The sequence below is a fragment of the Gordionus sp. m RMFG-2023 genome, chromosome 3, assembly GCF_954871325.1.
Source record: "Gordionus sp. m RMFG-2023 chromosome 3, tfGorSpeb1-WG-v2, whole genome shotgun sequence".
Lineage (NCBI taxonomy): Eukaryota > Metazoa > Nematomorpha > Gordioida > Chordodea > Parachordodidae > Gordionus > Gordionus sp. m RMFG-2023.
Genome location: NC_088777.1, coordinates 19,950,218 through 20,238,575, shown reverse-complemented (window position 1 = coordinate 20,238,575; position 288,358 = coordinate 19,950,218). Strand labels below are relative to the sequence as shown.

At 27.3% G+C, this 288,358-nt stretch overlaps 10 protein-coding genes and 2 long non-coding RNA genes across 23 annotated transcripts in view; 6 read left to right on the top strand and 6 right to left on the bottom strand.

Annotated features, from left to right (window-relative positions):
* The window catches only part of LOC135926791 (polyamine-transporting ATPase 13A3-like), a 17,226-nt gene extending 14,891 nt beyond the window's left edge, over positions 1–2,335 (top strand). Inside the window, exons 14-19 of the mRNA XM_065462722.1 lie at positions 1–25; positions 65–174; positions 230–326; positions 374–446; positions 483–542; positions 2,127–2,335. The exon at positions 1–25 is cut by the window's left edge and continues 98 nt beyond it. Coding sequence (XP_065318794.1) covers positions 1–25; positions 65–174; positions 230–326; positions 374–446; positions 483–542; positions 2,127–2,335 — 574 coding nt within the window. The remainder of the gene's footprint in view (positions 26–64; positions 175–229; positions 327–373; positions 447–482; positions 543–2,126) is intronic.
* A 47,957-nt stretch (positions 2,336–50,292) lies between these two features.
* LOC135927169 (putative uncharacterized protein DDB_G0289263) lies at positions 50,293–67,613 on the top strand. The gene is made up of 2 exons (XM_065463121.1): positions 50,293–50,530; positions 66,853–67,613. The coding sequence occupies exons 1-2, from the start codon at positions 50,476–50,478 to the stop codon at positions 67,578–67,580; spliced, it is 783 nt and encodes a 260-aa protein (XP_065319193.1). The 5' UTR covers positions 50,293–50,475; the 3' UTR covers positions 67,581–67,613.
* Positions 67,614–94,326: 26,713 nt separating this feature from the next.
* LOC135926245 (protein AF-9-like) lies at positions 94,327–115,501 on the top strand. Its single transcript, XM_065462047.1, has 8 exons — positions 94,327–94,464; positions 94,543–94,720; positions 106,494–106,720; positions 107,093–107,632; positions 107,848–108,268; positions 109,652–109,783; positions 110,963–111,313; positions 114,712–115,501. The coding sequence occupies exons 1-8, from the start codon at positions 94,459–94,461 to the stop codon at positions 114,981–114,983; spliced, it is 2,127 nt and encodes a 708-aa protein (XP_065318119.1). The 5' UTR covers positions 94,327–94,458; the 3' UTR covers positions 114,984–115,501.
* Positions 115,374–117,093, bottom strand: LOC135926246 (ubiquitin carboxyl-terminal hydrolase 30-like). Its single transcript, XM_065462050.1, has one exon. It carries the CDS (start codon positions 117,014–117,016, stop codon positions 115,604–115,606), a length of 1,413 nt encoding a protein of 470 aa, XP_065318122.1. The 5' UTR covers positions 117,017–117,093; the 3' UTR covers positions 115,374–115,603.
* Positions 117,094–119,227: 2,134 nt separating this feature from the next.
* LOC135927531 (zinc finger MYM-type protein 1-like) lies at positions 119,228–126,123 on the top strand. Of its 4 annotated transcripts, none has more exons than XM_065463568.1 (16): positions 119,228–119,337; positions 119,380–119,464; positions 120,916–121,000; positions 121,044–121,301; positions 121,610–121,693; positions 121,799–121,882; positions 122,039–122,125; positions 122,235–122,318; positions 122,475–122,561; positions 122,671–122,757; positions 122,802–123,052; positions 123,114–124,214; positions 124,254–124,543; positions 124,587–124,737; positions 124,780–125,084; positions 125,127–126,123. In XM_065463568.1, exons 4-16 carry the CDS (start codon positions 121,044–121,046, stop codon positions 125,489–125,491), a joined length of 3,234 nt encoding a protein of 1,077 aa, XP_065319640.1. In that variant the 5' UTR covers positions 119,228–119,337; positions 119,380–119,464; positions 120,916–121,000; the 3' UTR covers positions 125,492–126,123. The 4 variants fall into 4 exon arrangements, with proteins under 4 accessions (XP_065319640.1, XP_065319638.1, XP_065319639.1 ...); XM_065463566.1 differs by having other exon boundaries at positions 119,884–121,000; XM_065463567.1 differs by lacking the exon at positions 120,916–121,000.
* Positions 126,124–127,136: 1,013 nt separating this feature from the next.
* On the bottom strand, positions 127,137–134,006 carry LOC135927675 (zinc finger MYM-type protein 1-like). 4 transcript variants are annotated; one of them, XM_065463827.1, is made up of 16 exons: positions 133,897–134,006; positions 133,770–133,854; positions 132,234–133,350; positions 131,933–132,190; positions 131,541–131,624; positions 131,352–131,435; positions 131,109–131,195; positions 130,916–130,999; positions 130,673–130,759; positions 130,477–130,563; positions 130,182–130,432; positions 129,020–130,120; positions 128,691–128,980; positions 128,497–128,647; positions 128,150–128,454; positions 127,137–128,107 (listed from the first exon to the last, which is right to left on the bottom strand). In XM_065463827.1, exons 4-16 carry the CDS (start codon positions 132,188–132,190, stop codon positions 127,743–127,745), a joined length of 3,234 nt encoding a protein of 1,077 aa, XP_065319899.1. In that variant the 5' UTR covers positions 132,234–133,350; positions 133,770–133,854; positions 133,897–134,006; the 3' UTR covers positions 127,137–127,742. The 4 variants fall into 4 exon arrangements, with proteins under 4 accessions (XP_065319899.1, XP_065319901.1, XP_065319900.1 ...); XM_065463829.1 differs by having other exon boundaries at positions 132,234–132,318; XM_065463828.1 differs by lacking the exon at positions 132,234–133,350.
* Positions 134,007–140,974: 6,968 nt separating this feature from the next.
* Positions 140,975–181,917, bottom strand: LOC135927530 (uncharacterized). 5 transcript variants are annotated; one of them, XM_065463560.1, is made up of 21 exons: positions 181,760–181,917; positions 181,667–181,718; positions 181,526–181,623; positions 181,349–181,479; positions 181,129–181,297; positions 172,899–173,567; positions 168,466–168,680; positions 166,392–166,670; positions 165,512–165,815; positions 165,171–165,443; positions 164,462–164,637; positions 161,606–162,086; positions 156,878–157,456; positions 156,462–156,628; positions 152,511–152,706; positions 151,730–152,431; positions 149,364–149,761; positions 143,904–143,995; positions 143,158–143,458; positions 142,866–143,028; positions 140,975–142,714 (listed from the first exon to the last, which is right to left on the bottom strand). In XM_065463560.1, the coding sequence occupies exons 1-21, from the start codon at positions 181,836–181,838 to the stop codon at positions 142,572–142,574; spliced, it is 5,667 nt and encodes a 1,888-aa protein (XP_065319632.1). In that variant the 5' UTR covers positions 181,839–181,917; the 3' UTR covers positions 140,975–142,571. The 5 variants fall into 5 exon arrangements, with proteins under 5 accessions (XP_065319632.1, XP_065319636.1, XP_065319633.1 ...); XM_065463564.1 differs by having other exon boundaries at positions 149,364–149,728; XM_065463561.1 differs by having other exon boundaries at positions 156,462–156,625.
* A 5,390-nt stretch (positions 181,918–187,307) lies between these two features.
* On the top strand, positions 187,308–188,013 carry LOC135926572 (jerky protein homolog-like). Its single transcript, XM_065462494.1, has 2 exons — positions 187,308–187,731; positions 187,773–188,013. Exons 1-2 carry the CDS (start codon positions 187,365–187,367, stop codon positions 187,988–187,990), a joined length of 585 nt encoding a protein of 194 aa, XP_065318566.1. The 5' UTR covers positions 187,308–187,364; the 3' UTR covers positions 187,991–188,013.
* Positions 188,014–188,440: 427 nt separating this feature from the next.
* On the bottom strand, positions 188,441–188,792 carry LOC135927409 (uncharacterized). The gene is made up of 2 exons (XR_010572076.1): positions 188,619–188,792; positions 188,441–188,575 (listed from the first exon to the last, which is right to left on the bottom strand). It is a non-coding gene; the product is annotated as an uncharacterized LOC135927409 (long non-coding RNA).
* A 267-nt stretch (positions 188,793–189,059) lies between these two features.
* On the top strand, positions 189,060–190,490 carry LOC135926521 (jerky protein homolog-like). The gene is made up of 2 exons (XM_065462428.1): positions 189,060–190,212; positions 190,254–190,490. Exons 1-2 carry the CDS (start codon positions 189,843–189,845, stop codon positions 190,469–190,471), a joined length of 588 nt encoding a protein of 195 aa, XP_065318500.1. The 5' UTR covers positions 189,060–189,842; the 3' UTR covers positions 190,472–190,490.
* A 431-nt stretch (positions 190,491–190,921) lies between these two features.
* LOC135927361 (uncharacterized) lies at positions 190,922–191,273 on the bottom strand. Its single transcript, XR_010572061.1, has 2 exons — positions 191,100–191,273; positions 190,922–191,056 (listed from the first exon to the last, which is right to left on the bottom strand). It is a non-coding gene; the product is annotated as an uncharacterized LOC135927361 (long non-coding RNA).
* Positions 191,274–218,305: 27,032 nt separating this feature from the next.
* Positions 218,306–259,724, bottom strand: LOC135927588 (sister chromatid cohesion protein PDS5 homolog A-like). 2 transcript variants are annotated; one of them, XM_065463673.1, is made up of 31 exons: positions 259,560–259,723; positions 259,320–259,517; positions 259,191–259,277; positions 259,051–259,148; positions 258,333–258,459; positions 256,139–256,274; positions 255,509–255,684; positions 254,807–254,922; positions 254,218–254,407; positions 253,020–253,214; positions 252,311–252,480; positions 251,056–251,249; positions 250,486–250,566; positions 249,376–249,515; positions 247,457–247,693; positions 244,974–245,054; positions 243,794–244,068; positions 242,834–242,999; positions 242,520–242,672; positions 240,922–241,108; positions 240,339–240,489; positions 236,452–236,566; positions 233,304–233,514; positions 231,944–232,058; positions 230,734–230,857; positions 227,840–227,962; positions 227,562–227,618; positions 225,980–226,215; positions 225,440–225,555; positions 219,365–219,509; positions 218,306–218,540 (listed from the first exon to the last, which is right to left on the bottom strand). In XM_065463673.1, exons 1-31 carry the CDS (start codon positions 259,668–259,670, stop codon positions 218,486–218,488), a joined length of 4,566 nt encoding a protein of 1,521 aa, XP_065319745.1. In that variant the 5' UTR covers positions 259,671–259,723; the 3' UTR covers positions 218,306–218,485. The 2 variants fall into 2 exon arrangements, with proteins under 2 accessions (XP_065319745.1, XP_065319746.1); XM_065463674.1 differs by lacking the exons at positions 218,306–218,540; positions 219,365–219,509 and adding an exon at positions 223,816–223,959 and having other exon boundaries at positions 259,560–259,724.
* Between the last annotated feature and the right edge of the window lie 28,634 nt (positions 259,725–288,358).

Sequence of the window (288,358 nt, the reverse complement as noted above, 5' to 3'; positions counted from 1 at the left end):
TGGAGATGGATCAAATGATTGCAGAGTAATTTTTAATTCTAAGTTAATTTCTATAATTTTGTAGGCACTCAAGGAAGCACATGCTGGCATATCATTATCTGAAGCAGAAACATCTATAGCAGCTAATTTTATTTCAAATCAGCCGAACATTAAAGCAGTTAAAGTTATATTAAGGTATTTAGTTATATTATCGCATAGTTAATAATTACAAATTATATTTTATATAAAGAGAAGGCCGTGCAGCCTTGTCAACTTCATTTGGTGTATTTCAATATGTGGCTGTTTATAGTTGCCTACAATTGGTATCTACTCTAGTGCTAAGTTGGGTATTTTTTAAGATTGTTAAACTCTCTTAACAATTTATGTAATTCAGATTAGACAAGACTTTCCTGATGCCCAAAATCTGTTTTTTGATTTAATTCAACTAACCATATTAATAGATATTTGTAAAATAATTTATATTTAAATCTCATTTTTTTTAGCATCTATAAGTCACTCTCAAAATGAATTATCTCATTTATATCCAGATACGAGCTTATTTGGTTTTATACCTTTTCTTTCACTATTAATATATATTGTGTTAAATTTGATGTTACAAATTGTTATCTACAAGTTAACTACTTTACAAGATTGGTATGTTATTTATATTGTTATAATTTTTTGGAAAGCAAAAAAAGCTACATTTTTTTTTGAGAACTTATGTTTTATAATAGTAATATTCAATTTAATATCATTTATGGAATGACTAGATTTCTTTCCGCTCTCTTGATTCCTGTCCTCTAAACCTTTCCCACGTTCATTAAATCATCCATTAGGTTTCACTATAACTTGAAGTTTCTATTTCGAAGTGAAAGGGAAACGGATCATAAATAACCCGGCAAAACGTGTCTCTATGGCTCATAGGGAAGAGGATGGATCGACGACTTTATTATGGGATATCATGGACAAGGAGGAATAAAAAAAATTACCTTTATTTTTTTAATGTCATGGTTAAAAATTGCTATTAATCAAAATAATTTATTATCAATAGCCCAAACCTTAATCTCCATAATAAATTAAAATTAATTTCTATATATTATAGTTTTTGATCTACATTATTTATACCAGTCAACCTAGGCATGTGTTGAATGATCATATATCCTGAAATAACTGGCCATATCATTTTATTGTAAAATATTTATCACTAATATCGATAAGTGCTGAATCTGCTGATATATCTCAAATACATAGCCTCTGATAAAATGCATAACAAACTTGTTATTTAAAAATATTATAATAACTTTCAACCTTAAACTTAAAATTTTAAAAAAATTTGGAAATTTTTTATAACAACTTTCAACACATTTTTATAATAAAATAATTTATAAATTTTATATATACATAATAAAATTTTATTCTATATTAGTTTTTATCAGTTTTAAAATATACATTATATATTATAATGATGTTATAATTAAAATTTTGAATTTTATTTATAATAAAAACTATATTTTTGTATCCCCAAAGATATAAATTTTAAATAAATATTTAATTATCAGAATTGTAATTAATATAATCTATTTAAAAAAATTTACATATTAAAATAGCATATACCAAATATGTTAAATATTTAAAAAAAACAAATAGAAAAAACTTTATAAAGAGCTAATATGGTATAAACTGAGAGGAAAATAAAAAGTAAAAATCTAAGATAGCTCTTTGAAAAGTAGGCTACTATTGAAGCTAATGAGTTCACTTTGATGGCTAGGGCCACTTTGTTGAAGGAAAACCTCTTCTCGTGGTTCTCTTGCGAGTTGACTGATTTGAGTGTCTATATTTTTAAAGCTAGTGCAAGCTTCCGAATTTGGTAAATGTGGTCGAAATATTATTATGAAACAATGGTCGTTCAAAATTTCTGTTCATTTTGAAATTTTATGTTTTTCTTTGTGATCCAAAATAGTGGGGGCTTGATTGGAGGGGGTCAGGGGGTCAATACATGATTAGTCTTATCTGAATGGTGATCCCATCAGGAAGTTAACCGTCGGATCAGAAAAGACCAGGAGGTTCTAGTTTGGAAGGTATTTGTGATTTCATGGCTCTGGGTGATTGAGTTACATTGTGTGTGCCTGATAAAATAACCAATGCAGGAACTACAGTGTTATGTCTTCCCTTCATGTCTACGGATGAATTACAACCTGGTCACATGTGGGAATGGGTGATGGAGCAGTTAATACGAATAGCAAAAGCGTGGGTAAGTTTTGTTAGAAGGTTGAAGTTGAATATTAACAGAGGGAATAGTATGGATAAACTCATGTTCAGTACCATTGAAAGGGAAGAGAATAGGGTGCGTCAGTAGATGACAAACTAGATAAGAATGTTTCAACGCAGCAAGCAACTACAGGCGCATCTCAATCCTTCTGACTATCGATATAAAATATGTTATAGCTAGGTCGATAGGAGATCTAATGCCCAATCCGCCAAATTTGGTATTCCATCTTCACATATTCTGAGTGGATAAGAGTTTTTTAAAATCAGCGTGGAACTGAGTGCCTAGAGAATCCTTAGAATAAAAAAGAATTTTAACAAGAAAAAAGATTTGTATGTGAAAGAAGAGTAAGATGCTTTCCAATTTATGGATGATGTCAAGAATGAAGTTATGGAAGGTGCATATTGCCTGATAATTTCCTGCAGGAGATCCTAGATTAGTACCTTGAATTTGAAATCATGAGTGTCAGGAGCATTTGAATTTAATTGAATGAATTTGGATTATCTCGGAATGAGCGAGAGTCCAAGGATGTGCCCATTTCGTGAAATATGTTAACTGCTTAGTCGATTTCAAAACTGGAATCACTCAAGATTCTATCATAATGTACAAGACGTAAAGAGAGAGGGTGCATTTATAGATTTAATTATGCCATTGATTCCAGACTAAAGAGTAAGGATCCGAGGGGGTCACCCTGTTAAATGCCTTCAACTAGATTTAAATTGTAAAACTCTAGGAAATTGATAGCAAGCAAAAAAATATTTAGTGTATGCCGGAAAAAGGGAGCCAGTAGAATAAGAAGGTGTTGCGGGGAAGATGGTTGTATACATTGTTTTTGAAGTGCGATTAATCTAGCACCAAATAGTGGGAGAGGGGGAGGGTTAACAAAACTGGGTACGTCTATGTTTAAAATTCATTGCATAAGTTTGATAATTTTTGTGATATTTTTTGTTTATGGGATGTGCAAAAATCTGGAGATCACAAAGACGGGGAAAGATGTTTGATACGGCATCCTTTATTTATTGAGTTAAGGACTTCTGGGCTCATTTGTCTGAAATTTTGAATGCGTGAATCCAAAGTAAAAGAATCCTTTGAAATTTTGCAGGGGAGAAGAGATGCAATCACTGAGAGATTAATTTATTTATTTATTTATTCCTTTGCTACTAATACTTAATACATGGCCATTCTGTACATTCATAAATTACTTTTAAGACTCTTAAGTTCAAAACAATTTTACAATATTTTTTTTATTGAGCTGGTCAAACTAATAAATCAACTTATATATACAAATCATAAATATACATATTTGACCAATTTTGAGATAAAAATTAATGTATTAAATTAGGGGGTTACCAGTCAATTCTTATGGCCACTTATCTCCAATTAGAGGTATGCAAAGTAATTTTTTCGCAGCTCAAACCCGGCCCGAGCTCGAATTTCCCGATCCCGAGCACACATATTTTAGTCCAACCCAAGCCCGAATAAAATTTTAGAATTTGAGTTTGAATATTATAATAACTAAAAAAAAATACGTGTATTTATTCATCGCCACCTTAAAGTTTATTTGACGGCCATAATCTAATCAAGATATATATTAATTGCATTTAATTTAATTTGTAAAAAATATTATAATAAGGTTAAAATATAATCGAATCTAAAAATTATAAATACTTTAACCATATTTTCATATATTTGTTATCAGCACATCGACCCTTTTTCATATAGGCGTTATATTTCGGAAATAATTTATTGTGTATACCATCAGCAATATCTATTAAATTTCCAGAAATTGTCGTAGGATTTGGAATGATGCTTTTAACCTATCAATATTTCAATATATAGAGCCAATTTTGGCAAAATATTGGCAACAATCACAAAGTCTTCTCCATGAATTGCATCAAATGATCTCAAATCACGTCCATAAAACAGGGTGAGCACCTTTGTACACTCATTTTTTTAATTTGGCACAACTTTTGAGTTTTTTGGAAACAGTAAAGGTTATCAATTGTTAATTGAATCTTTTTACTCTATATTGTAAATACGCGTTTATGCCTTTCTGGCTAATTTTTGCCTAAAATCTTCTTATACTTTATCATGCATATGGTCCCACAGTCGTGGGGTTTGTTTTGATAAGTTTCTTCCATCCTGATCGAGTAAGGGTCATGTCCGGATTTATCTTCTTAGTCATCATAACTTTGTCTACTTGACCTTTCCACGTAACACGAGGTCGTCCTCTTCCTTTCTTCCCCGGCACCTCCATGTCCAATACTTTTCGATTTACATCATTAGTCTCCCTTCTTATTATATGACCATGCCACCTTAACCGATTTTCGTTTATCAATCCGCCATAGGTTGAATACCTCTGAGACAGTCATTCGTCATATGGTCGAGTATAGTATACCCCAAGCTCCACCGTATCATTCTCATCTCCGTAGCTTGTAATAATTTTTCTTCCGTAGAGTTTAATGCCCATGTTTCACTTCCATAGAGTAACACCGGTCTTACGATGAATTTGTAAGCTTTGCTTTTCAACCATATTGGCATCTTCTTGTCGCACATTACACCGGATATACTTCGCCATTTAAGCCATCCTTTTTGGATCCGTGCATTGACTTCTTTTGCGCAACCTCCCTCTTGATGTAGCATCGAGCTTAGGTATGTAAACCTGTCTACTTTTGGGTACTTTAATTGGTCATCCAGCGATGGGGTGCCTGTAACGTTCATCTCCATGTATACCGTTTTCGATTGTTGACCTTTAAACCATATCCAGCTAATCGTTTTGACCAATTTTCGGCTTCTTCGAACACTTTCTCCTTTGTCTCTTCGCACAGTACTATATCATCGGCATATAGTATACACCAAGGAGATGGCTTTTGGATGTCTCTCGTTATCGTGTTCATAATTATATTGAATAAAAAAGGACTGCAGATCTTTGATGTAATCCAATTTCAACCCAAAAAGGTTTAGAGTCTCCAACTGTCTTACGCAAGAAGTTGAGGCTTCATAGATATTTTTCATAAGCCGTACATATGCGTCAGGGATATTTTGTTTTCTCAAGCACCACCATATTAAATCGCGAAGGACCGTGTCATAAGCTTTCTCCAAGTCAATAAAGACCATATGTAGGTTTCTTTTCTTTTCTCCATATTTATCCATCATTTGTCTTAGTGCGAAGATTGGATCGATTGTAGATTTGCCGGCCACAAATCCGAATTGGTTAGCCGATATTTCCACCTCGTTCTTCAGCCTTATTACTAAGATCCTTTCCATAAGTTTCAAGGAGTGGCAAGTTAGCTTTATACCTCTGTAATTACCACACTCCTGAGGGTCTCCTTTGCCTTTGAATAAGGGTATAATCGTGCTTGCTCTCCATTGATTATGAATTCGTTCTTCTCCCAATATCTTGTTAAAAAGGGACCCTCCTCGTTTTTGACTATTTTAAGGACTCCGACATCGCGACTTTTCTTCTCCCTTATCTTGGCCAATTTGTACATAGCCTGTCGCCTTTATGATCCAGTTTGTTTGCCATCTCGGTGTACGCAGCATTCTTCGCTATTGCAACGGCCTTCTTCGCGGCTCTCTTTGCCTCCCTATATTACTAATCCTCCGACTTTTAGATTTAAGCCACCGTCTATATAGAATTTTCTTTCTTTCGATGAAATCCCTAACCGATTGGTCCCACCACCATAGTTCCTTATTCAAAGCTTTGCCTCCTTTGGTCTGTCCTAGATCTAAATTGCCGTTTCCTTTATGTCCGCAGTTAGCGTCTCCCAATCGCCGTCTACGTTTCGTTCTAACTTCCTGGCACTGGAGGCTTTCTGATGGTATTTATCGTTCGTCGGCGTGTCCTTTAGCATTTCATACCTAATTCGAGGTTCATAAACATTTCTTCTTTCCGGAAACACTTTTCTTTCAAGATCGATGACAAGTAGACGATGTTGCCTGACGATTTCTTCTCTCGGTATTACTTTGCAATCTTTGATCCTTCATAAATCCTTTCGCCGTATAAGCAGATAGTCAATTTGACTAAAATTCTTTCCACTTCTTTAAGTCACAATATGATCTTCACGCTTTTGAAAATAAGTGTTAACGATCGTCATGTCATATACTTGGGATATTTGGAGAAGTTTTTCTCCTTCTTTGTTCTTCAGACCATGCCCATAGCCTCCATGATTTCGTTCATACCCGAGACGATCTTTTCCTATGTGGGTGTTGAAGTCCGCCCCATTAATTAGCTTTTCTTCCTGTCGTATTCCTTGCATCTCTTTTTCCAATGAATCGAAGAATATATCTATGATTCCATACACCCAATTTGAGGAGCATACGCGCGCATAACGGTTAGGAGGCCTCCTTGATCTGCAATCCTCACTCACATTAACCTGTCTGAACATCGTTTGACTTCCACCACCTTGTCCTTGAAGGATTCGCTTAGAACGATACCGACCCCGTTTCTACGATTTGGTGACCCACTGTATAACTTGTATCATTCTCCTAACTCCCGAGCTTTAGTTCCATTCCACCTCGACTCTTGTAGGCAGGCGATGTGTACTTTTCTTCTTTTTAGCATTTGTGCGACCTCGAAGCTCTTTCCAGTCAACGTACCAACATTTTCCATCATGTTATTCGCATTCTATCCATAACCAAATTCCTTAACCGCCTTCGTTGTGAGTCAGGCGGTAACCCTAGTGTATTATTCGCATTTCACTGGCGGGAGATGCAGTGTGCGTCGTTTGTGGAGGACGCCCTAGCTTTCTGTTGTAGAGTTTTATTTGAAACTATCATCATTTTGGAGTAGGTTTTTACAGCCGGTTTCCGACCTGACGCCAACACTCCACATTTTGCACACGGACTTGGGACCGTCGTAGGTAGTGTTAATTTTTGCCTAAAATAATTTAATAAAAAAAAATTGCAGTTTTCATCATTTATAAATGAAAACTTTTTCCAGACCTCAGATTTGCAAATGGCATTTTCCCTTACTTCATATTCATTGTTCTTAATCTCTTCACCAATTTTTTTTAATTTGGCATCCATTGAAATAATTTTTTAATATGAAAATATGAGGCTATTTAATTGAATAGATAAGTTAAATATATTTTGTTTAACTTGATAGAATATGATGAAAATAAAATATGTAATAATATTCTTTAACAATGCAATGTATTAAAATATAATCACATCACATCTTTAGTTTGGTATATGGTTGTTATGTAAACTAAAATAATATTTGAAAATGACATGTTATTCGATTGAAATTTTAAGGATAAAATGTGATAAATAGAAAATGATATGGTTTTATAATGACATGAATTAGAATGATTATTTAGGATATTTATATTAATATTCTTTCGGGTCGGGTCGGGTCAGATCGGACAGCTCTTACAACCCGACCTTAGCCCGAACCCAAAAATATTTTTTTTAATGTCCGAACACGACCCAAGTCTGGGTCGGGTCAGGTTGGGCTACGGATAGCCCATGCGGTTCTCTATCCCCGCCCCCCCCTATATATTATAAACATAACCATAATAGAGTTGTTTATATATTAATATTATATTAATTGTTTTTGTATATAATAAAATTAAATAATTATTTTTTAAGCTTAGTGAAGGTAATACTAGGTACCCGTCATTTCAGTGAAACTATTACAGAGAAATAATTATAGAGAAACTTTTAGAGGGAAAAAAAATATATTGAATGTCGTTTATAGAGAATTATTTTACAGAGAATGTTTTTATATAGAAAGTATTTTATGAATGATTTTATAAAGAATGTATTTTATAGAGAATTATTTTATAAAGAATTTTATTTAAAGAATATGATTAATACCATTTGTATATGTAGTTTTTATAAGATAAACCTATATAATCTACTAAATAGGTTAACACTATTCATTTCGGAATATCAAATAAATTTTTATTTATAAGAAATCCAAATAAACATAGTATAAATAATAATATAAAAAATCAATTATATGATCAATTTAAACATTTAAATTTATAATGTTGGATAAAGCCCTTAAATAATCCAGTTTGGTTCTTGAATGAAAATCTTCAACAATTAAAAAAATCCTTTTAGATCTTTCGCGATGTTCTTTCTTTGACAGTGGAGCCAATAGTCCTAAAGAATATTGTTCCAATTTTTGTAACAATTCAGAATTTCTTCGCCTTTGAGAGCTTAAGATGAAAAAGTTTTTAAAATTTATAATATAATTTACCTCTTTATAATGATGGGAGCTTATATGAGACGAAAAACTTCGATAAGCCCTCTATTGAATTATTGGTATTCGGTCGAGATAGTGTCGATTCGTAGAAATTCCATAAAGAAATGCGTATTGGCGACCTCTTCTCCATCGCTATCATTTTTCCAATCCACATCTCTTCAAAGTATTCTATCAGTGGGGCGAGAATATCCCTATTTTCTTGATAGAATTCAGAGGCACATAATCCCTCGAATCCATGAATTACATCCTCAAATGGTACATATGCCAGTGACTTTAACATTTTTATGTACATAGCAAAATTTGTTTGTTTTGTATGCATTGCAAATTAGCAGATTGAACCGTGCGCCAGACATATGAAACAGGCACCCGCACATTGCATTCAGTAGAAACGACTGTTTAAAAACAAATAACGCTGCTATTCAAAGTCGATCATGATGAATTTAGGATTTAAAAAAATTTAAAATTTTTTTATTTGATTGGAAATATTAACGTAATTTTGTTGGCGACGTGATGTCATCAGAACATAAATACCGGCGATGATGGTTTTATGTTTCATCCCGTGGGTGGTGTGTATTTGCTGGAAAAGAGGAGGACATGTCTTGAATGTGCCATCTGCATAGCATTTATCGCATGTTGATAAAAATTGTAAATTTTTGATGGCTGAAAATATGATGCATCGGTGATCATGATGACCACTATCATATAATAAAGATTGCTCATTATTATTGGATAATTAATATTCATTTGTGTTTAAACAAGTAATGATTATTATGAACCAGAATTGAAGATGCCAAATTAATTTATTAAAATATATAGTTAATCAAAATCATTCTAAAATCACAAATAAACTAAACGTAAAAATATAAAATCAAACTAAAAAATTATAAAGTTTCCTTTCTTTTTCTTTCTATTATTACATTTTCGATTTTACTATCTATTCTACTAAAATTTACATACCATCAATAATTATTTTATGTTTAATTTGCTTACAGTTTAAATATTTCAATTATCCTTACAAATTTTATGATTCAAATTAACTGTTTCTTTAAAATTATAATTAACTTTTCTTTTTCAATACACATATTCGACAAATTGGTATGACCAAGTCAATCAGGCTCATGGGAAAGGCAGGCGCTCTTTCTACATGGCGTATTTTCCTTTGAATTTCTTTTTAATTAAGGAACAACTGGGCATTCTCCCATTCCGTTCTTTTAGTTCTAACGCGCCCACTGCATTCATTTACATGGAATTGAATACCGCGAATTCCTCACAAATCATGCCAAATTTTTTTTATAAAATAATCACATTCTTTAAATAAAATTCTTTATAAAATAATTCTCTATAAAATACAATCTCTATAAAATCATTCTCTATAAAATACATTCTCTATAAAATCATTCTCTATAAAATCACTGTAAAATCATTCTCTGTAAAATCATTCTCAATAAAATCATTCTCAATAAAATCATTCTCTATGAAATTATTCTCTATAAACGACATTCTCTATAATTGTTTTCTCTAGAAGTGCTTCTCTATTTTTGTTTTCTCTATATTTCTCTGTAAAATACATTCTCTGTAATGACGTGGAACCGTAATACTCAGATTTAAATTGAACTATTTTATTTTTAAAATAACAAAAAGTTAGAAAAATGTTTAAAAAAGTATAGAGATTTTTAAATAGTTGATAAAAAAAGAAAAGTTGGATAATGTTTATTTAAAAAAACCTCTCTTAAGGTAAAGAAAAGTATAGTTTCAGTAAAAAAAAAGAAGAGATTAACCCAAAAAAAGAATAAAGTGTTTTGTCTCCTAATTAAATTCAATAATCGAAATATTGGGCTATATACAATCATATAAATTATTAATCTTAAATAATATTTAAAAATTAGACGAAAATAAAGTAAAAAATAAACGAATTAAGATCCAGGGGTTAAAACCCAATTGGTTTTTGTTCTAATATTTGTGCCTGTGCATTACGAGTTTTCCAATGAATATAACCCAATTTTTACTAAATTAACCAAAAATTGCCATAATCTATTATGGGTTTTGGCTTTCACAATTTATTTAACAATTATATTAAAATTTTTAGTTTCATTTAATATTGATCAAAAATCATATATTTAAAAAGTAATATTTAATTCAAAATAAACGTCATTCACATTCTAAATCGAAATAGTAAACATTTCAACTAAAATATTTAATTATACCACCTATGTGCCATTGACAGCCTTAACGCTTTTTAGACAGAGTTCAAATCAAGGTTTTATATCTTTCTTTTTAAAAGCTTTCCTACAAATACTTGACCCTATTCATCAAATCACGTTTGTTTTTAGTTTTACCTATGTTTTTTTTTATAAACCCACATATATGCTGGTGCAAGCCATTCCAATAAAGCAAAACCGTTGTCTGATTAAAATTCTAGCTCGATTGTATGATATAGCGTATTGCCTTGTTGAAAAATAAAATAGCATGGAAACCATATATTACTCAAATCAATGAGCTCCCTTTTGATTTTTAGATGCATTTATACTATAGCAAATAACATTATACCTAGACGCTTCTCGTCATACAAGCTTATAATAAAAAACTTGTTGAGAATTTGAGGTACCCTTTTAAGACAATTAGAATTAAATGCTTCATCTGGTCTTCATATTACAAAATTCTTTACACGATGACTCAACTCAAATCTGTTTTCATAGTTAAAAATTATCTACTCCTATTTCGATTTATCATAGAATCGATACACTTTTGCCCATTTGAGCCTCCGTTGCTTTTTCTGGGGAAAGGTTTTTTCTTTTCCTCAAAAATGACAGTCTGATAAATATTTTTTAAGATACCAAATTTACCAATAAATCTTTCTCTATTACAGGTATACCAATAAAATAATTCTATCTGAGCAATAAATTTAATTCAATAACACCACTGGCACCTGAATTTTTAATCAATTAATTTCTCAAATATCTTAAATCTTCTAGTTGGTTTAAAACACTTTTTTAACCTCTTTTTTCCCTCTTTTTTCATGAGAACTGTTAGCCCAAGTATTTTTGAATATATATGATATCACTAATGGTTTCACTATTGATCATCAATATTTCAGACATGCAGGCGCGTACGCAGGAATTTGGTCTGGGGGGGGATAATAAATTTTTTTAAGAAATAATATTTTTAATTAAAAATACTAAGCATAAATTTATTAGGATTAACAACTTTTCTAACACACAATTTTAAACTAATGTGAATTAAAAAAATTATATATATAAACCGGCATTTAAATGTAAATCATAAAATATAAAGTGAATATAACCCACGATATGAATCACTTAAATGACCCAAAATTGAAATTTGAATTTTTTGAGCTTTTAAAATATATAAAGTATAAAAAATTTAAATGTTGTAAATATAAATTAATACACAAAACGTTTCTTAGGAAAAATTGTATTTTGTATGTTTTGAGCTAATTTTTCAATTATCAATCCTTGCTTGGCGTTAAATGTCTATGAATATTCAAAAGATCCAAATCATTCAATCTACTTTCAGATGTTGTATTTCATAGGTATGTTTTTCACAGACTTGCAGGCCCGGCCCCTGAGCCGGACCGTATTTTAATTTTTTTAAATATACCCGGGCCGGGCTCGTAATTTTTTTTTTAAAAAACACCCGGGCTGGGCCTGAAAATTTTTTAAGAAAAAATATCCGAGCCGAGTTGTATATTTTAAAACCAAATATTTGAAATCGCCATTATTAGCTATAAATATCAAAAATAAATATAATTTATTTTAAAAAATTCGGGCTAAGCCAGCCGGGCCGGGCCTGAAAATTTTTTTAAAAAAAAACCCGGGCCGGAAAAAATTTTAAAATAAAATCTGGGCCTGGTCCTGCAAATGGTACCTCTGCAAGGCTCTGTTATTCTTCTTAAAAAAGTGAATGTTCTCTCATTAGTTTACTAAAGAGCTGCTAATATATATATAACCATTTTAATAATTGGGAGTATAATCTAAAATGTGTTTGAAATAAAAAGCATCCATAGCATTTTTTGGGACTGTATCAACCATAGTTAATCTTTTAATCATAGTTATTCAGCTAATAAGGCATCATAAGATATTTTAACATCTTCATGATAAAAATATAACAAATATTTATATTTTTTTTCTATCACCATATGAAAAAGGTTGGGACATTTGTTTTATAATACTCTTCTACTGATCCTATATTAATGTTTTGATAATGAGCTTGCTTGCTGCAAGTCGAGGGGGACAAATATTTAACACGTATAGCTCTGCTTTTGACTCAACAATAACATATAAAATATGAAATTCTTCAACAACACTAGCTCTATTTCCTTGAGTTCTAATAAAATGCTCTCCGCTATTCTCATCTTCTTAATCAAGTCAATGTTATGTTTTTGAAAAGTATTACATAAAATAGTTGTATAATTAAATAATACATTCTAATGAGAAAAAAATTTGGAATAAGTATTGAATCCAATAATTTTCTTGCTTCTGAGGAAATATTTCTTTCAAGCCATTGTGATATTTCAGTAATAGCATTAATAATCAGCTCTTCTAACTCCAAAATAGCTGTTACTGTGGCGAAGACTCGATCTCGTTGGACAAGCTTGCAATTTTTTTCTCCCTGTTGGACAAGGAGTTTCAGAGATAATTATTATTTTATTAGAAATTTAGATAAATATTACGCCACTAAAATTTGAAAATAATAGGTAAATTACGCCAAGGAAAACTTGAAATCGAAATTGATTGATAAAATAACTTAGTAGATGAATGTGATAAATAAAATATATATATATATATGAGATAAGAATAAATATTAACAAATATAAATTAACAATAATATTTTTGAAAAATATAATCCGGCATCTTCATTTTTTGGCTTTGGGGGGATTTGTCCCCCCCCCGCTGCGTACGCGCCTGCAGACATGTGTAGTTATCAATTTGATTCACGCACTAATGTTAGAGTGACGTTTATTTTATTTGTATATTTATTAAAATTTGAACATCTTTAATCATTTATTGCGATAATTTTATTTATTTTACCCTTAATGAATAGGACATAAAATCATAGGATATTTAACTTATTTTATATATATTTCGAGTTTTACTATAAAAAATTGATTTATATATATCATTTTTAACAAAAAATGGATATAGAATAATATAATTCTCAGGTGATGATATTTTGATAATATATAGAAATATTGGCTCATTTGTATCTAAATATCTTATATATTTTTTTAATATTTATTACTGGTCAGTAATTTTGTACTATTATACTTAAATATTGTATTATGTTAAAACACCCAATGTATTTGATGTAGGTGGACTCATCATGAACCAAAATATTTAGATGATTTTACTTCTTACGAAGAATCAGCTATATTCACTATGACAACTTTTCAATGCCTCTATTTGGCTATAGCATATTTTGAAGGCAAACCTCATCGTCAACCCATATATAAAAATTGTAAATTTATTTCTATGTCAATAATAAATATTTTACAAAAACAGACACGCTGGTTATATATATTTTGGTGATATTTACATTTAATCTTTATCTCAGCCTAATGAATCAAAGTTTAATACATACGTGGTTAAAAGTAATTTTAAATATTTTATTGATCATATACACTCTTTAAACTCTTATTTAAGTACCTTGTGTTTCCTTCAGTACAATATCGATTAACTATTGTTGGAGTCGCGGTTTTTAATGGATTTTTAATGATTATTACAAAGGTAATAACAATTTCAGATTGATCCTCATTTAAAAATATTATACAACATAATCTAAATTTATAACGATTTTACTACTAGTTTAAAAAAGAAATTGGCCAATATTAAAAAATCTGGTGAAAACAATATAATTTAATAATATAATTCGAATCCTTCGTATACATATTAAAACTAACAAGCATTATATTTTGGATTTTTTATTTTAATAAAATTAACCATATTATATTTAAAATTTTTATTTTTCTTATTAAAAACTTATAATCTATGCAGGTATTAATTATCGAATATTTTTTGAAAAACTTCAAAAGAAATTGCATTAGCAAAAATTATTTGAGATATGAGAAGGTTGAAGAAGAATTAAGAATGGTTGGTAAATGGCCGCCAATAGCTCTTGATCATAAAGTTCCTCCAATAAATAAAAGATTAGGGTAAAAAAACAATATAATTTTTATACTATATTTATATTTATTCAAGGGGTCTATAGGGCGAATTCCAGCCTTTAAGGCCCGCAAGTAGAAAAAAATGGCCTGCCTGTCAAGGTCTCTAATAAAAAAAAATCCATTCCGCCTGACTTATTCTTTTTTAAAAAAGTAATAAGTTCGACCGAAACGAAAGAGATGATATAATACCTTTAAATTAATTTTTCTCTATTTATATCTTATATACTTTTTTTATAAATAATTCCAAGGCTTTTTCCTAACCCTCGTAATCTTCTGCTAAGGAGGAATGTTTTGCCTAATTGACGCATTACCAAACATTTAAACATAATTTATATTGATTTTGATGTAATTAATTTTAATTACTATATATCATTATTAAATCTTATGTAACAATTAAATAATCGGCAGAATAACAGTCGAAACTTCCGAAATTATATTCTTTTATTTGTATTTTTAAAAATATTCAAAAATGAAATATTATAAGTTATATTATTTATTATGAGATAAATATATATATCATAATTTGGAAAAAAATATATATGAAATATCCCGTTATAAAAATGTCAAGTTTTTATGATTTGATCTTTAATTTTAAAAAATGATAGGAATATTATTAAACGTGAAAGCCAAATAAGTATTGTTCAAATTAAATATATCGTTTGATAAGATGATTAAAATAAATAGCAATATCCAAAATTTGTAAAATCCTTTCTATTGCTGATAGCATAAGTAAAATCAAAAGTTATTATATCAATATTTTAGTAATTATGAAATATATTTTATACAAAACAAAAAATAATTCAACATACATATTACCGTATAAAAGTTCATTGTTAAAGTAATGATTAATAATCATTGATGCAAGATACCGCCTAATTTTTTTTAATATCTTTATTTGTCATTGGATCATTAAAATTATGATGAGCAAGGTTTAAATTTTTGTTTTTCATTGTTAGATTTTGAAGTAATAAATTATTTCTTCTGTTGACTTCGATTATAAGAGAATTTGTTGGTGGTAGTATTAAAGTCGTAGTACATATTTTTGTTATTTATCCAAGTAATAACGTTTAATCTTGCAGGTTGCGGTTCAGGAGGAAATTATATCTGTTAAAAGGAAAAAAATTACAAAACAAATAGTATACTACATCACTTCAGTGATATACGCCCACTCAATATGTTTTGGCTTAAATAAATTTTGAATTAAAATAAATATTATGAACACTCAAATTTTATGTCCAAGTCTTTATTATTATAGAATTCAATAAATAGTGAACAAAATTTAACATAAATTATTATACTTAATAACATAAATATAATTTAAAATGACATGTTTTTAAATATTCCTTAATTTTACATAATATCGTCCTTAAATTTTCATACTAAAAAATCAGAACTAATATCTTCAAAAAAACAAAAGAAATAAATCAATATTGCTTAATTTTATTGATATCTACATTTTCATACTAAAAATCAGGACTATAATCCAAAAGATCAAATAAAATCATATAATTAACAGATACCTGCAGGCCCGGCCTTAAGCCCGGCCCGAACACGGACCGAGTACACGAACCGGGCCGTATTTTAATTTAAATATATTTAAGTCAGGCCTAAATTTTCTTTAAAAATACCCGGGCTGGATCGTATATTTTAAAACCAAATATTTTAAATCGCTATTATTAGCAATAAAAATTAAAGATAAATATGATATATTTTTTAAAAAATCCCGACCGGGCCTAAAATATAAAACCCAGCCCGGGCCATGCATATGGTACCTATGCAGGTCTCTAATTAATATTAATTATTTTTTACAAACTACATTGCGAAATATTAAAATTATATGAAAAAAAATCGGTATATTTTATTTAATAAATTAAGTAAAACTTGTCTAATTTGGGTTCTTAATAATTCTGACAAATCTATAATTTGACTAAATTTTAGGTTACATTTAAATTCCTATTAATTACTATTAGAAAGTATAAAGTGTTAATAAATTGGGCAACTGTTTAAGTTGGGCAATAGATATATTTAACTGTATTTTTAAAATTGAAGCTATTTTTTGAGAGAATTCATCTTTTTTGAAGGTCTTCGTTGTGTTGTTAAAAAGTCGAGTTTTAACGACTCTGAACTCGAGTGGGAATTGCAATATGACTTTAAATTGAGCGGCTCAATGAGCCCCACGAGTTGGCTCTATGAGTCTGCTCGATGAACTGGCTCAAAGTCGTCTCAAATTTATTTTTAATCGGCCTGCTATTATTATTTACGACAAGGAAGATTTATAAAAAATATCAAGCCAACTTATCTAGCCAACTCATGCAGCTCATTAAGCCGCACGAGTTGAAGGGAGTTTTACCACTCAAAACTTATAAAATTTAGACTAAGTTAGACTTGGCCTCGCCAATTGGCAACGCTAGTTTTTCAGTGTAAATAGGCTTCCTAATAATATAAAATAAAAAATATTGTCATAAATATATTATGGGGCTTGATAATGTAAAATACATCTTAATAGCAAATATAAAAATTTATTTTTAATAAAAAAATAATGTTTTTATTAATAAATACCAGAGTTGTTAAAGTAGCGATAGCTAATAGCGCGCTACTTTTATTCCATTTTTTTAGCGCGCTCCTTTGCTACTTATCTATATTTTAAAAATATAATTAATATAAATATAAACATAAACATAAACATAAAAATTTAAATATAATTAATTATAATTTTTATGATTTACTATTTACTAATTAATTTTGAAATTTATATTTTCATTTGTATTATAAACCTAAATCACCTGGTGTAAATTATTTAAAATGTTATCATGGATATCCAAATCGATGAAAATTAGTCGGACAATGATGATATTATAATACACATTTTCCATTTCCAAAATTTGAAAAATATTTTCAAATTAACGTAAAATCAAAAGGTAGCACAAATTTATTTGTTTAAAATGTAAAAAAATTATATCCTCAAATAAATCTAGTAGCATAACTTCAAAAAACACTTAAAAAGGTAATTGTCATTTTTAAATTCTAATAGTATATATTTTATAAGAATGTTCATGCCAACAGTTTTAAAGAGATAAAAAAACATTGTAATAATTTTAGTATAGGGGAGACTAGAGATCTGCATTGGGCGGGTTTTTGGTCTGCCAACCCAAGCCCGCCCATCTAAACAGGCGAGCGGGTAGGCGGGTTAAATAATTTTAAACAAGGGGTAGGGTGGGTGGGCGGGTTAAAAAATTTTAAACAATGGGCTGGTGCAGGAGCGTACACAGGAATTTGGTCTAGGGTGGGGGGGGGGGATAATAAAATTTTTTAAGAAATATTATTGTTAATTAAAAATACAAAGCATAAATTTATTAGGACTAATAACTTTTGTGGCTTAATGGGTAAGATGTACGCTTGGAAACACGAGTATGAACAAGGACGCGGGTTCAATCCTGGTAAGAACCATAAAAACATTCAAGTTTTTCTTCGATGACTGATGTGTAAAGACATATGGTATGATAAATTTCGGAGCTTAGAGATGACACCCCGGTCACCGACAGGCCTGGAAGCCGGGTGCTAAGGATACCTGTCCAATAAACAAAATGAAGGACACAAATGAAAATATGAATATGAAAGCTAGGGCGTTACCTCCATGCGACACACAGGGTGTAGACCTCCATCCTGTGAAAAGTAAAGTAAAGGTCAAAGCAAAGAAAACAAGATTAGCAAGTTTGAATATTGGGACGCTTAAAGGTAAGACGAGAGAATTGGCATCAATGTTGAACAAGAGAAAAGTTGATATAGCGTGCATACAAGAGACGAAATGGAAAGGACAGAAGACTTTGATGATTAGAGATGGGTATAAATTGTACTATAATGGACTTGTTAGCAATAGGAACGGTGTCGGCATCATCCTCAGTCAAGATCTAACCTCCTCGGTTGTAGAAGTCAACAGGATCTCTGATAGACTAATGAAGATAAAACTCTGCATTGGTCAATCAATACTACACATCTTTTCATTATATGCTCCTCAAACGGGTTGCAAGGAAGAAGAGAAAGACGATTTTAGAGCTATCCTCAATGAAGCTGTAATGGAAATCCCTAAGGATGACCTAGTCATAATTGGTGGTGACTTAAATGCGCATGTGGGGAAAGCAAGAGATAGCTACAAAAGGCATCATGGTGGTTTTGGATATGGAGAAAGAAATGATGAAGGAGAGCATATACTGAAATTTACGCAAGCCTCCGACCTTGCCTTAACCAACACCTACTATAGGAAAAAGGATAGTCATTTAATAACATACGAAAGTGGTACAAGGAAAACACAGATAGATTACATAGTAATCTCTCGCAGAAGATTAAAAGATGTAATAGACTGCAAAGTCATCCCAGGAGAAGATATAGCCGCTCAACACAAGCTACTAGTCATGGATTTACACATCTCAAATAAATCCACTCAAAACAAGATAAAACTGGAACCATGCATCAAATGGGGCAAATTAAAAACAATGACAGATGCCTTTGCAATCAATGCAAACATTGAAACAATAGATTCCTCACAAGTCAGTGAAAAAATGTGGACAGACCTTTCATCCAGATTAATAGACACTGTCAAATCGACACTAGGCTTGACAAGAGGAGGCAACAAATCATATAAAGAACTATGGTGGTGGAATGAAGAGGTACAAACCACTATACAGGAGAAAAAAGCCCTTTATAAAATATGGTACAAATCCAAAAACGCGGATGACAAGACAAGATACAAAAAATCCAAGAGATTAGCTACAAAAGCGGTGGCTAGGGCCAAATTTATGGCATATGACATGTACGAAGATTTACCATAGCAAAGACGGGCAAAATAAAATATACAGATTAGCCAAACAGCGAGAAAAAAACTCTAGGGATATAAACGGAGCTCCGAAAGTAATCAAAAATAAAGATGGGAAATTGATAATAAAGGAAAAAGAAATAATGAGTAGATGGAGAGAATATTTTCAGGAGCTTCTCAACTTTAATCCGCACATACTGCATGTAGACGAACACTCCCCTTGTCAAAACCTTGTACAACCTATAACATAACAAGAAATAATCACATGCCTCAAGCATATGAAAAACAACAAAGCTAGGGGTCCAGACGATATTCCAATAGAAAGCCTTAAAGCACTAGGAGATGATGGAATACATCTCCTCACAAATCTTTACAATAAGATACTTGGAAATGAAGAGGTTCCCCAAAAATGGAGGCAGAGCTATCTAGTTCCTATCTTCAAAAATAAAGGGGATCCACATAATTGTCAAAATTACAGGGGCATAAAACTAATGTCACACTGTCTAAAACTATACGAAAAAATAATAGAAAAAAGATTAAGAGATATAATCGAAATAGGAGAGACTCAGTTTGGCTTTATGCCTGGAAGATCAACAACCGATGCTATCCACGCAATTAGGCAAATGAGTGAAAAATACAGTGAAAAGAACAAAAAGCTACACATGGTCTTTCTCGATCTAGAAAAGGCCTTTGATAGAATCCCAAGAAAACTTATCTGGTGGGCGCTACGCCACAAAAATGTTCCCTAAAAATATATAAGAATAATACAGGATATGTATATGGGCCATACAACAATGGTCCGTAGCACAACAGGTACTTCAGCAGGCTTCACAATAGCCGAAGGAGTTCATCAAGGGTCGGCTCTCAGCCCACTTCTCTTCATTACAGTAATAGATGTATTAGCACAGTCTATACCTCAAACAGTCCCGTGGAATTTGATATTTGCAGATGATATTGTGATACTTGCCGAATCTAAGGATGAAATGAAAGAAAGACTAGTGAGTTGGATAAATATCCTAGAAACGCACGGATTAAAAGTAAATAGAGAAAAGACGGAGTATATGGTGATAGGAGGAGATGAAACAGAGAATATTGATATAAATGAATGGCAGATATCGGCAATTGAAAGCTGCAAATATTTGGGCTCCACTATACAAACAAACAGCACAATAGAAAAAGAGATAAAGAGTAAGATTAATCAAGGGTGGCTAAAGTGGAGATCTTTATCTGGAGTGCTATTTGATAAAAGAATCCCACACAAATTAAAGGGAAAAATTTACAGTTCCATAATACAACCAACTATTCTATATAGTTCAGAAACATGGCCAACCAAAGAATCAGACGAGAGAAGTCTACAAACCATGGAGATGAGAATGCTGCTGCTGGGGTAACAAGAAAGGATAAGGTGCGCAGTACAAGAATACTAAGTAGTTTAAAGGTAGTGCCCATTAAGACTAAGTTAATGGTAAACAGACTTAGGTGGTATGGGCACACAATGAGAAGGCCTATTAACTACATAGGAAATAAAGTTAAGAGTTTGGAAGTAATGGGCAAACGTAAAAGAGGAAGGCCAAAACTTCAATGGGGCCATAAAGTTAGAGCCAATATAAAGAAGTATAAATTAGATAAAAGAGATTGTATTAATAACATAAAGTGAAGAGAGATGTTGAAGGAGCTTACCACCAGAAAAGGTGAAAGCTAAAGAGGAAAAAAAAATAATAACTTTTCTAATACACAATTTTAAATTAATGTGAATTACATAAAAATTATATATATAAACCGGAATTGAAAAACTATAAAATAAATGTGAATTATATATAAAGTGAATATAACCACGATATGAATCCCTTAAATGACCCATAAATGAAATTTGAATTTTTTAAATATATAAAGTATAAAAAATTTAAATGTTGGAAATATAAATTAATACACAAAAAGTTTCTTAGGAATAATTGTAATTTGTATGTTTTGAGCTAATTTTTCAATTATCTATCCTTGCCTGGCGTTAAATGCCTATGAATCAAAAGATCCAAATCATTCAATCTACTTTCAAAAGTTGTATTTCATAGGTATGTTTTTCAGAGACGTGCAGGCCCGGCCCCCGAGCTGGACTGTATTTTAATTTTTTTAACATACCCGAGCCGGTCCCGAATTTAAATTTTTTTTAAAAAAATATTCGGGCCGAGCTGTATATTTTAAAACCAAATATTTGAAATCACCATTTTTAGCTATAAAAATAAAAAAAAATATAATTTATTTTTAAAAAAATCTGGCCGGGCCTGAATATTTTTTTAAAAAAACGCCGGGGTGGGCCTGAAAATTTTTTTAAAAAAAATCTGGGCCGTGCCCTGCAAATGGTACCTCTGCAGGGCTCTGTTATTCTTCTTAAAAAAGAGAATGTTCTCTCATTAGTTTACTAATGGAAAGAGTAGCTAATATATTTATATAACCATTTTAATATATTGGAAATATAATCTAAAATGTGTTTGAAATAATGTAAAGATTCCATAGCATTTTTTGGGATATATCAATCATAGTTAATCTTTTAACCATAGTTATTCAGCTAATAAGGCATCATAAAATATTTTAACATCTTCATGATATAAATCTAACAAATATTTTTTTTTATCACCATCTGAAAAAGGTTGGAAAGGCTTTTGTAGAAGTAATATCTGCTGATTTGTAAGTGCTGCATGATGAATTAAAAACCATTTATTTATTTGGGTTCTAAATGTATCTAAGAGAGGGGACATTTGTTTTATAATACTCTTCTACTGATCCTATATTAATGTTTTAACGAAGAGCTGGCTTGCTGCAAGTCGAGGGGGACAAATATTAAACACGTATAGCTCTGCTTTTGAATTAACAATAACATATAAAATATGAAATTCTTTATCAACATTAGCTCTAATTTCCTTGAGTTCTAATAAAATGTTCTTCGCTATTCTCATCTTCCTAATCAAGTCAATGTCATGCTTTTGAAAAGTATTACATAAAATAGTTGTATAATTAAATAATACATTCTAATGAGAAAAAAGATTTGGAATAAGTAATGAATCCAATAATTTCTTGCTTCTGAGGAAATATTTCTTTCAAGCCATTGTGATATTTCAGTAATAGCATTAATAATCGGCTCTTCTAACTCCATAAAAGCTGTTACTGCTTGATTTCGGAGACTCGATCTCGTTGGACAAACTTGCAATTTCTTTATCTTTGTTGGACAATGAGCTTCAGAGATAATTTATTTTTGACTAGAAATTTAGATAAATAATACGCCACTAAAATTTGAAAATAATAGGTGATTTACGTCAAGGAAAACTTGAAATCGAAATTAATTGATAAAATAACTTAGTAGATGAATTGATAAATAAATGTAATTAAATATATAGATATGTAGGAATACATATTAACAAATATAAATTAATAATAACAATAATGTTTTTGAAAAATATAATCCGGCATCTGGATTTTTTGGCTTAGGGGGGGGGGGGGGGATTTTTCCCCCTGCTTCGTACGCGCTTGGGCGGGTGGGTTAAAAATATTTTAAATATTTGTTATTTAAAATCATTTAAGTAAATATTAATAAAAACTTGTTCCTATGAACTCTTTTGGAAATTAAAAATTAAAATGTCCTTTTTTGGTATCATAAAACCTTTTATCGAAAATAAATAACTATTTTTGTATATTAAAAATTAAAATTTCCTTTAATGATAATGTAAAACTTTTTTCTTAAAAATAAACTTTTTTGGATATTGAAAATTAAAATTTCCTTTTTTGAAGATATTCTACATTGTAATGCTTTATTTTAAATTATAAGACTTTTTGTAGAGGTGTAATGCTGAAACTGAATTATTTTTTTATTAGATGCTTAAAAAATTGAAAGAAAGGCTATAATTAAATTTTATAATAAAAGGCTTGGGTTAAAATTTTTTTTATAAATAATGGGCGGCGGGCGGTAATAAATTTTGACTAATGGGCGGGAGGGAATTTTTTTGGAAACTATGGGCGGATTAACCGGGCAGATTAAAAAATTTTTAACCATTGGGTGGGCGGGTCTATTGACTAAAAATCCGCCCAATGCAGACCTCTAGGGCAGACTACATCCAAAAAGACCAATTCAATTCAAGCTAAATTGATTAATAATACATGGCAATATTTCTCAGATACCGGCTGATGAAGTCATCATCGATTTTATAATTGATACAGCTCAGCCAATGTCCTTGGTTGATAATCCATCATTTATCATGATGATTAAAACTATATCCTCTATTTTAAGTCACCAGACACTAATGATTAAGATACCAGATAACTTTGAAATAATGAAAGATGCTCTAATAGCAGAGTTGTCAGAGATATCCTATATGTGTACCACGGCAGATATTTGGACACAGGCCAGAAGGTAAAAACTTATTTATATTTATAAATTGATCTAATATTAATATTTTTAGAGAGGATTTGGGAATCACAGATCATTGGCTAGACCCTAAAACTTTAAAAAGAAGATCTGTAGCATTGGCCTTCAAATGGATAATAGAATACTAGACATATGATGTAGGAAAATAAAATTTAGGATTCACCCCCATTTTAAACTAAACTGGCCATCATATATCAATTCCGATGAGATGCTAAAGATCAACATGAGAGGCTCATGGTAAAGCTGAATAGTCTCATATCAAACAAAGATACCCTAGTTACAACTACAAAAACGACTTTCACTGTTAATTTTTTTGAAATAAATGATACTTATAATAGAAAATTCTCTCGACGCGATTTTTGATAATTTTTCTTATAGTAAAAATATGTATATAAAATTAAATACTGCCTTGCCCTCAAGTGATAGTGTTGAGAGATTATTTAGTTAGGCGAAACTTATACTTTCTGATCGTCGCTCTAGACTTGGGAATGATAGTATAGAAATGATTGGTTATTGCTTAAGTCGAGGAATATATTATTTTTTTTTTTGTTTTTTTTTTATGTTATTTTTTTTGTTATTTTTTTATGTTATTTTTTTATGTTTTTTTTAAATGTTATTTTAAATTAATATATTATTATTTGGTGATAATTTTTTTTGTGATAAATTTTTAAAATATTGTTGCATATTTTTATTATTTAGTGATAATTTTTTTTTGTGATAAATTTTTAAAATAATGTAGCATATTTTTATTATTTGGTGATGAATTTTTAAATTAATATGTATTTTTTCTTTTAAGATATTTTAAAATATTTTTTTCTTTTTTAAAAATATTTCTTAATTCCTAGGGAGGGGAGGTAGGTAAAAGAATTGTGTCTACATATTTTTTTAAAAAATTGTTTTTTTAAAGAAATAATTCGTAGTTCCGATTATTATTAGATTATGTATATATATAATATGATTCCTTCCATACTAACTTAATATTATTTCCGTTTTTTTCTTTTAAATATTTTTACACTAGGTGTGTTTACTAATACTGTTGAAACAACTTATCAATTTTGCCTTAATAATCAATTAATCCCTTTAGGAATAGAGCATACTTGTTGCAATTCCATAATGCGGGTAGAAAAAAATAAGAATAGTTTGCGATATCGATGCAATAGATGTCGTAGATCATATTCGATATGGAAAGGTAATATTAATTTTATATCATAAATGACAAATTTTTAGATTCTATTTTTGAAGGGATTCAGGACGTTGGGAAATTTTTAAGACTAGTATACCTGTATATAAGTAGTAATTATTTAAAAAATATTAAAGAACAAAATTATTTTTAGGCCGTTATAAAATTTTAAGTGCTTCGAAGGAATTGGATTATCATAGGAATGCAATTTCTGGATGGTAATTTAAAGTAAAATATGGTTTTTATATTTAATTTATATAGGTTTAAAAAATTTCGCAAGGTATGTGGGTTCCATATAGCTTCGAATCATACAAAGATCGGGGGGTCTAGCAGAATTATCGAAATAGACGAAACTCATGTGTGGAAGCGTAAATATAATCGTGGCCGGCATTTGATTTCCGAGGCTATATGGATCATCGGTGGCATATGTCGCGAGACGGATGAAATATTTCTAAGTGCAACAACAACGAGGGATCAAGATACCACACTGCGTGTGGTTAAAGATAATGTTATGCAAGATTCCACGATAATGACTGACTCATGGTTAGGGTATGTAAATATATTTTTCTGTAAATCAAAAGTAGTAATATATTTAAATCTATTTATCTTAGATATAATCGGTTGGATCAAACAAATTATTTCCATTATAGGGTCAATCATTCCCGAAACTTCGTTGACCCAAATGATAGAATTCACACCCAAAAAGTCGAAAGACTGTGGCGGGATCTTAAGGAAAACTATAAAAGACATGGGGATCGAGAGAATATTCATGAATATTTACTTGAATATAGATATTTTAGAAAACATAAATTATTAAATCGCTTTGATATTTTTATTCTATTTATAAATGACTGTATACATTTTAATACAATTTTTCAATTTAATGAATAAAATTGACTCGTTTATTACTATATTTCGATATTTTTATTTTGTATAAATTTCAATAATATATTTCAATTTATTTCGAATTAACCCTTCCCAACAAAGGTTAAAAAAATCACTTAGAATTTAAAGATGGGGTCTATTTTACCCCTAATAAATACAAAATTTAAGATTTTATGCTAATTTTCCTAAAATTGCTTAGATTATCAGACTATATTTCAATTTAATGAATAAAATTGACTCATCACAATTCTTTTACCCTCCTCCCCTCCCTAGGAAGTAAGAAATATTTTTAAAAAAGAAAAAAATATTTTAAAATATCTTAAAAGAAAAAATACATATTAATTTAAAAATTTATCACCAAATAATAAAAATATGCTACATTATTTTAAAAATTTATCACAAAAAAAAATTATCACTAAATAATAAAAATATGCAACAATATTTTAAAAATTTATCACAAAAAAAATTATCACCAAATAATACTATATTAATTTAAATTAAAATAACATTTAAAAAAAACATAAAAAAAATAACATAAAAAAAATAACATAAAAAAAATAACATAAAAAAAATAACATAAAAAAAATAACATAAAAAAAATAACATAAAAAAAATAACATAAAAAAAATAACATAAAAAAAATAACATAAAAAAAATAACATAAAAAAAAATAAAAAAAAAATAATATACCCTCGACTTAAGCAATAACCAAATGATTTTATTACTAAAATGCAACAAAATAAGTAAAAAATGAATATTACCATAAATAGTTATTTTTATTACATAAATTATAGATTTTTTACATCCATAAATTTTATGTATTATATACTATACAATTACATTATAAGTAAAAAATAAAACTAATTTTTTTCAAATTTTTTTTTACAAAGTAGCCAAAACTACTGATATATACTAGAAATATTATTAAATTAAAATATTAGTACAGGCGCGTAACCAATTTTTTATAAAGTTATTTAATGGAAATAAAATATATGAAGAGAAATTATATAATTTAATTTATATGAAATCCGCAAATTTGACTGTTTTCCTAAATATCATTTTAAGCTAATAAAAATTTTACCCCCCCCCATCCCCCCCTGCCCAGTCAAAATTTTTTAATATTAAGCAGAGTTTATCCTTACTGCTAGTTGCATTAATAAATTATTTTCCTATAGCTCACTACTATGTAGATAATTACAAAAACCAAGTTATTGATTTGGAGGAAAATGTGAACAGGAAGAATGAATGTAAATGAATATTTCATAATATTTATATAGACGTTGAATCAAAAACGAAATCTTATAGAATATTATAAAATAACCAATTTCATCCCATTCTTAGATTCTTATTTATCGCAAATTAAAGTACGGTTTTTAGATAAAAAACAAGTCTTTGGTAATCTTTAAATTTTATTACCTAAAGACCCTTCTTCGTTTTCTGATGCCATTATTGGTAAAATTAAATATTTAGCAAAATTTTATTCCTATGATATTGATACTGAAATCAATTTAATCAGTGAATTCGAATTGTGGTATAAATATTTACTACGTTTATTATTTTACCTGAGCATGCTATTGATGCGCTCAATCGGTATAAGGAAACCTTGGCTTTATTTCCAAATATTTTGAAGGTATTTAATATTCTTGCATATTTGTCTATTACAACATATACGAATGTAAGGACCTTTTTCAAATTGAGAAGGTTGATAGCTCTGTTAAATATCCTCAGAGATTTGATTCCACCGACAAATGAAATTCCTGATGAATTGGCCCAAGAAAATTAAAAATCGCATTATAATTCTAGTATTTAATAAATTTTTTGGATAATATTGTATTTGATAATAAGTTATAAAATTTTGTTCTTTAAAAAATTTTCTAGTCAATATTTTATACACACTACAATTAATATTTTCAATAAAAAAATTTTTTATTCTATTTATATTATATGAGAATTTAAGTTGAAACTAGTTTTTAGGCCAATTTTATAAAAAAAATTGACACTAAACTTTATTTCAATTTTATATTTAAAAATTTATTTATAATACCTAACTTAAAATAAAAATTGGGTTATAACCTTTATTTCTTCTTTAAATATTCATAAGCGCGAATTAGTAAATAAAAGCTAAAAATATTAATATAATTATTATTGAATTATGAATAATTTAAAAGAATAGCTCACGGCTGAAAGTGGGGGAAAGCTGGCCGAAGGCCAGCCAAAGAGGGTTTGGGGGCAAAAGCCCCAAAAAATTCCCCCCCCCCCTATAGGAAAATCCTGGATACGCCACTGTATTAGTAATTATATATTTGGTCATTAACTAATTTTGAATATCGATATTTGCGTATATAAACCTTGTAATATTATTATTCTAATTTATTTTGTATGTATAAAGTGTAAAAAGGATTATGAAATTATTTGATCTAATGTAAAATTAAAATAAATTGTATGTAATACTTGTTATAATTTTAACAACTCCTTGCTTACCCCATCATCCTTTATGGTGGCAGCGGAAAGTGTAATGGATATAAATTAATAGCTTTTAACCTTTTAATTCTTCTATAAAAAAGAAAAATTTTAGATTCATACATCTAGATCTAATTATCCTAATAATAAATTTCAATCTATATCTTATAAAAATGGTTATAATAATAATTATTATCATATTAAGAATCCATATAATTATTATAACAAAAATCAATATAATTATAATAAAAAGATTATCATCATAATAAATATAGTAATAAAAATTCTTATAAAAATATAAATCAGAAAATAAATATTATAAAGAGACATACAACAATAGAAAAAATTATCATTATAATAATAAATTTCAAAATAACAATAACTTCAACAAAAATGGATTACTACATAATTTATTACCAAACGTTCAAAATAAATCTATAATCGAGTTAATTTAGAGAAAATACCTGATTTGTGCGTAACTGATTCTTATCAAAACTGAAAAGACGTTAATTTTCTAAATAAGAAAATTTTTCGTGAAATTAAAATACAAATATTATGGACATATATTGTATTAAACTAATTAAAAATTTGAAAATAATAGCTAAAAATTTTGTAATATTTTCAATATAATTCATATACGAAGATAAAATAAGACTCTTATAAATTAAAATATATTAAATATATGATAGTACAAAGAAATACTAGTAATTGAAAAATATGTGATAATAAAATAAATTCAATTAATATTAAAGATAATAAAAAATTGTAAAGAATTAATGTATTATAAAGAGAATATAAGACAATATTTATAACATGTAAATTTCAGAAAATTTTTTAAAGATGCGATAAGGAGATTATTTTCTAAAAATTTGAGGTTAAACGAATTATGTTTTACAAAAAGTAAAAATGATCTGAAGAAGAATTATAATATTAAGACACTTATTAAATAAAAAACAAGGGTGTGAAATTCAAACTTAAATTCCATGATTCAATATTCCAATATACGATTATTATATTCTATACATTATTCTGATAAATTATTTATTCAATTATCATTTCAATTATTTCAAAATTCTTTTATTCGAGATAAATTGATGCTGATAATAATTTACAAATAATAATAATTACACAATGATAATGAATAACGAGATCAACAAGCTAATGAACTGATGATCAAGCTAACGAGATGATGATAATCAAGCTATTGATTTGACGATTAGGATAACAAGCTAGCGATTCAAACAAATCAATGATAAAGATATGAATTAGCAACAACGACAATGGCAAAAACGTTAAACAACGAATTAGACAAAATTTAACGATAACCGCTCACTTCAAATACAGAGGGGAACAACTTAAAAAAAAGGGTGGAATGTTATATACTAGAAATATCAATAAATTAAAATATTAGTTAATTATATATTTGGTCATTAAATACTTACATTCGCATTACTAATTTTGAATATCCATATTGCGTATATAGAAACCTTGTAATATTTTGTATGTTTATATACTATTTTTAAAATGTAAAAGGATTATTAAATTATTTGATCTAATGTAAAATAAAAATAAATTATATTTAATGCTTGTTATGATTTTAACAACTCCCTGCCTACCCCACTTTAGCTACTTTTTAAAAATAGTAGCTAATAGCGCGCTACTTTTAAAAATAGGGTTTAACAACTCTGATAAATACCTTATTTTAAAATTTAACGTTCAAAACACATTTTTTCACCAATATTATATTTTTTATAACTTTAAGTTTTAACAATAAAATAATTATATATCAAATTTGATGTATATATTAAAAAAATGCAGTAGATTGTTTAAATTTTTAATATAAAAATCATGTTTTCATCTAGGAAATTGTTTATTTTTAAATTTAAGGTCGATTCACATTTTTTAACATAATTGTTTATTATTTTTCATAAATAAACCTTAAATTTTAATAATAAAATTAATTTACCACATTTAAAATTTGTAACTAAGCAAATTATTCTAATATATCATTACCCACACTCAGCTCCTTTTTAAAATTGTGTATTACACTTTCCTATGCCTTTATAACTCGGTTATTCTTAATTTGAAGTAATAAGATTCTGGATAATCTGGGATGTCGACTTCCATATAAACTTTAATTTAATTAAATAATCCTTCATTCTAGGCTACTGATTTCTAAGTTCTCTGAGTGAATTCCTAATGTTTTCAATGGGGTTGAGATTTATAGAAGATTTTGGGAAATAACAAATTAATATTATGATAATTAACCAGGCTAGACATAGCGATAAGAAAAAGATATCCAACTTAATGGAAAGTGTAATAATTACTGATTTCTAAGTTCTCTGAGTGAATTCCTAATGTTTTCAATGGGGTTGAGATTTATAGAAGATTTTGGGAAATAACAAATTAATATTATGATAATTAACCAGGCTAGACATAGCGATAAGAAAAAGATATCCAACTTAATGGAAAGTGTAATAATTTGCTTCATGTCATAATAAATAAATTGATTGGATCAGTATTTGCTTGGGATATTTTAATACTTAATAGTATTTGCTATATTATTATATAAAAAATTACATACTATGCCTTTTTCATGCATGCAACTCCATATTTATCAGAGACCTGCAGGTTCGGTCATAAACCCGGCCCGGGTATACGGGCCAGGTCTTACAGGGTTTCCCATTCAAAAAAGAAAAAGTCCCAATCAAAAAAGGAAAAGTTTCAATCATAAAAGGAAAAAATCGGATCAAAAAAGGAAAAGATCCAATCATAAAAGGAAAAGGCCCAACGACTTAGGATAAAGTCCGATCAAAAAAGGAAAAGTGTCAAACAAAAAAGAAAAAGGTTCAATCAAAAAAGGAAAATCATTATTTTTAAATTTTTTTCTTGTCAAATTTTCTTAATTTTTATTTTTATTATTCCTTTTTATTTTTTTTCTAACTTTTAGCGATTTCTTTACTTTATTTTTCTTACTATATCTTTTTTCATTTTATTTTTCTTCTCATTTTTTATAATTCTTTTGTTTTTTTAAAAATAATATAAATTTTCCGTTATTTTTCTACACCTCTCTACTCCATTTTTTAAACAATTCTTTACTTTTTTTTCATCATATATAACAATATTTTCACTTTTTATGATTATCTCTCCTTATATTGTAATGTAATCTTTTACAGGCATCTAACCTTTTCAATCTCTTTAAGTCATTTTTAATCTGTATTTTTGTGATCTTTTCTAAATTTTTTTATCTTCTCATTTTTGATAATTTTTATTGTTGAGATATCCTGATTGATTTTTTTTAAATATTTTTTTCGTTATCTATTAACTCAATATTAACCTTACAGATTGATTTTTTTTATTCTTTATATTAACCTTGCGTACTCATTTTATAATATTAACTCAATAGTTTGATTATATAAATTATAGATTTTTTATATAATATAAATTGATTTTTAAAAACAAAGCATGAAAATATATTGCATTTGTAGTTAAAAAATTTTTTAAATAAATAAAATAAAATAAAAATTTTAAAACACTTTCTTAATTTTGTTCTCCCTGCCAACCTTAACATGGTGGCAGCGGCCATCTTTATAAATTTCTTTGTAAATAAAAATTTTATTAAAATATAAAGATGAATTTCATATTAATTATTTCACATTTCTAAAAATAAAATAATATTATTAAAAAAAACAAGAAGAATTTTTTTTTTACAATTAATAAATATGGTGGACGATAAAAAAAACCCACTGTTTCTAATGATACTATATTATATTAATGCGAATTTCCTAAATATATAGGAAACATTGATACATATTTAACTAAAATTGAACTTATTTTTAAAAATAATAACAGCATGGATGACGATAACGCCACAACCTTACTACATAATTTACCAGATGACATATTTTCTAAACTACAATCAATATGCACTGAATTCGATCTCAGGAAATCGTCGACACTTATCAACAAACTTAGATTATTACAGCCTGCCAAGATTCGAAACAAAAAAATTAGTGAATTCAATGCAGCGGTTCAAAAAGATAGCGAAAGTTTTTTAGATTGGGTTACCCGTATTTGTCAGCTGAATATGGACTGCAACTTTATCGGATACCACAGGGTTTTAGAAAAAATAAAGGTATCAAACTCATCTAAGGAAATTAAATACAGAATTAAAGATTTACACATTTTAGATGACATTATAAAGATAGGCAAAGAGTGTGACGAAACTGACATTGAAACATCTATACATAAGATTGTTATCAAAGACAACACACACTCTGATCTAAAACATTTGGAGGGAGTAAGACAAGATAAGAAAGTTTACGAACAAAAACCAACTAATACTAAATATGACAATATCCAGATGATGTCATATACTGAGAGCAACAGACATTATGATAATAATTACAAACATCAGTTTAGACAACCATGGCAGACTCGATCATATTATACCAACCAAAGATTTAACAACCAAAATAACTATCATTTTCCAAGACGAAACTATAACAGATTTCATGATCAAAATAGATGGGAAACTCCTTATATTCCTTTCAATAATCACGACACAAGAAATAACAATAATAATAGATTTAATAATAACAATTATGGATATAATAATAATTCAAGCCTTTTAATGATTTCAAAAACCACAACAGATTTGACAATAACAGACAACCGTTTCAAAATTTTGAAGGTTATAATAGATCCAACGTGCATCAACAATTTTACGATCGTGACAATAAAAATTACATGACTAATAATCCTAGACATCAAGTGCCTTATTTGAATAAAATCAATACAGTTAATATAGAAGAGATCGAAGACGACAAAATCATATCAAACGATAAGAAAGATTATAATTTATTTAATATTGATATAAATAACGTAGAAAACGAAGTTTAAAATATTAAAGATATTGCATATATGGTGAACATTAAAATTAATAACGTCTTAACTTCACTACAAGTAGATACGGGCACGAGATTTACAATTCTACCAAAGTATATGATTGAGAAAATAGGCATAAAAATGAATGTAGAATACAAAGGGAATTCTCAAATTTTAGATGCATTAATCGTAAACAGTTACAAGATGCCTTTACTAGGAAGATCATGGTTAAAACATTTTAAAAATATACTTGAAAAATTCATAGGCATGATTGATACGGATTAAAGACTATTTGGCCGGAGTTGATATCCAATTGCAAGTCAAAATTAAATAATAAACCTGTCATACGACTAAAGTTAAATGCTAAGCCAAAAATTATACCACCGAGAAGGGTACCTAATTCTAGAATAGATATTATAACTAAAGAATTAAATACCTGGCTGGAAAACAAGATCATCGAGCCGGTAAAAGACGTCAGGTGGACGAGTTCACTCACACCAGTTTTTAAAAACAATGGGAGTCTTAGGCTGTGCGGCGCCGATTTTAAAGACACAGTTAACCCAGCGCTTGAAAATTTCAAATACCCCACCTAGAATTTGATTGCCAAGTTAACTAGAGGCAAAAAATTTAGTAAAATTGATTTCAAACAAGCCCTGCAAATTCCTATTCACAAGGACTCTAGAGATTTGCTTACTATATCCACACATAAAGGGTACTTCAGATTCACAAGACTTCCGTTTGGACTGAAAACATCTTCAGACATATTTCAACAGACTATGTAACATATTATTGGAGATTTAAAAGATGTTATATTCTACATAGACGACTTGTTAATTACAGGTGATAACGATGAGATACACTTGGAGAACATAAAAAAAGTATTCGAAAAGATCATCAAATATGGATTAATTCCCAATTTCGACAAAAGTTTATTCCTGCAAGATAAAATACGCTTTTTGGGACACGACATAGACAAGCATGGTATACATCCCAATGATGATAAAATAAAAGCAATTATAGACATGCCGGAACTAAAAAATTCAGAAGAATTATCTACTTTCTTAGGCATGAAGCTATTACCGTAAATTTTTAAACAATTTTGCGGATCTGGCAGATCCACTATATAAAATAATCAACAATGATAAATGGTCTTGGAATACCGAACATCAAGTGCTATAAAAAAATTAAAAACTTTAATCAACCTCCTACATTAAACTTTTTCAATCCTGATTTACATATAGGTATAGCCGCTGATGCGTCTAAACGCGGCTTATGAGCTATTTTATTTCACATAGAAGGGGACGGCAAAGAAAAGCCGATAGCTTTTGCCTCAAGATCCTTACTAAAATCCGAAAGAATTACACTAACATCGAACGCGAGGCGTTAGCAATTATTTTTGCAATGAAAAGATTTTAAGAATATCTAATTGTAACAAAATTTACAATCATCACCGATCACAAGCCTTTGATCTTCATTTTTTCCAAAGGTTTAAAAGAAAACTCATCCATGTCGATGAGGTTGAGTGGAACATTGCTATGAGAGCTTACGACTTCGAAATAAGACATAGAGGGGGTAAATACAACACGGTACCAGATTGTTTGTCCAGATTGCCTTAGCACCTTCAGAAGAAGAAATACATATTGTAGAGGATATAAAAGAAAATAATGATTTATGGGACGTTATAATTAACTTTAAAATGATCGAAAAAGAAACTTCTAACGACCGAGAATCAATGGAAATAATAAATGACATTAGATACAGTGACACGATAAAAAATAAAACATATAACAATATGGTAACGGAATTATGTATTATGGGAAATTGTCTATTAAAGAAAATAAAATCATCATACCAAAAATTTTAAGAAAATTAATACTATAAAATTTACACGAAGGACCCCTGGGTGCCGGCAAAACCAAACATTTAGCTTAGAATATGTGGCCTGGAATTAACAATGATATTGATAACGAAATAAAAGAATGCAACTCATGTAACATTTGGGCCGATAATCTCATTACGAAGCCATTCAAAAGAATACATATTGACCAAGAAAAAGATTGTACAGCCGACGTTACGAGACCTAGTCGAAATAGAACATTACCCGCACGATATCAAGATTATATTTTGAACATAAAAGATTCATGTCCAAGAAGAACTTGAGCGGAGTTTATTTCTTAAAGGGTGGAATGTTAAGATGTCCTGATTGATTTTTTTTAAATATTTTTTTCGCTATCTATTTACTCAATTTTAACCTTACGGATTGGTTTTTTTTTATTCTTTATATTTACCTTACGGACTCATTTTATAATAGTTTGATTATATAATAAATTATTAAATAAATTTTTTATATAAATTGATTTTTAAAAACTATATAAGCATGAAAATATATTGCATTTGTAGTAAAATAATTTTTTAAATAAAATAAAATAAAAATTTCAAAACACTTTTTTAATTTTGTTCTTCTCCCTGCCAACCTTAACACATTTTAGGAATATATTTAATTTTCATTAAATTGGCAGACAATTTTTTTATATTAGAATTTTTTACATATCAAATTATTTAATTACAATTACGTTTTATATGTAATATAGTAAGAAACAAATTTTTTTATTAATCATTAATAATTTCCCTTCTTCTACATTTTGGAATATAGGTCACCATATTTCTAAAATAATTTCTTGCATTCTCCTCAAATATTCCTCTCTCTTCGTGCTCTATAAAACAACTCCTCCTCGTTATTGGGATTTTGATTTCTGACAAAATCCTTCCATTGAAAAGACACATTTTCAATAGGATTAAGATAAGGACTGTAAGGTGGTAAATATTTGATTGTATGCCCTCTTCTTTCTATCTATTCCTTAATTGTATGGTTATGATGAAATTGAACATAATCCATCACAAAAATAATATTCATCATGTTACCTTCTTCAAAATGATTTAATATTTCATTTACAAAGTTTCTAAAGTATATAGCGTTGCAGGGGATATCAAGAACTTCGAATCTGAACATTCTTGCAATTGTAGCAGCAATGATGTATAATTAATTGTCTTTATCCCTTGAACATTTTTAATAGCCTTTTTATTTATTTGTGAATATCTATATAACCGCATTGATATTGATATTGAAAACCCGCACTCATCGATAAATGCAAATTTTTCTTTCATATAGGCTACATCTACAAACCAATTCGCGTATTCTATGCGAATCTCGATAATTGATTCGGTATTTTCCCTAACTGAACGTAGTGATACTTTTTAATGCTATACCTATATCCTGATAGTAGCTTTGATACCTATTTTTTGATATTTCCACATCATATCTTTTTTTAATTATTGCATAACCTTTTTAAGGATAAAGTGCAATCCAAATTTATAGAATTTAATATATATTCTTCCTGTTCTTAATTTAATTTCTTGGAGCATGTGTACATCCTTTGAGTAAACTATATTTTATTCAATTTTTGAGATAGGAGTATTTAATATTTGTCACTGGTTTATAGCTTACTTTAAAACATGATGCTAAATTTTTGATACTATCCTTTTTAGCGCGTCAATTATTAGAGTTTTTGTTTCACTGTTAATGTGTTTTCCACTTGTTTTTACAATATCTTCATAATTTTATTTTTTAAAACAAGAAAAAATCTTTTTAAAATTACTCAAAAAATGGAAGGAATGACAAAAAAGATTAAAATCCTTTAGATTATAACATTTACCTCATTTTACTTTTAATTATTCATAAATCAAAGAATACCGTTTAAAAATAATTACAAAAATATTATATACTTGCTGAGATATTAAATGCTTCTTGCATAAATATTAAAATTTTAAAAATCAGAACTTAAAAATGATCATATTTTATTAATTTACATATCGTTTGGTGTCACAGTTCAAACTTATTTAATTTTAAAAAGGTATATTATAACCAAACAATTAATTTAATTTAACAATTGTAATTAAATAATTTGATATGTAAAAAATTATAATATAAAAAAATTGTCAGCCAAAAATTTAGTGAAATTATTTTTAAAAAAACAAAAGAATTATAAAAAATGAGAAGAAAAATAAATTGGGAAAAGATATAGTAAGAAAAATAAAGTAAAGAAATAAAATAAAAAGGAATAATAAAAATTGACAAGAAAAAAATTTAAAAAATAATCATTTCCCTTTTTGAATGGGAATTTTCCTTTTCTGATTAGCACTTTTCCTTTTTTGATCAAACTTTTTCCAAAATCTTTGGGCCTTTTCCATTTTTGTTTGACACTTGTCCTTTTTTGATTGGGACTTTTTCTTTTATAATTGAAAATTTTCTTTTTTTGATTGGGACTTTTCCTTTTTTGAATGGGAAACCCTGTATTTTAGTATTTTTTATATATACCAGGGCCGGGCCTAAATTTTTCTTAAAAATAATCCGGGTCAGACCGTGCAAATGGCACCTCTGCAGGTCTCTGATATTTATCCATACTTACTATGTAGAATTTAAGGGTGTTCTTTGTTAGCTGGCAATCAGAATGGAAACGTTATATACTTAAAATTTATATAAAATCTTATCATACCTGCCTTCCTTCCTTACTCCCTTCCTTCCTTCCTCCCTCCCTCCCTCCCTCCCTCCCTCCCTCCCTCCCTCCCTCCCTCCCTCCACTCACTACCCTCCCTCACTAACCCACTCCCTCCCTCCTCTTCTTCATTTTAAAGGTTTGAGAGTATAAAACTCTGAATTTTGAAATTAACTAACCTATAATATGTATTCTAATTGAACATGTAAATAAATTTTTAACCATCGATAAAAACTAATACATTTTAATATTATTTCTTCGATAATGTTCTTATTTAATAGAACTAACAAAATTTTGCATTTAAAATTTTATTGGATTTTACATTGTTTCTAGTAAATTCCTTATTTAATTTTTGAAGAAATTTATGTGAATTTAAAAAAAAATAATTTAAAGCTCTATAATTAGATTTATAAAAATAATTCAAATGCTTTTAAATTTCTTTGTCCATATGCGTTTACAAACTTAAAAATTATTTTTGGTAATTTCTTATGAAACGGAGTTTTCAATATTTTAAAGTAACATTGACAGCAAAAATGATTAAATATTTTATGAAAAATAATAAATAAGTACAAAATACAGAATACGTTTAAAGAAATCTTATTCTATAAATATGATTATCAAGGCACATATATTCATCAGGATGTTTCACCGAAATTATGGGTTAATAGTATCATAGGCTGGTCTGGTTTATATTTCTTGCTTATTAAGATCTTTTGAGAGTTTTGATGATTATGTACTGAAAAAACTAACTCAAACTTATATTTTATTTTCAATAATCCCTATTACGCTAATATGTGTAATATTTAATGTTTTTTTTATCTTTCTCAATCCTGATAATAGTGTTGATAATTTTATAATAACAATAATTGGCTTAGTAGAACATGAAGACAAGTTAGTAAAATTGTGGTGGCAAATTTTGTTTAAAATAGTGACAAGCCATTTTTAAGGTTATTCAAGCCTTTTCCCGTACTTGAGTCTTAGATTTTTTTTACGAATCTTTAATTAAACCATTAGTCTTAAGGATGAGTAATATTTAAACTATATAAAATAGAGATCTCAAACTTGGCCCAAGCTCTCCCTTTTTGGTCTGTTGAAAAATTTTCCACAAGATATTTTTTGTTCGGCTCATTATAATTTTTAAAATAATTTGATCGTTAAAATTTTACGAAAGCCCGTTAAATATTTTTGTACGAATTTTCTGGCCATCAAATTTTTAATATCTACCAAATTTTTTACAACAACGGTTTTAAAAATATGTTTTGTATTTGTAATTAGAGCATATCATAAACTTGTTTAATATTTTGTGTTATAGATTTCGTATTTTAGTTAGCTAACTCTTAAAATACGGAAATAAGTATATTGTAATTTTTCCAAGTAGTATTAATTGAAAAATATTAGACTGAAATAATATATCAAAGTTGTAATGCCCAGGCTGGACTATCAAAATTTTACGAAAAATGAGAGATTTGCGATGCCCTATCTGATTTTTGTAAAAATTCTCTGGTATGTCAGAAATTTAATATACAAAGCTCAGCCCGACCCGTTATAATTTTTTCTAAAATTTGCTCAGCCCATTATGAATTTTATTCATCAATATTATAAACTTTTTTTAATTGTAACAGAGTAGCCAGTCCCCCACCCCATTCTCCCGTGGTAAAAATATTTGAAAAATCTAAAAGTTCATGAATTGTGAATTGCAAAGTATTCTATTTCAATTAGGTTGTATTCTATATGTTAGGTAAAAGTTAAAATTAATTTAAATATTTAATCCTTGTTTATTAATATTTTATCTCACTAAAATTTAAAGTTTATTTTCGAACATCCTTCTATACCTTCAACACTGATGGATAAAATTTTTCTATCTACCAAAAATAATTTTATTTAATTTATCTTTATTATTAATAATTATGATTAGGCAAATTTTCTAAAGTGTATGAGATGTTCAGATAAAAGAGACATAATTTGTTGAATAGAATTATTTTTGAGACGTCATCTGCTACAGGTAGAAATAAAATACAAAAAGCATACCGAGCCTTCAACATCAAGTTTTTACAGCATTTTAGATCTAGAAAAGCATATTTGAGTTCTCTTGGAGAAATATCAGAATGGCCTGAACCAGATATATCTAAGAACTGATGCATTATTAGATTCAATACGAATGCCGAGTTTGTTTTTTTTGCATTGGAAAGGAATAATAAATTATTTAATTACGCAACAATTTTATGCCACATTTTCAAAAAGATTATATAAATTTGCCTTAACTTATGATAATTGTGAATATTATCAACTTAGAAAACTATGAGATAATATCGACTAAGATTTCCACAAGATTACTGTTATTATTGAGTAAAAGAAAATTATATAATTTTGAGATTCACAACCTCGACTTGCACCTAGACAAACAAATCATTCCAATATTAAAATGGACTCCTTGAGAGATACTATAAAATAAACGTCTTCACCCACTTTTGGTTACATTTTTGACTTAAATCAATAAAAGATTAGTTTCATCAAGTGGCTCTATCTAATTTACAAATACTATACATATAACTTCCCTCTAGGGATATATTAAATTTTGATATTGAAAAAATTAAATATTTAACTAAATTTTATTATGAGGATATAAATGTATCTGAAGGCCAATTAATTTCAGAATTTAAATCTTAATATGAAAGATGGAAGCATTTTATAATTTAAAATATATTTTGGAGTTTTTCCAAATACATTAAAATAACTGTATATTTTGGAAACAAAACCAATTAAGTAATGAGAGAAACTTTTTTTCATTGCAGATATTAAAAACTTATCTCAAAAGTACGACATCTTATAATTGATTGATTGGAACTACTTTACTTAATATACATCAAGATATAATCTACAACACTGAACAAATTATTGAAAAATTGCGTAAAAGCAAAGAAGATTAATGATTATAGTTTTATTACATTCGCTTTTAAATATTTTGTATTTTCCAATATTTAATTGTTTGTGATAGAAATTATCATTTTTTAAAATATGTTTGGCTCTAATAAATTTTTAACACTCTAAAAAAATATCATTTTAATATAAAATTAAGTTACCCCCTCCCCACCCCAACTGTAGAAAATTTCCGGGGCATATGCCTGACTCCCGCAAGAATCATCTTCCAGTATTTAATCGTTAATATGCGATTGATGAAAGAATGACAAATCCTAGTCAACATCATACCTTGGCTCGTATCTAGAAAGCCCAACTAAAGACTTGCCCCAAAAATGAAATCCATTTATTTAAACCAAATTATAAGAAATTCATTTATTATAAAAACAATGCCTACATTGCAGAAATTTTTACATAACCTGTGCTATTTGAAAATTTTCGAATGTCATTCAACTTATCTCCAAAGTTAAAAGTACCATCTTCTTTTATTATCTCCTGATCTATAAAGGATTTTAAAGGAGGCCTTATATCTTTTTTCACTTTCATTACTGCTTGATTATATATTTTTCTCTTTACCAATTTTATTACATTTCTTTCATGATTTTTCCAAATATTCATTATTCCAAGATGTTGCAGTTATAAAAATATCTGTATTCTCCTTTGAGATTTATTTTGATTTTACATATGGATATGGAGATAGACGGAAAGAAGGATATATATTAGTGACCCGAGGTAAGTAGAGTTTTAAACAGTTTTCAAAAATATTGATCTGTAATAATAAAAAAAAATAAGCTGAAGAAATATGAAATTCAATTTTTTTTTAATATTAGACTTTTGTTAAAAAATATAATCTGCAATTTTTTATGCTTCAGATCCCCGAGTTTCTATCCAGCAATTCAGCCAATCCACCCTTAGATTCTATCCATTCATTCATGAAATCAAACATCTACAAAGGCAATCATTTAAAAAACTCTATTCAAAAATTTTGATAAAATTATTTCGATTTCTAGGGTGCCTATGATGTAATTGATAACTGTAAAATAATTCTTCTTTTCGATCGCAACGAAATTGTTTAGCACTTTCAATTTTGGGATTTAGAAATAGAATCGATTGCCAATAATATCTGGCCTAAGGTAATTATTTTTCAGATTACAGGTTGGTAACAATATTATTTTTATAAATATTTCGATAAACCCTTTTATAACATCAATTTACAATAGTGATTAGAGGGCGCAATACAAGATTTTCAAATGGAATAAAGTTAAAAATCATATGCCTTTTTGATCTTCTACCGCAAAACATAGTAGAAATTAAAATGACAATATTATGGAGCTTATAAAAAACTTAAAAGCACTTGAGAGCAATGTTGACTTTAAAAATCTTGAATTAAATAAAAATATATAATGAATTCTTATTTTTTTATATATTTATATTTCTTCAATAGAGATGGTGGATAATTTTGTCAAATATTTGAAAATATGTGATCTTGTGAAACTACCTAAAATCTGTTGATTGATTCAGATGGTAGCTAAAATTCCTGCATGCATTGATGCTGAACGGCTTTTTCAATCCTTAAAAGATTAAAGAGATTTTTTCGAAGAAGCGTCATGGGAGAACAAGATTGGAAAGCTGGCTAATAAACATTAAGTATTAATAGGAATTATATATTTAATGATTAAAACATCCTTTATACATTATCAAAAAGAATCCCCGGAGATTGTTTGATTTTAAAAATTTTAAATAATATATACCTTTCATATTTTCAATTTATAAAAAAAACGAATCTTTTGAAATCACTATTATATCTTTTAATAATTTGTTTTAGGCTTGTCCAAACATAAAAATTTAATTCAAAACCTTCTAAAGAAATAAGCTGTTTTTAATAGAAAAATAAAAATATAGCCAAAACATATTTGTGCCTTTGACAATAGCTCCCTTTTGATGGTTGTATCGGTCAGCAATCGATCGGATAGATATAAAGAAATAAATCATTGAATTTTTAATCAATTTTTAAAAATAAAAGATAACGTTGGATTCAAAATTTTACTTAAGTCAGTGTCTTTGGTTATGATATATGAATTAATATTTATATTTATTGAACTAGAAAACTATTTCTATAATTCTTTGATAGGTTTATTTGGAAGATGCAAGGAAGGTAATTCCCTCGAAAAAATTTGCCTAATAATTTTTTAAATAAATTTTCAAAAATAATTCCTCCCCCCCCCCTCCAAAATTAAAAGTAATTGAATTATAAGGAATGGAAGTAGAGGGAAGGGAAAGCTGGAATTGGAATGAAATGAACAACTTTTTAAAAAATAACATTTCAAAAATGGCAAAATGTTTTTAGCTTCGATTTAAGAGATACCTTTAAAGATTTTCTTTTTCTCAATAGAATATCGTATAATAGAAAAAATTAGTAGAGTGAGAATTCAAAAATAAATTGAAAATACTGGAAATCTCAGGTGGATAACCGAAAAGGAAGAAAACATTTTATTTGTTCGCGTTTTAAATTAAATATTAAAAAATCAATAAACTTAAATATAAAAATCAAAATTTTTAAATAATTTTCAAGAATAGTAAAAATATTTTATAAATATTCATTTATATTCAGATATAATGAAATTAAAACTACATGATTTTATATACTATATATTTGAGGTGTAAAAATTTTGGTTCGTTAAGAATTTTGCATAAGTGGCCCGCCCATTAATTTTTTGTCAGTTGGCCCCACCAGTTATGGTTTCCAAAAAAATTGCCTAGCCCGACCCGTTATAATTTTTTTAATTTGTCCGGCCTATCTGGCCTGTTAAATTTTTACAAAAGTCAGGCCTGGCCCGTTAAAGTTCAAAAGTCCTCACTGGTAGTTAAATTTTTTTGTACTCATTTGGTTATCACATTTTTAATTATATATAATTTTTTCTCAATGACAATTAAGGTTCTTATATCTCTCGGCTATTTATTTTATAAAGACGGTTTTATAAATCAATTATGTTTGATATCTGTATCAGACTGCAGAGGTACCATTTGTAAGGCCCGGCCCAGTCCGAATTTTTATTTCAAAAATTTTTTATGGCCCGGCTAAAAATTTTAGGCAGCCTGGATTTTTTAAAAAATATATTCGATTTGGTATATATAAAAAATTCACTTCAACAACACTAGAATTAATTTTATTTATAAAAAAAATAAAACTGATATTTATAAAAATGGAAGTAAATAATATTTTGAAAATATACTATATTATATTGTATTTATAAAAAAAAATATAAAACTAATATTTATAAAAATGGAAGTAAGTTATATAATCATTATAACCATGTCTAATTGATTAATATAATAATTCATGATGTATAAATTTTTAAAAAAAAATTTACGGCCCGGCCCGGGTATATTTTAAAAATTTAAAATATGGCCCGGCCGGGCCTGCAGGTCTCTGATCTGTATTGTAAATATGTAATTGAATCATTGGCGTACGCAGCGGGGGGGGGGCAGGGGGACAAATCCCCCCCAAAGCCAAAAAATGCAGATGCCGGATATATTTTTCAAAAATATTATTGTTTATATTAATTTATATTTGTTAATATTTATTCGTATCTCATATTAAATATATATTATATTACATTTATTATCACATTCATAAGTTATTTTATCAATTAATTTCGATTTCAAGTTTTCCGGCGTAATATTTACTTATTATTTTCAAATTTTTAGTGGCGTAATATTAATCTACCATTTTCAAATTTCTAGTCAAATAATAAATATTTCTGAAACTTCTGGTCCAACAGGGAAAAAGAAATTGCAACCTTGTCCAACGAGATAGAGCCTCTTCCATCAAGCACTAACAGCTATTAAGGAGTTAGAAGAGCCAATTATTTGCTATTACTGAAATATTACAATGGCCTGAAAGAAATATTTCCTCAGAAGCAAGAAAATTATTGGATTCAATGCTTATTCCAAATTTTATTTCTCATTAGAATGTATTTTTTAATTATACAACTATTTTAAGTATTACTTTTAAAAAACATGACAATGATTTGATTAAGAAGATGAGAATAGCGGAGAGCATTTTATCAGAACTCAAGGAAATTAGGGCTAATGTTGATGATGAATTACATATTTTATATTTTATATTTTATTGTTGAGTCAAAAGCAGAGCTATACGTGTTTAATATTTGTCTCCCTCGACAGCAAGGCAAGCTCATCGTTAAAACATTAATATAGGATCATATCTTAGATGCAGATACATTTAAAACCCAAATAAATGATTTTTTAATATATCATGCAGCACTTACATCTGCAAATATTACTTCCACAAAAGCCTTCCCAACCTTTTTCAGATGGTGATAGAGGAAAAAAAAATATTTGTTAGATTTTAATTATGAAGATGTTAAAGTATCTTATGATGCCTTACTAGCTGAATAACTATGTTTATAAGATTAACTATAGTTGATATAGTCCCAAAAAATGCTATGGATGCTCTGCATTATTTCAAACACATTTTAGATTAAATTCCCAATGTATTAAAAGGGTTTATAAACTCTTCCCATTAGTAAACTAATGAGAGAACACTCTCTTTTTTAAGAAGAATAACAGAGGCCTGCAGAAGTACCATTTGCAGGGCACGGCCCGGATTTTTTTTTAAGATTTTTTACGCTATTTTTAAAAAAATTTTTAGGCCGCTCGGCTTTTTTTTAAAATTTACAGGCTCGGCCCGGCTTTTTTTAAAATAAAATTTTCAGGCCCGGCCTGGATTTTTTAAAAATAAATTATATTTATTTTTGATTTTTATAGCTAATAATAACGATTTCAAATATAGGCTGTTTTAAAAAATACAGCGCGGCTTGGGTGTTTTTTTTTAAAAATTTATGTCCGGCCCGGGTGTTTTTTAAAAAAAATTTTGGGCCCGGCCTTGGTATAATTAAAAAAATTAAAATATTGTCCGGCCCAGGAGCCGGGCCTGCAGGTCTCTGAAAAACATACCAAGAAGTACAACATGTGAAAGTAGATTGAAAGGTTTGGATTTTTTGAATATTCATAGGCATTTGACGAAAAGCAAGGATGAGATAATTGAAAAATTAGCTCAATTCCAACGAAGATTGGATTTTACCTTGTAAATATATAAAATACAAAATACAATTATTCCTAAGAAACTTTTTGTGTAAAGGCTCAAAAAATTCAAATTTCTATTTTGGGTCATTTAAGTGATTCTTTACATATAATTTTTTTATAATTAACATTAATTTAAAATTGTGTTTTAGAATAGTTATTAGTCCTAATAAATTTATGCTTGATATTTTTAAAAAACAATAATATTTCTCAAAAAAATTTATTATCCCCCCCCCAGACCAAATTCCTGCGTACGCGCCTGAATTGAATCATATTATAAATAAATTGTATATTTTTTTGTGAAATTACTAGATTATATTATTTGTATATTTCGCGATATAGTTAGATAATTCTTAAAATAAAGAAATAAGCATATTGTAATTTATTTTCAAATAGTATTAATCAAAATAAAAATATAATCAAATTCAATAAAATATATCAAAATTTTAATGCCATGACCGGCCAATTAAAATTTGAAGAAAAATCAGACAGTTGCGAGGCCCTGCCTAATTTTTTATATATAAATTATCCGACCCGAAAAATATTTGTGCACAAATTTCCCAGCCCGTTCCGTTATAATTTTTTGAAAATTTGATCTCTACTATATATTACATGATACATTAAAGATAAATTTTTTTTTGCAAATTCTATTATGACTATTGAATTCGTTTTTCAAAGTAATAAATATTAATTATATAATCCCAAACCATATCAAAATAATATTCCCCAATTTGGTGAAATGTTAAATGGTTATAATTAGAAGGCCTCTAAAAAATCTCACATATAATTTTAAAAAAAAAGAAAAATCCAATTTAAATATCAAATAAATTAATGGAATATAGATCAAAAGGTTTTATAACATCATAAATATCCTTGAGGAGAAGGGGAGAGAGGGTAATAATGCGAATAAATTAAATAAATATAAAAATTATACTATTGATCAGATTTTTAACGGTCCTGTTTAAAAGTAGGTAGCTCCCGCTTCCTCTACTAAATTTTTAAAAGGAGCTAGCTCCTTCTCCAAGTAATGGCCTTTGATTTCCATTTTTTTAGAAAGTACACGAAACAAAATCATATCATTTTATCAAAAATTATTTATATTAAATGATATAGAAAAATATTTATAATTTTTTATTAGTTTTAAAAATAATAAATTTTCTAAATTTGAATCTAACAAACATCTTCCTCTCTCCTAAAACCTGTTTGACAATACTAAACAGGCGCCCAACTGGAACACTAGAAAGAATCGGGGTATTGTATTTTATAAAAATATTTTTTAATTTAGGAAATTTATAAATTAGTAATTTTGATATCATTATTTAAAAAATATTTGTCCAATTTATTATCTTCCTGATGATCAATTTCATGGAATCCAAAAAAATCTTCCAAATCATTGCAGGGTTCCCGTAAACTAGTAGCTATTTTTACATTAAGAATTTGTTTTGTTAAAAATTTTATTAATTTGTATTTTAGTACCATATTTTGTGCATTTTCTATCCATTTCCAATTTAATATGAATGCAGGATGGATAATAGCCGCAATGATATTTTCTATCATTATAATCATTTGAAAATCTGCAATAAAGTTATTTTAGATAATTTATTTTTTATTTCGATTTTTTCTTCTTTGATGTCTGGATCCATAATATCAAAAACTATTTTTTTATCATATCTATAAAATGAATATTAATATGACTTACAAGATTTTCCAAGAAATATTTAATATAAAAAGAAATAAAAACTTAATGTTCAATATTTTATTTTAACTGATTAGATGAGAAACCAATATATAAAACTAGGAAAAAAAAACATTTAATATTGTATAAATTTAAATTAAATAAAATTTCCTTTTTATTAAATTTTAATTAACAAATAAATAGATTTATTAATATTTAGAAAATAATTTAATTTATTACATTAAATTTAAAAGAGCGAAGCTCCTCCACTCCAGCCCTAAAAGGAGCTAGCTCCCTGATTTTTAAAGCGCTCCAAGTGTTTTTAAAAAAGTGTAACAACCAGGGTTGGCAAGTCGGTCAATTGACCAGTCAAATTCAGTCAATTGACCGGTCAATTGACCGGAGGAGTATTTGACCTGTCAAATACGGTCAAATACTCTAAAAAATTTAAAGGAAAAATAAATTAAAAATATGTTTAAAAAAGGGAAAAAAGATGTAAATACATGTGATCACAATGTTTGCTTATTTTTCGGGTCCACAATATCAAGAGGAGAACTCACTAGTAGTGTAATTAATGAAGTATGTGATATAATTCAAGAATTAGCTATTTTACAAGGTAGTGATGACCAAATTATATTTAGTGATATAATTAATTTCAGAAGCAAAAACAGCATGTTTAATATAGCAAGCAAAATATGTGGAAAGTAGTAATTTCCAGAAACAATCAATTCCGACCTCAAGTTAATAGATTAAACTTTGTCTACCCTGCCCATTAAGAGACTAACAATTCCTAGTTCTACTTCTTCTTTAGAAAGAAATAGGTCGATTTGGGTTAATATTCTTATGAAAATAGAAATCGATTTAAGATCTAAGATATCAGGAAAATTGTTTAAAAAATATTAAAGAAAATGATAATATTGAATATGAATCAGAACAAGACTCTGATACAGATAGCTACACGTTAGTTATTGAATGAATTTAAAAAATTAATATTATAGATTCATTTTACTATTATATTCAAAATAAAGTTAATATTAACTTTAAAAAAATATATTTGAATTTGACCACATTTGACCGTATTTGACCATATTTGGCCGGTCAAATATCGGTCAATTGACCGAAACGTATTTGACCGGTCAAATGCACAACCCTGGTAACAACGCTCCAGGAAAGCCACTCCTTAACAACTCTGATATTGATTATATCCAACCTGACTGAAAATTTGTCATTAGATCTTGTATATAATAAAAACCAGTTAATTATCTTAAATATTTAGCGATTAGATTAAAGTGATACGAAGAGTGATGAGTTCAAAAAAAAATTTAATTGGGCGGGATGATGGAAAAATTAAAACAAGATAACGAAAAGATTAAAGAAGGAATGAGAAAGGAAAAAGAATAGAGACTATTAAACTTCGAGCTAATAAATCTCCAATAAGCTAAACTTTATCCCTAGTCTTTTACCTTTTTCGTTAAAACTACCTTATTCCCTCTCTAAGAAAAGATAGTTAAAAGAAATGTTGGATTACTATATAATATAATGGTGAAGAAAACAGCGTTATTTACTTTTGAAAAGCCTCTCGTAAATAAAATGTATATATATTATATCTACTGTTATTAAACAGCCCGATTTGGGTCGACTTAAAAATATTATGTAGGCCTGGAATTTTGTTCACAATTGCAGAAAGGTTTGACCCTCTATTTACCAAATCTCGAGGCTTAAAAAATATTATTTTAGCTCTTAATGGGACCGTTTTTAAAAATGTTTCAAATCGCACTAATTATAATTATAGGCGTACCAGGATTTTTCTAGGGCGGTAGGCGGGCTAACAGGCGGGATTTTCCATTATAAATTTTATTGAGGTCTTCTTGTTCAGTTATTATAGGTCTTTTGCTATATTAGATTTTTATTTAAATTATTTTGGGTTTTCACTTTTTTTATTATATTAAAAATGATTTTTTTTCTAAATATTTTGAATTATAGTCGTTATTTTAAAAATAACTTACCTAATTTTTCTTTCAATTTCTTGTTTAATATTTTATACTTTTGGACAAAAGCGGGTGTAGGGGAGATTTTTTTATTAGCTTAAAATAATATTTACAAAAACAGACAAATTTGCGATTCGCATATTAAATAAAATTAATAAACAAAAAGGTAATCAAAATTCTTCATCCATTCAATCAAAAAGATTTATTAATTTTATAAAAAGTATTTCCAAAAAAAATAAACTTCAACCCCTTTCTAAGTTTGGGTCGCCTTTATGAAATAAAAAAGGAGTGGGGGGGGGGGACCTAGGAAAGAATTTTGTTTTAGAGCGCCAAAATTTAGTTCGAATATTTTAATTTTTGGGCAAAACATTTACTTAAATAATAGACGCGCGTTGCCACTACTTCATAGCACTTTTTATAAATTCATGTATATATAAAATAAGAACCGTTTTTAATGTTATATTATAATAATTTGATGATCCCCTGCCTCCAAGATACAATACCAATATGATAAAATAAAATTTGAATCTAAAAGGAATATTGATAAAAAAAAATATTATGTCAAAAGAAAAAAATCAATAGTTCTCCTCTCCCGTTCCCCTTATTTTTTGTAATTAAAAATAAATAATATATCTTCTCACTTTAAAAAAAATAATATATATTTTAGAAAAATTATTTTTACTATTTTACAAAAACAAACTAAAATTTTCATTACTCCCTTTTTTATTTTTGAAATTTATGAATTATAAACGTAAAGCAAGTCTAATGATCATAATTTAAACAATCATATATTTATTATATAATTTTTTTTATATAGTACTCAAGAAAATGAGATATTTTTTAAGAAAAAATTTGATAATTAGCTGTATAAAAAAATAATAATTGAAAATGAATTGATGATTAAGGACAAACGAAAGTTCAGAAATAATGAAAATTCTCAAATGATCGGAATCCGGTAATTTCAATGGGATGTTTGAATTCGGTTGAAAAGAAATATAATGTCAAACCTAAGATAAAAAGTTAATTTAAAAAAAAATTTTACATTCAAATTATATATCATTTTATTGTTTTAATCAAACTTTAAAATTTGTAAAGTATCGTTCTAAACATGAAGGACTTGAAAGAAAGTAAGAAAGAAAGAAAGAGGAGATATACTAGAAAAGAAAAAACAAATCATCCTAATTAACTTTTATAACCTACCTTCTTTTTTTTTACCATTTATCGAAATAAAAAAATACTATCATTTATAAAATAATTATGCTTTTGTTTATTTGACTCTTTGAAAATTAAATTTTATCCTTTTAAAAACATAATAGTCTATTATTAAGAATATATCAAAAACAATTATTTATATTAAAAATATCTAGAAATTAGTGGTAACGGCTTAATTTGAGCCGATTTTTAAAAACTCAATATTTTATCCAGAAAATATTATGCAAGCCTAAAGATTTTACTCATAGATGGCTCATATGATTGAACATCTATTGGCGAAATCTCGACGCTTATGCTATATTTTCCTGGCTATGATGTTGAGTTAGCCGTTTTAAAAAATCGGCTCAAATTGAGCTGTTCAACAACACTACTAGAAATGATTGGAAGAATAATTCTAATTATATATATTAAAAAAAGAAAAAGAATAAAGATCCATTTATGCATGTTAATTTAATTATATTGTGTTTTTTAAAAAATCGAATTAGTATTTATTTAATGCTTAAAACAATTGAAACAGAACTGCCAACTTTTGAAGAATTTTGCAGAGATTTTGGAGTTGAAATTCAGACAACCTTTTATCATTTTTATATTCTGTTCCCTAGCGACATATTTAGTTATTCAATGGATAATTGTGGAACAATCTTTACCGTTAATTACTTTGTTTCTATAAAATAAATATTTCAATTTGAAATATTATCATTGAATAAATTTAATTGTTTTTTTTTAAATTAACGTATTACCCTTAGGGGAGAACGGGTCGCTGTGTACAGGGGAACATTGGTCCACTCAATTTTATTTTAAACTATTTTTTATAAGACTGGAAATTTAAGTCTAATATAGATAATTACGTCCATGATTGGCCATATAATTTGATATTTAGTATTTTAATTTTTTTTAGAACAAAATGTAATTGCAAACTTTATCGTTTTGATTTATAAATAAGGCTTTTAATACTTAATAAATATATTTTAGGAAAGTTTAAACCCTATTTACTGACTATTTTTAAAAATAATAAAAGATAGGTTAATATGATTCTAAAATGACATTTGTAAAGTTAGTGGGTTGGGTAATGGTTGGTCATAGGATGGTTGGTCCTTTTAATTATTAAATTATATTTTGACTACAATAAGTTTCAATTTATCAATTATGAATTTTTTTTACAAAAATACCTAAAATTTCTTAAAATCTCTAAATTCAATTTAATTTACTTAATTTACTTAATTATTGCGTATTTAATGTACTTTATAGCCTCTAATTTTATAACAATATCAAAAAAAGATTTAATTTAATACTTAGCCCTTCATTTCTTTAATAGCCCAAAGTTAATTTGCTTTTTTAAAATGTATAAAATAACTTATTTTGTGGACTTTATTATATGTATATATACAGTGGCGTATCCAGGATTTTCTTATAGGGGTGGAAAAATTTTTTGGGGGCTTCGCCCCTAAACCCCTTTTACCTGGCCTTCGGTCAGCTTTCCCCCGGCCTTCGGACGGGTCTTATTTAGATATAATTATATTTCTATTTTTAACTATTATTTACTAATTCGTGCTTATGGATAGGATATTACAAGCCTCTTTTTTTATTATTTCAAGTTAGGTATATTATATTTAATAAAGTTTTTTTAAATGTAAAGGTTTATTTATGTGTAAAGTTGAAATAAAGTGTAATGTCATTTTTTTTTAAAATTTGCTTTAAAAACTAGCCTCAGCTTAAATTCTCATACAATATAAGTAGAATATAAATTTTTTTATTGAAAATATTAATAGTAGTTAAAAATATTGACTAGAAAATAATTAAATTAACAAGTTTTTTTTAACTTCTTATCAAATACAAGATTTTTAATTATTTCGTTTGTCTTTGGAACCAAATCTCTGTGTATATTTAACAGAGCTAACCCATTTAGCCGATATTCAGTACTTCGTAAATATGTTTTCAACCTTCTCAAGTTGGAAAAAGTCCTTTCATTCGTACATGTTGTAATAGGCAAACATGCAAGAATATAAAACAACTTCGAAATATTAGGAAATTGAGCCAAGGTTTCTTTACACCGATTGAGCGTATCAATAGCATGCTCAGGTAAAATAGCTAAACGTATAAATATTTATACCACAATTCGAATTCACTGATTAAATTTATTTCATTATCAATCTCATAGGAATAAAATTTTTCTAAATATTTAATTTTACCAATAGTGGCATTAGAAAGTGAAGAAGGATCTTTGGGTAATAAAACTTGAAGATTGCTAAAGACTTGTTTTTTATCTAAAACCCGTACTTTTATTTGCTATAAAAAAGTATCTAAGAATGGGATGAAAATGGATATTTTATAATATTCTTCAGTTGAGCCAATATTTATTTTCATCTCAATAATGGCCTAGGTGCTAGACGAGGTTTAATTAGTATTATATCATAAAATTTAGCCTTCGATTCAACGTCTAGATAAATATTATGAAAATATTTATCTACATTCATTCTTATTGCATCTACCTGTTCATGTATATTTTCCAATGTTCCGCCAAATCAATAACTTGAACCAAATCTAAATTTGGTTTTTGTAAATTTCTACAAAGTAGTGAGCTAAAAATAATTTATTGATGCAACTAGCAGCAATGATAAACTCTGATTGATCAATTGAATTCAATAATGATATCGCTGCTAACGACACATTACTTTTTTTCATGCTCAGCCTTATTTATAAATTATCGTTTGATTTTAATCTCTTTGACTAAATATTTTTCCATTTTATTAATATTTTTGAATAATATGTTGGAAAATTGATATTCAAATATTTGTAAAATTTTGATTGGTGGGGGGGGGGGGGAATCTGGGGGGTGGGGGTAAAATTTTTATTAGCTTAAAATGATATTTATGAAAATAGTCAAATTTGCGATGGGGGGAAATTTCCCCCTTTCCCCCCCATTGGTTACGCGCCTGTATATATAACTATTAAATAAATAAATATACTATATAAATATTTAGCTACCTTTTACAATCATTAGATATAAATTTCAGAGTAAAACTTTCAGAATATTCTCTGACTTGATACCCACGTGATATTGTAGTTCTTATTTGACTTAATTTTGTTACTTTTTTATGGTCTGCGAAATTGATTGAAGAATTAATTAGTAAGAGGATAAACTAATCCAGATATTTATAATTTATAAATTTTCCGCTCTGACATGATAACAATTATGAAATTTTTTTCTTATTCTACCAATAATTTGTTTTCCCTCTTAAACCATCTACCAAATTGATTAAAACAATATAGCATACTAATTATGTACTACTTAATGATTTGATATATGTTTAAGAATTAATATTTTCAGTTCACTCTTAAAAGCGTTTTCATGTTTTAATTTTGTGTATAACTCTGTTTCTTTTTTGTGTTTTGCAAAACCGATTAAGGTATTAATAAGTAATAATATCATTAAATATTAGCGCAAACTAGATGTTTAGTTCTTCCACATTTCCATTCTTGTATGATGCCCTTTAGATTTTTTGCATAATTTTTTTTTATTTATCTTATATCTATGAAACGGATAAGAATAATATAAAATTAATTACTAATAAACATTGGAATAAAGATTTTCAGTCGCTTTTTAATGTAAACGTTGACTAAAATTATGTTGCCACTATTTTATTTCATTTATATTGCCTAATAGATTGTTTAAAGCACTATAGGCAACAATAAAGCACGTTACATTGTTATAGATTCTAGAAATAATGCTTTTAATTTTTTTAGCTAGATATCAAAGTAACATATTTTAAAAAATCAAATGGAAAATAACCAAGGGTAAATCAAAAAAAATAATATGAATTTTTCATAGATGGGACCTGCCTTAGACCGAGTAAACAAAAATTTCCTAACCACCTTAAAAAAAAACTCTCGTCTGGTAATCCTGGCTACGCCACTGCAGATTTGGAATGATAAACTGAAGTTTTAGAATAATATTATGCAAGATTAAAATAATATATAACAAAATATAATCTTATATACAGGATTGGGCGGGTTGGGCAGTAATCTAATAATAATATTTATTTGAATATTTTAGAAAAGTATTTTAATTACTAAAAAATAAAAAGCATTTTATATTTAATCTGAATTCACTATTTCAGGCGAATACAAATACTTTTTATATTTTATATTATAAATTGAATTTTAAAAGTAAATCCAAAATTTTTTATTTAAATATTAAATTTATGACCCGAATTAGCGAAATATCATATCCGTTAATCCCATTTTATTTTTAAAATGAGTATCCATTTTATTATTAAAATAGTATCTGCGAAAATGAAAACAACGATACAAATTTTTTTGGAAGAAGAAAATGATAACTTTCTGTAATAATAACAACGTCGTCAATACTCTACATGGCATTTAACAATTTTAGATAGAAAGTATAAGAGGACCTCTTTCGCAACTCTCTCACATCCTTATTTTAAAAATAGAAGGTCAGCGTTTTCTGATGAAGGCCTCTTAACTCGAAAAAAATAAGATGGACTAGGCAAATATTCCTTCCGCTTATGTTGAGGAAAACCATTGTATTCGGTTTTAAATCTTAAAATGTTAATAATGCTTTTAACTATGTAGAGTTAGAAGTATTAAATTTAAAAAATAATCGCAAAAATATATTATATCCCAAATAATTTTAAAATTTTTAAATAAAATTCTATTTTGCCTATGCCCCGGTGCTAATACAGTATAAGTGGTATGGATAAGCAAAAAGATATCGAAACAAAATTTCTTTATTTTAAATTTCTTTATTATAAAATATAACTAACTGACTATTAACCTAATAAATTCTATATATATACTTTCAAAAGTAAATAACAATCAATGTAACTATTAGATTAATATTATGTTAAGTGAAAGAAATAATATAATAAGTCTGTAAGGTAAAATTTAAGTTAATATAATTCAAATATATCAACATTCTTCCCTCTGTTCCTTCTTCAATCTTTCTGTGTTCCTCGCAGTCGTCGTGGAACTTGCTTCTAATCGTTTGTTGTTTTTGTACGTTCTCCTGTCTCTTTTCCTCGATCCCGTTTTGTTCAAATCGTTATCATTAATTCGTCGTTTAGTGTTGAATAATTTGTTGAGTGTCAAATAAGAATAATGGAATTGGAATATAGAATATAGAATATTGATTTGAATAGGAATTATTGAATAAGAATGATAAAATTGGAATAATAGAATAAAATTCAAATAAGAATAATTGATACGTGATTCGCGTTTTAGTTTAGCGTTTATATTTATTTACATTCTGCGTTTTAGTTTGGCGTTTAAATTTATTTTTATATTTTGGGCTTAAATTTGTGTATATGTATTTATTTTTTTAATTTTTTTTTATTATTATTAATCGAATTGTGTGTTAAGTATAAATTTTTTCTAAATAATTTTTATATTCTTTTATGATCATCACGTGACTCGGTAAGCATTTTGTTCTCATTGGCCTTACATTCCTTGTGTCTCTTCCCCCTTCAAATATAATCGGCATTGTATACACTTGGTGTCTCACATATTCTTTTCCTAATTTGGTCTAGATGCCTTCTGATGATTTTGCATCCGGTATCGATCTTGTATAAAAATTCACTTTCTTTTTCTATGACAACACCTTTGTTCCATTTATTTTCAAAAAATGTTTTATACCATATATTATCCCCTTTATTTATCATCCTGTTAGCTGTTTTTATGTTTGTAGTTATCTTCTCTTTGTTGAACACAGGTTTCAGTAGATCCTATTTTATTCTTGTGTTGTGTGAAAATAATAATTTGTTGGTGCTACGAGTGTAGTGCTGTTCGGGGTAAAGTTAATATAATTCAAATATATCAAGATCCGGTAATAAGGTTATTAAGCTTTGCAAATCTAATTAATAGGCCAAATAGGCATAGATTAGATGATATTTTATTCTAAAACCTTATTATAATATTAAATATTTCCCATTTTTTATTTGTTTTTAATTAAATGTGATTTATTGAAAGTTTTTATATGTTGCTTTAATTTATTAAATATTATGATATAATTATAATTCTGTGTCTGCAATATAATTCATTTTATTGTGCTATTATGCTCAAATTTTTATTAAAACTGTGCATTTAATGCTATTTGTAATTATAACATAATTAATATGATATGCCGCTCCATAAATATAATATTTATAATGCTTATATTACCATAGATAAAATTTAACTTTGGATAATCAGTGGAATTTTTGAAAATAGTGAATAATAAAAATATCATGCATGTAAGTTTAAAAAAAGATAATGGAGTTAGAATTAAAATCGAGTTGCAAAAAGTATTCGTCAAAGTATTTGTATTTAAATACTATTTTCGAATTAATTTTAGAGGTATTTGTATTTAAATTCAAATACTTTTTTTGAAGTGTATTTGTATTCGAATACATTTTTTTAAAATATGCCCACCCCTGGCTTTATATTTAAGAAAATATATTCAAAAATATTAATTCCAGCTTCTTAAAAACGTTAATATCTTAGAAATTATTCAATAAAAGTGTGAAATTAGCAGAAATATAATTTATAAAAGAGGTTATTGATAAAATTAAGTTTTAGCTAATGATAATTATTAAAAATTTAAACATGTCTAGGGTCAAGGTACCCCAATCACTCAAGGACATATTAAATGTGAATACTACACATCCTGCGATTATAAACATATTTTCAATAAATTTTTAATTATTGAAAAAATAGGTTTCACTCATCTTGGTCCGTTTATTGGCGGTAAAAGAATTTCTGAAATAAATTTATCCTAAAAATTTTATCACCTGATAGAACTCTTAAAATATTTACTAGCTAATAAATAATTTTAATTAATTATGAACTTTTTTTTATATTATAAAATATTTGCACCCCACCCATTCTTTCCTACCTGCCTTCATTCTTATAAGCTCCTAAATTTTCTTAAACCTCATAAATTTTAGCAATACTCCTTCCTAAATCTCAAATCCGTATCTCAAATCCATATCTCAAATCCGTATCTCAAATACGTATCTCTCCTAGATGCAAATATTTCTCGCTTGATGATATAGGAATATATGATAAAGTTCTCCTCTTTTCTTTCACCATCTACTATATTCCACCAAACCCGTAACTTAATGGCATTATTTCTCAACATTTCTTGACCTTTTTCGTAGACCCTTTCCTAATATAATTTATCCTAACTCCTCTAAGCAAAGAGATTTGGATCTTTACTTAACAAATTATTTCGTTAAACATTCTAATCAAGAGCTTAAGAATTGCTATTGACTTTTGATTCGACAGTGACATTGTATTTCTAACATCAGCTAACTTTTTTATTAGCCTACAGATCAAATCTTAGTGATCACCTATTGTTGCCTCTCAAGATAAACAGCCTAGGAATTAAGCCATTAATTTGGTAATAACGTATAACCTCAAGACTAAATATTATAATCTCTCTTGAGCCCTCTGCCTTCAGCCTAAATAAAAACAGACCTTATGAAATTATTCACATCGAAGATTTCCTAATTAACTTGCTTAGATCATCTAGCAAGATATTTTATACTAATTTAGGGCTTTAGTGAAGTTAATTTCACAAAAAAATAATAAACGTATATAAATTTAAATATAATAATACCTTTAACAGACAAAAACTTGTACTATTTATTAATTAGATTCTTCCCCCATAATCTAATAACAACATATGTTATAATCACTGAATATATTTATTATTAAAAGCCATAAAATTTTAATCATTGCATTTCCCCATATTCAATCACACAATTTTTGAACTAGACTCATCATAACTTTTCTGGATCTGCTGGACTACTTTGGGTTCTTTTCCCCATTTAGTTAACATGTTTTTTTATTAATCACTTCCCATCTAGCTTCATATAAGAGTAAAACACCATTTCAAATTTTCATCCTTCCTTCCTACAATTCTGACGCTATGGATTCACATTAGTTGATTTGCTTGAAATTTTTTTGGTTTTTGTTTTTTATTATGTTTTCTCCCTATGTTCATTCCATTTATTTTCTTGTATTCGGTTTTATTCAAACGTGTTTTCAAGTTCTAGTCTAACATTAGTTTGCAGGTGAACCTTATGCTTATATAACATCCCATAAAATTTTCTTCGTCATTGAAGGATGCTTTACACGCCTGATATTATCCCTTTGTTGCACGAATGGTCCGCTCCGCCCGCTCATTTAATTTTGGAGTGTAAGAAATGGTGTGAATCACCTAAATATTCTTTTCCTGACAATATTCTAAACTCCTGTGGTCAATTGAGGACCATTCTCTGACATTATCTGATGCTATGTCCCAAATTATGAACACCATTTTTATCACTTTTATTAGTTTTACTGCTGTTGCGAGCATAAACTTTAGTAACTCTACCTACATCCATTTGTAGTAAGCCTTTACACCTATTAACCATAAAATAAATCCACTAGTCCCGTAAAATCAATGTTAATTTTTCTCTCGGTTTATCCGGAATATTCCTTAAATATAAAAACACTCTGGCACGTTTCCCTAAGTCTTGACAACACTGACATTCTTTTACATAATTCAATATCATATCATCACGATTCGGTCACCAACAATAAAAATAAAGATTAACTTCATTCCCCTATGCACAGTTTCAACAATGTCGTTCCTCAATGATTGAAATAACCACAAGGCCATTCCACTCAATAATACTATTGTTAACTCAGAAATCATTATGTCATCCTATCTAAATGTTTGGAAGATACGTCAATTTCAAACCTTCTCCAGGAACGTTTATTCAAGGTATTAATTAATCTTATTTAAAATAGGATCTTTTCATATCTCATGCATAAATGGAACTTCGGTCGTCCTAATACTTCTATTAGCAAAACATTTCAGATTTGCACCCGTCTGTCCACGCGGGCCGCACAGATTGTCTCCCATAAAATTAGAACTTGTCGGGTCGGGAATTTTTTTTAAAAAACTAACCAAGCAAAAATATAAACGGGCTGGGCCAGGCAATTTGTGCACAAAAGATTTTCTGACCTGGCTGGACAATTAACTCATAAAATATGAGGCAGTAAATGCCTGATTTTACATAAAATTATAATAGGCTAGCCCAGGTTAAGTTTTGATATATTTTTATATGGTAATAGGAAAAAAAAACCCCTGAAAAAAAACCCCGGAAAAAAACTCCATGGAAAAAAATTAAAAAAAAAAGAAAATCGTTATTTTTTAAAATTTTTGTCAATTTTTCTTAAATTTTTTTCTCAATTTATTAATTTCTTCCCATTTTTGCTTTAAGTCATTGTTAATCATTATTTTTCTGACCTTTTCTCAATTTTTTTCTTCTCAATTTTCACTTTATTTTTTTAGTATAACCTAGAAATAATTAATATTGATTAATAATTTTATAAGCGAATGCCACAATCATTAACAGCTATTAAACTCAAAAAAAAACACAAAATACTTACGAAAAAATATTCGAAATAATAATGTCTAAATGTCAAGAACGGGATTTATTTCCTGATCCATTATATATATACATGGATATCGAAAAGTCTGCTATGAGCGCGGTTAAAACTGTCATTGGTATGATTATTAATATGTTAAATTATTTATATTTATTTTTTCAATTAGGGGATCACATCATAATCACACAATGCTTTTACCATTTGTGTCAAAGTACCCATAGAAAAATTCAAAAGCTAGGTCTGGAAAGCCAATACAAAACCGATGAAGCTCTAAGCTTCTTTTGTGGCATGATGGACGGCTTAGCATTTGTTCCTTTATGTGATATGGGTGATGCAATGGCATTCCTTAGATTGGTTACTCCGAGCAATGGTAAGAATATTCTTGAATATTTCGATAAAAATTACATCAATCGAGTATCAAGGGAGGTCACAAGAAGCAATTCTCAATCCCAAACAGGTCAAATTGAGCCTCGATTTCCTCCAGAAACTTGAATCAGAGCACTCTATCTAATGAATAACTCATAAATAATCAATGCGAAGGTTCGAATCATCGTTTTTCTAATCTGGTTGGGAATAAACACCCATCAATCTGGGTATTGATTAAAAAAATTAAATGCGAGATGGCTGCCGATGAAACCAAACTTGAACAATGGCGTGTAGGTAGTTGGACACCGAAAACAAAATCGCAGTGCTTAAACAAGAAAAAATGCTGATGTTCAAATTGGTACTGGGAAAAAAATATCCCAGTAAAATAACCCATGTATTACTTATTTTCGTAAAAATTTTTGCTATAGTAATAAATACAATATCCATCCTTAATTACTATATTAAGTAGACTAAATTTGACAAAATTTGCAATAAGATCTGTCTATTTTATTGATAAATCATTATTATGTATATAATTTATTATTAAATTATATTTTTATAATATTTTTTTCTAAAATACTTATTTGTCTATACCTTATTAAATCCAAATAAAAATATACCGATATTATTAGATCTTAAGTAAATTCGAAAAAAAATTTCGGGGTTTTTTTTTCTGGGGGTTTTTTTCCAGGGGTTTTTTCCGGGATTTTTTTCCTGGTGATTTTTTTTCCTGGGGGTTTTTTCCGGGGGTTTTTTTCCGGGTGTTTTTTTCCGGGTGTTTTTTTTCCGGGATTCATTTTTATTTATCTAAAATTTTGCTTTATACTATTTGAAAATGAATTATATGCTTATTTCTTTGTATTTTAAGAGCTGTCTGACAAAAATATTAACCTATAAATATATAGTGAATTCATAAAAAATTGAAAAACTTATTTATTATCTGATACAATTACAAATGCATAATACAGATGCAAACCCAATTGATTTATAAAACGGTTGATGTTAAAATAGGTAGTTATAGAGGAGAGATATAAGAGCCTATAGATGCCATTTTTGTTTTGGTAAAATATCTGATAAAAATAATTTATTAAAATTTTATAGAATGACAGAGGGATAAATTATTTATTAATGTTTACTAATGATTTCATCATGTTCTATCAATAGGGTTCAAAGTTATACACATTCAAAGTTGAACAAACAGAATTCTAACTTTTCAACATGAAAAGATAAAAACTGTTTTTCTGCAAATTACATATCTACTTACTATAATATATTATGCTAATAACGTCATTTCCATTTAAGCAAACAATGATTTAAAAAAATGGTTTTCAGTAAAGATGACTTGTATTTGATTAAAATTTTAAGACATGAAAAGCATCACGGTACTTAAAGGTTTATAAAAGAATTTCCTAACATAAACTGGTCAATCGCAGTCTTGAATGATGCTACCCGATAAGAAATATGGTATAGTGGTAAACCACGCACAGCTCGTACTATGTAAAATGTTAATGACGTTGAAACACTCGTATATGAAGACCGACTGGTATTTCGCGAATTTCAGTACATCTAATTATTTACAAGGCACCGATATATTTGCAAAACGATAGGGTGTTCGTTGCAGTTTCTATGAGCTAAAAATAATTTGCAGCCAATCGATTTCTCTAAATCCAACATGGTTTTCGTAGGAGTATCAATTGGCTGCATAGAGCTCATCTCTATTATCCAGGTCAAAATTAATTTGTTTTACTCGGTGAGCACTTGGCCTGCTATTAGAGAAGTGGCAGGCAGTGAATATTTCATATTACAGCAGGACAGTGCTCACACTTGGTTCAAATTCATGTTAAATGTTGATGTTTTCATGTTTTTGTCGAATTGAAAGTTTTATTAAAATAAAATAAATAATGAATAATAAATGTTGGAAAGTTTGAATTTTGTTTGACTTTGGATATTTCAGAAAACATGGATAATTTATCCATCCTTAAAAATTTGGAATTTTATGGAATTATTTAAAAAATTGACAAATTTATATTGTTAAAACAAAAAGGGTTTAGTTCAATTCACAGTATAGATATTAAAAATTTTATGGCAAAAAATTTGTCCAAAAAAATTTAATGAGCAAGGCGGACTTTTTGTAAAACTTTAACAGGTATGGGCGGGCCTGACCTTTAGTAAAATTTTACGGGCCGGGCATAGGCGGGAAAATTTTTAAAAATAAAACTATAATGGGCAAGGCCCGGCAAAATCATTTTTGAACCAAACCGGAACTGTTTCAAATTAATAACGGACCGAAGTGGGCCGGACTTTGCAGCCAATAATGATAATCGTATTTATACATCCATTACTATATTTTTGTAACCTGGCCAATAAACACTATCAAAATCAATAGCCGATTTTCAATGCTATTTTACCAGTCTTGTATTTGTAATTCTCGCTAGGTTTCGTTTCTACCCAAATAACTGTTGTAACGGTTTTTGATCCGTTATATAAGTTTTCAACCTTAAATAAATTGATAAGCATAAATAGCAAGGTCCGAGTTTCATTATCAATTGATGCAAAGAATATTCATTCGCTGATTATATTTGAAACGCAAGTATGATAGATCATGTGGTGCCGTTTTTTCAACGGTGTAAACAAACATCATCGAATTCAATATAAAAAGCATCATATTCCTTAATTATTGGCAATTTTGTCGGATATGGCATTAATGTCTCTTCTCTCCAATGAAAATAATTCTTTGACTGAGCTAAATGCCGTATTTTATGCCATATCAATGTCACTTTTATACTAATTAGTTTATGTATAGGCGAGATTATTCCGTTTAGTCATGGCATAAATCTTTCATAATATTTCACAACTCTAAAAAATACCGGCATCGATTATCTTTTGGAGATGAAGCCTTTAGAATAGTTACACTTTAAACCCTAAATACTTGACTTTGCCTAATGTTGCCTTACTCACTTTACGTAATTTCGATAAAACTCTGATAAGCTTTTTAATATAACTTTGGTTTTAACGTTGAAAGGTCCTTTAGATAAATTCCGATCATGGAACAATCTCTTAATAAATTCTCCATATATCACCGAAATATTATAGTGCACAGAATACGCCAAAAGACATCCTCAAATATTAAAGCATTTTATGTGTGCAGCAAGAGTCACCCGCATGGCGAAGAAGTATCCAGTGTCATCAGAATTTTCATACTGAAAACAATAATCCTCGGAAGCCCCAAAAGAAATATACATCTTTGGACTTGCTAACTACTACAGATAGTTTCAGATTTTTCTTCTCTACCCATCTAACAACGCTTTATCTACCCATAATTTGTTAACACTCCAGTAGTTTGTAATATTGGATATTTCCTTCCATAGACTTTATCAATGAGGTTTAATTAATTGATCATTTATGTTAGCTACCATTTTGACTCTTTTATGCCACTTCATTCTAATTTTGTAATTTTAAATGATTGATTCTAAGTTAATAACATGTATCTTGTTTGAGAATCCATCTGATTAATAACACATCTTTCATCATTATTACTGTATAAGGTTTGCAGCACTACATTCAGACATAGTGGATCAATGAATCCTTCAAACTTAACGATATTATAAAAATAAATAAAATTATACATCCCCCTCCCCTACCATAGAACATTTTAAACAAAACAACCTTGATTAGAGTCATATCGAAGAAAAAGACTAATTTAAAAAAATATTTGAAGAATTTTTTCAATTTTAAAGATTTTAGATTATAAGGTTTTTACCAAACACATTTTGAATTATTTTCATTATATTTATATCCCTTTAGCTTTCACGATATAATTAATAGGCCGACAGGTGTAGAATTCCCATACGATTATAACCAAGTCGATTGATATCATTGATAAAATAAAATATTTTATGTTCTACAAAGTGACGACAATTGAATTACGGCTATTTTATAAAATTTAATTAATCCTATCAGATTATCTCACTGTATTAGGCCTTTGCCTCTATTCTAGAATACCCCTTCCTACTCAAATTTTGTAACAAATTTCATTCTTTTTTTGAATGGATTCTTAACGTGTTCCATTCCGATGAGATTAAATGATTTTCCACAAAGTGGTTATGTTCAAACTTTAGGTGCTTTTAAAATGTAATTTATATTTTATATTAAGTATATAAAATAAAAGTAGTAAATTAAAATTTGTTTTTGAGAACATTTTTATAATGGAGTTTTAAATGTAGCTGAGTAAATTATTATATTTCAATTGAAATACACTAAGTGATTTTTGAATGTCATGTAAAAATAATAACTATATTTTACCACTGTAAAATATTTCTAAATTAATTAGTTAATGGATTGGGAAAAATGTTTGAAGAAGGAAGAAAGGAAAGAAGGAAGAAAGGAAAGAAGGAAGAAAGGAAAGAAGGAAAGAGGGAAGGAAAACCTGAGCTTTAATCCCTTATAATTTGATGGCGAAGTAGAATCAATCACTCTCATCCCACTATAAGTTTTCCTCCTCTCCCATTAAGCATTTTTCTCTTAATAATCTCTATTTTTAATTCATTAATGTTAACAAATAAATGTAAAACTTTTTAAGGAAAATTTAAAAAATAATAAAATCAGTAAGTTAAGATATCTGTTTTATTCCATACCTAAAATGTGGTGGATTAGAATTATGGAAAATATTTGAAGATGTTTAACATGGACATCCAAACTACTTTTTTTCATCATTGAAATGACATGAATATGCCAAAAAAATATCTCAGTAATATTTTTAAAAGCTATAATAGCTCCAGTAATTTCAAAATATATACAAATAAGTGTTATAAAAAATAGATTTGATTAATCATTTTTGTAATCATAACCTGATTTACATTACATTAAACTCATATTTAAATACGAGCAGTGACTCTTATAGCAATAAGAGGTTGGGATCAGACGTGGGCACTTCAGCAAAATTTAGGAGGTATTTTGATTTTTTCTGAATTTTTGATGCATATCCTATTAAAAAGATGGTGGGGGGGGGGGGGGTTATTTTTTCCAAATGGTTAGTTTTCATTTAAAAAAATGTTAATTATGATAAATCATTGGCACAAAATATTAAAGAGACTTTGCTAAAGAGATCCGGACCTCAATTTTGAAGAAATAATAATATTAAATTTGTTGTCATTAATTAACTTATTTTAATCTACAAATATTTTGAAGATGATTATCATAAGCTTCTTGTGCAATAAATTGCAGGTATCAACTAACATATGAAATTCGTTTATCTTCTGAAAGGGTGCATAAAGGAAATGAAATCTTCTAAGGGAGTGGGGGGGGGGGGGGGTTGCAAATTTTCTTAACAACTTGGTTAAGGAATTATATAATTAAGATTATTAAATATCGAATATCATGAAATCATCAGTTTGATTAATTTAAATGAGTGTAATATAGAATAAAAATATGACTAAGGAGTTGAGTTTAGTTCTATTAATTTAAAATACTGCATGACTGAATTATTTATCTATAAAAAATTATCCCCATGAAGGGATATTTTTAATTATTGAGTATATATTGTATATACTTTTTACATTCTTTTTCACTTTATATTTGTATAAGCTACCTTAAAAACTAAGATTTTTAAAAGACAAATAAGAGATTAACTCTATTCCACTTCGCCCTATTTTCATATCTTTAATCTAGATATTAAATTTAAAAGATTTTAAGATATATACTGATTGTATTATATTTAATTCGTTTTATTACTCTATCAAACTGGTATGGATGATATATTTAATTGTTGATTATGCTATATTACATGGCCATTATAATAAAAAGTTGATTAATATAAATTGAAATCGTAATGCCATATTAATTTTTTTTATTAGAATATTAATTATTATTTATTATGATAAACATTTTATATGAATAATTTTTTCAACTAATTAAAATTTGAATGTTTTCTATTAAAATTTTTTTCAAAAATAGCATTGATACGAATATAGTTCATATTCATATATCGGCACTACTATAGTATTTCAATTTAATCTCTTACTCTAACAATATTTATATTATTAAGAGACTGTCATATAATGGCAATGCATAAGCATAAATAAGATCATAAAGCGATTTAATAATACCTGTAAACGTAATTTTATATTAAAAAGCAAATATTTATTATATAATTGATAATATTAGAAAAGAAACTTATTTAAGATTAGCGCCATAAAAATAAATATTTATATTATTTATTATTTGATTTAGAAATTTAATGCTGGGAAAAAGAAAGTATTTTTGAATAAATTCTGAATAACATAAATAAATTATCATTAAATATAAATATTAAAAATAAATATTCAAGTAACGGAGGCGACTAGCATAAGTAGTAGTAGTAGTGAAAAATGGGATAAAAACGAAACAAACCAGTCCTTCAAAAGATTATCCTCAAACATTCCAATTCCAATAGTAATGAATTCTAATAACAACATAGAATTTATCAACAATAACCCGGATAATAATAAGCAATATCGAGCCCTTATTGATAAGAACAAGCTCATTAAGACCTACAAGGAATCCAGGTTCATGCAACGCTCAGAAAGCCAAAACTCAGTGAATAGACACAAAAATGGGAATATTGTATCTCAACACATTAATGAACTATCTCAACCCACTTTTAGCTTTGGCAACATCCATAATCAGTATCCTCACTTCGATGAACATAAGATTAGTGATGTAAAATCTTCCAAAGGAGGCTTAATGAAAGCTACCGAAACTTCCATTCAAACAAGTCATCATTATAAATTGGATATTGATAATGATGAAAACAATAAAATAAATGAAAACAATAAAAATAAATGCGATAATAATAAACCAACTAAAACAGCTCAGAGAACCACAAAATCCCAATTGATTAAAATTAGCAACACTAATTACGATTTAAATCTTGACAAAAACTTTAAAAATACCACGAAAAACAATTTTCATCACTCAAGATTGCCTAATAAATGTAATAGTAATATAGATATCTCTAGTATCCGTGATCATAGTGGCATAGTATTTCGCACAGCGGAAATATCAGCACATAGGTAGTCATCAGAAAAAAATTAAATTATATTTGCCTAATCTAAGTAATCTTTGAAATGTAATAATTTGATAGATATTTAATATTGATTATGTAAGATTTAATTTTGCAATGAATTACAATAATGTCTAACTAATAAATGCCTTTACCATTTAATTTTGATGATTTATATTTTATAGTTATTCTTCTAATATGGATAAATATTATGTATGTATAATTCTCATTAATTTGGAAGGTTATTTTTTTGGAATTATTCATTAAACTCCCTCTAAATAAGATAATGGTTATTGTCAGAGTTGTTAAAGTATCTAGATACAAAAATGTGGTATCTGTATCTCTTACTAGATACACTTTTATAATAAGTATATGTAATTAAATATATTTGAAATTATCTGTTTAGATAAATTTTGATAAAATTTTATGTTACGTTTTATTATATTAAAATAATAATGTCAGAATTCAATTCATTTAATATTATGTCATTAAATTCTTAAGAACTAACGAGACAAATTTTATTTTGAATAATTGATGACGAAAACATGGTAGCTTTTAAATTATAGTTGATGAGCTATTAAAGTTTCCAACTGATTGTAAACAGATAACTCCTTAAAAATAATTTAATTTTTTTTTTCAGTATAAATGTATTATTCATAAAATTTAACACCACTCTGAGGTTAAGTGTTCCGGTGGAAAGACTCTTTAGCGTGGTTAAAAAGTTTTTACAAATAAATGGGGATGCCATGATAAAAATTTTGAGAATGTTCTATTACTGAAATCTAACAATTATTATTTATAATCATTTAATTACATATTTAAAATTCAACAATTATTATCATTTAATTATATATTTTGTATATATATCAACTGAATTTTGTTAACAAACTTTAAAATAAATTTTATCAATAGAATCCTAAATTAGCTATAATGCATACTTGTACCATAATAATTTTTCATTTTGGAGATAGTTATATCTGAATATAGATGCATTTCTAGGAATGTAAGTCAATACTTTTTTGTCGATATAACTTTATGACTCATTTTGGGATGTTTCGGCATCTAGATATATTTTTAAAGTATTTCTTTACAACTCTGTTCATATATTTCGGAAATAAACTAAATTTTTTAATAAAATTTTTTTTTTAAATATAAAATATTATTTTAAGACATTTTTTTTACAGTATATATTCAAATATTATTGTTAATACTAGATATATTAACAATATTTATAAGATTTTTAGCTCCTTGTAAACTGGCTAAAGAACAACTTTCAAATTATTGCAGTTATAAAATGTAGTTACTACAATAATTTGTTAAATATACATATTTTAGCGAACGATTATAAGTGGAGCCAAGTGATAAGTCGAATATAAGAAGTTCGAATATAAGCAGTACGAATATAAACAGTACGAATAAAAACAGTACGAATATAAACAGTACGAATATAAACAGTACGAATATAAACAGTACGAATATAAACAGTACGAATATAAACAGTACAAATATAAACAGTACGAATAAACAGTACGAATATAAACAGTACGAATATAAACAGTGCGAATATAAGTAAAGCGAAATATAAACTAAGCAAATATAAGCGGGTGGATATAAACGAAGCGTGTATAGGCTTAGCGTAGATAAGCAGAAGGTATATAATAAAAAATCCAAGTAAATAGCTACAAAGCGGTGGCTAGGGCCAAATCTATGGCATACGATGACATGTACTAAGATCTACATACCTAAGAAGGGCAAAATAAAATATACAGATTAGCCAAACAGCGAGAAAAGAACTCTAGGGATATAAATGGAGCTCCGAAAGTAATCAAAAATAAGATGGGAAATTGATAATAATGGAAAAAGAAATAATGAATAGATGGAAAGAATATTTTCAGTAGCTTCTCAACTTTAATCCTCACATACTAGATCTAGACGAACACTCCCCATGTCAAAACCTTGTACGACCTATAACAGAACAAGAAATAATCACATGCCTCAAGCATATGAAAAACAACAAAGCTAATGGTCCTGACGATATTATATTAGAAAGCCTTAAAGCACTAGGATATGATGGAATACATCTCCTCAAAAATCTGTACAATAAAATACTTGGAAATGAATAGGTTCCCAAAAATGGAAGCAGAGCTATCTAGTTCCTATCTTCAAAAATAAAGGGGATCCACTAGGCCTATTCAAAAATAATTCGATTCGATTCGAATAATTCGAATCTAATAATAATTACGAATACGAATAATGAATTATTTGTTTTATCTGAATACGAATAATCATTTATTCGATTCGAATAAAACGAATTATTGAAATGAAGAGGTTCCCAAAAATGGAGGCAGAGCTATCTAGTTCCTATCTTCAAAAATAAAGGGGATCCACTAGGCCTATTCAAAAATAATTCGATTCGATGCGAATAATTCGAATCTAATAATAATTACGAATACGAATAATAAATTATTTGTTTTATCTGAATACGAATAATCATTTATTCGATTCGAATAAAACGAATTATTCGTAATATTTAATAAATTGTTTAATAAATCTAACATTTGTCATTATATTTGTTGACCTGCCAATCTGACAGGTGATGTGTTTGTGTTTATAAAAATTCTAGCACAAATTCAAAAATTTCTAATGAAAATTTAAATTTTTATTTGCCACATTTTTTGAATCTCACGAAAAGTTTATTTTTTGAATCTCATAATAAATTATAATAAAAATTACATAAACCAGAGGTATATAAAAATATATTACATCTCTACAATAATTATTGTTAGCTAGCCTAATTATGTTAGAGGAGAAGGCTTCTGATGAAATTATGCTTGATGTTGAAGATGAGAAAATTTCCTCACAAAAGAGAGCAATCATATGGGATCAATAACAAATCCTTAAAGACGGTGAAAAGGCTGCTTGCAATCATTGCAAGAGTATTATAAAATGTAAAGGCAAAACAACATCTCCTCTTATTATTCATTATAATAGGTTTCATTCACACCTTAGTAAAAATATAATAAAATTGACATAAAGTCTACACCAAATTCTTCAGAAATAATTAATTTTAAGGATAATTTATTAAAATTATTGATAAATAATAATATACCTTTTAAAATTATTAATTCAAATGATTTTAAAAATTTTATAAGTGATCTTGATTGTTCTGTAAATAATATGCTCCAATACTCTTAAATTGCAGTATAATATATTTGCAGAAAAAGAACAGTTGGTAAAGGAAAAATATATAAAATTAAAAGTCAGATTAATTTTTCATCTGATATTTAGACTAGCAACACAGGTTCCTTTTTTAGGGCTAATAGCCCATTTTATTGATGATAATTTTAAAATAAATAACATAATTTTGGATGTCAGTACAATAAATGAAACACATTCAAATATAATTAAAGCCTTTGTTAAAATAATTAAAATTTATAATTTAGAGAATAAAAATTTTTATATAACTTTAGATAATGCAACTAATAATAAAACATTTATTGATACATTTTCTTTAAAATATCCATTAATAAAAATAGGGCACATCCGATGCTTTGCTCATGTAATTAATTTAATATCCAAAGTAATTTTAAAAATTTTAGATCCTTCAATTATAAAACTAAGAAACATTATTAGAATGATTCGTATGTGGTGGAAGGCAAATGCATATCGGATCCCCATGCTCTCGAAAATGGCAAGGGATTATCTATCTATACAAGGAACATCAACTGCTTGTGAAAGGCTTTTCTCAGTTGGAACTAATTTATTGTCAAAAAACCGCATGTCATATAAGGAAGAAAATAAAAGAAAAACTCTTTGCCTTAAAAATTGGCTAAAATTATAAATTAAATTAATAATATACATTTTAATTTTGTTTATAACTTGATTATATATTATTTATTATCAGATTATTGATTACATATTATTATAATTTTTTCTGTTTAAAATCAAATTTATAATAAAAAAATTTGTTAATATATTTGAGTATGATTTATTTTATTAAAAAAATTAATTCGTTCGAATAATTCGAATCGAATACAAATAGTAGATTTTATTATTCGTACGAATTCAAATAGTAAATTATTCGATTCGTTTAAACGAATCGAATATGAATAATGCACTATTCAATTCGAATTCGTTTTTGAATAGGCCTAGGATCCACACAATTGTCAAAATTACAGGGGCATAAAACTAATGTCACACTGTCTAAAACTATACGAAAAAATAATAGAAAAAAGATTAAGAGACATAATCGAAATAGGAGAGACTCAGTTTGGCTTTATGCCTGGAAGATCGACAACTGATGCTATCCACACAATTAAGCAAATGAGTGAAAAATACAGGGAAAAGAACAAAAAGCTACACATGGTCTTTCTCGATCTAGAAAAGGCCTACGATAGAATCCCAAGAAAACTTATCTGGTGGGCGCTACGCCACAAAAAGGTTCCCGAAAAATATATAAGAATAATACAGGATATGTATATCTATATTGGCCATACAACAATGGTCCGTAGCACAACAGGTACTTCAGCAGGCTTCACAATAGCCGAAGGAGTTCATCAAGGATCGGCTCTCAGCCCAATTCTCTTCATTACAGTAATAGATGTATTAGCACTATACCTCAAACAATCCCGTGGAATATGATATTTGCAGATGATATTTGATACTTGCCGAATCCAAGGATGAAATGAAAGAAAGATTAGTGAGTTGGATAAATATCCTAGAAAAGCACGGACTAACAGTAAATAGAGAAAAGACGGAGTATATGGTGATAGGAGGAGATGAAACAGAGATTATTGATATAAATGAATGGCAGATATCGGCAATTGAAAGCTGCGAATATTTGGGCTCCACTATATAAACAAACGGCACAATAGAAAAAGAGATAAAGAGTAAAATTAATCAAGGGTGGTTAAAGTTAAGATCTTTATCTGGAGCGCTATTTGACAAAAGAATCCCACACAAATTAAAGGGAAAAATTTACAGTTCCATAGTACAACCAACTATTCTATATAGTTCGAAAACATGGCCAACCAAAGAATCAGACGAGAGAAGTCTACAAACTATGGAGATGAGAATGCTGAGGATGATTGCTGGGGTAACAAGAAAGGATAAAGTGCGCAGTATAAAAATACTAAGTAGTTTAAAGGTAGTGTCCATTAAGACTAAGTTAATGGTAAACAGACTTAGGTGGTATGGGCACACAATGAGATGGCCTATGAACTACATAGGAAATAAGGTTGAGAGTTTGGAAATGATGGGCAAACGTAAAAGAGGAATGCCAAAACTTCAATGGGGCCATAAGGTTAGAGCCAATATAAAGAAGTATAAATTAGATAAAAGAGATTGTATGAAATAAAGTGGAGAGAGATGTTGAAGGAGCTTACCACCAGAAAAGGTGAAAGCTAAAGAGAAAAAAAAAAATAAAAAAAATAAGGGAACTAATTAAGGTCAAAACATTATAAGGCATTATATAATTTATTATATACAAATAACTATTATCCCATATTAAGATAATTTATTATACCTTATTAATTTGATTCTGTAAAATATAACATAATAATACTAAAAATATTTCCATAATGGTTAAAAATTAAAATATCAAATCCTAAAACAAATTATGTACATATGCCTAAAATGAAGTCATTTCAATAATTTGTTAAATGTAATTCAAATTTAACGCGATTATAAGAGATGCGAATATCGGAGCGAATATAAGCGGAGCGATTATAAGCTGAGTGAATATAAGCCGGGCGAATATAAGCGGAGCGAATATATAAGAAGAGAATATAAGGGAATCAATTTATGACATAACATTATAGAGCATTATATAATACATATTTTAATTCTACTTTATAAATTTGATTCTAAATATATCATATTAAAACAAAAAATATTACTTTAATGGTTATAAATTAAAATATTAAATTCTAAAACTTATATTGCCTTCCAAAAATTAAAAATAATGCCTAAAAAATAAGGCCAAAATGGACACTATAATAATTTGGTAAAAGTAATTCAAATTTAAGCACAGCGATTCTAATAAAAGCGAATATAAGCGGAGCTAATAGAAGTGGAGTGAATATAAACGGAGCGTATATATGCGGAGTATATTTATGCAGAACATATATAAGAGAGCTAATCCTTAACATTATAAGTCATTATATAATTAAAATATTATTAGACATAAATCATTATTTCCCAAATTTAGATATTTTAATTCTACCTTATGAATTTTTTTCTGTAAAATTTATCATAATAAAATAAAAATATTTCTTTAATGGCGAAAAATTGAAATATCCAATTCTATAACAGATTAAGTTTGTATGCCTTGAAAATAAGAGCTAAAATGTAGTCACTAAAATATTTTGTTAAAAGTAATACATATTTTAGCGAACGATTATAAGAGGAGTAAATATAAGCGGAGCGAATAAGCGATGAGAATTTAAACGGAACTAATATCGACGAAGCGAATATAAGTTGGGTGAATATATAAGGGGAATGAAATATAAGTTTAACGAATATAAGCGGAGAGAATATAATCGGTACAAATTTATGCGAAAGGAACATAAGTGGAACGAATATAAGTGGAGCGATATGTAAGCTAAGCAAATATAAGCGGGACGAATATAAGCGGAGCGCCTATATAAGGAGTGAATATAAGCTGGGCAAATATAAGCGTATCGAATATAAAAGAACAAATTTAAGGCATAACATTATAAGGCATTATATAATAGATATTTTAATTCTACCTTATGAATTTGATTCTGTAAATATTTCTTAAATGGTTAATTAAATAATTCTAAAACAATTAATGTCTATATGCCTTAAAAATAAAAGTAAAAATGCAGTCACTACAATAATTTGGTAAAAGTAATTCAAATTTAAGCGGAGCGAATATAAGCGGATAGAATATAAATGGGGCGTATATATGCAGAAAGTATAAAAGGAACAAATTTTGGCCTCATTATAAGGCAATATATAATTAGAGTATTATTGGACATAAATCTTTATTACCCATATTTAGATAATTTAATTCTACCTATTTCTTTCTATAAAATCTATCATAATAAAATAAAATAAAATATTTTTTATGGCTAAAATTTATAATATCCAATTTTATAACAGATATTGTTTATATGCCTTGAAAATAATACAAATCACTACAATAATTTGTTAAAAGTAATACATATTTTAGCGAACGTTTCCTAGGAGGAGCGAATAAAAGCGTAACGAATATAAGCGGAGCGTAGCGAATTTAAGCGGAGCGTATCGAATATAAGTGGAGCGTAGCGAATATAAGCGGAGCGTAGCGAATATAAGCGGAGCGTAGCGAATATAAGCGGAGCGTAGCGAATATAAGCGGAGCGTAGCGAATATAAGCGGAGCGTAGCGAATATAAGCGGAGCGTAGCGAATATAAGCGGAGCGTAGCGAATATAAGCGGAGCGTAGCAAATATAAGCGGAGCGTAGCGAATATAAGCGGAGCGTAGCGAATATAAGCGGAACGTAGCGAATATAAGCGGAGCGTAGCGAATATAAGCGGAGCGTAGCCTAGCGAATATAAACGATACGAATTTAAGCGGAGCGAATATAAGGGAAGCGAAAATAAGCTGGGTGGAGCGAAATATAAGCTGAGCTAATATAAGCGGAGCGTATATAAACAAAGCGTATATAGGCATTACATAGATAAGCAGAAAGTATATAAAGGAACTAATTTAGGCCAAAACATTATAAGGCATTATACAATTATAGTATTATTATAAACAAATTATTATTACCACATATTAAGATAATTTATTATTATACCTTATTAATTTGATTCTGTGAAATATAACATAATAATACTAAAAATATTTCTTTAATGGATAAAAATTAAATTATCAAATCCTAAAACAAATTATGTTTATATACCTAAATATAAAAGCAAAAATGCAGTCACTACAATAATTTTTTAAATGTTGCAAATTTAACAAGCAGCGAATATGAGCGAAGAGATTGTAAGCTGAGTGAATATAAGCGTTGCGAGAATATAAGCGGAGCGAATACAAGCAGAGCGAATATAAGCGAAGTGAATATATTCGGAGAGAATATAAACAGTGGCCTTTATGGCTTTGGCATCCAAGGCTTTTATTAAATCAAAATTTTGTATATAACAAATATAGAGAAAAACAATAATGAATTTAAACCGATAGATATAACTATTTATATAATATAATAAAGGGGAAGATTCGTTCTGAGTGTTTTGTATTGTTTTCTGAATTTTGATTTAATTGTTTGCTAATTCAGCAGAGTTAATAGATAATTGATCCCATTGGTAGGATATTGTAGTGTTCATGCTTGGTAAATCGGATATGATTGACGGGGTACTAACAGATGATTCTTCTCCAAACAGAGAGATTTCTTCTTGTTGTAATAAGACGTCCCCGGATAATATCTCGTCCCCGAACAGGTCTAGTTGTGCTCTCGGGGCCATCCAGGTGCGAGACGGTTTGTCTGCTGGGTTTTCATCAGAGGGTACCCATTGGATGTTCTGTGCCATGCTAGTGAAGTGTGCAAGTCCTATTTTTAGCAGGATTTGCGTAATTACGATCTCTATAGAGGGCGAGCGAGATCCTCCCTTCTTGTATGAGTAGTAAGCTACGGTAGAGTCGGTGAAGATCATTGGTCGATGCCCTCGGCTGAGAGAAAGGGTAGCTCCCATTCCAACTGCTAATACCTCTTTAGCGTTGATGTGTTGTACGGCATGCATTGGGATATCGAATAATAAACATGCTTCGTTGAAGGTGAACGAGGTCACTTCTGTTTCCCAAAGGGAGATGCCGATGTGGGAGTTGGATGCGTCTGTGTAGACGGGAGTGTTTGCATAGTATCGGAGGGCTAAAGGCTCTTTCATGGCGTTAATGATTGCCCCTGCTTTGCGAAAGGCCAGGTATGTGTCCGTTATTGGCGTTAAGGCTGCACCATTCATGGTTATGTAATATGGTGAGAATAGCCGGGACATGCCCGTGATGATGTATGCATAGTGATTGACCACCCCAAGTACTTTGGCGGCTAGTTCACGTCCAAGCTCTAAGTGTTGGTAAGAATGTCGACGGAATATGCTTAAGCATTTTTCGAGCCTAGCTCGGGTGTTGGTGTCGCTTGGATCGTCTTGGTGGTGAGGTTGATCGGGATGCCCAGGTACGTGATTTGGTCCGTAGGATCTAAGACCGATTTTTCCAGTGCAATTTGCAGGCCCCATCCTTCAAGGGTGCAGCGCAGGGACCTAGTGGACCATTTGACGTTGAACTCATTTTCGCCATAGATGAGGATATCGTCGAGGTAAACATTGTATGAGGCATTTCTTACTGTCTTAGCGCAAGCATCAAGTATTATAGATTGGAGACAGTATGGACTGAAGGATGCCCCCATAGGTAGTACTTTGTATGCATAGTTGGCATTATCAAAGCGGACTCCAAAGAATTTGCGAACGCTGGAGGCCAAAGGAATAGAGAAGAAGGCCGAGCGAATATCGATTTTACAGGCATACTTGGCCTGGTCGAGCTTAGTTGACATCAGTGGAATTGACTTCAACTTGAAGGGGTAATGCAGGAAGTTCTTGGATACTTGCGCGAAGTCACTGATAACACGTGGGGAGCCATCAGACTTTGGAATCACGTACAGCGGAGAACAGATTTGCGATGGGTCATCGGAAGGTTCGATGATTTCGGCATCCAATAGTTGGCGAATAATGTCGCGGTATTTCCTATGGACGCCCACTGGACCATTGTGTCTGAAAAAGGTGTTATTATTATTGTTTATTTTTAAGTGGTCCAGTCTAAGTTGAAATCCGCGTCTGGCTACTTTCTTGGTGAAATTGGACATGAGCGGTCCTATAGTAAGCCTGGCGGTGCTGATGTTCAGCGTTGGAAGGGCCTCTAGTTGTGCGTCCGTGAAGATTCCACGGTTGCCTGGTCGATTGATACCGGCTAAGATACCGGTAAGATCGGGGGCTGCCACGGATCCTACCTGGGGCATACCAGGATCATCAGTACTGTAGATACTATCATCTAGTTCCTCGATGATGGACATAACCGAGTCGTCACTTCCTGAGTTGCTGGAGGGAAGGGAGGCGGTTGATGGAGAGGGGATCCACCATTCCGGTATCCCTGAGTCCTCTGACAAGAAAGACGGTGTGTCAGACTCGTCGGCAACGCTAGCAGTCGGACGGATCAACGGGGGATGTTGATTATTGCTTTCCGATACGTCAGTACCCGAGTCCGAGTCATTATCCGGAGAAAACAGATTATGCCTCAACAACCTAAGGAATTCGTTTACTTTTGCTAGCCATGGCGGTCGTTGTACTGTTTCCTGCGGTAGGGCCGGTGGTCCGTAGCCCTGCGCTGTCTCCCCCGGTATGGCAGCGCTCAGTGGCCCCTACACTTTTTGAGCGAATGAAGCAGAATACCCCCATGAAAAGTATCCCCCAACCTTCGAAAAAATGATAATTATGACACCCATAAATAAAAATAATTTTTATTGCATCAATTTTTAATATATAATATAAATAAAATGCAAAAAATATAACTTTATAAATATTATTTTTAAATTAATAATTTAGATAAATTAGGGGAAGAGAAAGCGAAAGAATTTATAATTTCATCAGTATTAAATTGTTAAAATAAAATTTTTTCCATTGATAATATGGTTAAATTATTGAGAAAAGAATCTTTCATGGTGCTGCGTAGTCTTGTTTTAATTAATTTAATTTTACTCATGACTCTTTCGGCAGTACATGAGGTTGTGGGAATGGTTAATAGATATTTATATAAAATTCTTAAATTAGGGAAAGCAGAAAAATTTAAAAGTAAACGATAATGTAAAATAAATGAATAGTTTTTCTAATCTGAATCGTAAGTCCCTGAATTATCATTATCAACAGAAGAAGCTAAATAATTAGTTAAATTACAATTCTCAGAATCTGACAAATCTTTAGATTCTTGAACCTCTAGGTCATGAGTATTAATTACATTCCCCATTTTGGCCATCTTATAAATATTTCTAAACTTCAACATTTCTTCGAAAATTTGACTTGAATTTAAATTGTATAATTCTGATATCCTCGATATCTTCTTTAATAATTGATTTTTCTGCCATTCCCTTTGGCGTAAAAAATGATGTTTGATGTAAATATTTCATGGAATCATCATTAAATCTTTCGTTAAACTGCATAATAATTAAATCGAGTGCAGCATAAAACACACCTATTTTAAAGCTAAAAAATATTCCTATATTTAATGATGAAAGTATATAACCTCTCCTTTTTGGATTGTGATGTTTGAAGTCTAGAACTTTCAAAATCAAAATGTAGATTTCTCTCCTTCATAAAATCTTGCGCCTTTGAAAAAACATCCAAAAATTCAGTGTTATTATCTATTAGATTAAAAAATAATTAAGACAATAATTTATATTATACTTCTCAAATTAATCAAGCAATCTTTTGTCAATTGAATTTGATTTATTGCATACCCTATATCCTTCGAAATGGTTTGCAATTTTGTACAAGCCAAACTTGTTATCAACAATATTTTATCCAAAACACAAAGTGATAAGATAAAATCAAATTTTTATATTCTAAAGACTATAGCACTAGCCATAGTGGAAGTGGCAGGATCTTCAGAATCCTTTAAATTTGTTAAAGCTGCCCTCAAGGCATCATAAAGTTGAAAAAAATTTACAATAGCTTTATATGACGATAGCCAGCTTCTAAATAAAAAAACATTTAAAATTTAAATAAATAAGGAACTATTACCGAGTGGTATTCTTGACGCGTAGAAATCGTTGCGATTTTTTCAGATCATTACACTGAAATTTTTTGAGTACCTTATATCTTTTTGCACCATTAAAATAGACATTAATCTCATCTAGTATTCCTAGAACATTTCGAAGTTCTTTAATTGATTGGCATAATTGAACAACGATTAAATTTAATCGATGACAATAACACCAAATAAAAGCTGCCTTTGGCGCCTCTGCTCTAATCAAGGCTTGCACACCATTGATTCTTCCACTCATGTTTGAGGCGCCATCATAACTTTGCCCAACTAGATATTCAAGGGGTAAATTCATCGAGCCAAGTTTGGATATTATATTATGCTTTATATCGAGACCTGTGGTATTTCCCGTACAATATATGTCAATCAGTCAACAGGCTTCGGCGTCTCACTATTTTCAACATATCTTACTATCGTGCCATCAACTATGATTAAAAAGCACCTGTTAAATGTAATCTCATTTTGAATTTTTTTTATAACCATATTTTTCATGGTTTCAATGAGAATGTTTATGTTATTATATGATAATAGGTTTGAATATATTTCGTTTTTAATCCCTTATTTTTTTATCCTTTTTTCTTTCTTCATTTTGCTGTATATACATTTTTAGTAAAGGTTCAGAATCTGCAATAAGCTTAATAAGGGCCATCATATTGCCTTCTTGTTCCCTGTTCCCCCAGTAGGCTTGGTTACGAGATATTAAATAATCTAAACATCTTATTATAATTCTTATAATTAAACGGTTATTATCTACACATTCATTCTGAGGTGTTATAAATTTTAATATCGAATTTTTATTATGAGAAAGCCTTCCATAATAGGCCATCATATATGCCTGTAAAGATTCATGCAGAATAATATCACGATTAATATTTTGCCATTTATCTAGACCTTCACATGTCCATTTTGAATTTGCGTGTGGACCACCAAATAAGAGACATGTTAAGCAAAAAACTTTATACATTTTAATACTATAAGTAATCCAATTTCTAGGAATTTTGCTATTGTCAATATTGATTAATATTTTTAGGCATATTTTAAAATTGGAAAAATAATTTATAACAAGAAATTTCGGATAAAAAATTTACTAAACATCGACCAAAATTTCCGTCAATATATTAAATTAAATATTAAGTGGGGGGGGGGGGGTCTTATTGTTACATTTATAAACCAGAAATCACATGATCATGATGGATGTAAAAAAAAAGTACCCCCATTCAAATTTACTGAAGCAGTTGCTTCGGACCCCCCCCCGTTGTAGGGGCCCCTGGCAGCGCTAGAAGAAGAAGGAGAAATAGAAGAAGTTGGTAGCGGAAGAAGGGAGAAGATAGGTGAACTTTCCAATTGGGGACTACTTTCTTTTCTTGCCCCGGGAGGTGGCCGTTTCCTTGCGTTCGGGCTTCCTGTATGTAGAGGTGGAGGGGCCGTAGCCCCTGTCCCGAAAGGGCCGTTGTTCACGAAATACTTTGGAGGAATTTTTCCTGGTAAGACGCGTTTGTTTATTGCGGTTTGCCAGTTCCAGTGTATTGCTAGCGCGAGGACCCTAATACGCTTCGTCATTTCCTCCATTAGTCTGGGGTCGGACGTCTCATTGAGAATCTCCAGCACGTTGGCAATGTGCTTTATCTCGTGGTGGTCCCGTATGCTTGCCTTGCACTTGGGTTCGATAAGGTCTTGCTGAAGGCCTGCCCAAACTTTGCGCATCTTTTCATATTTTTTGGCAGGCGTTAGTGGGACGGCCGGGACCGCAGGCGCTACAATTGTAATTGGCGGAGGAGGTGGGGGCGTTGGTGCACGCCCTGTCCGATGCGGAGTTGACGTTAGTGAGGGAGATCTAATCCTCCTATCTCGACTTTCTCTTGCTAATAGTTCTTTCATATAGTTCTTCCACATATTCTAGAGGAAAAATACTGGTTATTCCTGGATCTAATATTAAAAGGACTGAAAGAATACAATTTGAAGGTCTTAGCTGATTGTATATTTTAATAAAAAGATTTTAATAATTGGTTAAAATCTATAAAGTAAAAAAAATATTCCACTATCCATACATATAGTCTACATGGATGAAAAAGGATGGTATGCGTAGACCTGCTATCGGTCTCGTTTTAGGATGCTCAATCCCTCTTAATGTATATATATATGTCATCATGAAAAAAATAACACTATCGAATATCCTATATGAAATCAAATATAAAAATTCCATCTAATTACTTATAAATATTAAAATTTCATAAAAACTCTCTGTTTATCTAGTAACCAAGAAAACAATACAATAAGTATGCCGAATTTGATTTAACTTATGTATATTTCATGTTCATGTGGTCAATGTATATATAATATAAATTATTAAATCTTTCCTATATAATATAATATACAATTAAATTTACACTATTTCCAAAAATAATATTAATTTAACATGATAATAATATTTTTAGAATTTGTTATACCCAATGTCTAAATGACAGGATTTTCACTAGATGCACACCCCCCTCAAAAACCTGCCTATTCCCTAAAAAAAAATTGCCTCCGCACATTATTAATTACACCATTTTAATTATAGTGGTACTTCATTGATAAATTTTAAATTGAATAACTTAAATTATTTTAGCTATTACCCAAAACATATTATTTTTTTAGGTCATTAATTCAATTAGAAGCCCACTCATTTAGAGAGAATGCATTATTATAGTATATTGCTTAATATGAATATGAGTTTGCTAATAATGTCTAACCATTTATTTAAAATTATAGTAGAAAGTTTTATTTAGAAAATAATGTCTCTGATTGTATGCAATATATAGATTTGGTCGATGATTAGCAATATCATCAAAGTAGACAAGGGGGGTTTGGGGGTTGAAACCATCCCCCTATAACCTCCAAAAAAAATTATTTTTTATTGCGAATAATTTTATAAAAACGGTTTTAATTTAGAAATAAAATAATATATACGATATCAAAATGAAATACATTTAAAAAAACAAATAGGAATTTTCAATTTTAAATGATCATATGGTTTAAAAATATATATATTAAAAATTATATATTAAATATTAAATAACAATAAAGATATATCGTAAATATTTTCTGGCATAGTTAAATTAGATATTTATAAATTTAATAATAAAATTTATATTGTTAAATTAATTAATTAGATAGTTTTAAAAATTTTAATTTATATTTTATAATATTTTAAAATAAATAAAACTAGTAGAATGCCCGTTAAAAATGACGGGGAATGGGAATTTTATTCTTTTTTTTACGATAGACGCTAACTTTTATTTAAAAATCATATCCAATTTATATTCTTTTTAACCTCACCCCCCATTTAGGTCAAGTCCAACCATTGTCATTGAGTCCAACCCATTAGGTCTAAGAGTGGAAACTATTTTATGAGTCAAAATATATTTAAATGAGCTTTTACCCCATATCAAAATTCTTTGTAAAAATATTACTGATCACATAAGAATAACATTTAACATTAAAAAATTTCAAGCTAGGTCTAAGCTCACAATATTTGGAAAAAATTCCAAGCGTCCAAGATCTTATAATTTTAAAAAATTTACTCAATCCCAGCTCAACCCATAGTAATTTTGAAAATTTTTCCTAGCCTGACCCATTATAATTGTAAAAGATATTCCCAAGTCAGGGGCAAGCCAATATTAATTTTGAGGAATATTTTCCAAGTCCAGTCCAACCCATAATAATTTTGAAAATTTTTTCCCAAGCCCAGAGATAGTTAAATTACTAATTAATTTATCATCACATGAAGGGGAAATCTCCGGTTTACCAATTAGTCTACGGGTTAACTCCTAGTTATATATGCAAACAAAACACGTGAATTCAGTAATAAGGGAAACTGGGAAACCCTGAGCAAACCATTTTTAGAGAATCATGATAAAATCAGGTTTGCCCTAATATTATTATAAGAAATATCAAATCTTACTTCGTTTTATTGGAGATAACCCCAAAAATTAAGTTATGGAGAAAAATATGGATCGAAATTATGTCCACTGCAACATTTCTAACAAAATTTATTTTTTTATAATGCTTGATTAATGTTTGTATCATTATTTGTTATCCATGAAATAAAAATAAATGATTCTTATACTTTTTTGTACTATGATTAATTAAAATTATATCTAAAAAATAAATTGTTGCTATTATATTGGGTTATTGTTGTTTTTCAGATAAATTTAGTGTATGTCTTGCATTTCCGAAATAATTTATCAAAGAATTTGATAAGGGCTATCTATATCTTTATGTTAAGTAAAAAAAAAATTCTATTTATTTAAATTACAAAAATGCCATTCAATACTATGAAACTTATATGCAATTTATTTATATATTTTTTAACAAATTGTTTTTCTTGGCATATAAATTTAGGCTAATTTTTTAAAAAAATGATGAGGATTAATTATTATTTTGTGTATCTGATAAAATTAAGAGCAAATCCTTGTTGACATTTTAATTTTTGATGGAAAAGGCGACAAAATAAATCTAGACGGTCGTCTGGAGAGGAAATAAATAAGGTATAATATCATCCGATCTAGGGTTGTAGGTGAAAGTAATGAAACTGAATAATGACGGAGTACCAAAGCAGTGTACAACAACCATCGCGTCCTGATAAAGCTGTTGCATAGGCCTTGGGCTACAGGTAAAAGAAGAACGCAAAATAATATTTCTGCCAAAAGTGTCAGCATTGGTATCCCCCTCTAAAATAGAATTATGAACGACATTGATAATTCAACCATAAAACGGTCGTAAGTAATTATAAAGCCATGACAGAACTACTGCATATTTTTCCATTAATAATGTTGATGAAATTGGCGGTACTGCACATTCACGTTTGAACATCCCTCTAAATATTCATGAAAGTTCCTCAGAGAATCGGATAAAGTATTATTTATATTAACTCCTAGTGAAGTGAATGATAGTGCGGAATTAAATGCTTATATTTATTAAAAATTAGGCAGAGGTGGCATAGGGATTGTGGTAGTGGTGATAGAAATATCATTTGGAGGCAACTGGGTGAATATAAAATAAACATATAGATATAAAACATTAGATAAAAAACAAAATAACAGAGGAGTTCATAGAATATTTTCTAAGCCCAGTCCAACCCATAATAATTTTGAAAAATTTTTCCAAAGCCCTGAGATATTAAATTTCTAATTAATGAAGGGGAAATCTCCGATTTATTTTACAAATTAGTATACGGGTATACTCCTAGTATATATACAAAAAAACACCTGAATTCGTAATAAGGGAAACTGAGAAAGCCTGGGCAAACCACTGATTAGAGAATCATGACAAATTCAGGTCTCCCAAAATTATTATAAGAAATAACAAATCTTATTTCGTATTATTGGAGATAACTCCAAAAATTAGGTTATGGAGAAAAATATAGATAGAAAGTGTGTTCACTGCAACAATTCGAACAATATATGTTTTATAATGCTTAATGATGAATCTTTGCATCATTATTTGTTATCCATGAAATGAAAATAAATGATTCTTATACATTTTTGTAATATTTGATTTTATAAATTTATAAAATGCTTTTATAAAAAAAAAAATCTTGAAATTTAAATGACGATGATCTATTTAAAAATAAATTAAATAAGAAAATTAATTTTGAATATTGTAATATAATTGATAGAATGAAAATATTATGTATCATATTGTATTTTACATTTATAATTATTTTCACTAATAGCAGCTTTGAGTAATAATTGTTTTGACTGTTGGTATTTTATTGAGTAAATGTAATTTTTTTGGTAACTTTATAAAATATTAATGATAATATGAATATTTAGAATATTTTGTAAATAAGATATATTTAATGTATAACTTTGACATCCATTACTTGCATAGGTTGTAAAATTTTGTAAAGATAAATTAAAAGAATATTTAAGGTTTTACTTTGGCATCCTACAGTTGCATAGTGTAGTTATAGGCTCATCTGTTTGTATAGATATTGAAAAAATAAATAAATAAATCCACAAATAAAAAATAAAAAATAAAATAAATACGTACCGATGACATGACATCACGATGACGTAGTGTGGACATCGGAAAATTATAATATAGATGATTTGATATTAAAAATAAATTTTAAATAAAATAAAAATCGTTTAATTTGGTACGATTGAGGATTTTTATAAAATAAATATTTTTATTCCCTTATTGATACATTTTTATTACAATTAAAGGAAAGATTTATTAATCAAAATTTTTATTTTAAACAGCTTTTATTTTCTTTTGCCGGTTGAGTCTGAATACACTTGAAACCCGAGATTAAGAAAACCTCAGTTTTATTTTGATGATTTATCAGAGTCATATGATAAATTACTTTGTGATGTCTAATTTTGGTATAAAAATCTTGACAGAATAGAGTACTCTTTGAGACCAAAAAGCTTTGCAGGCCCTTTCTATGTAATTGCACTTTAGATTCCCTGCCTAATATCAAAACATTGCTTTTTATTTTAGCTACCTTACCAATTAGTACCTGCACTAATGAAAGGTCTTTTCAACTCTGAACATGTATAAAATCTATTTAAGAAATAGCCACTCGGGTTGTAAAAATTATTGAGCACGTTTTCTTTGCTTTTTAATATTGTAGTTCTCTTTATTTCATATTTGTGAAAACCGTTTAAATGGATTAGCCATATTAAATATTTATAAGGAGATTATTCTAGATGAAGAATTTAACATAGAATTCATATTCCTTCTCTTTTTTGAATATAATATTCATATTCAAAATTTTCTTTAATTTTTTTATTATAAATTACATTTTATTATTATGAATTACATCTTATTATCACTTTATAACCAAAAACAATTTTCTTTTTATATCTTTTTCTTAACAATAAATAAATCATCAAATAACCAATTATGTAAAATAAAAAATGTTCGTTTAAATTTAAATACAAATTGATTTCAAAAAAATGTAATGTTAATATGATGATATAAAAAAAAACGTTAATATAAAATAAAAATTATTTCACCGAAAGGTGTAACAAACAAAATCAGATTATTTAACATTCCACCCTCCAAAGAAATCCGGCTTATGTTTTCCTTGGATATATTGTGTGGTAACGCAATTGACGTTCATGATGTAATCTTCCAGATGTTTTGGTATTTGTTTGAGTCTGACCGGTCGAGCATTCCTTATAACTGGATTCATTGATTCTTTCATATTGCTCCTTTCTCTTATGTTGAAAGACCCAGTAGAATATCCGTCATTTTGCCTATCGATTGCAGATGGTGTTAGTGAGTCCTTGTCCTTAATTGTAGCTTCAGGAACATCATTCGAGAATCTCTTTTAATCTGATCCAGATGTATCCTGATTTAACGTCCCCCTTGTCTATTCTGAATATTAAATTACCTTCTTTATCAGTGACTATGCCCTTGTGCCATTTGTTGTCTTTAAACGTTTTGTACCACACTTTGTCACCAATCTCTAATGTTCTTGTAGGTGATATGATTTTCTCTAATGAGTTGTCGCTTATTTTTATCAGGCAGTTCTTGTTGTATGCAGGAATATTCTCTTGCTAGGTGCAACACTCGTTGCAGCTTTAGGTGTGTTACGATAGTAGAACAAAAACCTTTATAGTGCGATCTTCTCGTACTTTTTTATTTTCCAGACTTCTTTTCATGTGTATTTTGAAGGTTCTAATCATCCTCTCCACCAGCCCATTGAATTGATGGTGATATGCTGACGTTCGAGTGTGCTTAATCCCGTGGTCTTTGCAAAACTTTTTAAACAACTTGCTGGTAAAGTTGGTGCCATTATCTGTAATGATTTGTTCAGGTATCCCAAACAAGCTTATAGTTCTCATCAGTTTGATGACAGTCTGTCCTGCCGTTATGGAGTTCGTCGATTTAATGATGGGGAACTTGCTGTATGCATCGATCATTACCAACCAATATTTTTGCAGAAACGGCTCTGCGAAATCTAAATGCATTCTTTCAAAATATTTATTAATGACAGTCCAAGCATGTTGTATTTTTTTGGATTATCTCCCCAAGCATTGCATGCCCAATTTCTAACGCCATTATCTATGTCGATGTTGATACCAGGCCACCAGATGTAGTTTCTGGCAAAATGTTTTATCCTATGAGCCCCTAAATGTCCTCTATGCAACTCCTGCAACATCAGTTTTCTCATGTTGAATGGTATGATCACTTTTGAATCATTATAAAGGCAGTCATCAACTATGCTCAATTTATTTTCCAAGAACCTGTAAGTTTTGTTTTGTATGACTTCACTTTTTCTTATACCACTGATGACGTCCATAATCTCTTTATCGTTTTGAATCTCTGCAGTTACTTTCTCGAACTTAATCGGTATGTCCCAAAGCTCCTTGCATGACTCGTCATATCACTTGCACCTCTTTGTTGTCAGCAGCCAAAGGAAATCTGGACAGACTCTGGTACCACGTTGAGCTTGCCGGACCTGTAGATTATCTTGTAGTCATAAGCCCCCTTCACGATATTCCATTTTTGGAGTTTCATTGACATGGCAATGTTGTTTTTCAATCCTTTGGTGAAGATGTAAATGAGTGGCTTGGGATCTGTTATTATTATGAACCTCGTTCCAATAAGATATTCTTGGAACCTCTTTATGGCAAAGATTATTGCTAATGCTTCTCTCTTTATGTTTGTATAGTTGATCTCAACCTTCAACAACGACCTCGAGGCAAAAACTATAGGCCTTTCTTTACCGCCTTCTTCTATGTGAAGTATTACAGCTCCCAGTCCTCGCTTGGACGCATCTGCCGCAATGCCTATAGGTAGGTTCTCTTTATGGCGAAGATTATTGCTAATGCTTCTTTCTCTATGTTTGTATAGTTGATCTCAACCTTCAACAACAACCTCGAGGCAAAAGCTATAGGCCTTTCTTTAGCGCCTTCTTCTATGTGAAATATTACAGCTCCCAGTCCTCGCTTGGACCAGAGTTGTTAAAGTAGCGCGCTACTTAGCGCGCTATCTTTTTTGGTAGCTATAGCTAATAGTCGCTACTTTTTTTTAATTATTTAATTTTTTAGCGCGCTACTTTTTTTAAAAGTAGCTAAGTAGCGCGCTACTTCGCTACTTTTAAAAAATATAATGAATGTAAGTATAAACATGAAAATTTAAATATAATATCACAATTAATTATAATTTTTATAATTTATTATTTAATTTTGAAATTTAAATATATTTTCAATTTTTAATTTTTATTTTCAATCTGTGTTAATAATCCAAAATGGCATCGCCCATGGATATCCAAATCCTTGAAAGTGATTCAGACATGGAAGATTCAATGGAAGAAAATGTACTTAATAGCTCTAATAACGATTTCCCATTCCCTAGATTTGAAAAAAATTTTAAAATAAATATTAAAACAAAATCTGGATTCAAATTCCTGTGCTTAAAATGTAAAAAAAATATATCATCAAATCAATCGAGTAGCTATAACCAGAAGAAACACCTAAAGGTAAATTGTTATTTTTACATTATAATATTATTTATTTTATTAGATTGTTCACGCCAATTGCTATAAGGAAATAGAGAAACATATAAAAAAATTTGGTATAAGAGAATCTTCATTCAAAAAGACAAATACTATCCAAACCAAATTAACTGATAATAAACATGCCAATATTTCACAAAAATTGGCTGATAAAGTAATTGTTGATTTTATTATTGACACAGTTCAGCCATTGTCCTTGGTTGATAATCCATCATTTACTATGATGATTAAAACTTTATCACCTGGCACAGTTTTATGTCGCCAGACACTTATGAATAAAATAGCCGACAACTTCAAAGTGATGAAAGATGCTCTAATAGTAGAGTTATCAGATATATCTTATGTATGTACACCGGCAGATAGTTGGAATAACAGAAGGTAAAAACTTATTTATATTTATAAATTGATCTGATTAAATATTTTTAGAGCTTCCTTGTCCTCAAGTGCTAGTGCGAGAGATTATTTAGTAAAGCAAAGCTATACTTTCTGATCGTCGCTCTAGACTTGGGGATGATAATATTGAAATGATATTATTATTAAAATGCAACAAATTAAAATAAATATTTATTTATTGCTTATTTTTTTATAATCTAAACTAACTATATTTTTATATTTATAAATGTTGATTTTTATATATTATTTATTATACATTTACATTATAAGCAAAAAAAAAATAAAAAAAATTTGTTTCATTTGTTTCTAAAATTTTTTTTATAAAAAGTAGCTTAAGAGTAGCTAATAGCGCGCTACTTTTTTTGACAAATAGCGAAAGCGGTAGCTCGCTACTTTTTTTGACAAATAGCTATAGCGGTAGCGCGCTACTTTTAAAAATAGCGTTTAACAACTATGGCTTGGACGCATCTGCCGCAATGCCTATAGGTAGGTTGGGGTTAAAACAGCTTAACGTTGGTGGTTGACCTATGAACAGTTTTAATTACTCAAAACTTTTTTTGTGACCTTCATCCCAAGTTCATTTATTTTATTCACTATTTTATATAATGGAACAGCTAAGCTGGCAAAATTGTTCAGAAATTTACGGTAGTAACTGGCCATTCCTAAAAATGTGGCTAGCTCCTCTTTAGATTTTGGTTCAGGCATGCCGGTGATGGCTTCGATTTTGTTATTATTCGTGTGTATGCCCTCAGCGTCGATATCATGGCCTAGGAATCTGATCCTGTCTTTCATGAACTCGCTTTTAGAGAAGTTAGGTGTCTTCGAATTCGTTCAAACACTTTTTTAATGTTCTCGATATGTTTTTCGTCATTACTACATGTGATTAGCAAGTCATCAATACAAAAATTGACATCTTTTAGGTCGCCGAATATCCGATCCATAATCTGTTGGAAGATGGCTATAGCTGTTTTTAAACCAAATGGTAGCTTGGTGAAGGGGAAGTACCCCTTGTGTGTTGAGATCGTGAGTACCTGGAATCTTCGTGTATGAGAATCTGCAGAAAGGCATGCTTGAAATCTATTTTGGTGAATTTCCTACCCTTGGCCAACTTTGTGATCAGATCATTAATGCGCGGTATTGGGTATTTGGAGTCCTCCAAAACAGGGTTTATGGTGTCTTTAAAATCAGCACACAACCTCATAGTGTTGTCACCTTTGAAACAGGAGTTAATGGACTTGCCCATCTGACTTGAAATACTGGCTCTATTATGTTGTCCTTTAACCAGCCGTCCAATTCACGAGTCATTGCATCAACCCTGGCATATGGAACTCTCCTTTGAGGTATGATTTTATGCACGGCATCGAGCTTCAAGTAAATTTTCACTTGTCTGATCATGTTAGGTTTATGGTAGCGTGTTGATGAAAGGTCTTTTTTCATTACCGATATAATCTTTTCAAGTTCATCATCTATGTTACCCACAACTAGTGGCGTAGCTAGGAATTTTCCTTAGAGGGGGTCCATACATATAAAAGCCTGGGGGCGAAGCCCCCCAGACCTCCTTATAAGGGCCTTCGGCTCTTTTGCGTGGCCTTCGGCCGGGTTTATTTTACAAATCATAACCATGATAATATATAATAATTATATTTTTTAAATGCATCAATAATATGTTATTATAATTTAGTAGATTATTCTCAATGACCTTATAATAATACTATCCAGAATAATTTCAATAGTAATATAATATCCTTCCACAAACATCAAAACCAGAAAAATATAAAATGGTATTTATTTGATATAAAGTCACTTTTAAGTCTTTTGAACTTGTAATCTAAAAAAAATTTTGCTCTGGGAGGGGTCCAAACTCGAAATCCACTCCCGTAAATACGCCACTGCCCACAACGAACGATTTTAGTATGTTATTGAAGGCGTGTAACCACATACGTCCTAGCAGGGGAAATCTCCAGTGTATATGAGTTACCTTCATACTTAACTTTCACATTGGCAAGACCTAATATCTTGATGGCGCTGCCGTCATAATCAGTCAGTTTCATTTTCGTATTACGCATCATACAGTCTTGGCTGTCAGCTTCGTTATAGTGTACCTAGTACCGGTGTCAAATTGCATCAACGTGGGTATATTGTTGATGCTCACCGTTACGTTGTACGCGTCATATCTGGTGTCGTAGACCCCCAGATTGTACACTTCAAGATTCTGAAGATTATATTCTTTAAGATCTGTGTTTGAGTCATCATCATCATCGATTACTTCGATGTTCATAGCATGGTTCGTATTGTATTGACAATCACGATCTTTATAATCATAAGATTTGTTGTGGTTATTATTGTCATTTTTATAATGGTTGGACCTCGACGAATATTTCGGAAAACCATTAATATTTTGAGGGTTATGTCTATGCTGGCCGCGACATGGATAGTTGATACGGTTATCGTCTCTATAGCAGTCATCCCGTCTATCAGGGCTTTGATGATGGTCACAACCATAGTCGTGGCGGTTGTCATGGATGTTGTACCCGCGATTGTTGTATCGATCGTCGTAGTAATTATCGTTGCTATTGTTTAAACGGTTGGTTGCGGTTATTGACAATTATCGTAGCTTTGATCAAAACGATTGTCGTGGAAGTTGTCCTGCCGTCCGTCAAATCGTTTGTCACGGCTGTTGTCGTAGAGTACATCGTAACGGTCATCGAAATGTTGTCCATGGCGATTGTCATTGATGAGCTGGGGTTGCTTGATAAGAGATTTACCATAGAGAGTCCTGAATGGGTTTTATGGTTACATGGCTATTCTTGGCTCTGCCCATGTGATTAATTTCTTGTACTCCAGGTGATTCATTCAAATGAATAGCTTCTACTTTCATCACGCCCTTGATGTCATTTGGCTCCGTGGTATCTTCCTCTAGACCTAGATTGTAAATATCTTCTATAGTCATAGAGCTCCTGACCGCTTTCCTGACATCTTTGGAATTCGAAGCAACTCTCACTTTCTCAATAATGTGCGGAATGCCATTGAATTTGCATTCTTTATTGAGTCTTGCTACGCGTGTGACCCAAGTCGAGAACGTCCCATCCTTGCCTTGAGTGGCAGCATAAAATAATGAGGGTTTGACGTTCTCAGTCTTCGACGGATGTCGTAGCTTGAATTTGCCAAGAAGAGCGATTGGGTCCTGGAAGTTTGCCTCCGTGCAAATTGCTCCAATGATATTGAATTCGTTATCTGGAAGATTTCGAAGAAACAACGCGGCCTTTTCTCCATTGGAGATCTTGCTAGTGTCGAAGAAATTTTGCAATTTCCTTATATAAGCGCTGTCATCGCTACTAAATTTAGGGAAATCCGGCTTGACGAATTCGGTCATATATGTGGAATTATTCAATGCATCCATCGTAAAAGAATTATAATCGATAAAAGCGTAATATATAATTCATGTATAATTCAAAATCAAGATCGAATTTTGAGATAATACGCACGCGAAGTTCGGACGTAATTTGGCAACATAGAATTAATATTAATTCTCTTTTTTATATAATATTCATGTTCAAATAAGTCAAATTTTTATTTTATTATTATAAATTACATTTTATTATTATGAATTACATCTTATTATCACTTTTAACCAAAAACATATTTCTATTTCTATTTTTTTTAACAATAAATAAATCATCAAATAACCAATTATGTAAAATAAAAATGTTCGTTTAAATTTAAATACAAATTGATACCAAAAAAATGTAATGTTAATATGATTTAAAAAAAGGTTCCATGTCAATTCAGCGAAACTTTTCTCGCGAATGAACTTTATAGCAAAACTTTTATCGCGAATCCACATTAGCGAATACTTTTCCGCGAAAACAATATAGCGAAGCAAATATCGTGAATTTTTTCTAGGGAAACTCTTATCGCGAAACCTTTAAAGCGAATACATTAGAGCGAAATTTTTATCGCGAATCAATAATCGCAAAAATTTTATAGCGAAGTCAATATCGCGAAACATAAATCGCGAAGACAATATATCGAAAACTATTCCGCGAAATATAACGCGGTCTATTATTATTTTTTTATTTTTTTTAAATAATTTATTTTATTTATATTTAATGTTAATATTTTATTTATCAACAAATAAACATATTATATGATATATATTTTATTTATATTATTATATTATGAAATAAAAAATGGATTACTTAATATTGAGTTAGCCGTTTTTAAAAATCGGCTCAAAACGAGCCGTTTAACAACACTAGTACTGCTACACTGCCTATCTTCAATGGAATATAGGGCAAGCTAATTATAACTTTTTGCATTCCATCCTTGTATATAGTTATAATAACATATGATTCTTATATTTCTCCATTTATCTACTGTTGGTAAACATGGTCGGTGCAGTTATATTATATTATTTTTTATTTTTTTCAATTAAATCATATTGTATTTTATTATTTCTATTTCTATAACATATTTATTTTATTATATGAAATTATATTTTTTATTTTTTTTTTATATATATATAAAATTTTTATATAAATTTTAGGATAGTAATTTGAATTCGAAATTATTATAAAATATGATAAGAAAATAACAGGTCTTTTGATATTACGAATTTTCTGCAATATAATATAATATAAATAAATGTATCATTGTATAAATGATAAAAGTAAGTATTATTTTAGGATAGTAATTTTAATTCGAAATTATAATAAAATATGGTAAAATAACAGGTCTTTTGATATTACGAATTTTGCAATATAATATAATATATATGATAAAAGTAAGAATTTAATAAGTTAAAATGTTTTGTATTAAATTTATATTTGAATACTGCAACATCTACAAATATCATAAAAAATAAATAATTCGTGTCGAACATTTTAAATAATAAAGGCTTTAATATATCAGGATATAATATAATCTAGCGGAATTTATAATTTAAATTAACTTTATATACTATAGCTGTATATAATGTTTGATACTAATATAGCTGTATAACTTAGTTTATTGTTTTGAAGTAATCACTAATGTATTCTTATATACTCTAACTATACCATATTAAACCAAATCGAATTATCTTTCCCATCATTGGTCTTTTCATTATAATTTGATGATTTGCCGTGACTTTCAATGCTAAGCTCAAAATATATTATTTCTTTTTAAGACATGACGGTAAAATTTATTTAAATAAGAATCATTTTATTATTCCCTTAACAAATAAACCTACGTTATATTTTAATTAATAAACAGTTTGTACAAGTCAAACTTGAATTGGGGCATCGAGCAGAATTTAGAGATAAACCAACTAGTAATGGATTTACTCATGATTGGGTGGTCTTTGTAAGAGGTCCACAAGATAAACCTATTCATCATTTTGTTGAAAAAGTTGTTTTCTACCTTCATGAAAGCTTTAATAAACCAAGAAGAGGTATATTCATTTTAACAGCTGTTTCTATCAAAATTTATAAATAATCTCTATTATACAAAAAAATATTGGGTATACTTATATAACAATATGCTTATCTTAAAATGTAATAAAAGCTTTTGTTATATATACCTTTATATTCATTTCAATTTATAATAAAATTTCTTTTATAAAAATATAATTACATGATTTCTATGCTAAGCCCTCTAATGTTGCTAAGCAACAGAGGTATGCTAGGTTTTTGTCAAATTCAATAAATTGGATATTTAATATTGGGAAAATATTTCATTTTTCTATTATTTAGCTACTTTTTAAAATAAAGATTTTATTTAATATTTAGGTCCATAAATTTATTATTAACTAACCCTTTTATGCCTGATTTTATTATTTATGACATTAATTATTTATATGTTAATATGAATTTTAAAATAATATCTCATCAAATTAATACTTTACATTTAAATTTAAAATTAAGAAAGAATAATTTTATCAAAGGACCAAGAACCCTTGAAATTGGATTAAATACCCTATCTTATAATACAACTAATTTATATGAAAACTGGAACTCTTTAATCCATGTTCCAAGCTTTGATATTTGATAATTAAATATACATTTATGCACTTTTTAAAATTTCTACTGTAAAATTTGATAAGGTTAAAATAAAATACATTATAATAAAACTGAATGTTTTGTTTGTTTTTACTTATTGTAAAAACTAATTGAAATTTTACAGTTTATTGAGTTTTGTATTTATATTTTTCATTTCAAAATTTTTTTTCAAACATTGTTTTATAAAAAACAAAAAAAATTTGTTTAATTGGCATAACTTTATTTATAATTTAATTATATTTCAAAATTTATAATATATATAAATTAAAACAAAATTAACTATGTAATATTTTTATGAAGGGTATTATAAAAAGATTGAATTAATTTTTTGTTAATTATTTAATGGAGCACATAGCCTGTGAGGCTTTAGGGGAACAAATACCCCTTCCCCAATAGCCAAAAAATGTATATTATTTATAAATTTTATGAGAAATATAAAAGGCTTTCAGAATTTCTAAGTTGATGCCCATGGGTCAGGCTGGAAATGAAATTTTTTATTTTAACCAGGTAAAAAAATATTGATGAATTCTGATATTTGATAGAAGTGACAATCCTTAGTGTAGTGTTTTTTATTTGAACACTCCCCAATATTATAAATAGTTGTTGGTGTTAAACTACATATATTTTGGTTAGGCCTTGTATTTAAAAAAAACTAGGCCAGGCTATAAAAAAAATTGGAAACAGACTAGGACATGTGCAAATTTGGCCATGCTGACAATACGCTAAATTCCAACTAGGCCAGGCCTGAAAATTTTCCGCATTTGCAGATCTCTATTACAAAGTATCCGTTTCCAAATAAATGATTGATTTGAAACTATAGGAATAGCTAATATTATTATAGTATAACTTATTAAAATAAGAGATAATATTGACCGCAAATAATGAACAATTTTTGATTCAATATCGAATTTAAAAATATTATCTCACAATCTCTCTGAAGATATATTTACTCTTGATATTGAATAAATTTAATATTTGGCCCAATTTTTATAAGATATTAAATCTGAGGGCCAATAAATTTTAGAAGTTAAATCTTATATGAAAAATTAATTCTAGTAGATAATCTTCTAAGAAATGCCATAGATATTTTAAAAAAATATTTTTAAGGTTTTTTTTCATATAAATTACTCTTTATTTTGATAATAATACCATTAAGCTCAAGCACAATGAGACCCTCTGATAGCCAGGGAGGGGGGTAGGGATAGAAATTGCCCTACCTCCCCTGTAACAAATTTTTTTGAAAAATTTTAGAAGTTTTTGTGAATTGCAAGTATTCTATTTCAAATTAGGTTAAATTCTATATATAATTTTAAAGAAAAAATTAAATTAAATATTTCATTCCTTTGTACTAATATTTTATCTCATGAAAATTTAAAGTATATTTCCTTACATTTTTGTAAGCCTTAAAGATAAATAAATATATAAAAATTTTATCAACCAAAAATTTTTTTTATTTAATTTTCTCTAATAACTATGATTGGACAAAATTTCTAAAGTGTGAGAAATGTTCAGATATCCAAAGAGACAGAATTTACTGAATAGAAATATTTCTGAGATTTCATGTGCTACAAGAAAGAAACTGCAAAAAGCATACCTGACAAGATGAAGTCTCTGACATCAAGCTGTTACTTCATTTTTGGATTCAGAAGAATTGAGTGCCCTTGGAGAAATATCAGATAAATATTTCACCTGAAGCTGATATATTATTAGATTTTTTAAGATAACTGCTTTTTTTGCATTGGAATATTTAATAAGTCATTCTATGCAACAATTTTCTGCTATATCTTTCAAAAAAAATGGATTTGGCTGAAGTTATGATAATCGCAAATATTATTATATTGCAACTTGGAAAATTAAGAGATAATATCGACCAAATGCCACAAATTTATGTGATTGTTAAGGCAATGCGAAATTATATAATTTTGAGATTCACTACTCGACTTGCACCTAGACAAACAAATCGTTTTAATATTAACGTGAAATCCATTAAGAATTACTATAAAATAACCGTTTTTTGGATACATTAATCCATTTGATTGAATCTTATTGAAAAAAATTAAATAGTTAGCTAAAATTTATTCAGAGAATATGTATCTGAAGGGCCATATTTCAGAATTTAAATCTTGGCATGAATGATTAATTTTTATAACAATGGAGGTATTGCATACTTTTAAATATATTAAAATTACTGTATATTTTAGCACCAATACTAAATAGTACACCCACAAATAAGATGACCTTTTAAAAACTTACCTCAGAGTGTATCAGAAAATCGATTGAATGGACTAGCTTTATTTAATAAAGTGATATTTAATCCCCAATACTGAACAAATTAGTAAAATTGACACAATCGCAAAGATTAAATTTTGTATAATTCTATATTTTATTGTGATTTACATGTAGGTTTTTTAGCTTTAATATTTATTGACAATATTAATATTGTTCTTAAATATTTTATTTTGTGTTTGAAGTTGTTATTTTTTAAAATATGACGGATTAATATAATGGTTATAATGAATTTTATATGATTAAGTCAAATGAATTCTTAATGTTCCAAAAAATTCTTTCAATATAAAAATTACCGCCCCACTCACCATTACCTGCCTTGCAATGAGAGAACATTTTTTCATTGCGAATAAAACCCTATCCCATAAATATGATGATTGAATGGATTAGCTCCATTTAATACATGGGTAATTAATTCCATGACAAATCGACCAAGGATTCGGCCGACCATCTCAAAAATGAATGAAACTTTGCATGTTAGTTATTTATGTTGTAAATGTTAAGAAAATTAAAATTTTAGAGTGTTAGCTCAACCAGATCCAAAGATATACGCCTTCAAAGTCGAAAATCGCGAAGTGCGTGATTTTCCGTGATTTCTTTAAATCGTGTTTTTTAAAAAAATAGTTAAGATAAAGTTACAAATTATAATCATTTTATAGCCCTTAAAATTTTACGTTGGAAAATATAAAAAAAATTAAAAAATTTCAAGTGTTTACTTATTTCCGGTAAAAATAAAAAATTAACATTGTTAGGAAGGGATTTTTTTGGGATGTTAATATTCACTAAAAATGTTTATTCCCTTCTATTAAACTATTTAAATAAAAATCTCGATAGCCATTTTTGTTTTTTTAATTTTATTTATTATTTTTATAAATAAAAAAATGTAATACAGATGGCGTTGTATTAAAATATTTTTATAATTTTTAATAAAAATATGAATAGTATTGTGATTAAAATTAAAAAATCAATTGAGTATAACCAAGAATGATGTTCTGGGGCGATATGTAAGCAGGCAGCCCATACAGATATTATTTTATTGACGTAAGCTTATGTTTGTAGATGCTAATTTGGCAAAACTATTAGCTAGGCCAGAATATCCATTACATAACTATAAAAATATTTTAGCCCAAGCATTATGCAATCCAGCCCTCCCTATTTGTTATTTAGGAGATTGTAACTATTGTCCAGGCTTATTCTCAATTAATTAAATGATTTTTTACCCAAAATGACATAGATCATATATCCTTTAAACAGTGGGTATCTGTTGATAGAAGTAATCTAGAAACAATAACAAAATCTTCTCAAGATTTCTTAATAGTTTTTTAGAAAAAATTCCACCTATGCTACGTCATTCCTTTCTCGCTACCAATCAATCATCATATATTTCAAAACTTAAACATCTTTTACACACAAATGAATTTATGATAATTTGATTTCTCTGAAAATTATGCATTTATAATTCAAGACGCTGTTCAAGGATTCCTCTGGAAAAACAATCAAGTCACATCCATTCTATGATAGAATATTATAATAATAATGGCAATATAGAAAACCTTAATTATGTGGTAATATCAGAGTCACTTCAACATGATGTTATTGCAGTACATTTATACCAGACTAAAATGATAAAGTTTTTGACCAATCAATTCAACAAAAAGCCAAACAAAATATATTACTGCTCTGACGGATCAGCTGCACAATATAAAAACAGAAATTTTTTTATAAATCTGTGTTATTATGAATCAGATTTTGGTGTAGCAGCTGATTGACATTTTTCAGCTACATCCCATGGAAAAGGTCCATGTGACGGCCTTGGCGGAACATTAAAAAGATTAGCAGCACGTTCAAGCCTTCAGCGCATCAGTTCTGGCCACATTTTAACGCCAATTGATTTATATCAATTTGCAAAACAAAACATGCCATCAGCAAATTTTACGTATATAACAAACGAACAATATAATTTGCAAGAGATTAAACTTCGAGAAAGATTCAGTTTAGCACGTTCCATTCCTGGAACTCGGGAAATATGCTGTATTTCCTTTGAGTCTAAGTAAGCTTAAATCAAAAATATATTCATATGTAGAGGACTTTTAAATTAACAGTATCTCAAATGCTGATAATTTGCCTTTTGACGATAATTTGTTTTTTGCCTATATTAAAGGATTTATAACAAGTGTTTATGACGATTTTTGGTGGTTAGCCACAGTACTAAAAAAGAATGAAATTATTGAGGAGATATATATATATCCTTTTTACATCCACATGGACCATCACCATCCTTCTTTTACCCCACAATTGAGGAAAAGATATGGTTACCCATTAATCAAATAATAACGATAGTAGATCCTATTATAATGACAGGACGTACCTAAAATTATCGTCTCAAGAAATTCTATTAATAAGAACAAAATGGGATAAGATTAAAACAAGAGGAATTTTTTATAATTGTGTATAAAATTTTAAAATATGTTTATTTTACAATATAGCGTCCAAATAAAATAATATCTGTATGGGCTGCCTGCTTACATATCGCCCCAGAACATCATTCTAATTATAAAAATATTTTAATATAACGCCATCTATATTACATTTTTTTATTTATAAATATAATAAAAATTCAAATAAAATTAAAAAAACAAAAATGGCTATCGAGATTTTTTATTAAATCGTTTAATATAAAGGTAATAAACATTTTTAGTGAATATTAACACCCAAAAAAAATCCGTTCCTAACAATGTTAATTTTTTATTTTTACCGGAAATAAGACAACACTTGAAATTTTTTAATTTTTTTTATATTTTCCAACGTAAAATTTTAAGGGCTATAAAATGATATATAATTTGTAACTCTATCTTAAGTATTTTTTAAAAAAACTCGATTTAAAGAAATCACGAAAAATCATGCACTTCGCGATTTTCGACTTTGAAGGCGTATATCTTTGGATCTGGTTGAGCTAGCACTCTAAAATTTTGATTTTCTTAACATTTACAATATTAATAACTAACATGCAAAGTTTCATTCATTTTTGGGATGGTCGGCCGAAAATCTCATTTTTTGGTCGATTTGACGTGGAATCACCTACATAGATACTTCTTGATACCAAGTACCAAACAAGTTAATGAAAAATTAGCTCAATTGCAAATATTTAGCTTCCTTATATGAAGGATATTTGATTCACTTTATATCATCATGCAATGTTTAAATTCTATGATATCTTATTGTAATTTACTTACCAGTTTATATATTTATAAACAATATCATGCTTATTATATAATTTATATCATGCTCTTATTGTAATTTACTTACCAGTTTATATATTTATAAACAATATCATGCTTATTATATAATTTATATCATGCTCTTATTAATATTTTGTGTTCAAATTTTTTTTAATATTAGTTCAAATAAATTTTATATAGCAACTACTAATAAATTTTTAACAATTTAAAAAGAAAATTTTTTCCGTATTTAAAAAAATTACCCCCTCCCCCCCCTCCCTTTGCCCAGAAAATTCCTGGCTACACACATGATTTAATCATATATATGATTTTAAAAAACAAATTCTATGCAATTTTATGCATTTGTCTAACGATTTTGTGAATCGACATCTCCATTAGAAACGTATAATTATACAGATAGAAATAATTTAATAAAAAACATTTTTGAAAAAATTGTAGATTTAAAATGAAACAATGTAAGGATACAATTATTCACCGATTTTTAATATTGGATATTTATTTTTAGAAAGGGTATCAGATGATATTTTTAAGTTGGCCATTCTGATGCATCAAATTAGTGATAAAAACACTAGAAAATTGTCAACATATTCTTCAGAAATATTATTGAAATATAAAGTAATCTAAGAATTTTTTTTCTAGTTATGATAAAATTAACAGGGATTCTGTACATCATAAAGATAATGATAAATTATAGTAAAATAGAAACTTTGTTGTGCTTAGCTATTGATATCTCTACGAGGATAAAATTTATACTTTAAATTTAGTAAATTTTAACTCATCTAAAAACTAATCAATATGGTGTCTGCTTTCTTTAATGCCCATTCTTCCTAATTTGAGCGAGGTTGGCTTATTTTTAAATTTTATTTTTGGACTGGAACGGGCGACAGATCTAATTCTGATTTTCGGTAAATTCTATTTTTCATTAAAATATAATCAATATTTTTTGCAAATTTATTTTATTTTCCTCGTGCTTACAAAAATCTAATTTCCTTTATTTTTGCCACCTATCTCAAAAGTATTATTACTAACATACTTTACCCTTTTTCAAAATTAAACCATAATTTTACCAAGTATTGTGAAAAATCTTTATATTTTCAAAAATCTTTAATATAATAAAGTATCCTGCATTTGTTTTATTAGTTTTCATAAATCAAATCATTTTAATTTTTTTTTCAAAAAATCTTATAGAGGTGTATGTGTCAAACCTGATTATAAAATTTTGCTTATTGGGCTGTTAAAAATAGGGATGGATTTGTCTGACTCTGACATAGAAGAAAATCAGAAGTTTCTTACTGGCGGGGTCTTACGAAAACAAGTCTAATATTGAGCTTTTTAAAAATAAAATGCATGACAGCTTTATTTTTATTAGTATAAGATTTAAAACAGATAATTTTTGATAAAAATTAATTTTTCAAATACTAACGCAAGTATCTTTTGCGTGATCTTTTAATTTTACTAAATAATTTTTCAGATATCACTATGCTAGCTAGTTTTACTAACGTCGTGCTAATACCGCCAGAGTTAGAAATCTAATTCTAGCAACCTGCCTATATTTAATAGTTGCTTCGAAATTTCTTTATTAAATTATAAACTTGAATAGACATAAGCGAAGCCAATTTTTCAGTCAGAAAATAAAAATAGAATTTTATTAGCTTTATTTGTTATTCTAAAGAAAAGAAAGGAAGCTTAATAAAATCAAAATTTAAAAACTGTTTTGATATTTTTATCGGCATTAGCTAATACCCCTGACATTATTACATCTTTGGTAATAAGTTATCATGTTTCAATCAGGGATGTGAACCCTTCGACAAAAAAAAGGGTTCGGGTACAGGAATAAAATTTGATAGGACCCGGGTCCGGGTTCAGGGAACATAAAAATAATGACTCAAAATAAGATTTTTTTTCATTCATTTATTATTATACTTCAATATATACATATTCTAATTTACAAATGAAAAATTTAAAAATGAAATAATTTATATTTTAAATGTTTTATTCTCTCACAATAATAATATCTTCTAAAATACATTCTTGAGATTTCCACGAAAGTAGACAATATATATTTCAAAGATGAAAATTCACGTTCTTCTACCCTTACCTAAAATAGATAGTTATCTTTATAAAATTATTGTACTTGTGTCGCTGTTACAGCCATGATAATTCTGGATATATTGAAGAATTTTCTTCCCTGAATTTTAAAATATTTATATCCTTATTTATTTTCTTAACTTCTGAGAACTTTACTATAAAGATGCTATAGGCATTTTTTGATCCTCCTTTCTATCTGATGATAATTTGATTTTTTTTCTCTATCTAAAAGTAAAATTTTAAGATCATCAATGTTGCTATCATTCACTACAACCAATATGTATCGTCGTAGCCTCCAATATATTGTAAATAATGGAGTTTTGCTTATGCCATAAATCCTTAAGATGGTCTTTAGCCATTTGTTTTTGCTCAAATTGAGGACCAACGTGTTGTGAATTATCATTTAAATTAAAATATTATTTGTACTACAAAATAATTCAATTTCAAAATAATCAACGTATTTTTATAGCATATTAATAAATTTACATAATAAAATTATATTACACTGGAAAATAATTTATGATGTCAATCTCTAAATAAAATGGAAGTCCAGGAAGAAAATTGAAAGAAAAACGCCAAGATAAATAAATGATTCCACAAAAAAAGTTAATAAAATTTAAAAAAATTTATAACACCTAGAACCCTTGGACCCTCCACTCTTAAAAAGGATCCGGATTCAGGTTCAGCCCAAATACGAGAGTTCAGGAGGGTCCGGGTTCGTATTCACATCCCTGGTTACAATAAAGAGCTATCATTTTTAGTTAAAAAAATGTCGCGTTTCAATCAAAGTTGGTAACATTTTCGATCATAGAAGTTTTAAAGATATGCTGGATCTTTTTTTATAGAATAGATTTTGAATTGCCTATTTGATTTCGAAAATTTTCTAATAATCTTATTTAAATCGAATTTGATGACATCTAAAAAGTTGTATGGACCACTTCTAGTTTTTATTAAAAATTAAACTTGCTGATAGTTGATTGCCTGCTTTATACTATCAAGTGTTGCCATTTTAATTTGGGGTTTCCTTTCTATTTAAACCATATTTTATACTATATGGCATATACTCAAATTAAAAAATGCCCCTAAAAAAATTGAAAAATAATATATTAAATAATTGAAGTGAAAAATAACGCCCAATAAGAAAATTTCGCTTAATTTATATCAAATATTGAGGATGCTAGGTTATTAAACGTATAATCATCTAAAAATTGGAAAGGTGATAAAAAGTAGGATAATTGTTAATATTATTGGTCAATCCTTTATACATGTTTCAAATTCAAAGTTATTTTTATAAAATATTATATCATAATAATTTTTATAAGTTAAAATTTAATATTAAATATGATTTATACCAGATATGCATGGTTAAATAGATCAATCCATTTTATTATGGCATACATTGTTTTTTTATATCAAGAACGTCACTAGACTTGTTGAGGCTCAATGCTTAAAATCAAAAAATTATAAACCACTATTTTTTAAAATATTTTGCTTCAATATTTATATTTCTAAAAAATTTTGAAAGGGCTCTCTAAATTTGACATTTGTCGAGTCCTTACTGTTGTAGCTTTACGTAATTTTTATTATATTTCATTATAACGTAGCCATCAATCAACAAATAGTGCATATTTTTGATTGGTCAGAAATAAATAATAATAATGTATTATGTATTATTATGATATTATTATTTTTTATTATTATGGAATTATTGGATTTTTTTTATAATATACTTGAAATTATTATTATTGAATTACTTGGAAAATTATATTAATAAAAGAGATATTCATTCTTGTAGTTAAAATTAGATAGTAAGGAGTTATATATATAGGAGTTAGATACTTACCAGCTCTCTAGTGACGTTATTTCTCATATATATAATATTATAAGGCATTACTTTATTCTATCATAATATTATACTAACATTGAAATGAAAATAAATAATTTTTATGAATTTAATATGTTAATGGCATATAATATATAAATATAATATATGTATTGTGGCTGTGCCGATATTAAATATTGGATCGGGCCGATATTTTTTTTCAAAAACCGATCCAATATTTTGTTTATTGTTTTTGGTTATTTTATTATTGTATATATAATTATATATTTTTTATTTTATAAATAATTTCATAATAATAAATTAATGAAAGGAACTAAAATACAATTTATTTGTTGTAGTGTTTAAAAATGTAGTTTAAAATTTTACACTATATTATATTATCTGCAACAAGAAAAAGATTTAAAATTTCCAACCAGTCGCATTCAGTTAGTGTTGTTGAACGGGTCTAGCCAATTTTTAAATACGGTTAACTCAAGATTTTAGCCAAAAGTAAATTACTCAAGATTATTTGGACTTGTATTGTCGAAATTTCGTTTGGCTAAAATCTTGAATTAGCCCTTTTTAAAAATTTAACAGCACTACACATTCATCCATAAACATTGCAAATATTTTAAATGAGATTATTAACTTTTGGAGTATAAAGAAAACAAAATACACTTAGTTTTATTTAAATAGAAAATATTGATATTTTTATAATATAGTTTCAAAAATAAATATCGGAATTGGATCGGGTTTTTAGTAATATCGGATAGGATCGGTAAATTTGTAGATTGACGCAGCCCCTAATATGTATATTTTTTTTAACTTGTGTTTGTGCCTTATAATATATGTAAGAATGACGTATCATTTATAAAATTATATCTCATAATATTATATATATGTGTTTTTTCAGGTGTTATTTTTCAATTCTATATTATACTTAGAGCCCGTTTTTTAAGTTTTAAAAATTTGGTCTCGCGGAATTATATTTCAACATAACATGTTTCTGAATATTTATAGAACAAAATTTTATTTGTGTATGTACAAATAATGTTCATAGTTATTGTAGTTTACGCAACTTTTCATTCTTCTATCTGTAAACCTTTTCATTCATTCATTGTAATATGACTGAATTAGATGAAGGAATGGAAGGTTTCATTTGAGACCGGCATTTTTTGGATCGAAGTGTTGAGTTTTTACCAATGAGGAAAAATCGATGGGAGGACACTAAATAGAAAAGGATCCATAGCCGCCCAAGTAACTTAAATTAGAATTTAGTGTCGAATATATTAAAGTAGAGAGTAGGGCGAATCATCTATATGAAAAGAAATGCTTTCGATTCTTGTCCTTTCTCATCTTGATTTTTGAAAGAGAGATAAGCCGGGAAACAGTAGAAATATTGGTTATATACGGGAAGCTAAGCAGTGGGATGCTGGTGAAAATAGAGATTTGGTGAAAGAAGAGAGAAGAGTATGGAGAAGGATAATTTGAAAGATGGAGGAAAATTCTGACCATTCATTAACCAATGACAACAGGTTCTAGATAAAGAAGTTTATTATAATATAAATATTAATTAAAATTATAGATAAATTTTTTTATATTTTGAATAATGTATAAATATTAGCAGAAAGGATGGCTCTGGAATACCCCTGCTTCTGTCGTTTACCAATTTTTAATCCCATAATAATATAATCATATATTTAATATTAATTAAATTTCTCTTTCATATAGTGGTCAGGGAACCTCCTTATCAAATCAAGGAGTCTGGTTATGCCGGGTTTATATTACCTCTCGAGGTTTACTTCAAAAACCGAGACGAGCCCAAAAAGATTCGGTTTGAATATGATCTGTTCCTGCATTTACAGGATTGTCCGCCCGTCAATCACGTCAGGTGCGAGAAATTGACCTTCCAAAACCCCACACCAGAGTTTCAGAAAAAGTTGATCAAAGCCGGAGGGGTAAACCTATATGCGAATGGGTGGGGGGGGGTGTATTTTTTTATTGCACAACTTATATAAAGTGAAACAGATAATTTACCACTGCGAATACCGGGGCTTCCAAAATAAAACCCCCTAGTTTTAAGCGAGGCAGGAGGGGTAAATCAATTTAGGAATATTTTTAAAAGAATGGGAAAAAAAGAAATAATTTATGCATAAATAAAATAAAATAAATGGAAACAATAAATTTACAAACGATAGTTTTTTAAAATTTTGATTATAATATGTAAGCCCCCACCTCCAGTCAGACTCTAATGAACTTATATATATTTTATAACAATATTAATAGATTTTACCCCCTTTTTATCATGGTCCATCCCTCCTCAAAAAAAGGTAATGGTGGCTTCCCTCACCACTTCTCCTCAGCACCAGAATAATCCTTCCACTTCTCTCTCCACTAATTCGTCTTTTCAATCCAAAAATTCCAGCAATCATACAGGGGAAAGCTCACAAGTTTTACAGAATTCCTCGCATACTACCATTTTAAATAACTCGACAACCAATTTGACAAATATTAACGCCTATAACAATAATAACCTTGCCTGTACTGTGACCACTATGAACCATGGTTCCTCGCATCCTATCAACAACATCAATAAGGACAGCAAAGATTCTGGTTCTAGTCAAAGTAGTTCATCACATAATTCGACTTTTAAATCTTGTAACAATAATTCCATCGTCAAATTAAACAGTCAAAGCTCGTCTAAATCTCAACACGGCACTCAAAAAGGCCACGATTATTTCAGCGCAAATACATCTAAAATTAGCTTAACTGCTTCCGGAAAGGATTTAAATAATACCGAGGACAATCTAAGCTTTACCAGCTTATTTGGTGACCCCATAAAACCCGGTACCAGTTTAAATCATATTAAAGTAAATTTTGATTTTTAATTTCACATATTTAGATTTTATATAAAAATGCGGGTTTGATTTTTTTTGTCATATAGTGACTTCGAAATATTTGATATTTTATTATTTATCCAAAGACTCTCGCAAAGCGACTATCTTAAAGTGATTGTAGGGTCATTTTATCGATATTTTATATTATATTTTTTTGTATATTACTCTTTTGGAACGAAAATTCCCAGGACTCCACCAAATTCTCATACCCATCAAATAATCTTAATAATTCAAATAGCATCATTAATTCCAGCCTTAAATCTCATAAGAAAAAACATATGGACCTAGACGTGAGCTCTTTTAATAAAGATAAAAAACTAAACTCACAACATGCTAAAGTTAAAAGTGAAGATAGTAATATTAATCAAGCACAGAATTATGCAAATCAATCTTCGAAAGCCAAGAAAGAACACAAAACCAATATTACAAATCATAATATCTCGTCTTCTTCCATGACACAGTCCGCGAGTAATGTGAAAAATAGCGATAACAAATTAGTCAAGTCGATAGGTAAAAACCATCACGATAACAAAAATAAAACGATAAAACATAAAAATGAAAATTCCCCGCTATTTGATAACGATTCCTCAGATGCTTTCGATGAAATGAGTGAGTTTTTTATATTTATTTTTGATCAAGATTTGTTATATACTATACCAAGTTTACTTAAAACCAAGTATTCATGATTCCATTTGTGTTTTATAAATTCGAATAATTATTCGATTCAAATAAGAATATTGAATAGAAAATATTTGCCCAACCATTTCATTATTCACTTTTATTATTCGTAAGTTGTCAACATATGACACGTGGAACTTTTTGTTTATTTAATTTTCACGAGCAATTATTTTTCATTTTTTTTCTTTAGAATTTTTAGAGAATTTAATTATCGATTATTCGTTTTATACGAATACATTTAATTAATGCTGTAAACGTTGTTTCAAAAAAGAAACGCGTTACTCGTTATTCAAAAAAAGTAAGGCTTTACTCGTTACTTAAAAATTACTAAATTTTATATATAAATTTTCGTTTTATATATGTTTTTCTCTATAGATAATAAAAAATAAAATTATAGAAAAATTATAAAATAAGTTCTTTTTGTAGTTATTTATTTATTTTTAAATGATTATCAAAATTTTTATCGGATAAACAAAAGCGCTTATTGCTCAACACAGCTTTCGCTGTGTTAAACACACGTTAAAATTGGGCAGAGGATGGGAGGGTTGTATTATATTTATATTTAATAAATAAAAAATTTATTTATAGGAATTTATCAAAAATCTCCATTCAGATCCTCATCAAAATTTTTTTTTATCTTTATCAGAATTTAATCGGAATTCATATTTTTACCCTTATCTGTTTCTTTAGATTTGAGCTGCTGCACATCGAGGTTGAAATATTTGAATTAGGGCATAATCTTTACTCACATAATATAGTCTTAATTTCCTAATGGTATATAAAATTGTTTTATAGGGGCCAGGGCAGAGTTAAATCATCTTCTTCTGAAGAAATAATTAGTTCATTTAAATTAACATACCTTGATTGATTCAATATTTATTAATTTAACAGTCTTGACTGCATAAACAACAATGAAAATGTAATAAATAAATAAAATGAAGAACTTAGGTGATATATTTTAATTTAAAACCCGGTTAAATTATTTATATATTTAGAAAAATATAATAAAATGTGTTTTTTAAAAAAAATTTTAAGTAACGAGTAACGTTCTCGTTATTTCATGAAACAAGTTACGAACAGTGTTTTTTTCCCTCGAAAAGTAACGACATATTATCATCGACGTTACTTTACACCACTACAATTATTTGAATTAAATTAAATACGAATAATGCAAAATTCATTTTTTATAGGATTAACTTAGCATACATTAATTATATAAATAAAAGAGGGTATTATGCTAAATCTTAATATTAATAATATTCTGTAGTTTAATCAATATTTTTTATTGATATGCAAATATTTTCTATTGATTAGAATCCCACAAATCTAAAAAACGTCACATAAGTAAAATTACAAATAACAATTTGGAAAATAACGGACGTCAAATCAAGAAGCACTATAACTCAGCAACTACTGAGATTATAATCAAACCAAGCCCTAATATAGGTGAGTTATTTATGAATATTTATAAAATAAAATAAAGAAGCGAAAATACCAGAGATGCACCATTACCACTTTTCTGCCGATATTTATGATAGTACGGCTTAGAGATCGCTAAAGCCCACGCTAAAAATATTTTGGTACGGTCTGGGCAACTTGTGTAAAATATTTTTAGGGCTGGACTGACCTGAATTGTCTTGAATAATGCAAATTTATGTTTATGGCTTTTTTTTAACAAAAAAATTGGTTCATGTCAATTTGTGTTAAATATTCTTGATCACGCCGAACCATTTTTCTCAGATAAGGCTGTGCTGATCTCTATTCTCGATACCAATATGATATCGATTGATACCACCAATGTCAAAAAATCATAGTGTTTATTGAAAAGGAATTAAGATTCGTTTAGAGGTCTGCATATCCCGGCCTGGTTAGATAAAATAATTTCGGTCCAGGCTAGGTCAAGCTTAATATTTTTTAAAAAATTTGTGAGGCTGGGTTGGGCTTTAATTTTTAAATATGAAATCATTCAATTTTGTGAAATAATTGATATATTTTAAAATTGCAAGAAACAATATGCAAGTATTTTCTATTTGTAGAATATTTTTTCTATTTAAAAAATATTAAATATTTCTATATTTAAATTTGGGTCGGGCTTTTCGGGACAAATAAAAAAATTTGATTCAGCATCGGGCCGGATAAATTTTTAAGAGAAAATATTCGGCCAGGCTTTAAAAATTAGACGGGATGCAGATCATTAGATTAAGCCAATATTATTTATAATTTGAAATTTACAAAAGCAAAATGAATTATGAGGAAATGGGAAAAACCTTCTTCATGTAGGCATAATCTATGCATGTTAATTGTCATTTTTGGGCATTGGTCACTTGTATCGGCTAAAATTGAATGTGTCGACGATACCGATACTTACATCGTGAATATCGGCGTATCTTTCGGAAATACCAAAGAATAAATAGAATATATTTGGTTCACATAATCTCATAAATTCTTTTAATGATAGAAATTGGATAACACAGAAAACAAAGATTAAATTGAAAATGTTGTATATATAAATATAGCAATTTTACAAACAATCCTAATCTTACCAATTTTTTAAAATGTTATGATAAAAGCACTGAACATTTTTTATCAACTTATATTGTATTTAATATATTACTCTTTTAAAAGACCAACTTCCGAGCACAAAAATTTCTTCGTCCACTCTCAATTCAACATTTATTACAACTGCCGACGGTAATAATATCAACCTCAAGGAAACAGACGAATTCGATTCCGATATTTCTTCACCCATCAGTCACTCAGAAGATATTGCAAATATTATAAATTTAAATAATGAATCAAATCCGAGAAACGATTCCAATATTTTTAACCAAATCGATGATATTGATCAAAATCCATCAAATCTATTGGGTCCAATCAATAATCAAAATAATCTAAAACATGAATCTGGTTATATGGACAATGAAGATACTCAAGACGACGGGGAGTTTTACAATGGTACCAGGGACAATGAATTAGGTTTTTATTTATTAACATTTTATTTAGATAAACTAATATGGCAGCTCAAACTAGCTTGTCAGAAGATTGTTGATTGACGATATAGTAGGAATATGTGCGTTGAGATTTACACATAGTACACACTTGTGTAACTTGAATAGAGAGAACAGTAACAATTTAAAAGTCAAAAGATTGAATCAAGAATAATACATATTTAGTAGATATTTAATTTTTGAAATTTTTATTAAAACAGCAATATATTATATTCCTGTACCTAGACTCGTGGCCAGGAATTTGCTTTGGAAGGGAGCAATTTTTTACCATATATAAAAAACTAGAATTCATATTGGAATCTTTGTTGAACATCTGAAATTCTATAAAATTTATTAGGACTAGGGCATAAAAATTTCTAATGTAAATAATCTGTAAAATTATCAAATATAATTTATAAATTTGATCCACAAAATGCTGCTATAAAATATTAATTGAATATAACCTGCACAAATATATTCTTAAGGTATATTGCATTGGTATTTGTGGAGAAATAAGTGCAATCTCCTTTTTAATTGATAATTTTTCAATTATTTTATATTTTGTGTCAAATTTCTGTATATATTTAAAAGGGATAACTCATTTTATCTATCTGAGGGATAACTCATTTTATCTATCTGAGGTAGCGTATAATCCCTGGAAAGTAAAAATTTTGTTCATTTGTGCAAGTACTAATGAGTATAATGATCAAAAGTTATAATTGTTTTAATATGTTACAAAAATACACTTAGATTTGTAAGACCGTTTGATGAAACGATAAGCTTTCATTTATCTGACTTAATATAATATCTTTTACTGATCTCATATTAATATTTGAACTATAGGCGTGTCTTGGTGTGAGTCGAAATATCAATATAGAATTTACAAAACTCGGGTTTTAAACCAACAATTCATAATTTATGATTAACATTTGCTCTAATTTCTTTAAGTTCTAATATAATACTTTTGCGATTTTCAAGGTGAATGACCATTGATAGATATGCATAAAATGCTAGTATACTTAAATAATTTATGGGCACACTAATGTAAAATTATTTCGATAGGGAACCTCTGGGGGATATCTTTTTATTATTCTGCAATTTCACTCAGGGGTTATTCCATGTCAAATCGATCAAAAAGACATATTTTTGGCCGATATCTTTTATTATTAAAAAATTTTGGACAGATAAAAATAGCTTAGAACATCTGGTTCCCGAGATACGGGGTCTCAAAGGAGCAAAGAATAGTGACTTTCAAATCTGTAATTTTTAAAATGGTTATATCCTAAAAACTATTTATAGTAAAATTAAATATATTATATCCATTGTAGGTAAAAAAGAATCTAATGGTCAATCAAAAGAAAAATAATTGGCATTAATTTGAGTCTTTAACCTCCAGCTTACCTATATTACTTCCGTGTTTTTATTTTCGAGAATTTTTTTGCCCTCCATTTAGACACTTTTTATAAGTATATATACGATGTGAAGATCTTGGCGGCATCGGCTCTTTCGACATATGAATTTTTACCAAAAATTGACATTTTATTTCCATAAAATAGATAGCGCTATACAAAATCTTCATTATGGTTAAAATTTTGTTGCTAACATACCAACAACAGGATATTTTCACTTTATACTAAAATTTCCATGTCAAATCTATCGAAAAAGTTCCATTTTCGGCCAACCCCTTTTAAAATTATTGATAACTGCAGGAATTATTTAGATAGGTATAAGCCGTTTATTTTAGTTTCAGGTTCCTAAAATACAAATCAAAGATGCGAGACAATGAAAATTTTCGCACCTGTAGAATTTTTAAATTGCCTATATGTTCAATAACTTTGAATTCTATTAAAATAAGGAGAATATATTGTTCTGGTAGATTTTTCATTGGAATGAATCGCAAGTTATTATTCATCCTTGTGTATTTCAAAACACGTAATAATTTAAATCATTTAAGTTGTGTAATAATATCGGAATATCTCATTCATATGCCGTTCATTTATTCCAAAATATTTAGTCAGCTGAAATTTCAGAGCCGCCCAAGAAAATTCTTCTACTTTCAGATGAAACAGCATCCCAATATAAGAATACATAAATGTAATCAATCTTTGTCACTAAGAAGATAATTTTGGAATTAACGTTGAGTGGCATTTTTGGGTTACATCTCATGGCAAATTGGCTTGTAGCAGAGTCGGAGGTATAGTCAAGCATTTAATGGCCTGGGCTAGTTTACAAAGACCTATTCAAAACAAATAACTTATCCTAATGCCTATTTAAAGGAAAATATTAAAGGTAAAGATGTCTAATTTATTAATATATACATTATAAATATTAAGGAGTAGATTTCTTTTATATTATAGAAGACGAATATGAGAAAGAGCAAATTTTAGAATAGAAATTCAATAAAGCGCGTACAATACCAGAAATGCAAAAATTTCATACTTTTTACCCAATTCTTTAGGATAAAATTTAAGCCTATTTTATTCAAATTCAACAGAATCACAAATTTTAAATATAACATTTCACTCGAATATTAATGAGATTCAATATATAAAAAAATAAATGGATTTAACATCTATCCACGACAATCAATGGTAGATGGCATGTTTTAGGAAAAAAAATCGAAAAAGAGGTGTTAGTTCTTGCAACCTCAAGCACCTAAAATTCTTATACATATCTATAGATAGATTAACAAATTGTATGTCCATAGATTAACAAATTGTGTATTTTCTAAATCACCATGTTTAATTAGTTTTAGTGTAAATTTATATTAATTTAAAACATATTTACAAAATTTTAGAAAATTTAAATGGGTCGCTTATATTAAAGAATTCACCTCTACCTTTTCCTTTGAAAACACTGGAGATTACAACTTTTACTGATGTTAAATAATTGGTTTAAAATTAAAAACTAAATTAGTTCGAATATTTTATTTAATATTAATACAGTAAAAATTTAAAAAGCCGATTTTTGTACCTTTAATCCCCATTATCGCAGGCATTATAATTGCTAATGAGCTAAAATTTTGTTTCAGATATTACTAGAACATATAAAACGCGTCTACAAATTTTTATCTAAATTGAAAGGGGTCGCCCGAAATCTCGATTTTTTTGCTCATTTGACAAGTACTAATTCAAAGTTAGTTTTAAAATATTAATTGCATTATTTCTCACTATTTCCTTAATAGCTATAATTCTATTTAATTAGAAGGATGCTAAAAATCGATTTCGTTTGGAATGAATGACCTGAATATATTTTAATTTATGAAATGAACACGATTTTCTTTTGGGTTATAAATTTTTTTATAACTTCATACTTTATAGGCTAAACATTTTGGCTATTGTTTATTGAACTTCTGCAAATTATTATTCATAAATCATTTCTATTTAGATGATCCCACAGATGGACCGATATCAGACAATCATGCGGAAGAAGAAAGTACACCTTATAGTTCAGAATTTGTGGTGGAAATGTTGAATCTTCAGAAAGATTTAATGGCTCTAAGGGATAAACATTTAGTACAAAGGGTAGTCGATATAATAGTCGAAACTAGGAAATTTACCATATCACCATCTACCTTCGATTTTGACCTGTGCAGACTTGATGCTCCAACCCTAGATCGTATCAAAAACATATTATCCCTGCCTTCTTCATCCCTTTAAAAATATTTAATAAGTCATTATATAAATAAAGATAACATTTTTTACCATTACCTCTTTTTACCCTAATCTGTCATCTTAAAAGACCAGGGATATTTCGCCTCATCAGTCTTATTTACTTTACTTTACTTTGATAATATATATATATATCATTTTAGTTTTTATAAATGTCGTTTTTAGTAATGTTGTTAAAAGTAAGAGAAAAGACAGTTTTAAATTTAAATCGATTTTTTTTACATTCAATATGATTGTAAATCCATTTGATGAATATAATCATTAGATTTAATATTTCTATGGTTATTTTAATGTTATTTTTAAAGATTATATGCACACAATTTAAAATAATGATCCAGAATTTTCATTCATTCAATAACTATTTATTTTTTGCAAAATATTCTTAATATTGAAATATAACTAATAGAAAGGTTATACAAGTTTAATTATGTGTAACAGTATATTTAAAAATATCTTAAATCATATTTATATTTATATAAGATCATCACGGGGATATTTTTTATACAAATATATAATTAAAAAAATTATATCTATTTACATGATTGAAAATAAATATTTATTAAAATTATTTATCACATAATATACTCTATATTACTCTTATATTATGCTTATAATTTTTCATAAAAAATCATATATGCTGGAACTTTGACATAATTTTTGTTATTGAAAATCATGGGCAGTGGTCTGACATAATCATCTGATATATAAAACCAAATATTTTTGTTGGCCCCATCAAAATTATCTTTATAATAAGGCCTTGTTCGTAAAGTTGTAAAATGACCAGATGTTATATTAATTGTGTGATGTTGAATAATAGCCTTTAATTTGTAATTAGTATTCAAGTCAAAATTTTGGTTATAAGTTTGCTGCAAATCAGTTTTATCACACTGAAGATTGAGGTCCATGGAATAAACATTACCAAAGATATATCTATTATTACCCATAATAAAAGTATTAAAATGACAATTTTGTAAAAATGATAAAAATATATTAGGCTTGCATGGTATGTTTTTTTTGCCAAACTTAAGAGGCCACGAAAAATTTAAGTAGAGAAATGAAAAATAATTATAAGAATTTATTTCTTTGAGTTGTATTTTATATTTATTGCATTTTTTTGATATTTTGTCCAAATGTTTGTTTAAACAATATTTGTCTAAATTAATAGTTGATGGTACATTTAAATTCCCTTCATTTTTATTTATGAGTCCATTGATATTATTTGAATAGGATAATCTTTGTATATGAAGAGACAGACATTTAGGTAATCTAACTAAAAAGACTTGCTTGGTTAAATTTGAAAATGAGTTTTTATTTTTATAACACTTTTCGCATTTAACTCCTTTAATAATTTCAGGCTTTAAAGTGCTATATATAAATGTATCCAAATGAGAAATTTCACTATTGTCAGATTTATGAGAAGAATTATCAATTGATATTGTCAAGTGATTAAAAGTTTCAAATTTTAATGGATAATTATAATTACAATCATTACAGGTTAATAAATTAACTAATATACCTAAAAATGGGGATTTTGAATTAGTGGATATATTATTATTATGTTTGGATAAATTTCCTAAATCAGTACTTATGTTATATAAATTCAAGCCATAATTGCTTGTGGCCATGGGGATTTCGTCATCAAATATATCTAATAGAACATGGTAAAATTCTAAGGCATCTTGCTCACCTTTTTGAATAATCCAGCCTTTTTTATTAATATAACAAAGTAGTTGATTAACAAGATCTGTGAGATGGTGCTCTGAGAATACATTATCACCATTTATTTTTGCTATAAGAATGCGCATAATTGTATGTATATTTGATTTATTTAACATATATTTATAAGACAATTGGCATATGTAATCGTTAAAATTATAGAGAGATGCTAATGCTTGTAATATCGAATTTATATAACAGGTATTTTGAATATTCGGAATTCCTATTATTGTAGGATGATTTTTTAATTTTACCTTCATTTTAATTGTATTGGTGTTTACTACACGAGAATTAACGATAGTCATCCCATCTCATACTCAATAACACAATTACAAGAGTAGATTTGTTAAAAAAAATATTTGATTCAACCGCTGCTCTTGACATGTAGTCGAAAATATACTAAACGAAAACATAATACTGCAAAAGACTACTCAACCATGTTAAATAAAATTTGAAATATTATGCCTAGATTTCTGCTAAGGAATTAGATTAGTGTTTTTTTCCAAAAAAAGTCACATCTTAATTCATTCAATGAATATAAGAAAGCTTTGTTTTTCATTAAATAGAAGACTACTGAAAAAATATGTTCAGATGTTTTTTTATTGTAACAATCTAAAAAACCTCTTAGGTTTTGTCATGTTTCCATAATTTGTATTTATTACTTAAATGTAATAGATTGTTAATTATTCTATATTTATAAAAAAGAATGAAATATTCTAATAAATGTGATGGGATAATTTTAAAATATAATAAAACGATATAATTTAATTCATGGAGTTTTTTAAATAGCTAGTTATTAGTCGTAATATTAAAGTGGCCATTCCTTAAATGGAGATTCAGAATATTTGGCAGATAAAGGTAAATTGGCGGACTTATCTACTATTAAATTTGATAATATCAATAAAGAAAGTACGATATATCGTTATTTTTCTCAAGAAGCCAGTTTTCGGTTAAAAAACGTAAATCCTACTGAATGTCAATAAAAAGATATATTTTTGGCAATAAGAATATTGAGTTGGTAGACCGTTCTTGTTATCATAATTCGCTTGAAACTTAATCTTTTAAGGAAATTAAGTCTAAACCAATGTCAACAACTTTTTCTTCTAGTGATTTCGTTCGACTACGGAGAACAAATGAAACCACAACTAAATTTACATATAAAATAGAACAATTGGCAAGTGTTGTCAACATCTTAATGATATTGACGAGAGTTGTCGTGATCAGTTTATGTTTGGCATGGAAATGCCTGGATTAGAATGAGATCTTAGGGCTCTATATCCCAACTGCATTGATAGAGATAATATATATACTTTTCAATTTATTCTTGATCTGTCAATCACTTCTGAACGAGCAGACAAAGAAATGGCAAATAAAATATGCCGAACGATAACAATAATTATAAACATCCATTTAAAACGAATACATTTGATAAAAGCTATAATAAAGCCAAGTATAATAAAACATTTCATAAAGGGAATAATAAAGGCAAATATAATAATACCTTTGATAAAGATTATATAAAACTCAAATTAGTTTGTTGTAATCAAAGAATTTAAATTATATAAGAGTGTCATGGAGTGATTCTATTCATAATATTTGGAAGATTTAACAGAATCGAGCAAAACTATCTGCAGAGATAAATGGGATAGATGTTGAAATTGATTTTTGACACTGATGCACAGGCAGGCGTTATTGATCGGAATAGATAGACCAAGTATTGGACGACCAAAAATTAGGCCAACATGTCCATTGACTGCATATGATGATCATCCGTTAGACGTTAGGGGCGAGACCCAAGTCAACGTTAGGGTTGGATTACGGATAAGAATTCTACCTGTGGTAATAATGAACACAACTGGGGTGCTTTTTTCTGATTACCATGGATAATAGCATTCAATTTAGGAATGCCTCGCCAAGTCATTATTAAACAAGTGCAGAATTCAGTCAACGCTATTGACAAAGAAAAATGCTGCATAGTAGTAGATTCTACAATTCTAGATTTGAATAATATACACCAAGCAATTTTTGATGAAAAGATGGGACATATAGGTGATTTTGAGGTGTGAATACATTTAAAGGATACCGCTGTACCAAGATCGTTTTCAGCCCGTGACGTACCCTTTCACTTTGCAAAGCAATTGGAATAGAATTAGACCCATCATTGGCTCCGGGAATTATCGAAAAGATTGATTTGACTACTAGGGTGTGGTCAATGCCAACCGTAAATGTATGCAGGTTTAATGGCGAAATTCGATTTTACGCGGATTTCAAATTTCCCTTTAGTGTTTATTGTATGACCCAGTGTCTACATGGCCGGGGGGGGTAGGAGACAAATGCCTCCAAAAAATATTGGCATTTTGGGGGGTAGGTATTAATTTTGGGGGGTAGATATTGATTTTTGGGGGGTAGGCATTTGTTTTTGGGGGGTAGGTATTGATTTTTGGAGGGTAATTTTTGACTTGTATTATGATATTTTTAAATCCAATAATCGATATGATTATCGTTGATTTTCTGAAAAATGTCAATTAAAGAAAAGATATCTGTCAATTTATAAATATTATACACTATATTTATTTTTTTAAATTTTTAGAAAATTCATTTACATAATGGGATTTAGATTTTCACAGTATCAATTTTAAATTATCAATATATATTTTTTTATAATAAGGACCTTTTGAATAAAGAATCCCTTTTATGATAAGATAATCCTACTCAATTAACAATATAAAGAAACATTTTTGGATTTTAAAAAGGTAATTTTTTAAGCATATAATTGCATTTTCCTTAATTTGATGATAGATAAATAAATATAATAAAGAATGAAGCTATTTTTATTTAATCTTAATATGTATACTTAATAAGTTATCTGGGTTTTGAACCATGGCAATTATTTTTGCTAATAATTTTTTAAATAATCATTTTCAATGGGGTAAATATTACCACATTTTTGTGAGGCAATCAGGTTGGACCCATAATTGATTTCTATTTATGATAAATGATTCTTTGAGGTAAGTGTAAATTATATACAAAATTATAAGTGAGAGGTGAAAACCATTGTGTGATAAAAAATTTGTTAAAAGAATTGATAAATTTTTTATTTCATTATTAGATAAATTTTATATAACATCAAATTTTCCATAATATATTTGGCCTTTTTTCTAAATATTTATAGAAATCTTGGGAGAATGAACAGATAATCTATTCCTCTCATTTGATTATTGATTTAAGAAAAGATTTCAATTAAATGAATTGACAAAGTGATTCCATATACTGAAATATTGTTTATTTTTGTTAACAATAAATTAAATTTTTGGATATGGCTTGGGAATAATCTTTGAAACCTATGATGTGGTTTGGGTTTGGATTTCCATTAAACATGAACTGGGCCTGAAAATTATTTTTACTTATGACCTAGGCTGGATGAAGAAATCAATGCCAGTGAAGGTCTCTAATTTCAATGATTAAAATATATCATTTCTCAGACTTTATTTGAAGATAAATGAATGGGCAAATCACAAATATGCCTGTTTTCAATTATTTGCAAAATTTATTAGGATTGTTAATTTAAAGAAACTATGATTTCAAAGCATCATACATTTCTAAAAATTGTTGGACACTAAGAAATAAAGAAATCAATTGTGAAGTGTATAATGGAGGAAATATTGATCCATGATTGTTTTGGCATAAATAACAAAAAATATTATATTTTTTGTGACCATGCATTAAGCTTACATATAATATAATAGGAATCTTTTAAGAAAACATTATCAAAAATATAAGTTAATAGCTGATAGTCCATTATGAATGACTGGTAATCAGAATTTTCTTCTTTATTCAATGATGGGTGCATAATAAATTTCCTTTATATGATGATGATTGAATCAGTAAATTTTTCATTATTTTTATAAAATATGTTAATAGAGTGTATATTTATGAATTTTAATTTAAAAACAATAAGGGTCTAGAATATATTTTTTTGATTATAAATTACAAATACAAATGAATAAGAATTTATTTTAAAAGATTTTAATATATTTTTTAGATTAAAAATATAATACAAATGAATAAAAATTTATTGTGCACATATATTAAAATATCTAAATATATATTTCTTTAATATATTTTGTAAAACCACTGGAAAATTTTAAAATTACACCCTCATTTAAACAAATATAAATTTAATTTCTGAATCACACCTCATAAGATAGGAGAATTTTAAGATTCAGCCATCCACCGTCAAATAAAGGATAAAATTATGATTCTCCATCATTCTTGATGGCCATCAGTGAGTAAAAAAATATTATCTAAATATTTATTTCATTTTTATTCTAGATGCCAAGTAACAAAACAATATATAAAGTCAAATGTGACTATATTAATTGTAAAACTTCTAAAATAAGAAGTGACAAAATAAATAACCATTATAAACATAAACATCCTCATGTCAAGTTATCTGATATCAAATTTACAAAGATAGCTATCAAAAAGGATAATAATTGGGTATCCTTAAATAAAGATATTCCATTCAATATCACAAATGGGGTTGAAACCAAGTTACAAAAAAAATCAATAACATCTTACTTCCAAAAAGTAATTTTTTATATATATTATTTTAATTCATGACAATAAATATAAGTAAAAATAACCTTAAATTTTGTGAATTAGTAGAAACCAATTCTTCATCTATAATTTGAGCATAATACTTTTAATTTTTATTAAAGATAAGATTTTTAATATATAGGTACATTTTTATTATGCCCTTTATCAATTTTGAAGGAAATAAATTATAAGAATATTTAAATATTTCAACTTTTGTTAAAAAAAAATTTATATATTATAATTAAGAATAAAATAAGTCATTTGCCTAAAATTTTCACTACTCTTTATTTAATAATTAGCACAAATCTTTTATTGAAGATTCCCAAATTATATTATCTCATACAATGCCCAGTTCCAGTGATCTGCTGATTTTGAATAATGAGGTACTTAATTTAAATAAGATTTGTTTTATAATTTTGAAGGGAATAAATGAGGATATTCAGATATTTTCATGAACAAATTTTAATTAATCTTTATTTAATAATTAGCTCAAATCTTTTACTGAAGATTCCCAAATTATATTATCTCATACAATGCCCAGTTCCAGTGATCTGGTGATTTTGAATGATGAGGTACTTAATTTAAATAAGATTTGTTTGATAATTCTGAAGTGAATAAATTATGAAATATTTTCCACTTTTCTATATCTTAATTAAGAATAAAATTTTTATTAAAATTAAGATTTTCATAAGTAAACAAATTTTAACCACTCTTTATTTAATAATTAGCATGAATCTTTTATTGAAGATTCCCAAATTATATTATCTTCTCATACAATGCCCAGTTCCAGTGATCTGCTGATTTTGAATAATGAGGTACTTAATTTAAATAAGATTTCTTTTATAATTTTGAAGGGAATAAATGAGGATATTCAGATATTTTCATGAATAAACAAATTTTAATTATTCTTTATTTAATAAGTAGCACAAATCTTTTACTGAAGATTCCCAAATTATATTATCTCATACAATGCCCAGTTCCAGTGATCTGGTGATTTTGAATGATGAGGTACTTAATTTAAATAAGATTTGTTTGATAATTCTGAAGTGAATAAATTATGAAATATTTTCCACTTTTCTATATCTTAATTAAGAATAAAATTTTTATTAAAATTAAGATTTTCATAAGTAAACAAATTTTAACCACTCTTTATTTAATAATTAGCATGAATCTTTTATTGAAGATTCCCAAATTATATTATCTTCTCATACAATGCCCAGTTCCAGTGATCTGCTGATTTTGAATAATGAGGTACTTAATTTAAATAAGATTTCTTTTATAATTTTGAAGGGAATAAATGAGGATATTCAGATATTTTCATGAATAAACAAATTTTAATTATTCTTTATTTAATAATTAGCACAAATCTTTTACTGAAGATTCCCAAATTATATTATCTTCTCATACAATGCCCAGTTCCAGTGATCTGCTGATTTTGAATGATGAGGTATTTAATTTAAATAAAACTATACACTCTTTAATAATAATTAGCAAACACACAAAGTTATTGAAAATTCCCCAATTATATCTTTTTTTCATCCAATTATCAATCCCAATGCAAGCCAAAATATTTCAAACATTAAAGGCCCAAATATTATTCAATTATATAAAAAAAAGGAGCCTAATGACCCTTTTCATTTCATATTCTTTAGAATGACAAATATCTTGATTAATTTCATAATTTCCATAGGCCCATGTCAGCCATGTTCAAATATATTTCAATATCCTGTTACTCACAAAAGGTTTTTAAAAAATTTAATTTTTATTAATTTTTACGCATCCATTATTTCTACTTTTAAATAGGAGCATGAATATATCCTATTATAAAAAGGTTAATATTGATGGTTCCCTCAAACCAAGAAATTGGTTATCCTATAGCACCACTTTAGACAAAGTCTTTTGTCTTTATTGTCTTATGTTTGGTGGCCCTAAATCCAATACTTTTTGGACTCAACTTGGAGTAAATAATTGGAAAAATTTTAAGCGTGACTTAGAGAGACATGAGTCATCTTCTATTCATAAGGATTGTGAATACACCAACATGACTTGGCTTGCAAATAAGCGTATTCAAGATCATTTTCTATCAAATAGGCTTGATATAATAATGGAAAATCGTAATATAGTTCATAATATTATTGATGCCATTATATACCTTATAAAATGTAACATAGCCTTTTGGGGCACTAATTCGAATGAAGGTAATTTTATGTGCCTCATAAAATTAATGGCAAAAACGGTTCCAACTTTACGGGCATACATTGATAACAACGAAAAATTGAGGAGAAAAAAATCAGATAAAATTTCAAGACCTTATATAAATTTATTGTCATATGGCCATGTGAAAAAAATTATTGAAGTCATTAAGATAAAAATAATAAAATGTATTATTCAAAAAATTAAAGAGAATTGTGCCTATAGCATCATATTAGATGGAACATATGATGTGTCTAAAAAAGAATGCATTGCTTTACTTGTAAGATATATAGAAGATGATCCGCATCCACATCCTGTAGAAAGGATCATCCATGTTTTTACAACATCAGAAACCACCGGGGAAAATATAAAGAAACATGTTTTTTCTAAGTTCAAAGATCTTGGTCTTCCTCTTGATTATATGGTTGGGCAAAGTATGGATGGTGCAGGGAATATGAGAGGAGTATACAAAGGAATGCAGGCTTTAATATTGAAAGAGGCTCCAAAAGCCATATATATTTGGTGCCATGCACATAGGCTCAATTTAGTAGTTGCTCATGTTTGTGGATGCAAAATAGAAATGAAAAAGGTAATGGGAATATTGGATGAGTTATATAATTTCATGAATGGGGTAAGACGTCAAGGAGTGTTTGTTAAATATCAAATGACAAAGTCTAAAAAATCTCTTAAAAGAATAAAAAATACAACAAGGTAAATATAATATTTTTAATGTAACTTATCTTTTTTTAGAAATTGGTCATCATCTTATAAAGCTGTAGAAATTTTTTTAGATGTTTATGAACATATTATAGCATCATTAAATGAATTAAAAGATTCTAATGACCCAAGCACCTCTTCTATTGCCGATGGATTATTAACAAGAATTAAGGATGAAGATTTCATATTAAGTCTATTTATTTTGAAAGAAATATTGAAATGCACACATGAGGCTTGTATTGAAATGCAGGCAGTTGGTAATGATTTGGCTATGGTAACTAAATTAATACAACACACAAAAAATAAATTACAAAGACTAAGAGGTTAAAATTAGTTACGATTTCTATAAATAATTTTAAAATGTAGCTAATGGGGATAATATTTTTTTAAAATTGCATTCCTTATCTAACAGTTATTTGAAAAAGAATAATGTTACAACGGAATTGCATAATATAAAATCAATATTCAAATTTGATCAAACAGCATTCAATAATTATGTTAAACAAAAAAAAAACAAGTTGAATAAAAAAAGATTTAAAATTATTATTTAGCATTATAGATATAAAAGGGAAATATTTTTCCCTGTGCTTGATACAATCATTAATGATTTAAATGAAAGATTTAATTATGATTGTTTAAATTTTTTATCTCAAATATCTCTTTTTACACCAGCTGGAATTATAGCCAATGATAGAATAGAAGGGTGGCAAATATCTCAAATTTGTCATACTTACCAATTAAATGCTCAAGATATTGCTCGTGAATATAATGATTTTCGATCTTTATATTTGGATTCACAAGCAATCATTTATTGCAAGGATCTTTTGAAAATAAAAAAGAATGATGGGTTATATATTGATGAAAGTAATTTATTGATATTTTATTTAAAATTATATATAATTAAAGGTATTGTAAACGATGAAACCGAGGAAGATATCAATAACGATAACATAATTAATACAAAAAAATGGATAAAATATTCATTTATACTACCATATCGTCTTTTAAATAAATTAAATTCTTATTCTAATTTATATTTATTATATAAATATTTATTGACTCTACCAACTACTTCTTGTTCAGCCGAAAGAGTGATGAGCAAAGTCAAAATAAATAAAACTAGAATGCGGAATAAAATTTCTGACCCCTTTTTAGAAAATTTACTTCTAATATCCAGCGAAATTGATGTTTTTGAAAGATTTAAAATAGACGACATTATAACGCGATTTGCATCTACGTCTAAAAGATTAACTAAATTATTAATAAAATAAGTTATATCTTTTTCACAGCTAATTATATACGCCTTTTTAATAATGTAAATTTAATTTAATAGTTTTTTATATCATTCTAGTCCGGTGCATAATATAATACTATATTCATTTTATTTAAATATTTTATAATAGTTATATTTACATAAATGTTTTTATAATTCCAGTGCAAAATATATTATATTCATTTTATTTTAATATTTTATATAAAACTTATATTTACATAGATGTTTTTATAATTCCAGTGCAACTATATTCATTTTTTTCTCATATTTTATATAAAAGTTATATTTACATAAAAAAATTTATATTTCCAGTGCAAAATATACTCTATTCATTTTATATTTTATATAATAGTTATATTTACATAAATGTTTTTATAATTCTTGTGCAAAATATACTATATTCTTTATTCTAATATTTTATATAAAAGTTATATTTACATAAAAAATTTTTTTATATAATAGTTATATCTATATGAATGTTTTTAATTAATATAAAGGCATTAGTATTTATAGAATCAAGCTATACCTCTTTAAAATTACTCATTTTGTTTTTTTTACTTAATATAAAGGTATTAGTAATTATAGAATCAAGCTATACCTCTTTAAAATTACTCATCTTATATTTTTTTACTAAATTTTTGATATTTTTTTATAGTAATGTAAATATGTTATCTCATTTAATACTATTATATTAATTTTTATGAAAATAAATTGATTATCAATCAAATTATGAAAAGATTGCACTACCTACTTAAATATAAGTTAATTGAAAACGGATAGTAACAATAGTTATCAGTTTGTAAATTTTTTTTTCCAAAGCAGGTCTGAATGTTTGTAAGGGTATAAATAGTGACTTAATATAAGATTTTCTTGATTAAGGCAAATATCGCGGCCGAAGGCCGCGAAATTTTTTTAGGGGGGTAGGGGTAGATTTGGGATGGGGGTTGCCTCCATCAAATTTTCTGCCATGTAGACGCTGGTCATGATCATCATCAAGGTAGAAATAAATTTACCGTCGATAAACCTGAAAGTATGCAGTCATTTAGTAGACTCATCCAGATAGATATCGGAATCTAATAGGTGCACTTGCCTAATCCGATAGTGCAGTCGTCGATAAGGGGAATACTCCGTTACTGACGATTGCACTATCGGATTAGGCAAGTGCACCTATTAGATTCTGATATATATCTGGATGAGTCTGCTAAATGACTGCATACTTTCAGGTTTATCGACGGTAAATTTATTTCTACCTCGATGATGATGATGACCAGCGTCTACATGGCAGAAAATTTGATGGAGGCAACCCCCATCCCAAATCTACCCCTACCCCCCTAAAAAAATTTCGCGGCCTTCGGCCGCGATATTTGCCTTAATCAAGAAAATCTTATATTAAGTCACTATTTATACCCTTACAAACATTCAGACCTGCTTTGGAAAAAAAAATTTACAAACTGATAACTATTGTTACTATCCGTTTTCAATTAACTTATATTTAAGTAGGTAGTGCAATCTTTTCATAATTTGATTGATAATCAATTTATTTTCATAAAAATTAATATAATAGTATTAAATGAGATAACATATTTACATTACTATAAAAAAATATCAAAAATTTAGTAAAAAAATATAAGATGAGTAATTTTAAAGAGGTATAGCTTGATTCTATAATTACTAATACCTTTATATTAAGTAAAAAAAACAAAATGAGTAATTTTAAAGAGGTATAGCTTGATTCTATAAATACTAATGCCTTTATATTAATTAAAAACATTCATATAGATATAACTATTATATAAAAAAATTTTTTATGTAAATATAACTTTTATATAAAATATTAGAATAAAGAATATAGTATATTTTGCACAAGAATTATAAAAACATTTATGTAAATATAACTATTATATAAAATATAAAATGAATAGAGTATATTTTGCACTGGAAATATAAATTTTTTTATGTAAATATAACTTTTATATAAAATATGAGAAAAAAATGAATATAGTTGCACTGGAATTATAAAAACATCTATGTAAATATAAGTTTTATATAAAATATTAAAATAAAATGAATATAATATATTTTGCACTGGAATTATAAAAACATTTATGTAAATATAACTATTATAAAATATTTAAATAAAATGAATATAGTATTATATTATGCACCGGACTAGAATGATATAAAAAACTATTAAATTAAATTTACATTATTAAAAAGGCGTATATAATTAGCTGTGAAAAAGATATAACTTATTTTATTAATAATTTAGTTAATCTTTTAGACGTAGATGCAAATCGCGTTATAATGTCGTCTATTTTAAATCTTTCAAAAACATCAATTTCGCTGGATATTAGAAGTAAATTTTCTAAAAAGGGGTCAGAAATTTTATTCCGCATTCTAGTTTTATTTATTTTGACTTTGCTCATCACTCTTTCGGCTGAACAAGAAGTAGTTGGTAGAGTCAATAAATATTTATATAATAAATATAAATTAGAATAAGAATTTAATTTATTTAAAAGACGATATGGTAGTATAAATGAATATTTTATCCATTTTTTTGTATTAATTATGTTATCGTTATTGATATCTTCCTCGGTTTCATCGTTTACAATACCTTTAATTATATATAATTTTAAATAAAATATCAATAAATTACTTTCATCAATATATAACCCATCATTCTTTTTTATTTTCAAAAGATCCTTGCAATAAATGATTGCTTGTGAATCCAAATATAAAGATCGAAAATCATTATATTCACGAGCAATATCTTGAGCATTTAATTGGTAAGTATGACAAATTTGAGATATTTGCCACCCTTCTATTCTATCATTGGCTATAATTCCAGCTGGTGTAAAAAGAGATATTTGAGATAAAAAATTTAAACAATCATAATTAAATCTTTCATTTAAATCATTAATGATTGTATCAAGCACAGGGAAAAATATTTCCCTTTTATATCTATAATGCTAAATAATAATTTTAAATCTTTTTTTATTCAACTTGTTTTTTTTTTGTTTAACATAATTATTGAATGCTGTTTGATCAAATTTGAATATTGATTTTATATTATGCAATTCCGTTGTAACATTATTCTTTTTCAAATAACTGTTAGATAAGGAATGCAATTTTAAAAAAATATTATCCCCATTAGCTACATTTTAAAATTATTTATAGAAATCGTAACTAATTTTAACCTCTTAGTCTTTGTAATTTATTTTTTGTGTGTTGTATTAATTTAGTTACCATAGCCAAATCATTACCAACTGCCTGCATTTCAATACAAGCCTCATGTGTGCATTTCAATATTTCTTTCAAAATAAATAGACTTAATATGAAATCTTCATCCTTAATTCTTGTTAATAATCCATCGGCAATAGAAGAGGTGCTTGGGTCATTAGAATCTTTTAATTCATTTAATGATGCTATAATATGTTCATAAACATCTAAAAAAATTTCTACAGCTTTATAAGATGATGACCAATTTCTAAAAAAAGATAAGTTACATTAAAAATATTATATTTACCTTGTTGTATTTTTTATTCTTTTAAGAGATTTTTTAGACTTTGTCATTTGATATTTAACAAACACTCCTTGACGTCTTACCCCATTCATGAAATTATATAACTCATCCAATATTCCCATTACCTTTTTCATTTCTATTTTGCATCCACAAACATGAGCAACTACTAAATTGAGCCTATGTGCATGGCACCAAATATATATGGCTTTTGGAGCCTCTTTCAATATTAAAGCCTGCATTCCTTTGTATACTCCTCTCATATTCCCTGCACCATCCATACTTTGCCCAACCATATAATCAAGAGGAAGACCAAGATCTTTGAACTTAGAAAAAACATGTTTCTTTATATTTTCCCCGGTGGTTTCTGATGTTGTAAAAACATGGATGATCCTTTCTACAGGATGTGGATGCGGATCATCTTCTATATATCTTACAAGTAAAGCAATGCATTCTTTTTTAGACACATCATATGTTCCATCTAATATGATGCTATAGGCACAATTCTCTTTAATTTTTTGAATAATACATTTTATTATTTTTATCTTAATGACTTCAATAATTTTTTTCACATGGCCATATGACAATAAATTTATATAAGGTCTTGAAATTTTATCTGATTTTTTTCTCCTCAATTTTTCGTTGTTATCAATGTATGCCCGTAAAGTTGGAACCGTTTTTGCCATTAATTTTATGAGGCACATAAAATTACCTTCATTCGAATTAGTGCCCCAAAAGGCTATGTTACATTTTATAAGGTATATAATGGCATCAATAATATTATGAACTATATTACGATTTTCCATTATTATATCAAGCCTATTTGATAGAAAATGATCTTGAATACGCTTATTTGCAAGCCAAGTCATGTTGGTGTATTCACAATCCTTATGAATAGAAGATGACTCATGTCTCTCTAAGTCACGCTTAAAATTTTTCCAATTATTTACTCCAAGTTGAGTCCAAAAAGTATTGGATTTAGGGCCACCAAACATAAGACAATAAAGACAAAAGACTTTGTCTAAAGTGGTGCTATAGGATAACCAATTTCTTGGTTTGAGGGAACCATCAATATTAACCTTTTTATAATAGGATATATTCATGCTCCTATTTAAAAGTAGAAATAATGGATGCGTAAAAATTAATAAAAATTAAATTTTTTAAAAACCTTTTGTGAGTAACAGGATATTGAAATATATTTGAACATGGCTGACATGGGCCTATGGAAATTATGAAATTAATCAAGATATTTGTCATTCTAAAGAATATGAAATGAAAAGGGTCATTAGGCTCCTTTTTTTTATATAATTGAATAATATTTGGGCCTTTAATGTTTGAAATATTTTGGCTTGCATTGGGATTGATAATTGGATGAAAAAAAGATATAATTGGGGAATTTTCAATAACTTTGTGTGTTTGCTAATTATTATTAAAGAGTGTATAGTTTTATTTAAATTAAATACCTCATCATTCAAAATCAGCAGATCACTGGAACTGGGCATTGTATGAGAAGATAATATAATTTGGGAATCTTCAGTAAAAGATTTGTGCTAATTATTAAATAAAGAATAATTAAAATTTGTTTATTCATGAAAATATCTGAATATCCTCATTTATTCCCTTCAAAATTATAAAAGAAATCTTATTTAAATTAAGTACCTCATTATTCAAAATCAGCAGATCACTGGAACTGGGCATTGTATGAGAAGATAATATAATTTGGGAATCTTCAATAAAAGATTCATGCTAATTATTAAATAAAGAGTGGTTAAAATTTGTTTACTTATGAAAATCTTAATTTTAATAAAAATTTTATTCTTAATTAAGATATAGAAAAGTGGAAAATATTTCATAATTTATTCACTTCAGAATTATCAAACAAATCTTATTTAAATTAAGTACCTCATCATTCAAAATCACCAGATCACTGGAACTGGGCATTGTATGAGATAATATAATTTGGGAATCTTCAGTAAAAGATTTGTGCTACTTATTAAATAAAGAATAATTAAAATTTGTTTATTCATGAAAATATCTGAATATCCTCATTTATTCCCTTCAAAATTATAAAAGAAATCTTATTTAAATTAAGTACCTCATTATTCAAAATCAGCAGATCACTGGAACTGGGCATTGTATGAGAAGATAATATAATTTGGGAATCTTCAATAAAAGATTCATGCTAATTATTAAATAAAGAGTGGTTAAAATTTGTTTACTTATGAAAATCTTAATTTTAATAAAAATTTTATTCTTAATTAAGATATAGAAAAGTGGAAAATATTTCATAATTTATTCACTTCAGAATTATCAAACAAATCTTATTTAAATTAAGTACCTCATCATTCAAAATCACCAGATCACTGGAACTGGGCATTGTATGAGATAATATAATTTGGGAATCTTCAGTAAAAGATTTGAGCTAATTATTAAATAAAGATTAATTAAAATTTGTTCATGAAAATATCTGAATATCCTCATTTATTCCCTTCAAAATTATAAAACAAATCTTATTTAAATTAAGTACCTCATTATTCAAAATCAGCAGATCACTGGAACTGGGCATTGTATGAGATAATATAATTTGGGAATCTTCAATAAAAGATTTGTGCTAATTATTAAATAAAGAGTAGTGAAAATTTTAGGCAAATGACTTATTTTATTCTTAATTATAATATATAAATTTTTTTTTAACAAAAGTTGAAATATTTAAATATTCTTATAATTTATTTCCTTCAAAATTGATAAAGGGCATAATAAAAATGTACCTATATATTAAAAATCTTATCTTTAATAAAAATTAAAAGTATTATGCTCAAATTATAGATGAAGAATTGGTTTCTACTAATTCACAAAATTTAAGGTTATTTTTACTTATATTTATTGTCATGAATTAAAATAATATATATAAAAAATTACTTTTTGGAAGTAAGATGTTATTGATTTTTTTTGTAACTTGGTTTCAACCCCATTTGTGATATTGAATGGAATATCTTTATTTAAGGATACCCAATTATTATCCTTTTTGATAGCTATCTTTGTAAATTTGATATCAGATAACTTGACATGAGGATGTTTATGTTTATAATGGTTATTTATTTTGTCACTTCTTATTTTAGAAGTTTTACAATTAATATAGTCACATTTGACTTTATATATTGTTTTGTTACTTGGCATCTAGAATAAAAATGAAATAAATATTTAGATAATATTTTTTTACTCACTGATGGCCATCAAGAATGATGGAGAATCATAATTTTATCCTTTATTTGACGGTGGATGGCTGAATCTTAAAATTCTCCTATCTTATGAGGTGTGATTCAGAAATTAAATTTATATTTGTTTAAATGAGGGTGTAATTTTAAAATTTTCCAGTGGTTTTACAAAATATATTAAAGAAATATATATTTAGATATTTTAATATATGTGCACAATAAATTTTTATTCATTTGTATTATATTTTTAATCTAAAAAATATATTAAAATCTTTTAAAATAAATTCTTATTCATTTGTATTTGTAATTTATAATCAAAAAAATATATTCTAGACCCTTATTGTTTTTAAATTAAAATTCATAAATATACACTCTATTAACATATTTTATAAAAATAATGAAAAATTTACTGATTCAATCATCATCATATAAAGGAAATTTATTATGCACCCATCATTGAATAAAGAAGAAAATTCTGATTACCAGTCATTCATAATGGACTATCAGCTATTAACTTATATTTTTGATAATGTTTTCTTAAAAGATTCCTATTATATTATATGTAAGCTTAATGCATGGTCACAAAAAATATAATATTTTTTGTTATTTATGCCAAAACAATCATGGATCAATATTTCCTCCATTATACACTTCACAATTGATTTCTTTATTTCTTAGTGTCCAACAATTTTTAGAAATGTATGATGCTTTGAAATCATAGTTTCTTTAAATTAACAATCCTAATAAATTTTGCAAATAATTGAAAACAGGCATATTTGTGATTTGCCCATTCATTTATCTTCAAATAAAGTCTGAGAAATGATATATTTTAATCATTGAAATTAGAGACCTTCACTGGCATTGATTTCTTCATCCAGCCTAGGTCATAAGTAAAAATAATTTTCAGGCCCAGTTCATGTTTAATGGAAATCCAAACCCAAACCACATCATAGGTTTCAAAGATTATTCCCAAGCCATATCCAAAAATTTAATTTATTGTTAACAAAAATAAACAATATTTCAGTATATGGAATCACTTTGTCAATTCATTTAATTGAAATCTTTTCTTAAATCAATAATCAAATGAGAGGAATAGATTATCTGTTCATTCTCCCAAGATTTCTATAAATATTTAGAAAAAAGGCCAAATATATTATGGAAAATTTGATGTTATATAAAATTTATCTAATAATGAAATAAAAAATTTATCAATTCTTTTAACAAATTTTTTATCACACAATGGTTTTCACCTCTCACTTATAATTTTGTATATAATTTACACTTACCTCAAAGAATCATTTATCATAAATAGAAATCAATTATGGGTCCAACCTGATTGCCTCACAAAAATGTGGTAATATTTACCCCATTGAAAATGATTATTTAAAAAATTATTAGCAAAAATAATTGCCATGGTTCAAAACCCAGATAACTTATTAAGTATACATATTAAGATTAAATAAAAATAGCTTCATTCTTTATTATATTTATTTATCTATCATCAAATTAAGGAAAATGCAATTATATGCTTAAAAAATTACCTTTTTAAAATCCAAAAATGTTTCTTTATATTGTTAATTGAGTAGGATTATCTTATCATAAAAGGGATTCTTTATTCAAAAGGTCCTTATTATAAAAAAATATATATTGATAATTTAAAATTGATACTGTGAAAATCTAAATCCCATTATGTAAATGAATTTTCTAAAAATTTAAAAAAATAAATATAGTGTATAATATTTATAAATTGACAGATATCTTTTCTTTAATTGACATTTTTCAGAAAATCAACGATAATCATATCGATTATTGGATTTAAAAATATCATAATACAAGTCAAAAATTACCCTCCAAAAATCAATACCTACCCCCCAAAAACAAATGCCTACCCCCCAAAAATCAATATCTACCCCCCAAAATTAATACCTACCCCCCAAAATGCCAATATTTTTTGGAGGCATTTGTCTCCTACCCCCCGGCCATGTAGACACTGGATGAGGACACATAAAAAATTTGCGGATCTTGATAGACACATTACAGACGGCTGATCTTATGGCGAAATTGACGAAGGTTAGATTTTTAAAAAAATCGATATCATATTTAAGGGGTGATTAATGATAATTCTATACACCCTAATCCAAAATGAAGGCTTTCTGAAATGCACCAAACCTAAGAATATACAACTTAGACATTTTCTAAGACATGTGAATTATCCTGAACATTTTATTCGTAATATACATGATAAAACGGCGCTATTACATAAATTAACGAGCGTGAAAGTACCTTGGCGGTGGACGAAGGATGAACAAAATTTTTTCGATAAGGTTAAAAAATTATTGTCTTCCGAGGAAACGTTAATTCATTTTAAGACACAGTTGCCTAGAATTTGGAATGCGACGTATTGATTCAAGATTAGGGGCTATGTTGTTACATGGTTTAGTAGATGGAAGGACAAAACCTATTTCATTCGCATCAGGTACTTTATTAAAATCAGAGAAACATTACGCTCCTATTGATGAAGAAGCTCTAGCACTTTTATTTGCATTGAAAAAAATTTTATTCATTTATTTATGGTAGAAAATTTGTACTTTGAACTAATCACAAACCATTAGAGCGATTATTTGAGGAGAAACACGATTTACCTAAAATTTCTAATAATCATTTGACACGCTGGGTCTGGAATATGGCTTCTTACGATTTTACAATAGAATATACCTGGTAATAAGGCTTCCGATATTAGACATGGAAGAGAATCAAGATTCTAAACATGCTTTAGAGAATCGAAATATTAATTTGGATGACATGCAATTGTCAGAAAATATCTATGAATAGAGTCGAAGCAATATTTAATATTAAAAAAACAATGCACATTCATCAAAGTTGGCGAAACTTTGATCATCATAAAGATAAAAAGAAATTGTAAATTTCTATCATCGGCGGGAAGAGCTTTCTGTCGATCGTGATATTATTAGTGTTGTTAAACGGCTCGTTTTGAGCCGATTTTTAAAACGGCAAACTCAATATTTTCGCCAGATAAATATTGCCTAAGCCTCAAGATTTCGACAATATATGTCTGGCTGGATCTTTGTTCCTTATACGAGCAAAATCTTTAATGAAATCTATTTTTAGATTGTATTGTTGGTGGCCCAGATGTATTATTGATATAGAAATTTTATCAAAATATACTCTGGATGCCAGAAATATAAACCTGGAAAAAGTTTCCCTGTATTCTTGGACTGTAGGTAAGGAATGAGCGAATCCATACTGATTTTGCTGGACCAGTGGATTCGCATATTGGCTAATTGGTGCCATTCCTAATCCAAATGACTATAAGTTGATCTAATGCAAAATACCTCTGCTAAGGCTATGATTAAACGATTAAAAATATGGTTTGCTAGGTTTGGAATACCCAAGTAAATTGTGTCAGACAATAACCCTAAATTCATATCTTAGGAATTTCGTCGGTACCATGAATTAAATAACATATGTTAAATACGTTCGACACCCTATTATCCTAAAACTAATGGACTAGCTGAGCATAAAATACGAACTTTGAAAAGTTGATATTATTCAACGAGAGTCAATTTCTGATAGAAGAAAATTTGATACAGGTTTTATCAACCTCTCGATTGAGGAAGCATAGCTCTACAAAAGATCTCTTGCCAAGATTATATTTGGAAGACAATTGAGAACTAGTTTGGACTGAATTTGACCAAATTAAATCTTGATTTACAAGGAGAGAATTCGAGATTTTACAACCTGTGTGGTTAAATAATGAGAACACCTAAGTTTGGAGAAAGGGAGTAATTAAAGAAAGGAAACTCCCGAAAGAACATTGCGGAAACACGCAGATCAGCTAAGAGATCATTCAATTATTCCCACTCATGAAAGTTCATCGGAATTTACAGAAATAGTTGTGCCAGTAAATGAAGCAGGTACAAATACTGCATTACGTTGTTCATTAAGAAACCGTAACAAAGAGGTTTATTGAGGAAATTTAACTTAAAAATGTTTGGAGGAAATGTAATAAATTTGTTATTATTATTTAAATGTAATAAGTTGCTATTTATTATATATTTATAAAAAGGAATTGAACATCAAATAAATTGGGATAATTTTAGAATATAATAAAACGATATAATTAAATACATGGTAGTTTTCTAAATAGCTAATTAGTCGTTTTATTAAAAAATCATGTTTACAATAACTTTTCAATTCAAAATTAATTTCTTTTTTTTTAAAGCTAACATTATCTAAAATTAACTTCTATTTTTTAGCTAATATTTTCCAAAAAAAATTTTTTTTAATGGTATAAAAAAAAATATATTTCAAAATTTGAGGGGGCTCTTCAAATTTTTCAGGGGGCTCGAACTCCTGCTCCCCCCTTCTCTAGTGGCACTACTAGTCACTAGTGTTTCTAAACAGCGGATTGATCTTAAAAATAGCCTGATTAAAGCTCATTATATTACTTTGAATAAAATCGTAATTTTGCCATTTTGAAAATTGGGCCGTTTTTAACAACACTATATGTCAACGGCAGGTTTTCACTCAAAAAGACTATTTTAATTGAAGCTACGTTTGCATTCCTTTTCTAAATTATCATTGAAATCATAAAAAATAGTACCACGACTTTTCTGATTTTCACTTTATCCCAATAGTTACACCAACGCTAGGCTATCATTTTTTTTAAAGATTTTAGGTGAAAATTTTTTTCAAATTAATGAGGATCACGGATCCTCTTTTAAAATGGTACAATCAACTCAAATCGCTGTTTTTTGAGGAACTATCTTAGTATCAATGACAATCTTATTTTTATCCCCTCCTATGTTTAATTTTGCCTTTTAAATGTTTACTTAATTTTTTTAAATGTTATTTTTATATAGATTTATATTTCAAGCTATGTTTTTATATAAATAAAGAGATCAACAATACAATAAAAGAAGTATTGCTAGGGCTGAAAATAGTGTTTACAGTGGTTCGGTCCAGTTTGATCTCATTTGCATATTGGGTCCAAGGGTCTGGTCCTGTCCAACCGAAAACCGATATAAAAAGAACTATGAATTGCTTTTTAGTTAATGTACATGAACACATAAAACATGATTATTTAATGTCTAACATTTTATAATAATTTTATTCATTGTTTAATTTTTATACTCTACGATTTCATTCATTCGTCAGGTAATTTAATTTAGTAGGTAGTATTGAAATGGAAATCATAGAAGATGATAATATTATTGAACCACCATTCTCTTATGAGAGCAGCTTCTACATAAGCGTGAGTGGTAGAAACAGTTTGCATCCAAATTTATTTGATGGGTGAGGGGGGGGGGGGGGTAGAGGGTGATTTAAAAGTGTTTGACTAGGGTGTGATAGATTTAATTGAAAGGGGGGGGGATTACTTATTAAATTTTTAGATGTGATAGGGCTAAATGTATTACTGTAGAAATTTACTTTTATTATAGCTATTATTATACAACGATATTGCTAAACAGCAACCAAATGTATATATGGCACACAATCATAGACATTATTTTCCAAATAAAACTATTTCGGGATCATTTTTTTATTAAAAAGGGTTAAAAATTCTATCAGTGAATTCACATTCGTGCCTAAAAATATATTACAGTCCAGATTTAATGGAAAAAATTTTCATATTTTTCAATTTATTTTTAAAATAAAATTATTTGACTTGCAAAAATTGTTAAAATAACATATTTATATATTCTCATCAATTTAGTTAAATAATTTTATTTAAATACGAAATAAATAATATAGAAATGTTTAAATTAAATCTGCCATTGTAAATGAGGGAGTTTTTAATTGAATTTATGTTATGAAAAATAACTCTTTTACATACACAATATTTTGATAGTTGGTAGTAGAACAATAATCATCTAAGTTCCTCTTTTTTTAAATACAATTATCATTAAAAAGGTGTAATCAAATAATGTGGGAATATCGCCACTGAAGGGGGCGAAAAATTTTAGGGGGACTGACAAGATTTTTGAGGGGGGTTTGCATATCCTCTCACGTAGACGCTGTCTGGGGGTGAAATAACTATTGATTAAATAGTATTAGTGCAAATGAAAAAAAATCAAATTATATTTGAAAGATGTTTTTTTAGAAAAGATAATTCTGAAAAAATATGTAAAATATGTCTCCAGATATTTTCCAATTCTTCAAGCACTAGAAATTAGCCAAATTTTAAATATATGAATAAAAACTTCATCAAATAAACCTACTTATAGTTATGATTAAGGGTGGGAACCAATATTAAAAAGCCAAGATTAACGATTGGATTGGTATTGGGTCTAAAATACTAGTATTGGCTTAAATAATATTTCAATTTTTTGAATTGGTATTGGTTTAATTTCAAATTATTAATTAAAAGAACAGAAATAGTAATTTAAAAAAACCCGTAATTTGTAGTTTTAAATAATCATGAAGCATTATACCATAAAAACAGGGTCTCAAATACTGAATCAATTCTAGCCAATATAGCAATGGACTATCTCCCATAGCAGGCTACATCAATAGCATGTGAACGGATTTTTTTTTAAGCTAGTGATTAAATAACAAAAAAGCGAAATAGAATAAATCCAAAGATGGTTCAATCTCTAACCACACTTGAAGCATAGATAAAAAATAATAATTTTTTATTTTTTAGTGTTTACAATGGCCCGGTCGGACCGGCCCGATTCATTCGGTCTCATCTGACTCTTGGGTCCGGCGGCAGGGTCCTGTCCAACAAGGTCCGACAAAGAAGATAAAAGTTTACTATGACTCTTGGGTCCGGCGGCAGGGTCCTGTTCAACAAGGTCCGACAAAGAAGATAAAAGTTTACTATGAATTGCTTTTTAGTTAATGTACATGCATGAACACATAAAACATGATTATTTAATGACTAATAATAATTCATTCATCGTTTAATTTTTATATCTTCCTTTTCATTCAATTCATTTGTCAAGTAATTTAATTTAATAGGGCAATTTGTATGGTATAATAAATAAAAATGATTTGATGATATAATTAAAAATTTAATACTTTTCATTTTTAATAAATTTAATGCAGAATAAAACTTTTATAGCTAAATACAAAAAATATTTTTTAGATGGAACAGGGCTGAACCGATCTTGACTTAACAGTCCATCGGTCCGATCTTTAGAAAAAAAGGCTAGACCGGATCATTGCAAACTAATTTTTTAGAAGATAATTAAAATACTTATATATACAGTTTTATTTTATAACCAAAATCTACATTATATATCAAAAACAAAAATTAATTAAATATGCAAATCAAATTGATTTAAATTATATTCAGTAAACTTGTATTGGTTTAATATTCTTTTGAAATATTTTGCAGTTGTATTGTATAAAATATAAATATGATTTGATGATATAATTAAAATATTGGTAATTCACCTTTCATTTTTAATAAATTTAATGCAGATAAAATTTTTATAGCTTGACAAAAAACATTTTTTAGACGGGACCGTTGAAAACACTAGCTGGAAACGTTACTTCAATAAAGAAACTCGTTACATTTTATAAAAGTAAACCTTATCGTTACGTGACTCGCTATATAAATCTTCTTTTTATATTTTTCCCGTAGATAGTAAAAATTTATTTATACAAAAATAATATACAATTTTTTGTATATTTTTAACAACTGATTTTTAGGATCTTTGTCAGATAAAGAGCGCTTAGTGCTCATTACAGCTTTAGCGAGGATAGGAGGGCTGGATTATTAATAAATAAAATTTATTGGGGGATTTTATTTAAATTATAATTATTTTCAAAAAATCTTCATTATTTTCCTCATCAATTTTATCTAACTTTATCAGAATTTAATTTGAATTAATATTTTTTTATCCATCGACATTACTTTACAGTATTATTAATTGTATATTATAATTAATATCTAATTTATAAATTATAACAAATAAATAAGTTATTAACTTCTTTAATATCGAATATTATTTACTAAAAAAAAAGTATTAAACCGTGCATTTAAAATATTATAAGTCAAATTACTTCTCTATATGAAAACAGTGTGAATTTTTATTTTTGAAAAACATCTCTCTACTCTAACTTGAGAAGCCCGCACTGCCAATATAAAATCAGATAATTAATTTAATTAGTACTGAAAACTTAGTATTTATAAACAGCTAATATATTTCTTAGACCTGCAGAGCCCAATTTTTAAGTCTGAGCTGGATTTTTAAAAAAAATAGGCCCTGCCGTTTTTATTATAAGCCAGGCCAATATATTTAAAATTTATTTATTAAATATTGGCTGTATTGTGTAAATTGTTTCGATGGGAAATTGAAAATATGTATATATTAAATGAATGTTAAATTATATAATTTCCCAACCTAATGATATAATTTAAAAATATTTTAAAAAATGACCTGGTTAGGGTTTTGTAAAGAAAATTATTTTTAGGCCGGCATGGTATGTAATTTGTTTTTACTAAGCACCTTCCGATTTTCAAGATTAGATCTCTATACATTTAAAAATTTGTAATATTTCTAAATATTTGTCGCATCTACTCTAAAACCTGTCAGTACTAATATGGATTTTGAACAATTCTAGAGTATCTGTTATGCTTTATTTGGAGTAAAATATTACCACACATACAAATTAATCACAATAAATTACAAATACATATATAAATAAATTTATTAGAAAAAAAATTATAAGACACATAAAATAAAAATTGTTTTTCCATTTTCTTATAGCTTAATAATTTCTTTATCCGTTTTAATTACAGGTACATCATATGCTAAAATCATGCGCGATACCAAAATAAATAATAATACGTTGGTGTTGTGATATATGTTTTTTGGTACTTCTTTAAAAAAATATTATTATTATAATACGACGAATAAAAATATTTCAGATTAGTATTTGAGATTTAAAACGATAGATGAAGGCAAAAAAGTGAGGAACAACCTTTTAAATATTTTGTTGCTAAAATCGTGATTTCACTTTTTAAAATAAAAACTAACTCCATATTTATTTTCTTAAGGTTTTTCTTATTAAACCATTTATTATATAAATAAGCGATTTTAAAAAAATAACTACGCGTTTATGTATAGCCAAAAGCGTTTTTGGATTAGGAGAAAAAAATTATATATAAAATTTGCTAATTTGTATTTGTTAAAATACAATTTTAGATATCAAAGGCTATTATTCCGCATAAAGAGGATTTTAACAACTAAGTATATGAAATTTCTAACGTCGAATAGCGCATCAAAAAGATAATGTATTTATGCTGATAATATTTCAAACTTCATCCATTATTATTCTAAAAAAGGAGATCGATTAATATGAAAAGTGTTAATCAATTTTTAAATTCTTTATATATCCCATGTGTATTTTTTAATATATCTATGGTATGTTGTCCATTATAATATTCTCTAATTGTAAAAAAAATCTTCTAAATTTTACAATGATATTTGACTATTTTAATAATTGGTATACTTAAATTTAAAGAGTATATGAATATAAATATGGGAATTTATAAACTTTAATTTATTAAATAATAAAGGCTTTTACAAATCACTAACATAGCTTTCCAAATTGCAACAGTATTTTAAATACTATAAATGGTTAAGATTTAGGAGGCTTAATTGAAGAGATAAAATTAGTATCCAGCGTGAGAAAATATTCATATATATTACATAACTGTTTATATAACTATATAATGCAAGGAATTTATGTAATAAAAATCTAGCAATTAAAAAATTATATGATATAAAAATGGGACAGCTATAGTGTAGTGAAGGTCAAAAATAACACCGAAAATTATACATTATATCTTTTATCGTTGTAAATATAAAGATTATAAAAATAATGCTGTGCAATAATACGCGCTTTATTTATATAATTTCCCATGTCTTAATAGTTTGGTTGGTTTTAAGAAAAGTTAAAATGCTCATGTTTCTTACTAATTTTAAAGGTGTAGTGAATATAATATTAAAGGACTCTAATCAGTAATATCAACGAGAGTTGAAAGATATAAAAACGGTTATTTTCTCAAATAGAGAGTTAAAATTTCTTCGAAATACAAATATTAATTTCTTGCTGGATATGGTTTTCATCATTTGCAAACCAAAATCATTCTAATATTATCATAAAGACACTCTATAAGGATGTAAAATTTGTTGCAACATATTAGGATGCATTAAAGACGAAAATTGTATTTCGAGATTTTCCATATTTTTAACAAATTGAGTAAGAAGCAATTATATAGTTTGTGTTGTAATAATCTTAAATCCTTAAAAGAGGGTTTTTCAAGGAGGAGGGGATGCAAAGAAAATTTTATTCATATTCTCCTATTAATAAAAAGCTCGTCCTAAAATAATGGCTTCGGGTGGATACTCATCCAACATAGTCAGCTCGTAAAAGCCTAATAGCTTAATATAAAAGTCTTGTTCATTCGGATGCTTGATTGGAACTTTGGCGAATATCCCGGTAGAACCTTAAAAAAATCGTATAAAGAATTTGCGATAATTATAACATTTGAAATCATAGTTATACTATATTTCTTGAAAAGTGTTTTAATTCATAGATAAATTTGTATAAAAAAATAATAATACTATACCATATATAAAATATTAATAATACTATACCATATAGCTTTATGACGGACATGAGACATGCTAACATTCTTTTAGGTATACTGAAATCGTTTACGCTTGGGAGAAAGGCAAACTGGACCAACGAAGGATAATGTTGAAGCAATTTGGAGGGTAGGTACCTCTTGTAATCGGTGAATCTTGTTTTGATCAAGTCCTGAAAAAGATATATTTAAATCATATAAAATTTATCACCAAATTTTATAAATTAGTAGGCCTATAAAAAACTAACGATTGGATTTGTAAAGAAAGAGCCACAATAGATAAAATAATACATATTATTTACTTCAGCGTGACTAGGTATATCCATAGCTGTGTCATCTTTTTCGCCTTTTTCCGTATTCAGTAACATATTTTCGCTATTTTTGGTCACTTCGTACAAATCACGCGAATCGCGGGCAAAGATAGAGGTTAATGATTGACCAGAATAACGGGCTGTCACATGGGGAAGGACAGAAATCTCAAAACAATCGAGAAATTTTTTTGAATCCGGTGCACAAAGAGCGAAACCTGTAAGCTGATTATGCTCTTGGGTCTCGAGGACAAAACAGGTGGAAGGAGTCAATGTGAGAAAGGCTGAGGCTAGGCTTAAAAATATTAAACAAATTTGATAGTGTAAAAAAATGGGAGAGGGAAAGGTATATAAATAAATTGAATGAAACGAAATGAAAGATGAATAAAAATAGAGAGAAAAAGGATAAAAATTCAGCTGTATGCCTCGAGAAAGCACTAAATCATTTACGTTGATGCTAGGAGCCGAGGTCAGAATTTAAAATATGGAAGAAATTAGATGTAGGAAATGTAAGAAATAAGATTGAAATAAAAGATAGAAAAGAGAGATAAAATGGAGAATAATATTAAAATGAAAAAAGGAGAAAATCCCGCAAGTTAATTGCTTTCTCACCTTTTCATATAACAATTAAGTCAGAATGATTTGTAAAAAAAAGAAGTGTAAGAGAAGAATGATTAAAGTAAAAAATATTAAAATACGTTAAAAAATGCAAGCATAAAAAAGAAAATTAATTTCATTACTAATCCCCAGGTAAATCCATATGATCCGCGAACCAATGAGTCGCATCCTTTCCGTCGTCGTAGGTTAAACGGCAAATTTTGTATATGGCATCCTAGCATGAATAGAGCAATAAAATTTCTTAATATTGAAAATAAAAAATCCTGATTTGATAGTTATAAATATTACCTTAACTAATCATTTTAACTTTACTCTATATAAGTCAACTTTTTACAAATATGTGTCAATTCCGAATCCATAGGAATTATGAATCTCTTAATTTTTTAAATCAACCTGAAATGTATTCCAGTATGTGTTGACTGTAGGGTATCCTAACCTAGAGCCAGAGTTGGGTAGTACCGCAAATAGATTGTATCTAAGATATAAGATACTTTTGTATCCTGTACTCCTTTTTGACATTTTTAATAAGATACTAGTATCTGTTATAAGATCCTTTATTCTGAAAAGAATCTAGTATCTGTTATAAGATCTTTTATACTGAAAAGAATCTAGTATCTTTTTCATTTTCTTGACAAAAGATACAGACAGATTCTTTTTAATATTCATATTTAAAATTTTACATATCTCAGTATATATCTTATTTTCTTCGAGAATCTTGTATTTAAGGTAGATAAATAAAAACTAACAATACCAAAACGAAATACGTAAAGATTATATTTTATATTTATGCAATGTTTTTTTAATTTTTAGGATAATTAACACTCATGGTACTGAAATTTAAATTATGGAAATAAGTTCCCGTGAATCAAATCCAAATCTTAAAATTTTTTAAAAATTAAACTTAAAAAAGACAATGTACAGACTAGTTGTAAAACCTGTATAAACAAAAAAATGATAAATGGTGAAACATAAATTATGTTAAACATATTAAAGTATATTATTTATTTGTGGTTAAAAGGGGCATAGGTTATCTTAAATATTCAAGTTTAAATATTGCTACCTTTATTAAAAGCTGCCTAAGGTGGTATGGGCAATAGATTATAAAAAATATTTTCCTATGATTTGAATATAATGAGGCTTTTTTGACAACAATATCACATCCATATTGGATTAAGTCAGATGATAAAAATAAATACTTTCAATATATTAATAAAAGAAGCCCTAAATGTAGTACAAGAGTATATAATCACTCAAACTATAACACCGATAGATTTAACATCTAATAACCAAATGATGATTATTATTTTATTGGTGAAACATGCTGAGTTCAATAATACAAATAACATTGAACCGGAGGTTTTAAATTATATTAAAGAAAGTCGAAATACATTATAAATACTTATTATTATCCTTTCATTAAGAAAATTTTTTATAAATATAATACTTCAATACTTTAATCAGCTCCATTTGAAAGGTAATTTAGTTTTGGAAAATGTTAAGTATCTAATGAAAAATTATTTGAAAAATTTGACTATCTTATAAAATAATGAATCTATTTTAAATACTCTTTTGCAAATTAATATTTCAACTCCCATTAAAAATACTAGTCTCCCTTCCCTATATGCTAAGAATGGGCTATTACGAATATTAAAATGTCTGATTATTATTATTAACTCATCATTAAATATTTTATTAATTATTATAAATATTCATTCTTATTATATGCGTATGTTATGTTCTTCACAAATAAATAATAAAAACTGTATTTTATAAACTATTCTAATTTAATTGATAATGATAATTTAAAAGTATCTTGTATTTAAGATATTCTAATTAGGCAAAAGATAAAAGTATCTTTTATCTTGTATCTTTTTGATATTTTGAAAAAGATACTAGTATCTATAGCTAAGATTCATTTTTTCACAAAGAATCTGTATCTGTATCTAAATTCTTTTTTCGGAGGACCTGCCCAACTCTGCCTAGAGCTATATAATTTGTTCTTTTGATAAATTATATTATTCTATTTTTCTCATGATATCAAATTACCAGGGATGTGAACCCTTCAACAAAAAAAAGGGTCCAGGTCCTGGTACAGTAATAAAATTTATAAAGGGTCCGGGTTCAGGGAACATAAAAAATCTCTAAAATGAAATAATTTATATTTTAAATGTTTTATTATCTTGCAAAATATCATCCTTGAGATTTCCACGTAAATTAGAATATATATTTCAAAGAGGAAAATCCACGTTCTACGCTTAGCAAAAATAGAGTTATCTTTATATTATATTACATAAATTACTGTATTTGTGTGGCCGGTACAGCCATTCTAGACAAGATATATAATTCTGAATATATTGAAGAATTTTGTATCCTTATTTATTTTCTTAACTTCTGAGAACTTTTCTATCAAAGATGTAATAGGCATTTTTTGATCCTCCTCTATCAGTTGATAATTTGATTTTTTTTCAAAAGTAAAATTTCAAGATTATCAATGTTGCTATCAATATTATTATTATCATTACAACCAGTTGGTATTATTATCGTAGTCTCCAATATGTTGTAAATAATGGAGTTTTGCGTATGCTATAAATCCTTAAGATGGTCTTTAGCCATTTGTTTTTGCTCAATACTCAATAAAACTTAATATCGAGGGTCTAAATATATAGAAGCGTATACAACACTATTGTGCAAATATTGTTGCTCTCGAATTTTAATGTTTTCTAATATTTCGTATAAAAAATAACTAGTAAATATTTCAAAATCTAATTGGCATCTAATCAATATGCCATAAAAATCAGTTAAACATAAATGTTCTGATTGTAATCTTGGTGCTGTTATTTTTAAAGGAACTAATACACTAGTAAGGTCCTTTATTTGGCACCAATCATCTTCCGACAAAATGACTTCATTTACTCCTATAATAAAATCATTACAGAAATCTTTCAAACTTAATAATCGTTCTAGCATCATATAAAGGAGGACCAACGTGTTGTGCAAACTAATATTGCCATTGACCTTTTCGTTGATTTTAATATTCCTACAATTGTGAGGATTCTTAAAAATTTTGCAACATCCCTGCTTTATCAATGATAGTTTTAAAGTGATAATTTTTTAGGCAATCATTAATAGCAGTATAAGCTGCACATCTGATGCAATATATATTTATGGGGAAATCTATTAATATATTTACATAATAAAATACTATTACACACTAGAAAATAATTTATGATATCAATCTCTAAATAAAATGGAAGTCCAGAAAGTAAGTTGAAAGAAAAACGCGAAGAATGATTCCACGAAAAAAAGTTAATAAAAATTATATTTTTTATGAAATCTAGAACCTTTGGACCCTCCACTTTTAAAAAGGGTCCGGGTACAGCCAATTATACGAGGGTTGGGGAGGGTTCAGGGTCCGGGTTCACATCCCTGCAATATAACAATTATTTACCATCACTCACAAAATATCATCAGAAATACTTTCCATTTTTCAAAATCAAACTCTGTTTCTAGCAAGAGTTATCTTTTAATTATTCATTTTTTAACATTTGCGATAGTTACAAAATAAAATATTTATATTTAATTTTCGATGGGAGGGGGGGGGGCATATGAAAAATGTATAATATATGCTATAGATCAGAGACTTTCAGGCCCGGGTGAAATGGCCGTAAATTTTATTTAAAAATAATTAAACCAATTCCTATATTTTTTTTACAAACTCGGGCCGGGACTTAAATTTTTAAACCTGGGTGGGCCGAATTTTAAATACCTATATCATGTATAATAAACAAATCAGAGATTTAAAGATTACCTATTACAAGGCCAGGGTTTTTTTATAAAAAATTTTGAGCCATGCCCATGTTTTAAAATTATAGGCCTTAGCCGGGTTGGTGATTGTTTACAATTATTCTTTCTCAAAATGAATGTATCTAGCAGAGTTGTTAAAAGATACTTTTTAAATGGATCTAGATACAGATACAGATACATAGTCTCAAAAGTTATCTAGATACAGATACAGCGTCTAAAAAGTTATCAAGATACAGATACAATTTTTAAATGTATCTGTATACAGATACATTTATTATACAGATACATTTATTATGCTCTTATAGGTTTGCATAAACCTAAATTAATATTATATTGTGAAAATTCATGAAATGAGCTAAAAATTTATTGACGCGATATAACATTTATCAGAATATAACTAAAATTATAATTTTAATATAATATATGAAAATATATGATTAAATAATTATTAGATTTCAGTAATAAAATATTTTCAAAATTTTGATCATTTAGGCATCCTCGTTTATCTGTGAAGACATTTTTAGCAACACTAAATAGTCTTTCCACAGGGGCGCTTGAAGGAATTGTAGTGTTATATTTAATAAATAACAATTTTATATCAGTTCTTTAAAAATGCTAAAATCTCTACATTTATTTTTGAAAAAGTTATTTAAAATTTGTTGATTATCAAAATTTAAATCATTATTAGAAATTATATCTGCTGTAGGGTACTGAAAAAATCTGAAATTAAATTATTTGTTTTTTTTGGCAGGTTATTTGCTTGCAGTCAGTTGATGACTTTGATAATTCACCAGCTAATCTTTGTATCAATTGTTTTCTTTTATAATGGCTGCATGCCATCTATAATAAAAGCAATAATTAAATCATCTAAAGTGCCTTGAGTTAAAGTCAAAGGTCTTTTAGCAAAAATATTATTGGAGGATGAGCCTTGCCAATATTTTCTTTAGTATTTTATTTTCCTTCCCCTTTTTTATTTTTGTTAACAAGGTTGGATATTTTCTCTTAAAATTTTAATTAGAATTTTAAATATATAATATCTATACCCTTATGTGCTTCACGATATTGCACGTTGAAGTCATACTGACGGATATTTTTGTATTTTTAGGTAGACACGGCAAACCTTTTACCATCAGAGAATTAATTGTTTTCTTTGTTTTGAGATATTATTTTAAAATATGCTCAATTTGGCAATGGTAAAGCAATAGAACTTGTTGCTTCCTCTTCTTCATCGATATAGATCTAAATAAATATATAAACTTAAAAATTTAGTTATAAAATAAAATTTACCATTTCCATATTGTAATATTAAAATTTGTATGGTTTATTGATAAACTCGGACATAATATTTAAATTAATGAATATTTATATATATTTTTTATATATAAGTTTTAATATTTTATGTATATATAATTCTTTATTATAGTATTAATAAATATTAATATATAATATATATTTATTTATTTATTTCATAAGCTCATATGAAATAAAATAAATTTTACAGTCAAATATTTTTATTTACAATAAAAAAAGGGGTATATAAAATGTATCTTAAAAAGTATCTAAAAACAGATACAGATACCTCTAAAAAAATATCTAGATACAGATACCTTTCTAAAAAATCTATCTTGATACAGATACAGATACTACATTTTTATATCTAGATACAGTATCTAGATACTTTAACAACTCTGGTATCTAGTAACCTTTTATTGAAGAATGAACATATTTCATAAGCATATTTAATGCTTTCTATATATCTAATAAATATAATATTGTACTTCATCGGTCAAACTATTATAAGGCCTTATGGTATAAGTTGTCTTGATGGGAGGGTAAGGAGGCCTGTGACAGAAAAGGTCAATGCATGTATCAAGTGGCAACATTCTGTGAAATTCGGCCTGCAACCCTCCTCTTATGATAGCCGGTTCAGACACGGTATTGGAACTTGCGAAATTATTGGCTACGGGTAAAATACCAGTTGGATTTGGATTAACGGGACATAATGACGAATTAATTATCAAGTTATTCGGATTGTTTAAATTATTGTCACATCCAATGGTGGGAGACGTAAAGTCAACGCTGTTTACGGATTTTTGAATAGTAGTATCTGGTATGATGTTCGAAAGGTATTCGGGAGTCGACGCTGGTAGTGGAATATTTTGATTGAAAGCATTGACTTAAGATAATACATCAATATATTTGTTAACCCGAATCTAATTATTTATTACTAACTAAATGTTTCTTCTACACAGCATACCCTTACTGATTAGGGTAAGTCACTGAAACGGTGAAATTTTTAATATTATTTTTTTATTTAAAAATAATAAATATGCGTTCGTGTGGATATGGGGTGGAAATTTTTTGAATTTTACATTAAAAATAGAGTATATTATTTAAAAATTCTAAAAAGGTGTATGCTATATTGGAGGTACTAAGTTAGGACTATTAAATCAAATACTAGATAATAAGCAGTTTATTTGAATAAACATAATATATAAACAATGATAATATAGATATATATAATTTTAAGGAAAAGCAAAAATAGTTCTATATAAATTTATCTCACTTAAAAATTTAATTAAATTTGACATATTTTTAATATTACGAAAATAAGAATATTCACATATATATAAATGAGAGGGAAGATTTTATTCCAGTTCCTGGGATGCTCGCCTTAAGATACCTCCATAAAGGTTTATAACTCGGTTTCTCTTTTGTGGCGTGCAAAACTGATTAAGGAATCAATAGCTCGTCAGGCATTAAATATTAACGAAAACCAGATATGTAGTTTTTCTTTTCCATTCTGGCATGATCAATTTTTTCTTTACTGCTTATATAGAATTAGTGATTTCAATTTTTCAGTCAACGTTAACGGGAGATGATATACAGATGTTACATATTTTAAAAAAGCAAAATAAAAATAATCACGGAAAAATTAAAAAAAAGATATCAAAGTTTCTGGGAATAAAAAATTTTGTAACCCAATCCCCTAGATAAATCCTAGTTATGCCACTGTAGTAAGGATGGTAAAGAGAGAAGTACGTAGAGGAATACCATAGAACTTGTCTATTTTAATGAGCTGAGTTAAAAGACTAAATTAATCATATGCCAGATGGCGGAAGCAAAAGGTTTAAAAGTGAATGAAAGAAAGAGTAAAATGATTGGAGGCAAAGAATGAGGAAATAAGAATGAACCAGGCACTTGGTTTGTGTGAGAAGGATGTGAATGCCCAAAAGATGTAATGAGAGTGGAAGCCTAGTGAAAGCAAGCACATTGTATTTAGAACATGCGTGAAAGGGATCATAAGAATGATAATGTAGATAAGAGTAGTTTATAAGAAAATGATATGGAGCTCCTTTTGGGAAAAGTGTAAAAGTTTTATTAGGGTGACATGCTGAATGTAGATGGAAATGTTGATTCTGCTGTTATTGCAAGGGCCAGATATGCATGGAAAAAGTCTCACAAGATATTCCAACAAATAAAAATGTATAAGTTGAGAGGAAAAGTTTATGTAAGCTGTGTGAGATGCAGAATAATATGCGGTGACGAAAGTGGAAAATAAAAGTAGCAGGCAAAGCTAAATTGGAAAGAATGGAGATAAGTGGCTAGATGACTGTTTGGGGTATCAATAGAAGCGATCGGATAGAAGCAAAGAATAAAATGAAGTGATTTGGGCATGTTGAACAAAAGGTGATTGGATGAAAAGATGCACTTCGATGGAAGTAATGTGATAGGCCTCAGAAAGACTAACGAAAACGTAATGACAGTAATAAAAATGACATGAGAATAAGTTATACAAATGGCGATAGGAATGTAAAAAGTGGAGAAAAGGGGTGTTAGGGGAAACTGGTTTACCCTGGTAAAACTGGAAAAAAGTCATTAAACGAGGTAGAAAAAGAAGAACTATATGATCTGCTTTATATAAAATAACAATAATATAGGATAAAAGTAAAATTCATCTAATTTGAACACTAATTTATAACATTTGCTCAAATTATCCAGATACTCTTTTTGAAATCGTGATATTCGGAATAATCAAGATGTATAAATAATTTTTTAAAATTCATTTTAATTTAAATAAATAAATTTTTTTTAGGAATAACGTTTAAAATTCGTTCTCGATATTACAAACTAAAATAGATACCGGCAGTTTCCTCGATGACCATTTTCGACGCTTGGTTATAATCGTGATTTTCTGCTCTTATCGGTACACTATTTACAATATTTGCGATTATGGAATCATCGTTTTTTTCGTCAAAGTGATTATCATTGTTTATAACATTTGCACGTTTATCTTTTCCGTTATCACTAATTTCCTTTTCATCTATCGAGCCTGATTCCCATTTCGTATTACTGGACATACTTTTATCACTTCCTTTCTGTTTTTCAATGTGTGTGTTAGATTCATTATGATCGATTTTTATATCCAGTCCCATCTCCCCTTTCTCAATTAAACTACCTTCTTCTTTGGCGTTACGGTTAGACATGTCGTATTTAGTACTATTATCGTTGGGACTAAACAAATTTTCAAAATTGTCTGAAGGGTTGGAGTTAGGTAATAAATAAGTACTTTTAGGGTCGTTATTGATGTTCGTTATTATAGCGTTAGAATTATGATTCGTGGCGGCATTTGTGGCAGCAGTGCCGTAAGCAAAACTGTTTATAGTGGAATAAGTGGACTTAGCAACTATAGAAAATCCTTTACCGTAATATGCGTTCCAAGAGTATCTCTCTTCCAACAATTCTGATAAATGTTTGATAAAGACGGATGAGCGAGTAGATCTATTATAAGCGTTTGCAGAAGAAAGGTTTTGTGATGGGGGCGAAGGAGGGAGGGACAGTGAATCTAATTAGTCATATAATAAGTTTTATAAAATCGGTCTAATTTAAATTTTTTGTGAGAATTATTATAAATTAATCATTACCGTATGACGTGAAGGCGTTGTAAGTGCTGGAAGTATTGCAAAAAAAAGGTGAACCATTGAGGGTAGCGGAAGTAAGGGGCCTGGTGGGAAATATTCCTAAAGCTAACCAGCTTAGGAATCCTCTAACCAAGGTCAAAACCCCTTTGAGGTCCCATACGTAAGGGAAAAATTCGAAAAGAACGGCTTTGTTACGGACCTTGAATTTATAAATTGAAGAGATTACTAACATGTTTACTAATTATTATAGTATCTTATTTTTCGAATTAATAATAACTTCTCCGGGTAACTATATAGTGGGAAAATTTATCAGTAATTATCTTCCCTCCATAAAAAACATGTACTAAATTATACTAAAAAATTTAATCCCATTTGGTGATAAAAGGTGCATAATTTATTTGTATTATCAAGCTACTAGAGATCTGCAAAGCTCTGCTCGTAAGTGCCGAACATTTAGTGCTCAACATAAAAAATTATGTAGGACCTGGATTAAAATCTTAATATATTTTTTGGTATCCCGTCATTACAGAGAAACCATTACAGAGAAAACAATTATAGAGAATGTCGTTTATAGAGAATTATTTTATAGAGAATGTATTTTACAGAGAATGATTTTATAGAAAATGATTTTATAGAAAATGATTTTATAGAAAATGATTTTATAGAAAATGATTTTATAGAGAATAATTTTATAGAGAATGTATTTTGAGAATTATTTTATAAAGAATATGATTAATATCATTTGTATATGAAGTTTTTATAAAATAAACCTAGATAATCTACTAAATAAGAGCTTAGCAATATTTATTTCGAAATATCAAATAAAATTTTATTGTTAATAAATCGAAATAAACAGTATAAATAATATACCAATATAAAAAATACAATTATATAATTGAATTAATATATTGTGGGATAAAGCCCTTAAATAATCCAGCATGGTTCTTGAATAAACATCTACAACAATTAGAAAAATCCTTTTGGATCTTTCGCGATAATTTTTCATTGACAGTGGAGCCAATTGTCCTAATTCAGGATACCATCATCTTTGATAGCTTAAAATGAAAATGCTTTTAAAATTTATAATATAATTTACTAACTTTTTATAATGATGGGAGCTTATATGAGACGAAAAACTTCGATAAGCCTTCTATTGAATTATTGATATTCGGTTCACGATATAGTGTCGATTCGTAGCAATTCCATTGAGAAATGCGAAAGCTTGGCGATCTCCTCTCCATCGCTATCATTTTTCCAATCCACATCTCTTCAAAGTATATCAGTGGGGCGAGAATATCCCTATTTTCTTGATAGAATTCAGAGGCACATAATCCCTCGAATCCATGAATTACATCCTCAAATGGTACATATGCTAGTGACTTTAACATTTTTATGTACATAGCAAAATTTGTTTGTTTTGTATGTATTGCAAATTAGCTGATTTTTTTAAACCGTGGGCCATATGCTTTGCGACATATGAAACAGGCATCCGCGCATTGCATTCAGTAGAAACGACTGTTTAAAAGCAGATAACGCTGCTATTCAAAGTCGATCATGATGAATTTACGATTTAAAAAAATTTGGTTAATTTGATTGAAAATATTAACGTAATCTTTTTGGCACATGATGTCATCAGAACATAAATAGTGGGGATAATGGTTTTATGATTCATCTAATTTTTATCTCAATGATGCGCTCTATTAATATTTTATAAAGTAACTATTGCTAGTTACTTATGAAAAATAATTGTAACTAGTGACTAGTTATATTTAAAAAAGGAAACTAGTAACCGTAACTAGTTATATTTCCCAATTTAACTACTAACTTAACTAATTACAAGTTACATTGCCAAAGTAACTTTTAACAACACTATCTATTTTATTTTATATTCTTAACTTTAAAAATAAATTTCGCGAATTCCTCACAAACCATGCCAAAATTTTGTCCTACTATTAATTTTTCTAATAATCGAAAAACCTTATACAAAGATAATCAATTTGTGCCGATTGTAATAATTTTATAACAATAAAAACTACCCTATTATTCGCTTATATAAGGTCATTCTAATATTTAATATTTTTCAAATACTGTAATTTTTCCCCTATGACTATGCAGAGCTTAAATTACACAAAAATGTTTTATATTATATAGATATGAAATTTTTTATAAAATTATCATATCCTTTAAATAAAACTCTTTATAAAATATTCTCTATAATTGTTTTCTCTATAAATGTCATTCTATTCGACATTTATAATTGTTTTCTCTATAAGTGCATTCTCTATTTTTGTTTTCTCTGTAAAATACATTCTCTGTAATGACGTGGGACCATATATTATTTAATTTTAAGCAAATATTTTGATTATACTATTTGAAAATAAATTAAGATATGATTATTTTTTGTATTTTAAGAGTTGTCAAATACTAAATCTATAAATAATACAGTAAAGTAAATTTACTAAAAATTAAACAAGTTATCTATTCTATGATCCAACTAAAAATATCGAACACAATTGATCTATAAAAAAATTGTAGAAATAGATAGCCATAGAGGATAGATATAATAGTCTTAATTGACATATTAAAAAATGCAATAGCAGGAAAATTGTTTCAAAAAAATTTATCGCGGAGAATTTTTTGTAAAATTATAACGAACCGTGCCAGGCAACTTGTGCAAAAATTCTTAACGTACCGTACTTTGCAGATTTCTAACTACTTCTATGCTGCCGCTACTAAATTATAAAATTATTGAAATGGTTGAAGCCACGATCATTGGCTGTTCAACTATCGGAGAGGGGGAGGGATCGACGGAGTTCGGTGGTCCGGGATTGTCAAAGATTGGGAGTGGGGGACCAGACTTAGCTGTCATTTTGGTCATCGTATCCAACTTCAGTTAATCGCGTAATGCGTGATTTCATAAAATTTCAATTGAAATTAAATACTAAAGTCAAAAATTATTATAGCCCTTAAAATACATTAAAAAAATATCAAAAATATTTAATAAATTCCAAGGGTTATCTTATTTTTAGTAAAAATGAAAAATGTTGAGAAGGGATTATTTTGGGTGTTGATATTCGTTTATTACCTTTATATTTAACTATTTAATCAAAAAAATCGAGAGCGTCCTTTTGTTTTTTAATTTTATTTAAATTTTTATTATTTTTAAAAATCTAAAATAATATATATAGCGAATGGCATTTTTAGCTATATTTCATAGTATAGGCGATGCGACGGCCTTGGAGGGATATTAAAGAGATTTGGAGCACGTTCAAGCCTTCATTGCACCAATTCCAGACATATTTTAACAACAGTGGATTTATATCAGTTTGTAGAACAAAACATGCCATCACTAAATTTTAACGAACAATACGATTTAAAAGAGATTAAACTACGAGAAAGATCAATTTAGCTTGCCTCATTTCAGGAACTCTGGAAATATATGCTGTATTTTCTTTGAGTTTAAGTGAAATTAAATCGAAATTTTATTCATAGGCAGAGGACCTTAAGATTAACATTATCTTAAATGCCGAAAATTTGCCTTTTGTTGATATTAAAGGATTCGTAACATGTGTTTGTGACGATTTTTGGTGGTTAGATATATTACTAAAAAAATGAAAAATTACTGAGGAGATAATCTTTTTTACATCCCCAAGGACTATCACCATCCATCTTTTGCCTTTTAATGAAATAATAAGAGCCAAGTTTCATTCATTTTTGAGATGGTCGTATGAAACACTGGTTGATTAATGGAATGACCCAGTTACTTTATTGGTTAGTCTTCATACGTATTAAATTAATACATGAAATATTGGCATAGATCTTAGGGTGAGTGCTTCTAATTTGTTCAGCCAACTTTAGATATATTTTAAAAAGAGCAAAATAAAAAAAATACCTCATCAAAATTGTATATGAGGAATTGAAACAAATAACTAATAATATAAAAATCACAATAACCTTGATCATTTTTGTGCATAAAGATATGATGGTCTTGCATCTATTGTCGAAAGCTTGCGCCCTTTCGGTCCATTCGTTATTCAGTGCAGATGTAGGCATATTTTTAAGGTTTTTATGTGTAGACTGGTCTAATGTAATGGGATGGGAGTCGGATTTAGTGGTATCTGCTTTAAGAAGTAAAAAAATAAATAAAGGTATCTAAAATACCAAACAATTTAAAAAAAATATGGAATAAAATTTTTGACAATGTTTAAAATAGATAATTTATATTATTATTTAAGTTAGTGATGTACACAACTAACCAGAAATCTAAAGATTTTAAGGTAGGTCATACCCCTTATCTAAGAGATGTTGCCAAGTGCATACGATTAAATCAAAACTAAAATAATATAACTATAGGTTATCAACAATTATACCTTCATTTTTAACTGTGGTATCAATTTCTCCTCCTTTCTTTTTAGCCCTGAAGTAGGTGGTCCATTTCCTTATTCTAGGCTTCTCCTTGCTTCCACTAGGGCCATATCTATTGTTATCATCCACATTTTTATCGTTACCGCCCTCTTGTTTAACGTTAATAGGTAGGTTTCTGTTACCAATGTCGTTTTCCTTAAAAATTTCAGAATCTTCTCCCAGTCCAATATCTTTAAAATCGGTTAAAAAAGAGAGTGCGTTAGATTTGAGCCAGTGAAATTCGTCCAGCAATTCTTGTCCGGCTGGTCCGTGCTCGAATGGCAGATAGAACAAGTCGGAAAGTAGACAGGCATCTTCCAAATTTATCTCCTCGGTCGATCGTCTTTTATTACTTATGTTCTTATCATGCATTCCGTTACATATGGATGGCTGAGAATCGTTTCGGGGTAAATTTGGGGAATGGGGTTGTTCGATGGAGTCAGAAGAATTCGTAGGGAGTAAAGTTTTATTGGTCAAAGAATAGTTTATAAATGTCGTCATGTTTCTATTATTAGTGTGAGATTCACCAGTCTTTTCTAGTAGTTCTTATAAAAAAAATTCATTAAAAAACGATTATATAATTTAGCGCAATCATTATTCTGCGTTCATCATATATTTTGATCGACAAAATATAATATTTATTTAAATTGTCTAAAAATATTTCCATAATTTTTCTTTATATTATCCTACTATTTTTAGTAGTCACTAGTAAAGATGTATATCAGTTTTTTGAATTTGCAAATTATTATTTAACAATTTTTTTTATTATATTTGAAATTTTAAAAAAAGATAAATACTTCTTGTGTTACCCTAAAAATCATAACCCTATGAGAACAGTCTAAATACCTAAAGTTTAAGCTCATCCGTTTTTCTTTGCTAAAAGAAAATAAAAAATATTACTTCACCAAAATACGATTATATTAAGGTAAACAAAAAATATCTCAAATAAACTCACCATAGAGGAAAAATCGGTATTAAGTGATTATTAAAGAAAACATTGAGTGTATCGGAATCCCAAAAAAAAATTTCCAAACAACTTATTCCTAAATTAAAAAAATAAACAAATTGCTAGAACCTAAGCGGAAGTGGCTTAGCTGAAGAAACAAGATTTTAAAAAATTTTTTACTACAATTTTATTACAATCTAATAATTCGATCATTACCTTTTTTTAGGAATATTTAAAAAAATCCCCCCCCCCCTATGTAAATAAAATTATAGAATATTTTTAAATATTCGATTTACAGCAGAAGTATTTAATTATAGTTCTGACCTGGGTTTGTAAAAAATATCTTTTGACTTAACAAATGTTTCGAAAAATAGAATTTAAAAGTCGGGGCCTGTATAGATCCCTATTATTTTTAAAGTAATCCTAAATCATATTAAATAAAATCAAAATGTAGGTATTCGTAATTATTAGGATTATTTGGTTTATGCAACTCATTTATAAATTATCTTTTGGGATAAAGAACTTGAATAAAACTATTTTAGAAAAAAAATTCCTATAAAAATTCCATATAATTTGTTAATTAGTGAATCCCATTCCAATCCATCTTTGAAAATCGGTTTTAAAAAACGGCCTGTTCTTTATAATGCTTTAGAAGACGCGTTCGTCTTGACATAAAAACCGATTTTTAATATATATTTAATAGACAAATTATATTCTAATTTTTAAATTTTGTACTTTAAATATAAATGAAAATGGTAAATATTGTCTAAGTTTTTTATCATCAGTTATTCATTACTCTGGATATAGAAGAGGGGAGTATTATTGTTATTGTGTAATAAGTAGATGAAAAGACATAAATAACTGGAAGAATTATAAATTCGATTATAAAAAGGAACTTAAATATTTGAGATTGAATTGAAGTAATGGTTAGCTTTTTTAAAAAAGATTTAGATTATTAATAAAATTTATTTATTGGTGATAAGGGTTACTATTTCTACATTACAAAGGTATTTGCTTGACGCTAATTGAAAATGTATATGACCTTATAAAAAATATCAATGAAAATATTATTTTATCAACGTTAAGGTGTCTACACTACAGCTCAGAATGATGCAGCACTTTTTAAATGAAATTATTATATTAATGGTTTTCTCAATATAGAAAACTATATAGAGAGTTTTTTAGACCCATTACTGCTTTAATAACTTTTTAAATATAAAAAAATATCCCAAGTCCTAAGAATTTTTATTAGATTTTAATTCAAGATTATCAATAGAAAATAAAGTTTGATTAATTATTTTGTATCAACTTATATTATACATTAAGTTATTATACTAATATATAGCATTACTAAAAGTGAAATAATTGGCAAAAGCCTTGAAGATGTCGAGTTACAAGCTTATTTGTCCAATAATTTATATACAATTGATATTCTTACTTAAGTGAAAATTCTATGAATGCCACTTTCCTCTTATGGCTAGAGGTTATTTACTTATAAAAGACGAATCTGTGTCAAGTGAAAAGTTTTATTAAAAGTAGGAGACCTGAAAAGCAAAAAGGAAACAGAATATCTCCAAAAATGGTACAATGATTGATGATGCTAGAAATTTACAGATGATCATAATTGATTGAGAACTAACGATTTATTTTTATATTACATAATATTATATTTTTATTATACATTTAAATAAAATTAGAATTGTTAGTATTAGGGTAATTCCCTGACAAATCGACCATTTTTAAAATGAATGAAACTTGGCATAAAGTTTAAATAGATTGTATACTTTATACAAATCAAATTTAAATGCCCTAGCTCAAATATATCAGTGTTATTGGCCTTCAAAGTTAGATGAGAGCCTTATCTCTTTTAATCGAATCTTAAAATACTAAAAATATTTTTGGTCTATATCAATTAGTAGCCCTTAAAATTGCATAAATTGTTTTAAAAATGTCTTCAATGTCGTATTTCCGATAAAACAAAACATAAAAATTTTTTAAGTGCCTTATTTAAAATATTGAAATTCATGATTTTTTATTTATTTATGTATTTAAGTTAAAATATTAATGGAGAAAATAATTTAGATTTTCTATAATTTTTTGAAAAGAAAAATCAATTATAAAGAACGTCTGAAACGATAAAACTCATCAAATAAGTTTATTACCTGTATATTTAAATATTTAAGTAGAAAATAAGAAAGTAAAATTTTATTTAGTTATAATTTTAGAGAAAAAAAGCAATTATAGATGATGCTATCTATAAAGATAATTATAAATATATATTCATTTTATTGGGGCATAAAAATATGTATTTTTAATATTTCTAGTGTATATAATAACTTTATAGAAATATGAATTTATATTTACAATATAAAATGTATATCTTTATATAAAATATATTATAAATTAACTATAAAAATGACGCCCTCTATAAGTGTTTTTTTATTAATAAACTTATAAAAACTAAATGAAATTTATTTTCTCCATTAATATTTTTTACTTAAATATATAAATATATTGGTAATAAACATATTCCATGAGTTTCATCATTTTAAATGAAGCACTTTTCAAAATTATAAATACTGAAGATATTTTTAAAATAATTTTTGCATTTTCTTAAGGAATTTTAAGAGCTACAAAATGATATAAAATTTGTTACTTAGGCCAAAAATATTTTGAGTATTTTAAGATTCGTGAAAAGAGGAAAAGTTAGGGATGTAACGATATTTTTTATCGGATCGGGCCGATATTTTACCCATTTTGGAATATCGGTTATCGGCCAATATTATAAAAGTAATATCTAAAATCATTTATTTTTATAAATAAATCGAAATCCATTTCTATGTATATTTTTTTAATAATAATTAATTAATAAACATTCTGTGTTATTTTTTTGCGCATTCTGTTTATAAAAGTGTGCGATAATCTCTTCAGAATCTGTTTTTAGTGAAGCTGTTGACAGTTACCATCGCCGCAGGTCTCTGATAAATTGGAAATTTTGTTTCTATAAAGAAATCTTCGTTAATGTTAAATATTATTTTAAATATTTATTTCAAATTTGATAATATATTTGTTTATTACTTATAAATATATATAGATTAATGTTATTAATTATTATATAGATAAAAATACTTTATATACTTTTAGAATTGCAATTGAATTGAATATAAACTATAACTGATCATCATAATATATTTAAATGACATAAGTTATGGTATAGTTAAATTATAGATGTTATACTAATAAAAAGTATATTAAAAATTAAAACCATTGGTATCTTTAGAGAATAAAAAATTAGATATGATATCGGATCGGTAATCGGCCGATATATATCTGGAATATCGGATCGGCCTCCAAAAGTGGTATCGGTACACCCCTAGTTCTCATCGAACTTTGAAGGCTCATAGAGATATATTTGAGCTAAGGTATTAAAATTTTGATTTGTTTAAAATATACAATCTATTTAAACTTCATGCCAAGTTTCATCCATTTTAAAAAATGGTTGTCCGACAATTACGTTATTTTGGTCTCATGGAATTGCCCATTGATATCATTTATTATTTGAAGAAAAAATGTGCCTTAGCATACGTCCTGTCATAAAATCGGCTTTAAAAAGCAATAGTTTTTAAAATTTTTATAGGACAGTATCCGGCCTTAAGTCTCATCCTAAAAATAATGTCCTAGACACGATTGCCAATGCCAAAAAATAGAAAGACCAAATCGGGGAGACAATTCCTATTCACTAGTTAACCTTTATCCATTTTCATATCATCACGGTGGCTTGATTCCATCTCGTTCTTTTCCTCTCTCTCCTCTTCCTCTATCAAATGATGTGCTTGGTGGTCCATACTCACTTCTTCATGAATACACTCTTCATTGCTATTGGCTATGTTTTCCATTGGTATCCGAAATTGGCCAGTATCACGATTTTGGCTTTCAGCAGCCAACATGTCGATTTGCATTGGTTCAAAAGTCTCGTAATGAATTTTGTAGACTAGATTGCTGGCGGAGAAATTATTTGTATTCGTTTTGGATTTGTGGGGCTCCTCAAACTCTGATTTTGTGACATCAAAACTGTTTTGTACTTTACGTGGGTTATCATTGGAATCGATAGTGGGATCGGATAAATTTGAGCTGGTAAGGGATGAGTTATGAGCGTGTAAAGTGGGTGTCGCGTGATTGGAAGAGCTATAACTAGCCATTTGGTCTACGGCATCTGACAAGGTTTGAGCCTTTATGTAATATAGCGTAATATAATTTATATAAAGCTTACTTACCCTAGCCTAAACCTACAATAATTTTTAAAAAAACTATGGTCAAAAAAATAATGAAATTGATCATATTGATACTTTTACATTTATCTTAAAAATTTAGTATTTTTCGTTGCTATTTAAAAAAAAAATAATGTATTTAAGGATTGCGTTATTTTTTAAGTTACTCATTATTATACATTTTATTATATTTTAATCGTTATGGTTAGATTATTGTTTAATATTTTACAAGAAAGATATTTTTTAGACAAATCAATAACAATGTCTTAAAATGATTTTAAAAGATAAAAAGAACTTTTTATTGCATTAAAACGTTCATATATAGCGCCTTCTATATTATTTTTTAAACATTTTCACGATATTATTTTTAAACAATTAATCAGCCGCGATAATTATTGAAGAAATTTTTAGAAAATTAGTAAACGAATAGAAATTTTTTCAAGAAATTGGAGCTTAAATTTTCTACAGGCCATAGGATATTTGATATCTTACTCATAATTATCAATTATTGACTTGGTTATTAAAGTTTATTTAGTTCATATTTGTAGTATTTTCGACAGATATTTTAGTATTACCGTTAACATATATTAGTAATAATTTAGACAAATAATATATTTCTTTTATTGTATTTATCATGAAATCCCATTAATTTTGTGCATGCAAATTCATAAGATAATGCCAAAATAATAAAAATAAACATTTTACAAAAATACAAAAACAATAAAATAAACAATTAAATACATAACAGTTATTATAGTAACTGCTAATGAGTTAAATTTCGTTTTTGATATAGAATAAATAATGTTTCTAATAATTATTGAAATTGAAGGGGCTAGCTTGGAAGGTTTTATACAATATGTGTGAGGAGTTGTATGATGTAAAGCAGCGAGAAGATGAGAATGGTTAGATATGTGGGATATCCCTGAGAGAGAAAAACAAGCAAGACTAAGGGAAAGGATTGGGATAAAAATAAGTGATGTCGTGAGAAGAAATAGGGTGAAATGGTTTTAACATTTTGAACAGAAAGCAAAAGACGATTGAATGAATAGATGTTGATTGGAAGTGGAGAGAACTAGATCGAGATGGCTACCAGGCAAGCTAGGTGAAAGTTTAAGATAATTACATGATAATGCTAGGTTCGCAGTGGCAATTAGTGATCTGCCTCGGGCCTAATTTTTCAAGCCCGGCCCGAACCCGAATTTTTATAAAAAAGTTTTGCTGCCCCGCCTCGAACCCCAAATTTTTTTTAAAATAATTTACCGAACAGACTTGAATTTATTTAAATATAGAAATTAATCTTTATAATTACTCAAAATAAAAGACATATGTTATATGTTGTTTAGTTTCAATAAATAAAATCAAATATTTTTATTTTACATAAAAAATTGATAAATTTAGACATAATAAAAAAATTCCCTAGTCCGACCCGACCAGCCCGATTTTTTTAAAATTAGGCCCGTCCCAAACCCGATTATTAAAAATAGAATTAGGAGACCTAAGCAGATCTCTAGTGGCAATATCCAGGACTGCAAAAAAGAAAGAGGATTAGAAGGGAAAATGACCTGCAAATGTAAACTTGAAAAAGGCCACTAAATGAAGTAAAAGTATAATAAATTTATAGATTAACGAAATAAAAGGAAACAAATATTTCAATCTTTTTTTTCCATAGTATTGTATCAAAAAGTAAATTAATAGCGATACTTTCTAAAAATCCACGTGATAGCATTACTTTTTTTAAAAAGCAACGTAAAATATTATTATTTTTGCATAAAGCGAAATGTAGCTAAGTTACTATGTTAAATAACGTCGTGAACTCTAGAAAAATTATATATTTATATGAACATTAGGGCTGGGGAAATCTATAATTTTTTACTAGTCCGGGCCATGCAGATCACTAATTTACACATTAAACTGGGGGGATACTTAATATATTGTTTATTACCTTTTGGTATAAAATGGATTTTGTAGCAATACGAATATAATTCATTTATATAATGATTAAATAATTTTAGATTTAGTTGTGAATTGTGAGTTATTTTGAATTAGAAAAAGTCTTTTGAGGATGGGGTAACCAATATAATATTAGTAGGCACAATAATTAGCACCAAAAAAGATTACATTACAAAAAAACATTTTTAAAATTTATAACAAATCAGTTCACTCTTTTTATAATTTTGGCATGATAGTTCAGACCTAATTATTATTCAGGCAATTATAATGGTACGTTTCGGTTTTACAGTTCAGTCCGTTAATGTCCTTTTTATGAGAAATTCTCTGTAGGAATCCTTAAAACAAATAAGATTATTAAAGATTTAAAATTATAAATAATAACAAACTTTATAATAATCCAGCGTGCCTTTGATCTCCCTTTCCAAATCCATGTCGCATTCAAGTCCTTCTGTGGGGGTTTGATTTGCCAATATTATGGAGGCTTGTCGATTAGAAGATGAAGTCGAGAGTGACATAGGGATGGTAGGAGTATAACAGGTTTCTTTAAGAGGTTCTAAATCATCTAATAACAGGTAAAAATTATAATAAAATAGATAAGTAAAAAGAAAAACATATTTTAATTTTATAGTATTTTTTATTAGTTAAATCTCAATGTGCAATTGTAAAGTATCATTTCATAACATACAATCACAAAGTTTTCCATTCTTAAATATGTTATTAGGTTTAAATCAGAGACCTGCAGTCCCAGCCCAGAACCGACCTAAAAATAGTATGCTTATAGAAATTTTAAAATATATCAATTAATCAGGTAGAAAATCATATCATGGAGCGTTTTTCATCTACTGATCATATTTCCAATTTAAAATAATTTGCAAAATGCAGCCAAACTTTTTTAAAATAACAAAATTTTGGGTTGAGCCAAAATATGGTCAAAATCAAAAATCCGAGCCATAAAAATTATGGGCTGGACTTGAATATAATTTTTTTTAAATCAGGGGCGGGTTAAAAATTTTACAACTGCAGGTCTTCTGGTGTAAATATTAAACGTTAAATAAATAGTATGATGAGATTAGTATCAGAATATATAATATTTACTCAAATATGGAAAGGTAATGTTAGGAGTTGTAGATGAAGTAGATGTGGCATTGCCTAAAATGCTATATGGTTTATCTGAGTCTCCCATGTTTTGTTGGAAAGAAGCAGAATAAGGTTGATCAAAATTAGTATTGCCACATGACTGGCTTTGAATAGAAGTATTAGCTTTAGAAGGGCTGCCGGGCTTTATGTCTGTACAATCCATTTTTTCTTCATGGCCTTCTAAAGATGTACTTGGTGGCGGTGCCAGCGACTTTTCGTTTTGAACAGGAACTATGAAAAAAAGTTTAAAATAAATTTTTTTTTTATAATTCTCAAATCTATTTTTTTTGTAACAGTACCTATTTGTTTACCATCATTATTTTTTTCCATGCCAATTGTATATTCGTTGACATTAATACAGATAACTTCAAAATGGTTTATAGCATTGGCATCTTTATCTTCTTCATATTCTTTGGCATCGTCATTTGTTGAAGGAAGAAGGATATTTAGATCCTCATCCTTGAGCTTCTCCACCAAGCTATTGACTGGCTGCATATGAAGGGAAGGCAGGATGTAATAGGAGCGTTCTAGTTTTAGAAATCTCTCCATGAACGACTCTAAGGGTTTCTTTCCATTATGGTGGTCTTCCGACAAGCTGTTATACTTTAGATGTATATTCATAAAATAGAAATAAATGGTGATTTAAATAACAAACTTTCTGTAACCAATTATTCAATTATCTCACATATATTTAAATCTTTTTTTAAAAATTGGAATACATTTATATATTTTAACATATTTTTATAAGTTGTTTTATATTTTAGTGTTTTATCTTCTTTTTTTTAAATTATACCAACTGAATAAAATATTTTTAAATTGTATTATAGAGGTTCTTTATATGACTTTGTAAGGTTATGAAAATATCAAATTAAATCTATCACTCCCCTATATCTCTTATTCTTGCTTCTATTTATTAAAATAAAGAATAGCTTAAAACGGATTAATCAAGCCATGCGTTCCTTTGAAAATTGTTTACAATTCATGTTTTAATATGTGAAAAGTTAATCCTTAATTTTATCGATTTTTACGTAATAAATTTCATAATTAAAAATCATTTTTTGGTTTTAAAGTCACTTTATAAATTATTTAAATATGTTTTTTTTTACAATTTGCTTTGGCCTCGCCTTCTTCCTCTCTAGACGCTACATAAAAATTAAAAAAAACTGTAGATAATTTTACCCTTACAGAAGACCTCCTAGGTCCGCTACCCCACGATTGGTCATCAGAATTATCCTCGTTTCCCTCCAATTCAAAATTATTAAGTTCATTCTGTTCCAATTTCACGCTAGCATTCTTATTATCGATATCCTTGAAAACAATCTTGTCTTTAATTTTGGGAATGGAACAAACGTCTGTAGATGTCACGGAAGTGCTGGAATCGATGGAGGACGAACTACTAGGGATACTGTTGTTAGAGGAGGGAGCAGGCTTAGAGATAACGGGGTCAGGTAGGGTGGTCTATGGAATAGAACGTAAAGTAACATAATTAGAAAACTGCAGAGTTATTAAAGAATCGAATCAAAAAATAACTGATCCTGGATTCGATCCTAAATTTGTTAATTTTCCCGGATTTATAATCCTGACTTAAATTGAGGATCGTGATCGAGATCATTTTTTTAAATATTCGATCCCGATCCTTTTAAAAATTAATTTTTTACTTATAAAGCAATAAATAAAATAAAAATTTTGAAAATTAAATTAAAATATTATTTTTAAAAAAAAATATCTATCTGCATCATATTTTATCAACTTCCATTCCACCATATTTTATATTTCAACAATTTCCTAAATTTTATCTAGAACGAGATTTAGAGCCTATAAGTTTTATTTATTTAATTATATTATATATAATATAAATAAATTCTAGGTTTTAATAATGTCCTCAATTATAGATTTAGAAGATGATACAACTACTATTGATGTGACAAGTGAGAAAGAGATTTTTTTACCATTTCATAATTTACGTAAGTATTTTACTTTATGTGAAACGGATGGAAGTAATTAAACAATGATCAGTGCAAAATGCTCTTTATGTAAGAACAAAATATCTTATTAAAAGATTAGTAGTTCGAACCTCAAAAGGCATTTAGAAGTAATTAACACTTTTAAAAATAAAGTTTTTATTATTTATTTGTGAAGAGCATAACAATACGCATAAGAATTATTTACAATAATTAATAAAAATTTATTGATGTGTTAATAAGGGCTAAGTTTTGCAGATACCAGACTTATATGAACGAACACTTATTATAAATTATCATTTCTTAATATAAATTTCCTTCACTGTATGATGACAGTAACATATTGGAAGCAATAATTCACCAAAAATTTAAGCTAAATAGGCCTTATATTAAGCTGCCACAAAATCTGTTGGTAAAAAAAAAATTAATTGCCCATTTAGAAAATATGCAGGATCAACATCTACCACATGCAAATGTTTCAAATGAATGTATGGATGAAATAGATACCTTTTTTGGAAAAATTCTTCACAAAATACTCGTTCCATTTATAATTTTTTTTGATTCAAATGATGAATCAATGAATATTTTTAATACTTATGTTAATTTTAAAAAAATATATTTATTGAATATAACACACCTTTGCTATCAAGGATGTGGAACGCTTTTTTTAGTAAAGCTAAACATGTGCTTAATGAAAGACGTGGATGTTTAAATAATAATAACTTGGAAAAAATTTTATTATTAAAGGCTAATTTTAATTATAAATAAATATATTCTTGTTATGCTTATATAATATTATTCAAATACAATAAATTTATACCATATTTAATTTATTTTTATATTAGTTAATTTATCGATCAGAAATTTCCTTCAGAAATTTAAATAAGAAAAGGATCGTGAACGTGATCCTTTTTTAAAAAGTAGTCGATCCTGGATTTCAATCCTCTTTTTTTTTGAAAAGATCAGGATTCGATCTTTTTAAAAGGATCGATTAACAAGCCTGGAAAATTGTTACCCAGCTAACAAGATTTTTCCTTATAATGTATGGTTGTAATGGTATAAAAGTCGCGGGGAAAAATTCAGAATAAAGCTACAATGAGAGATGATGGTTACACTTTAGTACTTATATATCTATTAATAGTATTTATTATATTAAAAGTTAAGCTAGAATTTAAATTCTCTGGCAAGATAATTTCTTTATAAAAATAACGTAAAAAATAGGAATAACAAAAAAAAAGTAAGAAATATGGAAAAAAAGAGTAAGTTTATTTTTCTTTATTTGATGATCTTACTAAATTGTTAGTGGCCGTCCCGTAATAATTGAGATATGCGCTAGAATCGTACCCACTGATGCCTCCTCCAGTGGCCGATATTCCGCTTTGGGTCGTGAGACAACGAGGGATTTGAACCAAGTAAGGCGCGCGCGAGTTTACGTGATCTAACCAGCTTGTCAAGGCTATCTCGAGGGCTATTCTCGGATCGTAACTATATTTAGTTTGAGCCAGGGCTAAGTTTAAGAACATAATTTTTTTAGAACAATTTTCTAAAGTTATATAATGAATGGGATCGTAATATTGTAGAAAATATTTTAAAAAATGAGTTATATTATTATACAATATCTTATTTAGCACAATAAATTTATACTTGCGATACGTAGATTTCTAAGATTTTAATAAATTAAAGTATTTATAGATACAGGTAATCAGTTCTAATTTCTACAGTTTGATTTAATGATTATGTTTCTTTATATTTAAAATTTTATTTTCAAATCCCTCACAATATTTGAATATTTGCGAAATAGTTTAAGCGAAAAAATTTCAATCCATTCTGAATATTTTAAGATTTTTATCTCATTTTAAATTTTCAAACCAAAAAACTAACCATGTCTTCTTTCTATTTCTTTTAAATGATAAACATATATTTATAGTTTTTATGAATAATATTTTGTATTTATAAACGATAATATAATCTTTCTAAAAAATTTCATTTTCTCGGTTTTAGCAATTTAATTTATGGTGCAAGAAATCTTATAATTTAAAATTGTTACAGGGTTTAACCGTTTCTTGCTTCTAATAATTAGTCCCATCAAGATACTTATGAGCAATGCAACATGCCCTCAGGGTTGTCAGATTCCCCCCCCCCTCCATCAGCGGGAGACTCCTGCAAGATTTTAGTTTACACGTAAACATCTCACTCCCGCAAAACTACCGCAATTTTTCAATATCTCCCGCACATTTTTCTTTAAACATTTTAACGTTTTTAATATATAAATAATAATTTTGACAAAAAATAATTGAATTATTTAGATATTTTTTTAATAAATTTTAGATATTTTTTCAAAAAACATATCTAGTTCATAAATTTTTTTCCTTTCTATCCATAACTTATATGTTTTATTTTTAACCAATAATAAATCAACATCATTCATTCTAACATACATACCAGAGTAATTTTTGATAAAGATAAAAAAAATTGATGAAGATCTGAATGAAAATTCTTGTGGTCATATGATATAAAGTTCTTTTGGAAAATAAAAATCATTCTTTAAATATTTTTAATAAATTTACCAAATTAAAATTCTGATTTATTAATTATAAACGACCAACCAATTCTCTGTGCCAGTCCAAAGTGTTCAGCACACTTTTGAGCACTACTGTTAAAAATAAAATATAATATATTTTTTGTATAAATTTATTTTCATTATCTATGAGCAAAAAATAAAAATAAAATGTACATATATTATTTAGTATTCTTTAAGGAATAATTAAAATGTTACTTTTTAAGGCAACGAGTAATGCGTTACTTTTTACATAAGGTAACAATATAAGAAAATCTTTAGCTCAATATTATATATTTTTTGTATACATATTTATTCTTAATTAGTGTATACGTATAATTATGTTTCTATCTTTGTCAATTTTCTGTTATTTTTTGTCAAATTTCAAGTGTCATATTAATACCAAAATTTTGGCATACTAGAAAAAATGTTATAAATTTATAAAAATAAATCAAACATTAAATCATAAATAATGCATAAATATATTATATTAAATGGTATTTTTTAATAATGATCACAGGTATCCAACTATAATATTTAGTCATGTAAAAATCCTCCTTTAAAAAAAATCTGATTAAAAAAGTCTGATAATATTTTGTAAGTATAATCTGGTAGATTTATAATATACCTCCGGCCACAATCTCAAGGCGTAGTGCAGAAAAATAAAAATAGGTTTATATGAAACAAATATTGATTAAATGAAATCAAGGAATAAAAAAATATAGATCCATAAATGACACATTCAGTACAGGTTTATATCTTTATAAAGTGGGCATTTAAAAAAATATAGATCCATAGATTAGACATTCAGTACAGGTTTATATCTTTACAAAGTGGGCATTTAGTTTATTACAATATCATTTAAACTTCTTTTTTTAAGATTTTTTATCACCCTGGACGAGGCCCAAGTCAGGTCTTAGGAATTCAATAAAATGATGGAATGGGAATTAACCAGAGATGTTAAAGTTGAGCACTACTTTACTTTTCCCAGAAGCAGTAGCTATATGACGCTTCTTTTAAAAAATTAACATTAGCCGTATCGTGGGCTTTTTTAGGGTAGTTAATAGCGCGCTATTTCGTTACTCGATTTTATATAAAAGGAACACTACAAAAATTATTAAAATTAATTTAAAATTTCAGAATTAATGTTAAAATTAAAATCTTTTTTATTTAATTTTATAATTTATATTTAAAAATCTGCATTATAAATCTAATTTATCAAGTAATTTAAAATATAAAATGCCGCCAATAAAGATTAACATGGAAGAGATTTTTTAGGCCGATGACAACAAAGCGCTGGAAAATGTTATTGTGGAATTTCCTTTTCCCAAATTTGTAAAATATTTTAAACTCAATAAAAAAATTAACAAAAAATTTTAATTTCGTTATATAAGAAGCTGGAAGTTAATATCCAATAAATCAAGCAGTTTCAAACCTACAGAAACATCTAAAAGCATATTCGTAAATTTTATTAAAATTATTACTGTTTTAAATTTAGTTCAGAGAAATTTTAAAATATGTGAATAATTTTGGAATGGAATAGGCAGCATCCAAATCAAATCTAATTCAAACAAAATTGATCAATCCTGCACATCAGTAGTATGTGTTTCTCAAAAATTGGCTGATAAAGTCATAATCAATTTTATGATTGACAAAGTTCAGCCAATTTCCTTGGATAATCTCTCATTTCAATCTGGTAAAGACATCTTCAGGTACCATTGATGGCAAGAATTCTGGCTAATTTTCAAGAAATGAAAATCGGATGCCTCTATCATATTTGATGGTAAGATAAAATAATGTATTTTTTTATTTATCTTCTGATATTACTTTAGAGTTGAATTAGGAGTAGGTTGCCATTGTCTAGATCCTAAGACATTAAAACGATCTGCTGCATTAGTTCTAAAAGGAAAATTAACTGCTGATTATCCATAATCTTTTAATTCAAAATAAGTTGACGATGATAACGTGCTCCGCCATTATTCACCCTAATTTTAAGTTTATTGGCCTTATATTAATTTAGAACAAGATTCAAATGACAACTATAGGCGAATGGTAACATTGAGCGCATACCAAACAAAGATACAATAGCCAATACATCAAGAACCGCCTACTATGAAGGATTTTTATGAAATAAATGACAATAATACAATATAAAATTCCTAGACGCTTTTTTAAATCTTAAAACCACACAAATGAGTATTACAAAATAAAATATGTATATATAATCAAATACTGCACTGATCTCAAGTGCTGAGTTTAACGATTATTTGAAAAGCCAAAACTTATACTTTCTGATCGTCGCTCTTGACTTGGGGATGATAATATTGAGATGTATTATTAAGTGCAACAAAACTAAATAGGTTATATATTTTAAATTTTTAGCTACATTTTTATATCAATATTTTTTACATGTTTGAAGTTGAAATATTAATTAATAAAAAATTTAAGGTATCTAATAGCGCGCTAATTTTTTGTTAAATAGGATTTGTGATAGCGCTCTATCTAACAACATTGGACTTTATCAATTGAAATTGGGATTTTTAATCAGTTGAACTATTATATAATATGTTTTATTGTCTATGAAATAATTTATAAGAAGATAATGACTGAAGCAATGGTAAATAATGTAATAACGTATGATTTTAAAGTAAAATAAAAAAAAGGAGCTTAGCAAATAATGCATTGTTAAATCACTAGATTAAAAATGAGGTAAAGTGTTAAACCCAAGAAGGCATTTCTTTCTTCGGAACCAGAAATCAAAACGCTAAAAAGATAAATGTTATAAATCGAAACGTTACATTAAGGTTTTGGGAATTTTAACCAGTTGAACTCTTATATAATAGGTTTTATTGTCTATGAAATAATTTATAAAAAGGTAATGGCTGGAGCAATGGTAAATAAAATGTAATAACGTATGATTTTAAAGTATAAAAAAGGAGCTTAGCAAATAATGGATTGTTAAATCACTAGATTAAAAATGAGGTAAAGTGTTGAAAGAAGGCATTTCTTTCTTCGGAGCCAGAAATCAAAACGCTAAAAAGATAAATGTTATAAATCGAAACGTTACATTCAGATTATACTACCTTACTGTGTCTTTGTATTTTAATATTCTTAAAAACTTGATATTTCTTTACAAATAAACAAAAATATAATATAAAATATAATAACCCTCACAATTCTCAGTCGCAGCAATATTTTCTCGAATCACCGGGTCCATTTTGATTTTGCTCCATTGGGCTAGCGTATGGATGGCCACGTAATTGGCCTCGAACTCGCAATTAGGGTTTGAGAGAACACCGTCTAATGGCCCTCTTCTATAGGAGCCATGTTTATCAAACGTTTTTAGGCCATAGGGCTCAAGAATTTCCTTACTAATACTTCCCGTATCGTTTTTTGATATCACTGCCTTATTTGGACTCTTTGAGCTAACTTCATCATCAATATTACCAGAAAACGTTGGTAAATTTCGGCTAATTTTGTCACTTTCGTTTGTGTTATTAACTTTCATATTATCATCTTCTTTATAATATTCATTGACATTAATGTCATCTTCTTCTAATCCGTAACCAGAAATAATATCTTGGTCCCGGCCTTTAAAGGGCCCCAAAAAAATTCGTTTCGGATCGTAGTCATTAGCATGTATATTGTCCCACAAAATCAAATTATTCCCTTTAGGTAATACCGATTTTAATTCCTCTAGCCCGGATCTGTTGACTCGTTTCGAAACCACCCTAGGTCCTGTCCACATAACGCTTATAGCTGGGTTGAGGTTCAGGCCAAGCGTTTTGAGGTAATCGGACGAAGTGACGTTAGGGACGGCGCGGCACACGCAGTATTCTGAAAGTAAAGCAAAAAACATCATATTAAGGGTTATATTATAAATCCTTTTTGATATACTTATTCTTTTTTCCCGATAGAAGGATCAAAAATGAATATAATGGTATTTCGTTATATAATCCTTCTATTTCATTTAGTTTGGTGAAAAAAAAATTGGTATCTTTATAAAAGTTTTGATTTACTAAATTCCTCAAGGTATTAAAATTCATATTTATGCTTATATATTTTTTAAATATAAACTTTTTAAAATTCTGAGGGGGGAGGCACTATAATAATTGAGTTTATTCAGATATCATCACCCATCTTAAATTTATAATTGTAGATCACAATTTTATGCTGAGATGGTAAGCATAATACCCAGTGGTTTCAACTGGTGTTATTCCAGGAAAATAATTTTCTATAGAAATAAGAGATTAAAAAACACTTTCCTTATTTAAGCAAATATAACTCGTTTTGGCATATGCCACCGTGTTAATTATTTTAAAAAAATTTAATGATTCAAACAAAAAATTTAACTCGGAATATAAAAAAAATTATGAGAAAATTAAAATTGTACTTAGTAAAATCATCTACGTTTTTTAAAAAATCAAAAATTTTTTAACTATCAGTATTTTTGGACGAGAATTAGTAAGAAAAAATTCTAAGCATTTCTATTTGCTAAATTTTATTTTGAATTGCATAAGGCGCATTTTTTACACTTTCATCATTTATATTGGAGGGGGGTGGAGGATTTATTGGGGCAAAAAACTGAATCCATTGCCCCTTTCCCGCCATTAGATAAATGTCACATTTAAGCCAACTAAAATAAAAACATACCCTTCCCTTATAACATTTCGCGCTCATGATTTAAGAACTTGTATCGATAAATAAAATATGTATTAAATATGATTTTTTTAAAAATATATTCATGGTTTCCCAGTAATCCTTATTTCAGAGTTAGCGGGGATTCGAGGCGAGATATAAAAAAAATGAAATGTAAAATATATTTCTATATTTTGTATATTTGCTGCGAATTCGCGTTAACAATGTAAGGTAATGCTCTCGCGTTAAATTCGAGAAATGCATTCGTGGTCACGATAAAAGGTTCGCTAAAATGTATTTACTCCAAAGTTTTCGTGGTTTAGGCTTCGCGATAATGAGTTTGTGATATCGCCTTAGCTGTTGTTTCGCGAAATTGGTTACTCGATATTACCTTCGCTCTAAAATTCTTTCGCAATAAACGACATTCGCGATATGTTTCGCTAAAAAGATTCACAATAAATGTTTCCCTCAATTAACCTAAAAATTTAAAAGCAGATAACTCAAGATTTTCGTTAAAAATAAATCACCCAGCTTGGAGATTTTTCTTACAAGTGATAAAAAGATTGTGAGCTGCAGTAATATTATTTGCTAAAATCTTGATTCAACCGTTTTTAAAAATCAACTAAACCTCGTATACTAGCTTTCCGCGGTTATAATTTACCTCACATAGGCAAGAATAAAAAAGAATTGAAAATAAAAATCCATTTAATGAAAAAAAATAATATGTAGAATTACAAAATAGAATACCGACTTTTCTCAAGTAAACCATCCCATTTAAAAATGAATTCTTTTCCTTAACATATTGAATCCTTTTTAATTGAAACGTTTTGATTGAAACTTTTCCTATTTTAATTAGAAATCTTTTTAATTAACTTCTCTTTCAATTTTTAAGGAAAAGCTTATAATTTATTTGTAATGCTTTTTTATTTTCACAATATCATGCTCATTAAGTGCATAATACTCTTCACAGACTTCACATTATGTAGCTGTATGACCAGATTAAGAATCAATATCTGAACTCCAGGAACTTAAACGTCTTACAGGTTATTTTTATATTAAATAAATTTCTATTTATGAATAATATAAACCAGTAAATTATATATTACGACAATATGATATATTACAAAACTAGTTTCATATATGGCTCAACACCATATTTTTTGCATGTTTTCCAAGTATTCATTTTTTTACATAATGCACATTATATTGGTACTCTAATTAATTTAAAAATCTTGTCCATTACTTTTTGATTTCTTACCGTATTTCAATAAATAAACTAATTTCAAGACTATAATCTACATTTTTTTAAATATTCTATTAGATAAAATAAATTTGTAATCGTTTCTGACGAAAGAGAGAATTAGGGACATTGTAGAAATAAATCCTTTGTATTCCAGTTTATAATTGTTTATTTTTTTGTTTTGGATGATTTCATCAATATAAACTTCTACATGTGATTTAAGCTCAGTGGCCTGAGATTATAACTACCTACCATTTAATTAATATATTATACTGTCTTAATTTTTATCTTAAATACTCTCCTAACTTTGCTTCCCATCGCTAGATGGCTAAGTAAATTGTTGCTGCTGAAACTCGATTTTTGTTTAGTGTAGCAAAGCTGATTGATAAATTAATAAATAATAAATATTAATCACGCAATAAATATTAGCTTAAATTCCATAAAATAAGACTAAGAGGAAAAGCATAGCATAAGAGTAGCATAAAAAATATTCATATAATAAATTTTCTAAATTAATTTTAAGCTCTGGAATCATATAAATATTAAGGCTAAAAACACTAAATCGATTTTTCAATCTATTTTTAAAAGCATTTTTTAATTAATAACCTCAAAAATTAATGGTTTAAAATAAAATAAACACCATTAGAAATTATCGCGCTATTGTTTTTGCTATATTGTCTTCATAATTTGGGTTTCCCGATAATGACTTCTCTATTTTCGCGATAAAAGTTTAGCTGTTGTGGGTTCGCTCAAAATAGTTCGCATAGGTTTTGCTCTATTAGATTCGCTTCTCGCGATAAAAGTTTCGCTTTAAGATCCATTCGTTATAATAAACATTCGCGATAAAAGTTTAGCAGAATTGAAACCTTTAAAATGGGCGAAATCGAGCCGTTTAACAATACTAAGTCTGGTGAAAACACATTTTAATCAAATTTAAATGGGACATTATTGCAACTTAAAAATGTACATTTTATCTATTTGCATTAAGTTCTTAAGATGAAAAAATTGGATATTATATTATTGGTTGTTTGTTGGAATACTTTACTATTTATTTCATAAATTGAAAAACTTAAAAATAAATGGATGTTATGAAACTTGTTTTAATATTGTGCCTAAAATTTCTTTTAATTCTAGAAGCACCAAAATCTGCCTAAAACCAGAAAAAGCGTCAGTTGATAGTTTTCTGTAATAATAAATACAATTTTTAAAATTTTCTTTCCTATTATTAAAATATATTGAGTAAAAAATAATTCGAAAAATCCATCAAGTCTCCATATGTTTTAGTTCGACATGCAATATCACTTATTCCTCATAGGATTACACTTAGAACATTTATTAGCAGTTCAATTTTTATTAGATCACTACTAGTTGATATCTGTTGATATTTTTACCTTGTATTTTTTATTTAAATTCTTATTTGCATCAACTTAATAGCGAATTATTTGGTCAAATTTTTAATCAACGTTTGCGTGAATTTTCTTCTAAATATTTGCTTTCACAATTGCTTCATAGATAATTTAAGAATTTATCATAGCTAAATCTATAATATTATGAAAACTATGATGGACCATCTCCAAATTCCAGACTTTGTTGTAAATCTAGATATCTAAATGCGAACAATTTTTAAACATATTTGAGCAAATATCATTTAGTCATCAAATGACAGCATTGGTAATTAAACCATCAATTAAATTTTTAATATTATTCTGATTGGTCCAAAATTTCGAGAAAATGGAAATAAATAAAAGTCATGAAATTTGACATATATGGGAAAACTTAAGTTATTAACAAAATAAAATGAAAAAACCGTCAAATAACGGTCTTGGTACTTCTAATGTCAATTTCGTCAACACGTTAGAAAAAACAAAAATTTCAATTTCAAAATAAGATTTCTCTATCAAATTTTCATGAAAATGGGTTGCGAATTTTATTTATAAATTTATTAAGTGCCTTAAATCTAACTTATCCTGATTTGTGAGGGATTGTTTGTTAGGAATGAATTTCAATTAAAATAAAAGCATGTCGAATATAATTTTTCATTTACTACTCTATCAGACACCCGCAAACGCCAAATTTTAAGCTTGGATTCAAAAACTTTCCCATTTTTAAACTTGGACTAAATTTTAAAAAATATTTTTGGATAAATGGTTTCAAAGGAGGACAGAAAATTGAAAATATGAGAAGCAAATGATTTGTATAAAATGTTGATAGTTTAAATTTTTAAAATTTGACTCAGCTCAGAATGGTCACACTGACTAGAGATTACTAGTATATAAATTTTAATATTTTAGTTAAAATTTTAAAAAATTTAACTCAGCCCAGGAAGGTCTCAGACTACTAGTATACAAAATTTTAAAATATATTATATAAAAGAAATTTTGATCTTAAACTATTATAATAAAAGCTATTTCAAACGAAAACATTTCTTTAATTACCAGCTCTTATCATTTAGTTATGCATTGCTAAACTTTGAATAATTAAATTAAACCCGTATCGCATCTATACCGCGAAACATTTTCCGCAAGATGTATTATCGTGAATGTTAATTATATAAATGTTCAATACAAAAATAATATTTTAGCAAATTCATTATCGCGACTGCATCGCCGCGAAAACATTACAGCGAACACAAAAAATATTTTGGAGCAAAAACATTACCGCGAATACCACCGCAAATGCATTAGAGAGAACATACCAAAAAAATAATATCGCGAATGGATAATATACTAATATTTGATATAAAAAAAAACTAAAAACCCTCATTTATTTTAATTTATTCAAAATTGGGTTAGACGGGTTCCCAGTTGGTCTATAGCTGGTCGTTCGCCATTTTTGAAATTTTTTTAATTATAAATTATAATATAAAACACAAGGCATATTGTGAGAATAGTATCATCAAAATAATAAATATAATTAATGTAATATTATGTTAATTTGAATATTTCTAACGAAATTAATGGCCATATTTCATTGTTTTTTCTTTCAAATTTGGAAGATTTATACGGTAGTAGTGTATTGATTGATAATTTCTCGGTATATGAAACCCATATTTTTATGTTATAAAAAATAACTGAAGTTAACAAATATTCCACTTTTTACAAGGGAATTCAAGAATCAAACTTGGTGCAATCATTCATGGTAATTTTATCATTATCAGATCTTCTCTTGATTACATTTATAAATACTAGACAAGCAAACACTTAACAAGAATCAATTAAGAAAATTATTATTTTGCCCATTTCAATTCCTTAGTCACAATACAGGGTTTCTTATTCAAAAAAAAATCAAAAAAGGAAAAGTGTCAATCAAAAAGGGAAAAGTGACAAACAAAAAGGAAAAGGTTCAATCAAAAAAGAAAATTCCCATTCAAAAATGGAAAATCGTTATTTTTTTAAAAAAAATTATAAATTTAAATTTTTTTCTTGTCAATTTTTAGCTTATTTTTCCTTCTTATTTTATTTCTAACTTTTTGCGATTTCTTTAAGTCATTTTTAATCTTTATTTTTCTTATCTTTTCTCAATTTATTTTTCTTTCCATTTAAATTCTTTTTGTCTTTTTCCCCTGTTATTTTTCTTCACTTCTCTACTTCATTTTGTGTCATATTTTAACAATTTTTTCCCCTTTTCATCTTACATATCAATTTTTTGAGTTTTTATGATTTTTTTCTCCTTATATTTTTATCTTTCAAATTTCACATAATTTTTATTTCTCTTTTGCAATCATTTTTATTAATATATTTTGCAAATCAAATTATTTTATTCAATTACAATGTATATATGTCGTATTAATTTAAGGGATCAGAACTATCCTGGATCATCAAGGAATTTAAAGGGATCCCTTGAAGGATTTAATTTTTTTTAAAGGATATCAATCAATAGCTAATCAAAAGATTTATTCAACTGGATATGATTCTCTCCTCCTTAATGGGCAAGTTTGTAAATCAGGAATGTTTTTCAAAAAAAATATTGATATGATCAAATAATAAATTTAATATCTTTTGACTGAAAGTATTCATTCTTGGTCTTGATGGGTAGGACTTGGCCTGGGGCGTGGATGGATGAGGGGGGGGGGTAAAAAAAATAATGAGATAGGTGTTAAATAAAAGGTAATTAAAATATCTTTTGATTGTAATAATAATTATCAAGTGGATGGGTTTAGGTCTTGGGACAGGAATATGAGTTTTGGCTTTTTCATTTTAATAAAGTGATCAAAGAACTTTATAAAAATTTATTATCAAAAAATAGCTAAATTACAATTTTTGAATTATATAAACTGTGCTTTGACATATGTTTATCCATATTATCACTAAAGCAAGAATAATAAAAATGATTTCAAGAACAAATTATCTGTTTGGCTCAATGTAAAGCCCGAGTCACACCTTTGTCATTAAAAAAATATTTCATTTTTATCTGATATGTGTGATAGTGATTTTTATCTTTAATTATGAAGTTCAAAGACTTGTTCTTAGCCCATGCAAATTAAATTTATTTTGGCCCAAACCCAACCCAATATTTCCATTTATTTAGGTCCAAAGCCAGCAAAATTTTTAAAATTTTTATTTTAGGACTGAGTTTGTCCTGTCCTAAATTTGATAAAAAAAATATAATTGAACACGTATTTAAACAATTTAATAATATAAAAATTAAATTCTTTTATCCTAATCTTAAAGAAAACATTCTATTTTATTGCTTATAATGTTTTTTTATATATTTTTAGTCAATAAAAAGTCCAACCTCAACTTATAAAAAAATTGAAACCTCAGCCCAACTTTAGACCAATTCTCATAAACCATGTCTGTCTATAGGCCGATAAATAAAATTGTAATTTTCACCAAATTTATTCCCGATATTGCAACTGATTTCATTTATGATAATGTTATCAGGATTGCATTGATATAATTTTTGCAGAAATACATTTGTTGCAATGCTTTTATGGTAATATAGCTAATGTATTCAGTATAAAATTTTCACTATATTATATTTGTGGTTAATTTAGCAATACTATATACAAGGTAATGCATTTGTGGAACTTTCACTATAACCTACATTCGAGATAATTGTGGTATTGATATGCAACATTAAAACTCTGAGGCGTAACAGACACCCCTGCAACCTTTATAATGCATGAGGGTCCTCAATTTTTTACAGATATAAGGGCCTTAAATTAGAACTCATAATAATATTAACCTTTTTTATGTTATGTCTGTTTAAACTCTTTTTAAATGTATTTATAATAATTCTTAAAAATTTTAAATCTTAATTTAAAATTAAAACATAAATATTTAAGTAATACTATAAGAACTAAGGAATTAAATTATAGTCAGTCTTATCAATGTAATTATTAAAATGTAAAATTTTTTCAAATAATAATCATTAAAATTAAAACAAAAAAATTATATTCATGAATCTCTATTTAATTTAATAGGTATATTTATCAAACAGTAATTTAAAGCATAAAATTTACATGAAAAAGTTATCTTAAACAATGATAATATAATTAAATGATAAAAATAATTTTACCTGTTGGGCAAAACATAAAATTAGGCTTTCCTAAATGTTCATATATTTCATTTGTTACAATTGATTGAGCATCAGCAAATGATTTAAATTTGAGCTTATCTGATACTGAAAGCTCTGCATCTATATCATCAAACAACAGGGCAAATGATGTACAACCAAATGTTGCAACCTAATTGATTAGTTTTTTAAAATAAAATTTAAACAAAATGACAGATTTTACTTGGTCCATTTTTTTCTTAATAGCCTCTATATCTTTTGTTTTTGAAAAAGTTATATTTAATCCAGGAGAAAGTGCATAATAAAAATCAATATTATTTTGCTTTGCACACTTGATTAGACTAGTCAAACATTCTATTATAGTATATAAATAGAATAATTGCTGATTCAGATATTATACCTCCTTCTGCCTTTGAATACAAATCCCGCCAATAAGTACGATGTTTTGTATCATCTTTAGGTGCATACATATATGTGTTTAATTGTAATTTGTTCATACTTAAAAATAAATAACTATATAATTAGTTATAAATGATAATACCGTTTAAATAATTCTTTACGTTGCTCAATTGTCCAGGGCCGACCATAAAACCCTAAGATAATATAAATCATATATTAAAAATAATACACATACCTTCTACTATCCCACATAAAAACTTAGGGGGTTTTTGACTATTTAATTCAGAATTTATTTTAGTGGACATATCAGACATATCAATGGGTTTATATCGCAATTATTTATTTAAAATTACATGTTATGTATGCAAGAAATGTTTTTTAATTCACTTCAACATGTATGAGCTGTTTTAGACGAAAATTTTATATTTAAATTTCACAAATTTTTTTATAGAAAAATTCTATTATTTATCATAAGTTTATCTCAAACCCAGTGACCTTGCTTTAATTTCGTAACATTGTAATCTAAAATTAAAACCAGCCCATTCTCTCCGACCCATGTAAATTAATTGATAATTGTGTTTGCTTTTGCTTGGTTCAACGTCCTTTTCATCTAGCCTACAGTACTGACTAAATAATGGTCTTAGGGCTATTATGTGTACAAGAAGGTGCGGCTTTCACACGAAGGTGTAGAGAGCTCCTCAAATTTTTACTCCAAATTTTTCTTTAACATCCAGTCAGATGAATATGAGGAATATATAGAGTAACCCTGATGTGCCCATAACATTAGAGTGTTTTAAATTTGTAGTCAAAATTTTACTTAGGGAATTGGGGGGAGGAAATTTCTCATAAATTCTATTGGAGGGAATTTGGCCCTAATATTTTGCATATTCATCTATATTTAACAAATCAACAGAGCTCAAAAGATTAAAAATGTAATTAAAATATTATTTATGGTAATATTTTTTTTATATTTATTTTGTTGCATTATAATAATATAATCATTTCTATACTATCTGTACTAGGGGATAGTCTTAATTATCATGATAAATTATTGGTTATCAACCAATGACAATAACAGCTGCGACAATGACTTTATCAGCCAGTTTCTGAGAAATATTGGCATGTGCAATATTATAAAAAAATTTAGTTTAAATTGATTTGGTCTTTTTGGATGTAGTCTCCCCATATACCAAAATTATTAAGATGTTTTTCTATCTTTTTAAAACTGTTGGCAATATGCTTACAAAATAAAAATACTATTAGAATATAAAAATGACAATCACATTTAAGTGTTTTTTGAGGTTATAGTTACTAAATTTTTTGAGGGTATTCTACATTTTAAACAAATATAACCACCTTTTTTTAACATTAATTTAAAAATATTTTGAAATGGGAAATTTTTATTATTGTTATCAAGAATATTTTCTTCCAGGGTACTCTTCCACTTCATTAATATTATCATTGTCTGACTCAATTACATCGATTTCGATATCCATTTGTGATGACATTTTAAATAATTTACACCATATGATTTAGGTTTATAATTCAAATTGAAAATATAAATTTCAAAATTAAATAATAAAAAAATTATAATTAATTATGATATTATATTTAAATTTTTATGTGTTATATTCATTATAATTTTTGAAACTTTCAAAAAAAAAAGCGCAAAAAATTAATTAAAAGAAAAGTAGCGCGCTATTACCTATCTACCCAAAAAGATAGACCGCTACTATAACAACTCTGGAAATATGGTTGTCAAGAATTAATAAAACTTTACATTTTTTCATCATATTTACTGTCATTCATGTGGTATGCTAATATTTTTATCTAAAATATAAATTAACGAAGAATAATTTTATACCTTTTTAATTGAAAGGCCATAAAAAATTCTATAGTTATATTTATCTCTTCTCCATCTGTGAATATCCTCTTTTTATTATTTTGGCCTAAAATAGTAGGTGGGGAGGACTGGGATACTAAATACCTCGTGGGAGATTTCTAAGAAAGGCCCAATAGATGAGGACTTGCCCCCCAAACCCCCCTTTGCGGGCTATTGCCCGCTTAAATTGTTAGAAATAAATACAAATTTATTAATAATCAAATAAAAAAATTATATTTTATTATAATTATGACTCACGAAAATAATATTAATTTTACGACGATTACTCAATAAAATGATTTTATAAATTTTTATGACGATGACTAAAATAATATTAATTTTTATGACGCTGACTAAAATAAAAAGACGTATATAACACGCCCACCACTATTTGAAAACATAATTATTGTCTTTTCATGGTGTTTTCACTAACTTAAGGATCCCTCCTCTTTTCCTCCTTTTGTTCGCAGGTAATTGCCGATCCATATCATTATCTAAGCGCACAGGGGTTGAACCATACGATAGCATCCAATCATTGCTATAATTGTAGCCTCATATTTTCTTGGGATCTATTAAGCACTATATTAAGTATTTTTCACAAACGAATTTTTGATCACTTAATTCCTCCTATTTTATTACTTGGCAATAACATTTCTGAATTTAAAATATTTTTTTTTAAATCTTCAACACATTACAGATATTTTATAATTTAGGATCTCAACCTATATGTCATTTCCCAAATTTAAAAATTTCCATTTTTATTTAATCAATTTCGCCAACTATTCCTTTTTCTTTATGTTCCTTAATCTACTCGTCTTGGCCATAGTTAATTTAACCCAAGATAAATAAATAAAATGATATGAATATGAAAAAATCATAAATTATTTTGATGGGGTTTGGTATTACTTGTGTTGTTTATTATTTTCATTTTGGTCCATTTTCAATAATAATAATAATCAGGGTTGGGCAGTATCGCGGATATTTGTATCTTTTTTAAAATTTTGGAAAGTATCTTGTATCCAGTATCTAAGATACATATTATTTAAAAGTATTTGTATCTTAACCAACTTTGTATTCAAAAAGATACAGATACTTTAAAAAAAATTTATATTGGTTAATTTAAATAGTATTAAATTTTAAAATGATATTGTTTTAAGATTTAAATGAAAAATTTAATCAAAATTTAGATATTTTAAGATAATTTTTGATAGATGACGTTGGTCGTCATATAGCAATTTGCTAACAATTAGAACTACCATATTTGAATCGTTTCATATCTGTCTATTTTAAAATTATGGAAGAAGAAAATAGAATAATATGTTTATCTTCGTCTTCAGATGATTCTTCAACCGAAAATTATAACAATAAATTTAAACTAAGCATACTTAATGGCAAATTTTTTGAAGTACTTCAAGATGATCATAATAAAGAAATTCATCATGACTTTGGTATTGACGAAAAAGTTATAGCAACTGTTACAGATAACGGCTCTAACTTTAAGAAAGCTTTCAAGGAGTTTGGATATTCTATGGAAGCTGTAGAGAATGACTTTGACATCAATGATGATGAATGTATAGAATTCGAAATCATTGAAAGTATTATTTAATACTTCTTTAAAATTTATTTTGATATTGTAAATTTAATAAAAAAATTTATTCAAATAAAATTATTATTTGTTTATTTAAGGGTCTAAAGAAGCCTCAATAACATTGCCTCAACACATTCGTTGTTTGTGCCATACGATAAGTCTAATTGCCACAACAGATGTCGAGAGAGCTATTAAGGATTCTCCTAACATTTCTAAAATTCATCATCCTGCAATAGCTAAATGTACTAAGCTATGGAATGCAAATAATAGGCCTAAAACTGCAGAACTTATCAAAGCAGTTTTAGGAAAACAATTAGTTACACCTTGTTGCACTAGATGGAATAGTTTGTATGATAATCTTCATAGTTTATTAAAATTTAAAGGAGAACTTCCTAAATTATGTCAAAGATTAGAATTTCCTAAATTAAGAGATATTGAAATTCAATATTTAGAAGAATATTGCAATATAATGGCCCCATTGGCTATAGCGATTGACAAAATACAGAGTGAAATCAACTGCTATTATGGAGAATCAGCTCCAATTTTAAATGTCGTTAAAAAAAATGACAAATTTAATTCAAACCAATCTACAATTTTGCAATAGCTGTTGCCATAGAAAATTATTTAAATAAAAGATTTAAAAATATATATGATTGATAACAATTTTAAAAGTGCATTTTTGGCAACTATTTCTCATCCCTATTTTAAAAATCGTTGGATTGATGGTGAAAAATAAAAAAATACCTTCAGGATTTGTTATTACAGTCAAAACCGTTTAATTGCATATCGCTTAAGTGCAAAAACTTTTAAATGCGAAAACCCCGCGATTTTGATAATAATTACTATGGTATAATGTTAAATTACATTTATAATTGCGAATCGGTTAATTGCGAAATATCGGATAATTGCAAAATTATTCAGGTCCCATTTATATAACAATAACGTTAATTTAATCGGATAAGTGGAAAAATAAAAAAAATTTATCGAAAAAAATTATTCATCATTTTTTTTATTTAACCTTTTTCCATTCATTCATTCATTACCACGCCAGAAATTAATATAAAAATGGTAAAAAAATCATTCCAAACATTAACCCTGAAGCATAAAAAAGAAATAATTGATAAATTAAACACTACATCAAAAACACAATTAGCATCAAATTACAATTACAGTCAAAACCGTTTAATTGCATATCGCTTAAGTGCAAAAACTTTTAAATGCGAAAACCCCGCGATTTTGATAATAATTACTATGGTATAATGTTAAATTACATTTATAATTGCGAATCGGTTAATTGCGAAATATCGGATAATTGCAAAATTATTCAGGTCCCATTTATATAACAATAACGTTAATTTAATCGGATAAGTGGAAAAATAAAAAAAATTTATCGAAAAAAATTATTCATCATTTTTTTTATTTAACCTTTTTCCATTCATTCATTCATTACCACGCCAGAAATTAATATAAAAATGGTAAAAAAATCATTCCAAACATTAACCCTGAAGCATAAAAAAGAAATAATTGATAAATTAAACACTACATCAAAAACACAATTAGCATCAAATTACAATTACCACGTCTCGACAATCTACCGTTTAATAGCGAATAAAGAAAATCTATGCTCACAATTTCTAAGGAATAAACCTCCTACAACTAAAAGAGTTAGAATGAGTTGTTACCCAAAGACAGAAGCAGCTTTATTGATTTGGTTTACCCAAATGCGAAGTAAAAATTGCAGTCTAAATGGGCCAGTGATGTTAGAAAAAGCTATGTTTTTTAGCCAAACATTCAATGAAGGTAATTTATAGGCATTCCTACTAGCAGCTGGTTGCAGAGATTTAGGAAAAGAATATAAATTTTCATAATGTTTGCAATGAAAAGGGGAGTGCAGATATTATTAATGCAAATGAATGGAGCAGAAATACACTCCCATCTCTGATTAAAGATTATCAAAGGAGTAATATTTACAATTGTGATGAGACAGGACTATACTACCGAGCATTACCAAAGGGCACAATGAAATTTAGTGGAACTCAACCACTGGGCTTCAAACCAGACAAGGAAAAGCTCACAGTTCTTTTTATCATAAATGGGGATGGATCTGATAAAAAGTTATATGTTGTAGGGAAATTTAAAAACCCTAGGTGCTTTAAAAATAAAAAATTACCAGTTAAATACTACTCCAATAAAAGCAGCTGCATGACAACCTCAACTTTTGAAGATATCTTAAAGAATGGGATTCCTCATTAAAGAAGAAAATTTTATGTTTTGTGACAATGCATCTTGTCATAAAACAAAATTAACATTTAACAATATAAAATAATTTTTTTACCAGCAAATACAACATCATTAATTCAACCTTTGGACATGGGTGCAATTAGATCCTTTAAATGTCATTATAGAAAGGGTATCATGAGAAAAATGATAACATTGATGGAAGGAAATGACACCACCTCTTTTTATAAAAGATTTACACTTTATGATAGCCTCTATCTTATAAAATTTGCATGGGAGGTGACAAGTACCACAATCATAAAGTGTTTTATTGAAGCTAAATTTTTTGATAAGTCTATGGCATTTGATTGGGAATTGGAGGATGATATAGCATTAACTGACAACGAAGAAGATGAATTTGATCCCATATTTGAAGAATATGTGTTACACGATGATGCTAGCTGCCATGGAATTTTAGATGATCAGGATATTTGTAATCAGATAAGATTAGAGTTGGAAGGTTTAATTACTTAAAATTTTAATTAATCTTATTTTTTATAGAAGGTTATGAAAGCTCAGAGAATGACGAAGGGAACCTAGAGATATCTGATCATTTAATTACAAAAAATCAGGTTCTTAATGGTTATTATACTTTTCTTGAATATGCTCATGAACATCTAAGGGATCAAGATTCACTAAGAAAGCTAGAGAATATAGTGGAAAAAGAATTATTGACTCCAGAGTCTAGCCAAACTCTTATCACAAAATATTTTTATTAAATCTTACATTACTTTATAATAATTGTGATGCATGTATAATAAAATTAGTTCAAATAAAATCTTATGTTATAAAGCATTAATAAACTTTCATTCCAGCATGGTCTGTTATTTAATTTATAAGATTTGAATAGGCACAGGATTTTAGATCAAATATCATGTGAATGAAAACAAAACACTTAATAAACTTAAATTCTTTTATATTAATCTTATTGTTTCCAGTTTTTTAGGCAAAAATTTGGCTTTAATAATAAATTAGAATTTAAAAAGTGATAATATATTTGTGTAAAATTATATTTCAGTAAATTTAATGAAGGTAAAATGACAAAAGTAGTTAATGGAAATAAATATTAGGGTATTGTAAAGGAAAAAATGTTATTATCTTTCACAAAAGCTTTTTTTGATTTAATTCTTACATATCTTAAATAAAAAATGAGATAAAATCAAGTAAACAAATTTAATTATAATTTTATTCAATAAAAAATAATTTATTAACAACTATAATGCTAATACATAAATAATTACATTCTTTTTATAATTAAAAGTCTTGTTTTCTTTGTTCCTTTCTGTCTATAATCATGTCTAGATCTAGAGAAAATATAAATAAATATATCAAAATATATCACATTACTTTCAAGTGCTTCAGATATTTTAATATTATTTGATTGATCTAAATTAATTGAATACTTTTTATAAAATAATAACTTGATGAATTGACGATAAAAATATAGGATTATTGGTGGGAAGAAAAAAAAGCTATGATCATATGTTTCAACAAATAAGATACATTTTTAAAATTTAGTTTTTTTATTCGTTACATAACTTATTCAAATTAAAATATATAATTGGTTACATTAATTAAAAATTGTATTTATTGCAAAGTTTGATGGCTTATATGATTAAAATATATATAGATGATAAATATCTTTATAAAAAACACAAACTGATTTTTAATAAATAAATTGTTGAATTTTAATCGTATAATTGCCAAAAATCGGATAATTGCGAAATTTTTAAATATTTCGGTCCCAAGCTTTCGCAATTAAACGGTTTTGACTGTACCACGTCTCGACAATCTACCGTTTAATAGCGAATAAAGAAAATCTATGCTCACAATTTCTAAGGAATAAACCTCCTACAACTAAAAGAGTTAGAATGAGTTGTTACCCAAAGACAGAAGCAGCTTTATTGATTTGGTTTACCCAAATGCGAAGTAAAAATTGCAGTCTAAATGGGCCAGTGATGTTAGAAAAAGCTATGTTTTTTAGCCAAACATTCAATGAAGGTAATTTATAGGCATTCCTACTAGCAGCTGGTTGCAGAGATTTAGGAAAAGAATATAAATTTTCATAATGTTTGCAATGAAAAGGGGAGTGCAGATATTATTAATGCAAATGAATGGAGCAGAAATACACTCCCATCTCTGATTAAAGATTATCAAAGGAGTAATATTTACAATTGTGATGAGACAGGACTATACTACCGAGCATTACCAAAGGGCACAATGAAATTTAGTGGAACTCAACCACTGGGCTTCAAACCAGACAAGGAAAAGCTCACAGTTCTTTTTATCATAAATGGGGATGGATCTGATAAAAAGTTATATGTTGTAGGGAAATTTAAAAACCCTAGGTGCTTTAAAAATAAAAAATTACCAGTTAAATACTACTCCAATAAAAGCAGCTGCATGACAACCTCAACTTTTGAAGATATCTTAAAGAATGGGATTCCTCATTAAAGAAGAAAATTTTATGTTTTGTGACAATGCATCTTGTCATAAAACAAAATTAACATTTAACAATATAAAATAATTTTTTTACCAGCAAATACAACATCATTAATTCAACCTTTGGACATGGGTGCAATTAGATCCTTTAAATGTCATTATAGAAAGGGTATCATGAGAAAAATGATAACATTGATGGAAGGAAATGACACCACCTCTTTTTATAAAAGATTTACACTTTATGATAGCCTCTATCTTATAAAATTTGCATGGGGTGAGGTGACAAGTACCACAATCATAAAGTGTTTTATTGAAGCTAAATTTTTTGATAAGTCTATGGCATTTGATTGGGAATTGGAGGATGATATAGCATTAACTGACAACGAAGAAGATGAATTTGATCCCATATTTGAAGAATATGTGTTACACGATGATGCTAGCTGCCATGGAATTTTAGATGATCAGGATATTTGTAATCAGATAAGATTAGAGTTGGAAGGTTTAATTACTTAAAATTTTAATTAATCTTATTTTTTATAGAAGGTTATGAAAGCTCAGAGAATGACGAAGGGAACCTAGAGATATCTGATCATTTAATTACAAAAAATCAGGTCCTTAATGGTTATTATACTTTTCTTGAATATGCTCATGAACATCTAAGGGATCAAGATTCACTAAGAAAGCTAGAGAATATAGTGGAAAAAGAATTATTGACTCCAGAGTCTAGCCAAACTCTTATCACAAAATATTTTTATTAAATCTTACATTACTTTATAATAATTGTGATGCATGTATAATAAAATTAGTTCAAATAAAATCTTATGTTATAAAGCATTAATAAACTTTCATTCCAGCATGGTCTGTTATTTAATTTATAAGATTTGAATAGGCACAGGATTTTAGATCAAATATCATGTGAATGAAAACAAAACACTTAATAAACTTAAATTCTTTTATATTAATCTTATTGTTTCCAGTTTTTTAGGCAAAAATTTGGCTTTAATAATAAATTAGAATTTAAAAAGTGATAATATATTTGTGTAAAATTATATTTCAGTAAATTTAATGAAGGTAAAATGACAAAAGTAGTTAATGGAAATAAATATTAGGGTATTGTAAAGGAAAAAATGTTATTATCTTTCACAAAAGCTTTTTTTGATTTAATTCTTACATATCTTAAATAAAAAATGAGATAAAATCAAGTAAACAAATTTAATTATAATTTTATTCAATAAAAAATAATTTATTAACAACTATAATGCTAATACATAAATAATTACATTCTTTTTATAATTAAAAGTCTTGTTTTCTTTGTTCCTTTCTGTCTATAATCATGTCTAGATCTAGAGAAAATATAAATAAATATATCAAAATATATCACATTACTTTCAAGTGCTTCAGATATTTTAATATTATTTGATTGATCTAAATTAATTGAATACTTTTTATAAAATAATAACTTGATGAATTGACGATAAAAATATAGGATTATTGGTGGGAAGAAAAAAAAGCTATGATCATATGTTTCAACAAATAAGATACATTTTTAAAATTTAGTTTTTTTATTCGTTACATAACTTATTCAAATTAAAATATATAATTGGTTACATTAATTAAAAATTGTATTTATTGCAAAGTTTGATGGCTTATATGATTAAAATATATATAGATGATAAATATCTTTATAAAAAACACAAACTGATTTTTAATAAATAAATTGTTGAATTTTAATCGTATAATTGCCAAAAATCGGATAATTGCGAAATTTTTAAATATTTCGGTCCCAAGCTTTCGCAATTAAACGGTTTTGACTGTACATGAAGTTTTAATTGTTTTTAAAAATAATATTGAAATTAATACTTCAACAAAATCTTTAATTGATGAAGATGATGATTACTTTTGCCTTAAAAGTACCACATCCAATTCTAATAATTCATTAAATAATATTGAAATAGAGGTCCTAAATTATATGAAAGATGACAGGCGGAGTATAAATATGTTAAATAGTTATAAATATATAAAAGAAATATTTATTAAATATAACACAATATTACCCTCCTCAGCCCCCGTTGAAAGATTATTTCGCATTGCTAATATGGTTAATAGACCAAATCGTCATAATATTAAAAAATAGTGCTGATTTATGATGCTGATTTATTATTATTTACTAATTATATAATTATTAAATGGAATATCGCATTATCCTTTATAATAAATTTGTTATTTTCTACAATTTATTTTAAATATTTTTTTATAAATTTCTATTATAGATAAGTAAATAAAGCTTTATACATTTTGATTTTGACTATTTAAAGTTTTTTAAAAAAGTATCTTGTATCTTAGATACTTTTTTTTTAAAAAAAATACAAGTATCTTGTGAAATTTTTCTAAAGTATCTTGTATCTTAAATACAAAATTTTATAAAGTATCTGTATCTGTATCCTAATACAATTTTCTAAAAATTTGCCCAACCCTGATAATATTGTGCTTTCTATATATAAACATGAATTTTAAATAAAATAAATCAGTGAATAAATTTTTTTATAGGGCTTATAATTCTTAAAAATTATATAAATATAATACTTTTGGGATGTTCTGATTGATTTTTTTTTAATATTTCTATTTCGCTATCTTATAACTAAATATTAACCTTATGGATTGATTTTTTTTATTGTTTATATAAATTACATATTAACCTTACGGACTCATTTTATAATAGTTTGATTATATAAATTATTAAATTGATTTTTCGTAAACTATATAAGCATGAAAATATATTGCATTTTCAGTTAAATAATTTTTTAAATAAATAAAATAAAAATTTTAAAACACTTTCTTAATTTTGTTTTCCCTGCCAATTAACAAATACAATACTATAATCCATCATAATTTTAATCAATCATATGTTAAAATATAAGAACATATTTGATTATATTGTTTAAATATTAAATAAAGAATATATCTTAAAAATAATAAATTTACCTGTAAGTTTGCTTTTGACCATTGTTGATTTACAATCTTGATATAACTTAATAGCCTAATTATATTATAATATCAATTCATCAATTTTACTGTACTTCTAGATAATTATTAATATAAAATGATTGACTTTTATTAATTTTATTGAATTTGTAATTTCGCACCATATCTAATGTAAAAATTACTAAAAAAAAATCATTTAAAAGAATTGACGTATATGGTTTAGCAAGCCTCGCTAGCTCTAAATTTACTAATCATGATTGAAATAATATCTAGACATATTAAATACTCATAAAACTCTCTTAAATTATGAACGAGTGTTAAAATTTTGCTATAAAACTTAATTTATATATAAATTATTATACATATTAATAAAAATTAAAATTATACAAAAACCTTTTGAATATTTCATCAATATTTCATCAATATTTCATTTAAATAATGAATTATTTTAAATAATTTTAGTCTATAAATGTAAACTAATAAAAGCTATATTAGGATAAAATTTTAACCTTCTAGTATATTTAATTTTAAAATGAGATTAAGTGGCTTGGCAAACTCCGGAGATTTGAGAAATCATATTTTGAATATTTTATATATTTTAAACATCGTATTATAAATGTAAATTGTCTATTTGATAAAACCTTTGAAGCCAAATAGTAAGGCACTCAAGAAAGTTATTGAGAATTTAATGTGATGCTGAAATTGAGCTTTGTATAAATTTCAAATATTCTTATCATTAATATCAGATATTTTTATGATTCTACCAATATATTTACCCTACCATTTTACTAATTAAAAATATGCAATTAAAAAAAGTAATTTCAAGTTACTATAATTTATCATTTTTTTAATGTTATTTTACAGGGATTGGAATGAATATGAATGAATCTTTAAATTAATAATATAAAACCATTACAAAACATAAATTCTTCACCATTACAAAAAATTATTCTTTCGGAGACAAATTAGAATCCTCATTTAGGCCTCTTAATTTCTTATTCGCATCCACATATAATATATCCATAAAATAATGATCAGGATTTAAAATAGAACCTTGTGGAATGGGTGGAGATGGAGACGGATCTTTATTACCTTTTACAGTGACTCCATTTAATATATGATCTTCGTTATATTTATTATAATTCTGGGGTTGAGGAGTAGGCTTATGATCCAAAGAAGATTGACGATTTTTCTTAAGGGTATCAGGTGAAGCGAGTTCAGCAGAAGGACTGGGTGATAAAGAAAATGAATTTATACGAGTTACAATAATTTTGGGGTCGATATCCCTGTTGAGAAAAGAAGCGTCGGCCTTTTTTTTCTCTGATTCTCTCTCCCCTATAGGATAATTTATACTAGGATCTTTGAATCTTTCCACAGAAGGACTTGCGTTTATAATTTGAGCTGCCATGGGGTCGGTTGTATGCAACATAGTAATGCTGTCTGATTTGGGTAAATTTCTAATGCTTGATTTTTTAATAATATAATGCGCTGGCGGAAGAGACGATGAAAGTTCATGACTGGAACTAATCATGTTCGAAGGTTCCTCCATTTGAAACATACCCTCTTCATCTTTATCATTTCCATGTAATACGTTGTTAACACCTATTAAGTTGCCCTTGGCTGTCGAAGCCTTATTATCTATTAACCTACCCTTATCGATAGGGGTGAAAGTTAAAATTTCGCGATCAGTCATGGGAATTTTGTTCGCGATCATGTATTGTTTGTTTCCATCTGCTTTCATGTTCCCTCCTGACCTCAATTTATCATCTCTTTTTATCTTGGTGTCATTTAATATCTCGACGTCAGTGTGATGCTTAAAACTTTCTGCAAGCTTTTTTTTGTTCAACTCCTTGCGACTATTTAAACCCATTATTTCAGCTTCAATATTCCCAAAATCATCCGATATTTCTGCCGTAATTTCGATATCCTCATTTTGCGGTAATGAAATAGGAGGGATTGGGATCATGGGATCGTATTCAATTGCTTTAATATGTTCCATAGAAGATTTTTGAACTGCAAAAAGATCATAAGTTGGTTCGATGCCGCCTTTCTTAGAATCACGGCTAAGTGACTTGTTTTCTAGATCCGTGAATGTTTTATTTAAATTCAAAATTTTGGGGATATTTGTTTTCACACCTATTCCAGCTTTGAAAGTTGTTGCATCTATAGATGGTTGTCCATTCGTGTTGGGTAGAAATTCTTTATTCAAGTTACTTTTAACGATAGATTTAGCGAACGATTTATTTGAGTTAGATTTATTACTAATTGGCGAAACGTTCCCTCCCTTTTTCTTACTTGGTTTAGTTTCTAACATTTTGTTTTTTGAGGGTACAAATATTAAACTGGGTGTGGTATTTACAGCCTTATCCTCCTTTAAAAGGTCAGTATTTGTATATTTATCAACTAATATTGTAGGTGGATCAAATCGTATGCTTCTTATCACCTCTAAGCAATTTCCCATTCATTTTTGACGTGATATTTTGAATGGCAGAAAGAATTATTTCTACTATTACTGAGAGAATTTGTAAAATCAAATATCAAAACGTCAATGATTAATATTGCTATAGTATTTATGAATAATTAAAACTGACATCATTTTAATTTTATTTGCATCGTCAGATTTACATGCATAATTTAAATAAATTTTGATGATTTCGGAGAAATTAAAAACTATTTTAAAACTTTACAAATGTGCCAAAAATATTCGATAACTGCTTGCACTCATCAAGAATGTTCAATCGCCAGAATGCTCTCGCCTTTAATTTTTCTATGATTTTTAAAAATTATTTAAGCCATTTAAAATATAATATAAATAACTTAAATTAATTTTAATATAAATTCCTGTTTTAATGGTCTCGTGAGAGATATCAAAACAGTATTATAATTATAATGATAATATAACAATTTATAATCCTGGAGCAACATGACTATTATTATCCATATGATTTTGAATATAAAAGTAGTTATTATACAATAAAAAAATGAAATGCATTATTAATAAATTTATTGCGAAAGAGGCAAGTTTATTATTTTAGAATGTTGAAAAATTCTTTTTCATAGTAACTAAAACTGAAGATAAGCTGGCTTTCAAATTAATAATGATTGTTCTTTATGTAATTTTAAATCGCCGGTTGAACTCTTAAGAGAAATTTTTATCTTAGGAGTAGGGTTGCCTGAGCTAGACAAAGAACTTCGGTCAAAATATACCGAAGGAAATATCACTTTTGAAGATACTGTTCGTTTAGCAATCGCGCTGTCTTAATTGGAGAAGGAAGCCCAGGCAGAAGTTATTAAAATAAATAAACATAAGCCTACAAAAGGTCATAAAAATACTTATTTTGGAAATAATAATTTTATTAACGTTAATAAATTTAATAATAATTATAATTATAATGCTAACAAATTCAACCATCATAATTACTATATTCTTAATAATTATAAATCAAGTTTTAAACCTAATTTCAACCAAAAAGTAATATGCTTTCGGCGCGGAAAAGCAAACCACATAACGAAAGAGTGTACGCATGCTATACAAATGATTCTACCACGGACACCTCGCCTGTCATTTCCTAATAAAGCTAAAATCGATGTAAAGATAAATGGGCTGCAATTTACTATGGATTTTAATACTGGTGCTGCGTGCAGGGTTGCCAGGTCAAAATTTTCAAATTGCGGGAGAAATTTGGTATTTTACGGTAAAAATATGAAAATTGCGGTAGAAATAAAAAATTTGCTAAAATAGGCCCGGCCGGGATTTTGAATTGACTTAATTATCCGCCTATTATTTTTTATAATTAGTTTATATAAATACAAATTCGATAACTATTTTTCAAAATAAAATAACATTTTGATTTATTAAAATATCTTAATTTATAAAATAACCAACGATCCTTTTTAAATATAAAAGAATGTAAACAAGATAAAATTTTATAAAAAAACTAACGATTTTAATTTTACAATGAAAAAATATATTTTATGCGAATGTCCCGCAAAACATCTGTAATTGGAAATCTACCTTGTGTGTGTATAACATTATAAAGATAGGCGCCTAATTTTCACGTATCACGTTTAAGTACATAATAAGGTAATATTGTACTCATTTCAATGATAATTATTTTATTTATTATTGTTCAATCACATTATTTTAATCAGTGCAGGAGAGTGTACCTACATCCATTGCAAAACAAAAATATTATCCAAAAATAAGAAATAATACAGATGCAACTACAGTTGCAGAAATTGTAATCACTTATCTTGTAGTACAACATTCACAGAACTACTAATGATTACAATGTGGGCAGGCGCGTACGCAGGAATTTGGTCTGGGGGGGGGGGAGGTAATAAATTTTTTTAAGAAATATTATAGTTATTTAAAATATTAAGCATAAATTTATTAGGATTAATAACTTTTTTAATACACAATTTTAAACTAATGTGAATTAAAAAAATTATATATATAAACCGGCATTGAAAAACTATAAAATAAATGTGAATTATAAAATATAACCACCATATGAATCACTTAAATGACCCAAAATTGAAATTTGAATATTTTTAGCCTTTAAAATTTATATATAAAATATAAAAATTTAAACGTTAGAAATATAAATTAACACAACAAGCTTCTTAGGAATAATTGTATTTTGTATGTTTTGAGCTAATTTTTCAATTATCTCATCCTTGCTTGGCGTTAAATGCCTATGAATATTCAAAAGATCCAAACCATTCAATCTACTTTCAGAAGTTGTACTACATAGGTAAGTTTTTCAGAGACCTGCCGGCCCCCAGGTGGATCGTATTTTAATTTTTTTTTAAATATATCCGGGCCGGGCTGTATATTTTAAAACTACATATTTGAAATCGCCATTATTAGCTATAAAAATCAAAAATAAATATAATATATTTTAAAAAAATTCGGGCCGCGCCTGAAATTTTTTTTTTAAAAAAACCGAGCCGGGCCAAAAAAAGAAAAAAAAATCCGGCCCGTGCCCTGCAAATAGTATCTCTACAGGGCTCTGTTATTCTTCTTAAAAAAAGAATGTTTTCTCATTAGTTTACTAATGGGAAGAGTTGCTAATATATATAACCATTTTAATACATTGGGAATATAATCTAAAATGTGTTTGAAATAATGCAAAGCATCCATAGCATTTTTTGGAACTATCAACCATAGTTATTCAGCTAATAAGGTATCATAAGATACTTTCATCTTCATGATAAAAATTTAATAAATATTTATTTTTTTTTCTATCATTATCTGAAAAAGATTGGGAAGGCTTTTGCGCAAGTAATATCTGCAGATTGGTAAGTGTTGCATGATGAATTAAAAACCATTCATTTATTTGGGTTATAAATGTATCTAAGAGAGGGAACATTTGTTTTATAATACTCTTCTACTGATTCTTTATTAATGTTTTGATGATGAGCTTGCTTGTTGCAAGTCGAGGGGGAAAAATATTAAACACTTATAGCTCTGCTTTTGACTCAACAATAACATATAAAATATGAAATTCTTCATCAACATTAGCTCTAACTTCCTTGAGTTCTAATAAAATGCTCTCCGCTATTCTTATCTTCTTAATCAAGTCATGTCATGTTTTTGAAAAGTATTACATAAAATAGTTGTATAATTAAATAATACATTCTAATGAGAAAAAAAATTTGAAATAAGTAGTGCTGTAAACATTTCAAAAAAAATTAAACGGGTTCGCGTTCAACGTTCATTGACAAAAATCGAACGCGTTCACGTTCAAGTTAAAGGAACGCGTTCACGTTCATGAACCGTTCAAAATTATGATAAATTTTTTTTTAAATTTTATAATATAAATAAATGTCTTATATTTATTAACACAATATTAGCCATGTTAAAAAATAATATAGTTTTATTTTGATAATATAATTTTAAATTCAATATAATATATCAAATAAAAAGATATTAAAATTTTTCTTATTATTTTTTAATTACATTATTTTTCAAAATTTTCAGCTCAGCTGATAGACAGGAACGCTTGGCAGTTAATACGGCATTAGCTTTACTAAATGCGCGCTCAAGGGTAGATGAAGGGATTGCGATATTATACTTAGTAAATAACTCTTTACGTGGGGAATTTATTAAAAACATTTATTGTTTTGTTATTTTCTTCAAAGAATTGAGATAAGTTATCCTCCTCCAATCCATTCTCTACTTCCTCGACAAAAAAAAGGATATCTCGAAATTATCAGTTCTTGCATTATCATTTCTAGGGTTTTCAAAGCATTTTTTTCAATAACGCTATAAGTTTATCTTTAATAGGTTCGTTCTGTGGAAGTTTTATCCATGACCATTGAAGCTTGAATACTGGATGTATAATTGCAGAAAGAACATATTGATCTTCATATATATGTTCAAATCTTTAAAAAAAATAAAATATATGTAATTAATTGAGAGTTATAAGTTTCCTTTTATTAACCCAATTTAATATACGAATGGTTGACTATATTTGAGGCCACTAATTTTTTTAATTTTAAAATAACTATCGTTATTCGTAGGGGTCAAATATCCCAAATGAATTTTTCTTCAAATTTAATGATTTTACTTAGATATATTATATATATAAAATAAATTAATTAATATTACAATCAAATGTCGTTTTAAATTGGAACCTGAAGATTTTGACAATATAATACTTTTTGGGCACATTTTACACTTGGTAAGCATTGAATTAGTTCCTTCAATATAGGATGCTACTGTAAAACATATATCATATTTGGCCATTGTAATGATAATTCATCTGATTTTGGATTTTAAGAATCAGATGATGAGGATTAAATAATAATATCCATGCTTATGTTAATCTATTAAATTAAAATATAAACAATAATATTGAAATTAATAAACTTTGTGTTAAAAAAATTGAAATGTGAAAAGGAAATACGCAGCCGATTATAAAATATAAATAATACTTTTTTTAAAAAAATTCGAAAATATTAAATTTTTCAAATAAATAAAAATAAGAAGTATTTTTAAAATTGAACGAACGTTAAATTCGAACGCGTTCGTCATAAAAAATGAACGCGTTCACGTTCAAAGTTCGTCAAAAATAAAAGGAACGCCATTCTTCAAAAAAACGAACTTCGTTGAACGCGTTCGTTTACAACATTAGAAATAAGTATTAAATCCAAAAATTTTCTTGCTTCTGAGGAAATATTTCTTTCAAGCCATTGTGATATTTCAGTAATAGCATTAATAATCGGCTTTTCTAACTCCATAAAAGCTGTTACTGCTTGATGGCAGATCTCGTTTGACAAGGAGTTTCAGGGATAAATATTATTTGACTAGAAATTTAGATAAATATTACGCCACTAAAATTTGAAAATAATAAGTAAATATTACGATATGGAAAACTTGAAATCGAAATTAATTGATAAAGTAAAGTAGATGAATGTGAAAAATAAATGTAATTAAATATATAAATATGAGATAGGAATAAATATTAACAATAATATTTTTGAAAAATATAAACCGGCATCTGCATTTTTTAGCTTTGGAGGGGGGTGGGGGATTTGCTCCCCCTCACTGCGTACGCGCCTGAATGTGGGTAGAATCTTTCCCTATAATATTTAACGACTCCAAGATAAATGAAAACTACTTGTAAAACAAAAATGAGCAAGGATATCATCAATGTTTTAGAACCTGAATTCAGGAGGTCAATTCTTGACAATTTGAAAGATGGGCATACATATGCAATTTTAACAGATGCATCTAATAAGGGAAATATTAAAATATTTCTTTTGACCCTTCGCTATTTCAACAAAATTAAAAACGTTTCAAGTAAACTATTAAATTTTTCCCCCTCAATTAGTGAAAAATCCAAAGACATAGCTAACCATATAATGGTAAATATAGCAGATTCGAGATTATCAATAAATTGCATGTCAGCTTTCTGATCTGATAATGTCTCAGTGAATTTGGTAAAAGCAGAGTGTATTTACAGAATTGAGTCAGCACAATGTTGGTTGCGATATGTTCCTAACCCGCCATCGATAGAATTTTAAAATTTTATAAACCTTTAAATATTTCTTAAATAAAGATTATAAAAGCTTTCCTAACATTTTGAAAATTTTTTTCAATAATGAATGGCAGAGGTATATTTAGGAATGATTTCACATGTAGGAAATCTACTACATGCTGTTAATGTGCAGTTGCAATCAGAAGAATCTTAACAAAGATTCCAAAATTATGTTGCAGATGTGTACATCTTTACAGTTAAAAATTGACAATAGATTTTATGACGCCATTGCTAAAACTATATTAAAATGTTCAAATATTTTAAAAATACCGATAGACATTGATGTCTTGTTTGAGGATATTGTAATGCTCTCTATTTTTGATTTACAATGTAAAAAATATATTTATTTTATACGAATGTATAAATAACAAATATGGAAAATTAAATATAATGTTAATTAAATTTTATTTGAGATTTAAATAATGGAACTAAACGTTTACCGTCCTTATTGAGATGAGATATTTATAAAATTCCTGGCATGACATATTATAAATTTGTTTAACCATTAGCTCGGCCTCTAATGTTGTTAAAGCAATCCGATTTCTCTCCTTTTTCAAGGCAATCTTCATCAGCCTAAAAATGCGCTTGGATGAGGCTTTAGAATGAGGTAAGGATAAGACATACTCGCATATTTTTTCCAAGCATAGGGATTTATTATTATTACGAAATTTTTTTACCCATTTTTTCTCTGCTTTTAGACCATCTAACTTTAAGTATTCTGGCGAAACATAAAAAATAGAGAGAATTACAATATCCTCAAACAAGACATCGTCTTTCGGTATTTTTAATATATTTATTAAATTACAAAAACCATCAATTGACGGTTTCTGTTTCTAGGTCATAATATTTATACATTTGTAAATAGAGTTATTAAAATCAAATTTTGATTGTAAATATTCTAAAATTGTCTTAATAAAAATATCTGCTTCATTTAAAAATGTATTAATTAGAGTATTATTTGAACATTTTAATAGAATATTTTTAGCAATAGCGCCATAAAATTTATTATCAATTTTTAACTGTAGAGATGAACAGAGCTGTAGCATAATTTTGTGAATCTTTATTAATAAAGAATATTCTGATTGCAACTGAATATTAATTGCATTAAGTAGATTTCCTACATGTGAAACTAATCCCGACTCAAAAAAATTTTTCAAAATTTTAGGACAGCTTTTAAAATTATTTAAGAAAAGTATTTTTTTAAGGGTTTGTAAAATTTTAAAATTCTATCGATGGCAGGTATTAATGACAACCACCTGGTAGGTATATATCGCAACAAATCACACCATTCCAAGTCAGACCACTCCACCTACTCTTTTAATTCACTAACTCTTTTAGTTGATGAATTAAATTCGTTAAAACATTTCATCATAATTATTTCGACCACAGATAGTACATTCATTGCCTACTTGCAAGAAATGTAGTATATGGCATATACAGCCAATTGGTATTAATTCATTATTGTGCTGCCTCAATCCGGTAAATACACTTTGGTTTTTGCCAAAATTTATAGAGGTATTATCAGCCCAGAAAGCTGACATGCAATTCATTGATAACTCTGAATCAGCTATATTTACATTATGTGGTTAAATACATCGTTAGATTTTTCACTATCCGAGGAAAAATTTTTAACAGTTTTATGGAAATGTTCTTATTCTTGTTAAAAGAGCGAAGGATCAAGGGAAATGTTTTATTCCTTATTAGATGCATCTGTTAGAATTGAATATGGATGCCCATCTTTCATATCGTCTAGAATTAACCTCTAGGATTCAGATTCTAAAACACTTGTGAGCCTTGCTCATTTTTGTTCTACCACAAGTAAGGTTGCACTTATATTGGAATCGTTAAATATCATGGGGAAAAGATTCGACCCACATTGTGATGATATAGCTCTGTGAATGTTGAACTACATGATAGGTGTATACGATTTCCTCAACTGTAGTTGCATCTATATTATTTAATATTTTTGGAGAATATTTTTGTATTGCAATTGATGTTGTTATACTCCCCTGTACTGATTTATATGAATGAAATGATGTTGATTTATTATTGGATAAAAATAAAACAGTATAGAAAGAAATTGACAAACACTAGACATGTTTTTCGAATAAATATTTAAATTTATTTTAAAAATATAAAAATAATCAATTACTGCTCTCAATATTATTATTTATATAATAAAAACGTTAAAATACTAAAAAAAAATTGTGGTAGATTTTTGCGGGATATTTTTGTAGTGGGGAGAACTGTAATGTATTAATATAAATATAAATTGTATTTTGTTAATTTGGTTTTAAGCTACAATTTATTGTAATAGATTAAATAGATAAATGTTTTTGTAAAAGTATATATGGATATATTTTCTTATTGTAAACATCTATCTATAATATATATAAAAGCCTTGTAACAAAAATCATGTCACACTTTTCATGTCCCACTTTTCATATCACACTTTATAATATATATTTAAAAAATCGTTAATTTTGAAAAGTTCCTATGGCCCAATTGGGCAAGACTTACAAATCTAGATAGTTTATTGGACTTGGGTTCGAACCCCGGCAAATGTTTTTTTTTCTTAATCTGACAAAATTAATCAAATAGATACGATTCAAAATTTGTAGCTACTTTAAAATTCAAACTATTTTCCTGCACAAGATAATTAAATACATTTAGAACTTTATATGCATCAAGTACCAATTCAAGTACGAGATTTATTTAAATACTCTTATAATTCTTGAATTTATGTATAGTTTAAATTTTAAACCATTATATGGGGAATAAGAATTTTCTCTTTTATTTGATGAGGGACGAATCAGAAATTTTCCTATCTTATGAGGTGTTATTTAAAAATTTATATTTATTTGGGGTATTCTAAAATTTTTCATTATTTTTATAAAATATGTTAAGTATATATTTAGTAATTTTAATTTTATAATCTAAAAATTTATTATTGCTTGATGAGAGTTTTATGTTAAAACCCTTAAGAAGGATCCATTCCACATTGAATTTTATACAACTTTATATCTCTTAATTAGGTAATTTTTATGCATAAGTAAATATTTGCATCTCTCTTATCTTTTCTGAAATTGGCCTTTCTACATGCATTCCATAGTTTTGTATATTTTCTCATAACTTCATGATTTAATTGTAGAATGTATATTTTTCATAACTTATTATAACATTTTTGATTAAATGTATAACTTTTTTATTTTACTTTTGACTATGATTAAAGTTAACCTCCTATTATTTGTTAACTTAGAATATTTTTTTATTTTTTCTTTTGTAATTTAATAACAATGTCTTAAATTTAAATTTATATTTTGTAACTAAGTAATAAATTTGGAAGGGTGATGGTTTGTTTAAAATTTAAATTAGGATTAACATATTTTTAGCATGGCACTTTAATATGTATTCATGATTTTCATATAAATACTAGGAGCTAACCAGTAGAATGATAGGTAAATCAGATATTTCCCCTTTATTTGATCCTAATTTTGAAAAATTTTCTCAATAATATAAATGGCAAAAAAAATATATACATAATAGACAGATTTAATTCTTATAAACCCCTACATCACACCTATTTTTCTGGATCCAAGGAAAAAATAAATTATTCTGAGTTTTCCTAGGTTTGGGAAATATTTTTCACAATTAATATGGGCTTGGAAGTAGCTTGGGAAACATTTTTTAAAATTAATAGAGTCTTAGATTCCTGAAAATTTTTTAATTTTAAATATGGGTTAGAAATTGCCTGAAAATTTCTTTTGGAGGCCAGGCCTGATCAAAAACCAAGGCCCATGCAACTTTCATATTCTGATTGTATTTTTAAATGCATTGTGACTTTTTATATATTTTATTTCAGTTCTTAACTATCAAAATTATTATGGTCTTTTTGAGAAAATTTTCCCAAGTGCGAGGACCTGGCTTGTAAATTTTTTTAATATTAGGCATAGGTGTAATATTTAACACAGAATATTCATATGGCCCTCAGGTAAAAGCTAATTTAAATATATTTTTATTCAGAAATAGTTGTCGTATTCACTCTCAGTCTTAATGGGTTGGCCTTTGTCTGAAGTAGGGGTATTAAAAATAGATATAGTTTTTAGAGATTTACCTATCTCCCGGGTGGGTAAAATTTTGAAAATTACTATGGGTTGGCCAGGCTTGGGAAAATATTTTTTATAAAATTTTATAGGTTGGGCTGGGTTAGAAAAATATTTTTATAAATTATTTTAGGCTGGGCTTGGGGAAAATTTGTCAAAAATATTATGAGCTAGAATGCTCGAGAATTTTTTCATTATTAACTATGAGTCATACATTGGCCTAAAAAAAATTTTTGCAGGTCTGGGCTCGGCCTGATCAAAAAACCTAGGCCCATGAAAATATGATTTTGATTGTAATTTTAACATTATGATTATTTAAATATTTTATTTCAGTTCTCAACTACCAAAATTATTATATTCATTGGGCTTGGAAGAATTTTTCAAAATTATTATGGCTTTGTACTTTACCTGGGATTTTTTTTAATATTAAATATTAGGTATAAATGATCAGTAATATTTAACAAATAATATTGGTATTATCAAAAGCTTTAAATTTAATTTTACCAAACCATAGTATTTACACTTAGTTTTAATGGATTAAACCTGGCATGAAGGGGGGGGGGGAAGGATTAAAAGAATAATAATTGGATATTATTTTCAAATAAGAGGTAACAACTATCATAAAAGTAAGAAGAAAATTCTCATTCCCCGTCATTTTTGACGGGCTATCTTCTAGTATAATATTTTTTTATACATAAATAAATTACTTCATTTCACAAACCAATCAACGCATGTGTAATCCCACTAGAGGGATTCCATTGGTCTATGGAATAAGTGTTATTCCGTCAGTCCTGATATTGTCCTCTAAATAAAGTCCCACGGGTTCCAAATTTAATAGAATATTGATTGAGTGGAGAGTCTAGATCTAGGGATAGCCTCACGTTCTTTGATTTAATTAGGAAGTGATATCTGAAAAGGCCCTTCAAAACAGCGTTCGAGCAAAGGAATTCAAATAAATGCTGGATTAGACCTAAATTTCAGACTTGTTGCCTGGAGGATAAAGGCAAAGGAGCATTTATGGCTCCTGACTTTCATAGTTATAGGGTTCTAACCAGATGGGAACAGTAGTGGTAGTAAAAATGATCATAATTGTTTGATTTGGTATATAACAAGAGAAAATCTGCAATACTCAGTGAGGCAGGAGATCGAAAGCTATACCACCAAATCTGTATGGGAGAGCAGCTTGCATCTAGCAATTGAGTGAAATTTTGATTTGAGGTTAATTATTGATTCAAGGGGGAGATCTTAACTTTCTGTTCTAACACAAGTAACATGTCTGGCAATTGGAAAAGAGGAGCAGAACGTAAGGCATACTATATCTTTGAATGTAATGGAAATTCTTTAGGAGAAAGATTGAATGGTGAAATGGTAAAAAGCCAAGAACTTTCTGAAGTTGTTCAAATTTATCATGACTAAATTTGGATATTACTGCTTTGCCTCCAGCAGGTGAGCCTAGATGAGTAAAGCTAGATTTTTCTCACTATATAAAGGTTTTCTAGGATGATTCTGGATATATAAAATTGACATTTTTATGATTGAGGGTAAGCCCAGTAATTGGAGTAAGATCAGAAATGATATGTGGAATTTTTTAATTAATCTAATGCACCTGAACTGTCCCATTATTTAAGTACCATATGTTTTAAATGACATTTTATTTGTTGATGTGTCTATGAGCAGCATTTACATAAGCGGTGAAGGTAATAACAGTTTGCGTCCATTATTTTTGAAGTGGTTAGGGGGGTAGGCGTTCAAGAGGGCGGTTAGCCAAGACAGATATATAACTGGAATATTCAGGGAATGTGTTGCCGAAGGAAGGATTGCTGCATTCTCTCTTAGGATAATTAAATATATTATTAAAATCCAATTTTTTTAAAAAAGTTGCTAGATTGTTGTAGCAGATGTCGTGTAATATTATATATAGCCTTGCACCCTATGAGAATATTAAAGCCTAATTAATAGGGTAATAAAATATTTGAGAGTTTTCATTTTAACCGCCAGAAAATAATTTTGGAAATGATTGATCGGAAGATAGACCCAATAGCGCTAGAACTAATACTTCCTTCCTTTTTGGATAGCAGTAAGGCGAGCACTATATATTAAGCGTATGAAACTTAAAAAAAAATTAAGAGATATTAAGCTGTGGTGACACAAAATAGATGGCTTTGTTAGATCCCTGAGCTAAATTACTCAGAAACCATATAAACCTTTAGCCAAGTCATTGCCTAAAAAGTTATTTTTGTTTGAAGGAGAGTATAGATGAGTGAGAATGAAGATTACTTTTTTTCCCATTCTTTAAATTATCGATGATATTATTGAGAGAAGAAACAAGATTAAGTAATTTTTCAGCTGTTAAAATGCGAGTACCACGGCGTATTCTTGAGATTTTAGATGAGTGTAGGCAACATCACCATGAGCGGAGGGTGAAAGAGGGAGGAGTAGGTAAAGTTTGCTTCCAATTTTTTTTAAGGGTTTAAGGGTACGCATTTAAGAGGGGTTAGCTAGAGCTAGTATAAATTTATTGGGAGGTTATCTATTAAATTATTAGAATAGGGCAAAATATATTGCTATAAAAATTATTCAATTCAATGATATAGCTAAAAATCTACCAAATTTATATATTGCATATACAAATCATTATTTTTCAAGTGGATCTGGATAATTTTCTGTTATCTTTTTAATGTAATTTAAAAGGGTTAGACATTCTATAAACATCCTCATATTCATGCCAAACAATATACTATAATAATGCATTACATTCATTTTAAATGAGGTTTTTTTAAATTATTCGTATTCTAAATAATAACTCTTTTACATTCATTTTTAATAATTTAGAGTATTGATAATTTTAAAATATATGAAGGGAGTACCATTATATGATACATAATATTGGAATTTTTTTAGGGGGGTAGGTATAGGTTTTTCAAGGGGATTTGCTTCCAATGAATATCTTTTCATGTATACCCTGAGTATGAGTGATATATGCTATTATTGAAAGAAGCAACAAATTTAAATAAATTTTCAGTTCCTAGTATACGAGTACCACGGGTTATCCTTGAGTTTATTGACAAGATGGATTAGCGGATATTATTTTTTTCCCAAATTTAATAGTTTTTCAAAATCTATAAGTTAGAAATTCTATCAAATAACTCATTTCACACTTTATATTTAAAAAAAAAATTTAATTGCAAATATTCCGTGGAAGGAATACTTTTCTTTTACCTAAAGATTGTAATAACCTTTTTAAAAAAAATATTGATTATTAGAATTAGATAATTTGTTGAGTAAAAATATTATTATTGATAAGAAATTACTTATTACAAAAATGTTAGTTACTAATATATGTATAAATAAGTATATTTTTTAATTTGAAATTAATAGATATATATTTAAGTTATATTATTTCAAAAAGAGGTAAAAATGATGATACCTTTTACGAAATAGTATCGTGTATTCTTATTTTTTGCTAAACTTATTTTTTACTTAACCTCTAGAAGATAACATTTTTATTTCTTACTTAATTTAACCTAGCGAAAAAGATATTTTAGTTTATTCAAATTTTATAATATATATATATAGATCGAAAGAAATTTATATTTTAACTTTTATTTTCTTTAGATATGTAAAAATAAACTTGTCTGAAGTTTTAAATTTTGTGTACCACTTTTAGTGCCCCGGTTGAAAAAACTCTTGCTCTTTCATTTTTTATAATGATGAGATGAACATTTTAAAAGTAAAATAAATATAAAATAGAATAGAATAAAATAAAATAAAACTAACTTTCCATAAAAGGTAAATAACATGATCTAGAATAAAATGGTCTTAGTATATTCCAACATATATATATAATAGCAAAAAAAATTTTCTTATTTTATTTATTAAACATGTTCACATTTTAAATACCATAATCTATATATCCCGTTTATTATTCGAAACGGTATCTATTCATGTCATGATATTGAGTACTACAGGATTCCAAACTGTGGGAATGTCTTTTTTTGTTTTCAAACCTTAAAGGAAACGTTGAAATACTAGACGGAAAATTTTACATATACAAGGAGTATAAATTTTTACAATTAATTTGCGCCTTCTTTAAAATTTGAATTAATGTGTATTATTTATTCTAAAATTTATTAAACGCTGTACAAAATTATTTTTTTGTAAAATCAAATAAATAGATTGCGAAATCATCTATTATAATAATCCTCAAAAAACGTCAATCAATGTTAGTCAATAGTGTTCTTTTAAAATATATTTGTCCAATAAAAATGATCATAGCGTAATCGGTTCAATAGTAATCATCTTACAAACTCAACATTCATTCAGTTTAGCTACCTGATGGAAGATTTAAAGATGGTACGCAAATATCTAGATTTCAGACTGACATTAGGGTAAATTACTGTCAATTAGTGGATCAGGTGTCATCATACTTCTTTTATTAAAAGGACCTAGACAGTAGGGTAGTAGGGTAAATTTTATTGCAAACAGTGGATGCAAATTCACTGCACTGGATATGCCCCCTTTTGGGTGGTGGAAGCCACTTAATTGCGTGTTTCCGCAGTGAAGGGCAAGACAAGCTACCAGTTCTAACACATTTTACCATGTATGTCTCTAGGAATTTAGGAGTAAAACAATTAATAAAATGTTCTCGAGATTTGTTATCAAAGCATTTTTAAAGTAGACTTTGATAATATCCATGTTAGGAAGAGGATTCTGAATATAATACGAATGGCATGCTATTTTGACTTCTCCCTTAACACTCAATCCTAATTGCTATGTATACTTAATAAATGACTCTGAATTTTGAACCATAGCAATTATTTTTGTTAATAATCTTCTAAATAGCCAATTGCAATGGGATGAATACCATCATATAGTTTTTGTGACACAATCAGGTTGACCTCATATTTGATTCAGATCTATGTTAGGAGGTCTTTGTTTAAAAGTTATGAAGGTCTTAAAAGCATTTAAATGATTTTTTGAGATAAGAGAATTTTTTATATGAAATTCTTGTGTATATTTGATAGTTCCACATCACTTAATTATATAAAATACCATGATATATTTCTTAAAAAATCATCTTTATTATTATTCTAAAACTGGAGATAGAATAAATACCAAATTTTATTATAAGAAATATTATTCTATTCTCCAAACAACTTCTCTTTAATCCAAAAATTTTATATAATAATAATTACTATTTATTTTAAAAATTTTAATATATTTTAATGGAATGAATAAAAATTATGGTAATATTATTTTTCTTTAAATAATATCAAAATATATTCTTTTTAATTATTTGTTTTTTGAACCAGTAATATCAGGATCTTTATCATCAGTTAAAAAACTCTTAATTCAATACTTGAAAATGTTTTAAAGAATCAGAATAATATATTTTTATCAGTAAGAAAAAATAGGGATATAGAATAATCTAATACTAGCTATAATTTATTTATAAGTTAAAATTCTTAGATTATTTTATGTAAATAGATTATATATTCTTTAAAAATCAATCAATCAAAAGAAAATATTTTTGACAATAACGGGGATAGAATAATCTCTAACTCAGGTGACAAAATATTTTAATGAGGGATGCCAGGTATAATATATTTACTAATGTGCCTGGGTCAGGAGAGGGTTTTTGATAAAAAGCCTAAAATTTTTTCATTTAAATTTAGCCTATTAAACTGTTCCTAACTTAAAAATATATTGCATTTTTTTCTTCTAATAATAATAAATGTCAGTATTGCAAACAAAGTGATTGCCTAAATACGCTTAAATATTGTTTATTTATTCATTTAAAACAATAAGTTAAATTTTTGGATATAGGCGTGGGCAAAATTTTTGAAACTTATGATGATCTTGGGTTTGAATATTTTATTAAATATGGACTGGTCCTGCAAATTATTTTTACAGCTGACCTGGGCTGGAGGCTAATGAAAATCAAGGCCCGTGAACGTGAAGGTCTCTAATTTCAATAACTAAAATATTTCATTTTCCATCTGACTTTATTTGAACTTAAAGGAATAATCAAATCACAGATATGCTTTATTTAAATCATTTGCAAAAAATTTCTGATAATTTACTAGATTCAAGAAATTGTTGTACACAAGGAAATAAAGAAAGCCATTGTGAAATGTATATATGGAGGAAATATTAATCCATTTTTATCTTAGCATAAATAACAAAAAAAATAATGCTTATTGTGACCTTTCCCTTTACATATATTTTAGGGATTTTTTAAGTACCCGTTATCAAAAATGATAGCCTGTCAAGAATGACGAGGAATCAGATTTTCTTCTTTATTCAATGATAGATGAGTAATAAATTTTACCCTTATTTGATGATGAATGAATCAGAAATTTTCCTATCTTATGAGATGTGATTCAGAAATCTATATTTATTTAGATGAAGAGTTATTCTAAAATTTTCCATTATTTTTTATAAATTATGTTTATGGAGTATATGGTTAGTATTTTAATTTATGTGCACAATAAAAAATCTTTTAAATTGAATTTTTATTCATTTGTATTTGTAATTTATAATATAAAAAATATATTTTTGCTAGATGAGTTTTGTATAAAAATAGGAAAATTTATTATTCATCCATCATTAAATAAATAAGAAAATTCTGATTCCCCGTCATTCTTGACGGGCTATCAGCTAGTTTCTTATAAAATTAATTAAATTATGGACGACAAACTGATAGCAGTTTCAAACCTACCAACCACACAAATTTCTCAAACAAGGGGTCATGACTGATTTATATAAGGATTGGATAATTCAATATTTTTCTATAAGCATATCATCTGATTCTGCTAAGGTTAATTTACTTCTTAAACTTATCAGATTATGTGTACGCTAAAATCAGATCTATATATTATAACCTTGAATTTAAGGACTATAATTTTATAATTAAAAAAATTAAACTATTTAGTACCGAATTTTAACGTAAACGACTACATTGTACTTTTTAATAACGCTGTACAAGGCAAAGACGAGACCTTTCTTAATATGTCTCTATGTATATATAAATAACGCTGTACAAGGCAAAGACGAGACCCTTCTTGATTGGTCTCTATGTATATCTAAATTTAACCGACAATGCTTCAGTAATAATCACCGTATAAAAGAGCAACTTAGGGTATCTAGCTTAAATGATAATAAACATAGAATAAATAAGGATGATAACTTAACTTTAGAATAAATGTTACTGTTAGGAAGAAAATTTGATAGCATTAATGTCAAACCAGATAATGATATTATAAATTATGTGAGCAATGATAAAAAGTTTAATAAAAATATAGGTATATATACTAGAAATACTGTTGATAATAAACATAATTATTTAGATTTTAGTAGTAACAACACGTTTAAATTTACACGTAATCAAAAAAATTTGATAATACTCCTAGATATAATTGTAGCAATGAGAATAACAATTACAATAGATTTAATCGATTTGACTATAATGATAATTTTAGAAACAATTTTAGGCAAAATTATGATAACAGATATAACAATAATAATAATGATAGGAACAAATATTATAACAATAATTTTAGAGGTTATAACAGTAATTCTAGAGATTATATCAACAATTTTAGGTCATGACAACAATTTTAGAGGCTATTATTACAAAAATAATAATTATCAATCCTACCAGAATAAAAATTAAAGGCAGTATGATAATAATTCAAATAACTACGGTAGAAACAGCACGTGGTGTGATAATTTAGAGAAAACAAATTCAATACGATGACCAAAATCGATATAACAACAATAATTGCAATATGAACATCGAAGAAATTGTTGAAGACAAAATCGACATCGCCAAAGACAACAATGATAATGATTTTAATGTTAACATCTTGACTGAGAACGCTTACAATGATGATGACAGTGCTTTTATGGCTACTCTGAAATTAATAATATTACTACCACATTGAAAATTGATACGGGATCAAGATATACTATTATACCTTGTGCCATAGCTAAGAAATTGGCATATCAGAAATTAAAAAATCTAAACTACAATTAACAGCTTATGATGGTAATCAAATCAAAGTAATTTGTACAATTCCGATCAACGTAAATTATGATGGCATCACAAAGATTGTTGAATCAAGAATAAATCACTATTAGACGTTCTTGGATCAACGCTTTCAAAAATATCTTGAATAAGTTCAGAGCAAAAATTTATATAAATTATGATGATAAAATTAAAAAACTGATCAAAAACTGCGAATCCAAAATAACTAACAGTCCAATTAACAAAGCAAATGGCAACCTATATTTAATGATAGACGCCTAAACTTAGATTATACCAGCAAGGCGTATACTCTATAAAAAATGGATGTTGTGGGTAAAGAACTTAATAGATGGATACAGAAAAAATCATCTAGCCGGTATAATAATTTCGATAGGCAAGTCCCATATCTGCCATTGAGAATGATGGGAGCATTAGGCTTTGTGCTGATTTTAAAGACACAATTATTCTAGCTCTAGAGGATTTTAAATATCCCTTCCAAGAAAAAATGATTTAGCTAAATTTTCGAGAGGAAAGAAATTTACCAAGGTAGATTTTAAAAACGTGTTTCTACAGATTCTCATTGACAAAAGCTGCAAAAATATTTTAACAATATCCATGCACAAGGTCTACTACCAATTTACCAGACTTCCTTTTGGGCTAAAGTAAAGACTTCATCTGCAATTTTTCAACAAATTATGGATCAAATGTTTGGTATTATGAAAGATGTCATATTTTACATCGATGATTTACTTATAACTGAAAATAACGACGAAGCTCATTTAAACTCATTAAAAAAGTTTTTGAAAAAATTACGTTATATGGTTTATTACCTAATTTTGCCAAATATAAAAACATTGAATTGGAAAAGTATAATTAAAGATTGTCTTTACAAGAACAACAAAATCATAATTCCATTAAGTATGAGAAAAAACGTACTCAAACATTAAATGAAAGTCATTTGGGAGCAGAAAAAATTAAATCCTTAGCCAAAGATTATATGTGGTGTTCCGGTATGAATTATGATGTAAGATGAAATTAAAAAGTTGTGAGATTGTAATACACATTTTGGACAATCCTAAAAATATACAAAAACCATGGGTTTTGGCAACTAAACCATTTGAAAGGATACATATAGATTATGGGCATCCGTTTTTCAGAAAAAATTGGTTAATAATAGTCGATGCCTATAGTAAATATCCAATTATTGTCCTGTCATACAACAGAAATTACATTAAAAATTTTATTACAACCATGGAATATCTTAAACTATAGTCACTGATAATGGTACTAATTTCACAAGTAATCTTTTCGAGAAATTTTGGTGATTATGACATAAAATATATACTGACCTCCGCATACCACCAGCAGTCTAATAGCCAGGTGGAACGTATGATGAGAACGTTTAAGATGCACATGAAAAGAAATATAAAGAGTGATTTAGATACTTCACTTGATAAATTCTTATTCAATTATAGAAACACACCAAATAATACAACAGGAGTTGCACCTTCCAAAAGAATGTTTAATCGCCATATTAGAATTCGATGGGAATTAAAACCGTTAGGGGAAAAGGAAGATAAAGATAACGTAATACTATCACGTAATAGAATTATGAATTTAGGAGAGGAGACTTTATTTGGCATAATATACAAGGAGATGATAAATGGGATAAAGGAATGATCATACACAATGATGGAGGACAGAAAGGGTATAGTAATGAGACACTTAGACCAGTTAAGAAAAAGTAGATGTTATAATATGTTTTTAAATCATGATATTAACTCTAAGAATTCTTTTAAGGAGGGAAGTGTGGACACAAAAAATATTATAAACAAAAACATATTAACACCAATTTCTAGACCTATAAGAATAAAACAAAAACCTGTTTACTTAAAAGTTATGTAACTTAAAATATAAAATAAATATTTAACACTAAAACACGAAAATAAAATAAACATTAAAAATATGATATAATAATCTTATTGATTTATCATTCCAACATTCGATTATTCAATTTATTCAATTCAATTCCATATATTATTCCGATTATTCATTTATTCTTATCCAATTCGATCAATTCTTATTATTCCTAATTATTCATAATGTATTGATGTTGATAATTTATTTTGAAAAATTGGTAATAATAAGAAGGGAGTACGACAAACAAGCTAACATGACAAAATTATGATTGATGAAAACAACTTATGATAAGGATAACAAGTTAACGATTGGACAAATCAATATACAAACTCAAAAACGATTTGGACAAACCTACGTACAAACTCAAAAACGATTTGGACAAACCAACGTATAAAAATCAATGGCAATACATACAAACCAACGATAACGAATATGATTTATGCAACAACTAGAACGGCCAAAACGATAAATCAGTGATAGCAAAACTTCTTACAAGTGGGAAAATGTTATGAAATAATAGTATTTGTAAATTCTTATTTTTCGTTAACCTTATTTTTGTACTTAACCACGCGAAGATAACATTTTTATTTCTTACTTATTTTAACCTCGCTAAAAAGATATTTTATTTTATATTTTTCGTATTCAAATTTTATATATATCGAAAGAAATTACTTTTTTTTAGATATATAAAAATAAACTGTCTGAAGTTTTACATTTGTGAATAACTTTACAATAACGTTTTTATAAAAATATTAATAAGAGAGAAACTTAATTTTATAATTGTAAAAAAAACGGTAAATAATAAACTTCTTGTAAAATTGATAGGAGAACGAGAGATATTTTATTCTAAGTTTAGGAGTATCACCGCTGATGGCGATATCCTTTAAATAATTTGCTATGATAATCTTTTTCTCTTTTTAAAAAAACTAATATAAAAATTTACGAATAATATAGTAAATGAATATTTACTATTTCTTTTAAATGTAATAAATATAATAAATCTTCTGGAATTTAATATATCTTTACATATAGGGCGTTTTTCACTAATTCCAAACTATATATTTATAAATTTCCCTCATATAGGTTGTCTAATATATTTTAGCCGAAAATGTCATACTTCTAACGACTTTTTATCAAGAATTAAGAAATGAGGCTTTTTGACCCTAGTAGGAGGATGCCGTTGGAATCGACTCGGCACGAAACTCCCACAAGAATTGCGTCTTTCCTGTCCGTAGGAAGGCGCCATTTGATATTTTTAAAGAATAAAAATAAAGAACACTATATACTATTCTCCGACTATAATTTCCTTAATTTTATATTTCCCCAATTAAAATAAAGAATAGAAGACATTATTTTAATATTTCATCATAATTTCCTCCGGCTATTTACATTTTTCATGTAATGCCACGAATTTCATATTTCTCCAATTAGAATACAGAATAGAATATAAATAATTTATACAAAAATTCTCATGAACATCTCCCCATTATTATCGATAAATTACTTATTATGATTCCATAATTTATAATATAATCTCCTAAAGATTATTTGGATATCCTGAAATTATTTCTTCTACAAATAAAATTTTGACCTGATAATATCAGCGATAAAATAGTACTAAGATATTCTAGAATAATTTTATACAATAATTAAAAAATTTTCCAGCGAATACCAGTAATGCATAACATATATAATATCGTAGTAACGAAATAATAATTTTGATGAAATTTAATTCTTCCCTATAATATCTTTAGTAATTTAGCATTTAATTTCTTACAAAGAAAGAATATCAATGAAGAAAGGCATAGATAATATAGTAGTTACGGAAATGATTTTGATAAAAATCAAATTGTTCTCAATAATATCTTTGGATAATATAGCGCCATAATAAAAACTCTTGTAGAATTCAAGATATTTTATTTTAAATTTTGGAGTATCTCATCGCGCTGATGGCAATATCATTTAAATAATTTGCGAATACTCTTTTTCTCCTTTTAGAATAAATTCAAACATAAAAATTAATGAATAATAAATTAATAATCTTTACAACTTCTTTTAAACGTAATAAATATAATCAATCCGTTCGAAATTAATACATCTGTTAAAATAAATCATTTTGTCAAATACAATATATGTAAATATAATGGAAACTACAACAGTTAATATGGCAAACAAATTTTTTATAATTTAGAATTTCTAAACAGCCTATCAGTGAAATAATTCGTTGATATACTTTAAATAGCATAAAAAAAATTATATTAGAATAGAAATGTAACGGAGCAAAAAGGACAATAATATGAAACCCAAATTTAAATGAACATTGTTCCTTCTTTTCTTATATGAAACCTATATTTGTAGCTAGGTTATCATGGACAACCAATTATTACAATCAGGAAACATAACTCTTTTGAACATTTCCAAGAACCAGTTGAGGTCGGACTCTTGGTGAAATATAAATTTTCACTCCTCACTCCTAACTCATGGTAAAGGCTTTTTTAAACGATGTTCTTAATTCAACTTAGTACATTCTGATTGGTTAATAATAATAAGTGATCACTTTAATATTCCATTTTCTTTATAAGAAATATTTCTATTGATGTAGTCAGATGTATTGGGAGAAGGTACAAGAGGGCTATCCACGAGAATAATTTAATCTGCCCGATATTATTACAGATTTTTAAAATAATGGAGTAAGATCTAGAGCATCATTAGCACACTCATTTTTATACAAAAAGAGAAGTAAAAACAGGCACAAATTAAGGATTAAATATTTCCATAAGTTAAAGAATTAAATATTGGCATAAATTTCAAAATTTATTTTTTCTTATTTTCGATTATCACAAAACTTTCTTAATTTAACTTAAAACTTATTAGATCAATTCTGTCCGTATCCGGGTTGAAGACCAATTAGAAATAATTAAAGGGCAACACATTGGTATAGGTTTCAGAATTTCCCCCTCAAGTTGCTCTGCCAACATCAACTTTTGTTATTTTACATAGTACTCTAACGGTTGATTCTGAATGTATTCCCAGGTTTAAGATAATCTAGGCATTTGAAACATATTGTATAAGTTACAGCATTTTCTCTCCAAGTCATTTTTTAACTTCATAGACCTATGAGTGAGAGAATTAAAATGATTTATTGTTTTTTCCTTCTCATTCTAAGATATATATTATAACTTTGTTAATTTTTATGTTTCATTCAAAATAGAGAAATTCTAAAAAAATTATTTATTTTATTTTAACATAAGCAGAAGCCTCAAAATTTTTCTAAATATAGAATTTAGGAAAACATTAAAAAAATAAAAACGCATTATTGTACATAAGAAAAAATAACAAATAATCCTAAATTCTAATTTTTATTGAAGTAAACACATATTACAACAACTTCATAATATTTGATTTAAATAAAAAAAAAATATGAATAAAACAAAAAAAGATAATATAGTTAATTTTTCTATGACATCATTATATGTAATATTAATATATAGTTTATTTATTTGACAAAGATATAGTACATGGAATTTTGGGATGGTATAATTATATTTTAAATGTAAACGAATTTAATGTAATGTTATAAAAGACATTTGGTATAAAAAAAATGAGGTCAGACTTCAGCTCTATAAATTGTCCTTTTATATTATTTTAATTATTGGGAAAGAAAGGTCTCAAATATTTTTCAACAATAAATCATTTCAATTTTTTTCTTATTTGTGTGGCCAATGATTCCGAGGTCTTAAATCGTCTGTAATAAATAACAAGTATATAAATATAATTATAACAATAAAATATGTGGGTAAATCATTTAAAAAAATTTGCTAAAACCGGTTTTGGCGTATATTCTATAGTACTATTAAAAGATAGTATGGGGTTTATTAAATATATTTTTGCTTTTAATATCAGCTTTCTTGTTTCAATGAGAAATTTTTGGAAATTAGATTAAAATCAAATTATTAGCGAAGGTGTTGAGATTAGATAAGTGTTTAAAAATAAAAAAAGCTAAACTAATTAATTCTTTTTAAAATTAAACTATAGGTTAAAGATTGCAATAAAAAGATTCTAAAGCTCGTAATATATTATTAAACTCTCCAATATTCTTATTCTTAAAAATGTATAAAATTTTCTAAAGAGAAGCTATTAAATGGAGTAAATAAAAAAGATTTAGATAGTTCATTCTAAAATCAAATTATCAGTTTCCGTCATATAATTTGCAAAATCCAAGTTTGGCAAATTTATATTGATTGAGGAGAATACATGGATAGCTGCTGGTATTTATAATAAGCACAGCCTAACTCTGATAGCTTTCCAAAATTAAAAATCATATTCGTATTCTGTAGTTCAATCTCACAACTGTATCAATGGAGAGCATACAAGATAAAGATAAATGAACTGATAATTTTGAAATATCTTCCAGCAGTTGAAGATAATAATTTAAAATAATAAAATGATTCCAAAATTGAAAACAAAATCGCGCTTTTAGTTTGTTTCACCGCGCTAAACAGTTTACTTAAAGGAGCTCACCTTAAAAGGCTATACTCTAAATAATATAAAAAATGAAAAGAGGTATACTTTACAACGAAAGTTTCGTCCCCTAAAACCATTTCTTCTTGAGACGAATGTGGCGGTGTTAAATAAGAAGAGGTCTCCATTTTGGATGAAGACTCGTCATTGCTGAGAGTTGTATCTTTGTTGTTTCTTTGGCCATCGATTAGGTCTAAAGATATTCAATAAGTTAATAATATAATAACATCCATTGGCGATTGTTAGGGTAAGGCACATGTTTGCTCAGTGCGAGTAAATTTAATTTGAGCATGCCTAAAATATTATCTATGCCAGGAGAGCTTTTTTAGCATGCGTATTTTAAAAAAAGACTCATTGGCATGCCAAATAAGAGCTAACGACAATTTATGGTAACCTTTTCAAGTTTGTATGGTATTTAAAAATAATTGCAAGTTATCAATTTTTCCAAGGCAACCGAAGTTAAACTGTCAGTAACAGAATGATACGATCTAAAGTAATTATTTATTTCAATATTCAAAAAAAAAGATTAAGTGGTATCATTATTGGCGTATGCAGCCCCCCCCCCACAACAAATAAATGTAGACGGTTCAAATATTTTTAAAATAATATTGTGCAAATCCCTCTCCCCCTTCCAAGCAAAAAATGCAGATGCCGAAAATATTATTGTTTTATATTAATTTTTATTTTATAATAATCATTCCTATCTTTTATTAAATATATATTTAATTACATTTATTTATCACATCTAATTTATTATATAATTTAATTTCGATTTCAAATTTTCCTTGGATTTTCAAATTTCCCAATAAATCATCATGAAGTGCTATATTATATATAATATTTTATCATTTTCACAATTTAGACAAAACTAGAATACAATAATCAGCCATATGATAGAGCCAATTTTTTTGGATAAAGATAATATCAGCGTAGAAGAAAAGGCTATACCTCTTAAAAAGGTATTAAAGATATGTATGATAAGTATTTTATTTAATAATAATAGATTTATATTCCACTCCTCAATTATAAATATTCACAAACAAATGTGAATAGAAGGTTAAAATTTTAAAACAGCTATCTTACCAGATGGTTGGGACATGCATACTCTATCCAAGATAATGATATGTGTCTTGTTTGGTCCAAGATATGCTGGAAGAAATTTAGTTGAGTTTAACAGTCTTGTTAATACTTCATTCAACGGGTACAAAGATGCCGGATAAATCTTTGGCAATCAGCAAAAACAAATTATCATGAAAGCTATAAACTCATGATTTCTTCAAAAGAATTCAAAGTAAGGATATGATTCCCATTTCATCATATATTAATAAAAATAGCACAAGAAAATAGATAAAAAATACAACTTGTATTGTGGATTGCAGGGCCTAGCATAACTCGGCCATTTGGATTCAGGAAGCTTGAATTTCGATAATAATTATGGTAATTCTCACTGTCTTGTAAAATATAAAAAATTATGGGATTCTGTATTAAAGGAGAGCCTTAATTGCAGCAATAAAAATACTATGTTTCTTAGCCCCAGGATTCAAAATGAAGTTATTTTTATTTGCAATATCATTTTAGAAAAATTAATTAAATCAATTCTGCCCTATGTTTCGCAATTTTGATAGATGAGACCACAGATATTGTAGGCATTGAGCAGATGTCATTCTGCATACGATACATGGATACTCAAAATAATATTATTAAAGAAATGCTTTTAATTTATCCCTTTTTCAACCATGACTGTTGCCTTAGCTGATGTAATATTTGTCTTAAAAAATTCAAAGTAATAATTAATCTCATGATAAAATTGTTTTTTTGAAAAATATAGTTGAACATAAATTTTTGATATGTAGGCAAGAGTATAATGGAGCTCATGCAATAAGTGGGAAATTTAATGGGCTTCAAGTATTTATAAAAAGAAAACGTTTAACAGCTATATATGTCCACTGTGCTACCATTCCCTCAACTTCACAATTTCCAATTCATGTTCTTTATCATTTTTTCATATACTGGTTATATACGTTTAATTTTTATAATTCACATTATTTGAATTTGTGTATTAGAAATAGTCTAGCCCCAGCGTCTACATTATAGGATATTAACTAGATGCAACCCCCCCCCCCTTCTAAAAAATTCCATTGCATTCGGGGCGATATTATCACATTATTAATTATACGTTTTAAATTATAATAGTACTCCCTTAATATATTTTAAAAAGAATAACTTAAATCATCAAAAGTTTATAACTAACAAAAAATTCTGAATATAAAAGAGTTAATTTAAAGCATGAGTTATATTTAAAACCCCTAAATTTACAATTAACATTATACAGCATATTGATTGGGGAAATATTAGCTAATATATCAAACCCTTTTTAAATTATGTTTAAAAAGATAGCAGAAAATTAGAATTATTTGAAAAATAACGACTATGTATATAATATTGGTCGATATTTAGCAATATACTAATATTATAATAAATTAAATTTAAAATCATTATAATTGTCCTCAAATCATTCAAAAATATAATAGACAACACTCTAAATAATTATACCCTACCCTTTTCTAAATATTTAAATGTAATCCTACCCCCCCCCCCCCGCTCATGTAGATACTGATTAGTCCTAATAAATTTATGAACTTAAGATATTTTTAAATAACAAGAAATTTATCCTTAAAAAAATTAATACCCCTCCCCCCTCCACAGCAAATTCCCACATACGCAGTTAGTATATATTTTTTAAAAAATGTTGTATTATATTAATAATAAGGTCAAAGAAAACATAATACACTTTAATATTATATTTTAAAGGTACTTTAAGCATACAAAATTTATATAATAAAATAAAATTTGTCCCAGTTGTAAGTTGCTAAGGTATCGTTACACTAGGGTTGATAAAAATCATGATTTTTTTAAATATAAAAATCGATTCACTTGATAAATAAACTTTAATGAAATAAAATAAATATTCCATGGAGGATATTCATCATCTAAGCATTATTGTGAAATTGATTTAATAAACCATTGTTAAACTGAGAGTTTAGAATTTGTATCACCATCGATCTTTATCGTTTGCCAACCAGAGATATAAAAAAACTTTGTGTTTTCAAAAATCTAGATAAAAACTCGCTTTTATTTCTTTTAAATTCAGAAAACCCCTTCATTATTTTTCAATTTTTAAAATCTCCGAAATTTATTTTTCTATTAAAAAAGATGCGTGAAAAAATCCTAAAACTTTATGAATGTCAAATGAGCAAGAAAATCAAGATTAAGATTTTTTGCCAACCCTTTTTAATTTCTATATAAATTTAGGCATGTTATATATGTTATAGTTATATCAAAAACAAATTTGCAATTATATTACTAGATAATGGGATTAAAGTTATAATCGAGTTTTTTCCCCTTTTACTGATGCTAAATGATTAGGTCTAAATTAAAAATTAGTTCAAATATTGAATCTAATAATAATAACTAAGTTAATAATTAATAATTTTGGGGGGGAACATTAAAAATTTTTTTTTTAAATATTGGTCATCTTATATCCATTTGAAAATTGAAAATTATTATTTCTAATATATTATGAGCTCCAATTTTTCAAATATCTATTTTCTATTATTCTCATACTACTTTTATAATAATTTCTTCAACAATAGGGCTGGGTAATAATAAAAATTCGTGAAAAATGTATAAAAAACGTATAGATGGTACTGTATACGAATTTCAATGCAATCGAATATTTTTTTCATCTTTTAAAATTATTTTAAAGGATTATAATTGATATACAAGTAATATCATGCATATTGAAGATTTTTTTAAAAAATTTATTTATTCTTAAGGCCCGGTTTGAATTTTTTGATTTTTAACTCTTTTAAAGATTATTAATAATCATTTCAATTAATAAGTATAAGTAACTATTGCTAAATTTTTTTGTATAATGCTCCTTGATGATGTTAGCTTCCAGTTAGCATATAAAAGTATTCTCAGTTATAGAATTTATTCTCCCTCCTTTTAGATAAAATTTTATAGGAGAGAATTTTGAAAATAAATTAATTAATAATTAGTGAACGTTACTCCAAAAGAGTAGCAAGTTTCTCGTTATGTTTGAAAAAAGGAACGCGTTACCGTTACCTTGTGAAAAAATAAACGCATTACTAGTTATTCAAAAAAGTAAAGCGTTACTTTATTTAAAAAACTAAATATTATATATATATAATTTTATTTATGAGAATTTTCACAACATTAAAAAATACATATAAAAGTATAAATTATAAACTAAAAAAGCATATCTATTATGTAAGAAAAAATTTATATATTATTTTAAATAAAATTATCTAATGGGCAGGCATAAGTTTACATTTGATCGGCATATTTATAATCCAATTTTTGTCTGATAGAGAAACTTTCCACAGCTATCCCAGTATTTGGGAAATTTTCCTATAAAATATTTTTAGAAATTTCAGGAATGCATTACCAAGATTGATAATAACTAACGGGATAAAATTATAGTTTGATAGAAAGGTGTATTTTCATATTTTGTTAGATTAAATTCTGCGTTTGAATACGTCGATACATGAATAGTCTCGTGGAAGGGCTGACCAAGTTGCTAAGGGCTGAGAGGCATTCTATTTATTTTTCCCCCATAGCTAATAAAAATAATATATTGTAAGAGTTAGTGTTGTTAAACAGCTCGTTTTGAGCCGATTTTTAAAAACGGCTAACACAATATTTTATCCAGAAAAATATTACGTAAGCCTGAAAATTGTTCATAGAAGGAGCAAAGGTCTAGAAGTATAGTATCTGGTGAAAATATTGAGTTATCCGCTTTTAAAAATCGGCTCAAAACGAGCCGTTTAACAACATTAGTAAGAATTTTTTTGTAATTTTTAACAATTGATTTTCAAATGATCAGATAAACAAGAACACGATTGCTCAACATAGTTTTCACTGTGCTAAACACACGTTCAACTGGTGCAGAGGATGGGTGGGCTGTATTACATTTAATAAATAAAATTTTAATTTGAGGGAATTTATTACAAATATTTAAAGAATTATCATAATTTTCAAAAAAACTTATTAGATTATCTTCATTCAGATCCTCATTGATATTTTCTTACCTTTATCAGAATTTAATCTGAATTTGTATGTTTTTAGATTTGAGCTGCTCTGCTAGACATTGAGGTTATATAATTGGAATTCAAATTTTCTAAACAAAAATAGTAAGGATAGATTTTTTGAAATAAAAAGAAAAATAATTTTTATCGGAAGAAATAAGTTTGTCATATATTATTCATAAAATAAATTTAAATATAAGATAACATAAATTCATACCTTGATTGATTCAATTAATTAGATTAACAAAATTGAATATAAAATTCAACCACAAAAATGGAATAAATAAAATAAGAAAAATTTTATAACGAGTAACGTTTTGCGTTAGAGATACTCAAAAAAAACGCATTATTTGTTTTTTTTGAAACAAATGGATTTCCTTTCCTAAAAAAATGTAACATCGTTAGTAATGAAGTTACTTTACAGTACTAATAATTATATATGTCTCAATAATAGCTTTGTGAAATAGCGACAAAATTTTTTAAAAAATGTCCTTCTTTATATAATAATAAGTTTGTATGCGAAAAGATTCGAATGGGATTTAAAGGTTCAAGATGAACCGACATTATTATTCCTCCTAGGTAATTTCCTTCCATTAAAAATAGCAATAAAAATACTTTTGCCAACTCTTTACTTAATTCTGATATAATAATATAGCAAAAATCAAAATGAAACGTGAGACTACTAATAAACTACGAAAAAAAAGAAATTATTTTGTTTCTAAGTTTTATCATAAAATTAATATGATGCCGTATTTTAAATAAATGTGCGAAATTTTTTTTAAAAAAATACAACCTTCACAAACATATGAAAAAATATATTAATAATATATTCGTGGTGGTTTTATTTTATATGATCAACTCCTTTAAAAGATTATAAAGGTTGAAAGGTTGTTTTATATTTGCACTACCGTGACCGAAAGGGTTAAACTAAAGATTAAAGACCGCTTTCAGAGATCGTTGCTATATATCTCCTGAAAAAAATATATACGCAAAAATTTGTAAATTGCTTTACCTTCGATAGGTGTTGATTGAGATTGGAAAGTCGTGTTCTCTTGCGAATCTTCACTACTCATTGTTTTTTCTTGAGTCGAAGAGGTGCTACCGAGAACATTTTTCGTTTTAAAACGCCTCAATATTTTTTTTAACGAATGCAATATAAATCAAAGGAAGGAAGGAACAAAAAATATTGATGCCAAACTTAATCAAGATTTTTTAAATTTAACGGGTTCTTTATACGGATCTTTAGATAAGGCTTTTATTTTAATTTTTAAAAAAGTGCTTATGCTTATATTGATAGGAACAATGTATAGATAGGACAAGGTCAGCCAATTCCGAATTATAGAATATAATGAATGTCCATGGGCATCCATAGGCCGTGAAAAAACTAAGGGACTACTAACTCACATAATTGTCTCGCAACTGGGATAAACATATCTCCTGCCTATTCCATGCTTAAAAGATAATTTTACCATACAACAAAATTCTTAGCAGCTAGGAATGACGATATAAAAATAATTAAAGAATTAGTTATATTTCAATTATTGTATTTAACTTGTTGCTACGTATCTCGCGGGCACTATCTTCACTTTCCATGTAGGGATTTTCCAGATTAATGACATCTATGCTGTTTCCTCCTATTCTCTCTGACAACTGGGAAGAAGAAGCTATGTTTTCAATCAAGTCATCTTCACTGTATACGGGGGTAAATATTTTATCAATAGACCTGACCTTAGATGAATCCTGGGAGAGCGAAAAAAATTGGCAAAGTTCTGGTCGAGTAATCTTCTTCTGTATAAGAATATTTTTTAAGGATCAATTTTAGATATATTTAATCTCTCGTGCAGCACTGATAATAAATAATTAACGGCCTTTAAAATCGTTTTGATATTTAACAAAAAATCTTTTAAATATCTTATAAAATAAATAATAAATACTTTTTTTAAGATAAACGTTGTGCAAAAAATTTTTCAAAAAATATATTATTAACCAATATGCTTTAGTCAAAACTAGGACTGCCCTTACATTTTTTTAATTAATATTTTTCAAGATCCGATACCTAGTTTTTAATAGATTTAAAACTTTTAAATAATAAATTTATTACTTATTTAAAAGGGGTAAGGTCAAGAAATTATAAAATAAATTTATTTCATCATTAATCTATAAAAAAATTAATTAATAATAATCTAATCATTTTTATTTTTTTAAATAAAATAATTTAAAAGATGCCATTCTTGTGCTTCCCTTTTCCAAACTGATATTTTTCCTAAAAAAAGTAAGTAATAACAAATCAAAAGAAAATTTGAAATATAATTTATATTTAACTTATTAAACTTCATAAATAAACTTATATTATACATTTTTTAAATAAAATAAAAATTAATTGATTCAAATAAAATATGGTTGGTTTTATTTTATAAAATATCGGTGCTAAGTATATGCCCGGAAGCATAGGAGTATTAACATAGGGATAAAAAGTTGTATCAGTGGATTCTTATATGTAGTTTATAACGAATAAACAAATGTTTAAATGAAAATTAAATGCAATGCTAAAATGTTTAAAGCAATGTTCTATACAGAGTAGGCCTATTCAAAAACAAATTGAACAATTCGAATATTCGATGTTATTTGAATAAATTGTTCCTTCGGTAAATTATTCGAATATTAAAATATTCGGAATAATTATTAATGTTCTTTAATAAAATTTAATAATTTGTCATTTATATTGATATACTTTCAAGAAAGTATACTTCATCTCCTGTTAAAGTCTTTTCTTAGTTGAATTTGCTTCCAAAAAATTTCATGTTTTTATAAAGAATAACAATAAGAAAAGCTCTAATTTATAAATTGGTTCAGCATTATAAATTAAATCACATAATAATAATTTTTTCTGCTTAAATGTGCGAAAAATTTTTTATCTGTCAATATTTTCATGTGAATTATTTTATATTTCTAAAAAATAAATTATTCGAATCGAATACAAATAGCAAATTTTATTATTTGTACCAATACGAATATTAAACAAATCGAATATGAATAATGCACTATTCAATTAGTATTTAAATATGCCGAATATAAAGCATAGATTGTGAATTGTTGTTGGTCCAAGTCATCATTACGTCATAAAAATATTTTACCCTAGGAGGAGAGAATGCGTAACCTTTTGGCAAATATATTTTGGAGTTCGGAGTTTCCTGAAATATAATTTTTTTAAAGATACATAAAAATTAACTCATTAAAGGAGAAGAATAATTAAATATAATAATATTTCCCTCGTGCAAAATTTTCCAGGGTCAAATATAAGAAATTAGTAAGAGGCGTAAGGTTACCCTTATTGGCGTTTTCCAATTTTAATTGTCAGCCTTAAAAAAAACACTCAGATCTAATAATTGGTTAAAAATAAAATTGACCATACCAAATCGGGTTTAGTGAATAGTTTTGAAGGTAGGATAGGCTTCGCGGGAAAATCTTTGAGTACAAATGTAGAACTACGAGTCCAAATTAGGCCCAAAGCTATATCGCACACAGCGTACAGTTTCTGAAAGAGAATAAAAAAATGTAATAATGGTTTTATCTTTATTTTGTTTGAGTTGATGAAAAAAATTTATATATTGAATGGAAGTGGAACTAGCTAATTAATTATGTTATAACTTTTAACTTAAAATGATAGTTATGTTGTAATTAAATGTGTAGATCAAAAAATACAATAATACATATCGCTGCCTGATTATTACAGTTTCTATATATACTCAGATCAATTTTTCAGGAGTGACTTTAAAAAACACCATACTCTCTGACAAAAACTATAAGATATTTAGACAAAAAAAAATTTTTTAAATATTAGATATACTTAAACTATGACAAATCCATTTTTTAGAAGTTTTTTGCACTTTACGTTTGACGCATTCTGGATCAATAATTCGTCTATAACTCTCTAATAATAATTAATTATAATACTTATGGGATATATTTTTGACAAAATAATAGCGTTTGACGGTAATTCAATAGAAAATTAGCCAATTTCGATATTAAATATTGGATCAGATCGGCCGTTATTTTTGATCCAATATTTTTTATTGTTTTTGGTTATTTTATGATATTTTATTATGAATAATTTCATAATAATAGTTTAAAATTTTACACTATTTTTTGTTATATTATCTGCAACAAGAAAATGATTTTAATATATCTAACGAATCACATTCAGTTTGTGTTGCTAAACGGCTTGATTTACCCAATTTAAAAAACAGTTAACTCAAGATTTTGGCCAAAAGTAAATTACTCTAGCTTATTCATTTTGCCTACCGATGGTAAAAAGGTATGGACTTCCATTGACGAAATTTCAAGGATTAGGTAATAATATTTTGGCTAAAATTTTGATTTAGCCCTTTTAAAAAATCGGTGAAAAGGAGCTGTTTAACAACACTACATTCACCCAATAAACATTGCAAATATTTTAAATGAGATTATTAGCTTTTGGAGAATAAAAATAAATAAAATTCGTGAAAATTATTTGCTTTTTTTTAAATAAAATATTGATATATTTATATATAACATTGATACAAAGATAGATGGCAAATAAAAATCAATATAAATATCGGATCGGTGAAAAATTTGTGGATCGACACAGCCCTAGTTATGGGTAAAATGAAAAGGGGCATTGTGGTAACACAATAAATTGATAAGGAGATAAATTCAGACAAAGAGAGAATAATAAATTAAAATGAGTGAAATGTATGTGGGTGAATTATGAATTCTTGAGGTAGCCTGCAGTTATAATAACCTAGGATAAATAAAATATTTATAAGGAGGTAAATATTAGGCGAAGAAAGGACAAAGAAGTGTTATGGGATTTTTCTAAAGAGAGTAAAGCGCATGATAAAATTCAATATTTACAATGATATGAAGTATAGTTAAAAGGAGAGTACGGGATTAGAGTAGGTAAAAATGAAGAAATAGGTCTGTTTGAGTAATGTTGGAGATAAACAAAAAGTTTTCAATTTTAAAAACAAAATTTTTATGAAAATATAAAATAAAATTTGTTTCTTATTTTTGTTTTATTAGCCTTTCTAAATATTTATTAAATTTGATATTATTTTAAACATTCATTAATTTATATAAAAGATGTAGATAAAGGCCATTCTTTTTATCTACTCTCTTTATTCGCTAAAATTTATTTCTCCTAATATCTTAGGTACTATAAACTGGCAAAATTCATAATCGCTACTTTTTGATGTTTTTTAAAAACTAAATATTTTTATTACGTGTTAAAATGATTTTGATTAAGAGAGTTAATTATTGGGCCTAACATGTATTACATAAAGAATAATTTTTAGGAGTTTTTGAACCTAAAATGGCGAAGGGGATCCATAAAAATAATATTTTGGCCTTTCAATTTCGACTAAAAGTAGAAATAGAACCGTATAATATTCAGGCAGCAATATAAATAAATATAGACATAAGTTTGTTTTTTTTATATTTAAGAATATAGATTCTATAATTTGTTTCAGTCATATTAAAATTAAATACTATAAATTAGCCGACAGGACTGGCCTGTCAGTCTAGAGACGGTGGTAACATATTCAATAAAATATAGGCCCTGTTGTGGCCCAAAAAAATATAATAGTTATATTTCCTTCCTGTTCATACTTTTATTTACCTGTGAATATCACAATTAAAAATAAGGAAATCAGGGGGTGGGAAATATTTACTATCCATTTTTTTATATTTTAAATAGAATAAGGAGGAAGTATTTAAATTATCAAAGTTATGAAAATATTTAAATAATGCATAACATTAATATAGTAAATAAAAAAAATATTATTAGTTTGAGATGGCTTCCCTATAAGCCTTTTAAAAAATTAGGGTAACAGGTGGGCAAAAAATTTCGATTTTGCATGTCATTATATAAAATAGGTGAAAATTTAAATCAACAATATTTATTTATATTATATAAATAAATCTATGCAGGCCATTGAAGTCTAAAAATATTGAACTAATTATAAATTTAATGTAAAAAAGTAAAACAGTTTTCACAGTCATTTAACAGATCTTAGTAGTAGTGTTGTTAAACGGCTCGTTTTGAGCCGATTTTTGAAAACGGCTAACTCATTATTTCATCCAGAATAGTATTAGGCAAGCCTTGAATATTTTATTTTAGAAGGAACAAAGGTTTGGACATCTATTAGCGAAATCTCGAGGCTTAACTAATATTTTTCTGGCTAAAATATTGAGTTAACCATTTTTAAAAATCGGCTCAAAACGAGCCGTTTAACAACACTACATACATTATATAAACATATAAATTACGTGCGATGATTCTGGACTTTGGGCGTCCTTGGTCTGTTTAATGTTTTCAATGAGTCGTTTGAAAAAACTGAAACTGTAATTCTCGTTTTTGTGTATAAGGGGTTCTATAAGGAACCAAAAAGCGCTTTGAGAAGATAAGTATTTATAAAAATTCGATTTTAGGATTATAAATCCTTTTAAATAAGCCATATAAATCTTGATTTTTTGTCTATATTCTTAATGTATTCGGATACATGGGTAATAATCTGATTACGTTTTATTTTATAAAACTTTTTAGATTTAAAAAGAGCCATTGAAAACTTTTTTTAACTCATATTTTTTTGAAAAATAACTTAATACTTTTTTTATTGGATCGATAATCTTGGAACTTACTAGTAAATTTATAACCTTATATAAATTCAATTCTTTGCTCCATTCCTTCAATAAATCATTTCAAGGACGAATGAGAACAGTTGGATATGTTCAACATTCTCTAACCATTAAAGGTTTGAAGTTAATAGGGGGCCTATCAACACCTCCGAGATTTTAAATTTATTTTAAAAAAATATGTTGATATTTTAACCTGGTTTATTTAGAAACCTACCATTTTATGGTATACTATGTTTCTGCAAAATTTTAGGCATTTTTATAATGATGATTTTAAGGATATAAACATTTGGAGGCAAAAAAGCCAATTTTTATTTTTGTTATTATTTTAAATATTAAGAAACATAAGTTTACATGATTATTGCATGTTTTAAATAGATTTTTATATTAAAAATAAGAAACATAATATTTATGGCCATTTTGCTTAATTTTTGAGACTCTTTACAAAAATTCTTATTTAATATTAAATATTCGAATTTTGCCAATTTATAATTAATTTAAGGTTAACTTATCAAATTTATAAAATGAATTTTAAAATGGGGGTAGGGGGGGGGGTGAGTTATGGCTCACCTAATCACTCGCGTTATATTCTTTTCTACCTTGGCATTCAAGGGTTAAAAACTTTTTAACTTCATCTAAACTGGTGAATCTCCTTTTTAGTTTTGCGCTATTATAAATAAATATATATTACGGCAAAATAAAAGGAGTTCCTACCTATAAAAAATAGACATCAAATACTCCGGTATTTTATTTGTACTGTTGTTTGACGTAAAATTTTTTTCGTGAATTCGATATTATGTTATAAAGTAATTGCGCCCAAAGCTGTTATATATATAATAAATACTCTTTAATTTCCTCGAGCAATTTAAGGTTTTCAATATCGTGAAAAGCCGGATGGTGAGCTAACAAGTGAACAGCGTAAGGTAGGACGTAGTCGGGAAGAATTGAATATATTTTAGCTTTTAATATATTATACACATATATTTAGAAGAGAAACACATAATAAACGAGCATATAAGATGAGAAAATTTAGTTCCAATCAAAGTTGGTAATTAAACTAATAAAGCTTAGTCATACAGTAATAAAAGGAGAATTATTTGAAACAAAAACTATTATATTAAAATTGGAAGATAAATATATAATGATTAAAATTGTTAGTGTGTTTTAATATAAATATATAATATTAAAATAAATATAACACTAATCTTAAACCAAAAATAGAAATAAGAATATTAAAGGCAAAATCATATTCATATCATGTTTTATAATAAATAGAATAAAATAGAAAGACGTTGTTGTTAATATTTAATGCATAACATTAAAATAAAGAATAAAATAAATATTATGAGTTCGAGATATATTTCGTGGCTTTTATTGAAGTTTTGAGGATGTGTTTTTTGCTAAAACTAAGAAAATTGACTTACAAGTTTAAAATCATCATTCTTGCTAAACCTATTAACAAAACTGAAAGAAAATTTGGGTTAAGGATTAAAACTAATTTTTATTATTAATGATTATTTTTAAATAATTATAATTGGAACATGTTTTTTGATGCCCTTATATTCCAAATAAAGCAAATATAGTCAATTTATAAGTCAAATAATTACTATTGCTCCAGATGGCATTTTTTTAACATTATAAAAACATATTAACCTAATTTTATTATCAATTAAATTACAAATATCAGAAAAATATTAATTAAGTAAAGTTTTAATACTAAAATTGAGACACATAAGTAAAGTATATTAACATAAAAAAAATATGAATTTATGTTAAAAAAAGGAAATTCGAATTTTTACTTATACATACATAATCATAACGTATATCCATTTATAAAACTAATTCTATTTTTTTAAAAATATCAAATGTACTCCAATAGTCGAGCAACGATTTCCTAATTCTATTTATAAATAGTCGGGTTATGGGCCAGGCAAAGACCTTAATTTTTCCATTACCGGGAGGGGGAGAGCAATCCTAAAAGAGTGATTTGCAGGTTTATTAGTTCAATGTAAGGGCGAAACAAATAGAAAAAGAGAAAATCATGTGCTTTAATTGAAAAAAAGTTTAGCCCTGGTTTAGTGAGAGAAATACATTGTCACATATCTCATGATTATTTATGGGATGAGATTTGGTGTGAACTCTTAAATATATTTTATAAAATCAAAATATTTTGTTTTTCTTTCTTAAAAGAAATTCAAAATTACCACTAGCGTGATTTGGGTTGGTCCTAAGGATTTCTCTTCTTTTGGAGATATTAACAGCTAGATACTGTTTGCAGCGTAGTTTGAATTCTTTGTTGGTGTCATTGTGAACGAGACAAAATATAGCCAAGTATTCCAGTGGTAGCTTCATTGATAGCAGCGCCTTATGGATCTTGTAGATAAATTTTTGCTTAAATTCCAAGTCTTTTATTTCCTTTGCAGATAAAACAATGATAAAATTGTGCATTTTGTGTGAATTTTCCCCACCATCACTTCTCGTGATTTCGTGCAATGGCATCAGAAGCCTTTATAATCTCATTGGGAACAAAAAAAATTTTTTAGCTAATATTTTCAAAATGGCTTTCGTTTTTTATAGGTATATTTAAATTTTTTTAGAGCTCTTCAAATTTTTCAGGGGACTGGAGCCCATGTGCTCTCCCTAGTGAGCTATTGTGGCGATGCGGATGGCTCAGGCCCCCTAAAGAGTTTGGAGAGCCTCATTAAAAATATATTATGGGATTTCACACAATTTTTTTGCAAAGCATATTTATCATATTTATTTTATTTGTTAAATTTTTTGCTAATTATTTAAGATTTTAGAATTTCCAAGTTGAAAATACTAGCGAAGTCACTTATGATTTATCCAAAGCGAGTCGCCCAATCGTTTCAGTGATGGCGGAGTGAAAAGATTAATCAACATGGAATTTAATGGAAGTTCGAATGATCATAAAAATATTTAACTTAAATTGTTAATGCAAAATAAATTTATGGTATGTTTCAAAAATTATTCAATAATTGTAAAAATAAAAAATTAGCAATAATATTGCTTATACTTTTTTATAAGGATCATAACCCCCGTGTATATTAATGGTGTTATATTTAATTTATTACATTTATTAATAAATTATCTTATTCAACACCGTATGTGCTACTATCTTTCGAAAAAAGGTAGCGCGCTACTGCTATCTTTTTAAAAAATGGTAACGGCCGGCAGATATTTCTCTTTAATAAGTAGCACGCTAAAAGTTACTATTATTAAAAAAAATTTAAATAATAGTCAGCAAAGGCATGCACTACCATATCAATTTCCAACATTACAGGAAACGTGAGAGCATTTATAAATGTCATATTTTCAATAGAGAAAGACTTATTTAACTATATTATATTAATATTCTTAGAAAACCTGCTTTTATACCTGAAGATTTAGAAAATCGAAATATATCATCAGCCATCATAGATGATGAAAAGATTTTAAAAAATTAAAATTGTTAAAGTTTTTGGTCAATTCAGGACATTTTAACAAAGTTGCCATAAATACCTAAAAGTTTCAATTCCAATATAAGACATATAAAAACAAATTTCTAAAGAAAATTAAGACATAATTTGCATTGTCCACTAATGGTCAGTTTGCTTATATCATGTTTCTTTTTTTTTAAGTTTAGCATCTAAAATAAAATTATTCTTAAACCCAGGCAATTCCTATTCCTTAGGCAGATATATTGTTAGTGTTATGAATCATCCAACCATTAAATTTTAAACTCGTTGTATCTAACAATATTAAGCCTCTGTTTAATCCTTTCTATATTCTAAGCGGAAAAACTGATAAAATTATTAAGACCTGGATTATCAATTTTTTTGTTCTACATTTGATTGAGTATAATATAATACATGTTAATCCATCTAAATAGTCAATTCAATCATATTTTAATTATATTATACAATATTGGACCATTATATTAATTTTAATTACTCATTGTCGGCATTGCTTGGTTCAGACTTAAGACACATATTAGATTTAATATATAAATGTATTTTCTTGTTATACAATTTTGTTGCGGACCTCATCGTCTGATACTACATCCAACAACTCATTCCTTTAATAGTTAATTTTGCTATCATATCAATTCTCGTGTGATTGGATAAGTAAATGCTGAGGCATGGCACTGAAATAAATTGATGTAGAAAGCAGAATGGTGTTAAAATAGGTAATACCCTACCAATAAATATATAAATATTTGTGGAGATATATATATTTGTTGATTATATTTGATTGCTAAATAAGAGGGATTTTTCTGGAACTAGTACTGCAAAAGAAAAATCAACTTCCAAAGATAAAGTATTTTCAACAGATTTTGTGTTCAGGTGGAAGTGGGTCGACGATGTAGTATTAGGTGGTGAAATCTGCATCACAAATTAGCATGATTACAGTAGTCCCATTTATAGCATCTAATGTAAATAAGCCCTGACAATGGATGTTGACAAAGGTCGAAAAAAGTTAAATAATGGTGATCTGAATGTATCGTGAAATATAGTTAAATGATTGATGTAATGGGCAATTTAAATAAAAGTAATATATAATATTACTGAATCAAAAGAAGAACACAAAAATGGATAATCTGGATATTTAATCATTTTACTAATTTTTCCGCAGACATAGCCTGGTTTGAGTTTAGGAAAGAGACAGGTCATCTTAGTAAGAGATATAATTGTATTAAATCAGGGATAATATTTTGACTGATTAATTTCGTATAAGTGAATTTAAACCATATAAAAAATGTGAATCGTGACACGATAAAGTTGAAATTTTAATATTTAAAATTTACTTTAGTAGTTATAGGTAAAAATTAAAGAAAAAATGTATTAAAACATATTTCATTAGAAATACAGTGTTGTGCAGATTTGATGGAAAACATTTTCATATTTTTTAATTTTTGCAAATATAATTATTTAACTTGCAAAAATTGTCAAGAATATAAATGTTATTTTAACAAATTTTGTATAAATTTATTTGAAAATAAATTTAAATATGGAAATGTTTTCCATCAAATCTGCACGAGACTTAAGTGGATTAATTTTCTAAAAATATGCTAAAAAAACAGAAAGAGATAAGAGACCAATAGATATGGCTATATTTTAAATAGTTATAAAAATAAATATCTTGAAATCCAATAAAGATTGTATTTAGAGGAAAAAACAAAGTATTCTATTTTTTTTATTTCGTGTTTATTATATGTTTATGAAATGGGGAAAGTTATTATATAAAAATGAAAAAATTGCGTTCATTCCTTCTTTCTCCTGCTTTCTTTCCCCGAAAAATGAAAACTTAAATAAATTAACGAATATACTAATATATATTATTTTTATTTTTTACGATTATAAGATAGGCCAAAGTTTGAAAGTGTTGTAACGAAAGAGCATCCCAATATACCGGTATTTGTACTAGTCTCAGCACGGCGCAAGCACATTTAAGCTTGAGTAAGATAAACCTATTTACAAAATATATTTTTTTTAAAAATAGCAGTAAATAATATCATTTCTTAGCAGAGATCTGAACCGAGCCTAAAACCTTAGCCGAACCTGGACATTTAAAAATTTGGCACCTGAACCTCTAAAAAGGCGTGTGAACAGGTTTAAGCCTTTTAATTAGTAACTGTTTTTAAATATCGATAAATTTAAATATCAGTAACTGTGCCAGCTACCCAAGTTAGCATATAGATGTGTTCTCAAGTATAGAATTTATTCTTTTTTCCCATAGGCAGAGAATTTATAAAATATTTTTATTGTATACAGCTCAATAAGGTCTTGCAAGCCGACCCGCTAGCTCACCCCAGACTGGCACAGCCAGGATTATGGTTTGAAAAATATTATAAATAGATTTCCTTATTATTTTTTCTTTTTTTGCATATTTTGTAATAAATAAACTAGTGTTGTTAAAAAGCCCGATTGGGTCAATTTTTGAAAACGGCCCCAATTAAGATTTTACTAAAATAAAATTATGTAAACATCGAGATTTGGCAAATAGATGTCCAAACTTTTCTGCCAGCTATGAGCAGAATCTTTAGTCTTACATGTTATTTTGGTTTTAATCTTAATAGGGCCCTTTTTTTAAATCGACCCGAACAAAACTAAACATTCATTAAATTATCAGTGAATATTTAAATTTACTGCATAATATTTAAAAAAGAATAAAATAAAAATTTTGAAATATTTTCAAAAATTAAAGCCATTACATTATTTGCTTGCTTTTAAAAAAATAACCAGCAATACACATCGCATCACTTGAGTGATACATGCTTACTATAAATTAAGGCCTAAAGTTATATTTTTGCTGTCAAAAGTAGCAGGTTACTTTTTAAAATATTTATTTATATATCTTAATAAATATATTCAAATTATTATATTTAATAAATATGTTATAATTAGTTCTGTAAAGTAACGTCGTTATGACGGTTGTTACCTTTTTTGTAAAATAGGAACGCTATTCGTTACCTTCTAGAGGTAATTAGTAACGGTAACGCGTTTCTTTGTGTAAAGGTAACGTAAAACGCTACTAGTTACTTCAAATTTTTCTTAAAAAATATAGAAAAAATCATATTTTATTGTTATAGAATTACTTTTATTTATTTTTTAAAATTTTATAAATAATTTAAGCCGTTTTTTTAATTTACATCAACCACCAAACTTCTTCATTTTTATTTTAAATTTTCAGTCAAGATTATTAATATAATTAATATTGTATGTAAGTTTACATTCTTATATAATAATTTATTTTATAAAGAATATTATGTCAATTGTACATTTTCTTCAGATGAAGCTGAGTAAAACCTGCCTTGGTTTTAATATAAAACATTTTTTTACACCAATGAAGAAAAAAAACTAAGGGTACAGAACTTAAACTTTGTAAGTGTAAATTGTGTCCCAACTCAGATATTTTAACCGTACAGATATACTTTGTAAGTGTATATTGTATCCCAACTCAGATATTTTAACCTCAATTGTGGAATAAACATGGGCATCCTCTAAACTGTGCAGCCATTTTTAAAGAAAAAATGGGATATCTGATTAAATTGATCACAACAAGATGGAACTCTTAATATAACTCTGAAATTAATCTAGTCTTATTAAGGAGAATGACCACAAATTTGACGAATCTTGTGATAAATCTAAATTAGAGATTTTCAGATAATGACAAATCATTCATAGATGAATATGCTATATATGATTTTATATGTTATGAAACATGTTCATATGGCTCTTTCGATTTTAGAGAGAGAAGAAAATATGCATTTGGGAAATCTCACTCCCAAATAATTATTATAATATGAAAAAATGGCTTTAAATAATTTTATTTTGCAAGCTACTTATTAATGCAATTCTGCAAGACAAATATAAAAGGTATAGAGTTGAAGTATTGTTCACAGTTTATATATTGATAATATTTTATTTTTGTATTAATTTATTTATAACATATATATATATATATATTAAAAAAAATTATTATAAAAAGATATCTTATATATTATTTATTGCATAATTTTATTTATATATAGGGGGGAAAATTATTTTTTGTATATATTATTAAATTTTTTAAGTAACGAGTAACCAGTTACTTTTTTGAATAGCAGTAATGCGCAGGTAACACGTTTCTTGTTGCGCTAGTTATAATAAATTAATTTTAAATGTCTAATTCTGTATGTGCGCCTTTTTTATATTTAATATTGAATTGATAGTTGATCAGAGCAATGAATCAGTCAGGCAGATACAGATTATAATATGAATTCCGACTCTGAGATGAGAGTTCAGATTGATGAAATAAAAACTGTGCCACCCCTTTCTACAACTATTACCAAAGATACAGACTTAAATGTAAAAATACATTGGTCAAGTATCGAAAATATTTTGGATTTTACAAGAAAGGTGATAGTACAGCAATATTAGTGTTATGTCTTCCAAAAAATGTATATTTCAGCAGCTAAATCATCCACAGCTAATCTATAGAAACACATCTCTAAGTATATTTTCACATAACGTCAAATAATTTACCAAGTTTTAGTTAGATGTACATATAACAAGATTTTTTTTGCGTAAATTATAAAGAATTATTAAACTAATTTTTTTATGAATAAATTATATCAATTAAATATTCCTATATAAAAAAAAATATTTTTACAGAACATATATCATAACCAATTCTTAAAAATAAAGAAAACTATAGATATTAAGAAAATAATTCAGAGATCAAATAAATTAAACTAAAAATTAACTTCCTGTGATGTTGAAGTTTTTATTGAGCTAATAAATACTCTGCAACCTAATATGAAGATAATGTTAGGTAGACAAACCTCAACTATAAGAATATCTAAGCATGTTATTCAAATGAAGAATATTTTAAGAGAAAGATAATCAGGGCCCAATTTTGTTTGCACACTACTTCTGGGTTAACTTATTGTGATTTAGTGTCTTTTATTTTTCTATCATATATTAAATTTAATGGCAAGACAAAATGCTAACAAAATCTTTTTAAAGAATGCTGATTATAAGAAAGCATATAACATTGCCATGTCAAAATGCCAACGTTTGTGGAAGTTGGAAAATAAATCTGGGCCATCATCTGGACTAAAAGAGATTAAATTGTCAACTACCATATCCCGTATAACAAGGTTGTGTAAAATTTTGTTGTTGATAATGAACATATATAGAAAATTTCATACAATCCAGTTATAACAACATTCTTTTATATGTTAATTTCCCAAATTTAAAATTACTTTTTATTAAATTCTAGGGAAGTTTATTTATGGAGAAAAACGAATGGGTTTTTTAGAAAATTTATTAACCCCGATTTTTTAAAATTGTAAATATATGATATTATAATATTTCATCTCAGTTTAAATATATTCTATTTCGTGGTATTTTTTTCAGTGTAATTATTTTTATATTAAATTTAAAAAAAGGATGCGTTATATAAATGATTTATAAAGTAACTAATAATGTGACTAGTTAATTTTGATATAACTGTAACTAGTTATTTTTTTAAGAATGTAAAATTACGTTTCAAAAGTAACCTTTAACAATACTTCATTTTATAGATTTGTAATTTTTTTTATTAGAAAAATATTTTATCTATATGTGATATTTTTAGTAGAAAATAATATTTTTAAGGTTTAAAAATTAATATATGGGAGGAAATAGAATATTATTAAGAAACGAGAAAGTAAGATCATCATCAACATTGAGTATTAGTAATTTAGTTTTTTATACTCCTTAAAGGTGAGACTTTTGAAAATGGCAGAATGCCTCAATTTGAAGGATTCGTAATCAGATTCTAAGCATGTGAAGAGGAACGCGTAAAAAGATTTAGCTTGACACACCAGTTCAGCTTTATCGTATTTGGTTGTTCGAGCTTCGTCTCCTATGGATATGTAAAGGAAAAAAATTAGGATATATTATAAAAATATTTATTGATAGAAAGTGAATGCAAGGGTTTATATGAGTTTATACAGAAGAAATTATATTAAAATAAAACAGTGAAATATTTCTATTATCCCAGGATCTATATTTATTTAGGGGAAAATAAATCTAGTAGCTTAAAAGTAATCGAGATGAATTTATTTTAAAGTGATAATGAATTTAAAGAAATTGTGAAATTTGTTGGTGGTCATATTAAAGATATATTTTATAATAAATATAAAAAAATAAAACATCGAATCAAAAAAGACTTTAAGATACAAAAAACCTTATTTTGCATAAACAAATTTGAAATTTTTTTTATTATCCTTTGTTATCAATTGTATTAAATAAAATATCGTTTCCAAAATGCAAAAATTTGATTGAAAGTATTTACTCTTGCAAAGAAGCCATATGCCGGACAGAGTTTTGCATTCCAACTTTATCCTCAGAATTCCAGCCTGACAAATAGCCGAAGCCTTTCTCCAGTCTTCCACAACACTCTCCACTCCCTGATTGGATGAGTCGGAGTCACGTGATAATTTGGCAGCCGTTTTTAGAGATATTGTTGTATTTATCATTGACTATTATATATTAAAAAAAGATCAACCATTTGTATGTTAATACCGCAACAATAGCTCTAATTTTATATTACAATTTTTTCGAGTGCACAACTGGGTCACCAGAAATAGCAAAACTATTTTTTAAAAAGTAACTCAAAATATAACGAATAATTAGTGAATTCAGCCCAGTTTGGAACCAATATTCATGGAAATGAATATAAAGATCACGTTAAACCGTGAACCACATATAAAGACAGATGGACAATGCGACATATTTTTTGATTTCGAAATTCACGACAATTAAAGGGCATTGCCTGTTCTTTTTGGCAAGTGAGATTTTGAAATGGTTTAACCATTTAGATTTGTTAAACTTATATAAATATTTTATAGTTAAAACTTACATTGTATATTTAATGTCGTTGATGGCAAATAATATTTAGTAAGAGTGCATAGTAATATCGATAAAAACATACTAGTTTTGTGTATGATAAAAGTTGAATGGATTCAATGGACACTGAAACTTATTGATATTGTTTATATTTATTTGATAATTATAAAAAGGCAATATATTTTCTCATCAGTCCACACCAAACTGATCAAAAAATCGATTGCAAAACCTAGTCGAACTATGACCCCGATCCTAAATACCAAACCAATCACGATTCGGTCCAAGCCAACTTGAACTAATAACCTTCACTATTAATTGTTATTTTAATTAAAAATTTAACAAAACCCTCGTACAAATTGCAAAGCCCGGCACAGATTTGTAAAATTATAATAAAAAAAATTAAACCTGGAGCTATGAACCGAGACTGCAAGTCTCTGTTATATATTGCGACTAAGGGCCATTTCATATCAAATCATTTACAACTTAACCATCTTAGATTTTTATAAAATTTGGTATATAAGTTAATGACGTGTTGTTTTTGACGAATTAAAAATATTAGCCTCTTAACTATATTAGAAACGTAGATATAGGGCCTCAAAGTGGATCTGCTTGGTCATTTTTCGAAATCAGATGCACTATGTATATTTATTCGTCAAACAAAACACTTCATTAACTTATATATCAAATTTTAACAAAATCTGAGATGGCAGAGTTGTAAAGTGATTGATTTGATATGGTCCCCTAAATCTTTCTTGCCCAAATAAAACCTGACTGACCACTATTAATTATTATTTTAATAAAATATTCTACGAAATCTTGAAATATAAGCAAGATTATATTTTACTAATGTAAACAGTGGTCTGAATTTCGACTAAATCTTGCTTACCCAAATATAACCAGTAATGATATTAACTAACAGATGGTTTGTAATTGCTATATCGATATGCAAATAATACAATAAAATAAAATAGATAAATTGCTTGGGGCTAAAAAAACTTTGCTAAAATTAGGCAAGTTGTATTGCATTTGTAAATCATGTGTTACATGAGGAAAGAGTCGTTTAGCAACTTCAGGAACTATTTCAGAATTTATCCGTTCAACTAAATCTGGGCAGAGTAAAGATATTTGACCCAAGCCTGATAGGGAATTGAGGAAAGGCTCGGAATCCATAGGTTTTTTCAGATTATCAGTGTAATGCTTTAAAAATAAATTATAAAATTTTAAAAACTTTAAGATTTTATTTTTTGAATAGTTCAGACCTATATTTTTATAAAAATAATAAAATTATGAAACAAACTATTTTAGATCTTATTTTCCCGCCTCCTTTTAAAAAATAGGTTTTTTTGAAAAAAATTTACCTTAAACAAAGATTTTGTCAAATTGGATGGGTTTAGATTATGTTTGCCCTTATATTGATTCAATATCTCTTTGTGATTTATAATAGTGAACAAGCAAATGACTCCGTATTTGGTTTGTTTCGAGTTGGCCGTTTTGCATAACTTTTGGAGGCTAGGGAGAATGGTTCTTTCATAGAAATACAATTATATTTAAATCCCCAATTGATATATAATAATTGATGGAAAAATGATATATTAAAATTTAGCAATAACATTTAAACTCCTAAAAAATAGTTCTATATTTATGCCATCAAAGATTATTAATCAGAGATATTCTTTAATTTTTAATAAATTTCAATTGTAAAGCAATATTTTTAATTGCAAAATGATATTATTTAATTATAAATAGCGAATGATATTATTTAAGGCAACGACAATTCCAAATCAAATAGTTAGCCAAAAAAAATTTGGCAAAATATCTTTAAAAAATTCAATTCAATATTTACATCATAAAATGAAATTTCTCTATTAATATTTATTTAAAATTATATGAAAAATAAACAATTTTTTAAAAATTAATTTATTTTAAAATAACACAAAAGTATTTTAAAAAATGAAGTTAAAAAAAGCAAATAGTCTTTTTAAAAAGTTTCTAAAACTACATGGAACCTGTGTCGAAAACCTAATCAAAATATGCTAACATCAAAACCCATGAGAATTTTATTTAAGACTAGTAAGTTAAAAGAAAAGGCTTTAATTGCACAAAAAAAGCGTGATATAGATTCCTACCGAATATTATTAGTCAAACGCGTTACCTGCCATAACTGATGAGTTGGAGGGGGGATCCGAAATTCAATCCTGGATACGCCACTATATATTACATAGTCTTTCTAGCATATTCATTTTTATTTTATATAATTTGTGGCGAACTATTTATTTTAGTAAGTATAATCTATAACAGAAAATATAATATTGACTTACTCTACGATTATGTTCAAGGAATCCGTCTTGTCTGTTTCATTGACTTGATCGGTAATTTTGTTACTCTTATCCCCGTTACTAGTAGATAAAAAACTACTATTCTCCATATTCAATGAGTTATTAATGTTATGATGAGGGTTCCAATGTTTGACCACGTTCGTCAAAACTTGCAAAGAGCATTGAACTATGGCGTCGTCTTTGTGCTTTATGAATTGGCTGAGATGTTCCATTGTAGATTTCGTGTAGAAGCTGTCCACAAATACGCAACTCAATATCTGTGTTTTATTGCGTTTTTTTGAAAATAATGTTCATGTAATTTACAAGTTAGTAAAAAAACATATGTCTGGTTTAATTAACCGATAGAGGGGGAGGGAATAATAATCACTCAAAGGATTTGTAGACAAAATTATGGTTTTATTATAGTCGTATATTTTATGAAATAATGAAACAGTGTCTAATAAAATATTTTATTTATGTAAACTTAAAGTTTTCCAAAATATAATATAACATTAGTTTAGTTTTTGATACTTAAATTATTAACTCGAACGAGTTCTTAAATATATAAGTTTGGTGTACATAAAATATAGAAAATCTTTACGAGATCCAAATATTTGAAAGTTAAAAAAGATTAGATAATGATATTTCCATTTGAATGTGGTTTTATGAATTTTGTTATACTGAACGAACGTGTCCGACCGAAATTAAATACCGGACCTCCTTTTATAAAAACTAAAACTCAAGCCGAACCTGTTTTGTAAAAAATCTGGAAAACTAAGCAAACAAAAAACTTTTTTTTTTTCTCGTAAGCGATGGATTTTATTGATGTATTGGATAATCTTGGTACAACTTGTAGATTAGCGGATCAAAGGGTTTTTATTTAAAATGATAAAAAAAGAATTCAAATCTTTTGTCATGGAAATTAAAAAGATAATAGTTACTTATGTATCCCCATTACAAATGTCAAAAAGATACAACCAATAAATTTAAAAAAGGGTTTACAAAAATATTTAGCTTGAACTTTTTTTAAGTATCAATAAAACATTCATTCAGTCATTTAACATTTACAATGTTTTTCAAAAAATCGGTAATAAAATACTAAACCTAAATAAATAAAATATTTAAAAATATTAAACTTAGAAAAAAAGCCAATTTTATATTTTTAAATAAAATATATCAAAACCTGCAATAATCGAAATCCCCTGTCCTTGATGATTTGCATATCGTCTTCAACTAGTTTCATGACATCCTTTTCAGTACGGGCCTTGAAAATTTTTTTAAAAATGAATTGATAATAAAACATTGAAATATCCAAATGTGACCAGATCTTTTATTCCCATTAAAAAAATAAGAATGTTTTAATACATTCCCCATCCCTCTATATCTTTCATGTTGATCGCTTGTAATTATCAGGAAATGCATCGTGATATGATTAAGTAATAATTAGGCCTAGGTTTAAGCGAAAGGTGAAAGATGGTTGGGTCAAAAATACCAGTGTTAAATTGGGGGAAAGAAACCTATGACGAGTTGGAAGGTAAGAAAAGTGCAGGAATGGGTTCCATTAATGGTGATGCTCGGAATCTTAGAATAAAGCTAAACCAGGGTAAACAAGTCGGTTAATTGACCAGAGGAGTATTTGGCCTGATCTGTGATCACAATACTGTGTATTTATTGAGTACCCAATAGCAAGAGAAGCATCTTACTAGTAGGGAATTTGGATTTTAAAAAGTAATGATGATCAAAATATTTCAAGTAATATATCTTAAATTTTAGAAATAAAAGAGGTCAGTTTATAGAAAATTATGTGAAAAGCAGTACTTCCATAAGAAACAATCAAATTCCAGCCTCAATTTAGTGGAATGGGCTAGAAGTAGCATTAAATCGTATTTGACCGCTCAAATACACAACCCTGCCTTTAACATTTCGTTAAAAATAAAAATATGAGTCTAGTAAATGTATTAAAAGTTCTATTATAAGATAATCCAATATTTTCCCAGATTAATTGATATTTTTTTTTAATTTTTTAACTCGGCCCAGCTCAGAACTTCAAAGTTATATCATTTTTCTGCCCGTTCTAGGTTGGGCCTGCAGGTCTATGTAAAAAACATTTAAAATACATTCAAAAACAAAATATAAAGCTGCTGCATAAACTACGCCCATTTTTTATGCATTACTAAATTACGTCCATCTGAATTTAATATTTTATAAATTTCGACTCTTTTATACTATCAGATATTAATTTATTGGATTCCCACATAATTCCTGTGAAATAGAACTCCATATACATACATATAGTTTTCTTTGGATTCATCCTAATAGTGGACGGAATTTTTAAGATTGTTATATTTTCATATTCTAAAATTTCATTTGATTTAAATCATAGCTCGAGGCCGGCCAATATAAATTATTAATCGACCTATCCGTTAACAATTTAAATCTTGCAGTAAGTTACAGTGCCTTTATCTTGCTGTGCCATGAAGAAGACGAATTATTGGGTCAAGATGTAGATCAAATATCTCAATATTTTAAAACGTTTACCATGCTTTTTACAGAGCAAAGACTGTCAAAACCTTATGAAAGGCTTAATTCTTTTCTGATTACATGATACCTAACATTACCATAGTTCATTTCGAAAAGAGATTTAATTGAAAAGAGAAAATTCAATTATGTATTTAAGAGTACATTAAATACTTTCTTTTATTCATCTTTTTAAATGTTTTTACCCCTATGTCAAAGTATAGGTTAAGTGCAAAAATGACAAATAAATACTTAAAACGAATATCCTTTTATGAATTCTCCTATCGGCATGTTGTTGCAGAAAACCGTTTTTCTATAAAAATATATATATATATATATATGAACTATTTCCTGAATATAGATAGTTTAACTAATTTAACAAGAGAAATTTCCCTTGTAAATTTCCATGCTAATGTGATTATTATTAAGTCACATCTTTTATCTAATTCATTTAAGATTACGTTCAGATGGCATAAAGCCAAACTAGACCTTTAGGACCAAGTGACCCAGGGTGCTAGCTAAAACTGGGATGAAAAGATAATCACGTGGTAGCTGGAGTATTTATTTATTTTGATGACCTCCTGCTGTAAACCAGGATCTGAGTTCAGGTTGGAAAATAAGGAGAAGTCCCAGGATAAAAGTTTTCAACACTCCCAACCGGTAAGCGTGACATGATCTTTATGATTGAGGGGGAAAGGATTGGAGGGTCCGAGATGGTTCGGGAACCCTTTTGAAGTTAAATACTTAGATAATAAACGATTAGTTTTTGTGACGCAGATGGCAACCAAATATTTTTGAACATACCAGGTCATGGCAATTGAACGCTATTTTTTCATAAACACATGATAAAGCATCTGTATTTTTTTCGTTTACTTATCCATGTTTCCGATTCATATTAAACTTGTAATTAATATTTAAATAGGGTTACCAATAGATTTATAAAAATTCTAACTTTCACATTCCTCATTTCAGTCTAATAATAGTTTAACTTTGTCAAAATTTTAAGTGAGAATAAAAGATTAATTCCATATACACACATTATATTGAGCAAATATAAATAATTAAATTTGTATTTATCATCTAGAAGATACAAGTTTGTTCAAAAAATAAATAAGGTTAAAACTTTATAAAATTTTTAAAATACATTACCTTACTGTGAGAAGTCTCGTGATTGCTCTTTGGTAAAGTTCCAAAATTCTCTTTGAAAGGGTAAATGGGGGATTTCTCGTTACATAATTGTTCTTGGTAATTGTCTAGTATTCGACACAGGCATTCTATGGCATTGGCATCTATCATTAAAGGCGACACCCTCTCGAGAAATTGTTTGACGTTTGTGTAGAGAGCGTTGGTTGCTTGGGGGTTTCCCATCTTTTTGAGTATGTTTTTCTAATTATAAATTTAAAAAAGTGTAAAGAAAAGTGTTACTAATTCTAGTTTAATCTCTTTTTTCCTTAATTCCTTTTGGTTAACGATTGATCCACTTTGGAGACTAATTATGCAAAAATGCTTATAAAAAAATTAATTGTGATATGGGAATTTTATCCCATTTATATAAAGAGTTGAAGAAATTCGGTTTAGTTGAGCTGTGTTTTAAGGAAAACATATGAGATGTACTGGATCCAATTTTTTCTAACAAGACTAGACCGGATTCAAATTTTTATTTATTTAAAAAAATACTTTATTACAGAATGTAAATTAAATTGGAGATTTATCTATCATAATAATAAAAAATTTATTTATAAAAAATAATAAGATAAATATGCTTATAAAATTAAAAAATTATTATTCTAGGATTTGTATCAAAAAAATCAACTGCTTTTTTTGTTACTGTTCGTTAATGCTGTAAACGAACGCGTTCGAAGTTGGTATTTTTAAAAAATATTGAACGGCGTTCCTTTTAATTTTACTTTGAACGTGAATGCGTTCCTTTTTTTGACAAAAGCGTTCGTTTTTTACGCTCGTTCAATTTTAGAAAATCTCATTTTGATTCATTTGAAAATAAAAAAATTTAATCCGAATTTTTTAAGAAAAAAAGGTTATTTTTAATTAGCTGTTTCCTTTTTCATATTTGAATTTTTTTTAACCAGCCACTATTTAGTTTATTAATTTGAATATATTTATATTTTATAGATTAGTGTAAGCATGGATGTTGTTATTTCAATCTGATTCTGAATATTACCATGGTCCAAAAAAACTTTACAGCAACATTCTATCTTTAATAAACTAATTCTATCATGTGTACAAAAAGTATAATAACAGATTCAAAATCTCCAAATTGTAATATTTATTATTTTATAAAATGTAAGTATCCTGTTGATAATTTATTTTAGATTGTTGTATTAGCTTATTAAATTATTATGATTATTATAAGAGATAAAAAAATAAAAATCATTAACTATTAATAGAATAGTTAATATCTTATAGAATTTATTTATTTTTAATGTGATCATTTCAAATTTCGCTATTATTTTTAAGTTTATGTCAAGGGCTTTATATTTTAATAGTTGAACACAATTTAAAGAATATATATTTTATAAGTAATTAAATATTATATGATAAATAAATGTTTATATATATTAAAAATTCATAGATTTTTTTATAATTGAAAATATTTTTTATTAAGTTATTATAACGATTAATTTTAAACATGGCTAATATAATGTGTTAAAAAATATTGGTATTTATTTATATTAAATTAAATATTAAATGAAATTTTTTTAAAAATTTTTGCATAAAGTTTTGAACGAACGTGAACGTGTTCCTTTTGGTGAAGGTGAACACTGACTGTTAAAAGCGTTCGATATTTTTTAGAAATGTTTACAGCACTATTGTTCATTTTTACATTGAATTTCTAAATTTTTAAAATAAATCTAACATATATGTTTAAAAACTAAGTAAATCTCTATTCTTTAAGAAAAAAATTATACAGTGCTAATTCGAATTCCGGTAAAAAAACATCAGGGAACGAACAGAACCGGAAGTTTGCCCCAAAGGAAAGGGGTCATTAAAGGCTGATTGTTCCAATTACTTGAAAATGAGGGATAGAATATATATATTTTATTTCTTACACAAATCTGACATGCTTCCTTGCAAGATATATTGTCTCTTACGAGCGAACCAAACATTTTGAATAATTTATCGTCTAATTTGAACATGGCATCTAACCTTTTTAGATGGTCGAAAGCTTTTATGGGTTCTGGCAACATTCCTGAAAATCAATGAAAAAGAAAAAAAGTGATTCAAAAAGCGTAAATTATGACATATTATTAGCACAAATTTGGCGATTGTTAATTTAATAGTTAAAATAATGCCTTTTGGTATATTATATTTATAACTTAAAATTTCATGTGTTTACAATTTAATAAAAACTCTTTTATTTTAAATTTATATATAATTCTAGAAAAATTATAATATAAATCAGATATCCGTAAGTAGTCAGATTATAGGCATGGCGAGAATTTTTTTAAAAAAAATCATTTTCAAACCTGGCCTTGATTTCAAAAATTTTGATTGATCACTCATGGCATGACTCGTTCTTAAAATTTTTTAATAATTTTGGCTGTAATTTGTAAAATAATTTAGGGAGATTGAAAATATGCGAACGAATGTTAAATGATCTGTCATGCGATTTTTCAATTGGTTAATTTGTATATAAATTTTAAAATTTTGGCCAGGTCTAGCGCTTGAGACTCTACTTAATTATTTTAGGTCCAGCTCAGGCATTATAGTGAATATGTGAATTTAAGTAACAAGATACTTTATAACCATGTATATGCAATGCATATTTTTTACATTTTTATTTCAATCTCAATCTATTTCTTTTTTTTTAAATTGTCTTATATATTTTCATTTCCCTGACAAAAGATATATAAACCTTTTATATATATTTCATATATATCTTATTCATTTTTATTTTTTTAAAATATTTTCAATAAATTTTACATATCCATTTATGCAGAATTAATTTCCTATTCAATGTTGACATAAGAGCTTATCAGGTGTCATACAAGTGTTAATCATTGTAAATAAGATAGAACGATATGCAAGATATATTAAATTATTTAATGATATTCCAGGATCATTTAGGATACAATTTATATATGGCTTTCTTTTTTCCCTTCTTTCATATAGTGAACCAAAAAGAAAGTATATTATGTGAAAAATATTTTTTAACCAACTCGATATTTGAAACAGCTTATTTAAACTAGCATCGGTTGTTGTGGTGTTTGCCTTCGAGTTTAACTTACGATTCTTTTTATCTGTGATCGTAAATAAATATAAGGTATATTGTTTATTCCATTTTTTAAATGTAATTGAAGAAGATCGCTTGATTAATTTTCAGCATGAACCCCAAGAAGACTCATGAAAAATATTATACTGATTCAAATAATTCATACCAATAATTGTTATTTTTCAATCTGTAACTCTGGTTCTTTTCATTTCCACCTTCCTTATATTCTTTAATTTAATTTGGTGGCGTCTCTATCTTTCACCATTTAAGTTTACTAATAAATCAAAAAATATATTAAGGTGTCACTTAAAAATCGATGAGCTAAATTAGAAAATATTTTAGGTATGCTTAGATTTAATTCGGGTGACTTGATTCTAACCTCATTTCTTATGATGCATTTTCTTCCCTTTTTCTATTTGTTTCACTTTTATACTCTCTTCCATAAATAATATTCCTAATTCACTTGATACATTGGAGTAATTATATGATTATAAAAATTAGAAAAAATTCTCAAAACCCAAATTATCTAATGAATCGATGTATTGAACTGTAAGAGTTCGAATAACGAATTGTTTTTTCCACATTTCGGTCCAGGCTTTGACACTGTGCTCGTCTATGTTAACAAAAAGGTGCAAGAGCCGGTACATTCTCTTGTGAGGGGTCAGGTTGAAGGGAACCAGGCAAGTGTTGAAAACCCTTTCCACTAAGATCCTGAAGTAATAATAAAAGTATTTACAATATAAATCATACACTACAGAGGCGTAAATTTTAAACCCGGCATGAATACGATTTTATTTTTCATTTACAAGTCTGACCCGAAAAAATTTCTCAACCCGAATTTTTATTTTTGATCATTTTCAAACCTAGCCCGGAATTTTCAAAAAATTTATTATTTTGAATTATTTTGGTTGTATTTTATTAATTGTTTCAAAGGGAGCATAAAAATAATGAACAGTAAATAAATATAGCTTTATTATATTATTTTCCTAAATTTATTTATTTTTAAATTGGCTCGTCCCGAGTTTTGTTGAAAAAAAATTTTTAGGCATGGTCCAAGTTTTTTTAAATTTACGGTCCAGCCTTTGATCGGGACTTGCAACACTCTATAAATATAGGAACCTAAAAAGCTAAGAAGTATGATTCAAGGGGATAATGTTAGCTTAGCACAAGATAAATTAACTTAAGTCGGTATATGGCAAAGATAATTAGGGTTAGGGCTAGATGGTTTACCCATAGTACAAAATTGAAACAGTGAATATAAAACAACGTTAAATATTTTTATCATAAAACACAAAATAATTAATATTAGAGCGTTATATAACTTTATATTATAGTAAATATATGAGGGAAATCTATTTTTTTTTAGAGTGAATAAAATCAAGTTTAAAAAGTGAGAGTGGGGAGGGAGAGCGGTTAATTTAAAAATCGATAACCTTATATAAGTGATAAATATGGTAGTTTGTAAGGCGATAAGATTTTACTTAAAAAAGAAATGATTAAACCAGGAAAAATATAAAATTGATAAATCAGTGCAGACAAACAGATTTCGCTCAAAAGTGGGAAGCTTTTTCTCTAAAAGTGTTTCGTTTGAATAAAATCAGCCTTTGAAATCCCCTAGTTAACGTAATCAGCTTTTATATTGACAATCAAAGTTATCGTGTTATAATATAAATAAAACCCCATGTAACCATGATCTTTTTAAACTAATTGATAGGTGTACACAAGTAAAATATTTTATATAAATAATAAAACCAGCTAGACAATATATTTACTGATCGTCTATGGTGTTTTGATAGTACGAGTGCATGCATTGGTCCCGGATCCAATATAATTTTCTGCGTTCAGACTCAGTCGCATTGCAGTGAGTGCTGTTGCTCGATATGGCATAAGCTGCTTTGTATATATTACCAAGGCCCATGGTAGCTTCTTTTCTTATACGAAACTTTAAAAAAAATTGTGAATTAAAGCTAGCAAAATATTTTTTATTAAATGATCAACATTTTATGATTGTATAAATATAAAATTAGTGAATCAAAAACTGATCAATAATCTTTGATAAACAAGAAAAAATTTTAATCAAAAAAAAAAATAATCTGTTAGATATCAATATTGTAAAAACATGAAAAAAACCCCCTAGAAAAATATAATTTACCTAAACTAGGAGCAGGTTAAGACCTGATGTTGGCTAGACTAGGAGATTAGAGAAATAAATGATAGTCAAATTGCCAAACCTATTAAATATAGGTATCGAGATAGTTGACATATAAAAGAATTTCTTTTAATGATACTTGTACTTGTTATTTTAATTATTTTGGCTTAACCTAGCTACAAAACATTTTCTCATTTTATTTTCATATAAATAACTTAGATGATATATTCAATATAATTATAGAAAGTTGCAATCAACTTTCTCTCTCTTTTTTTTTCTTTATATTCTTTCCTTATTTCTCATCAAGTTTCCTAACCTGCCATCCATATTACTTTTTTATCCAGTGTTCTACTCCTCAATATATCAATTAGCTTTTCTTTCTCTAGTCCACCATCTTTATTATGTGTTTTGTCACTAATGTCGTCATATAAAAACAAGCTATTCCAAGGGGTATGATTGGGAGATTTTCCGTCAATCTGATTGGTAAGTTTAGATGACACTCCGTGGCTGGCTAAAGAGGCTTCAACCTGTGTAATATTTTTTATTTGGTTGATTGCTTAGTTAATAATTGCTTCAAAGATTAAGAATTTATCATGATAAAAAGAATTACCGTTATTAAGTGATAAACTTATCTAAATTTCATAAGTACTGTGTATGAGAAGAAATCATAGACAAGTAGACAAAAGAAGCACTACAATTTAAGAATTTTTTTAAAATTTAGACTTAATAAAGTTAATGTTAAAATGAATGAAAGTTTTAAGTATTAAAAATCATTTCTATCTCAAAAGTTATTCTCTTAATTATGGGTTTTAATAGATCTTTATAATTCTAATCTCAAAAGGACATTGTGTCATTGTTGTGTATGTTATTAATTAAAATTTCTTAATAATTTTTTAAATTAGCAACAGTTAGGATGTGTCCTTCGACTTATTACTATAAAGCTAGCTACATAGCTTCGACTAAACAGCTTAAAAAGTAAGAGAAAAAAATACGAAAAATAACAATGCCACCAAACATTTAAAAGAAACAAGAATAGGGTGTGCTAGTTCAAAATCTCTAAAGAGAAAGTATGAAAAATAAATCGAACCAGAAAACACTATTAAAGCTTAAGGTATAAAACTATAAAATAAATAAGAGCAGATAAGAATTATAATAAGATCCGTTTAAACTAGTAATTAAAAGAATAACCTGATATAGAAATAAGCAGTTTTTAATTAAGAAATTTTAAAAAAATCTTCAAAATGAATTAGAAGTTTGACGCCTCTAGTCAAGACACAAGAAATAAAACAGAGAAAAAATTTGCCTTCCATCTTTTTCCTTTTTCTTCAAAATGCAAAACAAATTTAAAAAAAAATAAGGTTATGAATGACCGGTAAAATTTGATTAAATTGAGCTCTTCATAATCTCATATCATGAAATTGATAAATTATTTAATTAACATGTGAAAGGAAATCATTTCGAAAAATTGGCACAACGTGAGATAATCAGAAGGCTCAAAATGAAACAGATTTTACAGGATTTATTAAAAACCAAGGCAAGCACAAGTTGAAGACGAACTGCTTCGTCTGGATCTAAGGCTCTGGCCGATAGCTTATCTACGAACTCGTTGGTAGAATCGCTAATCAGCGATGACGAGACAAGTAAGTCTTTATGATTCATGAGTAAATGGGAAACGTAACAAACACATATCAAACGAATCGAGGTATCTATATCGTTAAACCTGATAGGAATAAAATATGTAATTTATCAAATATTTTCAGTAATCGATTTCGATATTAAATATCCCGGGATTGGGAAAGGACAAAAACTTTATATTAAGATGAAAGTGATATTTTGTAGATTACCATAAAATTATTGGGTAAATGTCTATTTTAAAATTTTTTATATCAAATATTAAGTGTCAATTTTTTATTCGCCATTTTATATATCACAGGCCAAATTAAAAATAGCTGTCAATACAAAATATTCTATTTAAAACCAATGATGGGATCTAATTCTATATCAAAAAAATCTGTAATCTCTAAAATAAATAATCGGAAATGAATTTATTATTGTAATTTGTGAGATACACGGAAAATTTATTTTAAACACTGATCATTAAAAAAAGGAAAAAACATACCTTCCCAAAAAACTTTTCCATAACGCTGGATTTTCTGAGGCTAAATTAGAATCCTTTTCAGAAAACATCCTACCTAAAGCCTTGGTTGCGTTGAGTCTTTCTTCGCTTTTGTCGCTCTGAAATAAAAAGTAGAGGAAGATATAAAATCAGCCACACGGGTAAATAGCCTTGATTAAGATTACCGCTATAAAATGGCGTGCGTAATTAAGTAAAGATCTCCATCAACTTAAAATAGAAATACATGATTCCTTTTTTTTTTACCGATTTTGAAATATTTAATATTTTAGAAAATGCCGATATCATCGATTCTGTTATTGGCAGTTTTTTTGATTTTTTAATGCTTGTTTTGATAAAGTACTTTTTTAGAATCATTTTTAATTTCAATGTGCAGATTAATAATCACTACTTATAATGAGTATATAACTTTTTTTGCCTGATTTTCACAATTATAAAATGAGTTTAAATAAAGATTAAAAAAATCAAGGTAAAAATACTATTCATATGTAAAAATTAATTAATATCCGCACCATTATATTTTGATATTCATTTTTAATATGATTTTGGAAAGGATGAGGTACCACTAAAGAGGTAAACATTGTTACCTTTAGGGGTTTCATTGTATATCTATATTTATATAATCAGTTATTTTTTTAAATAAAAAAAGTCAAATCTTTCTTTTCTACTACAATTTTTAAAGTCCACCTTGAGTTTGAAATCCAGCAAGGGTAAAACTTGAGTCAATAAGCCAGGCGCCAATATATAGAGCTCGTGTATAAAATCGTATACTTTGATTTCGCGATATTTAGTGTTACTATTATTTATATCTTTCGATTTCTTTTTATCTTGTTCTTCTTCATCGCCACTGGAATGGTTTAACTCTACATATATTTTTTTAAAGGTGTTGCTTTAAAAACAATTAAATTATTTGTTATTCATACTGTCATTTTATTTTAAAAGTTTTCTATGTTAATTCACAACGCTATATTTGTTTGATATTAAATTGTTCTTTGTGATACTTTTTTTCCTACCTTTCTTTCCTTCCCTTTTTGCTATATCTCCCTTTTATATTCGTAACTTCTTTCTATTATTTCAAATCCTTGTATACGATTTTCTTATCTAATAATGGGAACGAAATTAAACTCGATAATAATAATGCAAGCTTAAATGTTGCAATTGTGAACTTGTGTATTTTTTAACGAAAACCATAAAATTAAATTAATATTCTTTGAAATTAAAAGAATTTTTTTAATGAAAATAAATTGAGATCACTTCAATATTCAAAAATGGAATTTTGACTAACTACATATTTTTTGTAATAAAATAATGGCTTACCATTTATATTAACCCCATCTTTTTCTTTATCTGGAAACAAGACAGTGGTAAAGTAAGGTTGAATGTAGGGTTCAAGTATATTGTACGTTCTTTTAATCAAATCTTTTGCCAAATTAAAACTGTCTCTCCTTTGAGTCTTTTTATCATTGAAATACATATATTTATGAAAATAAAAACTGAGAAATTAAATTTTTTTTGGCCTTATACCATATCAAAATCACACTTCTATCTTAAATAATGTTCGATCAACTTCTTTGACCAATACCAATCTGCAAATCAGACCTGACACCAAACCGATACTTATTTTGACATTTATAATTTTTTCTCAAATTTCACTCTTAGAAAAAATTTGTATAAATTTTATAATATAGTCAGAAGAGTGAGCCGCCAGAAAACTTTGGAGAGCCCTCTGAAAATATTATTACTTTTTATATATGCACCTATATTTTCAAATTTTCGGTAGTTATTAATTTTTTTGTGCTAATGCGATCAGAATAGAGTAAAAAGCCTATGGGCTTTGGTAAAGCTATAAAAAGTTTTTTGTTGTCCCACCTCTTGAATTAAACAAATCGCATATATTACCTTTGGGTAATTCCATGACAAATCACCCAGTGTTTCGGAAGACCATTTTAAAAATCGATAAAACTTAGTATAAAGGTTATATATATTGTATATGTTATAAAAATCAAAATTTTAATATTTTAGCTCAAATAGAGCAGAAATTATAGGCCTTCACGAATAATGGCGCTATCTTGATTTTAATAATCTCAAGTTCAAAAATTATTAATAACCCTCAAATCTCCTTTAGAAAACAATAAAATTATTTTAAAAATATCATCAGTTTTGTTGGAGGGACCACATTTCAAACGATGAAACTCACAAAATATGTTTAAATATTTAATGGAAAAAATAAGGATGAAATTTTTTTTTTAAATTTTAGGAATAAATATATCAATTATAGAGGATATTTGAAACGATGAAGCTCACCAATTATGCTTATTATTAAATATATTTAAATACCAATTTTATTTAGTTTTTTTTATAATTTTGTGAATAAAAATTTTTTTAAAATATAAATATGAATTTTATAATATAAATGTGTTAATATTTAAATAAAATTATTATGTATACTAGAATACATTTTTTTGTACCCCAATTAAAAAAAAATAATTATTTTTAAAGAATTTATAGTTGATTTTTTTATTATTAAAATTATAAAAATTAAATTCTTATTTCTCCATTAAATTTTTACTTAAATATTTAAATATTATAGTAATAAACATATTTGATGAGCTTCACCTTTTCAAATGCCCTCTATAATTGATTTATTTATTATTAAAATTAAAAAAACTATAGAAAATTTTAATTCTTAATTTCTCCATTATAGTTTAACTTAAATATTCAGATATATGGCTAATAAACATATTTGGTGAGTTTCATCTTTTCAAATGTGGTCCTTATCAAAATAATTATTTTGTTTTATCAGAAATACAATGACACTAATTTCTAAAATAATTTTGGTATTTTCTTAAGGAGAATTTAGAGGGCTACAAAATGATATACAATTTGTGATTTTGAACTAAAAATTTTTGAGTAATTTGAGATTCGTTAAAATAAAGAAGGCTCTCATTAAACTTTGAAGGCCCACAATGATATATTTGAGCTAGAGCTATTGATTTAATTTACTGTCAAAAAAAGCATGTCTTGTAACGAAACAATAAGAAAAACTACTGAATATGCCTGGTATCCCGATACATTTAAAAACTTAAAACTGTGTACTTTAATTAAATTGTTTTTGTTTGCTAACATATTTTAAATGATAATATATTAAGTACTACATATACAAGCTTAATAATTTATTCTCAAAATAGATATATTTTCTAATTAAATTATATAAATATTATTATTAAGTATTATATAAAACACAGTTATGACTGTGCAGTATAAAAATTACTTATCACATTACTAAAAATAACATATAATAATTTTTTTTTTAATTTACACAATAATCCTATTCAAAAATTGGTATTGGTTAGGTTTTATGAAAAGATTGGCAAATTAAATTTATTTTTCAAAGGATCAATATAAGAGCCAATTCCATATTTATATTGGTGCAACCCTAATCTTAAATATATTTAATAAAGTTTGGCAATGATTGACAATTAAAAAAAGGCATAAAAAATTAAAATATAACCTTATATGGCTCAATGATACATACCAAAATAGACTCCAGTAGTTCATTGGATACATTGTCGATATCTATTAACACCGAACTCATGATATCAAGCATATAGTTTCTAACTTTAGTGGAATGTGCTTCACTATATTTATTGATAATATTTAAAAAAATGTGCATGCTAGAATAATTAATATTAAATAATATCTCTTTTTTACTATAGGTTTTTCAACAATGTTCCAAACATTGTTTAAAACAAAGTATAAATTATAGGTCTGCAAATTCAGGCCCAACCCACTGGAAATTTAGTTTTTGTCTGGCTTAGCCTGTCATTATTTTTACTAAGGTTCACCAGTCCAGTTTTTAAATTTTTTTTAATACAGGGTCTAAACTGAAATATATATTGTTGAAATCAAAAAAACAACTATTTATAATATTGGGAAGTGGTTAAATTAAAAACACTATACTTTATGGATTATCACTTCTACAAAATATCAGAATTTAAAAGAAGCATTTTGCCTGGCTTATCCCATTAATTTTTTGTCCAGTTTGGCCAAAATGATGGGTTGGGCTTTAACTGACCTCTATAAATATTACCAAAGTAATTTAACACTTTAAATAATATCGGATAATTATAAATATAGTTAATTATAAAAAGAAATAATAGAAGTTTGGCTGTTATTGATATTATATTTAATTAAATCATGTTTTTATTTTAACAAATGTTATTAATTACTTAATGACATTGAAAAAGAGTTTGAATAGTTTGCAAAAAATTTCTTGTCCTTCATCAATATCAAAACATATATTAAAAGCCTTCATCCAAGCCAAATTCTGTATAAATCACTCATTAAATTATGAAATTATATTATATACTTCTAATAAGTAAAAATGTCTTTTAAAATAAACATTGGTAGGGGATTTTATTCCTTTTAATTCTTCAACCAAAAATGTAAAAATGTTCTAATGCATCTACATATTTTTTTATTGATAAAATTATAGTACTTTAATCATATATGGTTCCTTATATGGAGGATTTGGGGCAAATACACGAAAGATATCAACTATTATACAAGCTACAAGTAATTTAGCTTCTTTGCTTGAATGATTCATAAATTCTTCAGATGCAATATGAAGTGCAAAATTCTCATAACAACTAACATTATCATTCTGCCCCAAATTCTGAAATACTCCTGAACATATCTGATCAATATAAAAATATTTACATCATTCCATTATAAATACCTTAAGCCTTTTAACTAATTCCTCTGTTGAGAGCTCCTCAGATATTTCTTTAACCCCTGGTGGGTATGTAATATCATAATCAACTTTATGATTATCGAAAGCAGTAGGCATATTTTCCTCACTCAGTGTAAATTTTCGCAATATACCATATGGTTATTTTATGCGCTAAAAATCGAAAATTTAATTTTATTTAGCAAGGATAAAACTAAATTAAAGTTAACTCTATACATAATTAAAAATTCTAATAACAGCCATTTTTAGGATATTGTTGTGTAATTAAACTGCTAAGCTTAGGCCTGAATTTTAACTTTATATTATAACCAATGATTTATTATTCAGCCTTTACCCAAAATTATATAATTAGAAAAAACTTTTTAAAAAACTACATCAGTATTATTTATATTTTTAAGAAATTATATATAGATAGAGTTTTGTAAATAAATATCAATGGTTTTTGAAAATATAAAATCGGTGGTTTCAAAACTGATTCAATTTCGCGTTTCAATAATAGCATATATTATTATAAAAATTTTTATATCCATAAAAATGGTCCGTATCATCCAATATCCATAGATCAAAAAGTGTTCAGATTTTTTTCCCTAAAATACCAGCATTTCGATTCCATACCTCGTCTTTTGATAAGCACTCATATAAAGGGATATATATCCATAAGATTATAAAATTGATTTGTTCAAATCAACAAAATATTTGTTTGTCATAGCAACCATAGTCCCCACCTTCTATTCCGAATATAATTAGAATCGATGTTGTATACCCAAAATATTTGGGGGTAGTTGCCAAGAAGATTCAAGTTAAAGGGGAATAGTCTATAGACGAGGTCAATCGACAGGGACAAATTATGATGACTACTTAGTTGATGATAATAAGGAGTAGTAGCGGGATCACGATGAAATTGGTTGGCGTAATTACAGGGGCCTCATGGTGTTTCAAGATATAACGATTTGTTCAAGTACCCTTTAATGAGTGTTGTTAAACGGCTCGATTTGAGCCGATTTTTGTAAACGGCTAACTCCATATTTTAGCCAAAAAATATTGCCTAAAGATATCCAAACTTCTGTGTTATCTATGAGCAAAATATTTATCCAGGCTTGCGTAATGTTTTACTAAATAATATATTGAGTTAGCCATTTTTAAAAATCGGCTCAAATCGAGCCGTTTAACAACACTACCCTTGACGCTTTGTGGACTGCCCACGTGGATACTATTGGTAAGAATGGTGGATTCTTAATCGGCCCTAGTGATAGTGATACGGCTCAAGCGATAGCTAGAACCTCGAGAAGCGTTCAAAATTTAAAGCCATTGGGACCATACAAGGTTTGCGACTACTCGAGAATGTTTTGGAATTGATAAAGGAGGTGAGCGAGAGATATTGTGAAGTGAATAGCTACCGAACACGGGGTTGACAGACAAGAATAATAAATCCACATCATATTGTTTTGGAAATGGAGGAAAGTTAGAGAATTATTGCTGTGGATTATGGAATGGATATGATGTTTATATTGGATGTTTATGATTGTATTATTATGATTTGTTATCGGATTAATTATGATTAATATAATTTGTATAAAAGGTTTATTTGATTGCGATAAAGAATTAAATGAAGTCCAAGTTATATATATATATACTGACCCCCAAAAATGTATGCATATATCTTAAATAATAATTTAGAAAGAATGTAAAAGTTGATATTTTTTTATAAAACTAATATGTCGTAGATTTACAGTATATCTAATTTTATCAATTATCATATGACAATCAATTAATTTTTACCAATATAGCGAATTATATATTTTACAGAAAAAGTATAAAATATTGATAAGGACATCAGAAAATATCTTTTAAAGACATTGTGGGATGAATAATATGAAAATTAATTTTTTATATCATTTTTATTTAAATTAAATAAATGGCGTTAAATAATTGAATGCAAATTGTTTCTATTTTATTATCAAGAGCATTGATTAGTGAAATTTGTTAAAATATTAACTGTAATATATAGTCTAACTGTCAAATATGTATGTAAAAGTGGAATTTTACCTAGTATTTTGTAACTAATTCTATATAATAGAGGAATATCAACTATATGTCTACTTACATTTTATAGATAAATTTCTTATACTTGTTCAGAATAAATTATTACCATGCTTTTATATTAATGTATATACAAAATTTATTGTATTTTATATAAACTAATAAAAATATATTTCATATTTGTTCCAGTCTTATTTTTTTTATTAAAATTAACTTCCTATCTTGTAAAAATATTTTATGAGTATATATAGACTAAGGTAATCCGGCCAAAGCCAGGGCAAAAGCGGGCCAAAGCCAGCCCCAAATGGGGGCGAAGCTTCCAGTAATTTTTTAATCCCCCCCTCTTAGGAAAATCCTGGCTACGTCTATGATGCAAGTCATACTGGATCAAAGTTTACTATTATATCTCATGAGATGGCTAAAAAAAAATTGGCATAAGAGAAATGAAGAAATCCAGATTGCTACTTACAGCCTACGATGGAAACTTGATTAAGATCATCGGGACAACGCAAGTCAAAGTAAATTATGAAGGAATCACTAAATATTTATTAGCGGTAGCTGTAGAGTCAAGAAAGAACGCGTTGTTAGGAAGAATCTGGATCAATGCCTTTAAAAATATTTTAAATAAATTCATAGGAAATATCGACAACAATTGTGAAGACGAAAATAATAAACTAATTAAAGATTGTAAATCCAAATTGACCCCAGAACCAATTAATAAAGTAATTGTCAAATTACATTTAAGATGTGACGCCCAACCTAAAATAATACCAGCAAATTCAAAGATTGATCTTGTGGGCGAAGAACTGAATAAATGGATACATGAAAAAATTATTGAGCTGGTAAAAAATGTGCGATGGGCGAGTCCTATAACCGCTATATACAAAGATAATGGGAGCATCAGGCTTTGCGCTGATTTTAAAGACACTATAAGATTTCAGATGAAAGAAGTTTACCAAAATCGATTTCAAAAATGCATTTCTACAAGTTCCGATCGATAAAAATAGCAGAAATCTTTTGACAATATCCACACATAAGAGATACTACCAATTTACCAGACTTCCTTTTGGGCTAAAAACTTCATCTGCTATATTCCAACAAATCATGAATGAGATATTCAGTGACATGAAAGATGTTATATTTTATATTGATGACTTACAAATAACTGGAAGTAACCATTAAAGGTGTTTGAGAGAATATTATCGTACGGTTTAGCACCTAATTTCGCCAAAAGCTTATTTTTAAAAAACAAAGTTAGGTTCCTGAGTCACGATATAGACGATAAGGGGAATCTTGCTAACCATGACAAAATCGAAGCAATAATTAACATGCCAGAGCCAAAATCAGATGATGAGTTATCAACATTTCTGGGTATGGCTGATTACTATAGAAAAATTTTGAATAACCTTGCTGAAATTGCTGATCCTTTATACAAAATTGTCAACAAAAAAAAATTGGAATGGAAATTCATTCCAGAAGTTTTAATGATTTAAAGAAGTTGAATTGTCTTCCGCCAGCCTTGACTTATTTTAATCCGGAATTACCTATCGGAAATGTGACTGATGCATCTAAATGTGGATTAGGAGGTATATTATTTCACACAGAAAAAGATATCAAAGATAAACCTATAGCTTTTGGGTCAAGATGAAATAAATTATACCAATATTGAGCGTGAGGCTCTTGCCATTGAAAATTTAGGAATTAAGCCCATAATTCATCCCAAATAATAGGGTGAGGTGTTGTGAAATATTATAATTTATTTTTTTTTATAAAGAAATTATTATTTTTTTTTTATATTTTAATTAATAAAAAGATTTCGAAATTGTAATTTTTTGGATTTTAAATTATTATATATTTTTTTTAATTTATAAAAAAGTTTTCGAAATTGTAATTATTATTTTTGTGAGAAAATTTTAATAAAAGAATAAAATTTTGCGTAATTATTTGTGTTTAGTTAATTTCCTCTAGGTCTCATATCAGTGGTCACAATAATTTTACTGTTTCCTCAAATTCTCATATCATTAATTGCAACAATTTGGTATGTTCGCAATTAAAAGATGAATATTTGATTGGGACTTTACTATCATCATGGACCATAAACCACTAGTCCATATTTTTACCAAGGGATTCAAGGACAATAGTACCATGTCCTTAAGGTTACAAAAAATGGAATATAACTTTGGGGGGTTACGACTTCAGCATAAAGTATAAAGCAGGTAAATACAATGTTGTTCCTGATTGCCTTTCCAGATGTGATGATGTTAAAAATATTGAAATTGAAATTGAAAATGACTTTGCCGATACACTTATTAATTTTAATAAGCGTGATGAAACTTACACAGATTTAGAATTATCTCAAATTATAAATGACATCTATATGATAATTTTCCGATGTCCTCACTATGTCATCGTGACGACATGTCATCGGTACGTATTTTTTTTATTTTTTTTTATTTGTTGATTTTATTTATTTGTTTTATACAAACAGATGATCCTACCAACAGTCTTAATTTATTTTTAAATAGATTATATTTTTTATTATTTTTAATTATTACTTTTAGCGATTCAGAACAGGAACCATATTCACATTTCATTTTGCAAAAATGGATAGATATTTATAAATAATACTGATTGGAAGATGATTCAATAAGTTAATCATTTTCCTTGAATTCCTAAAATATGAGTGCCAGTTATTTAAAAAAATTATCTAAATAAGGGCACTCTAGGATTTTCATGTGAAACAGGCTGAAGGCTATGGATCATACAAGTATATTGTAAATCTTAAAATGGGAATATCTTTTAAAATAATGATAATAACTTAATCAAAGTTTCCTTTTCACTGATTTCATAAGTTAAATATTAGAAGAAATATGATTATTAAATTAAGCTAATTCTTTTTTAAAAAAAGAAAAGATATATACTCTTTTTACACTTACATATCACTTACACTTTTCACTCCATACTCTTCATTATAATATCACAAAACCTTTCAGGCAACTAATCCTTATAATTGCCTTATTCACTTATATCTGTTTGTTTTCTGAAGTTTAAATATTTAAATAAGAATATTAAATTAAGTTAATTATACTAAATGTTTTATCTACTTTATAAATTAAGAATAAGAATCTTTAATTAGGTTAAAGGGTTGTGTAAATTTAATTAAGAAAGTGTTAATTAAAAAATAGGAAATTTGAATTCAGGTTGATCTTATGTGGTTCAAAAACATTATGACCAATGTAAACTGGATTACTCTTTAACACTTACTTTCACTAAGTATCACTAAATATCACAAAATTTTAAGCAACTACTTCATATAAATTGCCTTATTCAATCACATTTCCCTGTTTTGAAAATTTTAAATATTTGAATAAGTCTATTAAATTATGTTAAATTAAACTGAATATGTGGTTCAAAAAACATTATGACCAATGTAAACTGGGTTACTCTTTAACACTTACTTTCACTAAGTATCACTAAATATCACAAAATTTCAAGCAACTACTTCATATAATTTGCCTTATTCAATCACATTTCCCTGTTTTGAATTTTAAATATTTGAATAAGTCTATTAAATTGTGCTAAATTAAACTAAATTTCTCTTCACATATTAGGGCAGGCGTTATTTTGTCATGATTCTCTAATAATTGCTTTGTTCAGGCTTTCTCAGTTTCCCTTATTACCAATTCACATGATTTTTTTCAAAATTAGTGCAACTGTAGGAGGCCATATTAAAACCAATTGTCAAAGTAATACATTATTATCTAAATATTACAAATTATTATTATTTTATATAGAAATTCATAACTGAGTTAATTCAATAAATTTAATATCTCTAGGCTTGGGAAAATTTTTTCAAAATTATTATGGGTTGGACTGGGATTAAAAAATATTTCTCAAAATTAATATTAGCTTGGTTTTCAAAAATTATTAGGGATTGAAATGGGTTTGATAAAATCTTTTTAAATTATTAAGATCTTGGATGCTTGGAAATTTTTTCCATATTGTAAGGCTTGAACCTATATTGGGATTTTTTAATGCTAAATGTTAGTCTTATGTTATTATTTTTATAAAGTAATATATTTTACCCATAGACTAATTGGTAAATCAGAGATTTCCCCTTCATTAATTATAAATTTAATATCTCTGGGCTTGGTTTCAAAATTATTAGGGATTGAGGTGGGCTTGAGAAAATCTTTTTAAATTATTAAGATCTTGGATGCTTAGATATTTTTTCCAGATATTGTAGGCTTGAACTTATATTGGGATTTTTTAATGTTAAATGTTAGTATTATGTTAATATTTTTATAAAGATATATATTTTAACTCAAAGAATAGTTTCAATAACATACAAAATGTAGACTGATTATGCTATGCCGACAACATATGTATCCCTACTAAAGATATCACTAACATTCATTATTTTAACAACAGTCTCAAATAATATGGAAAAAATTAAAATTTTAAAAATACTGAAATTCTCTTTTCCTTTCTTTCCCTTTTAATTTCTTTTATTATCTTCCCCTTTCTCATCATTTCCCTTTCCTTTCTTCACTTTTTAATTTTCTTTTTCTTTATCTTTACCTTCCTTTCCCTTTTAATTTCCATATTTTCTTTCCATTTATTTCCCTACCTCAGGCTACACACTCCAGCCGAAAGCTGTATCAAAAAATAAATATCATTCAATTCTTAATTCAACTCATATTCAAGCAAAAAATTATACTTGGTCATATGACGTGAAGCCCAATAAAATCTACCATATGCAAAATAAAGTTATTCATCTATATATACTAAAAATGCTTATACTTTTCATTTTAGAATACATCTATTTTAGCTTCTGATGGATGATATTCCCACTATTTCTAGAGAGGTTAACCTAATATTGACTCCTCTTCAAGTTTAATACATTAATATGTTTTTTGTTTTTATTTTAGATAACAAGCCATGTCCTAACCTCACTTAATGATTGTACAGGTGGCGATTTATCCGTCATTAATAAAAGAAAAAGATGGCAGGTCAATCAAAAAAAGAAACGATCCAGGGATCGTGGTGAGGCCCTACAAAATCTACTAACAACGCTAAATAAAGTTAGCCTTATATATATATTAAAAATGCATAAATGTTTTTTTATACTCTTTTATATAATTAGTGTTGTTAAAACGCCGCGAGTCGCGACCCCGACCCAAAGCTCGGGTCGTTTTATTCGACTCCGACTCAATGTTTGGGTCGTTTTTTTCGACTTCGACCCAAAATATGGGTCGTTTTTTTCGACTCCGACCCAAGTCCAAGCCAAAAAAAACGACCTCGACCCAAAATATGGGTCGTTTTTTACGACTCCGACTAAAAATTTGGGTCGTTTTTTTCGACTCCGACTAAAAATTTGGGTCGTTTTTTTCGACTTCGACCCAAAATATGGGTCGTTTTTTACGACTCAAACTTGAAGTTTGGGTCATATTTTTCGACTCAAACTTGAAGTTTGGGTCGTATTTTTCGACTCAAACTTGAAGTTTGGGTCGTATTTTTCGACTCAAACTTGAAGTTTGGGTCGTATTTTCGACTCCAACACAAAGTTTGGGTCGTTTTTCTGACTCAGACTCAAACATCGGGTCGTTTTATTCAATCCGACCCAAAATATGGATCTTTTTTTTTAAAGTCGACTTAAAGTTAGGGTTGCTTTTTTTCACCCTTAACCCAATATCTAGATCATTTTTTTTGACCAAAAGTCAAATAACATTTAGTATATATTAATATTATAGGCGGGAAAGTTACTTAAAGCTTCTTTAAATTATAATACTCTGGATTAACTATTCATCATAGTTATTTTTTTAAATTTTTAAGTGAAAATGCACCATAGAAAAGAGCCATTTGTTATGATGGTTATTTTTGAACTTTTTTAAATGAAATAGATAAAAATATATATTGTAGACATGTTAAATCAAAATTTCAGTGAAGATGTACCATAGATAAGTGACAATTGTCATAATCGCCATTTTTGAGCCTTTTTGAGTTTTTTTAAAGGAAATAGCTAAAAATATATATTCTAAACATGTTAAATTAAAAATTCAGTGAGGATGTATCATAGATAGGTGACAATTGTCATAATCGCTATTTTTGAACTTTTTCAAATTTTTTTAAAGGAAATAGCTAAAAATATATATTCTAAACATGTTAAATTAAAAATTCAGTGAGGATGTATCATAGGTAGGTGACAATTGTCATAATCGTTATTTTTGAACTTTTTTCAATTTTTTTAAAGGAAATAGCTAAAAATATATATTCTAAACATGTTAAATTAAAAATTCAGTGAGGATGTATCATAGATAGGTGACAATTGTCATAATCGCTATTTTTGAACTTTTTCAAATTTTTTTAAAGAAATAGCTAAAAATATATATTCTAAACATGTTAAATTAAAAATTCAGTGAGGATGTATCATAGGTAGGTGACAATTGTCATAATCGTTATTTTTGAACTTTTTTCAATTTTTTTAAAGGAAATATCTAAAAATATATATTCTAAACATGTTAAATTAAAAATTCAGTGAGGAAGTATCATATATAGGTGACAATTGTCATAATCGCTATTTTTGAAATTTTTTTAAAGGAAATATCTAAAAATATATATTCTAAACATGTTAAATTAAAAATTCAGTGATGATGTATCGTAGATAGGTGACAATTGTCATAATCGCTATTTTTGAACTTTTTCAAATTTTTTTAAAGGAAATAGCTAAAATTATATATTTTAAACATGTTAAATTAAAAATTCAGTGATGATGTTTCATAGGTAGGTGACAATTGTCATAATCGCTATTTTTGAATTTTTTCAAATTTTTTTAAAGGAAATAGCTAAAAATATATATTCTAAACATGTTAAATTCAAAATTCAGTGAGGATGTATCATATATAGGTGACAATTGTCATAATCGCTATTTTTGAACTTTTTCAAATTTTTTTTAAAGGAAATATCTAAAAATATATATTCTAAACATGTTAAATTAAAAATTCAGTGAAGATATATCATAGATAGGTGACAATTGTCATAATCGCTATTTTTGAACTTTTTCAAATTTTTTTAAAGGAAATATCTAAAAATATATATTCTAAACATGTTAAATAAAAAATTCAGTGATGATGTATTATAGATAGGTGACAATTGTCATAATCGCTATTTTTGAACTTTTTCAAATTTTTTTTAAAGGAAATATCTAAAAATATATATTCTAAACATGTTAAATTAAAGATTCAGTGATGATATATCATAGATAGGTGACAATTGTCATAATCGCTATTTTTGAACTTTTTCAAATTTTTTTAAAGGAAATAGCTAAAATTATATATTCTAAACATGTTAAATTAAAAATTCAGTGAGGATGTATCATAGATAGGTAACAATTGTCATAATTGCTATTTTTGAACTTTTTCAAATTTTTTGAAAGGAAATAGCTAAAAATATATATTCTAAACATGTTAAATTAAAAATTTAAGAGGATGTATCATAGATAGGTGACAATTTTCATAATCGCTATTTTTAACATTTTTTAAAGAAAATAGCTAAAAATATATATTCTAAACATGTTAAATTAAAAATTCAGTGAGGATGTATCATAGATAGGTAACAATTGTCATAATCGTTATTTTTAAACTTTTTCCAATTTTTTTAAAGCAAATAACTAAAAATATATATCCTAAACATGTTAAATTAAAATATCAGTGAGGAAGTATCATAGATAAGGGACAAAAAATGTTATTATATATACGAGTAGTAAGGTACATAATAATTTTTGAGTGATAAAATGAGATGCTAATATATTTCTTGTAATTTTAATTTATAAAAAAATTCTTAAATATGTTATTGTCATAGACTGGGTCAGAAAATCAACTATCACATAAACTCATCTATGTTTTATTCATATTATATTTTTAAGTTTAAGGATATTAAAATATTTCCTCTTTGAAGTTTCTAGTTAGGATAAAATTTACTTGGCACATCTTACAATGATATTTATACCTTGTTTTTTTTTCGAGAATAAATTTTATGCGATATCTCATGAAGGAAATTACATATCATTGTACAGAGTAATAACTTTGTATATATTATCTGCACCAATATCTTTTATATCAATCTCTATCGATGACATTTTAAATTATATTGGAAACTAGATTGTGTAGACTAAATATTAATTTAAAGGATTAAGATTTTAGAATTAATTATAAATATATCTTAATAATTTTTATATGCATTTAATATTTAAAATCTCTCGTTTTAAGCCTATTTAGCAAGAAAAATATTGACTAATCCTGAAATTACAATAATAGATATCTATACCTTTATATAATCTATGAGAAAAATTGCTCTCATAATATTCTTCTTAATAAAATAGTGAATAATTAACGCCTGAAAAAAAGTATAGCGCTTTATAACATGGTTCAAAGTTAATCCCAGTATCAATTTTAATGTGTAATTTTTCTCAAGTGTTCAAAATTCTAAATCTTAATATCAAAAACTATTTTAGTTATCAATTTAAAGTCAAATAATATTAAAACACTAATATTCTACAGTATTCATAAAAAACAACAGCCTGAAACAAGAATACTAAGCTCAAAACATCTTAAATATTTGATACATTTAGAGTTTAAATATTTTTATTTAAATTATATATATTTATTAATGTACAAAAAATTTAATTTAACAATATATATAGATATAAAAATTATGTATAAAATTTATTATTCATGATATTGATATCCCATGAATTTAAACATAAACACTGTTTAAGTGTTTCGGAGGCCATGCGATTTCTTTTCTTTGTTACGGTGTCCACCCCTCTTGAGAAGACACGCTCGCTCTCAACGGATGTACTTTGCTGCGACAAAAAATCTTTAGCCATCATGCAAAGGTACGGAAAACGCTCAGAATTACAGCTCCACCAATCCAACACTGTAGTCGTTGCTGAGACTACTGGATCAGCTAGGTATTCGGCGATCTCGTTCACCATTGGAACTAACGAGGCTTTCCTAAAAATATAAAATAAATTATTAAAATTAAATATATCAACTTTGAGAAAATTTAAAATAGTTATAGAATATTAAATATATACCTTCTCAGACTATTTAAGATAGTTATTGACATCATTTCACAATTATCGTCTTTTTCTGATATTTCTGGCGATATATTACACCGGTATTTACCATATAAAGCAATCAATTTTTCATAATAACATTCTTTGTTCATCCATAAAGGTATGAATGTTTTCTTGATACGTGGATCAAGAAAACTACACACATATATTTCGAAATTGTCCATAATATTGATATATTTTTGGCATTTAGCCAACATAGATCTAGACGATTCTACTATAACATTATTATTACTGGTTTCAATACTTGTTACCAGTAATATTTGAATCGTATCTAAATATAGTGCATACATCCCTATTGTAGATGTATTCGTGCTTATCTCGCACGTTATTTTATAAAAAGGATATAAAAAATCCTCTATATCTTTTAACATTCTACTCTCATCTGTATTAATGTAAAAATTTTCATTGATACATCTTTTCCCCATTTTAACAATAGTTTCTAAATTCTATAAATCAAACAGTAAAAAAATTAAATATTAATATTAATACCTTATTAATTTTACTAAGCATGAGATACTTTGAATTCCACCTAGTTGACACATCTAATGGAATTTTGCAATTACAAATATCAACAAAATCCTGCATCAAGGAAGGACTTTTATGAATTTTTTTCACCAACATCTCAACTTTTTCTAAATCTGTTGAGATTGTTGGCAGTCCTTCTTGTACAATCAAATTAATAATGTGGGCAAGACATCTAATTGTGTTAAAATTTTGGTTATATGTCTCACGAATTAAAGGAATTATGAGCTTTCCCGCCGAAAGCATGTTCGATCCATTATCATGGGTAATGGATGATATTTTATCTATTATTTTGTACTCTGTCATTATTGATAATAATAATTCTTTAATATCTTCACCCGTGTGAGGGTGGGCAAATTCCGTAATTGATAATAAGGCATTAGTTATATTCCATTTATCATTTATATAATGGACCGTTATGGCGCAATAACTTATTAAATTATTGCTGGTCCATATGTCTGTTGTTATTGCCATCTTATTTTTATAATTATGGAAGGAATTCATAATATTTGTTTTAGCCTCGTTATATATATTGTTTAAATATTTCATAGCAGTTTGCCTGCACCAAACTTTGGAGGTTTTGTTTAAATATGTAAAGATGTCTTTAAAATTTTTACTATCATACGTTCTAAATGAAATATTTTCATTGATGATATATTTGAGTATTAATTTATTTAAATGAAAATTATCGTCTGTTGTAAGTTTTCTTGCCCCTATAATAGAATCAGGCAAAGGTGGCGAATCATTGATTACTTCAGGATGTTTGGTTAGAAGATGTTTGCGCAAATTGGCTAAAATAAATTATATATATTATTAAATAAATTATATATATTATATATGTCGTATTGGGATATGGAATCATGTGAGATTCGGAATCCCAACGTTGGGATTCAAGATCTTGAATCCCCACGTTTTATTCGGGATCTTTTTGTTTAAATATTTTTATAAAAATATTTAAAAAATATTCCGAATCCCCATGAATAAAAAATAAAATAATATAATTACTTTTTCTTCTCTTTTTTACGGCTGGCACCACATAATTAAAAGGCGAAAATAAGGGATTTAAAAAGGGAATTTAAAAAAAAGTAAATAGTATAAAATTAAGGCATATAATGAATGAAAAGGGATGAGGTTAAGACATTTTTGTTTTAGAAAATATTAAAAAATATATTTATAAAAAATCCGAATTATTGCAACAATTATTCAATGCAATATGGCATTTCATTGAACATTTAAGCAGGGATCCAAACATTTATAACTGTTCAGTATATAAAAAATTATAATGGTTTATTTTTCTGGATGTAATATTGAGTTAGCCGTTCTAAAAAATCAAATATGAATAAGGAAAAATACTATGTATCTTTAGGTTGAGACAAATAAGGTCAGACTCATTTAGAGATTGTTAAAACTTAATTATTTATAATAAAAATGTTTTTTTTTAAAAAAAGCTAAGGACCAATATATATTTTTATTTAGTTTTTATAATTTTTTTTTACATATTTTTATATAGTTTTAATATTTTAGTGTTTTGTCATATTTTTTTAAATTATAACAATATCAATATTATCAAAATAAAATTTTAAAAAATAAAACAAATAACAATGGCAATATTTTGAAGTTTTGGAAGCAGGAAAATTTATTTCCTTTTTTGAGAAAATTAGAGAGTAAAATTTTGTCAGCCCTGGCAAATTCGGCTTCTAGTGAAAGATTATTTTTCTGTAGCCAATCGCCTATTAGAGGAAAGGCGTACACAATTGAAATAAAAAAAATAGACATTCTTCTTTTTCTAAGTAAAAATTTGGATTTATAATATGTATTTATTTTTTGTTATTATGGATTATGGAATTAAAGAAATAAATAGAATAAATTCAATAAAGTGTAAAAAATTATAGCATTAAAAGTTTGAAAAATTTAAAAACACCGTGAATTTTCGGGCGTGAAACAAAATATTGCCTTCGAGTATTTAATGATTTAAAGCATAAAAGTAATACAATATTAATTATCTCTAAAAAATAAAATTTTCTGGTGAAAATATAATTTAATTGTTTTTTTTAAAAAAAGATTCCGAATCCCCTTAAATATTTTTTTAAAAAAAATTTATTTTTGTTATAAATATCTGAATCAGGCGGTTCCAGCAACACAAATTTCTGTAGAAAGGGCTTTTTGTGTTATCGTCACTACGAATAAAAAGGAATCTATTTATACTTGAAAATATATAGCTTATATGTTCAAATAAATATTTAAAAATGAGTTATTTTGAATCTTATATATTTTTTTTATATATAATTCATAAATGCTTATAATAAAAATAAATTAAAAGATGGTGTTGCTTCAATAAAAAAAAATTTCTAACCGTAATGAACCTTTATAATTAGCTGAACCGAACGGAACCTTTATATAAATTCCTTCTCAAGCACCGTAACCAAAACGTAACCATTATAATTTTTTATATACTGAACCGTAACCAAACTGAACCGTATAAATAACGGTTCGGGTCCCTGCTTAAATGTTGCAATAATTTGGATTTTTGTAAATATATTTTTTAAAACAAAAAAGTCTTAACCTCATCCCTTTTCATTCATTATATTTCTTAATTTTATACTATTTACTTCTTTTTTTAAATTCTCTTATTAAATCCCTTATTTTGGTTTTTTAATTATATGGTGCCAGCCGCAAAAAAAGAGCATAGGGATTCGGAATATTTTTTAAATATTTTTTTTTAAAATATAAAAAAAGATCCCGAATAAAACGTGGGGATTCAAGATCTTGAATCCCCACGTTGGGATTCCGAATCCCACATGATTCCCCAATACGACATATATATTATTAAATAAATCAAAAGAAACTATATTCTAAACCCTGCCTCCTTTCGATTATTCAAACATTTGAATGTTGATGCATAATGCACTAACTAATAAAAATTTTAATACTGATATATTGCCTATCATTAATGTTAAGCCCGATTTGATCGATTTTTAAAAAGACCTGAATAATATTATGTATTCAAGGAGATTTTGCTCATAGATGACAGATAGGTTTTTATTTTACCAAATCTCGAGGCTTACTTATTATTTTGCTAAAATCCTAATTTGGCCATTTTTAAGAAATCGAAAGGGGTCGGCAGAAAAGTGATTGATTTGACAATGACCATACAAAGAAGTATTAAATAATACTAAGAATTAATACCTATTTTGTTGTTAATAAGCTAAGTTACAATCAGAAATTAATAAATAAAATATATCAGAGGGCTAGATCGTATTTTAATTTTTTTATATATACCGCCGGGCTGGGCCTAAAATTATTTATAAAAAAATATCCGAACAGGGCCGGCCATATATATCAAATTAAATATTTAAAATCGCTTTTATTAGCTAAAAAATCTATTATAAATATAATATATTTTAAAAAAATCCGGGCCGGGCTAGCCGTATATTGTAAATTAAATATTTGTAATACCTATTATTAGCTATAAAAATCTATTATAAATAGAACTGTATTTATATTGATATAAAATTTATAAAAATATTATTTAAAAATATCCTAAATAAAAAAATATATGTATATTATTTTAAAAATAAAATAAATTAACCAATCACAAAAGAACAATAATATATCAAAAAAAAATAACATAAAAAACATTTAAAAAAATAACAAAAAAATTTAATATAAAAAGAAGTCCGAGTCAAAAAAACGACCCAAACTCTGGGTCGGGGTCGCGACGTTTGAACAACATAATAATGAGCCCCTCGAAAAAAATAGTAACCTAACTTAATATTCTAAATAATTAATATTAAGTATAAATTATTACCTTTTTTGAAAAATATAGCCAGGTTTATATATTGAATATATTTTCTATATTTTAATTAGGTTTAAAATAATAAAAAATTAGAGTAAAAAATAAAAAGATAGGTAAATTTAGCACTTAAATAAGATAAAATAGGCCATTATGAAGTAATAATTAAATCTTTATAAGCAAATATCGCAAAATTGAAAGAGCTGTACCGTCATAAAAATTAAAATTTTTTTAATTTAGTTTTTATTTTTTTATATATTGAAAATAAATAAGTTATTATTATCCACTTTTAGCTTAAAAATATTTAAAAACTGGAGGAAAGCAAAACAATTCTAGACCAACATTAAAATCCTAAAAACCCCGAAATATTTTATGTTTTTTTAAATATTAAAAAACATTACTGCCATAAGGAATAATTTCTTTTTAAATTTGAAAATTTAATTTAATGTAACTATATAAAAACAAAAATTTATTAAACTTGTAGCGGTAGTGGAACGATATATCTTTTCGCAATGATTGCATTTTTTGTGTGATTTATTTGGACTATAATTATAATTTGATTTAATATTGAAACTACTATTAATCGCAGAAGAATTTAAATCCTGTTCTATTAGTGAATCCGAAAAAGGCTCCATCTAAAATTATAAATATATTAAAATAAAGGTTATAATTGCATAAAATCGAAATAATATCATAAAGATTTATGGTTATTGATTAACTTGATTTTCTCTATCATCTTGAGTTGACCTTGCTGGCGTAGAACTTGAACTTTGAGACATCACACTAAGAAAAGTTTTATATAAAAATAATATTTAAGAAATGATTTAAATTGGACAACTTTTATTAATAAAATTTATGTTAATAATATTAAATTATAATTTTAAAAACAAAAAATGAATAAAATAAAAAAATTTAGATTTATACCCCTAAAAATAATAAAAAAAAATTTGGAAAGTTAAAAAAATGATTATTAATCATATCCCTATCCCTAACAATGAAGAAAAGAAAAAATCTCAACAAATTTGCCGTCTAGCTGGCACCACTAAAAGTAAAATAAAATATCTTTTATAATTTTAGAATTTAAATAGTCACTTCACTTCCATATGGAATTTTTAAACTAATAAAACAATAAATTTTTTAAATAAGTATTTGCGATTCCGGATGCATTTTTTCAATTAAAATATGAATTTTTTTAAATATAATTTAATAATTTAGGCGAGCCATATTTTTCATAAATGTAGTGTTAAGTCGAGTTTTTTTAAGTCGTACTGTAATTCTGAGCGTTTTCCGTACCTTTGCATGTTGGCTAAAGATTTTTTGTCGCAGCAAAGTACATCCGTTGAGAGCGAGCGTGTCTTCTCAAGAGGGGTGGACACCGTAACAAAGAAAAGAAATCGCATGGCCTCCGAAACACTTAAACAGTGTTTATGTTTAAATTCATGGGATATCAATATCATGAATAATAAATTTTATACATAATTTTTATATCTATATATATTGTTAAATTAAATTTTTTGTACATTAATAAATATATATAATTTAAATAAAAATATTTAAACTATAAATGTATCAAATATTTAAGATGATTTGAGCTTAGTATTCTTGTTTCAGGCTGTTGTTTTTTATGAATACTGGAGAATATTAGTGTTTTAATATTATTTGACTAAATTGATAACTAAAATAGTTTTTGATATTAAGATTTAGAATTTTGAACACTTGAGAAAAATTACAAATTAAAATTGATACTGGGATTAACTTTGAACCATGTTATAAAGCGCTATACTTTTTTTCAGGCGTTAATTATTCACTATTTTATTAAGAAGAATATTATGAGAGCAATTTTTCTCATAGATTATATAAAGGTATAGATATCTATTATTATAATTTCAGGATTAGTCAATATTTTTCTTGCTAAATAGGCTTAAAACGAGAGATTTTAAATATTAAATGCATATAAAAATTATTAAGATATATTTATAATTAATTCTAAAATCTTAATCCTTTAAATTAATATTTAGTCTACACAATCTAGTTTCCAATATAATTTAAAATGTCATCGATAGAGATTGATATAAAAGATATTGGTGCAGATAATATATACAAAGTTATTACTCTGTACAATGATATGTAATTTCCTTCATGAGATATCGCATAAAATTTATTCTCGAAAAAAAAACAAGGTATAAATATCATTGTAAGATGTGCCAAGTAAATTTTATCCTAACTAGAAACTTCAAAGAGGAAATATTTTAATATCCTTAAACTTAAAAATATAATATGAATAAAACATAGATGAGTTTATGTGATAGTTGATTTTCTGACCCAGTCTATGACAATAACATATTTAAGAATTTTTTTATAAATTAAAATTACAAGAAATATATTAGCATCTCATTTTATCACTCAAAAATTATTATGTACCTTACTACTCGTATATATAATAACATTTTTTGTCCCTTATCTATGATACTTCCTCACTGATATTTTAATTTAACATGTTTAGGATATATATTTTTAGTTATTTGCTTTAAAAAAATTGGAAAAAGTTTAAAAATAACGATTATGACAATTGTTACCTATCTATGATACATCCTCACTGAATTTTTAATTTAACATGTTTAGAATATATATTTTTAGCTATTTCCTTCAAAAAATTTGAAAAAGTTCAAAAATAGCAATTATGACAATTGTTACCTATCTATGATACATCCTCACTGAATTTTTAATTTAACATGTTTAGAATATATAATTTTAGCTATTTCCTTTAAAAAAATTTGAAAAAGTTCAAAAATAGCGATTATGACAATTGTCACCTATCTATGATAAATCTTCACTGAATTTTTAATTTAACATGTTTAGAATATATATTTTTAGATATTTCCTTTAAAAAAATTTGAAAAGTTCAAAAATAGCGATTATGACAATTGTCACCTATATATGATACATCCTCACTGAATTTTTAATTTAACATGTTTAGAATATATATTTTTAGCTATTTCCTTTAAAAAAATTTGAAAAAATTCAAAAATAGCGATTATGACAATTGTCACCTACCTATGAAACATCATGACTGAATTTTTAATTTAACATGTTTAAAATATATAATTTTAGCTATTTCCTTTAAAAAAATTTGAAAAAGTTCAAAAATAGCGATTATGACAATTGTCACCTATCTATAATACATCATCACTGAATTTTTTATTTAACATGTTTAGAATATATATTTTTAGATATTTCCTTTAAAAAAATTTGAAAAAGTTCAAAAATAGCGATTATGACAATTGTCACCTATCTATGATATATCATCACTAATTCTTTAATTTAACATGTTTAGTATATATATTTTCAGATATTTCCTTTAAAAAAATTTGAAAAAGTTCAAAAATAGCGATTATGACAATTGTCACCTATCTATGATAAATCTTCACTGAATTTTTAATTTAACATGTTTAGAATATATATTTTTAGATATTTCCTTTAAAAAAATTTGAAAAAGTTCAAAAATAGCGATTATGACAATTGTCACCTATCTATGATATATCATCACTGAATCTTTAATTTAACATGTTTAGTATATATATTTTCAGATATTTCCTTTAAAAAAATTTGAAAAAGTTCAAAAATAGCGATTATGACAATTGTCACCTATCTATAATACATCATCACTGAATTTTTTATTTAACATGTTTAGAATATATATTTTTAGATATTTCCTTTAAAAAAATTTGAAAAAGTTCAAAAATAGCGATTATGACAATTGTCACCTATCTATGATATATCTTCACTGAATTTTTAATTTAACATGTTTAGAATATATATTTTTAGATATTTCCTTTAAAAAAATTTGAAAAAGTTCAAAAATAGCGATTATGACAATTGTCACCTATATATGATACATCCTCACTGAATTTTGAATTTAACATGTTTAGAATATATATTTTTAGCTATTTCCTTTAAAAAAATTTGAAAAAGTTCAAAAATAGCGATTATGACAATTGTCACCTATATATGATACATCCTCACTGAATTTTTAATTTAACATGTTTAGAATATATATTTTTAGCTATTTCCTTTAAAAAAATTTGAAAAAGTTCAAAAATAGCGATTATGACAATTGTCACCTATATATGATACATCATGACTGAATTTTTAATTCAACATGTTTAGAATATATATTTTTAGCAATTTGCTTTAAAAAAACTCAAAAAAGTTCAAAAATGGCGATTATGACAATTGTCACTTATTTATGGTACATCTTCACTGAAATTTTGATTTAACATGTCTACAATATATATTTTCATCTATTTCATTTAAAAAAGTTCAAAAATAACCATCATAACAAATGGCTCTTTTCTATGGTGCATCTTCACTTAAAAATTTTAAAAAATAACTATGATGAATAGTTTATCCAGAGCATTATAATTTAAAGAAGCTTTAAGTAACTTTCCCGCCTATAATATTAATATATACTAAATGTTATTTGACTTTTGGTCGAAAAAAATGATCTAGAATTGGGTTAGGGGTGAAAAAAAGCAACCCTAACTTTAAGTCGTCTTTAAAAAAAAGATCCATATTTTGGGTCGGATTGAATAAAACGACCCGATGTTTGAGTCTGAGTCAGAAAAACGACCCAAACTTTGAGTTGGAGTCGAAAAATACGACCCAAACTTCAAGTTTGAGTCAAAAAATACGACCCAAACTTCAAGTTTGAGTCAAAAAATACGACCCAAACTTCAAGTTTTAGTCGAAAAATACGACCCAAACTTCAAGTTTGAGTCGAAAAATATGACCCCAAACTTCAAGTTTGAGTCGAAAAATACGACCCAAATTTCAAGTTTGAGTCGAAAAATACAACCCAAATTTTGAGTCGGAGTCGTAAAAAACGACCCATATTTTGGGTCGAGGTCGTTTTTTTCGGCTTGGACTTGGGTCGGAGTCGAAAAAAACGACCCATATTTTGGGTCGAAGTCGTTTTTTTCGGCTTGAACTCGGGTCGAAGTCGTAAAAAACGACCAAAACTTTGAGTTAGAGTCGAAAAAAACGACCCAAAATTTGGGTGAGCTGCGTTCGAGCCGACTCGGCTAAGCCGATTAACAACACTATATATAATAGAATACATCTATTTTAGCTTCTGATGATGTTCCCACTATTTATAGGGAGTTGAACCTAATATTGACTCCTCTTCAGGTTCATTGCATTTATATATTTTATATTATTCTTTGTTTTTATTTTAGATAACAAACCCTGTCTTAAACATAATATTTATTCCTCATTATTTTTTAAAAAAATTAGCCTAAATTTATATGTCAATAAAAAATATTTTCTTAAAAAATATATATATAATTTGCATATAAGTTTCATTAGTGTTTAATGGCATTTTTGTTATTTAAATAGATAGCATTTTTACTTAAAAATATAGACAAATAATTTGGGAAATGCAAGACATACATTAAATTTATCCGAAAAGCTACAATAACCCTATATAATAAACAAAAATTTATTTTTTATATATAATTATAATTGATAATATTACCAAAAAGTATAAGAGTCGGTTATTTTTATTTTATTTATCATGATTCTCTAATAAGTGGTTTGCCCAGGCCTTCCCAGTTTCCCTTAATACGAAATTCACATGTTTTTATTTAAACTAATTGGTAAATCAGATAATTCCCCTTCATGTGATGATAAATCAATTTAAAATTTAACTATCTCCGAGGTGGGAAAAAAATTTTAAAATTATATTGGATACAACTGGGCTTGGAATCTCCAAATTTATATTAGCTTGCACCTGACATGGGAATATCTTTAACAAATTATTAAGGGTTGAGCTGGGCTGGATAAACTTTTAAATAATTATATGCTTCCTAATATTGTGAGGGATCTGGCATGATATCTATTGTAAAAAAATGAATAAAAATATCATTCCCCGTCATTTTTGACGGGCTTTCGACTAGTAAGGAATAATGAACCTATAAAAAACAAAATATAGGAAAATATGGAATTAGAACTTAGCGTTATTAAAGATTGTCTTTTCAAAAACAACAAAATTATTATTCCATCAAGTTTAAAAAAACCGTACTGCAGACATTACATGAAGGTCATTTGGGAGCAGGTTAAATCATATCCTTAGCCAAAGATTTTATGTGGTGATCTGGTATGAATAATGACATAGAGATGGAAGTTAAAAGTTGTGAGGATTATAATATTTATCACGACAATCCTAAGGAAATACAAAATCCATGGGTCTCGGCAAACCATTTGAAAGGATACACATAGATTATGTGGGTCCATTTTTCACAAAAAATTGGTTAATAATAGTCGACGCCTACAGTAAATTTCCAATTATAGTTCCTGTTAAGAATATTATAACTGAAATTACGCTAAAAGAAATTTATAAAACTATTTCGCTATTTGGTATACCTGATACTGTAGTTATGGATAATGGTACTTCATGAGTAAAGATTTTGAAAAATTTTATGATTACGGCATAAAACATATGCTAACATCCTTGTACCATCAGCAGTTCAATGGCGTTGAACGTATAATGAGGATGTTTAAGGCACATATGAAAAGAAATATTAAGATTGATTTAGATACTTCACTCGACAAATTCTTATTCAACTAATACACTAAATAATACAACAGAATTTGCACCTTCTAAAAGCATGTTTAATCGTGTTATTAAAACTAATGGAACTTATTTAAACCGATAGAAGAAAAGTAAATTAGAGTTGATAAAACTTTACCATTTAATAAAATTTTTAAAGTAGGGAATTTTGTGGGGTATAAAGTACAAGGAAATGATTGGGACAAAGGGACAATCACATTGAAGGAAAGTGACACCATGTTCCAAGTTAATACAGATAAAGGCATTACAAGGATTAGTGTTGTTAATTAGTCGAGTTCTTTCGACTACGACTAATAGTCGTAGTCATGGAAATCGACTAAAAACTTTAACGACCAAATTAGTCTATTAGTAGACTAAAACGTAGTCGTTTTAGTCGACTAAATTAGTCGACTAAGTTGATTTTTTTAGTTAGCAGCATATATAGGTTAAAGGTAAAAATATATATCGTAAACATATTAAGTTAAAATTTCAGTGAAGATGTACCATACAAAAGTGACAATTGTCATAATCGTTATTTTTGAACTTTTTTGAATTTTTCAAAACTGATAGGTAAAAATATATATTGTAAAGATGTTAAAATAAAATTTCAGTGAAGATGTACCATAGAAAGGTGACAATTGTCATAATAGTTATTTGTCAACTTTTTTGAATTTTTTTAAAACAAATAGGTAAAAATATATATTGTAAAGATGTTAAAATAAAATTTCAGTGAAGATGTACCATAGAAAGGTGACAATTGTCATATTCGTTATTTTTGAACTTTTTTGAATTTTTTTAAAGTAAATAGGTAAAAATATATATTGTAAAAAATAAAATTTCAGTGAAGATATACCATAGAAAGGTGACAATTGTCATAATCGTTATTTTTGAACTTTTTTTTATTTTTTAAAGTAAATAGGTAAAAATATATATTGTAAAGATGTTAAAATAAAATTTCAGTGAAGATGTACCATAGAAAAGTGACAATTGTCATAATCGTTATTTGTGAACTTTTTTGAATTTTTTTAAAACAAATAGGTAAAAATATATATTGTAAAGATGTTAAAATAAAATTTCAGTGAAGATGTACCATAGAAAGGTGACAATTGTTATAATCGTTATTTTTGAACTTTTTTGAATTTTTTTAAAGTAAATAGGTAAGAATATTTATTGTAATGATGTTAAAATAAAACTTAAATTAATATGTACCATAGAAGAATGATAATTGTCATAATCGTTATTTAAACTATTTTCAAATTTTTAAAAGTGCTAACGGATCTTTGAAAAATTTTAACAATAGGAAGGCTAACAAATTTTTAACTTTTATTTTTCATTTAAAATTCATTAGATAAACATTAAAAAATATATTCTTATAAAAAAAATTTAAATACCAGATTATCGATAACTCTTTCGGATGTTATCTCGAAAAAATTAATGAGTTAATAAAAATACTTGTAGGATTTGATTACAATTATTTCTTCCTATAATTGATAAAATTATAAACATCAGAACTGTTTTTTTCGGCGAAAAGAGAACTTATTTTGGATGTGTAATATTTACTTCCTACATTTTGATGAAAAAAATAGTAAAGGTATTTCTGAAAAGGCCTTGGAAAAACTTACACAATTGGCAATATCATCATTTAAATCGAATATTTTTTTATGCTTACTAAATTATGAAATTTTTAGTAAGGGTGAAACTAAATAATTTATTTTTTATTAGATGCTTAAAAAATTTGAAGAATGGGCATATTTATATTTATATGGGGGGCGAGCGGGGTTTAAATTTTTTTATATGGGCAGGGCAAGACGAAAAGTCTATAAAAATTATTTTTTTTATTTCACATTTTTTTACCCATGATTAAATATCGCTTCAATAATTAAAAATTCTGCATTCTTTATGATAAAAAAAATTCAAAGGAAGAAGCATTTAATTTAATTCAATTTATTAATAAATAAACGTACATATAATATAAAAATATTTTCATTAAAATACGCGGAAATATATTTAAAAAATGTTAATATAATATCATTATAAAAGTTCTATGTCCCAGCAATCAATAGATAAACATTGCTTCAAAGTGAAGGATGAAAGGCGGTTACGTTTTTTAATCATGCATTCCACCGCTTTGCTAAAGATTCTTTCCCTGGCAACACTCGTAGTTTGCTGAGCCAAAAAGTCTCTGGCCATTAAATTTTATTTTATAACTAAATTTTTAAGTTTATATATTTATTTAGATCTATATCGATGAAGAAGAGAAAGCAATAACAAGTTCTATTGCTTTACCATGGCCAATTTATAGAGCATATTTTAAAATAATATCTCAAAACAAAGAAAACAATTCTCTGATGGTAAAATGTTTGCCGTGTCTGCCTAAAAATACAAAAATATCCGTCAGTATGACTTCAACGTGCAATATCTTGAAACACATAAGGGTATAGATATTATGTATTTAAAATTCTAATTTAAATTTTAAGAGAAAACATCCAACCTTGTTAACAAAAATAAAAAAGGGGAAGGAAAATAAAACTACCATCAATATTTTTGCTAAAAGACCTTTGACTTTAACTCAAGGCACTTTAGATGATTTAATTATTGCTTTTATTATAGATGGCATGCAGCCATTTTCAATTGTTGAAAATCCTTCTTTTAAAAAAATGATCAACAGACAGTTGTTGGTAAAATTTCCCAAAGATGGGAAAATGAAAAGAAAGAAATAATTAAAAGTCTTATAGAACCATCATTAATATGCACAACAGCATATTGTTGGAGTGCCTATCGCCGGTATAGCTAACATTTCAATTTGTATAATAATTAATTAAGAATAAATTATTTCAGCAATTTTATGAAATTTTAATTTTTAGTTCATATATAGGAGTAACCGCTCATTATATAAATCCAATAAGTTTGGAAAGAAAAAATATAGCGTTGGCTTGTAAAAGAATGACTGGTAGTCATACATATGATAAAATAGCAAAAAATTTACAAGATATAGCTAAGGATTATTGCATTCAAAATAAAATTTCAAAGACCATAACAGATAATGCCAAAAATTTTAAAAAATGTTTTAGGTTTATTTTATTATAAATAAATATAAACATAATATATGATTGATTACTTAATTTATTAAAGAGTTTTCAAGCCAATTGAAAATAATACAAGTGAATCAATTGATGATCTGGAAGATGAAGCAGTTGTGCCAATTTCTATATCAAATCTTTATAATACTGCACAGGATTCTGAATTATCAGAATCATTTAGTTTACCTCATCACCAATGTTGTGCCAGTCACACATTGAATCTTATAGCCACTGTGGATGCCAATAGAGCCATGCAGTGTAAACAATATCAGAGGGTAAAACTAATTTTAATTAAATAAGTAATATTTTCTTCATTAGATATATAGCACAACACTACATAAATGCCAAAATATATGGAATAGGCAAAATAAGTCTCCTATTTCATCTGAGATTATTAAGGAATATATTGGTCGTTATTTTATATGTCCTAATATAACTAGATGGAACTCCACCTATAATGCCTTACAATTAATGTCAAAAATTATAAAAGATAAATCTGACAAAGTGGACAAGATATGTGATGGAATAAAACTACCTAGGTTTTTACCTAATGAATGTGATTTTATTCATGAATATTGTTTAGTAAGTTATAAATAATATTTATATATATAGCATTATTTTAAATTAGCTAATGAAGCCAATAGCTAATTCCCTTGATATTTTGCAGGGAGATAAGTATATGTACACAGCTTATTACTGTGCAACTATTTCACAACTTATTATCAAATTAAAGAATTTTAAAGAAATGAACCTGAGATTCTGTTTACCACTCTTAGATGCCTTACTTAAAGGGATTGAGGATAGGTAAATTAATATAATAAATTAAAATATTTAATAATTCTAGGTTTATTGTGACCTTATTTGAAGATGATAATATTATAGCAACCATCCTCCACCCTTTTTTTAAACTTGATTGGACATGGTTGCAAATGGAAGAAAATCTTAATAAAAGAAAACAATTGATACAAAGATTAGCTGGTGAATTATCAAAGTCATCAACTGACTGCAAGCAAATAACCTGCCAAAAAAAACAAATAATTTAATTTCAGATTTTTTTCAGTACCCTACAGCAGATATAATTTCTAATAATGATTTAAATTTTGATAATCAACAAATTTTAAATAATTTTTTCAAAAATGAATGTAGAGATTTTAGCATTTTTAAAGAATACCCTGATATAAAATTGTTATTTATTAAATATAACACTACAATTCCTTCAAGCGCCCCTGTGGAAAGACTATTTAGTGTTGCTAAAAATGTCTTTACAGATAAACGAGGATGTCTAAATGATCAAAATTTTGAAAATATTTTATTACTGAAATCTAATAATTATTTATAATTATTTAATCATATATTTTCATATATTATATTAAAATCATTATTTTAGTTATATTCTGATAAATGTTATATCGCGTCAATAAATTTTTTAGCTCATTTCATGAATTTTCACAATATAATATTAATTTAGGTTTATGCAAACCTATAAGATCATAATAAAAAATGTATCTGTATCTTGATAACTTTTTAGACGCTGTATCTGTATCTAGATAACTTTTGAGACTATGTATCTGTATCTAGATCCATTTTAAAAGTATCTTTTAACAACTCTGTTATTTATACATAAAAAATATATTTTATCATTTGTGATTTATTGTTATTATAAAAAAAAGGATATATTATATTATATATTTTTAAAATTGTTAAAATTTTATACTATCGAAATATATTACATCTGAATCTGTGTCAAACCCACGAATATTGATTCCTTCATTGTTTATGATTTCATAACTATTTTCTACTGCAATGTGAAAACTATCGGCCTTTTGATTCTATAAAATATTGTGTATAGTTAATGTTGTTAATGTACTTATTGAGTTAATTTTTGGGCGAAAAATCGACCCAAAATGACTCTGGTAGGAATTGATGCATACTTATAATGGATCGAGATCGGTAGAATTAAAGATTCAAGTAAGAATTGAATAAATAGATTAGAAAAATGAGTATAACCATGGTCCACAATTTATTTCAAATGAATTTATTAAATGGTGTAAAAACAAAAACGTAAAACATTTAAAAAATACACAGTATCATCCAAGGAAATTTTAAGTATTTTTATATCAATGAACTCAGAATTAAAATCACAATCCAAAAAATCTAAGCATTTTTGGATAGAGAATTTAATTCTTAGTTCAATGATATAAAAATAATTAAAATTACGTTTAAAATGTTAGCCTTTTCCCTTTGAAAAAATATTTTTTTAAAAAAATTTACCATTTAATTTATATTTGTTAATTACTACGTAATCCAGTGCTTACAGTATCTTTATACTTACTATCAATTTAGTTTTGGAAAAAAACTTAAAAATTCCATTTTTTAAAAATTGTATTCAACCAAATATAATTTAATCAAAAATTTAATTTCTAAATTAACCCTTTAAAGCTCGACTTTTTAAAATAAAACTAAAAAACAAATTTGATTTCTACTTTTTTTTCATAGTTTACAGGTAAAAAAAAAATCACGATACAATTTGACATCATTGAGCGAATTGCATGTATAAAAAAATATATATGTATTTATTATGAAAAGTTTTGAAACAATTTCTATTCTGGTTAGAGTATAAATAAATTTCACATTTTTCACACTTAGTCCTTGAATATACGCTAACACATAGTTTACACCTTTTTCGAGTTTTGGACGCTTCTGGCCAATGCCCTATATTATCATCTAACTTATGATATTACCTGAAATAACCTAGAACCTTTTTGTAATTTAGGAGTTTCATTTTAAGGTCTCCCTATTTTTCTTTTACTAATTTTACCTGCCATTAATAAAGCAGTAACTGTATGAATATTAGCACCTTCATGAATATTATCAAGTTCTATGTGGAGTGTATTTGTGGGAGAATCTATATCTATATTATCAATAATTAAAATTATCCTCACCATCATCAATATCTGTTAACGAAATATTACCTTCAATTTTAATTATTTTTATAAGACTCTATAAAATTTAAAAATAAATAACTTAATCTATTTTTATTCTTATAATTTGTTAACGCCTAGCTGGCACCTAAAGGGAATGAGGGGAATAATTTTATTTTTGGCATATAAAATTCTTTGTTTTGTTTTTTTTTAAATTATATTTTTTACCAAAACGGGGGGGGGGGGGGAGAGGGGGTATTTTTATTTTAATTTAAGTAAAATTCATTGTTTTTTTTTAAAATTATATTTCTTACCAAAACGTGGGGGGGGGGGGAGAGGGGGTATTTTTATTTTAATTTAAGAAAAAATTTACCATTTACTTTCAAAAAAATCAAAAAAAATAATGATTAACGAAAGAAAAAAAAATATTATATACTATATCTATATTTCACGAGAAACAATTTATGATATTTATATCAATATTTAAACCAGGGTTGGCAAGTCGGTCAATTGATCAGTCACTTAACCAAAGGAGTATTTGACCTGGTTAAATAAGGTCAAATTGATCACAATTTTTGCTTATTTTTTGGGTCAACAATATCAAGAGGGGAATCTCACTAGTAGTGAATTTAATGAAGTATGTGATATAATTCTAGAATTAGCTATTTACAAGATAGTGATGACC

Excerpts from the sequence above, each read along its gene's own strand:
- LOC135927169 (XM_065463121.1), top strand. The coding sequence starts at position 50,476 with ATGGGATGTTTGAATTCGGTTGAAAAGAAATATAATGTCAAACCTAAG. Across the intron at positions 50,531-66,852 it reads TGTCAAACCTAAGATAAAAA|TAACGGAGGCGACTAGCATA; the intron begins GTTAATTTAAAA and ends TAAATATTCAAG.
- LOC135926245 (XM_065462047.1), top strand. Across the intron at positions 94,721-106,493 it reads CTTTAATAAACCAAGAAGAG|TGGTCAGGGAACCTCCTTAT; the intron begins GTATATTCATTT and ends TCTTTCATATAG. Across the intron at positions 107,633-107,847 it reads CCAGTTTAAATCATATTAAA|GACTCCACCAAATTCTCATA; the intron begins GTAAATTTTGAT and ends GAAAATTCCCAG.
- LOC135926572 (XM_065462494.1), top strand. The coding sequence starts at position 187,365 with ATGGGTGCAATTAGATCCTTTAAATGTCATTATAGAAAGGGTATCATG. Across the intron at positions 187,732-187,772 it reads GATAAGATTAGAGTTGGAAG|AAGGTTATGAAAGCTCAGAG; the intron begins GTTTAATTACTT and ends TATTTTTTATAG.
- LOC135927531 (XM_065463567.1), top strand. The coding sequence starts at position 121,044 with ATGCCAAGTAACAAAACAATATATAAAGTCAAATGTGACTATATTAAT. Across the intron at positions 122,562-122,670 it reads TGCTGATTTTGAATAATGAG|CACAAATCTTTTACTGAAGA; the intron begins GTACTTAATTTA and ends TTTAATAATTAG. Across the intron at positions 124,215-124,253 it reads AGAATAAAAAATACAACAAG|AAATTGGTCATCATCTTATA; the intron begins GTAAATATAATA and ends ATCTTTTTTTAG.
- LOC135927588 (XM_065463673.1), bottom strand. The coding sequence starts at position 259,670 with ATGCCTACTGCTTTCGATAATCATAAAGTTGATTATGATATTACATAC. Across the intron at positions 253,215-254,217 it reads TTCAACTTGTGCTTGCCTTG|GTTGAAGCCTCTTTAGCCAG; the intron begins GTTTTTAATAAA and ends AATATTACACAG. Across the intron at positions 243,000-243,793 it reads TCCTTGAACATAATCGTAGA|AACCATTCTCCCTAGCCTCC; the intron begins GTAAGTCAATAT and ends TTTCTATGAAAG.
- LOC135927675 (XM_065463827.1), bottom strand. The coding sequence starts at position 132,190 with ATGCCAAGTAACAAAACAATATATAAAGTCAAATGTGACTATATTAAT. Across the intron at positions 130,564-130,672 it reads TGCTGATTTTGAATAATGAG|CACAAATCTTTTACTGAAGA; the intron begins GTACTTAATTTA and ends TTTAATAATTAG. Across the intron at positions 128,455-128,496 it reads GTTAAACAAAAAAAAAACAA|ATATAAAAGGGAAATATTTT; the intron begins GTTGAATAAAAA and ends TTAGCATTATAG.
- LOC135926246 (XM_065462050.1), bottom strand. The coding sequence starts at position 117,016 with ATGACTATCGTTAATTCTCGTGTAGTAAACACCAATACAATTAAAATG.
- LOC135927530 (XM_065463560.1), bottom strand. The coding sequence starts at position 181,838 with ATGTCTGATATGTCCACTAAAATAAATTCTGAATTAAATAGTCAAAAA. Across the intron at positions 166,671-168,465 it reads GGACGGCCACTAACAATTTA|ACCACCCTACCTGACCCCGT; the intron begins GTAAGATCATCA and ends TCTATTCCATAG. Across the intron at positions 152,707-156,461 it reads TATGCACAAAAATGATCAAG|GTCCGTAACAAAGCCGTTCT; the intron begins GTTATTGTGATT and ends TATAAATTCAAG.
- LOC135926521 (XM_065462428.1), top strand. The coding sequence starts at position 189,843 with ATGGGTGCAATTAGATCCTTTAAATGTCATTATAGAAAGGGTATCATG. Across the intron at positions 190,213-190,253 it reads GATAAGATTAGAGTTGGAAG|AAGGTTATGAAAGCTCAGAG; the intron begins GTTTAATTACTT and ends TATTTTTTATAG.